The following is a 288,358-nucleotide window of genomic DNA, read 5'->3' on the forward strand; positions in this document are numbered from 1 at the left end:
GGGGGGCCTTTATAAGCAGGACTTTGCAAAGTTTCCAAATCCCCCATCACCAGTTTCTTCTCCTTATCTCTCATGACCACGCCGTCGCCCCTCGCCGACGCCCTCGCCGATGTCTTGCCGTCCTCGAGCCCGTTGACCCTCACCGACACCGCCCCCCTCGCGCACCCTCCTTTCTGTTGCCGCGTGTCCCCAAGCCCGCTCCTCATCGTTGTCGGCTTCGATAGCTCCATCCCATGCCCCCAGTGAGCTCCCCCTTTCCCAAGCCCCCCTAATGCCACTACTTCGACCATGCTCGCCCCTTCTGTGACTCCTCCGTCCATGGTCCCCTGCTGCGAGTGCTCCGACCATGCTCTGTTTTTTGTTGCATAATGAGATGAGATGATATGAATAGATAGATAAATTTTTGTTGCATAATGAGGTGAGATGAGATGAGATGTATGAAATGTGCTCTGTTTTTTAGATAGAGAAACAAATGTTAAATTTTGCATATGCATGATGAGTTTTGTAATGAATATGTGAAGCTCCTATTTTGAGAGATGAGATGTTTTGTGGAAATGTGCTCTGTTTTTTAAATGAAAATATGAAGGTAGTATTTTTGTTAAATGAAAATGTGAAGCAAGTCTTTTTTTGAAATGAATATGTGAAGCTCTGTTTGACAAATGCTTGGTCTTATTATTAGGGACCATGAGACGTAAGACCTGCAAGGTTTGCCAAAATTCATGTGTGGACAGTCTTGAAACAGCAGTGCAGTTCGAGGTATTTTTGAGAATGGGATTTCAAAAATGAGTGGTAACAGTCTTTAACTTGAATTTGTATTGAATTATGATCATTTTTCAACTATTTTACTGACTTTATTGTTGATTATTAACTGCTGCATAGTGTGTTCCATGCAACATAAGGGAGGACTTCAACAATTCATATGGTAACGTGTTGTACTTTGTGGATGATGAGGCGCGAATGCGAATTGGATCTGTGCAAAGGAAAGAATAAAACCATCATATATGGTGATGGATGGGAGCAGTACATTGAAGTGAACAGTTTTAAAGGAGGAGAACTCGTAGCTTTTTCCTTAATAGGAGAGGTGAATAGGTTAAGGACATTATATGTCAAAAGCGATGCTGATGACGATGACCAAGATGAGATCGTCAGCCAAGATTACCAAGATGACATCGATAGCCAAGATGAAGATGAGGAGATCCAAGATGAAAATGAGGACAACCAGATGAAGAGGAGGACATCGAAGATGAATAAGATGGTCCTATCCTTTCTTTATTTTTTCTCAAAGGATGAAGAAGCTTACTTGGGATGATAAAGCTAGTGTGAAAGAAATGTTACCATCCTCTTCGGCGTTCTTGGGGAAGCCCTTTGTCCACCGTCTAACAAAAACAAACATGGTGGAAAAAGTTATGGTGAGATATTTTATATTCTTTCATCTCTTTTTGGTCATAACCAAGTATGGTGAGATGCCTAACATTCTGTGCTCTCTATTTTCTCATGGGGTCTTCAGAAGTTACCTTTGAAGATGTTTTCCGGAGTGTACATCCCCCCCATCCCGTCGGCACTGCTAGAGTAATCCATGGACCAAGAGGGCCTGTCAAGAACGTCCAATACAAGACAGACGATGACGGGCGCATATCATTCCACAAGACCGGCTGGCAGGAGTTCATCAAGGGAAAGAGAGAACTAAGAGTGGACACCCTTGTGGTAATCACTATAAGGAAGAGCAACTGCAATGTCTATCAGATGATGGTTGTTGTTGAACATGTTTAGAACTATCAGTTGGAGAACTGTTAATTAATTAATTAGTATGTTAAGATGAATGTGATACATTGATGTTATTTGTTTCTTAAGTTGAACAACTTTCAAGTGATATTGATCGTTCTTATTATATATTGATCATGACACTGTTGTGTAATGGTTCTTTCATTTCTATATGTAGTAGCTAGCGTCGAGTTGAATGAAAAGCATAAAATAAAATGGTAAATACAAAAATAAAGGGAGGGAAACACAATATGAAAACCCCGAGAGCCTAGCAGCTGCCGAGGCGTGGCTGCATTTTAGTCCCGGTTGGTGTTACAAACCGGGACTAAAGGTCCTCCTACGAGGCGTCCCACGATGGCCAAGTGGAGCTCCTTTAGCCCCATTTAATAACCAAACCAAGACTAGAAGTATTGGGCATTAGTTCCGATCGTTTTGTCCTAGTTGCACAACTGGGACTAAAGGCCCTCTAGAACCGGGACTGATGCCCTATTTTCCACTAGTGGTCCAGCATAGAAATTTTGCATAATCATCCACAAGTTTAAACCATGAGTTGGGTAATTTCTTATCATTAGTTTTAATCTCTCCCATGCTTGTGAAGCATGCTCATGATCTTGCTGTTTAAAATTCATTATGTGATTTCTAAGGGAGATTATCTTAGCAGGAGGAAAATACTTGGCAATGAAAGCATTGTTACATTTATCCCACATTCCAATACTACTACGAGGTAAATATGAAAACCATGCTTTAACTTTATCTCTTAGCAAAAAAGAAAATAATTTTAATTTCACAATATCATTATCGATAACATTTTTCTTTTTCATATCACATAATTCAACAAAGGTATTAAGATGAGCAGCGGGATCCCCATCAGGACTACCCGAAAATTGATCTTTTATCACAAGATTTTGCAATGCAGCATTAATATCAAAAGCCTGTGCACTAGTGGCGAGTGGTATAGGAGTACTAATAAAATCATTATTATTAGTATTTGAGAAGTCACACAATTTAGTAGTATCTTGAGACATGGTGACGGAACAAGCAAAGCAACAAGCAAGACAAGTAAACTAGCAACAAGCAAAGGTAAATATTTTTGTATTTTTAATTTTTATGTGACAAACCAAATATAACAGCAAATAAAAGAAGAACAAGTGAATGAAAATTTGTGAGAAGCTACTTGATAGTTGGTGATGGTATTCCCTCGCAACGGCGCCAGAAATCCTTCATGATGACTGTGATGTGCGTTCAGTTTTCCGTGAAGAGGAACGGGTTATCGCAGCACAATGCGGGTAAGTATTTCCCTCAGTTAGGAAACCAAGGTTTATTGAACCAATATTAATACCAATCCTCAACCATCTTCAATGACTACACACAAGAAACAAACAACTTGCACCCAACGCGGGCAAGAGGGTTGTCAATCCCCTTGATCTCGTTATTTGCAAGCAAATGAGGTGTGTAGATAATTATTGATAATTGTAAATTGCAAAATAAAATAAAACACAAATAATGGTAGCAAGGTAGTAGTAGAGTTTGTAAATATATAAGTGAATAGACCCGGGGGCCGTAGTCTTCCCTAGTGGCATCTCTAATGGCAAAGGCATATGGTGGGTAAAAAAATACTGTTCGGAAATTGATAGAACAGTGAATAATTATGCGATTTTCACAGAAATGATCGTGTGTATATAGGCATCACGTCCATAAGCAAATAGGCCTTCTCCTGCCTGCACCTATTGCTATTACTCCACTTCAAGAGTGCTTCTATGCTTGTCTCTCTACGTATTAAGTAAAAACTGAGGAATGCTCGGAGAACAATGACATGATGTAGACATAGTAAACTCAATTGATATGAATAAACCCCATCGTTTTATCCTTAGTAGAAGCAACACAAAGACACATCTTGTCCCCTTCTGTCACTAGGATATAGAAATTCACCAAGTTGAACCTACTATGCACCACTTCCACTGAAGAAATATTAATCTATTTGGCCAAACTATCTCAATAGATCGAAGAGCATTACGAAGCTATGATGATCATGCAATTAAGAATCATAATAATCAGATGTGACTCAAATACTTTTCATGAATAATCTGAACATAAACCCTGAAAAGACCTCGATGACGCCTAGAGGGGGGGTGAATAGGCTATTTAAAAACTTCTTCGGATTTGGCTTAAACCTAATGCGGAAATAAACTAAGAGGATACTTGTCAAGCACAAATCCTAAATGCACTAGGCACTGCAACGTGTATCAACAACACGATCTACCAAGATGGACACAATACAGTAACTAACAAGCACAAGTAAGTTACACAAACTTACTTGAGCTATATCACACGACAAGTAGGTGAACGACACAAGATACTATATCACATTATAGCACACGATATATCAAAAACTGCAAGTGTGAACGTGTGGATATAGAGGGTATGCTTGAATGATTAATATTGTACAAGAAATAGCCAACACAATATAATGAGCACAAACAATATGCAATGTATGTATGCTCAAGTAACACAAGTAAACCACAAGTAAGGAGTTAGGGTTAAGGATAACCAAGGTCACTGAGATGAAGATGTATCCCGATGTTCACTTCCTTGGAGGGAAGCTAGTCGCCGTTAGAGACGTGGATGTTACCACAAAGGCACACCAACGCCACGAAGGCTCACCCTATTCTCCCTTTGAGATAACACCACGAAGGCGTTTCTCAACCACTAGTGGTAAGCTTTTGAGGTGGCTTCCAAACCCTCACAAACTTTTCCGGGGGGTAATCACACGGATTGATTCCTCTCCGAAGAACTCCTACCGCCTAGGAGTCTCCAACCTCCAAGAGTAACAAGATCACAGGGAATGCTCAAAACTTGCTCAAATCTCAAATAGCTTGGGTTGAGAGAAGAAGAGGGAGACGATCTATCTTTTGATTGGAACAACTCTCAAAGGGGCTCACAAATGCTCTTGGGATCTAAGATTTGGTGTAAGCAAATGTTTGTGAGGTAGAAATGTGTTCTTATGAGGATATGGCTGTGTTAGGCACCCTCTCACGAAGGTGGAGGGGGCATATATAGTGGGGAGAGTGAAACAGCCGTTGGGGACACTTTAAGTCTGACAGGGGTCGGACATCCGGCAGTTCTCGGATGTCCGGACGTCCACAAGGAGTCGGACGTCCGATAGGGGTCGGTCGTCTGAGGGATGTATATATATCTGGAACCACTGTGTAGTTGAACAGGGACCGGACGTCCGTAGGAAGCCGGAAGTCCGAGTTATTCGACTCAAACTTCTGTGGTGCAAGATTCCGAATTTCCAAAAGTGGTCGGACGTCCGGCCCTCGGACGTCTGGAGGGAGCAGGAAGTCCGAGTTATATGGCTCAAGTTTCTCTGGTGCAAAGATCCGGATTTCCGAAGCTGGTCGGACGTCCGGCCCTCGGACATCCGGAGGGAGCAGGAAGTCCGAGTTATATGGCTCTGATTTCTTTGGTATAGGATTCCTGATTTCCGAAGCAGTCGGTCGTCCGGCCCTCGGACGTCCGGAGGAAGCTGGATGTCCGAGGCATTTGTTCTGTTTTCAGATAACAGCAGAGCAATGGAGATGTGGTCTGAGCAGAACAGTGGAGATGTAGTTTGAGCAAGTTCATCGCAAAACATGTGATCCCCTCTTAATAGTGCGGGATCCCTAAAGACTCAAGAATTATAAAAGGGGTACCGATGATCCATACTTGAGTGTATACTTTTATTCGCTGATCATCACTCCGCACCACTAACGTCAAAGGGACTGATACCTTTGAGTTAGCCCTTTCACATGAGCTTGATGTTGTTGTTCCTTCTTGGCTCAAGTTGAAAGCAAGACATGACGAAGTCTTCAAGTAGCTCTCCCATACACAATGTGGAAAGCCTAGCTTATGTATTCATCTTCATTTGTCCACCATGTGAACATCCACAAGAATCAAGCATGTAGTGCTCAGGAATGCTTATCTTGATCTTGTCCTTGTTAGCACATGAGCTTGTCCTTATCAACACATGATCAGTCACAATAGCTTAAAGGGGATTAGTGATTAGTTATCTATATGTGTGTTTTCAGCAACACCAAAACACGATTAAGGGCATGACTGCACTTTCAAACCCACAATTCATCGGATCCCAACAAACACACCATACATAGTGATTACATCGGATATATCAAAGAGAAGATGCGATGAACATGGTATTGAAGATCATAAGAGAGAGAGAGAGAGATTGCCATCTAGGTACTGCCTACGGACCCGTAGGTCTGTGGTGAACTACTCACACATCATGATGAGGGCAGCAAGGTTGATGTAGAGGCCCTACGTGATTGATCTCCCCTCCCGCAGATGGTCGAAACGGAGGTTTAGATGGCCTTTCGTCGAAACATAGACTTGCGACTGCAGAAAAAGTGTTTTGGGAGTGCTATTTGGGTTTTCGGAATATTTGTGAATTTATAGGCCAGAGAGGGCGTCGGGAGGCATCCAGGGGGCACACGCCATTAGGGCGCGACCAAGCCCTCGGCCGCGCCCTGTTGGCTTGTGCCTCCCACGTGCGGCCTCTCATCCACTTTCAATGCTTGCAGGTCTTCTTATTGTCCAGAAAAAATCATATTAAAGTTTCGTGGCATTTGGACTTCTTTTGGTAGGGTAAACTTGCAAAGCAAAAAACACGCAAAAAACAATAACTATCACTTGGCACTGGGTCAATAGGTTAGTGCTCAAAAATATTATAAATTGGTATTATAAATGCCCAAAAAGTATCCTAGAATGATAATATATCAGTATGTAACAATCAAAACTTATAGATACGTTGGAGACGTATCACTCACCCGAGAAGCATTGGCTTGCAACAGGCAACTGTCTTGCCGGGCGATGGCTCTCACCCCCCTCAGCATGACCAGGTGAAGATGAACACCAATGCGGCAATCCTTTGAGATGAAGGGAAGAGTGGACCTGGTGGCGTGGCACACGCACCCACAGCATTCCTGGGTCCTTGGTGCAAGCTGCACCTGGGAGTGACCGACCCCATGATCGCGGAGGCCCTTGCAGTTCGAGACGGTGTCATCTTCGCAAATCTTAGAGGGTAGTCACACGTGGTGATGGAATCCGACAACGTGGAGGTGGTAAACCTCTAGAATTATCGCTACAACAGCCGATCTGTTGTGGCACCAATTCTCCTAGAAATTGATGAGCTATCTACTCCTTTTCATTTTTTTGTAATTCAACATGTAAGTAGATCAACTAACGGACCGGCCCACCTTTGCGCCAAGCGTGCTTGAGAGGTGACTGTCAATGAAAGCTGGCTTACAGAGACACCGAGCTTCCTGATGAGAAGCCTTACTGTGCAGCGAATGCATTTATCTACCACCAATAAAAAAGAAGAGAGGACAGATCCAAATATAAATCTGGACCCTCTAATCACTTATACGGACGGTCTAAATGCTTCGTTAACGAAACTAACGCTAATCCTCCCTCGCACCGCACATCGTCTTACTAACTGGCGACCTGCACAGCCCCGCACACACCCTCCCGCTCGCCCCGTACAGTCGCCCGCGCCGGTCGCCGCCCCTCGCCCCGCTTGCCCGCGCCGCACGCTCGCCCCGCACCCCACGCTCCCTGCCCGCACCGCGTGCTCGCCCCGCACACCACTCGCGGCCGGTGCACGTCTCCTCGTGCCCCAGCTGCAGAAGCCCACGGCTCGTTCGCCCCCACCTCTGGACTGTCTCCACTGGCATCTCCTCCTGGCCCAGCCGCAGCGGCCCGCAGCACCTTCGCCGTCCTCCTCCGACGGATCACCATTGGCGCGCACGCACAAGGTTCGATCCTTCCTTCCATTTTGGGATATATGATAAACATACATCGAGGTCGGTTCTCTCTGGCTTGGGTCGTTGAACAAGGTTCATTCCTTCGATTGTGGGATGGTCTAAGTTGGGTCGTCGAACTAGGTCTAGCAGTAAGAGCGATCAACTCATAAATGGGAAGAGAAACAGAGTTTTAGCTACAGAGAAATTAGGAGAAAGGAAAGGGTAATGGGTAGTATAGTATAATTAGAAAAGGCAAATAATTAGAATTAGGGTGCAAAGCGGGACAACCAAATGTGCAGATGATCAATTTTCTCTTTCATTAATCATGTTAACCTTCTCGTTTGGTACACACAGCTCTGCTTGATTTGAGTGCCATGGATATTATTATGTTACCGTCGCTATCATTTGACAAAAAAAGTGCGGCATGTCTTCACGCTCTGCAAGGATGCTAACAAGAAAATGCTATTGTGATTGATAGCTCGTAGGGGAACCCCACCTACCAGCTTGATATGATAAAGTATGCCAAGAAGACGTTTCCGGAGCTGGATTTGATTGGAGGCAATGTGGTGATAATTGGGAGGCACATAACTTGATTACTGTTGGAGTAGATGGCCGCATGTTGGAATGGGCTCTGGTTCAATTTTGTCTACCCAGGTGGTTTGTGCTGTGGGTAGAGGACACATATATTTCTCACAAACTCCTGCTCCCTTGATAGTTCAATTTGTTTTCATGCGTGTTAACTTCATTTTGTTTGCCGTTAAATAGTTGCTCATCTTGCCTGTGAGCTTAGATCATGTGCGATTGATAGGACTAGTATGAGCATGCTGTTTGTAGAGCGTAAAGTTATCCAAAATTTACAATCCTATTTTAGAACCTAGATGGGGAAAAGACTAATAAGTAACTAGAAGTTTTAAATACATCAAAGTCTCTCCTAGGATTTACTCTCTTGTTTCTAGGATTCATAATCATAATGTAGGTAAATATCAATATGGATGGAGCGGTTTTTCTACCCACCGGTTGTTCGTTCTTTCACCTTAGACCATGTCAGAAGAAGTTCTAATTTCTTACCATTCTATCCATCAATCCTATCATCTTGCACGAGATATTTTCTTTTATTTTACCATTGTTGCCGGCATATTAAACTGTTGTTGTCCCGTGTTTTATAAATCTGTTGGTCATATATGCAGAGGTTCTTTAGTTACACACGTGCAGCTTAAAATTTGTTCCTTTCTATTTCTGTAGATTTTGAATTCAATGTGGTAGAGAACACCCACAAAATCATCACAAGGATTCATGAATACCCACTTGTGAATGGAAGAAATGTGATGTTCAATTGCCATTAACCCGGTCGATCTCTTGCGTGGTAAACATCCAATCATCTGAATTTGGTTCCTCTGTGGATTATTCTCATGTTTACAGAGTTAGATTTGGTGCAGGGAAAGGGGAGACTGAGGAGGAAATGGCGACCAAGAGGAGCGTGGCCACCCTGGGTGATAAGGACCTTAGGGGGAAGAAGATGTTTCGTCATGCCTATCCGAATGTTCTGCAGGACGACTGCCAGAACATCATTGATGACAACCGCATCCACGCCTCCGTGTCGTCCATCAAGTCCTCATGGGAAAGGGTGCCAAGGTCATCCTGGACAACCATCTGGTGAGCACCCAATTCTCGATCTGTGCCGGTGGTGTTTTACCGATGAATTTGTGCCCCTTGAGCTTAGAGTGTCAGATGGGGACTCAGTGTTAGTCTTCTGTTCACCCACTAATATCTTGGGAGTGAAGGGAAGAAGAAAATTCTTTCAACTAATAATATTTGTATGTGTTGTAGCGTGTTAGCATTGTCCTTCAAAATTATACTAAGAAAATAGTGAGAATTAAATTGGAATTTCATTTTCTTAGATTGTTTGTTACCTCTCTGCTTACAAACATACATAACAAACTTCTTTGTATAGTCCATATGAACTGGTTTTGTATATGTCGATTAGTTATTACCGTACTTTGTAAAACAATATTTTCAAGTGGCTCGTGCCGCTTGACACACTACACACGCCGGTCCATTTGCCACTAGCTGTAAGCCCCCGCCCGTCCGCCTCTTCTGTGGTTCACAGTGCCCAACCTCGCTCTGCGTGTCCGTCTCCCTCGTGCTGCTCGTGAGTCACCCCACCTTTGTCAGAACAACAAGCAAGGAATTTGACCTTAATACATAACAGTTTTGCAAATAGTTTTTGACCTTTTGATCATCTGTGTGTGTGGAATAATATGATGCGTCGTACCTCTCAAGTAGGAGGGCCGAAAGATATATATAGATATGTAGTCGGTCAGGAGACTAACCAACTAGAGATATACATGAGAGAGGTAGAGATAGGAATTTAAATAATAAGAAGTTATGACACACAATATTCTTACAATATCTCATGTCTAACACCCTCTCTTAATCTAAGCTTCTCAAGTTTAGATTACGCTTGAATTCCTCAAATGGTCTTGTAGCCAGGGCCTTTGTGAAGCCGTCTGCAACTTGATCTCTTGAAGGAACAAACCGTATTTCCAATTCTTTGCTTGCAACTCTTTCTCCAACAAAGTGATAGTCAATTTCAATATGCTTGGTCCTTGCATGAAAGACAGGATTTGCAGAAAGATATGTAGCACCAAGATTATCACACCGAAGACATGGAGTTTGTATATGACATATCCCAAGCTCCTTGAGCATTGCTTTTACCCATATAACTTCAGTTGTTGCATTTGCCAATGCCTTGTATTCTGCCTCAGTACTGGATCTAGAAACAATTGCCTGTTTCTTGGTACACCATGATATGAGATTGGGTCCAAAGAAAACTGCAAACCCACCTGTAGATCTTCTATCATCCAGACAACCTACCCAGTCAGAGTGAGAAAAGGCACTGACAAGTGTGGAAGGAGATTTACTGAAGGTGAGTCCAACATCCAAGGTGTGCTTAACATATCTCAAGATGCGCTTAGCAGCAGTCGAGTGAGCTGAGGTAGGTGCATGGAGAAACTGACAAACCTTATTGACTGCAAAGGAAATATTAGGTCTGGTGAGTGTCAAGTACTAAAGTGCACCTACTAGACTTCTATATTTTGTGCCATCCTCTCAATTCAAAGGAACCCCTTGTGCAAGGGACAATTTTTCTGAGCTGGAAAGGGGTGTTCGTGACGGTTTGCATCCTTGTAACCCTGCCTTGTTCAAGAGATCAGATGCATATTTTACCTGAGAGAGATTAAGACCCCCTTCTTTATTTCTCTTGACCTCAATACCAAGAAAATAATGAAGATCTCCAAGATCTTTTAGAGAAAACTCTGAATTCAAATCCTTTAGAAGAGCAGTAATAGCTTCATTGGAGGAGCTAGTAACAATAATATCATCCACATAAATATGTACAAAGATAGCTATCTGTAACTTATTGTAAATGAACAAGGATGTATCAGACTTGGAGGGAATGAAACCAAGAGTGTGCAGCTTAGAACTCAAACGAGAATACCATGCTCGTGGTGCTTGTTTAAGTCCATAGAGAGATTTATCAAGCCTCCATATATGAGATAACTTATGTTTGTCCTCAAACCGAGGAGGTTGCTTCATATAAACAGCCTCTTCCAGAACACCATGAAGAAACGCATTCTGCACATCTAGATGTCTAAGACTCCATCCTCTGGACACAACAACTGATAAAACAAGGCGAATTGTGGCAGCTTTAACAACATGACTGAATGTGTCCTCATAATCCAGTCCATACCTTTGTTTGAACCCCTTGGCAAGAAGTCTAGCTTTATAATGATCAATAGTACCATCAGATCTGCGTTTGATGCGGTACAAGTCTAGGAGGAACAAGATGCCACGTGATTTTTCTGAAGAGCATGAAACTCCTCTTCCATAGCCATGCGCCACTTCGGATCAACCAATGCTTCATGGACGGTGCGGGGATCATCTGTTAAAACAGAGGCGACTAGGCCATACCTAGTTTTCTAGTTTGTCCGTGAGATAGTGCCATCTCGGAGTCGTGTACAGGGTGCTGCAGAATTAGACGCAGCCACAGAGGATCACAGAGAATGCGCGCTATAGCCAAGGAAAACACATTGTGTGGAGCGATACATGAGTTTGCGAGTGTTATATGGACGTAGGTTGGGCCAACATGCACAACCGAAAACACGAAGGGCGGAGTAATCGGGTGTGATATGAAGAAGACGTTATATGGGAGTTTCATGAGAAATAGTGCGACTCGGCCACATGTTAATAAGGTAAACAACAGGAAGAAAGGCCTCATCCGAGAATTTTGAAGGCATAGAGGCGGAAGCTAGGAGTGCTAAGCCTACTTCAACAATGTGGCGATGTTTCCTCTCAGCGGAGCCATTCTGCTGATGAGCATATGGGCATGAGACATGGTGAGATATGCCAATCTTTTGAAAGAAAGAGTTTAGTTTCTCATACTCACCACCCGAGTCAGACTGAACTGCAAGTATTTTGCTATCAAATTGGCGCTCTACAAGAGCTTGAAAGTTATGAAACACTTGAAACACATCAGAACGTTTCTTAAGAAGATAGGTCCATGTGTATTTGCTAAAATCATCAATAAAGCTCACATAGTATTGGTGCCTACCAACAGAAGTGGGTGCTAGACCCCATACATCAGAAAAAATAAGTTGCAAAGGTTTAGTAGAGATGCGAAGAGACACAGGGTATGGTAATTGATGACTTTTAGCTCGTTGAGATGAATCACAAATGGTTTCTGGATTTCTCTCACCAAAAACTGAGAGATTATTTGTACTAAGAATACGATGAACAGTAGCAAACGAAGGATGACCTAAGCGACTGTGCCACCTTTCAGCAGAAAGCTTGATGGCACCATAGACTTGTTTATTTGCTTGGCAGTATTGGGGAAGCAAAGCATAGAGGCCTTGGACACAAACACCTCTATGAAGAATTTTCTTCGTGACCTGATCCTTGATCAAGAAAAAAAAATGGGTGAAATTCTAGAAACACATTGTTATCAAGGGCAATACGATGAACGGATAATAGAGGTTTGGAAGCATTGGAAACATGAAGGATCTCATTAAGGGCAAGGTTTTTGTGTGGGGTTTTGATAGATGAGTGACCAATATGACTTATCTTCATACCTTTACCATTGGCAGCAGTGTAGACTTGATCATGGCCATTGTATTTCTCCGGCATTGAAAACTTCTCTAACTCAACAGTGATGTGGTTTGTGGCGCTTGTGTCCATGTACCAGTTGGTATCAACACCATAGGATACATCTGCTGCAGCTGCAATCTTCTTGCTTTGGGAGTTAGGATCATCGGTATAGTGCCAATCGCAGTCCTTGGCGATGTGATTGGATTTCTTACAAATTTGGCAACGGCCCTCATAGCCGTCATACCCTTGGAAGGAGCGCCCCCTGTTGTTGTTGTTGGGAGGGCGCCGAGTGTTGATGCTGCCGGTCGAGGAGTTCTGGTGATAGTGGCCACGCCACTGCCACCATAGCCTCCGTGGTGATAGCCGCCGCCACCACCGTTGTGATGGCCACCACCCGAGCCATAGTTGCCGCCACCAGGGGCGCCATAGCCGCCGCCGTTGCCGCGAGGACCACCGCCACCACTGCCCTTCTAGTTGCGGTAGCCACCCCTGCCGGCGTTTGAGCGTCCGCGAGAGGCCGCGTTGGCAGATGACTTGAAGCCACCGGCGCCACCACCGTGAAACATCTCGATTCGCTGATCGAAGTTCGCCACGAGGGAGAAAAGTGCATCGATGGTGTCATGCTCGGTGCGGACGTCGAGGGCGGAGATGATGGGCTGGTAGTCCATGTCTAGACCATTGACGATGAAGGAGATGAGCTCCCCCTCCCCGAGTGGTGTGCCCGCCGCCGTGAGCTCATCGGAGAGGGAGCGCATGTGCCCGAAGTATGCCGAGGCCGAATGAGTACCTTTTTGGGAGTTGGTGAGTGTAGATCGAATGTTGTTGACGCGGGACAGGGAGACGACCGAGAACATGGCTGCGAGGGCAGCCCATATTGCATGTGAGGATTCGAGGGAGGCGACTTGGACGAGCACCTCTTTGGACAGGTTGCGAAGAAGATAAGCAACGATATGTTGTTCCTGGATCAACCAGGGGGTATAGGCAGGGTTTGGAACAACCTGATCCTTGTCGTCTTTGTCTTTGATGGAGATGGTTTTGGAGGGTTCTTCTAGGGTTTGATCGATATGGCCAAACAAGCCGGCACCCATTATCTGGGATCGTGCTTGAGCTCTCCAAAGGACATAGTTCGTCCCGGAGAGGGGCTCGGAGGTGTTGTAGTTGAGGGCGGCAGAGATGGGAACGATGGAGGACGACATGGCGGGCGGGAGGTGGTGGGAGATCGATGGAGATTAGCTAGATGAGATGGAAGGGCATGCTTTGTATACCATGTGGAATAATATGATGCGTCGTACCTCTCCAGTAGGAGGGCTGAAAGCTATATATAGAGATGTAGTCGGTTAGGAGACTAACCAACTAGAGATATACATGAGAGAGATAGAGATAGGAAGTTAAATAAAAAGAAGTTACAACACACAATATCCCTACAATATCTCATGTCTAACAGTGTGAACTTGATTTGCATATATACTGATTACAGTTTAACTTCAAATTGAAAAGAGAATCCAATCCATACCGTGCTATAATACTTTTTGGACTCAACTAAGTCAAGAGTACTTGAAATCTTATGGGCAATACTGATGGTGCATCATTTTTGGACTAACCTTCTTAACTGAGACCAAAATCTAAATAACCTAGAGGCCTTAACGATGACTTAATCCTTTCAGCATCTAACCGTTATGATAAAAAAGGGAAAACTCGAGTTATGGTGAAGAATGAATGAGTCTGCTAGAAACTCCATCTTTTTCTGGTTTCGGTATTGTCTGCAGATTTGTTTCATGAAGATTCTATTCTGTATTTTTATGTCAGATTTGAAGGTGTTGGCAAGTAAGCGGGTCTACATCTTACCAATTCAATTTATAATAGGCATGAGCTCCCTGTGTTCTGGACAACTAATGTTATTGCAAAAAATACTTGATCATGTAGCAATTCCGAGTGAAACACATGCATTTAAATTGGATGGAGAAGCAAGCCCACCATTTTATCATTCTGAAAGAACTATACAGTGATATTGCCTATTGATTTAGTATTATAGAAACTAAACTGGAGGGCTTACTATAGTTTTATGTGACATTATGCAATCACGCCATACTATTTATTTTGAGCAACCTTTCATGGTATTTTGTTGGACATTTCTTAGTGTAATGTCTAGCACCTCAATATACGGTAAATAAGTGCAAGCTTGTGCGTATATTTTATTTTCGCATGTTTTATCCATTTTATTTGGTCTGCTACTTTGTGTAAATAGAATCATGCACAAGTTCCAGTTAGTCCTGTGGAAAACTGATGTAGAAGTGTGGAGTATGGACTCTTTATTTTGTCTGTTTCAGACTTGGAATCGTAGGGAAAAGTATGGACTATAAACTCATACCAGAACTAGATTGGCGACGGGACGTCTTCACCAATGAGAGTCATGGTGTCGGCGAAAATATTCAAGATTTCATGTTTCCTTTAGTTTCAAGCATCTCTCTTAAAGGCAGTATATGCAGGTTCATCATTCATCCGAGGGATATGAAATATAAAACAAAAGTAAAAGGTATTTATACCTACTGTCGGGAAAATGACACCTATGGGAATCTCTAAGGGTCCCTTGATCGTTTGGCGGAGGGAGAGAGGTGGCGCCGAGACCGGAGCTACCGATCAGCACCCGCAAGGTCGTTTACCCAGGTTCGGGCCGCTTGGCGCGTAAAACCTTACTCCTCCTTCGTTTGTATTGGGTGCTTATTGTAGGGTTATTTGCTACAGTAATTTAGTTGGTGATTAGAGAGTCTCAAAACCCAAAAGGTCCAACCACTAGAAATGAGCTTGGGGCTCCTTTTATAGGCAAAGGGGTCACCAACAGTGTGCTCACGGGTTGCATAGTGAACAGGGATCACCGCTTATCATTCTATTGTGGTGTAAGGGGCTGACAGAGGATTTGATACAGGCGAGGGAGGCCCGATCTTTCGATGAGATGGTGTCTATCAATATGGTGGAGACGGCTTTGACGGTCCAACTACAAACGTGCACGACGTTGCGCCTTAGCAATCGCTAAACCAATCTCCAAGAGGTTATTGACCACGCCGGAGCACGTTCAACCTGACCACGAAGGTCTATTCCTGCAAGCAATCAAAGAACAAGCAAGAATATGATATTGCAATCTGAAAATTGCGAATATAGATGAAGTGTTGATAAGGGTGGGGATCCGAAAGCGGTCTTAGTCTGGTCGTTGGACACAAACGAAGTACACGAAGTTGCAATGGCTAACTTTTAACTAAACAAATCCCAACCAAAAAGCTACTAGGTTGATCTACTTATATAGGAGCAAGGGGTGGCGGCCAAGGAGGTGGGAGGACATCCCAAGGCAGCCTAAAACTAACCCTAGGTCGTACAAGGCCTATGGGCCCAAGTGGAGGTGGTGCAACACCTTTGGACTTGTTGTTTGACACGGATTCTAGTGCAACGCCACTTTGTTTGGTCGATATCTCCATGCTTCGCATGAATTTCAAGGTGATTCCAATTGGGCCTGAAAGCCAGTAAAATCTACTTTGCAGCCCAAAAAGAATCCGCAATTCAGAGTCCGGATGAATAAGTTGAAGGCATTTTGGTACAGATATGTGTGTGAAGTCCGAATCTGAGTCCAGAACGTGAAAGACTTGGACTCTATCTTCTCTTGGGCTAAAAGTGACGTGAGAGATCTTCTTGAACAACAACTAATTATTTACTTTGACATGAGAGGACCTCTTGAATAGCATCCAACCAATTCCTCCTCCCTTGTCATCACACGTGATTCATACAAGTGTTCGACCATTCTGCATTTAGGCATAAAATAAAAACGGGTGAAGTATTTTTGTTCCGGATAACATAAATAAATTATTGCATGAGTTTTATCAGAAATCACCTCAAATAAATACGCATATGCAATGATTGTGGTAATATCAAAGGTAGCCATGTCCTCATCATCCTTCCCTTTTTGAAAATAAAGCCGTCCTTGGCGCTGCTTAATCTAAAATTTGGCTAACAAAGGAGACAAGGTTTACATCTTGTATATGTATATGTCATCCATTTTTACTTCTTTTTGCACATATGACACATGTATACATGAGTAACTTTCATATGTTATGAAATAAAAAGCCAAAATATTATCGCAAGAAGTAGAAAGCATCAAAATATTGCAACTCAGTTTGCACATATAAGTGAAGATCTTATTTATATCAAAAGGTTGACAATGCTCATCACTATACCATCCCAACATTGATGAAGAAAATTGAATTGTTTCAAATGTACATGCTACAAACGGCTAAACTATGGAAACATGCAACATGTCATTTGACATAGAACCATCACTAAGATTGGAGGTCATATCAAAATGATTAAACCTTGGCACAATTTTTTTCAAACATATTTGATCCAAATTTGATTTATTCCCTTTTCACATGGTTCTTTCTCAACAATAGTTAATTCAATGGGTGCTCTCAAAATTGTTGATATTATAGTTGTTTGAGCACACAACAAAGTCAAATCATCAACGTAGTTCTCTAAAATAGGTGGTGTGATCAAAGTAATGGGTGGCTCATCACATGGTACATTGCAATTGACAAAGCATTCATCATACTCATGTGGAGGTGGAAGATAGGTACCTTTTTCATTACCTCTTATGATCAACTCGGATGATGTAGGCACTCTCGATGGTAACATGTCACATGGAGAAGGTGATGTACCCCTCACAACAATTGATGTGGTTGTCATTGTGCGTCCAGTAGTTGAAAGAACAACCATATAAACTCTTGAAATAAGCACCTTGCGCTTGTTCTCCTTGTGGGCAATACGTCATTTTATTTCCTGCTCAGCTTTACAAGCAAGACGAAACAAACGATCCATAGGATAACACTTTTCATGAATTAGTATCTCCTGAATATCATGGTTTAACGCTCCCCAAAATTTATCCATAAAATCTTCTTCACTTTCTTCTAATGAGGAATGCAACAAGGTTGTTTGTACATGATCATAATATTTTGTTACAGTATCACTACCTTGTTTTAAATGTTGTAGCTTTTTAATCATGCCACGAGTATAATAAGTAGGAACGAATGCATGTCGCATGGCAAGTTTCAAATCATACCAAGTAGTAGGTCTAAAATCAAGGTGTAACCGATAATATTCGCTCCACCAAACTGAAGCATAACCGGTGAAAGAACCAACCGCGACCTTAACTTTCTTATGTTCAGCAATATTATGGGAAGCAAATATATTATTTATTTCAAATTCCCATTGAATATATAAATCAGGTCTAAAACGGCCATTAAATGGTGGTATAGAAACATTAACCTCATGATGTGCATTTGTATCTCTCTGCACCTCTCGTAACGGTTGTCGTGGTGGCACGTCTCCCATGATTGAAGAAGCCCATGAACTGACAACTATGGATCCTGTCCTGACTAGTAGAAACAAGAAACAAAAATCCAAGAATATTTTTCCTATGAACTATGAGGATGTGGTGGTAAAACGCTCACAATAAAGCAAATATCAATGTCTTACCAATTCTTACCATGCAGCAGGCGGTGACCGGCAACCGACGATGTCAATGTCTTCAAAGATTGAGTAAAGCGATTACCAGGTAAACATATGTATATACGGTGTAGAAATATATGGAGCTAGGAAGGCTTAATGTATGGTAGCAAAAGATTACCAATAATCAATTCAGATATGCAATGTTGAATAAACGCTTAACGACGGTACTGTGCTGGTCCTAGGCTAGACCGTACTAGAGACGCGATCCTAGAACACTAATGGAGTCACGTCAAAGCACAAATAGCAGCAATGGATGATATGAAGTAGCTCTGGATAGGAAGATATAAGTGAAGATCACAATGACAATAAAGATAGTGATGATAAATGACCCCAAGCAGGATAAACCAAAACTATCTCTAGAACTTCCCTCTTGAAATATTATGTGAAATTTCTGATATTGTTTCTCAAGAATGCTAATGACTCAAGCTTTTGAATGCAAAAAGAATCACTCCAAAAATTCGGGAACGGACCTGAAAAATATTGACAAACTGTCTTCCTGACGTTCGAAGGGCAAAAATTCTAGTTAGAAGCCGATTTGGAGGTGATAATAATGAACTTTCTAGATCAACCATTCAGATGCGGCTCGTCGATAGCTCGAATTTGAGTACTCGCGGAGCCAAAACGGACATCATATGAGGAAGATACACCTGTTTTACTGAACAATGCACAAAAAAGTTTTCAATGCGAATTCACATACGGGATTGACTCTAGATAGATTCAAAATTTGTATTTTTTCTCTCTTTTTTTCTTTTTTTTCTCTCTTTTTTTCTCTCACTTTTTTTTTGCTCTCACTTTTTTCTCTTCTCTCGAACAACCAATTAAGATGCAAATTGGATCAAGCACACATGCGAATGACCTCAAGTATGATAATGACAATGAACAATTGAAGCACGTGGTGAATATTGATGGATGGTGGTGGGTGACAACGGAAGGGATGACGGTGACATAGTGGTGGTATATGGCAGCAGGATGAGGATGGTGCGGCAACGGTGTGACAACTTGTAAATAGAACTCGAAACTCTAAAAGACTAGACGCTAAGACCAACAACTTGATGAGGGCAGCAAGGTTGATGTAGAGGCCCTGCGTGATTGATCTCCCCTCCCGCAGATGGCCGTAATGGAGGTTTAGATGGCCTTCCGTCGAAACATAGACTTGCGACTGCAGAAAAAGTGTTTTGGGAGTGCTCTTTGGGTTTTCGGAATATTTGTGAATTTATAGGCCAGAGAGGGCGTCACGAGGCATCGAGGGGGGCTCATGCCATTAGGGCGCGACCAAGCCCTCGGCCGCGCCCTGTTGGCTTGTGCCTCCCACGTGCGGCCTCTCGTCCACTTCCGATGCTTGCAGGTCTTCTTATTGTCCAGAAAAAATCATATTAAAGTTTCGTGGCATTTGGACTTCTTTTGGTAGGGTAAACTTGCAAAGCAAAAAACACGCAAAAAACAGTAACTAGCACTGGGCACTGGGTCAATAGGTTAGTGCTCAAAAATATTATAAATTGGTATATAAATGCCCAAAAAGTATCCTAGAATGATAATATATCAGTATGTAACAATCAAAACTTATAGATACGTTGGAGACGTATCACTCACCCAAGAAGCATTGGCTTGCAACAGGCAACTGTCTTGCCGGGCCATGGCTCTCTCGCCCCTGAGCATGACCAGGTGAAGATCAACACCAATGCGACAATCCTTTGCGATAAAAGGAAGAGTGGAGCTGGTGGCGTGGCACACGCACCCACAGCCTTCCTGGGTGCTTGGTGCAAGCTGCACCCGGGAGTGACCGACCCCATGATCGCGGATGCCCTTGCAGTTCGAGACGGTGTCATCTTCGCAAATCTTAGAGGGTAGTCACACGTGGTGATGGAATCCGACAACGTGGAGGTGGTCAACCTCTAGAATTATCGCTACAACAGCCGATCTGTTGTGGCACCAATTCTCCTAGAAATTGATGAGCTATCTACTCCTATTCATTCTTTTGTAATTCAACATGTAAGTAGATCAACTAACGGACCGGCCCACCTTTGCGCCAAGCGTGCTTGTGAGGTGACTGTCAACGAAAGCTGGCTTACGGAGATACCGAGCTTCCTGATCAGAAGCCTTACTGTGCAGCGAATGCATTTATCTACCACCAATAAAAAAGAAGAGAAGACAGATTCAATTATAAATCTGGACCCTCTAATCACTTATAGGGATGGTCTAAATGCTTCGTTAACAAAACTAACGCTAATCCTCCCTCGCACCGCACATTGTCTTACTAAATGGCGAACTGCACAGCCCCGCACGCACCCTCCCGCTCGCCCCGTACAGTCGCCCGCGCCGGTCGCCGCCCCTCGCCCCGCTTGCCCGCGCCGCACGCTCGCCCCGCACCCCATGCTCCCTGCCCGCACCGCTTGCTCGCCCCGCACACCACTCGCAGCCGGTGCACGTCTCCTCGTGCCCCAGTTGCAGAAGCCCGCGGCTCGTTCGCCCCCACCTCCGGACTGTCTCCACTGGCGTCTCCTCCTGGCCCAGCCGCAGCGGCCCGCGACACCTTCGCCCTCCTCCTCCAACGGATCACCATTGGCGTGCGCACACAAGGTTCGATCCTTCCTTCCATTTTGGGATATATGATAAGTATACATCAAGGTCGGTTCTCTCTGGCTTGGGTCGTTGAACAAGGTTCATTCCTTCGACTGTGGGACGGTCTGACTTGGGTCGTCGAACTAGGTCTAGCAGTAAGAGCGATCGACTCTTAAATGGGAAGAGAAACAGAGTTTTAGCTACAGAGAAATTAGGAGAAAGGAAAGGGTAATGGGTAGTATAGTATAATTAGAAAAGGCAAATAATTAGAATTAGGGTGCAAAGAGGGACAACCAAATGTGCAGATGATCAATTTTCTCTTTCATTAATCATGTTAACCTTCTCATTTGGTACACACAGCTCTGCTTGATTTGAGTGCCATGGATATTATTATGTTACCATCCCTATCATTTGACAAATAAAGTGCGGAACTGCGGTACACTGCTATTATGTGACTTGTCAGGTAAATGTCTCTTGTATTTTGCATTGCACATGGGCAAGGCTGCCTTGCTAGCCAGGGTGGTGGACCAAGTGAGGACCTGAAGAGGAGAGCCAGCGAGGCAGTGCAAGAAACGTCGGGTCTCCCGCCGGAGACCGACATGGTCACCGTCGAATTCTTCTACACCGGAGACGACGACGACAACGAGTGTAATATGTACATGAAGGCGTCTGTCAGCTGCGACGATCGACCGAACCTCGTCGCCGGGCTCATCCATGCCCTCCATGGCCCGAGGCTGAGGACGGTGAGAGCGGACGTGACCTCCCTAGGAGGACGGGTGCAGCATGTCTTCATGCTCTGCAAGGATGCTAACAAGCAAATGCTATTGTGATCGATAGCTCGTAGGGGAACCCCACCTACCAGCTTGATATGATAAAGTATGCCAAGAAGACGTTTCCGGAGCTGTATTTGATTGGAGGCAATGTGATGAGAATTGGGAGGCACATAATTTGATAACTGTTGGAGTACATGGCTCCATGTTGGAATGGGCTCTGGTTCAATTTTGTCTACCCAGGAGGTTTGTGCTGTGGGTAGAGGACACATATATTTCTCACAAACTCCTGCTCCCTTTATAGTTCAATTTGTTTGCATGCCTGTTAACTTCATTTTGTTTGCTGTCAAATAGTTGCTCATCTTTCCTGTGAGCTTAGATCCTATGCGATTGATAGGACTAGCATGAGCATGCAGTTTGTAGAGCGTAAAGTTATCCAAAATTTACAATCCTATTTTAGAACCTAGATGGGGAAAAGACTGATAAGTAACTGGAAGTTTTAAATACATCAAAGTCTCTCCTAGGATTTACTCTCTTGTTTCTACGATTCATAATCATAATGTAGGTAAATATCAATATGGATGCAGCGGTTTTTCTACCCACCGGTGGTTCGTTCTTTCACCTTAGACCATGTAAGCAGAAGTTCTAATTTCTTACCATTCTATCCATCAATCCTATCATCATGCATGAGATATTTTCTTTTATTTTATCATTGTTGCCGGTAGATTAAACTCTTGTTGTCCCGTGTTTTATAAATATGTTGGTTATATATGCAGAGGTTATTTAGTTACACACCTGCAGCTTAAATTTTGTTCCTTTCTATTTCTGTAGATTTTGAATTCAGTGTGGTAGAGAACACCCACAAAATCATCACAAGGATTCATGAATACCCACTTGTGAATGGAAGAAATGTGATGTTCAATTGCCATTAACCCGGTCGATCTCTTGCGTGGTAAACATCCAATCATCTGAATTTGGTTCCTCTATGGATTATTCTCATGTTTACAGAGTCAGATTTGGTGCAGGGAAAGGGGAGACTGAGGAGGAAATGGCGACCAAGAGGAGCGTGGCCACCCTGGGTGATAAGGACCTTAGGGGGAAGAAGACGTTTCGTCATGCCTATCCGAATGTTCTGCCGGACGACGGCTAGAACATCATTGATGACAACCGCATCCACGCCTCCGTGTCGTCCATCAATTCCTCATGGGAAAGGGTGCCAAGGTCATCCTGTACAACCATCTGGTGAGCACACACTTCTCGATCTGTGCCGGTGGTGTTTTACTGATGAATTTGTGCCCCTTGAGCTTAGAGTGTTAGATGGGGACTCAGTGTTAGTCTTCTGTTCACCCACTAATATCTTGGGAGTGAAGGGAAGAAGAAAATTCTTTCAACTAATAATATTTGTATGTGTTGTAGCGTGTTAGCATTGTCCTTCAAAATTATACTAAGAAAATAGTGAGAATTACATTGGAATTTCATTTTCTTAGATTGTTTGTTACCTCTCTGCTTACAAACATACATAACAAACTTCTTTGTCGAGTCCATACGAACTAGTTTTGTATATGTCGATTAGTTATTACCGTAGTTTGTAAAACAATATTTCCAAGTGGCTCGTGCCGCTTGACACACTACACCCGCCGGTCCATTTGCCACTAGCTGTAAGCCCCCGCCCTTCTGCCTCTTCTATGGTTCACAGTGCCCAACCTCGCTCTGTATGTCCGTCTCCCTCGTGCTGCTCGTCAGTCACCCCACCTTTGTCAGAACAACAAGCAAGGAATTTGACCTTAATACATAACAGTTTCGCAAATAGTTTTTGACTTTTTGATCATCTGTGTGTGTGGAATAATATGATGCGTCGTACCTCTCAAGTAAGAGGGCCGAAAGATATATATAGATATGTAGTCGGTTAGGAGACTAACCAACTAGAGATATACATGAGAGAGATAGAGATAGGAATTTAAATAATAAGAAGTTACGACACACAATATCCTTACAATATCTCATGTCTAACACCCTCTCTTAATCTAAGCTTCTCAAGTTTAGATTACGCTTGAATTCCTCAAATGGTCTTGTAGCCAGGGCCTTTGTGAAGCCGTCTGCAACTTGATCTCTTGAAGGAACAAACCGTATTTTCAATTCTTTGCTTGCAACTCTTTCTCCAACAAAGTGATAGTCAATTTCAATATGCTTGGTCCTTGCATGAAAGACATGATTTGCAGAAAGATATGTAGCACCAAGATTATCACACCGAAGACATGGAGTTTGTATATGACATATCCCAAGCTCCTTGAGCATTGCTTTTACCCATATAACTTCAGCTGTTGCATTTGCCAATGCCTTGTATTCTGCCTCAGTACTGGATCTAGAAACAATTGCCTGTTTCTTGGCACACCATGATATGAGATTGGGTCCAAAGAAAACTGCAAACCCACCTGTAGATCTTCTATCATCCAGACAACCTGCCCAGTCAGAGTCAGAAAAGGCATTGACAAGTGTGGAAGGAGATTTACTGAAGGTGAGTCCAACATCCAAGGTGTGCTTAACATATCTCAAGATGCGCTTAGCAGCAGTCGAGTGAGCTGAGGTAGGTGCATGGAGAAACTAACAAACCTTATTGACTGCAAAGGAAATATCAGGTCTGGTGAGTGTCAAGTACTGAAGTGCACCTACCAGACTTCTATATTTTGTGCCATCCTCTGAATTCAAAGGAACCCCTTCCGCAAGGGACAATTTTTCTGAGCTGGAAAAGGGTGTTGGTGACGGTTTGCATCCCTATAACCCTGCCTTGTTCAAGAGATCAGATGCATATTTTACCTGAGAGATATTAAGACCCCCTTCTTTATTTCTCTTGACCTCAGTACCAAGAAAATAATGAAGATCTCCAAGATCTTTTAGAGCAAACTCTGAATTCAAATCCTTTAGAAGAGGAGTAATAGCTTCATTGGAGGAGCTAGTAACAATAATATCATCCACATAAATAAGTACAAATATAGCTATCTGTGACTTATTGTAAATGAACAAGGATGTATCAGACTTGGAGGGAATGAAACCAAGAGTGTCCAGCTTAGAACTCAAACGAGAATACCATGCTCGTGGTGCTTGTTTAAGTCCATAGAGAGATTTATCAAGCCTGCATATATGAGATGACTTATGTTTGTCCTCAAACCCAGGAGGTTGATTCATATAAACTTCCTCCTCTAGAACACCATGAAGAAACGCATTCTGCACATCTAGCTGTCTAAGACTCCATCCTTTGGACACAACAACTGATAAAACAAGGCGAACTATGGCAGCTTTAACAACAGGACTGAATGTGTCCTCATAATCCAGTCCATACCTTTGTTTGAACCCCTTGGCAAGAAGTCTAGCTTTATAATGATCAATAGTACCATCAGATCTGTGTTTGATGCGGTACACCCATTTGCAATCAATGACATTTTTACCTTGTCTAGGAGGAACAAGATGCCACGTGTGATTTTTCGGAAGAGCATGAAACTCCTCTTCCATAGCCATGCGCCACTTCGGATCAACTAATACTTCATGGACGGTGCGGGGTTCATCTATTAAAACAGAGGCAACTAGGCCATACCTAGTTTTGTAGTTTGTCCGTGGGATAGTGCCATCTCGGAGTCGTGTACAAGGTGCTGCAGAATTAGATGCAGCCACAGAGGATCCAACCGCTGTCAACTGCTGTTGGTGCACCGGATCGGCTGTGGCGGGGACAACCGACACAGAGATGGGTGAGGCCGCAGGGGAGACAGGTGATGCCGCAGAAGATTTAGGCGAGGCGGCCAGGTCAGCATCGGATTCAGCACCGGCATCAGATCCAGCGGCGTGTCGATCTGGCCCGCCTGGCGCAGATGACACGGAACCCATTAGCGTGGGAACCGGCGCGGGCCGTCGGTCATACACCAGTGGGACCGACGCATACTGCGCGATCGATTGGCGCGCAACGGAGGCGGAGTCCAGCACGGGGGACAGACGACACGTGGCGTCGGCCGAGGGACTTGGAGCAGAGGATGGTGGAGGCCCCCTGGCGTCCCAACGCGGGGGCAATCCCAAAGCGGATGCCGTCGGGGCTGGCGCAGGCATGCAGGGCGCGGCCTGGCGCGACGGCAAGCCCAAGGGAGATGCTGTCGGGGCTGACACGTGCAGTAGTGGCGATCCCGAGGGGGGCTGCAGTTGATCGTCATTGGTGGCGCTGTTTTGTCCTGTAGAAGTGTGCTCAGGCGTAGCAGAAGATAAATTAGACATATTTTGGTCAGTACAAATATGAGCACCCGCACACGAGACACTGGAAAGGTTAGATGGTAGGAGAAGAATTTCTTTTCGAAGGAGTGCACAAGCATTGTGGTGAAGATGTGAAAAAGGAAACTGAGTTTCATCAAAGACTACGTCACGTGAGATGTACACATGACCGGTAGACACGTCAAGGCACTTAACACCTTTGTGATGCGCGCTATAGCCAAGGAAAACACATTGTGTAGAGCTATACATGAGTTTGCGAGTGTTATATGGACGTAGGTTGGGCCAACATGCACAACCAAAAACACAAAGAGTGGAGTAATCAGGTGTGATATGAAGAAGATGTTCTGTGGGAGTTTCATGAGAAATAGTGCGACTAGGCCACATGTTAATAAGGTAAACAGCAATAAGAAAGGCCTCGTCCCAGAATTTTAAAGGCATAGAGGCGGAAGCTAGGAGTGCTAAGCCCACTTCAACAATGTGGCGATGTTTCCTCTCAGCAGAGCCATTCTGCTGATGAGCATGTGGGCATGAGACATGGTGAGATATGCCAATCTTTTGAAAGAAAGAGTTTAGCTTCTCATACTCACCACCCCAGTCAGACTGAACAACAAGTATTTTGCTATCAAATTGGCGCTCTACAAGAGCTTGAAAGTTATGAAACACTTGAAACACATCAGAACGTTTCCTAAGAAAATAGATCGATGTGTATTTGCTAAAATCATCAATAAAGCTCACAAAGTATTTCTGCCTACCAACAGAAGTGGGTGCTGGACCCCATACATCAGAAAAAATAAGTTGCAAAGGTTTAGTAGAGATGCTAAGAGACAAAGGGTGTGGTAATTGATGACTTTTAGCTCATTGACATGAATCACAAATGGTTTCTGGATTTCTCTCACCAACAACTGGGAGATTATTTGTACTAAGAATACGATGAACAGTAGCAAACGAAGGATGACGTAATCGACTATGCCACCTTTCAGCAGAAAGCTTGATGGCACCATAAACTTGTTTATTCGCTTGGCAGTATTGGCGAAGAAAAACATAGAGGCCTTGGACACAAATACCTCTATGAATAATTTTCTTCGTGACCTGATCCTTGGTCAAGAAAAAAAATGGGTGAAATTCTAGAAACACATTGTTATCAAGGGCAATACGATGAACGGATAATAGAGTTTTGGAAGCATTGGGAACATGAAGGATCTCATTAAGGGAAAGGTTTTTGTGTGGGGTTTTGATAGACGAGTGACCAATATGACTTATCTTCATACCTGTACCATTGGCAGCAGTGTAGACTTGATCATGGCCACGGTATTTCTCCGGCATTGACAGCTTCTCTGACTCACCAGTGATGTGGTTTGTGGCGCCTGTGCCCATGTACCAGTAGGTATCAACACCATAGGATACATCCGCAGCGGCTGCAATCTTCTTGCTTTGGGAGTTAGGATCATCGGTATAGCGCCAATCGCAATCCTTGGCGATGTGATTGGATTTCTTACAAATTTGGCAACGGCCCTCATAGTCGTCATACCCTTGGAAGGAGCTCCCCCTGTTGTTGTTGTTGGGAGGGCGCCGAGTGTTGTTGCTGCTGGCCGAGGAGTTCTTGTGATAGTGGCCACCGCCACTGCCACCATAGCCTCCGTGGTGATAGCCGCCGCCACCACTGTTGTGATGGCCACCACACGAGCCATAGTTCCTGCCACCAGGGGCGCCATAGCCGCCGCCGTTGCCGCGAGGACCACCGCCACCACTGCCCTTCTGGTTGCGGTAGCCACCCCTGCCGTCGTTTTAGCGGCCGCGGGAGGCCGCGTTGGCAGATGACTTGAAGCCATCGACGCCACCACCGTTAAACATCTCGATTCGCTAATCGAAGTTCGCCACGAGGGAGAAAAGTGCGTCGATGGTGACAGGCTCGGTGCGGACGTCGAGGGCGGAGATGATGGGCTGGTAGTTGATGTCCAGACCAGCGACGATGAAGGAGATGAGCTCCCCCTCCCCGAGTGGTTTGCCCACCGCCGCGAGCTCATCGGAGAGGGAGCACATGTGCCCGAAGTATGCCGAGGCCGACTGAGTACCTTTTTGGGCATTGGTGACTGCAGATCGAATGTTGTTGACGCGGGACAGGGAGATGGCGGAGAACATGGCTGCGAGGGCATCCCATATTGCTTGTGAGGATTTGAGGGAGGCGACTTGGACGAGCACCACTTTGGAGAGGTTGCGAAGAAGATAAGCAACGATCTATTGATCCTGGATCAACCAGGGGGTACAGACAGGGTTTGGAACAACCTGATCCTTGTCGTCTTTGTTTTTTATGGAGATGGTTTTGGAGGGTTCTTCTAGGGTTTGATCGATATAGCCAAATAAGCCGGCGCCCATTATCTGGGATCGTGCTTGAGCTCTCCAAAGGACATAGTTCGTCCTGGAGAGGGGCTCAGAGGTGTTGTAGTTAAGGGCGGCAGAGATGGGAACGATGGAGGACGACATGGCGGGCGGGAGGTGGTGGGAGATCGATGGAGATTAGCTAGATCAGATGGAAGGGCCTGCTCTGTATACCATGTGGAATAATATGATGCGTCGTACCTCTCCAGTAGGAGGGCCGAAAGATATATATAGAGATGTAGTCGGTTAGGAGACTAACCAACTAGAGATATACATGAGAGAGATAGAGATAGGAAGTTAAATAAAAAGAAGTTACAACACACAATATCCCTACAATATCTCATGTCTAATAGTGTGAACTTGATTTGCATATATACTGATTACAGTTTAACTTCAAATTGAAAAGGGAATCCAATCCATACCATGCTATAATACTTTTTGGACTCAACTAAGTCAAGAGTACTTGAATTCTTATGGGCAATACTGATGGTGCATCATTTTTGGACTAACCTTCTTAACTGAGACCAAATTTAAATGCCCTAGAGGCCTTAACGATGACTTAATCCTTTCAGCATCTAACCGTTATGATAAAAAAAGGGAAAACTCCACTTATGGTGAAGAATGAATGAGTCTGCTAGAAACTCCATCTTTTTCTTGTTTCGGTATTGTTTGCAGATTTGTTTCATGAAGATTCTATTCTGTATTTTATGTCAGATTTGAAGGTGTTGGCAAGTAAGCAGATCTACATCTTACCAATTCAATTCATAATAGGCATCAGCTCCCTGTGTTCTGGACAACTAATGTTATTGCAAAAATTACTTGATCATGTAGCAATTCCGAGTGAAACACATGCATTTAAATTGGATGGCGAAGCGAGCCCACCATTTTATCATTCTGAAAGAACTATATAGTGATATTGCCTATTGATTTCAGTATTATAGAAACTAAACTGGAGGGCTTACTATAGTTTTATGTGACATTATGCCATCACGCCATACTATTTATTTTGAGAAACCTTTCATGGTATTTTGTTGGACAATTTTTAGTGTAATGTCTAGCACCTCAATATACAGTAAATAAGTGCAAGCTTGTGCGTATATTTTATTTTCTCATGTTTTATCCATTTTATTTGGTCTGCTACTTTGTGTAAATAGAATCATGCACAAGTTCCAGTTAGTCCCGTGGAAAACTGATGTAGAAGTGTGGAGTATGGACTCTTTATTTTGTCTGTTTCAGACATGGAATCATAGGGAAAAGTATGGACTATGAACTCATACCAGAACTAGATTGCCCATGGGACGTCTTCACCAACGAGAGTCATGGTGTCGACGAAAATATTCAAGATTTCATGTTTCCTTTAGTTTCAAGCATCTCTCTTAAAGGCAGTATATGCAGGTTCATCATTCATCCGAGGGATATGAAATATGAAACAAAAGTAAAAGGTGTTTATACCTACTATCGGGAAAACGACACCTATGGGAATCTCTAAGGGTACCTTGATCGTTCGGCGGAGGGAGAGAGGTGGCGTCGAGAGCGGAGCTAGCGATCAGCACCGGCAAGGTCGTTTACCCAGGTTCGGGTCGCTTGGCACGTAAAACCTTACTCCTGCTTCGTTTGTATTGGGTGCTTACTGTAGGGTTATTTGCTACAGTAATTTAGTTGGTGATTAGAGAGTCTCAAAACCCAAAAGGTCCAACCACTAGAAATGAGCCTGGGCCTCCTTTTATAGGCAAAGGGGTCACCAACAGCGTGCTCACGGGTTGCATAGTGAACAGGGTTCACCGCTTATCATTCTACTGTGGTGTAAGGGGCTGATAGAGGATTTCATACAGGCGAGGGTGTCCCGATCTTTCGATGAGATGGTGGCTATCGATTTGGTGGAGACGACTTTGACGGTCCGACTACAAACGTGCACGACGTTGCGCCTTAGCAATCGCTAAACCAATCTCCAAAAGGTTATTGACCACGCCGGAGCACGATCAACCTGACCACGAAGGTCTATTCCTGCAAGCAATCAAAGAACAAGCAAGAATATGATATTGCAATCTGAAAATTGCGAATATAGATGAAGTGTTGATAAGGGTGGGGATCCGAAAGCGGTCTTAGTCTAGTCGTTGGACACAAACGAAGTACACGAAGTTGCAATGGCTAACTTTTAACTAAACAAATCCCAACCAAAAAGCTACTAGGTTGATCTACTTATATAGGAGCAAGGGGTGGCGGCCAAGGAGGTGGGAGGACGTCCCAAGGCAGCCTAAAACTAACCCTAGGTCGTACAAGGTCTATGGGCCCAAGTGGAGGTGGTGCAACACCTTTGGACTTGTTGTTTGACTCGGATTCTAGTGCAACGCCACTTTGTTTGGTCGATATCTCCATGCTCCGGACGAATTTCAAGGTGATTCCAATTGGGCCTGAAAGCCAGTAAAATATACTTTGCAGCCCAAAAAGAATCCGCAATTCGGAGTCCGGATGAAAAAGTTGAAGGCATTTTGGTACAGATATGTGTGTACAGTCCGAATCTGAGTCGAGAACGTGAAAGACTTGGATTCTATCTTCTCTTGGGCTGAAAGTGACGTGAGAGATCTTCTTGAACAACAACTAATTATCTACTTTGACATGAGAGGACCTCTTGAATAGCATCCAACCATTTCCTCTTCCCTTGTCATCACACGTGATTCATACAAGTGTTCGACCATTCTGCATTTAGGCATAAAATAAAAACAGGTGAAGTATTTTTGTTTCGGATAACATAAATAAATTATTGCATGTGTTTTATCAGAAATCACCTCAAATAAATACGCATATACAGTGATTGTGGTAATATCAAAGGTAGCCATGTCCTCATCATCCTTCCCTTTTTGAAAATAAAGCCGTCCTCGGCGCTGCTTAATCTAAAATTTGGCTAACAGAGGAGACAAGGTGTACATGTTGTATATGTATATGTCATCCATTTTTACTTTCCTTGTTTTTTGCACATATGACACATGTATACATGAGTAACTTTCATATCTTATGAAATATAAAGCCAAAATATTATCACAAGAAGTAGAAAGCATGAAAATATTGCAACTCAGTTTGCACATATAAGTGAAGCTCTTATTTATATCAAAAGGTTGACAATGCTCATCACTATACCATCCCAACATTGATGAAGAAAATTTAATTGTTTCAAATGTACATGCTACAAACGGCTGAACTAAGGAAACATGCAACACGTCATTTGACATAGAACCATCACTAAGATTGGAGGTCATGTCAAAATGATTAAACACTGGCACAATTATTTTCAAACATATTTGATCCAAATTTGATTTATTCCCTTTTTCACATGGTTCTTTCTCAACAATAGTTAATTCAATGGGTGCACTCAAAATTGTTGATATTATAGTTGTTTGAGCATACGACAAAGTCAAATCATCAACGTAGTTCTCTAAAATAGGTGGCGTGATCAAAGTAATAGGTGGCTCATCACAGGGTACATTGCAATTGACAAGGCATTCATCATACTCATGTGGAGGTGGAAGATAGGTACATTTTTCATTACCTCTTATGATCAACTCGTATGATGTAGGCACTCTCGATGGTAACTTGTCACATGGTGAAGGTGATGTATCCCTCACAACAATTGATGTGGTTGTCATCGTACGTCCAGTAGTTCAAAGAACAACCATATCAACTCTTGAAATAAGCACCTTGCGCTTGTTCTCCTTGTGGGCAATACGTCATTTTATTTCCTGTTCAACTTTGCAAGCAAGACGAAACAAACGATCCATAGGATAACACTTTTCATGAATTAGTATCTCCTGAATATCATGGTTTAACGCTCCCCAAAATCTATCCATAAAATCTTCTTCACTTTCTTCTAATGAGGAATGCAACAAGGTTGTTTGTAAATCATCATAATATTTTGTTACGGTATCACTACCTTGTTTTAAATGTTGTAGCTTTTTAATCATGCCACGAGTATAATAAGTAGGAACGAATGCGTGTCTCATGGCAAGTTTCAAATCATACCAAGTAGTAGGTCTATAATCAGGGTGTAACCGATAATATTCGCTCCACCAAACTGAAGCATAACCGGTGAAAGAACCAACTGCGACCTTAACTTTCTTATGTTCAGCAAAATTATGGGAAGCAAATATATCATTTATTTCAAATTCCCATTGAATATATAAATCAGGTCTAAAACGGCCATTAAATGGTGGTATAGAAACATTAACCTCATGATGTGCATTTGTATCTCTCGGTACCTCTCGTAATAGTTGTTGTGGTGGCACGTCTCCCATGATTGAAGAATCCCATGAGCTGACAACTCTGGATCCTATCATGACTAGTAGAAACAAGAAACAAAAATCCAAGAATATTTTTCCTATGAACTACGAGGATGTGGTGGTAAAACGCTCACAATAAAGCAAATATCAATGTCTTACAAATTCTTACCATGCAGCGGGCGGTGACCGGCAACCGACGATGTCAATATCTTCGAAGATTGAGTAAAGCGATTACCAGGTAAACATATGTATATACGGTGTAGAAATATGTGGAGCTAGGAAGGCTTAATGTATGGTAGCAAAAGATTACCAATAATCAATTCAGATACGCAATGTTGAATAAACGCTTAACGACGGTACTGTGCTGGTCCTAGGCTAGACCGTACTAGAGACGCGATCCTAGAACACTAATGGAGTCACGGCAAAGCACAAATAGCAGCAATGGATGATATGAAGTAGCTCTGGATAGGAAGATATAAGTGAAGATCACAATGACAGTAAAGATAATGATGATAAATGACCCCAAGCAGGATAAACCGAAACTATCTCTAGAACTTCCCTCTTGAAATATTATGTGAAATTTCTGATATTTTTTCTCAAGAATGCTAATGACTCAAGCTTTTGAATGCAAAAAGAATCACTCAATTCCGAGATGGTATGAGGACTCCAAAAATTCGGGAACGGACCTGAAAAATATTGACAAACTGTGTTCCTGACGTTCAGAGGGCAAAAAGTTCTATTTAGAAGCCGATTTGGAGGTGATAATAATGAACTTTCTTGATCAACTATTCAGATGTGGCTCGTTGATAGCTCAAGTATGATAATGATAATGAAGAATTGAAACACGTGGTGAATATTGATGGATGGTGGTGGGCGACAACGGAAGGGATGACGGCGGCATGGTGGTGGTATATGGCAGCAGGATGAGGATGGTGCGGCGACGGCGTGACAACTTGTAAATAGAACTCGAAACTCTAAAAGACTAGATGCTAAGACCAGCAACTTGACACGACGATGCAACCGATAATTCAACTATGCAAGCACTAAAAAGAAAATTGCAAAGGCTCAGACTGGCTTGGACAAAGGATGATTAGATATAACTATTTTTTCTGGTTTTTTCTGGGGTAATAGGTAAGACAAATAAATCTAATCTAGGGATAACTGGAAATTCTCACCGAGCAACCTAAAAATTGATACCACTTGATAGAGGATTTGATACAGGCGAGGGTGTCCCGATCTTTCGATGAGATGGTGGCTATCGATTTGGTGGAGACAACTTTGACGGTCCGACTACAAACGTGCACGACGTTGCGCCTTAGCAATCGGTAAACCAATCTCCAAGAGGTTATTGATCACGCCGGAGCACGATCAACCTGACCACGAAGGTCTATTCCTGCAAGCAATCTAAGAACAAGCAAGAATATGATATTGCAATCTGAAAATTGCGAATATAGATGAAGTGTTGATAAGGGTGAGGATCCGAAAGCGATCTTAGTTTGGTCGTTGGACACAAACGAAGTACACGAAGTTGCAATGGCTAACTTTTAACTAAACAAATCCCAACCAAAAAGCTAATAGGTTGATCTGCTTATATAGGAGTAAGGGGTGGCGGCCAAGGAGGTGGGAGGACATCCCATGGCAGCCTAAAACTAACCCTAGGTCGTACAAGGCCTATGGGCCCAAGTGAAGGTGGTGCAACACCTTTGTACTTGTTGTTTGACTCGGATTCTCGTGCAACGTCATTTTGTTTGGTCGATATCTCCACGCTCCGGACGAATTTCAAGGTGATTCCAATTGGGCCTGAAAGCCAGAACGTTAAAGACTTGGACTCTATCTTCTCTTGGGCTAAAAGTGACGTGAGAGAACTTCTTGAACAACAACTAGTTATTTCCTTTGACATGAGAGGACCTCTTGAATAGCATCCAACCATTTACTCTTCCCTTGTCATCACACGTGATTCATACAAGTGTTCGGTCATTCTGCATTTAAGCATAAAATAAAAATAGGTGAAGTATTTTTGTTCCAGATAACATAAATAAATTATTGCATGAGTTCTATAAGAAATCATCTCAAATAAATACGCATATGCAATGATTGTGATAATATAAAAGGTAGTCATGTCCTCATCACGGGCAGTAAATGCCTCGACAGGCCCCCTGACCAGCATCAAGGTGGCTTCGACACATACCCAGGTGTGTTGACACCTGGGCTTTATGCTGGCGCATGAGGGATGCGCTAGAGCGGTGGCGGTCGGTGGCACTGGGAGGAGGGACACCTGGCGGGCGAAGAGAGCATGCCGGCCTGGAATCCTTGCCTGCTGCCTCGTCCATCTTCCCAGCAAGGATGGCTTGCCGGGGTCTTGGACATCTTCCTGGCAAGAAGGACTTGCCGGGGCCTTGCTAGTCTTCCCGGCAAGGAGGGCTTGCTGGGGCCTTGCGAGCCTTCCCAGCAAGGAGGGCTTGTCGGGGTCTTGTGAGTCTTCCCGGCGAGAAGGGCTCGCCGGCGCCTTGTAGCCTAGGCTGGCTCTTCACACCTTTGGTGGGGCATGGTCTTGGCAAGCCTAGGGTTTACCTTCCCGTCGGCTGTCTTGGTGTGTTGCCGCCAAGTGTGTTGCTAGTCCCGTGCACAAGTCTAGGGCACACGAGACCCCAGTCTCTAGTGCACTGACACCTACGGAGCATCATAATTGTGAGGGAGTGTCGTATCGGTTTTATAAATCCAGTTTCTGTAGTTCAATCAAATAGTACAATTTTCAACTGATATTTGTTATGGTTAGATATAAATTTTTAAAAGCTTGGAGGTTTTGTGAGATGAGATGATGGCTCATATGTATCATTTTGAGAAAAGTCCTACTACGATTAGATCTTGTAGCTGAATTACATAATGCAATATTCAAATGATATATAATATGGTGATATGCTTTTATTTATTTATTTCCTATGTTCCTCTTCACGGGCGTTTGTGCATGAATTGGCTACATGTTTGCAAAGCTAACCAAATAAGAATGAGATGACTTACATGTCTGCAAAGCTAACCAAATATGAATGAGATAAATTTCTTAACCACAGGTTGTGTCGGAGTTTGCAATGAAAAAACTTTATATGCAAAAATCACCACTCTCCTATTATTTTTATTTTCACTAGTTTACTGACTTACTTATTCACGAGAAGGAGTGGAAAATCATTATGAATAGCAACAACTAGCATTAACTATACCTAAACACTGTCGAACGCATGCGCGCAACCTCATCAAGCGGCCGAACCCACGTCCTCCATCACGCGACACGACCCACACACGTGTTGTATAGATTAGACATGATAGGGAGAGAGCGGTGGGTAATTTTTGTCGTTTCCCGTTTCCAAATTTTGAGGAACACGACCCTCTCGTATTTCCCCCTTCTCTCCACACACCCACCTCCGAGCGCCAGGGCAGAGAAATCCCTAGGTCATCGGTAACCGCGGCCGGCAACAAATCAAGGAGGGGAGCACGGAGAAGGCGCGGGACGTCGGTGACATGAAGGACGGCGGAGGGGGCGTGGAGATGGCAGGGGATGCCGGCTACACGAAGGACGACGGATGGGAGTGCTGAGAAGGCACCGGACGCCGGCGACGCGAAGGACGGCGGAGGAGGTGCTTCGTGTCCTTTTGGAGAGAGAAGGTAAGTCACGCGCACCCATCCTTCTTCATTTTTCATCCCCGATCCATGAACGGGGACAGGGGAATTTAGCTGACACGCGATGCATATAGATGAGTGGGAAGTGAAGGGGAAGGATGGGATGATGGGGGGGCCGGCAGACAGTCGGGGCGTTCACGTGGCACATAAGAGGCAGGGGTTCCTGTTGGGGAACGTTGCATGGGAAACAAAAAATTTCCTATGCACACGAAGACCTATCATGATGATGTTCATCTACGCGAGGGAGATCGGATCCACATTCCCTTGTATATCGCTAAGCGGGAAGCGTTAAGAAACGCGGTTGATATAGTGGTACAGCTTCGTGATTCAAATCGTCGTCGTCCCACGATCCGTTCCGATCTAGCGCCGAACGGACGGCACCTCCGCGTTCAGCACATGTACAACTCGATGACGATTTCCGCCTTCTTGATCCAGCAAGAGAGACGGGGAAGTAGATGAGTTCTCCGGCAGCGTGACGGTGCGCCAGTGATGGTGATGATCTATTCCTCCATGGCTCCACCCGAGCTCCGCAGAAAACCGATCTAGAGGAAGAACTACGAAGTAGAGGTTTAGGGTTGCACGTGGCAAAGTTGTGTCTCAAAACCCCTAAAACCTCCAGTATATATAGGAGGAGGGGAGGGGCTAGCCTTGAGGCTCAAGACAGCCCCAAGGGCGCCGGCCGAGAGAGGAGGAGGAGGACTCCAACTCCAATTCGGTTTGGAGGAGGAGGAGTCCCCTCCTTCCTTCCCACCTCCCTCTTTTTTTCTCTTTTCTCTTTGTTTTTTTTCTTAGCCGGCATAGGCCACTTGGGCTGGCCTCACCAGCCCACTAAGGGCTGGTGCGCCACCCTTGGTATATTAGGCTCACTCCCGGGTGGGTGGGCCCCTCTCAGTAAAAACTCGGAACCCATTCATCACTCCCGGTACACTGTCGGTTATGCCCGAAATCTTTCTCGAGACCAAATGAAACAATCCTATATAACAATCTTTGTTTCCGGACAATTTCGGAAACTCTAATGACGTCCGTGATCTCATCCGGGACTCCGAACAACCTTCGGTCACCAACACCTATAACTCAACTATACCAAAACGTCACCGAACCTTAAGTGTGCACACCCTGTGGGTTCGAGAACTATGCACACATGACCTGAGACACTCCCCGGTCAATATCCAACAGCGAGACCTCGATGTCCGTATTGGATCCTACATATTCTACGAAGATCTTATCGGTTGAACCTCTGTGCCAAGGATTCATATAATCGAGTATATCATTCCCTTTGTCCTTTAGTATGTTACTTGCCCGGGATTTGATCGACGGTATCCCTATACCTATTTCAATCTCGTTATCAGCAAGTCTCTTTACTCGTTCCATAATACGAGATCCCGTGACTAACACTTGAGTCACATTGCTTGCAAGGCTTATATGTAATGTTGTATTACCGAGTGGGCCTCGAGATACCTCTCCGTCACACGGAGTGACAAATCCCAGTCTTGATCCATGCTAACTCAACGGACACCTTCCGAGATACGTGTAGAGCACCTTTGTAGTCACCCAGTAACATTGCGACGTTTGATACACACAAGGCATTCCTTCAGTGTCAGTGAGTTACATGATCTCATGGTCATAGGAATGAATACTTGACACGTAGAAAACAATAGCAACAAAATGACACGATCACATGCTATGTTTATAGTTTAGGTCTTGTCCATCACATCATTCTCCTAATGATGTGATCCAGTCATCAAGTGACAACACTTGCATATGGTCAGAAAACCTTAACCATCCTTGATCAACTGGCTAGTAAACTAGAGGCTTACTAGGGACATTGTTTTGTCTATATATCCACACATGTATCTATGCTTTCATTCGATACAATTATAACATGGATAATAAACGATTATCTTGAAACAGGAAATACAATAATAACTATTTTATCATTGCCTCTAGGGCATATTTCCAATAGTCTCCCACTTGCACTAGAGTCAATAATCTAATCTCACATCGCTATGCGATTTACATTGGAATGAATCTAACACCCATACAGTTCTGGTGTTGATCATGCTTCGCTCGTGGAAGAGGTTTAGTGAGCGGATCTGCAACATTTAGATCCGTGTGCATTTTGCAAATATTTACGTCGTCTCCTTCGACATAGTTGCGGATGAGGTTGAAGCGTTGTTTGATGTGTCTAGTCTTCTTGTGAAACCTTGGTTCCTTTGCTAGAGCAATGGCACCAGTGTTGTCACAAAGCAGAGTTATTGGATTTAGTGCGCTTGGCACAACTCCAAGATCCGTCATGAACTAATTCATCCAGACACCCTCCTTAGCTGCCTCCGAGGCAGCCATGTACTCTGCTTCACATGTAGAATGTGCTACGAAGCTTTGCTTGGAACTGCACCAGCTTACCGCACCCCCATTAAGAATAAATACGTATCCGGTTTGAGACCTAGAGTCATCCAGATCAGTGTCAAAGCTTGCATCGACGTAACCCTTTACGACGAGCGCTTCGTCACCTCCATAAACGACAAACATTTCCTTAGTCCTTTTCAGGTACTTCAAGAGATTCTTGAGCGCCGTCCAGTGATCCACTCCTGGATTACTTTGAAACCTGCCTGCCGTACTTATGGCCAGTCTGACTTCCGGTCTTGTGCACATCATTGCATACATGATTGACCCTATGTCTGAAGCATAGGGGACGGTACTCATCTTTTCTCTATCTTCCGTAGTTACGGGACACCGGCAAGAACCCCTTCTTGGACTACTCCATTTTGAACTTCTTCAAAACTTTATCAAGGTATGTGCTTTGAGAAAGTCCTATTAGGCTCCTCGATCTATCCGTATAGACCTTAATGCCTAATATGTAACCAGCTTCTCCTAGGTCTTTCACTGAAAAACATTTGTTCAAGTAATCCTTTACGCTCTCTAAAAACTCCACATTGTTTCCAATCAGCAATATGTCATCCACATATAATATTAGAAACGCTACAGATCTCCCACTCACTTTCTTGTAAATACAAGATTCTCCAACAACTTTTATAAACCCAAATGCCTTGATCACCTCATCAAAGCGCTTATTCCAACTCCGAGATGCTTGCACCAGTCCATAAATGGATCGCTGGAGCTTGTATACTTTGTTAGCATTCTTCGGATCGACAAAACCTTCGGTTTGCATCATATACAACTCTTTCTTAAGAAAACCATTAAGGAACGCCGTTTTGACACCCATCTGCCAGATTTCATAATGAAAAATGCAGCTATTGCTAACATGATTCGGACGGACTTAAGCATCGCTATGGGTGAGAACGTCTCATCATAGTCAACCCCTTGAACTTGTGAAAAACCGTTTGCCACAAGTCGAGCTTTAGAAATGGTCACATTACCGTCCGCGTCCGTCTTCTTCTTAAAGATCCATTTGTTCTAAATAGCCTTGCGACCTTCAGGTAATACTTCTAAAGAGCATACTTTGTTTTCATACAAAGATCCTATCTCAGACTTCATGGCCTCTAACCATTTGTTGGAATCCAGGCCCACCATTGCTTCTTCATAATTCGCACGCTCATTGTTGTATAACAACATGATAGATAAGACAGGATTCCCGTACCACACGGGAGCAGTACGTGATATTGTCGACCTGCGAGGTCCGACAGTAACTTGATCCGAAGCTTCATGATCATCATCATTAGCTTCCTCCTAAACCGTTGTTGCCTCAACACAGATTTCTCTCTGCCCCGCGCCACCATCAAGAGGGAGCAGAGGTTCCACAACCTCATCAAGTTCTATTTTCCTCCCACTCAATTCTTTTGAGAGAAACTCCTTCTCAAGAAAAGCACCGTTCTTAGCAACAAACACTTTGCCCTCGGATTTGAGATAGAAGGTGTACCCAACTGTCTTTTTTGGGTAACCTATGAAGACACACTTTTCCGCTTTGGGTTTCAGCTTTTCAGGCTCAAGCTTTTTGACATAAGCATCGCATCCACAAAATTTAAGAAACGACAACTTTGGCCTCTTGCCATGCCATAATTCATATGGTGTCGTCTCAACGGATTTTGATGGTGCCCTATTTAAAGTGAATGCAGCTATCTCTAATGCATAACCCCAAAACGATAATGACAAATCGGTAAGAGACATCATAGATCGCACCATATCTAACAAAGTACGATTACGATGTTCGGACACACCATTACGCTGTGGTGTTCCAGGCGGTGTCAACTGTGAAACGATTCCACATTGTCTTAAGTGAGCACTAAACTCGAAACTGAGATATTCAACCCCTCGATTAGATCATAGGAACTTGATCTTCTTGTTACGATGATTTTCAACTTCACTCTGAAATTGCTTGAACTTTTCAAACGTTTCAGACTTGTGTTTCATCAAGTAGATATATCCATACCTACTCAAATCATCAGTGAAGGTGAGAAAATAATGATATCCGTCGAGCGCCTCCACACTCATTGGACCGCACACATCGGTATGTATGATCTCCAACAAGTCACTTGCACGCTCCGTTGTTCCGGAGAACGGAGTCTTAGTCATCTTGCCCATGAGGCATGGTTCGCACGTGTCAAGTGATTCGAAATCAAGTGACTCCAAAAGCCCTCAACATGTAGTTTCTTCATGCGCTTTACACCAATATGACCAAAGCGGCAGTGCCACAAAAATATGGCGATATCATTGTTAACTCTACATCTTTTGGTCTCAATGTTATGTATATGTGTGTCATGAAAATCAAGATTCTATATGAACAAACCCCTCACATTGGGTGCATGACCATAAATGATATTACTCATAAAAATAGAACAACCATTATTCTCTGACTTAAATGAGTAACCGTCTCGCAATAAACAAGATCCAGATATAATGTTCATGCTTAGCGGAGGCACTAAATAACAATTATTTAAGTTCATAACTAATCCTGATGGTACCTGAAGTGAGCCTGTGCCGACGGCGATTGCATCAACCTTGGAACCATTTCCCACGCGCATCGTCACTTCATCCTTCGCGAGCCTTCGTTTATTCCGCACTTCCTGCTTCGAGTTGCAAATATGAGCAACAGAACTGGTATCAAATACCCAGGCACTACTACGAGAGTTGATTAGGTACACATCAATAACATGTATATCACATATACCTGGTTTGGCATTGGCCGCCTTCTTATCAGCCAAATACTTGGGGCTGTTGCGCTTCCAGTGACCCATCCCCTTGCAATAATAGCACTATGTTTTTGGGTTAGGTCCAGCCTTGGGTTTCTTCTTCGGATTGGCAACAGTTTTGCCGCTCTTCTTGGAGTTACCCTTCTTGCCTTTGCCATTTCTCTTGAAACCAGTGGTCTTATTGACCATCAACACTTGATGTTCTTTCTCGAGTTCTGACTCTACGACTTTCAGCATCGCGAATAACTCGCCAGGTGACTTGTTCATCCCTTGCATGTTATAGTTCAACACAAAGCTCTTATAGCTAGGTGGCAGTGATTGAAGAATTCTGTCAGTGATAGCCTCTTGTGGGAGTTCGATTCCCAGCTCAGCTAGACGGTTTGAGTACCTAGACAGTTTGAGCACATGTTCACTGACACATGAGTTCTCTTCCATTTTGCAAGCATATAATTTATAGGAGTTCTCATACCTCTCGATCCGGGCGTTCTTATGAAAGATAAACTGCAACTCCTAGAACATCTCATATGCTCCATGATGTTCAAAGCGTCGTTGAAGTCCCGGTTCTAAGCCATACAAGACTGCACATTGAACTACTGAGTAGTCCTCCTTACATGCTTGCCAAGCGTTCAAAACATCTTGATCAGACGTAGCGGGTGGTTCATCTCCTAGTGCAGCATCAAGGACATAATTCTTTTTCCCATCTTTTAGGATGAGTCTAAGATTATGAGCCCAATCTACAAAGTTGCTACCATCATCTTTCAGCTTAGCTTTCCCTAGGAACGTATTGAAATTCAGGGTTGCTACTTCGTGAGCCATTGATCTACAACATAAAATATTGCAAAGTGGACTTAGACTATGTTCTAGACAACTAGAGTTTAACTAATCGAATTACTAATAAACTCCCACTCAAATACACATCCCTCTAGTTACTTGAGTGTGGCATGATCCAAAATCACTAACTCAAGTCCGATCATCACGTGAGTTGAGTGTAGTTTTAGTGGTAAACATCTCTATGATAATCGTATCAACTATACGATTCATGCTCGACCTTTCGGGCTCTTGTGTTCCGAGGCCATGTCTGCACATGCTAAGCTCGTCCAGTTTAAGCCGAGTGTTCCGCTTGTGCAACTGTTTTGCACTAGTTGTATGTGAACATTGAGTCTATCACACCCGATCATCACGTGGTGTCTCGAAACGACGAACTGTTGCAACGGTGCACAGTTGGGGAGAACACAATTTTATATTGAAATTTAGTGAGGGATCACCTTATAATGCTACTGTCGTTCTAAGCAAGATAAGGTGCATAAAAGGGTTAACATCACATGCAATTCATAAGTGACATGATATGGCCATGATCTTGTGCTTCTTGATCTCCATCACCAAAGCACTGGCATGATCTTCATCGTCACGGGCGCTGCACCATGATCTCCATCATCGTGCCGCCATCGAGGTTGTCGTGCTATATATATCCTATTACTACTAAAGCTACAACCTAGCAATATAGTAAACGCATCTGCAAACACAAACTTAGCTTAAAGACAACCCTATGGCTCCTGCCGGTTGCCATAGCATCGACGTGCAAGTCGATATTAACTATTACAACATGATCATCTCATACATCCAATATATCACATCATGTCTTTGGCCATATCACATCACAAGCATACCCTGCAAAAACAAGTTAGACATCCTTTAATTTGTTGTTGCATGTTTTACGTGGCTGCTATGGGTATCTAGTACGATCGCATCTTACTTACACGCACCTCTCTCCTACTTGCTAACGGAGATGTGCAAATTGCTATTTAACCTTGCTACTGCAACAAAAGACCTTCCAACGGTGCCAGAAATAGGTGTGTTGACGGCACCAGGAATCCTTCTGCTACGGCTACGCCTTAAGGGGCTTCCTAGGCAAATATGCAAAGGATTTCCCACGTGGCCTTGGAGCCTTGCGTTGGTGTTCCCTCGAAGCGGAAAGGGTGATGTAGCGCAGCGGTGGTAAGTATTTCCCTCAGTTTGAGAACAAAGGTATCGATCCAGTGAAGGAGTATCACAAGAGCCTGCACAAACGCAAAAAGCTTGCTCCAAACGATATGAAGGGGTTGTCAATCCCTTATAGATTGTTCGCCAAGTGAGAACTGAAAGCAACAAAGTAACAAAGCAAAGTAAAAGCGAAAGTGGAAACGATAGGTGTGAATAGACCCCGGGGCCGTAGTGTTTACTAGTGGCTTCTCTCATGAAAGCAAGTAGACGGTGGGTGAACAAATTAGTGTCGAGCAATTGATAGAACCGCGCAAAGTCGTGACGTCATCTATGGCAATGATTATATCTATAGGCATCACGTCCAAAACAAGTAGACCGATACTTTATGCATCTACTACTATTACTCCACACGTCGACCGCTATCCAGCATGCATCTAGTGTATTAAGTCCAAAAGAACAGAGTAACGCCTTAAGCAAGATGACATGATGTAGATGGACAATCTCATATCTACGACAGAGCCCACCTTGTTACCCTTGATGGCAACTACACGATGTGTGTCTTGCTGCCCCTACTGTCACTGGGAAAGGTCACCACACTGTAAGAACCCAAAACCAAGCACTTCTCCCATTGCAAGAATCATAGATCTAGTTGGCCAGAAAAAACCCAAGACTCGGAGAGACTTACAAGGATATCAAATCATGCATATAAGAAATCAGCAAAGACTCAAATATATATCATAGATAATCTGATCACAAATCCACAATTCATCGGATGTCGACAAACACACTGCCAAAGAGGATTACATCGGATAGATCTCCATGAAGATCATGGAGAACTTTGTATTCAAGATCCAAGAGAGAGAAGACGCCATCTAGCTACTAACTACGGAACCGTAGGTCTGAAGTGAACTACTCACGAGTCATTGGAGGGGCGATGATGATGATGAAGAAGCCCTCCAACTCCAAAGTCCCCTCCGACAGGGCATCGGGAAGGGTCTCCAGATGAGATCTCGCGGAAACGGAAGCTTGCGGCGGCGGAAAAGTATTTTCGTGGATCCCTTGATTTTTTTTTGATTTTTAGGGAATATATAGGCGCAAGATCTAGGTCAGGGGGGCGCCAGGGAGGCCACAAGCCTGCCCATCTCTACCCCTGGTGGCAGAGTGGGGGCTTGTGGGCTCCCTGTAGCCCTCCTGGGTTGGCCCACAAGCCCCCTGATCTTCTTCCGTTTGGGAAAAATCGTTTCGGGGATTTTATTCCGTTTGGACTCCGTTCCAAAATCAGATCTGAAAAGAGCCAAAAACACAGAAATAACAGGAACTGGCACTTGGCACTGAATTAGTAAGTTAGTCCCAAAAAAGATATAAAAGGTACATAAAACATCCAAAGATGACAAGATAACAACATGAAACCATCAAAAATTATAGATAGGTTTGAGACGTATCAAACCTCTCTCCAAGGACCGCCTCGGTCAAATCCAATTCAACTAAAGTTGAAGAAACACGCACCCGCGAGTCATATTTATGCAACGAGTTGCATGTTAGTCGATGAAACCGGTCTCTCGTAAGCGTACGAGTAATGTTGGTTCGGGCCGCTTCAATCCAACAATACCATCGAATCGAGAAAATACTAAGGAGGGCAGCAAATCGAACATCAACGCCCACAAAAACTTTTGTGTTCTACTCGAGATTACATCTACGCATGAACCTCGCTCATGATGCCAGTGTTGGGGAACGTTGCATGGGAAACAAAAAATTTCCTATGCACACGAAGACCTATCATGATGATGTTCATCTACGCGAGGGAGATCGGATCCACATTCCCTTGTATATCGCTAAGCGGGAAGCGTTAAGAAACGCGGTTGATATAGTGGTACAGCTTCGTGATTCAAATCGTCGTCGTCCCACGATCCGTTCCGATCTAGCGCCGAACGGTCGGCACCTCCGCGTTCAGCACATGTACAACTCGATGACGATTTCCGCCTTCTTGATCCAGCAAGAGAGACGGGGAAGTAGATGAGTTCTCCGGCAGCGTGACGGTGCGCCAGTGATGGTGATGATCTATTCCTCCATGGCTCCACCCGAGCTCCGCAGAAAACCGATCTAGAGGAAGAACTACGAAGTAGAGGTTTAGGGTTGCACGTGGCAAAGTTGTGTCTCAAAACCCCTAAAACCTCCAGTATATATAGGAGGAGGGGAGGGGCTAGCCTTGAGGCTCAAGACAGCCCCAAGGGCGCCGGCCGAGAGAGGAGGAGGAGGACTCCAACTCCAATTCGGTTTGGAGGAGGAGGAGTCCCCTCCTTCCTTCCCACCTCCCTCTTTTTTTCTCTTTTCTCTTTGTTTTTTTTCTTAGCCGGCATAGGCCACTTGGGCTGGCCTCACCAGCCCACTAAGGGCTGGTGCGCCACCCTTGGTATATTAGGCTCACTCCCGGGTGGGTGGGCCCCTCTCAGTAAAAACTCGGAACCCATTCATCACTCCCGGTACACTGTCGGTTATGCCCGAAATCTTTCTCGAGACCAAATGAAACAATCCTATATAACAATCTTTGTTTCCGGACAATTTCGGAAACTCTAATGACGTCCGTGATCTCATCCGGGACTCCGAACAACCTTCGGTCACCAACACCTATAACTCAACTATACCAAAACGTCACCGAACCTTAAGTGTGCACACCCTGTGGGTTCGAGAACTATGCACACATGACCTGAGACACTCCCCGGTCAATATCCAACAGCGAGACCTCGATGTCCGTATTGGATCCTACATATTCTACGAAGATCTTATCGGTTGAACCTCTGTGCCAAGGATTCATATAATCGAGTATATCATTCCCTTTGTCCTTTAGTATGTTACTTGCCCGGGATTTGATCGTCAGTATCCCTATACCTATTTCAATCTCGTTACCGGCAAGTCTCTTTACTCGTTCCGTAATACGAGATCCCGTGACTAACACTTGAGTCACATTGCTTGCAAGGCTTATATGTGATGTTGTATTACCAAGTGGGCCTCGAGATACCTCTCCGTCACACGGAGTGACAAATCCCAGTCTTGATCCATGCTAACTCAACGGACACCTTCCGAGATACGTGTAGAGCACCTTTGTAGTCACCCAGTAACATTGCGACGTTTGATACACACAAGGCATTCCTTCAGTGTCAGTGAGTTACATGATCTCATGGTCATAGGAATGAATACTTGACACGTAGAAAACAATAGCAACAAAATGACACGATCACATGCTATGTTTATAGTTTAGGTCTTGTCCATCACATCATTCTCCTAATGATGTGATCCAGTCATCAAGTGACAACACTTGCATATGGTCAGAAAACCTTAACCATCCTTGATCAACTGGCTAGTAAACTAGAGGCTTACTAGGGACATTGTTTTGTCTATATATCCACACATGTATCTATGCTTTCATTCGATACAATTATAACATGGATAATAAACGATTATCTTGAAACAGGAAATACAATAATAACTATTTTATCATTGCCTCTAGGGCATATTTCCAATAGTCTCCCACTTGCACTAGAGTCAATAATCTAATCTCACATCGCTATGCGATTTACATTGGAATGAATCTAACACCCATACAGTTCTGGTGTTGATCATGCTTCGCTCGTGGAAGAGGTTTAGTGAGCGGATCTGCAACATTTAGATCCGTGTGCATTTTGCAAATATTTACGTCGTCTCCTTCGACATAGTTGCGGATGAGGTTGAAGCGTTGTTTGATGTGTCTAGTCTTCTTGTGAAACCTTGGTTCCTTTGCTAGAGCAATGGCACCAGTGTTGTCACAAAGCAGAGTTATTGGATTTAGTGCGCTTGGCACAACTCCAAGATCCGTCATGAACTAATTCATCCAGACACCCTCCTTAGCTGCCTCCGAGGCAGCCATGTACTCTGCTTCACATGTAGAATGTGCTACGAAGCTTTGCTTGGAACTGCACCAGCTTACCGCACCCCCATTAAGAATAAATACGTATCCGGTTTGAGACCTAGAGTCATCCAGATCAGTGTCAAAGCTTGCATCGACGTAACCCTTTACGACGAGCGCTTCGTCACCTCCATAAACGACAAACATTTCCTTAGTCCTTTTCAGGTACTTCAAGAGATTCTTGAGCGCCGTCCAGTGATCCACTCCTGGATTACTTTGAAACCTGCCTGCCGTACTTATGGCCAGTCTGACTTCCGGTCTTGTGCACATCATTGCATACATGATTGACCCTATGTCTGAAGCATAGGGGACGGTACTCATCTTTTCTCTATCTTCCGTAGTTACGGGACACCGGCAAGAACCCCTTCTTGGACTACTCCATTTTGAACTTCTTCAAAACTTTATCAAGGTATGTGCTTTGAGAAAGTCCTATTAGGCTCCTCGATCTATCCGTATAGACCTTAATGCCTAATATGTAACCAGCTTCTCCTAGGTCTTTCACTGAAAAACATTTGTTCAAGTAATCCTTTACGCTCTCTAAAAACTCCACATTGTTTCCAATCAGCAATATGTCATCCACATATAATATTAGAAACGCTACAGATCTCCCACTCACTTTCTTGTAAATACAAGATTCTCCAACAACTTTTATAAACCCAAATGCCTTGATCACCTCATCAAAGCGCTTATTCCAACTCCGAGATGCTTGCACCAGTCCATAAATGGATCGCTGGAGCTTGTATACTTTGTTAGCATTCTTCGGATCGACAAAACCTTCGGTTTGCATCATATACAACTCTTTCTTAAGAAAACCATTAAGGAACGCCGTTTTGACACCCATCTGCCAGATTTCATAATGAAAAATGCAGCTATTGCTAACATGATTCGGACGGACTTAAGCATCGCTATGGGTGAGAACGTCTCATCATAGTCAACCCCTTGAACTTGTGAAAAACCGTTTGCCACAAGTCGAGCTTTAGAAATGGTCACATTACCGTCCGCGTCCGTCTTCTTCTTAAAGATCCATTTGTTCTAAATAGCCTTGCGACCTTCAGGTAATACTTCTAAAGAGCATACTTTGTTTTCATACAAAGATCCTATCTCAGACTTCATGGCCTCTAACCATTTGTTGGAATCCAGGCCCACCATTGCTTCTTCATAATTCGCACGCTCATTGTTGTATAACAACATGATAGATAAGACAGGATTCCCGTACCACACGGGAGCAGTATGTGATATTGTCGACCTGCGAGGTCCGACAGTAACTTGATCCGAAGCTTCATGATCATCATCATTAGCTTCCTCCTAAACCGTTGTTGCCTCAACACAGATTTCTCTCTGCCCCGCGCCACCATCAAGAGGGAGCAGAGGTTCCACAACCTCATCAAGTTCTATTTTCCTCCCACTCAATTCTTTTGAGAGAAACTCCTTCTCAAGAAAAGCACCGTTCTTAGCAACAAACACTTTGCCCTCGGATTTGAGATAGAAGGTGTACCCAACTGTCTTTTTTGGGTAACCTATGAAGACACACTTTTCCGCTTTGGGTTTCAGCTTTTCAGGCTCAAGCTTTTTGACATAAGCATCGCATCCACAAAATTTAAGAAACGACAACTTTGGCCTCTTGCCATGCCATAATTCATATGGTGTCGTCTCAACGGATTTTGATGGTGCCCTATTTAAAGTGAATGCAGCTATCTCTAATGCATAACCCCAAAACGATAATGACAAATCGGTAAGAGACATCATAGATCGCACCATATCTAACAAAGTACGATTACGATGTTCGGACACACCATTACGCTGTGGTGTTCCAGGCGGTGTCAACTGTGAAACGATTCCACATTGTCTTAAGTGAGCACTAAACTCGAAACTGAGATATTCAACCCCTCGATTAGATCATAGGAACTTGATCTTCTTGTTACGATGATTTTCAACTTCACTCTGAAATTGCTTGAACTTTTCAAACGTTTCAGACTTGTGTTTCATCAAGTAGATATATCCATACCTACTCAAATCATCAGTGAAGGTGAGAAAATAATGATATCCGTCGAGCGCCTCCACACTCATTGGACCGCACACATCGGTATGTATGATCTCCAACAAGTCACTTGCACGCTCCGTTGTTCCGGAGAACGGAGTCTTAGTCATCTTGCCCATGAGGCATGGTTCGCACGTGTCAAGTGATTCGAAATCAAGTGACTCCAAAAGCCCTCAACATGTAGTTTCTTCATGCGCTTTACACCAATATGACCAAAGCGGCAGTGCCACAAAAATATGGCGATATCATTGTTAACTCTACATCTTTTGGTCTCAATGTTATGTATATGTGTGTCATGAAAATCAAGATTCTATATGAACAAACCCCTCACATTGGGTGCATGACCATAAATGATATTACTCATAAAAATAGAACAACCATTATTCTCTGACTTAAATGAGTAACCGTCTCGCAATAAACAAGATCCAGATATAATGTTCATGCTTAGCGGAGGCACTAAATAACAATTATTTAAGTTCATAACTAATCCTGATGGTACCTGAAGTGAGCCTGTGCCGACGGCGATTGCATCAACCTTGGAACCATTTCCCACGCGCATCGTCACTTCATCCTTCGCGAGCCTTCGTTTATTCCGCACTTCCTGCTTCGAGTTGCAAATATGAGCAACAGAACTGGTATCAAATACCCAGGCACTACTACGAGAGTTGATTAGGTACACATCAATAACATGTATATCACATATACCTGGTTTGGCATTGGCCGCCTTCTTATCAGCCAAATACTTGGGGCTGTTGCGCTTCCAGTGACCCATCCCCTTGCAATAATAGCACTATGTTTTTGGGTTAGGTCCAGCCTTGGGTTTCTTCTTCGGATTGGCAACAGTTTTGCCGCTCTTCTTGGAGTTACCCTTCTTGCCTTTGCCATTTCTCTTGAAACCAGTGGTCTTATTGACCATCAACACTTGATGTTCTTTCTCGAGTTCTGACTCTACGACTTTCAGCATCGCGAATAACTCGCCAGGTGACTTGTTCATCCCTTGCATGTTATAGTTCAACACAAAGCTCTTATAGCTAGGTGGCAGTGATTGAAGAATTCTGTCAGTGATAGCCTCTTGTGGGAGTTCGATTCCCAGCTCAGCTAGACGGTTTGAGTACCTAGACAGTTTGAGCACATGTTCACTGACACATGAGTTCTCTTCCATTTTGCAAGCATATAATTTATAGGAGTTCTCATACCTCTCGATCCGGGCGTTCTTATGAAAGATAAACTGCAACTCCTAGAACATCTCATATGCTCCATGATGTTCAAAGCGTCGTTGAAGTCCCGGTTCTAAGCCATACAAGACTGCACATTGAACTACTGAGTAGTCCTCCTTACATGCTTGCCAAGCGTTCAAAACATCTTGATCAGACGTAGCGGGTGGTTCATCTCCTAGTGCAGCATCAAGGACATAATTCTTTTTCCCATCTTTTAGGATGAGTCTAAGATTATGAGCCCAATCTACAAAGTTGCTACCATCATCTTTCAGCTTAGCTTTCCCTAGGAACGTATTGAAATTCAGGGTTGCTACTTCGTGAGGCATTGATCTACAACATAAAATATTGCAAAGTGGACTTAGACTATGTTCTAGACAACTAGAGTTTAACTAATCGAATTACTAATAAACTCCCACTCAAATACACATCCCTCTAGTTACTTGAGTGTGGCATGATCCAAAATCACTAACTCAAGTCCGATCATCACGTGAGTTGAGTGTAGTTTCAGTGGTAAACATCTCTATGATAATCGTATCAACTATACGATTCATGCTCGACCTTTCGGGCTCTTGTGTTCCGAGGCCATGTCTGCACATGCTAAGCTCGTCCAGTTTAAGCCGAGTGTTCCGCTTGTGCAACTGTTTTGCACTAGTTGTATGTGAACATTGAGTCTATCACACCCGATCATCACGTGGTGTCTCGAAACGACGAACTGTTGCAACGGTGCACAGTTGGGGAGAACACAATTTTATATTGAAATTTAGTGAGGGATCACCTTATAATGCTACTGTCGTTCTAAGCAAGATAAGGTGCATAAAAGGGTTAACATCACATGCAATTCATAAGTGACATGATATGGCCATGATCTTGTGCTTCTTGATCTCCATCACCAAAGCACTGGCATGATCTTCATCGTCACGGGCGCTGCACCATGATCTCCATCATCGTGCCGCCATCGAGGTTGTCGTGCTATATATATCCTATTACTACTAAAGCTACAACCTAGCAATATAGTAAACGCATCTGCAAACACAAACTTAGCTTAAAGACAACCCTATGGCTCCTGCCGGTTGCCATAGCATCGACGTGCAAGTCGATATTAACTATTACAACATGATCATCTCATACATCCAATATATCACATCATGTCTTTGGCCATATCACATCACAAGCATACCCTGCAAAAACAAGTTAGACATCCTTTAATTTGTTGTTGCATGTTTTACGTGGCTGCTATGGGTATCTAGTACGATCGCATCTTACTTACACGCACCTCTCTCCTACTTGCTAACGGAGATGTGCAAATTGCTATTTAACCTTGCTACTGCAACAAAAGACCTTCCAACGGTGCCAGAAATAGGTGTGTTGACGGCACCAGGAATCCTTCTGCTACGGCTACGCCTTAAGGGGCTTCCTAGGCAAATATGCAAAGGATTTCCCACGTGGCCTTGGAGCCTTGCGTTGGTGTTCCCTCGAAGCGGAAAGGGTGATGTAGCGCAGCGGTGGTAAGTATTTCCCTCAGTTTGAGAACAAAGGTATCGATCCAGTGAAGGAGTATCACAAGAGCCTGCACAAACGCAAAAAGCTTGCTCCAAACGATATGAAGGGGTTGTCAATCCCTTATAGATTGTTCGCCAAGTGAGAACTGAAAGCAACAAAGTAACAAAGCAAAGTAAAAGCGAAAGTGGAAACGATAGGTGTGAATAGACCCCGGGGCCGTAGTGTTTACTAGTGGCTTCTCTCATGAAAGCAAGTAGACGGTGGGTGAACAAATTAGTGTCGAGCAATTGATAGAACCGCGCAAAGTCGTGACGTCATCTATGGCAATGATTATATCTATAGGCATCACGTCCAAAACAAGTAGACCGATACTTTATGCATCTACTACTATTACTCCACACGTCGACCGCTATCCAGCATGCATCTAGTGTATTAAGTCCAAAAGAACAGAGTAACGCCTTAAGCAAGATGACATGATGTAGATGGACAATCTCATATCTACGACAGAGCCCACCTTGTTACCCTTGATGGCAACTACACGATGTGTGTCTTGCTGCCCCTACTGTCACTGGGAAAGGTCACCACACTGTAAGAACCCAAAACCAAGCACTTCTCCCATTGCAAGAATCATAGATCTAGTTGGCCAGAAAAAACCCAAGACTCGGAGAGACTTACAAGGATATCAAATCATGCATATAAGAAATCAGCAAAGACTCAAATATATATCATAGATAATCTGATCACAAATCCACAATTCATCGGATGTCGACAAACACACTGCCAAAGAGGATTACATCGGATAGATCTCCATGAAGATCATGGAGAACTTTGTATTCAAGATCCAAGAGAGAGAAGACGCCATCTAGCTACTAACTACGGAACCGTAGGTCTGAAGTGAACTACTCACGAGTCATTGGAGGGGCGATGATGATGATGAAGAAGCCCTCCAACTCCAAAGTCCCCTCCGACAGGGCATCGGGAAGGGTCTCCAGATGAGATCTCGCGGAAACGGAAGCTTGCGGCGGCGGAAAAGTATTTTCGTGGATCCCTTGATTTTTTTTTGATTTTTAGGGAATATATAGGCGCAAGATCTAGGTCAGGGGGGCGCCAGGGAGGCCACAAGCCTGCCCATCTCTACCCCTGGTGGCAGAGTGGGGGCTTGTGGGCTCCCTGTAGCCCTCCTGGGTTGGCCCACAAGCCCCCTGATCTTCTTCCGTTTGGGAAAAATCGTTTCGGGGATTTTATTCCGTTTGGACTCCGTTCCAAAATCAGATCTGAAAAGAGCCAAAAACACAGAAATAACAGGAACTGGCACTTGGCACTGAATTAGTAAGTTAGTCCCAAAAAAGATATAAAAGGTACATAAAACATCCAAAGATGACAAGATAACAACATGAAACCATCAAAAATTATAGATACGTTTGAGACGTATCAAACCTCTCTCCAAGGACCGCCTCGGTCAAATCCAATTCAACTAAAGTTGAAGAAACACGCACCCGCGAGTCATATTTATGCAACGAGTTGCATGTTAGTCGATGAAACCGGTCTCTCGTAAGCGTACGAGTAATGTTGGTTCGGGCCGCTTCAATCCAACAATACCATCGAATCGAGAAAATACTAAGGAGGGCAGCAAATCGAACATCAACGCCCACAAAAACTTTTGTGTTCTACTCGAGATTACATCTACGCATGAACCTAGCTCATGATGCCAGTGTTGGGGAACGTTGCATGGGAAACAAAAAATTTCCTATGCACACGAAGACCTATCATGGTGATGTTCATCTACGAGAGGGAGATCGGATCCACATACCCTGGTAGATTGCTAAGTGGGAAGCGTTAAGTAACGCGGATTATGTAGTGGTACAGCTTCGTGATTCAAATCACAGTCGTCCCACGATCCGTTCGGATCTAGCGCCGAACGGATGGCACCTCCGCGTTCAACACACGTACAGCACGATGACGATCTCCGCCTTCTTGATCCAGCAAGAGAGACAGGGAAGTAGATGTGTTTTCCGGCAGCGTGACGGCGCGCCGGTGATGGTGATGATCTATTCCTGTAGGGCTCCGCCCGAGCTCCGTAGAAAACCGATCTAGAGGAAGAACTACGAAGTAGATGTTTAGGGTTGCACGTGGCAAAGTTGTGTCTCAAAAATCCTAGAACCTCTAGTATATATAGGAGGAGGGGAGGGGCTAGCCTTGAGGCTCAAGAGAGCCCCAAGGGCGTCGGCCGAGAGAGGAGGAGGAGGACTCCAACTCCAATTCGGTTTGGAGGAGGAGGAGTCCCCTCCTTCCTTCCCACCTCCGTCTTTTTTTCTCTTTTGTCTTTTTTTTCTTAGCCAACATAGCCCACTTGGTCTGGCCTCACCAGCCCACTAAGGGATGGTGGACCACCCTTGCGCTATTAGGCTCACTCCCGGGTGGGTGGGCCCCTCCCGGTACAAACTCGGAACCCATTCTTCACTTCCGGTACACTGCCGGTATTGCCCGAAATCATTCCGAAGACCAAATGAAATAATCCTATATATCAATCTTCGTTTATGGATCATTCCGAAAAGTCTCATGACGTCCGTGATCTCATCCGGGACTCCGAACAACCTTTGGTCACCAACACCTATAACTCAACTATACCGAAACGTCACCGAACCTTAGTGTGCAGACCCTGCGGGTTCCAGAACTATGCAGACATGACCTGAGACACTCCCCGGTCAATATCCAACAGCGGGACCTGGATGTCCATATTGGATCCTACATATTCTACAAAGATCTTATCGGTTGAACCTCTCTGCCAAGGATTCATATAATCCCGTATATCATTACCTTTGTCCTTCGGTATGTTACTTGCCTGAGATTTGATCGTCAGTATCCCTATACCTATTTCAATCTCGTTACCGGCAAGTCTCTTTACTCGTTCCGTAATACAAGATCCCATGACTAACACTTGGGTCACATTGCTTGCAAGGCTTATATGTGATGTTGTATTACCAAGTGGGCCCCGAGACACCTCTCCGTCACACGGAGTGACAAATCCTAGTCTTGATCCATGTTGACTCAATGGACACCTTCGGAGATACCTGCAAAAAACCTTTATAGTCACCCAGTAACGTTGCGACATTTGATACACATAAGGCATTCCTCCGTTGTCAGTGAGTTACATGATCTCATGGTCATAGGAATGAATACTTGACACGCAGAAAACAATAGCAACAAAATGACACGATCACATGCTACGTTTATAGTTTAGGTCTTGTCCATCACATCATTCTCCTAATGATGTGATCCAGTCATCATATGACAACACTTGCATATGGTCAGAAAACCTTAACCATCCTTGATCAACTGGCTAGTCAACTAGAGGCTTACTAGGGACATTGTTTTGTATATATATCCACACGTGTATCTATGCTTTCATTCAATACAATTATAGCATGGATAATAAATGATTATCTTGAAACGGGAAATATAATAATAACTATTTTATCATTGCCTCTAGGGCATATTTCCAACAGTTCGTTCATGAGTTAGTCCAACGGATTTTGGTAGCACAATACCAAGCATACAGATGATTCTTGCGGGGGGGGGGGGGGGGGGGTTACTGAATCGCATGTTTTAGCATCCAAGAGCAGGGTTCCTCTACGATTTTGTGTAGTCCTTATGTAGTCGTAATTTTTTTGCCACTTGGGATGTAGGCAAATTTTCACATGCAGAGAGGGTCACTTGTAGCTTTGTTTCCTTCAGATTTGGCCAAGTTTTCACAACACGTGGGTTTCAGCAGCAGGCAAGTTTTGTGTGTGTTCATTTTTAGTACTTCTGGTTAATTACCAGCAGTATGCAGGATTCTACATAGGGACAAGCACTGTGATTAGATAAGCTTGTTATTCACAAGCAGAGAGCTCACTTTTAGCATTGTTTCCTTCAGAATTAGGCAAGTTTTTACAATACTTGGGTTCCAGCAGTAGGCAAGTTTGCATATAGGACGAAGCACTTGAATAGACAAGTTCATTTTTAGACGTATTTTTTGTGTACATTTTTCTCCCCTAGTAGGTGTGGAGCATTTATATTGTGTTTTCCTTTTGTTCTTCCAATAGCTAAAACTAGTGCACCGGTGCGCGGTGAATGCAGCAGCAGACCCCGTGCATGCAGTGGCACAAACTGGTGATCATTATTTTTGCGACATCATATAAACTGGTTGTTTTTTTCCATCTGGTATCTTTTGATTGCTTGCCTCTATTTTTGTATGTCTTTGTGGCATACGATCCTTTTATTTGCAATCTTTGGGTCCTCAATATAGTTTGTTTTCCTCCAACTACTATTTGTGTATTTCTTTGCACTCATTTGCTGAGAAGTACACACTTTTTGGAGGACCACCAAATATATTGGCTTTCTAAACTTTTCGTCCATTTTGGCAATCGATGCCAATGGGGGAGAAGTTTAGAGAGTTTACTTTGGATATGTTTAGAGGGTTTTGCTTTTATTGCGTAAGCATTTACATCTTGCACGCATGCATTATTGCTTTGTATGTGTGCGCTTGGTTATGCTTATTTCCTTATATAAATTCTCTTGAAGTGGTTGTCATCAATTACCAAAATGGGGGAGATTGTTAGAGCATATATCTCCATATGTGGTTTTGGTAATTGATGACAATTCCTATGGACTAATGGTTGCCTTAAGTTATATTTATAGGATTTGTCCATAGGCACTTCTTGAAGTCCATCTGTTGGTATCAAGGAGTTTATATGATGACCAAGGTGGTATTCAAGGTATTATCCAAAGAATGGTCATAGAGACACAAGGTTGATCAAGATCGTCAGACAAAGAGTAAATCAAGATGATCAACACACAAAGCGTACAAGATGTACCGAGAGGGATCAAGTGATCCCATGGTATGGTAAGCATTGTCCATTACGTATTTGTGTACTAACCCATGGTCTTCGTGAGAGTTCTATGTGGGGCTAGGTGTGTTTCCATGGGCTTGCGTCAAGAGGAAGATCTCATACAACCCATGGAGGATGACATCAAGTGGTGGAGGATGGTGGCAATGGACTTGTGAAGATATGCTGAAGAGCGGCTCACCCATAGTATGTATGGGGGAGTAATCAACTAGTCTTCATCAAGCCAACGCAATCAAGAAAGGTGGTCCATCTTGAGGAAGCCAAGATCATCGTCATCTAGCTCAATAGGACGAGGTTCAAGGTATATGTTTGCCCTTGATAGGTTTTCTGTTTTAGGATAGATTGACGTACTGTCAGGGGGGCTCTCAAGTGAGTAGCTTCATCATATCGTTCGTTGAGAGCTCAAACCATTTGCATCCTTGCATCATACTTCTTGGTTCTTGTTTGTTGTTTCTCTTTGTGAGTTTTAGAGCTTATGTTCATCTTCATTTCAAGCTCGAGTTCATCGAAAACGGAGTCCATATCCATCTTCTATGATGTTTTCGATGTTGGGAGTTTTTACCGGTCTTATTCGAATAAGGGTTCTCACCATTTTATTATGGTACTTTTCTCACTTGCTTATTATTCATATTTCTATAATATTGTGTTAGCCCATATCATTAGCTTTCCAATAAACTTGGTTTTGTTGAATTCGGAGTCCGTATGCGAAAGTTACAGCAGTTTCAGTATCCAGCGGTAGTACCGCTCGTGGTGCGAGCGGTAGTACCGCTCCTGTAGCGGTAGTACCGCCCCCGGAGAGGTAGTACCGCCCCTAGAGCGGTAGTAATTTTTTACTACCACTCCGTCGGACCGTTTTTTGCATTCTTTTTGGCCTCAGCATGGTTGTTGAACCTATTGAGCGGTAGTACCGCTCCGTGAGCGGTAGTACCGCTCTGTGTGGGCTATAAGGCTTAACGGTTGGATTTTCCCCCACCTATAAAAGGGGGTCTTCTTCCCCATTGAACCTTATCTCTTTAGCTTGTGTTCTTCCCCCATTGTTGACCTTCTACGAGCTTGCTAACTCTCAATCCCTCCAATGATTCTTGCTAGTTCTTGAGGGAAAAGAGAGAGGAGATCTAGATCCACATTTCCACCAATCACTTTCTCCTCTAAGTGAGGGGAACCCCTTGGGGTCTAGATCTTGGAGTTCTTCTTTGTTCTTCCTCTCATTTTCCTCCCTATCATTAGTTTCTTTGGTGGGATTCGGGAGAGAAGGACTTGGGCACTCCGTGTGCCCTCACCATTGCATTAGTTGCATCGTTTGAGTTCTCCACGGTGATACGTGGAAGTGAAGTTTGAGAAGCTTATTACCTTTGGTACTTAGTACCCTAGATATTGTTCTTCGTGGATGCTTTAGCGTCCTAGAAGCTTGGTGGTGTCTCGGAGCTCAATCATTGTGGTGTAAAGCTCCGGGCAAGCGTCGGGGTCTCCAATTAGGTTGTGGAGATTGCCCCGAGGAATTTGTACGGGTATTGGTGACCGCCCCAAGGTTTGCCATTTGTACGGGTTCGGTGACCGCCCTCAAGGGTACCTTAGTGGAATCACATCATCTTGCATTGTGCGAGAGTGTGAGGAGATTGCGGTGGCCTTAGTGGCATCTTGGGGAGCATTGTGCCTCCACACCGCTCCAACGGAGATTAGCATCCGCAAGGGTGTGAACTTCGGGATACACCATCGTCTCCGCGTGCCTCGGTTATCTCTTACACGAACCCTTTACTTATGCACTTTACTTTGTGATAGCCATATTGTTTATTGTCATATATCTTGCTATCACTTAGTTGTTTATCTTGCTTAGCATAAGTTGTTGGTGCACATAGGTGAGCCTAGTTGTTGTAGGTTTTGTGCTTGACAAATTAAACGTTAGTTTTATTCCGCATTTGTTCAAGCCTAAACCATAATTAGTTTAAAGCGCCTATTCACCCCCCTCTTGGCGACATCCACGTCCTTTCAATTGGTATCAGAGCTAGGTCTCTCTTTATTAGGTTTAACCACCTAGAGAGTAAGGATGTCGACTCGGGGTTTAGGATTCAGTAACACTCTTAGTTTTGACGGCACAAATTTTAATGTTTGGGTAATTCGCATGCTTAATCACTTTCGGGTCTTGGACCCAAATTTAGAGCGAATTGTAGATATGGGGTTTTCTCCTCCAAAGGATTCTCAAAATATATCTTTAGAGGATGAGAAAAACTCTTATCTCAACGCTCAAGCTTCTAATGTGCTTTTTGATGCTCTCAGTAATGTAGTTATATTTCAACTCATGCCATTCCGGGATGCTCATGAGTTGTGGACAAAGCTTCAAGATAAATATGGTATGTCCAAGATTCGATGGAGAGACAAGGTCTCCTAGCGGGGCTTCGCGAATCACCGGCAGAGAGGAGGAGAAAGAAGAGCAGGGCTGCGCCGAGGGAGATGGAAAACTGTGTCCCCAAAAGCCCAAAAGTGCCCACTATACATAGGAGGAGGGGAGGGGGTGCCTCCCCTAGGGTTACCACCCTAGGTGGTGCGGCAGCCCCCCAGATGGGAGGTGCGGCGGCCAGGGCAGGGGGGAGGGGTGGCGCACCCTTAGGTGGGCCTTAGGCCCATCAGCGCCTAGGGTTTCCCCCCTCTCCACCTCCTGCGGCTTGGGCTGAGTGTGGAGGCGCACCAGCCCACCTAGGGGCTGGTTCCCTCCCGCACTTGGCCCATCTAGCCTCCCGGGGTCGTGGCCCCCTTCCGGTGGACCCCCGGAGCCACTCCCGGTGGTCCCGGTACGTTACCGGCGACGCCCGAAACACTTCCGGTGTCCAAAACCATCCGTCCTATATATCAATCTTTACCTCCGGGCCATTTAGGATCTCCTCGTGACGTCCGGGATCTCATCCGGGACTCCGAACAACTTTCAATAACCTCGTATAACAATTCCCTATAACCCTAGCGTCGTCGAACCTTAAGTGTGTAGACCCTACGAGTTCGGGAGACACGCAGACATGACCGAGATACCTCTCCGGTCAATAACCATCAGCGGGGTCTGGATACCCATGGTGGCTCCCACTTGCTCCACGATGATCTCATCGGATGAACCACGATGTCAAGGATTCAATCAATCCCGTATACAATTCCCTATGTCTGTCGGTATAGAACTTGCCCGAGATTCGATCGTCGGTATACCTATACCTTGTTCAATCTCGTTACCGGTAAGTCTCTTTACTCGTTCCGTAGCACGCCATCGTGTGACTAACTCCTTAGTAACATTGAGCTCATGATGATGTTCTACCGAGTGGGCCTAGAGATACCTCTCCGTCACACGGTGTGACAAATCCCGATCTTGATTCGTACCAACCCAACAGACACTTTCAGAGGTACCCGTAGTGCACCTTTATAGTAACCTAGTTACATTGTGACGTCTGATACACCCAAAGCACTCCTACGGTTTTCGGGAGTTGCACATCTCACGGTCGAAGGAAAAGACACTTGACATTAGAAAAGCTTTAGCATACGAACAATACGATCTAGTGTTATGCTTAGGATTTGGTCTTGTCCATCACATCATTCTCCCAATGATGTGATCCCGTTATCCATGACATCTAATGCCCATGACCAGGAAACCATGATCGTCTATTGACTAACGAGCTAGCCAACTAGAGGCTTGCTAGGGACACATTGTGATCTATTTATTCACACATGTATTACTGATTCCTGTTAATACAATTATAGCATGAACAATAGACGATTATCATGAACAAGGAAATACGATAATAACTATTTTATTATTGCCTCTAGGGCATATTTCCAACAACCACCGCAAACAAGAATGGGTGATTATGGCACTTCTCACCCATGAGGTGGCCAATGTCGCCTAACCCGGACGTCCAAGTCGCCCAAACCCCCGACAACCACGCTGATACTAAGCCGCCACAAACAAGAATCAGGGGTTAGAGCACTTCTCGCCCACCCTGGTGGCCTAGGTCGTCTAACCCATACGACCAAGTCGCCCAAACCCCCGACGAACACCCTCATACCAAGCCTCCATAAACAAGAACAAGGGGTGATGGCGCTTCTCGCCTACCGAGGTGACCTAGATCGCCTAACCCGGATGACCAAGCCGCCCAAACTCCCGACGACCACCGCCATAAACAAGAATGGGGTTTAGGGCACTTCTCGCCCACCTCGGCGACCTAGATCGCCTAACCTGCACGGCCAGGTTGCCCAAATCCCCGACAACCACCCTCATACCAAGCCGCATAAACAAGAACAGGGGGTTAGGGCTCTTCTAGCCCACCCCGGCGGCCTAGGTCGCCTGACTCGCACGGGGTGGTGCGGGGTAGGTGAAAGTGCAGTCATGCCCTTAATCGTGTTTTGGTGTTGCTGACAACACACATATAGATAACTAATCACTAATCCCCTTTTAAGCTGTTGTTAATCATCATGTGTTGATAAGGACAAGCTCATGTGCTAACAAGGACAAGATCAAGATAAGCATTCCTGGGTACTACATGCTTGAATCTTGTGGATGCTCACATGGTGGACAGATGAAGATGAATACACAAGCTAGGCTTTCCACATTGTGTATGGGAAAGCTTCTTGAAGACTTCATCATGTCTTGCTTTCATCTTGAGTCAAGAAGGAACAACAACGCCAAGCTCAAGTGAAAGGGCTAACTCAAAGGTATCAGTTCCTTTGACGTTAGTGGTGCGGAGTGATGATCAACGAATAAAAGTATACACGCAAGTATAGATCATCGGTACCCCCTTTTTATGATTCTTGAGTCTTTAGGGATACCGCACTATTAAGAGGGGATCACTGGGTATTGCAATAAATTTGCCCAAACTACATCTCTACTTCTCTGCTCATGCCACATCTCCACTTCTCTGCTTTGATCGCAAAACAGAACCAATTCCTCGGACATCCAGCTCCCTCCGAACGTCCGAGGGCCGGACGCCCGACTACTTCGGAAATCCAAAACCTTATACCAGAGTCAAAGTATCGGACATCCGGCTCCCTCCGGACGTCCGAGGGCCGGACGCCCAACCACTTCGGAAAACCGGAACCTTATACTAGAGTCAAAAGCTCGGACATCCGGCTTCCTCGGGACGTCCGAGGACCGGACGTCCGACTCCTTTCGGATATCCGGAGCCTTGAAACAGAGTCAAAAACCTCGAAGTTTCGGCCTCCCCCGGTTGTCCGAGGGCCGGATGTCCAACCGCTTTCGGAAATCCGGTGCCCTTGAACAGAGCTGAACTCTCGGACATCCGACCCTCTCTTCGGACGTCCGGTCCTTGTTCGACTACACAGTGGCCAACTGATATGAACACTCCTTCGGTCGTCCGACGCCTGTCGGACGTCCGGAAACCATTGGACGTCCGACCACTGTCAGACTTAAGTGACCCCAACGGTTACTTTAGTCTCCCCACTATATATACCCCACTCCCACTTCGTGAGAGGGGGTCCAACACAGCCATATCCTCAAAAGAACACATTTCTACCTCATACACATTTTCTCACACCAAATCTTAGATCCCAAGAACATTTGTGAGCCCCTTTGAGAGTTGTTCCAATCAAAAGATAGATCGTCTCCCTCTCCTCCTCTCAACCCAAGCTATTTTAGATTTGAGCAAGTTTTGAGCATTCCCCGTGATCTTGTTACTCTTGGAGGTTGGAGACTCCTAGGCGGTAGGAGTTCTTCGGAGAGGAATCAATCCGTGTGATTACCCCCGGAAAAGTTTGTGAGGGTTTGGAAGCCACCTCAAAGGCTTACCACTGGTGGTTGAGAAACGCCTTCGTGGTGTTATCTCAAAGGGAGGATAGGGTGAGACTTCGTGGCGTTGGTGTGCCTTCGTGGTAACATCCACCTCTCTAACGGTGACTAGCTTCCCTCCAAGGAAGTGAATGTCGGGATACATCTTTGTCTCAGTGACCTTGGTTATCCCTAACCCTAACTCCTTGCTTGTGGTTTACTTGTGTTGCTTGAGCATACATACATTGCATATTGTTTGTGCTCATTATATTGTGTTGGCTATTTCTTTGTACAAGATTAATCGTTCAAGCATACCCTCTATATCCACATGTTCACACTTGCAGCTTTTGATATATCGTGTCCTATCGTGTGATCTAGTATCTTGTGTCGTTCACCTACTCGTCGTGTGATATAGCTCAAGTAAGTTTGTGTAACTTACTTGTGCTTGTTAGTAACCGTGTTGTGTCCATCTTGGTAGATCGTATTGTTGGTGCACGTTGCGGTGCCTATTGCATTTAGGATTTGTGCTTGAAAAGTATCCTCTTAGTTTATTTCCGCATTAGGTTTAAGCCAAATCCGAAGAAGTTTTTAAATAGCCTATTCACCCCCCCTCTATCCGTCATCGTGGTCCTTTCAATTGGTATCAGAGCAAGGTCTCTTTTTAATTAGGTTTCACGACCTAGAGAGTATCGATGTCGACTATTGGACTAGTGCACAATGACACCTTTGACTTTGATGGCACAAATTATACCCTATGGAGAATTCGTATGCTCCATCACTTTCGGGCCATGCGCCCAAATACTTTACGAATTGTTCTTGTAGGGATTGCCGACAAAAAGGATGATGCATCTTCATCTACTAATGAAGTGTATCTTGATTGTGAGGATTTTCTTGCCATTCATCGAACCATAAGTCCTGAAGTGTTTAAGTCTATCTCGACTTGCAAGTCAGCTCATGAAGTTTGGACTAAACTTGAAGATATATATGGTGGGTCCAATCTTGATGAAGACGGTATTATGATGAAGGAGTTGGTGCATGAGCTCTTCACTCTTTTCGATCATAAAGAGTCCACCACTACTTCCATATCCGATTGCTTGCATACTTCAACATCTTCAATCTCACAAGGTAATGACATGGTGAGTGAAGAAATATATGTTGATGAAAATGTCATAGCCTCTATGGAAACGAGCATATCTAGCACCACACATAGTGTAAATTATTGTGCTGATAGGTCATGCGTTTCACCTAAAGATCCCTCGACAAATGTCTGTGGTGAAATGTCTGCTTTCCCGTGTCCTCTTGATCAAAATATCTTGTTTCTCCCTAGTTTCTCTATGACTAATCATTTAGGAGAAATCAAGATATATGAAGTACTTTTGACTAATGAAGAATCTGATTCACCAAAAGAATCATCAGCAACTCCTCCAGTTCACATGTGCCTCATGGCAAGAGGTAATAATGAGGTATCATCTTCCCTGTGCAATAACGATGACATTTGCGATGAGGATGATGATGATGACTTGATTGAAAATATCTATGTGATCAGTAAAATTCTTCATCAAGCTAAAAATAACGCGCTTCAAAGATTCCAAGATGTTCTTGCTTACTTTGAAAATTCTAATGATTCACTTAATCACGAACAAGCTAAAAGTGAACAACTTGAACATGAACTTGAGAAGAGTCATCAAGCATGTAGAGACTTAAGATCTTCAAAAGGAGAGATTGAAGTTGCTCATGATAAACTTAAAAAGGATTTTGAGGTCCTTCTCCTTGAATGCAATAATGTCAAGGGAGAGCTCATCAAAACCTCTAAGATCTATGAGGAGCTTCAATCTACTCATGAGAAGTCTCTATTTGCTACTTACTCCTCTCATATTGTTGATGATACTTGTACATCTAACTCTACCTCATTTGAAGTATCAACATTGAAGGAGAATATTGAGCTACGTGCTCAACTTGATTTACTAACTAGCAATTATGGGAAGTTGGAAGAAAACCATGTAATGCTCACAAGCTCTCATGCCGATCTTCTAACATCCCATAATGTGCAAAAGTTAGCTCATGAGGCTATCATCACCAAGGTAACATCAAGTGAGCCTCATGTGGACAATGTCACTACTTCTAGTCAAAGTATTATATTTCCATGTGCTAGTCCTCGTAATTTGTCTACTCATAATGTTGCTACCTCGTGTGATGAATTACTTTCCTTGCCTTGTTGCTCTAACATTGAAGCTTAAACATCCTCAAGTACTTGCGTTGATACTAACCGTGCAGAGGAAATCGAAGAGCTCACGGCCCAAGTCACTTCTTTGAAGAAAGACTTGGAACAGTGTCATGAAGGGATGTCCACACTCAACAACGTCCTGTGTGAGCAAACATCTCTGAATGACAAAAATGATGTTGGAGTAAACTCAAACAAGAACAAGAGGGCCTAGAACAAGTCAAGAATTCGGCCAAAATCATTTGCTTGAAGTGCAAAGTTAAAGGGCACCATGTTAGATCTTGCCCTCTGAAGACGAAGTCTCAAAGTCACAAGCAACAAGGGAAGAGGCCACAAACTCAATCACATACTCAGCTACAAGTTGAAGGAAGGCCTCTTCCCAATAAGACCCAAGCCAACACTCCCCGAGGTGAGAAATCAACTGGGAAGAAAGGAAAGGGTAGATGTTGCTACTTATGTCGTGAGAAGGGTCACGTCGCTTCGTCTTGCATGAGAGGTAACTTATCCAACCCAATCACTATTGATGATATCGATTCCCTTGGGAAGGATAAGGTTGGCAATGTGTTTGCCAAGTTTGTTGGTACTCAAAATGGTGTCAAGAAAAGAACCATTTGGGTTGCCAAGCCTATTGTGACTAACCTATTAGGACCCAACGTAGTTGGGGACCAACAAGCTCAAACTTGATCAATAGGTGACTTTGGAGGACATTGGAGACTTGGATACACAATGAAGATTTGAGGACTCTTCATCATTTGTATTATCTCAAGCCAAGTTATTTGGATTATCGAGCTCATATCCCATATCCAATGTGCCTCTTTGCGGTAACTTGTACTTAAATTGTTTACATTGAAAGTTGCCTGCCCCACTCCTTCTCATGTCTAGGTTTGGTACCTAGCATGTACTTTGACATGTTGTGCCTACTAGTATGATTGTTATGTGTTATCTATCATGTGTAGGTCGTTATGTATGTCATATAGTTGTGTGTAGTCCTGATCATTACTTGCATCCTAGTTGCACCGTTGTGTGGGTCTTTTGAGACGTTAATAGCTCATCACATTAAGGGGGAGTGTTCTGCTCTATGCACATCACTAATCCAAAATGTGTATATTAGTATTGGACTCCATCTAGTATCCACGGTGCAAGATTATCAAATCCTTTCGTTGGATGTCAAAGCCATCCGAAGTTCAAATTGGCATCCACTTATCAGCTTAGTTGGATGATTGATTGCCTTGTATGATAAATACATGGATTATCACATTAAGGGAGTGTGATATGCTGTGTGCACATCACAACCCTCCATAAGATAAACATCCGATGTATGCCACTCAGAATCTACCACATGGGGTTATTCTATAACTGTGTGGCTTGTCATGCTCCACGTGACTTAATTCGCATAATAACCCTTTTGGTGTTTAAATCCCTTAGATGTGTGTGAGTATGACATTCTACTACACCTATACTCATGGCTTAGTCGCTAGATCGTACTTGAAGGAAGGGCATATATGATGCAAGCCTTTCAAATTATTTCTCTACACTATGATCTAGCTAATTGGGATGTTAACGTGTGGTATCTAAACATTATGCTTATGGCTAAACTCCCATATCACACTTGTGTGAGTATAAAACGATCTGTGTGCTCGTTTGGCTTCTACCACCACTGATAATTCCAAATACCATTTTTTTCACTCACACATGGTATCTCTTGCTTGGTAGTGTTTTCATGGTCATCCTATTTCAGACTTTCCTCCATTTGACCTACATAACTTGCCGAGAAATTCATGTGTCTTCCGGTAATCTCCCATTCATGTGTGTGAGGTTGTATTATTTACTTTATAATGATGTGGGAGTTATAATCGTATTACCTACACTGATATATCTACTGGAGTGAGACATGCATGTAAGTTTATGAAAAATGCATACCTTACATGGTTTGATGCTTTGACCGGTTCATGTGTTGAACTTGGGGTGCTATCATATGTTGATTTGTCACCATGATCCATCTTGGACAACATGAATGTTCCGTAATTGACAGTTATGTGTTCATTTGTCCAATTTGTATATTCTTGGTTTTTGATAGGCTTGTGTAGGCATATCTACTATGTGTAGATTCACATCCTTGTCTATCGTATCTTTGATCCAATATATGTATATGGTAAATCTGACATATCCATTAAAAGGTTAAGGTGTGCATGAAAGTAAAAGTTATATCTATGAGCACATAATTAAGTGATTTTACCCTATATATATGGTAGTTGGACTAACTACTTCGGACCCAATGAGTTTGGGGACCATATTGTACTTGAATGGTGGTTTAGGTACCTTGGAGAAGCATTGCTATCTTGACTTATTCTCAGAAGAAGTTGGTGGTGCTGGTCACGAAGAAATTAGAGTCAAGGCAGGACTCCGCTACTTCTACGCCATATCAATGCTTTTCGGTAACAAGTATTTACTTCATGCATGTATAACATTAGAGTCAACCCTGTGTAGGTTGCTTCATCGCATGAACATTATACTTTTTCCACTGTGTAATTTCCTGCATGTCCTTGTCAATCACACTGATGAAATGCTTAGTGTTGGTGCTCTCTTAGCTCTTCATGGTCATATGTATGAGACAAATTTGTGACATGGCCCTTGTGTCACGTGCCTTGCTCTTATAATAGGTTAACATGTGCATAACACTATGCACTCATGCGTCTGACCGTATTTTGGACCCACACTTATCATAGTAATCGAGTTAGAAGATTTACAGCATACCATGTCCAAAATATGTTTGTTGAGAGGCTCTTGGTTGCTACACACGCGAAAATGCTCCTTATCACTTCACCATCATGAGCATGACAGAAAATGCTTAAGTGTCCCTGTCTCGATGTAGCACTTGAACTTGGTGGTTAAACCCACCACATACTCCACTATTCGAGCGATGGGAAGGTATAGTTACTATATGAAATAACTGTTGGATGCTACCTCCGCTCGATTCACTCAAATCACCTCATCATCAAGATTCCAGAAATTGCCTCTCCCTACTTCCCTCTCGGACGTCCGACGCGCCTCGGATGTCCGACGGCTGACACACTCCGGACGTCCGGCACCTGTCGGTCGTCCGACGGATGATGCCCTCCGGACGTCCGACGCCCGTCGGACGTCCGACACATCGGGAGCCTCTATAAATAGAGGGGCGCGGGCTCTCAACCAAGTGTCTATCTGGCGGTCTCCATACTTTATCATTTTTCAATGTCTTATCCGCACCATCTACCCCCAGATGGGTGACAGGGGAACCTGCAGCGGATACTGCATTGGTATCATGTCACACTTGCATGATTTTCCCAAGCGCAAGATAAATGTGCCTCATTTTCTGTGGCATGAGATTCGGCTCGCTAGTCTTCAATACAAGCGATCCTTCCCTCATGCCCCCTTCATCCAGGCCCTCATCAACCATATTGCTGCCTTCCAGCTTGCTCCTACTCACACGCACCACAAGTGGGTCATCCTCGCTCATATGGCGGATAACTATGCTCCTAGGAAATCCTCTTCCACCTCCACTCGTCGTGCTGCTACCCGGTGAGTCACTCCTTCATCCATCTCTTCTCCTCTCAGTCGCTTTGCCAAATTCATTGGCAAAGCACACTCTGCCATGATGAAGGCGTTCTCCTTCCAGTGCGCTCAGAACCACGATGTGGTTTCGCGCCTGATCACCTCCAAGAATGCCCTCAAGGCTCGTCTGAGAGACTCGGGCACTCTTGATGTCAGTGACGATGAGGCTCTTCCTGCTATTCCTCCTTCTGATTTTGGCTTCCCATCTGGTCCTGAGTGGGCTGATTTTCTTGACGAGGCTGGTGGCAGTGGCTTGCCTGAGGATGATGATGATGGTGCTGATGATATCTGAGCTTGGTTGCTGTTTCTGCTGCCTCCCTTTTCGGTACTTGATGCCAAAGGGGGAGAAATTTATCCTAGTATTAGGCTTTGGAGTTTAGCTTTTGAACTCAATTTGCATGTTTGAACTACGATAATGTAATGGATAAACGACTATGATGTACTATGTATTGCTATCTATGAATGCCGTGCATCATCGTATGCTATTCTGTTTTGTTCTATTACTCCATGTGATGATCTGCTGCCATATGATTTCTTCGATACACATATTAAGGGGAAGCTCCCGCATTTACCTGTTTTACCATGCATATAATCAGGGGGAGTTTCGAAGAAACTCTCCCATTCATTCTTACCATGCATATAATCAGGGGGAGCCTCGTAACAAATCTCTCCTAAGCCACACATGTTTATTACTATTTTTGAGAGCTATATGTATGTTGTCATCAACTACCAAAAAGGGGGAGATTGAAAGTGTAGTCATTCCCTTAATTGTGTTTTGGTGTTGCTGACAACACACATATAGATAACTAATCACTAATCCCCTTTTAAGCTGTTATTAATGATCATGTGTTGATAAGGACAAGCTCGTGTGCTAACAAGGACAAGATCAAGATAAGCATTCCTGAGTACTACATGCTTGAATCTTGTGGATGCTCACATGGTGGACAGATGAAGATGAATACACAATCTAGGCTTTCCACATTGTGTATGGGAGAGCTTCTTGAAGACTTCATTATGTCTTGCTTTCATCTTGAGTCAAGAAGGAACAACAACACCAAGCTCAAGTGAAAGGGCTAACTCAAAGATATCAGTTCCTTTGGCGTTAGTGGTGCGAATGATGATCAGCGAATAAAAGTATACACGCAAGTATAGATCATCAGTACCCCTTTTTTATGATTCTTGAGTCTTTAGGGATCACGCACTATTAAGAGGGGATCACTGGGTATTGCGATAAATTTGCTAAAAAATATATCTCTACTTCTCTGCTCATGCCAAATCTCCACTTCTCTCCTTTGATCCCAAAACGGAACCAATGCCTCAGACATCCGGCTCCCTCCGGACGTCTGAGGGCCGGACGCCCGACTACTTAGGAAATCCGGAACCTTATACCAGATTCAAAGTCTCGGACATCCGGCTCCCTCTGGACGTCCGAGGGCCCGACGCCTGACCACTTCGGAAAACCAGAACCTTATACCAGAGTCAAAAGCTCGGACATCCGGCTTCCTCCGGACGTCTGAGGACCGGACGTCCGACTCCTTTCGGATATCCGGAGCCTTGCACCAGAGTCAAAAACTTCGGACTTCCGGCCTCCCCTAGTCGTCCGAGGGCCGGACGTCCGACCGCTTTCGGAAATCCGGTGCCCTTGAACAGACCTGAACTCTCGGACATCCGACCCTCTCTTCGGACATCCGGTCCCTGTTCGACTACACAGTGGCCAACTGATATGAACACTCCTTCGGTCGTCCGATGCCTGTCGGACATCCGGAAACCGTCGGACGTCCGACCACTGTCAGACTTAAGTGACCCCAACGGTTACTTTAGTCTCCCCACTATATATACCCCCCGCCACTTCCTGAGAGGGGGTCCAACACAGCCATATCCTCATAAGAACACATTTCTACCTCACACACATTTGCTCACACCAAATCTTACATCCCAAGAGCATTTGTGAGCCCCTTTGAGAGTTGTTCCAATCAAAAGATAGATCGTCTCCCTCTCCTCCTCTCAACCGAAGCTATTTGAGATTTGAGCAAGTTTTGAGCATTCCCCGTGATCTTGTTACTCTTGGAGATTGGAGACTCCTAGGCGGTAGGAGTTCTTCGGTGAGGAATCAATCAGTGTGATTACCCCCGGAAAAGTTTGTGAGGGTTTGGAAGCCACCTCAAAGGCTTACCACTAGTGGTTGAGAAACGCCTTCGTGGTATTATCTCAAAGGGAGAATAGGGTGAGCCTTCGTGGCGTTGGTGTGCCTTCGTGGTAACATCCACCTCTCTAATGGTGACTAGCTTCCCTCCAAGGAAGTGAACATCAGGATACATCTTTGTCTCAGTGACCTTGGTTATCCCTAACCCTAACTCCTTACTTGTAGTTTACTTGTGTTACTTGAGCATACATACATTGCATATTGTTTGTGCTCTTTATATTGTGTTGGCTATTTCTTTGTACAAGATTAATCGTTCAAGCATACCCTCTATATCCACACGTTCACACTTGCAGCTTTTGATATATCGTGTGCTATAGTGTGATCTAGTATCTTGTGTCATTCACCTACTCGTCCTGTGATATAGCTCAAGTAAGTTTGTGTAACTTATTTGTGCTTGTTAGTAACCGTGTTGTGTCCATCTTGGTAGATCGTGTTGTTGGTGCACGTTGCGGTGCCTATTGCATTTAGGATTTGTGCTTGAAAAGTATCCTCTTAGTTTATTTCCGCATTAGGTTTAAGCCAAATTCGAAGAAGTTTTTAAATAGCCTATTCACCCCCCCTCTAGGCGTCACCGTGGTCCTTTCAGTAGGGCACTTCTCGCCCACCCCGACGGCCTAGGTTGCGTGATCCACATGGCCAAGTCACCCAAACCTCTGATGACCATCCTCATACCAAGACGCCATAAACAAGAATGGGGGGGGGGGGTAGGGCACTTCTCGCCCACCCAGTGGCCCAGGTCTCCTAACCCGGACGAGCAATTCGCCCAAACCCATGGCGACCTTCCTCATACCAAGACGACACGCCACGAACGGTGGCCTAGGATGCCTAACCCGAACGGTTAAATCATCCAAATCGGCAAATCGCGAAGAAAAACATATTTTCATGGAAACTCAAACTCAGAGTGAGTTATAGACTTTTTAACAACATGTAAAGGGGAATCCGTTATGAATCGAAATTGCAAAGGAACTGGACATTCAACTGATAAGTTAGGGATTTTTCCTGCTCCGTCATGTTTTTCAACACACACAACTATGAGAAAAGTCAAACCGCTTTTCACCTCGTGCCCCTCTAGAAGAAGCAAAAATAGGGGTGCAGACATCTTGATTTATTTTAGGCTTCCCTGACTTATTGCAGCGAAATGTTTGCTTCTCAAGCACATTAGTGTATACAGACCTCTTGGACATGTTGACTTTCGTCGAGAACCCAAGACGGAGAGCGTAGGTTTTGTAGTGTGTCTTAACACCTTCAAGCGTGTCAACTTCATTGTCAATAAAAGGCTCGTATGGGCTAGGTCGCATCTCAATTTCATCAAAATCCAACAAGCCGGAGCCACCCAAATGGCCTTGCCCACCAATGCTAGATACAGTTAATGCCAAGTTGAACATGGCAGGGTAGCGTTAGACGCACCAGCAGTAGCAGCTGCCGCAACACAAAAATTCACGCTGAAAACATGGACAAGATCAGCTCCCAATTCCGGCGACCCACCAAGACCCTCAATAGAAATGGGAACCTTTTCAGGTTGGGCTTGTGTGTAGTACGAAGGGCCACCATCACAATCATGAAATTCATCAGGGATCTCACTGAGGTCAATGCCAGTCATCTGCGCTTTTTTTCACAATACATAAATTAGGGGCATGGAATTAATACGTAGGTGACATCATGTAAGCAAAACTCAATGAACATGGGCATTTTTTCTTCAGAAGTCCACAAAAACACACCAAAGTCAATGAGCAACATTTATATGTTTTGCATGAATTTTTTCTCCTATTTTCTTTCCGCACTTTTTTTTGCCTGGCTACTTGTGATGTTTGTAAGCAAGTAAAATATACTACAAGGTTTTTTGTAAGAAAATGCAAGAAGATTATTGACCAGATTTTAATGTACAAAACAAATTACTAACACAAATAACTCTTCTTTTTTTTCTTTTCTATGGCAGAAGCAAGGTGCAAGATGGTAGACAAGATACTCTAGTTCTACAGGTTACACGGGGCAAATTTTTGCAACTACAAGATGCAATAACCGGGGGGCAAGAATCAAGTTCTGGCATAAAAACACTTTGGTACGTGGGGGCAACTATTGCAACTAGAAGATCAAGGGTGAAGTTCATGACCAAAATATTTTGGATCAGATATTTGCAAATACTTTTGTGGGAAGTCTTGTCATACAAACACTTTGATACAGGTGAACTATTGCAACTAAAAGATCAGGGGGGAAGTTCATGACCAATTTTTTTGGGTCTGATCTCTTACCTTTTTGCTATTTTCTCGTGGGAGAATCTTGCTCAGCTTTGCAAATACTTTTGCCCACAATTCTCCAGGATTGTTGCCTGATCAGGATGAAGAATTGCATGCACTGCGTGTTTACAGAATTTTCCTCACATATTTTGGCTCGATTTTCTATGATTTTTCTTTGTGGGAGGAGAGCTCCCCAACTCTAGGCCATGGCCTTCGCCGACGGCTGGGGGAGAAGAAGTTGCACGGGGATCTAGGCTCATGGGGTGTAGGGTTTTCTACTGGTTGGTGAGAGGAGGATCACGTGAGGGGAAAGGTGGTTTTTTCACATGACATCCATGGTCTGTCAGGACGTACCAATGAGAAAGGGAGTGGATATACCTTTTTAAGCACATGGATGGGGACCGACAGGGTGGTCACTTTCCTAAACGGCCGGCCGCGATACCTGCCCGCATAGCGCATGGGCGCTACACAACATCGCCATTTTTTGTATGGAAAACACTTCTGATCTGTAGTCTGAAGACCCGTCCGTGCCAGACTACTCGAAGCCCGTCGATACGATTGGAAAGTTGACGCTCCAGATTTCATCCTGTATTAATAAAAAAACAAAAACTGATTCCTTCATTTCCTCGTGCGCAATCCCCTCCTCTAATCTCTCGCTACGAATCGGCCATTAATCATCGGACCTGCTGAGCCCTGCTTCCCACGTCTCTTGCCTCGCCGCCAACTCGCGCTCACCAGATCCAGTGCGCCGCCGTTGTCTAATCCGAACTCCACCATCCAACGACGACAGTTCCACCTCACCAGCCAGCTCCATCCGACCCGCACCTCCAACCCAATCCCCCTCACATCGGTGGACCACACCACCCAGCTTCGTCCTTCGCTCCTCCCCGCCGAGCAACACGGCTACGCCCCAGTCCACTCCACCGATGCTGCCCCGTACGATTCTGTGGTGTTTTCTTAGTCGCTAGGCTCCCCCATCTATTCAATCAGATGCATCCCCATCGATTGATTCGGCCGGCTGGAGTACATTATTACTGGATTGCATAATTGTGCCCCTATTTGAAGGAAGGCATCTCCAAAGCAAAAGGTATGCACACTTCGTGGACTGCCGCACATTTGGAGATTTGCAATTTTTGCAATGGATTGTGTGTGTGTGTCTTTTCCCTAAAAAAAGAATTGTTGTTGTGTAATTCATCTATTTTTATTTCATGTTTCTGTAAAATTTTAGTTGATGGAAGCTCATAAAACCTCCAATTAGGGTAGATGAGATCCACTTGTAGATAATAAATTTCTGCACCCGGTTGTTAGGGGCAAGCAGGCTATTTTGCAATCTCAAATTTATGTGTTTCCAATGTATCTTCCTTATGCACCGATTTCAAAGAATTAGTGCTTCCTATGTACAGAAGGAATTTTTCCATACTGCTTATTATATATGTACTGATGAATCCTAGCATCTACCATGCTTTGTATGTATGGACTGCATTTCAATCTTGCTATACTTCTTAGGTGTAAAAAATATTTATTGATAGAATTAACAAAAATGCACCATAGGTGATTCATACGTACATAAGCTTATTTCATGCTATGGAACTTCAGGCTCTTGCCATGTTTCTAGTTGTATAGATGTGAAGTTCATTGCCTTAGAGCATCCTTGCTTTTTACAGGTACATAACTACATATAGAACAACAATCTTGCTTCATGATTGGTATATATGTTCTATATATCTTTAATACAACAGTATGTCGTGCTTGCATATTTATATTTCATTCTATATATCCCCTCGCTCTCTCGTCTTTATGAATGTCTATGCTTTCATGCATGACAAAATTAAGAGGATGGAATTGACGGGCCATTTGCTAGCGTATGCAACTGTATGTCAATGCTTCCATCTTACAGTAATTGTTGTTGCTTCAAAATGCTAAATTCTATGTTTTGGCCATACATGTGTTCTTCCACACTTTTTCACCATACATACCTTACTTACGTGTTTCCACTCATATTTTTCATTGCTTCAAAGAATTATGTTTTGCTTTAAGCAATTCGTTTTCGTTTTGGACAGCATTGGAAGAACTATCTGAAGCACCGTTGCGCTGACAGGTTACTTTTTGAAGCCAGCGGAAACAAAGCGATGTGTTGCTGCTATCCATCACTATGCCAAGATAATGCTTATAGAAGCATGTAGGAGGCACCAAAGGACAACTTGATAGGCCGCGTTGTCACATCACATACAGAAGCAAGTAGGGTGCTTCGATTTAAATTGATTGTCTGAAATCAGAATTATTTGTCCAATGAATTATGAAAGCATAATCTTTTGTCTATGGAAACAAACTGGGCATATTTGTATTTATTGGAAGGAAACACATTTCTAATGTGTTTAAAGCATGTGTACTCGTGACAATGTGTCCTTTTCCGTGGAAATTTCTTATTTTGTTAGAAGCAATTGTTTAGTCGATCAAAACAATATTTTCATGTTTCCAAAATACCTTACTTTGTATCCAACATCTGTGGTTCAATGCCTTACTTTGTATCCAACATTGTTTTCTCTTGCTTCCGGTGCACAAAATGAAGCTTAGTCACACAATAACCAAATTTGCAGTTTTCTCAAAACATGTGTGCATGCTTCCTACATGCTCGAACAAAGTTTACGTTAGTCACTAATCATGCTTTCAAAATTAGCGCACTATGTTTTCAAGCTACGCATCTGAATATATTCATGTGTTTTAGATCGAAGCAAACTCAGTTATGTCGAAAGAAAAACCGAGTCACTTCCAAAGCAGGATTAGTCACTCAATTATGGGAACCCACGTTAGTTCCCAGGTAAAAGCGTGCTATTTTTCCTCGATCTGGGTTTGACCCTCCAATACATGCATGCACTTATTCAGAGGAGGACCCACGGACAAAGATAACTGGGACGTGAAGTTTGGAAGCAGTTACGAGCAACCACCCAATTAATAAGAAAGCAAAGCAGCAAACCACGTGCGGGGGCGTCTGACTAGCTACTAGATCGGACGACCTTCATTAGCCTGATCGGACGACCAATGACTAGTCTGATAAGAAGCAATCTTCTGTAGTCTGATGCCTAGCAATGCCCTTTTTGTATTCAGCATTTGTGGTGTTTCAATCCAGCATTTATATAGCCTATATAGTCGTTCAATTTTATAGTGTTTTATAGAGTTTTTATTATGGCATAGCATGCATAAACACTGAAATCTGTAATTTTAAAATGTGACATTAGCAGGCAAGCTTTTATGTTTTTTTTCACAGCATTGAATAATGGAACATTTAACCACCCAGCAAGCATCATTTCTAGTCCAGAGGAGAATCCAAAGTAGACGGGCCACTACTGGCTAGACTCGGCAAGGACGCTGAAAGACATGGCATTCCTGGCAACTGCAAACAAAATCATGAAGGGGATTAAAGCAAATTGGGATAGGCACTTCAACAACTCGAGCGTGCAGATTAAAGATCGAGAACTGCGAGAAATCAAAATGCCCAAAGCAGGACAACAGACAAGTCTCTCCGAGCCCCTATGTTTTTCCTTTTTCTTTACATTCTTAAATGAGTTTATTTTTCCTATCAGTAAGGAAGCAGGATCATTTTTTAGGCGCACATACATAACTAGTAGGACTAACAACAACATAAGTCAATACCATCCACCATGTCACATAACCATTAAGAAAGTGTCCATTCGTATATACTTACTAACCTAATCCATATCACCAAGCCACGCTTTGTCCCCGTGTACTAGGACACTCCACTCATTCAATCAAAGTCGCCTAGAACAACATACATTTTTTTAATCGCCTAAGCCGACCAAAGACACCCCGCCTAAGCTAACCAAAGATATCCCGCCTAAGCAGACCTAAGCCATCCAAACCAACTCCCCCTAAGCCATCCAAACAAACTCCCCCCTGATGCTAGGTCGTCTAACGCGTCGGCCTACTCACCTACCATGCCACACCCTTTGAAAACTGCCTAAGCCAACCAAACTAATTCACCTACTCTAAGGTGCTAGGTCGCCTAACGCATTGGTCTAATCGCCTACACACATCACACCCTTTGAAAATCGCCTAAGCCGGCAAACTAACTCGCCTACCCCCGGATGCTAGATCGGCTAACGCGTGCTGGCCTACTCGCCCACACACACCACACCATTTGAAAATCGCTTAAGCCGGCCAAACCAACTCGCCCACCCCGGGATGCTAGGTCGCCCAACGTGTTGGCCTAGTTTCCTCCACAATCCCACAAACTCCTTGAAAATCGCCTAAGACCATCAAAACCAACTCGCCCGCACCTGGGTGTTTGGTCACCTACGCATTGACCTACTCGCCTACACACGCCAAACCTTTGAAAATCGCTTAAGCCCGTCAAACCAACTCGCCCACCCTCGGATGCTAGGTCGCCTAACTCGTCATACTACTCGCGTACACAACCGACGCCCTTTGAAAAATCACCTAAGACGGCCAAACCAACTCGCCCACCCCCGGGATGCTAGGTCATCCAACGCGTCGGCCTAGTCGCCTACACAATCCTACAAACCCCTTGAAAATCGCCTAAGCCCCTCAAAACCAACTCGCCCACACCCGGGTGTTTGGTCGCTTAATGCATTGACCTACTCGCCTACACACACCACACCCTTTGAAAATCGCCTAAGTCCGTCAAACCAACTCGCCCACCCTTAGGGTGCCAGGTTGCCTAACACGTCGAACTACTCGCCTACACAACCGGCACCCTTTGAAAAATCGCATAAGATGGCCAAATCAACTCGCCCACCCCGGGATGCTAGGTCGTCCAATGCGCCGGCCTAGTCACCTACACAATCCCACAAACCCCTTGAAGATCACCTAAGCCCGTCAAAACCAACTCGCCCACCCCTGGGTGTTTGGTCGCCTAACGCATTGACCTACTCGCCCACACATGCCACACCCTTTGAAAATTGCCTAAGCCCGTCAAACCAACTCGCCCACCCTCGAGGTGCTAGGTAGCCTAACGCATCAACCTACTCACTTATATAACCGTCAACCTTTGAAAAATCACCCAGGCCATTGGTGGATCTTTTTAAATGTCGCCCACCCTAGGATGCTAGGTTACCCAACCCTAGGTCTAGTGGAACTAGTTCTCCACACGATCTCCCTCTCTCTCTCCCACCCTCTGTCGCCCACCCTAGGATGCTAGGTTGCCCAACGCGTCGGACTACTCGCCTACACAACCCCACAAACCCCTTGAAAATCGCCTAAGCCTGTCAAAACCAACTCGTCCACCCTTGGGTGTTTGGTCGCCTAACGCATTGACCTACACGTCAATCTCGTCTACCTAGGTGACCAAGGTTGCCTCACACGGTCGACCAAGTCGTCCAAAAACCACCGACGACCCCCACCAAGTCGCGTTCACACGAAGGGGGGGGGGGGGTCAATCTCGCCTACCTAGGTGACCTAGGTTGCCTCACAAGGTCGACCAAGTCGCCCAAAAACCACCGACCATCCCCAACCAAGTTGCGCTCACACGAGGGGTGGGGGCAATCTCGCCTAGCTAGGTGACCTAGGTCGCCTCACAAGGTCGACCAAGTCGCCCAAAAACCACCGAACACCACCAACGCGAGGTCTGGGCTAGCGGAGGCGAGGCGAGGCCTGCGGCGATGCTGCAACCCTAGCGCTAGCCATGCCCGAGTTCGAGCACAACGAACAGTCGGTGCATCGCGAGGCATGGATGCGGGTTTTCTCTGGTCGTGTAGGGTGGCATTCTTGCCGTAATAAGGTGTTGTAATAGGGGCATTCTTTTAACTCGAACATTTTTCTTTTGAGGGACTAGCCAAAATCCTAAGATTGTTGGGGAATCCAACTATTTCGGAGATTTTAGATTGCACTAGGATTTTGTAGAATCCTCTCAAGATTTTGGAGAGGCAATCGAGTTCTTTTGGCTTAAGATTTTTCAGACCGACATTCTTCATAATCTGCTCAGAAGAACTGGGCCTGAGATCAATGCCAGCCATCTGCATTTTTTTAAGACAAGAATGAAAAAACATGTTAGCATTCTCCCTTCTTTCTGTCGCATCATGGCAAGCAAAACTGTGTATAGTACCACTAGTTTCCAGGCAATTTTTCTATGGATACTTCTGCGTTTTTGTAAGCAACTAGACTTTTACTAGTAGTTATTGGTGGAAGCAACTAAAAAGGTTATGTACATACACACAGTTCTTAGTAACACAAATATGCTTCTAGTTCCATTTCATTTTTTCTTGCACAAGCAAGGTGTAAAACAATAGTCAAGCTACAATCCAATGGCCACGAGTCAACAACTTTTATGTTCATAGTATCCAAGTTATACATGTGTATAGGGGGAGGCAAGGTTCAGCAACAACAGGTCCAGCATCATCAGGTTCAACAATAATTCGGTACAGACGCTAATTTTGCCGTTTCTGCAAGAAGTACATCACTGGGGTGGGTACACAGGAAAATGTACTAGGTCGACAGTCCCTAAATTGCTCTCAAATCTCGAGAAGTTTGTAGACATGGGGAACAACTTGTTTATCTTTTGCTGTTTCAATTGGAAATTTTTTGCCGAGCCGTGGAAGTAGAATTGCTCTCAATCTTCAGAATTTTTGTCTCATCAGGACAAAATAGTTGCACACACAACTGTTAATTTTCGCCTCTCAATCCCCATGATTTTTTTCGCTTTTTCCGGATTTTCACTCTGTTTTTCGCTGTGGGAGAGGAGCTCCTGGAATCTAGGCCATGGCATCCGACGACGGCTGGGGATGGGAAGGAGGAGTCACCAGATCGGGAAAATGAGAAAGGTAAGGGTTTTCTGGTCGTGGGGCTTAGGGGAGGGGCGAGATTACGTGAAGGCAAGAAGTGGGGGAGGGGCGAGATCAGCGCTGGAATTTTTTCAGGACGTGGGAGCGAGGGGAAGTTGGACATGCCTTTTTCAGCACATGGGGGGACCGATAGCGATAGGGATTTCCAAATCGGGTGGCCGCTGGACTCAACAGTACAACACGGGCGATACGTAGCATCGCCCTTAACTATATTTGTTTCTAGAGGCATTGCTCCATGTAAGTCGACAAGTCTTTTACAATAGCAGTCGGATAACAAATACTCCTATAATACTTCACCGTGTTAAGAATCCATTCTCTCCATTCCTTGGAAGTACTTAACTTTCTCTTTGCAGAATCCACACACTATGTATTACATGTAAAAGAATCCACACACTATGTATTACATGTAAAAATTATGCTTACACACACGATTTTTCTTCTCATGGTTATACGTGCATTGCACGTGCATGCTAACTATCTTTACCTAATAATAAAGAGGCTATCGCTTCTGTCGGAAAACCCACCGAGGTGATTTTACAAAAAAGCTCTTACTGTTTATGACATTAAACTCGTAGTATATATTAAATATTTTTTTAAATACTCATATCTTTTAAACCGTAACTCCAAATTTAACATATTATACATGTAATTTGATTAGAAAAATATGTAGAATTTAAATATGATATTATTTTATCTGTTAAACGTTTAATAAAAATACTATCTAGGGTGCAATCTTAATAAATAAGTCATTATTCGTCTTTCTTTCATACCGGTACTCATCCGGGTTGGGAATGAACACGTCAACAAAATCAGGATTAGAGATGAAACTAAAGGTCACTTGACTGATTCTTTGTACGTATTAAATCTACATGCAAGCCGTGTTAAAATAGAAGACCTGTGAAATTTTGAACTGCATTTTTGTAGGAGAAGACCATCTTTATTTGTATCGTAACTATAAATTTTCAAATTATAGACATTTTTAATAAATTAAGAGCGTGTGCCGTGTGGTATTTCTTTCTCCCGTTGCAACGCATGGGCCCTTTTGCTAGTATGCATAAAGATCTTAATTCCGCGGAAAAAGATAGCCTCGTACATACACAGGTCCACCCTGGAATAGATCGAATCTCTCGATTCGTCTCGACCAACACCGCCACTGAGTTAATTACACAGAAGTACCACAATTAGAGCAGAATGTGTAGATTGGTACCAAGATTGCTAATTTTTTCATGTTAGTACTAACTTTGTGCGAGGCCGTTGCAAAAAAGTCTAAACCGCGTATAAATACGTATTGACGGTGTTTCTGACTGACAGGGCCCGCTTGTCAGATGCCGACGTGACACGTTTTTTGCAGAAAACTCCCTTGCTTCATACTTAATCATATAATGCACTTTATTTTTGCAGAAAAAGAAAAGGAATCGGTAGCTGGCGGGATTTGAACCAGCAACCAGCCGAACGCAACTTCGCGCCCGAACCACCACGCCACATAGGCGCTCGCGTTATATAGCGGACGCGTTTTCTGTAATACTAGCTTAGAATATTATCTCAAAGAAAAAAAGATGATGTAATATGACGACGAAGGCCATTCCTCCTACCTCCTCCCTTCGTCTTCCTCTGCCTCCATAACCAGATCACCCGCTTGTCAGGCTGTGAGCTAAGTAACAGATGATCAATGCACTGTATGGCGTGTCGGAAGCAGTATCAACCTTTCATCGCGGATCCAACGGTCAAGACATAAAGTGGCGCTGTGGAAATTCCGACAACACCCTTGATGGTCGGTCGCGCGTCCCTCTTCTTCAGCGTCGCGCGTCTCCTCTCTGGCTATAAAGCCATGTAATCTCTTCTTTACAGTTTTATGCTTATTCTGTATCTGGGTTGAACCCTAGCCGCCGGAGGCGAGCTACATTGTTCTCTCTTTCGTCCAGTGAAATGAAACACTCCTCTGTTTTTCCCTGAAATTAGCTGGGTTCTTGTGTTCTTGACCATCTCTGCTCCTTTAGACAAGCCAATGCTTGACAATTGGTATCAGAGGCCTAGTCCTTCCTCGGCAAGGGGCGGGCGCAGAGAGAATTAGATCTCAGATCGGAAGATGTTGAAGGAGGCGGCCGGAGTGGAAAAAAGCGAGTGCTGACGGGCCTTCTTCGTGGTTGCTGGAGCATCTTGCTGTAGTGGTAAAACCCCAGGCTTGAAGATCTAACAGGGCCAGTTGTGCGTTGCTCGTGGCGGTAGGAGCAACGGTGGGGGTCTGAGTAAGGTAAATTCCCTCCCTTTCCCTCCCTTCGAAGTGGGCGATGGCTGGAGTAGCAGAATCAACAACAACAACAGACTTGCAGCTGGAGTCCTTAGAGCTAGATCTGAAGTCTCTGAGATAGGAAAGAGATGAGGATCAAAAGGAATTTCATCAATTCCAAGCGACAGTAAACAGAAACTTCATCACCATGCAGAATGTTTTTGACAAAATTTAGGACAACTTCAGGAGGCTACTATTGGACCCTGATCCTGGTAAAGGTGATGAGGCTGATCACGCCTCAGTCCAAGGAGAAGGTGTGCAGAAGGATAACCTTGTGGGATCACCTCAAGCAGCACCAGGGCGCCCAAAACAGCTGATTGCAGGTACACCACCATTTGTGACTATGCCTGAGAAAGCTGCTCTAGGAGGGGTTGGTACAGCAGTATTGAGGGATTAAAATGGAAGGGAGTTAAATATAGATGGTACTTTGAAGCAACCCTACAGGCACCCAAATTTTGGCACTAACAAGGCTGAAGGAATGGGGCAAACTATAATGGCATTGAATCCTGCTCAAGTGGAGGATATGCAGGAGATAGAGGGATATGATAAAAACTATAGAAGAAGAGCTGGTACTCCAATGGACAATAGAAAAAGCCCTCCCACTGTGAAACCTGCTAAGCTAAACGTGGTGGAATTTGAAGAAGAAGATCCCGAGGCTTGGATACAGAATTTGGAGCAGTATTTTGCTGCTGCCAGAACACCTATTGAGCACAGAACTAAGTTAGCAATCTCCTATCTGAAAGGACCTGTTGTGCCGTGGTGGAGAGGCACTAGTTTTGCACCTGGTAACATTGCTTGGCATAAGTTTTGCTCCTTGCTGTCTGAAAGATTTTCAGTGCAGTCTGTCTGTTATATTGTCACTTCTTTCCATGCTGTCAAACAAGTAACCACTGTGGCAGGCTATGTGGAACAGTTTGAGCAGTTGATGAATATCATGAGGAGAGAAAACCCTGGGATTCCTAATGAATACTATGTAACAAGATTTATAGCTGGCCTACAACCTTACATCAAAAGTCATGTGGAATGTCTCAAACCCAAAGACATGCAAACTGTTGTGTGGCATGCAAGGAGAATGGAAAGAGCACAACCACCATCTGTAGTGGTTCAGACAAAACCCTACTTTCAGCCAGCTAAAAGGCAGGTGAATTTTGATCAACCAGCTGGTCATAATAGTTCATCTCCTATAGCAAGAGGTGCAATTATACAACAGGCTAAACAAAACCAGGTCTGTTATAAATGCAGAGAACCCTGGGTTCCAGGTCACAGACAAGTGTGCAAGATGAGCCAGAAAGCACAGGTTCAAGCACTATTAAATCAAGAGGTGGAAAGTTCATATGTAATATTTGTGACAGACTTTGAGGACCCTAACTTGGACACAGAAGGAAACACCATCACTAGAAACTGTACTGCAAGTTTCAGCACTTGCTGTTCATGGCCTCAGTTCTGCCAAGAACACTTTCATCCTGTCAATAAAGATTGGAGAGGTGGCATCCACTCCTTTGGTAGATAGTGGGAGCACTGCTGCATTTGTATCACCTGAAATGGCTAGCAAAATGTTAATTGCACCTGTAGCTAACACTAGGGTAAAGGTGGTAGTAGGTAGTGGAGAAGTACTATGGAATGAGTTTACTGTCAAAGACTGTCCTTATGAGATCCATGGCAGTGCATTTTGTGATAGTTTTAGAATCCTTAGGTTAACTGGGTATGATATGATATTGGGAGTGGATTGGCTAAAGAAGTATAGCCCAGTTCAAATGGATTTTATTAAAATGGAATTAAAAATTGCAGGCACACAGGGCCAAGTGACCACATTTGTGGATGAAATAGTCCCCTTGGAAAACATTACCGAGACCAAGGAAAACACTAAGAGGTTAATGGAGCAAGCTGTATGTGGTTTCTTTTTGTTTCCATTAGGCGGAGAGAACTATGAGTTAACAGCAACTAAAGTACCTGATGATTTACAACCCCTCCTTCAACAATATGAGAAGTTGTTCTAGGAGCCTAGTGGACTTCCCCCTAGCAGGCCGTGTGATCACAGGATCCCACTCATAGAAGGAGCAAAAGTGGTGAACCAGAGGCCTTACAGAGTACCACAACATCAAAACGAAATATTAGAGAAATCATATTGGACCTATTAAAGAAAGGATTGATCAGGCCCAGTACTAGCCCTTTTTCTTCTCCAGTGCTGCTGTAAAGAAGAAGGATGGGTCTTGGAGGCTTTGCACAGACTACAAGAAGCTAAATGCTATTACTGTCAAGAATAAATACCCAATACCTGTCATTGAAGACTTATTGGACCAACTGAAGGGAGCAAAATATTTCTCCAAAATTAACCTGAGGAACGGTTATCATCAGATAAGAATGGCAGAGGAAGATATAGCAAAAACTGCTTTCTCTACACACATGGGATTGTTTGAATATTTAGTGATGTCTTTTTGACTCACTAATGGCCCACCATCCTTCCAAGCACTGATGAACTTACTCTTTGGTCTGCCAAAGTTTGTGGTGGTATTCTTTGATGACATATTAGTGTTCAGTCTGTCATGGGATGAGCACAAGGAGCACCTTAAGCAAGTGTTTGAGATCCTGCAAGAAAACAAACTGTATGCTAAATTGGAGAAATGCTCATTTGGGCAAAAATAAGTAGAATATTTAGGTCACATCATCAATGAAGAGGGAGCCACAGATCCTTGCAAGATTAAAGTTGTTCAAGACTAGCCTGTTCCTGCTAATATCACTGAATTAAGAAGTTTCTTAGTCTTGAGTGGTTACTACAGGAGATTTATTCAGGGATATGGAATAATTTGCAGACCATTATTTGATTGTTTAAAAAAGAATGCATTTGATTGTCAGCAGGAACAAACCAAGGCATTTGAGGCCTTGAAGCAGAAGCTGACTAACACCCTTGTGCTAGCTCTGCCTGATTTCACAAAGCCATTCATTCTGGAAACTGATGCTAGTGGTTATGGGTTGGGAGCTGTATTAATGCAAGAAGGAAGACCCCTCTCTTATTTTAGCAAGGCAATTGGCCCAAAAGTTGCAGCTATGTCTACATATGACAAGGAAGCTCTAGCAATCATTGAGGGAGTAAAGAAGTGGAAACATTACTTTGCAGCTACTGCTTTGGTAAACAGAACAGACCAGGAAAGCCTAAAGTACATTCAGGAGCAGAAAATTACTAAGGGCATTCAGCATAAACTCTTGCTGAAGCTACTCGGTTACAACTTCACTGTTGAGTACAGAAAAGGAAAGGAAAACAGAGCTGCTGATGCTTTATCTAGAGTGAAACATAAACTTTCTGCTTTGATAGCAACAGCTGTTTCACCTACTTGGGTCAAGGAAGTTATTAGAAGCTATGAGAATGATGAGAAGATCAAGGAGTTAATTGCTGCCTGTGTGTCAGACAAGGAAAACAACACTTCTTATTCTTTTAATAATGGAATCCTGAGGTATAGAAGTAAAGTTGTGGTAGGAAGAACTACTGGGCTGAGACAAGAAATAGTGAAGGTGTTCCATAGTTTAGAATTAGGTGGACATTCTGGTGAAAGAGCTACTTATCAAAGGGTCAAGCTAGTTTTTCACTAGTCAGGATTAAAGCAAGATGTTATTGTGTTTGTCAAAAACTGTCATGTCTGTCAGGTGAACAAAGCAGAGCATACACCATATCCTGGATTGCTGGAACCTCTCCCAGTTCCTGACTTTGCTTGGGCACATATAAGCATGGACTTTGTTGAGGGATTGCCTGTGTGTGAAAACAAAGACCTAATACTGGTGGTGGTGGACAGGTTCACAAAGTATGCTCATTTCATAGCTATGAAACACCCCATTTCCGTTCAGTCAGTAGCTAGAGCATTTTCTGACAATGTGTTTAAACTACATGGCATGCCTATGGTCATTGTTACTAATGGAGATAGAATCTTCACAAGCATCCTGTGGCAACAGCTGTTTAAGTCCATGAAAGTGAAACTCCACATGAGCACAAGTTACCACCATCAAACTGATGGTCAAACTGAAAGAGTAAATTAGTGTCTGGAAAATTATGTAAGGTGCATGTGCTTTCAACAGCCTTGGAAATGGCATGGATGGTTGGCTTTGGCAGAATGGTGGTATAATACATCTTATCACACATCATTGCAAATGACCCCATTTCAAGCATTATATGGATTTCCTCCTTCAATGGTGGCTGAGTCAGCACTGCCTGATTCTATATGGGAAGAGAGTGACAATCTGATGTGGAACACGGAGTTGGCCATGGAAGTGATCAAGCAAAACCTCAGTAAAGCACATGCTAGGATAAAGCAATATGCTGATCAGAAAAGAAAGAGAAAGGGAATTCTCTGTTGGAGATATGGTCTATTTAAAGCTACAACCTTATAGACACACTTCTCTCAGTTTGCACAAGCACCTCAAGTTACATTCCAAATTCTATGGCCCATTTAGAGTGTTGGAAAGAGTGGGAAAGCATGCTTACAGGTTACTGCTTCCAGAAGGGTGTAAATTACACCACACCTTCCATGTGAGTCAGCTAAAGAAGCACATAGGCCAACATGTGGTGCCATCTCCCCAGTTGCCCCTGGTTAATTCAGATGGAACTATCATGAGGGAGCCTGAAGTGGTGCTGGACAGGAAGCTGGTTCCTAGGCGACAAGGTGAGATAAGCATTCCGGTGGTTCATTGGTTGATCAAGTGGGTTAATATGCCAGTGGAGGAAGCTACTTGGGAAGATGTAGCTTTTATTCAAATGGTTTTTCCGGGATTTCATGCTTGAGGACAAGCTCTGTTTCAATTGGGGGGTATTGTCACGCTATGAGCTAAGCAACAGATGATCCATGCACTCTATGGCGTGTCGGAAGCAGTATCAACCGTTCGTCGCGGATCCAATGGTCAAGACATAAAGTGGCGCTATGGAAATTCCGACAACACCCTTGATGGCCGGTCGCGCGCCCCTCTTCTTCAGTGTCGCGCGTCCCTCTTCCTCTCTGGCTATAAAGCCATGTAATCTCTTATTTACAGTTTTACGCTTATTCTGTATCTGGGTTGAACCCTAGCCATGGGAGGCGAGCTACATTGTTCTCTCTTTCATCTAGTGAAATGAAACACTCCTCTATTTTCCCCTGAAATTAGCTGGGTTCTTGTGTTCTTGATCATCTTCTTCTCCTTTAGACAAGCAAGTGCTTGACACCGCTCCGCTGATCCGCCTCTAGATCGGTGGAAGGGAACGCCCTGCTTGCTCCGCAGCACCAGATCAGTAAGCTCTATCCCCTCCCGTCGGTGTGTAATTTGGTGTTGTTTGGCGAGCTCGCCGGGCTCTATCTCATCCACCGACATGGAATTACGCTCTGTTTTCTAGGTTGATTGGTTCGAGTCCTTGATTAGCTGATTGATGCTAGTAGTAGTCCTCCCCAGGCTGTTAATTTTTGGTAGCCTCAACCTTTGGGAAGAGATTGAAGAGCTTTTCTGTGGTTTAACCATGTAGTTTGACGCTCGATTTTGTTCAGCAATCGCTCCCCCGTGCCTATGAATCAGCACAGCCGTGGGTAGTGGGCGTTTATCCTATCATATCTGCGATGTACTCTGGGAGGAGTGGACTGTGGAAGTAGATAAGCATGTGGTCTAACATACGATACTCTGAATCCTAAGTTTGGGTGGAGAGGTAGGCGAGGTCAGATTTGGCAGCGAAATCACAGATGTAGCCGTTGTATGAGCTGTGTTTGCTTGTCTACTATGATGTTTACTCTGCACATTTAATATCTGCAAGCATGCTATTTCGTTCTAGCTTTTAACTGTATGTTGAGCTCATCTTGCCTTTTTATCACCATTCCCATTAGGAGAAGCAATGTCTGGAGCAATCACAAAGTTTGCCGTCACATCTATGGTGATGTGGATGGACCCTGTTGCAATCATGTATGGGTTTATCTACCATATTTTTCCAGGTTTAATTGTTGTTCCCTCTACTTTATGTTCTACAATACTTAATATTTTGTATGGTACTGAAGCACAGACATTCATATCAAAATGATGTTTTACTTCTTGGTCAGGTGTCGGTCAGCTTTCCGCCTCAGCGCAAACTATGGCGAGTGGATTCCTTGCTGTCATCTCGGTCAATCTGGTGATCAGCTTTTACATATACATGGCCATGAAGGAGGCTCCCCATCAAGAGCCACAACCTGATCCAACCTTTCTAGCAAACGCCAAAGCAAGCATTAACCAGCCAACTTCTTATCAAGTGAGTGATGATTCCCATGGGAAGGGAAAGGTGGAGTAGGCAGTAGCGTAAATTGAGTTGAGTTTTATGGCCATGATACACATGCTATCCAGAGTCAATGTGTTTTTGTAATATTATGTCCTTCTAGTTCGATGTAGTCGCTGAAAACTTTCAGGATTATGGAAGCTATAAGAGGATGATTGTACCTGTTATTGGTAGAGACTGTGTTCAACTGTTAATTTTGTTATGATGTTGATAGAGACTACCATGATCATAATTTAGGTTCTACTTTTACTAATTCTACCAGATCTTCTTTAACACATAATTTAAGCAGATCCATCTTTATCAACTAGGTTTGTTACTTATGCCATGTTTGATAAAAAACATTGACTCTCTTTGGACTTTGGAGTAGTTACTTTTGCATTCAATTGTTAGTTGTTTATTTAACCAAGAAGTAACTGCAAAAAATCAGTGGAGCAGAAGGGATATGTCATTGTTTCACAACAAATAATCAATGCATTTTGTGTCGTGAAACAGAATAGGTTCTCTATAGTAGGCAATTCTGGGGCAACAAGAGGAACTCAAGACCCACCTTCACCAAGAACAACTCAAGTGGGTTCAAACCCAAGCAACGAGTGAGGACATGCTATAACTGTGGTAATGTGAGTCACTTCGTGGCCGGATGCCCCTATGAGAAAAGGGAAGATAACGGGAGCAAGCTCATTCGCAAAGACAAAACCAAGTCATTCCCAATCAAGAACAACTTTGTGAAGAAACCCCACCCAAAGGGTATGGTGGCCCTTGAAGAGTACCCCTCCGATGATGATGACGATGATGATATGGTGGCAACCGCAACTGTTGCCATTGCCACCCCCTCTCCCAAGAAGGTGTCTCTCTTCAACGCCCCCAACGAGAACCACATCACCAAGTGCCTCATGGCCAAAGGTATCGATCAGGTAACCCCCATCATTAAGTCCAACATCGCTACTTCTCCTTCATTGTTGAATTGTGTTGATGATAGTGATGTTGGGGAACTTAATGAGCATGATCTTGACAAATTTCTGTGCACTATCAAGGGAGATTCCAAGAAGCACTTTGTTGCTCTCTTGGAACAACTGGGTGAGGCTAATGACCTCATTGAGTCTCATGAGGAGACCATCTCCGAGCTTCAGGGACATAGTTGTGACTATGCGGATGAGATTGCTGAACTATCTATTGCACTAGAAAAGGAGCACACTCTTCGTTTGGCTCTTGAGGAGTCATACAACGATGACTGCGCTAAAATGCAAAAGAAACTAGATCATGATACTGTTCTTACTCGTATGCTTAAGTCTGAAAAGGATGCTCTTGGGGTTTGCCATGACAGACTCAAAGTGGAGTTTGACACACTTGACAAGGCTCACAAGGTCTTGAAAGGTGTTCATTTCTCTCTGAAAGAGTCTCATGATCAACTCCAAGCAAAGCTTAGCTAGGAAATCTCTACCTGTCCTCCCTTTGTGTTAATTGATAATGCTTGTACAACTAACCCTTGTTGTGAGCATGTACATCTTGTGGAGGAAAATTCCAAGTTAAAGGAGAGACTTGAGAAGGGCCATGTGTCATGCATACAAGGCGAAAAGAGCCTGAACGACCTCTTGAGCAATCAAAAGGGTGTGGTAGGAAAGGAGGGACTTGGACTTACCTCCAAGTCAAAAACAAAAAGGAGGAACAGGAACAAACGATCCCCTACCCTCATGGACATCTTTTTCAAAGAGGGCGAAGGGACTCAGGAGGTGAACAGGAACAAGGTGGATGATGGTAACGTCAAGAAGGGCAAAACCATTCCTACCAACACAGCCGGCAAACTCAATCCTTCCTATGTTTTATGTCGTGCTGGTGATGGGCATGCTTATGCCAGATTTGTTGGTTCTTACTATGAGTCCATTGAATGGGCTATTTGGGTTCCTAAGACCCTTGTCTCTAACATTAAAGGACCCATTCAAAAATGGGTACCTAAAACCAAGCCTTGATCTATTGCAGGAGTTTGCTTCCGGTGGGGTGTCATGGTTGCTCGATAGTGGAGCAACAAATCATATGACCGGAAGCAAGGACTTAGTGGTGGATGTGCATCCTTCTCCATCTATGCCCACCCATGTCCAATTCGACGATGCATCCTCGTCAAAGGTATTGGGATTTGGTAAGGTGGTCATCTCTCAAGAGTTATCTATTGAGAAGGTCATGCTTGTTGAGTCTCTTGCCTACAATTTACTTTCGGTTCGTCAACTTGCAATTATGGGTTTTTCCACATTCTTTAATCTTGATACTGTGGTCCTCTTGAGGAGCAATACTCTTAAAGTAGCCTATGTTGGATATGTCGAAAATGGTCTCTATGTGGTGAACTTTTCAAAGCGACCCACTAAGACTGCGACTTGTCTAATGGCTAAAGTTGATGTGGGTTGGCTTTGGCATCGCCGACTAGCTCATGTCAATATGAGATCTTTGCAAATTCTTCTCAAAGGGGACCATATTCATGGGCTAACAAATGTGAGTTTTGCTAGAGATCGTGCTTGCAGTGCCTACATTGAAGAAAAAATTCATGAAACTGCTCATCGTCCAACGACTCTCATTTACACTAAGAGGCCATTGGAGCTCCTCCATATGGATCTTTTCGGTCCTCCATCATTTGATAGTCTTGGAGGCAGAAAGTACTGCTTGGTGATTGTTGATGACTACTCAAGATACACCTGGGTATATTTCTTCAAGAGGAAGAGTGAGACTCAACAAACTGTCATCAACTTTACTAATGAAGCTCAACGTCAACATGAAGCAAAGGTTTTGATGATTAGAAGTGACAACGCCACCGAGTTCAAGAACTACACCTTGGATGAGTTTCTAGGTGATGAGGGAATAAAACATCAATATTCAGCACCATATACCCCTCAACATAAGGGCGTGTCGGAAAGGAAGAACCGGACTTTCATGGATGCTGCAAGAACAATGATGGCGGAATTCAAATCTCCATATAACTTTTGGGCTGAGGCCATCAACACAGCATGTCACGCGCCCAATCGGCTCTATATCCGCGAAGTCTTGAACAAGACTCCATATGAGATTCTCACCGGAAACAAACCCAATCTCAAGTACTTCCGGGTATTCGGTTGTAAGTGTTTCATTCTCAAGAAAGGTGCACGTTTAGCTAAATTTGATTCTAGAGCACAAGAGGGCATCTTTGTTGGTTATGCTACAAACTCTCATGCTTACTGTGTCCTCAACAAGTCCACCGGACTCATTGATGAGACGTGTAACATGGAGTTTGATGAAAATAATGGCTCCCAAGTGGAGCAAAGTGGTCTTTGTGATGTAGGTTATGAAATTCCTCCCCAAGCCATAAGGAGAATGGGGATTGGTCAAATACTCCCCATTGAGGAACCCCTTGTGGCCGAAGGAGAAGTAAAATGCTCTACTCAATTGGAGCCATCACCCTCACAAGCCCCACACGCTTCCGATGAACAAAGAGAAGACCCTCAACAAGTTGAACAAGCTCAAGGTCAAGATCAATTGCCCAACGATGGTGATGTGTCCCATGATGTACAAGCACTTACCCAAGGTTCCGAACCTGCTCAAGATCAAGATCAAGTGCAACTACAAGATCCAGACCAAATAGAAGTACAAGATCAAGATCAAGAGCAACCACAAGTACAAGGACAAACAAGTGAACCTGCTCAAGTCGAAAATCAAGTTGATCAGGATACTGTCTCGCAATTCCCTTCTGCAGCACCAAAAGCTGGTGCCAAGGGAGGTCCAAGACGCAAGGGCAAGCAAAGTAAACAAGTCGATGCTCCCCAGTTATCCAATGAATAACTCTTGGAGCGTCGAGCAGCCAAGATTGCGAATAAGCTGAGATTCAAGTCACATCTTATGAAGAATGTACTTGGCAGTTTAAAAAGGGGAGTATCCACCCGTCAACAGATTTGGAATTATTGTGAGCATCACGCGTTTGTTTCATATTGTGAACCTCAACAGGTACAGGAAGCGCTCGATGATGAGGATTGGCTTATGGCCATGCTTGAAGAACTAAACAACTTCGAGCATAATCAAGTCTGGGATTTAGTGCCAAGACCAAAGGAGAAACATAATGTCATTGAGACCAAAGGGATTTTCAAAAACAATCAAGATTCCAATGGGATAGTGATTCGAAACAAGGCAAGATTGGTGGCTCAAGGCTACTCCCAAGTCGAGGGTATCGACTACTGTGAAACCTTTGCCCCTGTTGCTTGTCTAGAATCTATTCGCATGCTGCTTGCATTTTCTTCTCGTCATAATTTCAAATTACAGCAAATGGATGTGAAAAGTGCTTTTCTTAATGGTCCTTTAAATGAGTTGGTCTACGTCAAACAACCCCCGGGATTCGAACACCCCAAGCTCCCCAATCATGTGTACAAAATTAATAAGGCACTCTATGGCCTTAAACAAGCCCCACGAATGTGGTATGAGTATCTTACTGAGTTGTTACAAGATCGTGGGTTTGAAATTGGGAAGATAGATCCCACTCTTTTTACTAAGAGGCTTAAAGGGGATTTGTTCATATGCCAACTATATGTTGATGATATCATTTTTGGTTCTCCTAACATTTCTTTCAATGAAGAATTTGCTGCACTAATGACCGAGAAATTTGAGATGTCCATGATGGGAGAGTTGAAGTTCTTCCTCGGATTCGAGATTAAACAAGGCTTAGAAGGGACCTTCATCAAACAAGCCAAGTACACTCAAGACATGCTCAAAAGGTTCGAGCTCAAAGATGTCAAGCCGGTCAAGTTCCCCATGCCAACAAGATGCAAGCTTGACAGTGATCCCAATGGTAAAGCAGTGGATCAAAAGGTATATCGCTCCATGATTGGATCCCTCCTTTACCTTTGTGCATCTAGACCAGATATTAAGTTGAGTGCAGGGATCTGTGCACGGTTTCAATCCGCACCAAAAGAAAGTCATTATATGGCTGTTAAGCGAATCTTTCGATATTTGGCTCATACCCCAAACTTTGGTCTATGGTATCCCAAAGGAGCAAACTTCAACCTAGTGGGCTATTCTGACTCAGATTGGGCAGGAGATTGTGTGGAGAGGAAGTCAACTTCTGGAGGATGCCAATTCCTTGGTCGCTCACTGGTAAGTTGGTCTTCAAAGAAGCAGAATTGTGTCTCACTATCATCTACCAAAGCCGAGTATGTGGCAGCTGCAAGTTGTTGTGCACAGTTGCTATAGATGAGGCAAACTTTAAAGGTTTACGGTGTCACTTGTGACAAAGTGCCTCTTCTATGTGACAATCAAAGTGCTATCAAGATTTCCCTCAATCCGGTGCAACATAGCACAACCAAGCATATTGATATTGGCCATCACTTCATTCGTGAACATATCAAGCTTGGTGATATTGAGGTTCACTTCATCCACACTAAAGCGCAACTTGGAGATATTTTCACTAAGCCCCTAGATGAAGCAAGGTTCCGGGAGTTAAGGCAAGAGCTAAATATCATTGATTCAAGTAATGTGGATTGAAACTAGGCACTTTGCACCTCACTATGCATTAGATCTTGTTCTAGATGTAGGCATGGATATAGGCGGAGTGTTGTTCTCTCAATGAACTTTCCCTCCCCCCATTATGCATAAATTGATCAAGTCTTTCATGTTGGCCATTACTAAATGACACTTGTGCTTCAAAGACGAGCGTTGTTCATGAACCCAAGGATAATTCTTCGCGGTGTCATACCTTTTTCTCAAACATAGGTGGCCTCGGCCACCGCCCCCACGTCTCTCTCATATGGAAGAAAGGATACAAAATGACTAGCTAGTATACCTTGTTGGTGATATATTTTTATTACACTGACTAGTCATTGCCCACGTCTTTTCCATGGAATCATATGTCTCGTTGTGCTATTTTGAGCGGTACTACCGCCAGGGGTAGCGGTACTACCGCCAGGGATAGCGGTCCTACCGCCAGGACCCCAGTCTACCACGACTTGACTAGGGCTATTAGGGCTGCCACAAGGGGGAGCCGTACTACCGCCAGGGGGAGCAGTACTACCGCGAGGACCCCAGCGGTACTACCGATGGCCCGTACCCCTTGGGCTATATAAAGGACGGGGAGCCCGTTTTCTTTGCCCTCAGTCTTCTTCCTCGTGGCTCTTCCTTCCTCTACCCCGAACTCCCCCCGTTTGGATCTCTATCTGTGGAGCCCCTTCTCTCCCTTGAGTTGGAGGGTTTGCTCCACTCCTCCTTCCTCCATCAAGTGCCACGGACACCGGTAAAGCTCCTCCCTTTATTCTCTTGATTGGTGTTTTCTTGTTCTAGGGTTAGGATCTTGGTGATTTGGATCCATGGCTATGGTTTGTGCTTTGGTCTTGGATGGAACGAAGGAGATATTCTAGGGGAGTTTAGTCCTATGATTCATTGTTTTTATCTTGACATGCCCTAGGTTCTTCATGTTTTAGATCAAGTATTTTTTCTCTTATTTTGGATTAGATCTAAAACTCGAATCCTCTTGACTAGGCATGTCTCTATCTAGATGTTCTTGAGGTCCTCATGTGATTAGGGCTATGGTGGTTCTTGTAGTGATTCTATGCAGTAGCCATGGCCCTCGTAAATCCAATCTAGCCGTTCTTGTGGGTCTTTCTATATTCAGATCTGAAAGTCAACCCCCTAGCGGTACTACCGCCAGCCTGGCGGTACTACCGCTAGGACCCCAACGGTACTACCGCCAGCCTGGTGGTACTACCGCTAGGACCCCAGCGGTACTACCGCCAGGGTTAGCGGTACTACCGCCAGGAGGATATTTTTCGTTTTGTTTGGCAATGTGAGTTTATTCTTATGCTTCTTTTTTACCATTGCCTTGACTCCTCCTGTCGCTCTTTTTCGGTGTGTGTCTTGTGTGTCACAGGTGGTGCTCGCTGCTCGAATCCCCGGCGGGACACCCAACCGAAGCAGTACCGCACTCCAGATGCTCCAGAGGGCTCCGCCACTTCCGGTCTGAATCCCAAAAAGAAGTCTTTCAAGAAGGCAGCTCACAAGACCAAGGAGATCAACGTTCTCTATATGCCCCCTAAGGATTTTCTGCGGTTCCACACCCGCAATCACTATCTAGAAGAGAAGGCCCAGATCAAGAATGTCGAGCATCTTTGGTCACGGGATCACTGCATGATCTATCGCGACATCATCAAGCACTTCAAGAAGATGTTTGTTCCAGTGCAGTGGATTGACTTTGCTCACCTTCAGCGGAACCGGGATTACTTTGGTGAGGCTCTCTCTTTGATTGACAAGCTTGGCATTAAAGATATCATCACCTTCAGGCGAGACTTTGATCCAGATGTTGTGGCCCAATTCTATGTCACTGTTCACTTTGCACCTGATGACGTGCGCACCATGACTTGGATGACCGGTACTCAGAAGATGACAGGCTCCTGGTCAGAATTCATGAAGCTTCTCAAGGTCGACTTTCAGGGAGATGAAACTCCTCTTGGGTTGCATCCTCATGCTCCGTCTTCATCTACTGCCACCCCCAAGGATAGGCTGCAACAACTTTATGTGAAGAAAGGTGTGCTCCCCAAGCATCTGGATATCATGCATCGGATCTTCCGCAACACTCTCTTTCCTCGCATTGGCAAGTTTGACGAGGTGCATGGTCATCTAGCTGAGATGCTTCTACTCTGTGAGGAGGCTAGGACTAAGGAATCTGCCCCTCTTGATATTGCCCATGTGATGTTCAATGAGCTCTGGAACTGCATCATGAACCGCAAGGTTCCCATCTACGGGCCCTACTTGTTTGCCTATATTCGCCAGAGGTGGCACGAGGTTTATCTGATAGATGAATTCCCTATTCAGGCTGATTACTTTGTGCATGATCCTATCAAGCTCCATATCAAAGACAAATGGGCCAACCCATCCACTTCATCTCAGCACATGGACACTAACACAGAGACTGCTGCTGAAGGAGGCCCCGCTTCTCAGTCCCGCTCTTCTGCTATGCCATCTTGGGAAGTGAAACTGAAGGATAAAATGAAGACTCTCTTTTGTATGCAGGCCAAGGGACAGTATCAGTCTCATGTGGCCCAGAAGGAGAACCTTCAGAGGCACAAGCGTGTCTTGAGGACCCTTGATGTTGATATCTCTCGCGGCTCAGAGGACGACATTACTCCAGAGTCTGATTGGATGCGGGCTCAAGGTTATCAGTGGTCTGATGCAGAGGAGGAGGCGTCTGAGGAGGACAATGAGCAGGAACAGGACGATCCGGATGCGACGGACGAGTCTGGGGCTGATGAGGATGTGGAGTGACCACATGTGTCGTTAGGTGTGCCCCTTTTTGGTGTCTTGTGCCAAAGGGGGAGAGAGTCTAGGAGCTGGATTTGCGCTTTGCTTTAGCTTTGCTTATGTTTATCGTGTTTGCTTTGAACTTGGTTTGATCTTATCTGCTATCTTTGCTTTGTGTGATGTGAGACTTGGACTAGTGTGAGACTTATTTCTATCATATGCTCTTTAATTATCTCTATCACTATCTTTATGTTCACATGCTATTTACTGTGCAAATCCGGTATTGTCATCAATCCACCAAAAAGGGGGAGATTGTTAGGGCATATTTATGCCTAAGTAATTTTGGTGATTGATGACAGTACCGCAAAGGACTAATCGTGTGTGTTGAGATTTCAGATAACACATGTCAATGGCACACGACGACTCGCCCCCCTCCGTGGAACAGAAGCACGGTGTTCTCTATGATTCTCTTGATTTGATTCATAGGAACGCCATACTATTAAGAGGGGACCTGTAGTCGAAAGATTTAGGTGGAATCAATTTTGCACGCACACACTTTACCTCCTTTCCCTTTCCCTACAACTTTGGAGTGGTTCCCGCCTCTGGTTTATCTCCTCTAAGCAAAAAGGTCTCTCAGCGGTAGTACCGCTGTCCCTAGCGGTAGTACCGCTGGAGCTGGCGGTAGTACCGCTGGAGCTGGCGGTAGTATTGCCCCTGGTCAGCGGTAGTACCGCTCCAGGAACTTAGTACCGCCTTCCTAGCGGTTGTACTTCGTCGGACTTTTTGCGAAGACTTTCTTGGCGGTGGTTGGCCCGGTAGTGCATCTGCACTACCATGGGCCCAGCGGTAGTACCGCTGCTACCAGCGGTAGTACCGTTGGAGTGCCAGCGGTAGTACCGCTGCAGCCAGCGGTCGTACTGCTAGGCTCGGGCTGTGAGTGGGAAAACGGTTGGATTCCCCCCCACTATATAAGGGGTTCTTCTTGCTCTAGAACCCTATCTTTGACCCTCCCAAGCTCCATTGTTGCTCCCTAAGCTCAAAAGTGTCCGATCTCTCTCCCTAGCCAATCAAACTTGTTGATTCTCTAGGGATTGGTTGAGAAGGCCTAGATCTACACTTCCACCAAGAGACAAGTTGATTCCCCCACCAATCCCTTGCGGATCTTGTTACTCTTGGGTGTTTGAGCACCCTAGACGGTTGAGGTCACCTCGGAGCCACATTCCATTGTGGTGAAGCTTCGTGGTCTTGTTGGGAGCTTCCAAGCTTTGTGTGGAGTTTTCCCCAACCTTGTTTGTAAAGGTTCGGTCGCCGCCTTCAAGGGCACCTATAGTGGAATCACGGTACCTTGCATCGTGTGAGGGCGTGAGGAGAATACGGTGGACCTAGTGGTTATTGGGGAGCATTGTGCTTCCACACCGCTCCAACGGAGACGTACTTCCTGTCAAAGGGAAGGAACTTCGGTAACGCATCCTCGTCTTCATTGGTTCCACTTGTGGTTATCTCTAACCTTTACATTGTGTATGCTTATATTGTTGTGTATCTCTTACTTGTCTTAGTTATCTTTGTTGTTAGCATCATATAGGTTCACCTCTTTGTTGTCATTTTTGTGAACCCTTATGTTGCTTACCCTCACTTGCTAAGATTAATTAAAAAGTGGTCGTTGCCTATTCACCCCCCTCTAGTCAACCATATCGATCCTTTCATAACGTTGTTTTGACATCCATTTGCCAAATTTCATAATCGAAAAATGCATATATTGCTAACATGCTTTTGATGGACTTAAGCATCGCTACGGGTGAGAAAGTCTCATCGTAGTCAACTCCTTGAACTTGTCAAAAACCCTTTGCCACAAGTCGAGCTTTATAGACGGTCACATTACCGTTCGTGTCCGTCTACTTCTTAAAGATCCATTTGTTTTGAATGGCCTTTCGCCCTTCAGGTAATACTTCCAAAGTCCATACTTTGATTTCATACATAGAACGTATCTCGGACTTCATGGCCTCTAACCATTTGTTGGAATCCAGGCCCACCATTGCTTCTTCATATCTCGTAGGTTCACTGTTGTCCAACAACATGATTGATAACACATGATTCCTGTACCACTTAGGAGTAGTATGTGCCCTTGTCGACCTACGAGGTCCGACAACAACTTGATCTGAAGTTTCATGATAATCATCATTAGCTTCCTCTTTAACTGGTGTAGCTTCGAAAGAAACTTCTTTCTGTCGTGCGCCACCATCCCGTTGAAGCAAAGGTTCTACAACCTCCTCAAGTTCTATCTTCTTCCCACTCAATTCTTTCGAGAGAAACTCTTTCTCAAGAAATGCTCCGTTTTTAGTGACAAACACTTTGCCTTCGGATCTGAGATAGAAGGTGTACCCAATTATCTCTTTTGGGTATCCTATGAAGAAACACTTTCCGCTTTGGGTGCCAGCTTTTCAGGCTGAAGCTTTTTGACATAAGCATCACATCCCCAAACTTTAAGAAACGACAACTTTGGCTTCTTGCCATACCATAGTTCATATGGTGTCGTCTCAACAGATTTTGATGGTGCCCTATTTAAAGTGAATGCAGCTGTCTCCATAGAATGCACCATAGCCCCAAAATGATAATGACAAATTGTTAAGAGACATCATAGGACGCACCGTATCTAATAAAGTACGATTACGATGTTCGGTCACACCATTACGCTGTTGTGTTCCACGCGGTGTCAACTGTGAAACAATTGCACATTGTCATATGTGATCACCAAACTCGTAACCCAGATACTCACCTCCTCGATCAAATCTTATGAATTTGATCTTCTTGTTACGATGATTTTCAACTTCACTCTAAAATTGCTTGAACTTTTCAAACATTTCAGACTTGTGCTTCATTGGGTAAATATAACCATATCTACTCAAATAATTAGTGAAGGTGAGAAAATAACGATATCCACCGTGCGCCTCTATGCTCATTGGTCCGCACACATCAGTATGTATGATCTCCAACAAGTCACTTGCACGCTCCAGTGTTTCGGAGAATGGAGTCTTAGTCATCTTGCCCATGAGGCATAGTTCACATGTGTCAAGTGATTCAAAATCATGTGACTCCAAAAGTCCATCAACATGGGGTTTCTTCATGCGTTTTATACCAATATGACCTAAGCGGCAGTGCCACAAGAAAGTGGCGCTATCATCATTAAATCTACATCTTTTGGCCTCAATGTTATGGATATGAGTGTCATCACTATCGAGATTCAACATGAACAAATCCCTCACATTAGGTGCATGATCATAAAAGATATTACTCATATGAACAGAACAAGCATTATTATCTGACTTAAATGAGTAACCGTCTCGTAGTAAAAAAGATCCAGATAAAACGTTCATGCTTAACGCAGACACTAAATAACACTTACTTAGGTTCATCACTAATCCCGACGGTAATTGAAGTGAGAGCTAGCCGACGGTGATCGCATAGACCCTTGGAACCATTTCCCACGCGCATCGTCACTTTGTCCTTTGCCAGCCTTCTTTTATTCCGCAGCTCCTGTTTCGAGTTGCAAATGTAAGCAAAAAAACCGGTATCAAATACCCAGGCACTAGTACAAGAGCTGGTGAGGTACACATCAATAACATGTATATCAAATATACCTTGTTTGGCATTGGCCGCCTTCTTATCAGCCAGATACTTGGGGCAGTTCTGCTTCGAGTGACCATTCCCCTTGCAATGATAACACTCAGTCTCCGGCTTGGGTCCAGACTTAGGTTTCTTCGTCGGAGGGGCAACGGCTTTGCCATTCTTCTTGGAGTTACCCTTCTTGCCTTTGCCGTTTGTCTTGAAATTTGTGGTCTTATTGACCATCAGCACTTGATGTTCTTTCTGGATTTGTGACTCAATGACTTTCAACATTGCAAACAGCTCAACGAGTGACTTATTAATCCCTTGCATGTTGTAGTGAACATAAAGCCTTTGTAGCTAGGCGGCAGTGATTGAACAACTCTGTTAGGATAGCTTCTGGTGGGAGATCAATTCCCAGCTCAGCCAGATGGTTAGAGTACCCAGACATTCTGAGCACATGTTCACTGACAGACCCGTTCTCCTCCATTTTGCAAGCATAGAACTTATCGGAGGTCTCATACCTCACTATCTGGGCATTCTTCCCAAAGCTAAACTTCAAGTCCTCGAACATCTTATATGATCCATGACGTTCAAAACGTCTTTGAAGTCCCGGTTCTAAGCCATACAAAACCGCACATTGAACTAATGAGTAGTCATTCTTACGCGTCTGCCATACGTTCATAACTTCTGGCAATGCAGGTTGGGGTAGTTCATCACCTAGCGACGCATCAAGGACATATTGCTTTTGGGCAGCCGTGAGGATAAGCCTCAGATTATGGGCCAAGTCAACAAAGTTGCTTCCATCATCTTTCAACTTAGCTTTCTCTAGGAACGCATTAAAATTCTGGGTTGCTACTCTGCGAGCCATTGATCTACAACATAAAATTTTGCAAAGATTACTTAGACTATGTTCAAAATAATTGATTTTAGCTAATCACATTACTAATAAACTCCCACTCAAATTGACACCCCTCTAGTCATTCGAGTGACAAATGATCCAAATTCACTAAATCAAGTCCGGTCATCACGTGAGTTGAGTTAGCTTCAATTGTGAACATCTTTATGTTGATCATATCTACTATATGACTCATGTTTGACCTTTCGGTCTCTTGAGTTCCGAGGCCATGTCTGTACATGCTAGGCTCGTCATGTTTAACCCGATTGTACCGTGTGTGCAACTGTTTTGCACCCATTGTATGTGAACGTACAGTCTATCACACCCGATCATCATGTGCTGTCTCGAAATGATGAACTACCACAATGGTGCACACTCGGGGAGAACACAATTTTATCTTGAAATTTTAGTGAGGGATCACCTTATAATGCTACTGTCGTCCTAAGCGAAATAAGGTGCATAAAAGGATTAACATCACATGCAAATCATAAGTGACATGATATGGCCATGAACTTGTGCTTCTTGATCTCTATCACCAAAGCACGAGCATGATCTTCATCCTCACCAGCGCCACACCATGATCTCCATCATTGTGCTGCCATTGAGGTTGTCGTGCCAACTATGCTGTTACTACTAAAGCTACTGACTAGCAATAAAGCAAAGCAACACCAAGCGCAAAAATAATTAAAGACAACTATATGGCTCCTGCCGGTTGCCGTAGCATTGACGTGAAAGTCGATATTTAAATATTACGACATGATCATCTCATACATCCAATATATCATATCATGTCTTTGGCCATATTACATCACATCATACCATGCAAAAACAAGTTAAACATCCTATAATTTGTTGTTGCAAATTTTACGTGGATGCTATGGGTATCTAGTATGATCGCATCTTACTTAGGCAAAAGCCACAACGATGATATGCAAGTTGCTATTTAACCTTCTCCAAGGACTGCCTCGGCCAAATCCGATTCAAGTAAAGTTGAAGAAACAGACACCCGCTAGTCATCTTTATGCAACAAGTTGCATGTCAGTCGATGAAACCGGTCTCTCATAAGCGTACGAGTAATGTTGGTCCGGGCCGCTTCATTCAACAATACCGCCGAATCAAGAAAAGACTAAGAAGGGCAGCAAATTGAATATCGACGCCCACAAACTATTTTGTGTTCTACTCGAGATGTCATCTACACATAGGCCTAGCTCATGATTCCACTGTTGGGACATCTTGCATGGGAAACAAAAAGTTTCCTACGCACACGCAAGGCCTATCCATGGTGATGATCATCTACGAGAGGGGAGATCGGATCCACATACCCTTGTAGATTGCTAACCGGGAAGCGTTAAGAAATGTGGTTGATGTAGTCAAACGTCTCCGCGATCCGAATCGCAAGCGTCCCATGAGTTCCGTCCCAATCTAGCACCAAATGAACGGACGATATCCACATTCTTGATCCAACAAGAGAGACGAAGAGGTAGCTGAATTCTCCGGAAGCACGACGGCGTGGCGGTGTTGGTGGGGGAGGTACTCCGGCAGGGCTTCGTCGTACCGTACCGAACTAACTACGGGTGTCCCGAAGTGGTGGATTTTGGAGAGAGGGTTGTGCCTTGGTTTGAGGTGCCAAAAGCCTCTCTCACCTCCACTATATATAGGAGGGAGGGGAGGGGTGGCGCCCTAGAGGCAAGCCCTATGGTTCGACCGGCGCACGGAGAGGAGGAGGTGTCTTGGATATAAGTGTGACAGTAGATGTATAGGGTACAAAAGTAGAGGGCAGAGTCCTAGCTACGACAAGGTTGTATGAGTTCAGGCCCCTCTGCGGTGGAGGTAACAGCCCTACCTCTCAGTGCTCTTGGAGCTTTAGTGTCCACTGGAATATGAATGTTACAGAATGCGAACCCTTGTGCCAGAGGGGAGGGGTGGCTTATATAGAGTGCGCTGCCCCTCATAAGTGTCCAGCATTCAAGGGTGCAATAAGTGGGATTGAATGCATACGTTACAGGTAACGTATGCCATAAATGACATTAACTACAGTAGTCTAACGTCTGACCGTTAGCCTCGCTGGAGTGGCTTCTGGTCTTCTATGTCGAGTGGCCTCTGGTCTTTACCGAGTGGAATCCAATCGTCGAGTATTAGGTAACCTGCCGAGTGGTTCTTTACCGAGTGGATCAGAGGTTGTCTTAATCTAGTATGTAAGTATCTTGTGATCCTTAAGCTAATAATGAGGTGCCCTTGGGTAGGACTTATAGGTCAGGCCTATGACCCTACTCTAGGGCTATAACCCCATCATTAGCCCCCGAATGGATCGAGGTTAGAGTGGTGAAGGTGCAACTGCAAGTTTAGGTATAGCAGACTGAATTTGAATGTTCTTCGAAGTTTCGCCGAATTGCATGTCGATTGCAATCTTCATCATTCACCTTGATCAATTCTGCTTGGTATAAAATATGCGAGTGAGCAAACGAAACGGCGTGTTTGACAGATCTTTTGATGTGACCAATTGCCCTGTCAGTTTTGGATTTCTGGGATTTGAAAATTTCGGTTGTCGCGCGTTACACGGTGATCACGTCATTGCCATCAAGTGGATCTCGTCGCCTCGATTGTTGCGCCTCAATCTCCGCCACGTATCTTGCGGTGGCTCGCAAAGAGATAGGCCAAGGGTCTACTTGCCAAAGACTCAGTCAGCTGGATATAAAGGTCTTCGGCGCTAGGGTTTGGAACGGCATCGTCTCCTTCCGCTGTTCTATTCTTCCTCCTCCTTAGCCACCGGCGCACACCGACGCGACCAATCTTGCCGCTGCCATTATGGCGAAAGGGCAGACCGGCAAGATGGAGAAGGCGAAGAAGAAGGGCGTCGCCAAATCGAAGTAGCAAGCTCTGCCGTCGGGCTGAATCCAGAGGGATTTCCTTCCCTCCACTGTGCGGAAGGAGGATCTCCTCGAGCTTGTCAAGCACAGCATGCTGATGGACAAATCTTGGCGCCTTCCTGGTGATGAGGCTGAATCTGAGCCACGAGAGGGAGAGCGGGTCCTCCTCCCGACTCATGTAGAAAGAGGTTTCTCTCTGCCACCCCATCCTTTCATTAGGGGTTTTCCGAACTTCTTTGGGGCACAATTGCATCACTTGCCACCGAATGCTATTGCCCACCTTTCTTGTTTTATCACCTTGTGTGAATGTTTCTTGGGGTGTCCTCCTCACTTGGGACACTTCAAATCCATCTTCACTGTGCGATCTCAGTCGGTAAAGAAAGTTAATCCGACTAATGACAAGACTAATGTCATCCAGTTGTGTGGGGGATTATGGTTTAAAAAAGCCAAAAGTAGTTATCCTGGCATGACCTTTCCCGAGTCGGTTCGCAATTGGTAGTCTACTTGGTTTTACTGTAACGATGTAGCTTGCCCGAACATGTCGAGTGGACTCCCTCCCTTTAATCTAGAGCGACCGAGTGCCCCGAGGACGTTAGCAATGATGAAGGAGGAGAAGACTCTGGTTGATCCCTTGGTCAAATCACTTATTGGTCTGGTCCGCAACGGAGTAACATGGATGGATCTATTAGAGACCTTCCTGGCAGACGCATCCAGCCTCTCCAGGCTCGAGATCGCACGATGTTGCATTACGCTGGTCCTAAAGACTCCACTCGATCTCATCCCGAGGAAATGAGTGAAGACACAGTAGCAAAGTGGATCCGCAGAACAGTAGGTCCTTGTGATAATCCGATGGGGGCAAAAAGGGCCCTTGCCCTTCTCAGCTGACAATCCGCCGACAAACAAGGTTAGCTCTGCTCTGTTGAACATTGTTGCGTTCGAACCGAGTGCTTGTAATTTCCTTGTCGACTGAGTTTGTGGATTGTATCTTGCGGGAGTGGACGAACCAATGGCAACACACTCGACCTTGACGAGGTGAGCATGGAGGACAGTGCGGAGAGTAAGGAATACGTCGACGACAGTGAAGAGACGGAGGAGGAGGTGTCGGATGAGAGTGAGGAGGAAGATTCGTCTCCTTCTCGCCCTGAGCCTCGGACCATGCAGTGCCATGACCCCGCAGGCAATCCAAGTAAACCTTTGGTGCCGAGTGTCAGGATTGCCAAGCGTGTCAGGGGATCGTTTGGAGAACCGGTGGAACAACCCGCAAAAGTCTCCAAGCCCAGCAGAACCAAGCCTTGGAAGGCCTTGCCTAGGATGAGGATTGCCGTTCCAGTCGCCTATGCATAAGTGCTTGATCTTATGCTCTTATCTGAGAGAACATTTTGGTTGCTGACGACTCATTGAGGCTGTCTTGACAGACCTACCACTTCTGTCACGTCGCCGCCGCAAGGAGACGAAGATCTCATGGAAGTCGACACCGGGAACGCAGCCACCTCACAACTAGGTATGGAGTTGATATCTCGTTCCGAGTCACTCTTTGCACGTATGTTTTCTTGACTCTAACTTCTGATGTTTCTGTCTGTTAGCCGTGCCTGCTACAAGATAAGTCATCCAGCTGGACGACGATGATCAAAGGCAACCAGCTGTTGCGGCGGAACCCGTTGCGTCCGAGGTGCCTGTGGCGAGAATTGCTGTTGTGAGCGCTCCACCTATTAGTTCATTCGTTGTCACCACGACTCCGACTGGATTGCAGTCGAGCGTTCCAGTTGTTTCTGCTGCGACTTCAAGATTGATGTCTCCCGTGACCGTGTACACCACACGTCGTGTCCCTGAGGATCATACTGGTGCCGCCAAGGACGCCATGATCCAGGCAGGACTGATGATGCAACAAGCAAAAGGAGCCTATGACGCCATCGTCTCCGTGTACAACAACAGCGTGGTGATGCAAGAAAATGTCCGAGTAAGTTCGACCGTAAGTTTTAATTCCGACTCTCACCCACTGGGGGTTGTTTTTTTGTAGAATTGTCTTTGTTTCATTTGCTTGCCAGTGGGATCACTCTGAGTGAACTCACTGGGTGTAGTCCCCGAGACCGCTGTCAAGTGCTTGCACTGGTAGGGGTCTTAATCAGTAGAGACCTTTTTGCCGTTCAAAATCAACTAGAGCTGATTCAGTTGAGTTATAAATCCAGTGGGGCACGCTAAGTGCACCCAGTGGGTGTAGTCCCCGAGACTATTATTAGTCGGGAGTGAATGATAATAGTCTGAAGTACTTGAGTGTATAGTGTATTTGACTCTGCATGGCAGACCTTGTCGAGTATTAGACAAGTGAGGTCACGCCGAGTGAACCCACTGGGTGTAGTATCCAAGACTACTATTGAATGCTTGCATAATCAGGAGTCTGTATTCGAATGCTTGCATTATTTGTCGAATGACTTGTATTTCTCCACTCGGAAGTAGAAGAATACTCGTGTCGAGTGAAAGTAATTTTTCCACTCGGATGTTTTTTGTAGAAGGCTTGGGAGATTGGGTCACAGTACGCCCAGGTGGAATCTGAGAAGAACAAGCTGAAGCTGGAGTGTGATGCCATGAAAAATTTGCTGGAAGACAAGGATGTGGTACTTGCCAATCTGAAGAAGAAATCCGAAGCTGAAGTATTGAAGCTTGCGGATGTTGAGAAGTTGAAGGCAGAAAAAGAACAGATGAAGACCGAAAGAGACGAATGAGCAAAGAAACTCCACTCCATTTTGAAAAGAGGAAATTCCTTAGAAAGTTTTGTAAAAGACTTCCTGGCAAATATGCTTGATTCGCTGATTGGTATGTTCCCTTTACCGAGTGGGTCTTAGATTTTTTGTTGACTGACGTGTAGCTGATATTTCGTTGGTCTTCTGTTGCGGAGATCTATCCTGATTTTGAAAAAGAGACGTTCGAGGTGGATCCATACTTGGATTCCATCAAGTTTCCTGTTCCCAATGACTTGGCTATGAACATGTATCGCCTCAACTGCCGCCTCGTTAAAGTCCAAGGGTACTTCATTCGTCTGCGAAATGCTATGGGAAGAATCGAAAAAGAGCTATGGCCTGATGACTCGTTCCTCATTGGTTTGGATGCTGTGATGGAGCACCTGGGTCATGTCCCTAAGAGAACCAAGCATGGAAGAAAAAACCTACTCGGTGTCGGGCTGATGTGGCTCTGTCTCTCGTCAGGGTCCACTGCAAGGAGACTCGGGAGGAGAAGTTGAAGGCGTTGCAGGTTGCGAACATGAAGAACCTTCGTTTTGAAGACTTCATGGAGACCTTCATTGATGCCGCAACTCGTATCGCCGACGTCATCGACCTCGATACCTTTGTGGAGCCAGCCAGTCCAGGTGAGCCGTGAGGAGGTTGATCACTCGTGAGAAAAATAGTTATTTGCCTCGGTATGCCGAGTGGTTATTGTAAATGCTTAAAACTTCGTTCAGGTAATAACCCGAGTACTTCTTTCCTACGCGGATAACCTTGATCTGCGCCGATTATTATTTATTTGCTCACTTCGACTGAATTTGATTTTATCTTTGCGAATGAACTTTTTCTTTTCGGTGATGCTCTTTGCATACACCAAGTCTTAACACCTAAGGGAAGCTTGATTCGCGATTGGGCAGGGATTTGGGCGGGATTTCGTTACTTAGGCGAATTTGTTCGCGGCTAAGCCTCTGAGTGAGAGGGTAGCTCTTCACTCGAAGAAGTTTTTTAACTTAGGCGAAACTGGTTCGCGGCTGAGCCCCCGCGTGAGAGGTTAGCTCTTCACTCGGAGAAGTTTTTTAACTTAGGCGAATCTGGTTCACGTTTAAGTCTCCGAGTGAGAGGGTAGCTCTTCACTCGGAGAATTTTTTTAGCTTAGGCGAATCTGGTTCGCGGCTAAGCCCCCGAGTGAGAGGGTAGCTCTTCACTCGGAGAAGTTTTTTAACTTAGGCGAATATGGTTCGGGGCTAAGCCCCCGAGTGAGAGGGTAGCTCTTCACTCGGAGAAGTTTTTTAACTCAGGCGAATATGGTTCATGGCTAAGCCCCCGAGTGAGAGGGTAGCTCTTTACTTGGAGAATTTTTTTAACTTAGGCAAATCTGGTTCCCGGCTAAGCCTCCGAGTGAGAGGGTAGCTCTTCACTCGGAGAAGTTTTTTAACTTAGGCAAATCTGGTTCGCGGCTAAGCCCCCAAGTGAGAGGGTAGCTCTTCACTCGGAGAAGTTTTTTAACTTAGGCGAATCTGGTTCGCGGCTAAGCCTCCGAGTGAGAGGGTAGCTCTTCACTCAGAGAAGTTATTTAACTTAGGCGAATCTGGTTCGCGTCTAAGCCCCCGAGTGAGAGGGTAGCTCATCACCAGGAGAAGTTTTTTAACTTAGGCGAATGTGGTTCGCGACTATGCCTCCGAGTGAGAGGGTGGCTCTTCACTCGGAGAAGTTTTTTAACTTAGGTGAATCTGGTTCGCGGCTAAGCCCCTGAGTGAGAGGGTAGCTCTTCACTCGGAGAAGTTTTTTAACTTAGGCGAATCTGGTTCGTGGCTAAGCCCCCGAGTGAGAGGGTAGCTCTTCACTAGGAGAAGTTTTTTAACTTAGGCGAATCTGGTTCGCGGCTAAGCCTCCGAGTGAGAGGGCGGCTCTTCACTCGGAGAAGTTTTTTAACTTAGGCGAATCTGGATCGTGGCTGAGCCCGTGATTGAGAGGCTAGCTCTTCACTCGGAGAAGTTTTTTTAACTTAGGCGAATCTGGTTCGCGGCTAAGACCCAGAGTGAGAGGGTAGCTCTTCACTCAGAGAAGTTTTTTAGCTTAGGCGAATCTCGTTCGCGGCTAAGCCCCCGAGTGAGAGAGTAACTCTTCACTCGGAGAACTTTTTAACTTAGGCGAATATGGTTCGCGGCTAAGCCTCCGAGTGAGAGGGTAGCTCTTCACTTGGAGAAGTTTTTTAACTTAAGCGAATCTGGTTCATGGCTAAGCCTCCGAGTGAGAGGGTAGCTCTTCACTCGGAGAAGTTTTTTAACTTAGGCGAATCTGATTCGTGGCTAAGCCCCCGAGTGAGAGGGTGGCTCTTCACTCGGAGAAGTTTTTGAACTTAGGGGAATTTGGTTCGCGGCTAAGCCTCTGAGTGAGAGGGTGACTCTTCACTCGGAGAAGTATTTTAACTTAGGCGAATCTGGTTCGCGGCTAAGCCCGTGAGTGAGAGGGTAGCTCTTCACTCAGAGAAGTTTTTTTAACTTAGGCGAATCTGGTTCGCGGCTAAGCCCCCGAGTTAGAGGGTAGCTCTTCACTCGGAGAAGTTTTTTAACTTATGCGAATCTGGTTCGCGGCTAATCCTCCGAGTGAGAGGGTGACTCTTCACTCGGAGAAGTTTTTTAACTTAGGCGAGTATGGTTCGCAGCTAAACCTCCGAGTGAGAGGGCAACTCTTCACTCGGAGAAGTTCTTTAACATAGGTGAATCTGGTTCAATGCTAAGCCCCGAGTGAGAGGGTAGCTCTTCACTCGGAGAAGTTTTTAACTTAGGCGAATCTGGTTCGCGGCTAAGCCTCCGAGTGAGAGGTTAGCTCTTCACTCGGAGAAGTTTTTTAACTTAGGTGAATCTGGTTCGCGGCTAAGCTCCCGAGTGAGAGGGTGGCTCTTCACTCGGAGAAGTTTTTTAACTTAGGCGAACCTGGTTCGCGGCTAAGCCCCCGAGTGAGAGGGTAGCTCTTCACTCGGAGAAGTTCGCTAGACAGGAGTCGACAGATATATTGTGGTAATCAAAACTTCTGGCAAGTAAATTGCTTTGTGGAATCTTCTTCGTTACATCAAAACAGTTGTAAATCAGGCAAAAAAACGCTTGAGTAAGTTTTTGTTCCATGCTCGCGGCTCGTCGATCCTCTTCTATAAATTGTAGAGTTTGTATGCTCCATTGTTCAGCATCTTGGAGATAATGAAGGGTCCTTCCCAGGCGGCGGCCAGCTTGTGTGGTCTCTGTTGATGCACTCGGAGCACCAAATCGCCTGCTTGAAACGTCCGACTCCTGACGTGCCTGGAAAGGAACCGTCGCAAGTCTTGTTGGTAGATCGTTGACCGAATCAAAGCCATCTCGCGCTCCTTCTCCAAGATATCAACTCCATCCTGTCAGGTTTGTTTAGCTTCGGCTTCTGAGAAGAGCTCAGCTCTGGGGGAATTGGGAAGCAAATCACTCGGAAGGACATCTTCTGCACCGTAAATGAGAAAGAATGGAGACCGCCCAGTCGACCTGTTCGGGGTCGTTCTGAGCCCCCAGAGCACAGAGGGTAACTCGGTGACCCAAGGACCTGCAGCATGTCCAATCTCCCTCATGAGACGAGGTTTTAAACCCTCAAGTATGAGTCCATTCTCTCGTTCAGCCTGGCCATTTGTTTGGGGATGAGCAACGGATGCGTAATCCACTCGGGTTCCTTTGTTGGAGCAACAACTCTTGAATTCGTCTGAGTTAAAGTTTGATCCATTGTCAGTGATGATGCTGTGTGGGACTCCAAATCTGACAGTGATTTCTCTCCTGAATTTGTTTGCAGTGCGAGCATCTAGCTTTTTGATTGGCTTGGCTTCTATCCACTTAGTGAATTTGTCGTCTGCAACTAGCAAATGAGTAAATCTGCCTTGCCGTGTACGAAAGGGTCCAACCATGTCCAAGCCCCACACGGCAAAAGGCCATATTAGGGGGATTGTCTTCATAGTAGATGACGGCTTATGCGATTTGTTGGAGTAGAATTGACATCATTCACAGCGGTCTACAAGCTCTTTAGCCATCTCGCCTGCACGTGGCCAGAAGAATCCAGCTTGGAATGTCTTAGCAATGATGGCTTTGGAGGATGCATGATGACCACAGGTTCCCAAATGAATTTCCTCCAAAATCAGTCGGCCTTCTTCAGGGGAAATGCACTGTTGAGCCACGCCAGACACACTTTCCTTATAGAGCTGATCTCCCATGACTATGAGAGCTTTTGATCTGCGAACAATCTGTCTGGCTTCATCTTATTCTTCAGACAGTTCTTGCCTCAAGATATATGCAATATACGGCACTGTCCAATCGGGCATGACTACTCGAATCTCCATGATTAGGTCAACAACTGCCGGGATTTCAACTTCAGTCGGATCAACTGCACTTGTAGGCTGAGGAGGTTCTCCAGTGAATGGATCTTCTTGGACTGAAGGGGTGTGTATGTGCTCCAAACATACATCACTGGGCACAATTTTCTGAGTGGATCCGATTTTTGCCAACTCATCAACAACTTGATTCTTCAATCGAGGAACATGATGAAGTTCCAAACCTTCAAACCTTTTCTTAAGTTTTCTGACTGCATTATAGTATCTAGTCATGGCAGGGTTTCTCACATCCGACTCTTTCGTTACTTGATTAACCACTAGATCCGAGTCATCGTATACCATTAAGCGACGGACACCGACTGAAATGGCCATACGCAACCCATAAAGGAGAGCTTCATACTCTGCTTCATTGTTAGAGGAATCAAAGTGAATCTGCAATACATAACTGAGCTTGTCACCCTTCGGGGATATAAGAACCACGCCTGCACCAGAACCACTCAGCATCTTCGAACCGTCAAAGAACATAGTCCAATGTGCCAAGTGAGTTGGAACTGGTTATTGTTGTTCCACCCATTCGGCCATGAAATCTACCAGAGCTTGAGATTTGATGGCTTTCTTGGCTTCAAACTTTATGTCACAATATAATAGCTCCATTGCCCATTTCGCCACTCGGCCTGATGCATCACGATTGTGAATGATTTCTGAGAATTGGGCATCACTGACATGAGACACCGAGTGATCTTGAAAATAATGAGCTACCTTCTTCGCAGTCATATAAATCCCATAAAGGAGCTTCAGATAGTGGGGATATCTCTGCTTGGAAGGAGTCAATACCTCAGAAACATAATATATTGGGCGCTGAATATTGTAAGCCTTGCCTTCCTCCTCTCCCTCGACTGTCAGGACTGTGCTGACAACTTGATTTGTAGCCGCTATGTATAAGAAGAGTGGTTCTTTGCTGTACGTAGCAGCAAGAACTGGCTGGGTGGATAGCACAGTCTTTAACTCGACGAATGCAACTTCTGCTTCGAGAGTCCACTCGAAGGTATCTGACTTCTTCATGAGTCGGTACAATGGTAAGACTTTCTCTTCGAGTCGAGATATGAATCTGCTTAATGCTGCCAAACATCCTGTAAGCTTCTGGACATCGTGCACTAGCACATGGCTTTTCATTCGGACGATTTCCCCGATCTTTTCGGGGTTGACATTGATTCCTTGTTCGGAAACGAGAAAACCGAGTAACTTGCCGCCGGGGACTCCGAAATTGCACTTGGATGGGTTCAGCTAGATATCGTACCTTCGAAGGTTGGCGAACATTTCAGCCAAGTCAGTCAGCAGTTCGGTACCTTTGCGTGACTTTACTACGATATCGTCCATGTATGCCTCCACGTTCCGACAGATCTGGTCGAGGAGGCATTTCTGAATCATGCGCATAAAAGTGGCTCGTGCATTTTTCAGACCGAATGGCATAGTGATGTAGCAGAAGCACCCGAAAGGGGTGATGAAGGCTATTTTTATTTCATCTGGGCCATACAGACGGATCTGGTGGTACCCGGAGTAAGCATCTAAAAAAGACAATTGCTCACATCCCGCAGTCGAGTCAACGATCTGATCGATGCGGGGTAGTGGGAAGTGGTCTTCGGGTAGACCCGATTAATATGATTGATGTTGATGCACATTCGGAGTGACATGTCCTTCTTAGGCACGATGACAACATTCGCGAGCCACTAGGAGTGGTAAACCTCGCGAATGAACTTGGCCTCTAGGAGCTTAGCCACCTCGTCGCCGATTGCTTTCCTTTTCTGCATGGCGGACCGACATAGATGCTCCTTGACAGGTCGAGCTTTGGGGTCGACCCTCAGTCGGTGCTCAACCAGTTCCCTGGGTACACCAGGCATGTCAGCGGGCTTCCATGCGAAGATGTCCCAGTTCTCACGAAGGAACTGAATGAGCTCGGCTTTCTATTTAGGGTTAAGGGTTGTTGAGACGTTGGTCGGGGAAACTGTAGGATCCGTCGGGTGGATGCTGACCTTCTTGATTTCGCGTGCTGTCGTGGTTTTGCCACGGCAGATGTCCTCGTGAAAGGACTTAGTACTGGAACCATCGCACCTTGGTGGCGACTCAAAGGGGTTGAACAGGAGAGACATGGCGATTTACCCAGGTTTGGCCCCTCGTGAGGATGTAAAAGCCTACGTCCTGCTTTGAGTTGTATTGATATGGTTTCGTTTACAAGGAGGGCGTAACTCGCCAAACCTAGCACTCGATGATTTCTAACGTACCCTCTGCTTCCCTGGGACTCTCCTTTGATATACAGGTCGAATCCCTAGGGTTTACAAGGATACTTTCCTTCCTACAAATCGTGACCTCTACGATCTCCAAGTCGCCATGTTCCAAAGCTTGGAGACCTTCCGGAAATTATAAACCGCCACACAACTTTCGGCCTTGCCAGGCCAAGGTCCGAACCCTGCTCAGATGAATGGCCTGATTCGGTGACCCGGCCCAACTAGGGCGGGTTATTAATAGGCAATATCCCCAACATTAGGCCCCAGATTGACTTGAATTCTCTTCACGCCAATATTCTCGCTCAGTTAAAGGCGATTCATCCTTTATCCTTTTTTATACGTCAGAAACTTTAACCCGCCATTTGTCGTGGAAGAACTTAAATTGCCAAACCATTTCTCGTAGGCATCTTCTTGTCCCTTGAACTCCGGGAAGACTGACGTAATCCTAACGGATCCTTTGGTATTGTTATCCAAAATTTTCGGAGCGCCATTATAGTGAATCTTTTTATCCTTCGGCGGTTCCCGCTCACGGCGCCTCGATTCCAGCGCCTGCCCTGTTAAATAGGTGGGGGGGGGGACGGGACTGGCGCATTCCACCTACCAGTCTCGTCAATCTCCTCCCCATTATTGCAGTGAGGAACCCTTATTGCCTTCCGAGAGCCCCGCCGCCGACCGCAGTTCCTGTCGTCGCCCGAAAGCTTTGGCGCCGCCCAAAGATCTCGTCGCCGTCGACCATTCCGGCCGAACCCATCAGGTTAGGTCACAACCTACTTAAGAGCAGATCCCCATCCCTTCTCGAAGTTTCATCACTGCCATGTTCTTGATGCCTTTGCGAATATCTGTTACCTATCCTTGATTGGTTAGTATTGATGACGACGAGATAGCTAACGTCTCTAATACCTTCACTTATCCGCCCTCGATTTGAGTGTTTAGAGCAATATTTCATCGAACGAACAACATCATCTTATCCTGGTAGTAAGTTGCCGTATCCAGCCATTTTCCTCATGTATTTTTGGTTGTCCAGTAGATCCATAATTTACCGCTCATTGCGTAAAAGCTGTTTGTAGTCTTCACACTTCACCATTTTGAACAAATGCCTTTGCGTTTTAAGACACAAGTCTTGTGAGTAGCCAAACTTCGTAAGTCGCCATAGCAACTCGACCCGGATCTTTATATGGCGGGTCAAGATTTTTCCTGAGTCCGTGGACAAATTACTTGGCGAGTCAAATGAACTTATTTCACCTCTTACGATAGATGTTCAAGTGTGTAAATTCACCCGTACTTTACTTCTTTGTAGCATGGGCACCGTCTTCAAAAGTGACTGGCTCCCTACCAAAGTCAACGATACCATACTAGAAGATTATGTGAAAACGGGCAATTTGGACCCTCAAGATGTTATTGGTTGGCGTACCGGGTTCGGAGAGGATCTCCCCAACCCCAAAGAAGGGGAGATAGTCATTTTCGTCGAACACCTTGAGCGAGGTTTTAAGCCGCCCGGATCAAAGTTCCTTAGGGACGCCATGGCTTTTATGAACGTCCGCGTCCAGGATCTGGGGCCTAATTCGATAAGTAACCTATGCCAGTTCCAAGTGTTCTGTGAGGCTTACCTGCGGATGGAACCCTGAGTTCCCTTATTCTGGTACTTTTTCCACTTAAATCGCCAAACGGAATTTCACAATGGCCCAAGCCTGGAACTTGGCGGCGTAAATGTTCAGCGCCGCGGGGATAGCCCGTTTCCCTCACTCGCCATGCCAAGCCATCCCAAAGGCTGGGGCGAGTCTTGGTTCTATTGTCAAGAGACCTCGCTTGCAGGCAAAAACAAGCTTCTGGGCTATAGGGAAGATCGCCTTCCAACGAATTTCAAGATTCCGGACAAGCTCACCGAAGAGGAGGAATCGGATTTTATCCCAGTATTGTCTGAGTTAAGATCTTTGACAAACAACGGCCTTACTGGGGTCGACTTGATCCGCTGCTGGGTCGAATGGCGCATCCTCCCTTTGAGTCGCAGGGACGGGTTAATGTGCGAATTTGATGGCACCTTAGATCATCCTAAATGTTATTTCCACACGGCTTTAACGGAAAACGATATTGTCACCATCATCAAGAAGCTGACCGGCGAGCCTGCGGGAAAATGCGGCCAAATCGGCCTCAAACCCTTCTGCAAAAATAATCCGGCGCCCAAGGTAAGCAACTTTAACCCGCCCTTTGTCTTTACTTCTTATGTTTCATTCGAATTGTGGCCTTTTATAACATATGCCATTCGAGAAAGGTGATAAATTATGGTCCAAGAAACCCAAAAAGCTAGCCATGAAGCAAGCTAAGCCGCCCCCAAAGAAGAAAACCAAGGGCAAGGGCAAAGCTGCTATGGCCGAGCCATCCAAATCCGATGAATCTCAAGTCGGCGACGCACCTTCGGAGGTAAAAACCTATCCTCCTTTCACTCGCCATCCGCTACTGTTAACTTTGTATTTATGTCCCTGCCTCTCTTGAATAGAATGAAGACAACGAAAGCCAGGAGGATTCTGTAGAGGTAATTTCTGTTTCCTCCGATTCATCTCCTTCTCCACCTAAGCCGGCCAGGCGAATTTGTGGGAAAGTTCCATTCTCACATCCAAATGCTTGTTTGGACCCAAATTTTCTTCTGAAGAAAGCACAACATACTTCAAATCGGAAGACCCGAAGTCATTCCAGTGATCTGGTGTCCGGCTTACCAGCAAAGAACAAGAGGAAACCAAATGAGGTACCCATGAACAACACTTCTTCATGTTTCTTTGGATCGCATCCGTAACCCGCCTATATCTTTGACGTATAATTCTTGCAGAATTCTCCTCCTACATCTGGCGACTCAGTAATGTCGACACTTCCGCCAATGATTCGTGTCCCTGGGTAAGTCCTTTGATAATTTTACTTTGAATCTGAGGGTGATAAATTTTCAGTCCTTTAACGCGTCTCTCCCCTCTTTCAGGGCACAGGCGAAGAAGAGGAAGACCAGCGGGTCAACTCCTATCATAATCTCAGAGCCCATCAAAGAGTCAGCGCCGATCCAAGATAACCCGGATCAAGACGAGCCTGAGGATCAAATATGTCTTCCTAGTTCGCCCAAGGAAACAATGGATGCCCCCAAGCCGCCAAGTCCATTGACAACAGCAGAAGACCCGGACGTTGTAATTATCACTTGTACCAGCTTCTCTAAACCGGCCACATCGGTTTTGTCAAAGCATGTGCCATCATCCTCTCAAACCATTCCTGAGTCTGGACTCTCCAAGGCTAAGCTTTCTGAATATGAACATCTGGAATTCAAAGAACTTTGCTCTGGTTTTCCAAGTCGCCTGGAGGCGAGTTATGAGATGGAGAAAAGCCTGCTTCGGATGCTAAAAAACAAACACGAGGTAAGCTTTGTTATATATTATATTATCCCCATTAACCCCCCAAGTGCCGGGTCATCAGTAAAAAGATGAGCCGAGACTTGATTATTTAGAAAAACTCTCGACCAGTAACCCCCAAGGGCCGGGTCATCAGTAAAAAGATGAGCCGGGTCTTGATCACTTAGAAAAACTTTTGACCAATAACCCCCAAGGGTCGAGTCATCTGCAAAAAGATGAGTCGGGTCTTGATCACTTAGAAAAAACTGTCGACCAGTAACCCCCAAGGGCCGGGTCATCAGTAAAAAGATGAGCCGAGTCTTGATCACTTAGAAAAACTTTCGACCAATAACCCCCAAGGGCCGGGTCATCTGTAAAAAGATGAGCCGGGTCTTGATGCTTTATAATTTTGTTTGAAAAAATTATACATTAGCCCCCAAGTGTCATGGATATTGCTTGCAATAGTTCTGAGACATGCCCCTTATCATGTACTTCAACAGGAAACTCTTATTCAAATTGAATCAGCACTGGGCGACTTGAAGAAAAACTTATCTGATCAGCAAGATGCCCGAACCAAGTCGGAGGAGAAGTATCAACTGGTCTTAGCTGAGATGGAAAAACTAAAAGCGGATTTAAAAAGGGCTCAAGCTGACCAGGATGCTGCAACAAAACGAGCAGAGAAAGCTGAAGCCAAGCTGGCTACTGTGCAACAAGAGTTATCTGGCTTGAAACGTCATATCTCAAACATGGCGCAAGCCGTCTTTGGTAAAATACTCAAAACTTTGATCTTTGTTAAACCAATAACTCTTATCTTGAGTCGCTGATTATCATTACCCCTTGCACAGGTCCGAGAGCCGCCAACCTTCAGGATGATTACGTGCTGATGCTGAAGGCGATTTACACGCTGACACATCAGCTATATACCGGCAGTGTACTAACTGTGAAAGCAGTGATGGGCGCCAAGGAGCCTATGACCTCCATAAAGGAAATGCTTGGCTGCCTATCCACGCTTCCTCCCCAGATTGGCGAGTTGACTCGGTCAGCCGCCCGGAAGTGAGTGCTGACTACATTAAGTCGCTGCTTAGCGTATGCTCCAGAGATCAACCCGAAAGAAGTAGCGGCGAGCTTTCCTCAACTCAAGGACGACGGGTCGGAATTCGTCGAAGAGGACTATCAGCGTGTCGTCAAGGACTCCCGGCTGGCGGCGACTCCACGGCGACCCAAGAACCCTTTTGACTTGGACACAGATCTTTCATCAATCCTGACCGATGAAGATGACTTTGCAGCTCTGGCCAAGTGTAACTGGGTACTGGGCGACTTGCAAATTGAAGTCGGCCAAAGCTCGCAGCAAAACGATCCAAGGGCACCAGCAGAATAAACTTCATTGATTTGGCCCTAAGAGCCATGTAATAGGTCTCCTTTAGGAATCGGTACTGCTTTTGTGATACTTTCGAAAAGAATCCTTATGTCGCCCTTAAGGCGATTTGAAATACTGGATCTCCCGTTTGAAAATTCTTTATAATGCTTAATCCTCCATGGATGAAGTGATTTTGATCATCAACCTGTTCTAAGCTTGAAAAACATATGTGAAACCAAATAAATAATAAACGATAACAAATATTTTCAAGATGAATCAAAAAAAAGGTTTGGAAAACCTTGTGGCAGTGCCAGGAAGGAAAATAAAAAATAGCAATTTCATCGGGTCATAAGGTCGCGACAGGATGGGGCGAGTCAAAAAGCTCAAGCGCGCACCCTAGATGATGGTTTCGTCGGCTCATATGGTGGCGACAGGATGGGGCGAGTCAGAAAGCTGAAGCGCGCACCCTAAATGATGGTTTCGTTGGCTCAATAGGTCGCGACAGGATGGGGCGAGTCAGAAAACTCAAGAGCGCACCCTAAATGATGGTTTCGTCGGCTCATAAGGTCGCGACAGGATGGGGCGAGTCAGAAAGCTCAAGCACTCACCCTAAATGATGGTTTCGTCGGCTCATAAGGTCGCGACAGGATGGGGCGAGTCAGAAAACTCAAGCGCGCACCCTAAATGATGGTTTCGTCGGCTCATAAGGTCGCGACAGGATGGGGCGAGTCAGAAAACTCAAGCGCGCACCCTAAATGATGGTTTCGTCGGCTCATAAGGTCGCGACAGGATGGGGCGAGTCAGAAAGCTCAAGCGCACACCCTAAATGATGGTTTCGTCGGCTCATAAGGTCGCGATAGGATGGGGCGAGTCAGAAAGCTCAAGCGCGCACCCTAAATGATGGTTTCGTCGGCTCATAAGGTCGCGACAGGATGGGGCGAGTGAGAAAGCCCAAGCGCGCACCCTAAATGATGGTTTCGTCGGCTCATAAGGTCGCGATAGGATGGGGCGAGTCAGAAAGCTCAAGCGCGCACCCTAAATGATGGTTTCGTCGGCTCATAAGGTCGCGACAGGATGGGGCGAGTCAGAAAGCTCAAGTGCGCACCCTAAATGATGGTTTCGTCGGCTCATAAGGTCGCGACAGGATGGGGCGAGTCAGAAAACTCAAGCGCACAGCCTAAATGATTTCGTCGGCTCATAAGGTCGCGACAGGATGACAAAATTGATCTCAATGAGGAAGCCCCCAAGTCGGGAAGCATTGTAATTTTATTACTTCATAATGAAACTGAAAAACTTACAAAATGCAGAGCTTAAGAGCTCAAGTGTAATAAGGCCGCAAGTGGGCAATATTCCAGGGGCGAGTTGACTCAGCCTCCGTGGTTGGCCTGTTAGGCCGGAGATCCACCATATAATAAGAGTCGTTGCGAAGATTTTTGCTGACGATGAACGGTCCTTCCCATGGCGGTGACAACTTATGCATGCCAATACGATCTTGTATCAACCGAAGAACTAAGTCGCCTTCCTGAAAGGTCCGGCTCTTAACTCGGCGGTTGTGATAACGCCGTAGATCCTGCTGATAGATGGCCGAACGGGCCGCAACCAAGTCACGCGCCTCCTCTAAGGCGTCCAAGGAGTCTTGACGCACCAGCTCATTGTCTTGCTCCACCTATGCGGCGCCTCTAGGGGAGTCATGCCTTATGTCAGTAGGAAGAATGGCTTCTGCTCCGTAGACCAAAAAGAAAGGGTAAAACCCATGGACCGGTTCGCGGTGGTCCGGATACTCCACAGTACTGAAGGCAATTCCTCGACCCAACATCCTGGGGTTTTCTCCAGGGGAACCATGAGTCGGGGCTTAATTCCTCGTAAAACCTCTTGATTCGCCCGTTCCGCCTGCCCATTAGATTGTGGGTGAGCGACCGCAGAAACATCAAGCTGGATATGTTCTCGACGGCAAAACTCCTGCATCGCCCCTTGGGACAGGTTAGTACCATTATGAGTAATGATACTGTGTGGATATCCAAACCGAAAGATCAGCTTCTTCAAGAACTTAACTGTTGTCTCCGCATCGCAAGTTCCAATAGGTTCTGCCTCAACCCACTTGGTGAACTTATCAACCGCCACCAGCAAATGGGTTTTCTTGTTGGATGATATTTTGAAGGGGCCGACCATGTCTAACACCCAGACCACAAAAGGCCAAGTGATGGGAATCATTCTTAGTTCTTGAGCCGGCACATGAGCCTGTCGTCCATAACGCTGGCATCTCTCGCACCGACGAACTATATCTTCCGCATCTGCATGAGCCGTCAACCAAAAGAAACCATGACGGAATGCTTTTGACACCAAAGAGCGTGACCCGGCATGATGCCCACAGTCTCTGGAATGAATGTCATTTAAGATTATGCATCCTTCTTCGGAGGAAACGCATCATTGAAAAACTCCAGAGGTGCTCTGCTTATATAACTCGCCATTGATGATCACCATGGATTTGCTCCGCCGAACGATTTGACGGGCCGAAACTTCGTCTGTTGGTAACTCGCCTCGGGCGAGATAAGCCAGATAAGGAAGAATCCAATCCGGCGTGATGTGGAGAGCCGCCACGAGCTGAGACTCAGGATCTCGTATTGCCAACTCCTCCTTCGATGGTAACTCATGGACGGTTTACGCAAAATATCCAGAAAAACATTGGGAGGAACTGGCTTTCGCTGGGAACCAAGACGTGAAAGGGCGTCAGCCGCCTCGTTGACGCGTCGATCAATGTGGTCGACCCGATAACCATGAAAATGACCCGCCACGTCAGACACAGCTCCTCTGTAAGCCGCCATCATGGGGTCCCGAGAATCCCAGGTACCTGAAACTTGCTGCGCCACCAAATCAGAGTCGCCAAAACATCCGACTCGCCTTAGATTCATATCCTTGGCGAGTCGCAAATCGTGAAGCAAAGCTTCATATTCCGCAACATTGTTAGTGCACGGAAACATGAGTCGGAGGACATAACAGAATTTATCTCCTTGAGGGGATACCAATACCACACCAGCCCCCGAGCCTTCCAGCTGTCTAGATCCATCAAAATAAATAGTCCAGTATGTAAGATCAGGCCTGTCCTTCGGAGCCTGCAACTCCGTCCAGTCATTGACGAAATCAACTAAGGCCTGAGACTTGATGGCTGTGCGGGGGGGGGGGGGTGTACCGTACGTGATGCGGCCCAAGTTCAATCGCCCACTTGGCAATCCGCCCTGTTGCCTCCCGATTCTGGATGATGTCCCCAAGGGGGGCAGAGCTAACCACTGTGATAGGGTGTTCTTGGAAATAATGTTTAAGTTTCCGACTCGCCATAAACACCCCCATACACTAACTTTTGCCAATGCGGGTACCGTTGCTTGGAAAGGGTTAGCACTTAGCTGATAAAATACACCGGGCGTTGCACTCGGTACTCCTTCCCTTCCTCGTTTCTTTCAACGACCACTGCCACACTTACTGCTTTGGAATTTGCCGCAATATACAGAAGCATGGGCTCTTTCTCAGTCGGGGCGGCCAGGACCGGCGGGCTAACCAATTGACGTTTCAAGGCTTCGAGCGCCTCGTCTGGCTCATTTGTCCCAACAAACCGGTCAGATTTCTTTAGTAACTGATAAAGAGGAATCGCCTTTTCACCCAGGCGACTTACGAAGCGACTTAGAGCCGCAATGTGACCCGCCAGTCGTTGAACTTGATTAACGTTTGCCGGCTTTCCAAGGGATGTAACTGCTTCGATTTTGTCCGGGTTAGCTTCAATGCCACGCTCAGACACACGAAGCCCAGCAATTTCCCTGCAGGAACACCAAAAACACACTTGGTGGGATTCAGTTTCATCTGATATACCCGCAGATTATCGAAAGTTTCCTTGAGATCCTCCAGTAGCGTCTCCCCCTGGCGGGTTTTGATCACAATATCGTCGACATAAGCGTGGACGTTGCGACCGATTTGGCTGCGGAGGCAATTCTGGATGTAGCGCTGATAAGTCGCCCCTGCACTCTTGAGTCCAAAAGGCATGGACATATAGCAAAAAGCCCCAAAGGGGGTTATAAAAGCTGTTTTCTCTTGATCCTCCACGGCCATCTTGATCTGCTGATACCCTGAGTAGGCGTCCAAAAAGCACAATCGTTCGCATCCCGCCACCGAGTCAATGATCTGGTCGATGCGGGGAAGAGCGAAAGGATCTTTCGGACAAGCTCTATTGAGGTCCGTGTAATCAATGCACATACGGAAGGTACCGTTCTTCTTGAGTACCAAAACCGGGTTAGCCAGCCATTTGGGGTGGAAAACTTCCACGATGAATCCGGCGGCTAAGAGACGGGCGACCTCTTCCCCGATCGCCTTGCATCGCTCCTCGTTAAACCTGCGAAGATACTGCTGGATGGGTTTTACCTTTGGGTCAACATTAAGATGGTGCTCAGCGAATTCTCTAGGCACACCAGGCATGTCAGAAGGTTTCCATGCGAAGATGTCCCGATTGTCACGGATGAATTCGATGAGCGCGCTTTCCTATTTGGGATCTAGACTCGTCCCGATGGTGAACTGCTTGGATGAATCGCCGTGAACGAAATCGACTGTTTTAGTGTCATCCGTTGGTTTGAACTTGAGGGGCGACTCAACATTTGTCGTTGGCTTCTTCAGGGGTGACATGTCTGCCGGGTCAACATTGGACCGATGATGTTTGAGCTCCTCTGCAGCGCAGGCGACTTCCGCATAAGCCGCGTCCCCTTCTTCACATTCCTTTGCAATCCTTCTATCCCCATCAACCGTGATGGGTCCCTTAGGACCGGGCATCTTGAGCTTAAGGTAAACATAGCACGGGCGAGCCATGAAACGAGCATAAGCCGGCCGCCCAAATAACGCATGGTAGGGGCTTTTCAATTTGACCACCTCGAATATCAGTGACTCGGACCTGTAATTCTACGCCGTTCCAAACGCCACTGTGAGTCTGACTCGGCCTATGGGGTATGCCGACTTGCCCGGGACGATTCCGTGGAAAACCGTGGTTGAAGGCATCAGGTCGTTTTCCAATAGGTTCATCCTTTGGAAAGTGTCAAAGTACAAGATATTAATGCTGCTGCCACCATCCATTAGCACTTTGGACAGGGTGTAGCCCCCAACTTGGGGAGCCACGACCAACGCTAAATCGCCAGGATTGTCAACTCTTGGCGGGTGATCCTCCCTACTCCATGATATGGTCTGTTCAGACCAGTGGAGGTACCTGGGAAGCACCGGCTCAGACACACTGTACGCCCAGTGACTCACCTTCTTATCACGTCTGCAAGCATTGGTGGTGAAAACGTGATACTGCCCATTGCTTAACTGTTTGGGATTGTTGCGGAAACCTCCATTGTCATGCTGACCCTGCGGAGCCCCCTGTGGGGGCGGGTTATACCGCCGCTGGTGGTGCACCGGGTACTGGCCGCTTCTTGGCTGCGGGCCTCCCTGAGCCCCCTGTTCGGGAAAACTGCCAAAGGGGTTCTGTCGTTGGTTGGGTGCAGCAAACTGCTCCTGCCGTTTGTCCGGGTCATCGTTTTGGCTTTTCTTGATCGCCTCCGCCCGAAACTCCCGCATTACGAAACAGTTCTCCCAGGAGTGAGTCGTCGGACCATCTGCCGTGGCATGGTGTGGGCAAGGGCCCTTGAGTAACTCTTCATAGTTACGCGGCCTCTTCCCACTAAATCCCTTTTTTTCTTCTGGCGTTGGTTGCCACTATTGGTGTTGGTGTTGGCGACTAAATCCGAGGGTTCCTCTTGCTGCCTTCGCTTGCCATTGGCTCCTTGATTGTGGCGGTTACGCCCTTGGAACCGGGTATGACTTTTTGATGACTCGCCCTTCTTGGGCGAATTAGCTTTACCGTCCTCACCGGGCTCTTTGGTGTCATCCGCTTCAGCGTACCTAGTGAGGGTGTCCATCAGCTCTCCCATGTCTTGGACCTTTCGCTTGAGTCGCCCCAATTTTTGTACCAAGGGTTCGTAATGGCAATTCTGCTCGTGGATCAACACAGCCTGAGCCGCCGTAATACCATCTGACGAATGGATAATTTCCTCAACCCGCCGTGACCAATGGTGGGCTGACTCATCAGGGCGCTGGACGCAGTGCTGCAGATCGACGATCGTCATTGGACGTTTGCAGGTTCCTCGGAAGTTTTTGATGAATCACTCTTTCAACTCAGCCCAGGTCTCGATGGAGTTGGGAGGCAAGTTTTTCAACCAAGTACGTGCTGACCCCTCGAGCATCATCGTGAAGTATCTGGCGCAAACTGCCTCGTTTACGTCGAGCATGTCCATGGCGATTTCATAACTCTTGACCCACGATGCCGGCTCAAGGGGCGGGGTGTAGTTAGGAACCTTTCTTGGTCCCTTAAAATCCTTGGGCATTCCTTCGTTGCGAAGGGCGGGGGCCAAGCACGACACCCCCACTCGCCCACCGCTCCCGACGAGAGGGGCCGGGGGGACTTGAATGTTCGGGAGATCCCGACCCGGCGGGTTCTCATGATCAGGCGGGTTGTCCTGAGGGACGGGTCGCGGCCCGCTGTTTACGGCGGGCTGGTCCTCTGGCCGACTCCTGGTGTAACTCGCCTGGGGAGTGGAATGCAGCCTATCTAGGCTATGTGAGAACTGGGCGTTTTGAACCACCGTCGTCTTCAATATCTCAATGGCGTTCCTTGCTTCTATCTCGGCAGGAGTGTTGCCGTGAATCGGAAGAGATTCCAGATGGCGAGTTGCAGCAAGGACGTTGTCCACCGGGTTGGAAAAGTGGCCTTGAGGCGTTCGGAATCAGGGAATGCGATCCTCAATTGTCTGAACCGGCGGGTTAGGCGGTTAACCCGGTCCTCCCCCTAGGGCGGCTCCCACCCCAGGGGTTCGTGGAGTATCGAACAGGCGGGTCGGGTTGAGATCATGGGGCAGGCAACCTTGGTGTCTCCGTTGGTGGACGGCGTCAGATGCGCGTTGGTGTCTTTCGAGCCGCCAGTTGTCAGTATTTAAGCGAATCCTTTCGGCCGCAATTTGAGCTTGCCGAGTCTCGATCCTGGCAGACTCCACCTCGGCATCCCGATGAGCCTTTGCCACTGCCTCTCTGAGTTTCCCCAGCTCCGCATTTACCTCCTCCTGGTTTTCTAGTGTGAGGGGAGTCGCCATCAGCATTGTGATTTCCGCCGCTAATTCCAACAGGACAGCGGCCGGGCTTCTAGACGTCTCACCGGTTCCATCGCCTCCTGTAGGGTTTTGCGTGGGTTGAGTCACCCCCGCCATATAAATGGCGATCTGGCGGCGGGTTCGGTCAAGGACTTCGGGGTCCATGGCCAGCGACAAGCCCCCAAGACAATCCCCATGTAGAGACCGGATTGAATCTGAATCGCCCATGGATGATTCGTCATCAGTGTTGAGTGGTGTAGTTTCCTGGGACGCCGAGTGTTCTGGCTCCTTCGATCCCTGTGTGAACCCAACAAAGACCGGGCGAGTCAGATTTGGCGTCACTACTGGGCGGACGTACCTGGCCGGCTCGACGATGTCGGTGGAGATGTCCGGCTCGGGCACGGATGATCTGATCATGCCGATGAAGATGTTGATCTTGCCGAAGGGGACCCTGTAACTAGATTCGATCGAATCCGCCTCGGGCCCCCATTGCCGGTTGTCGATGTAGGTCTTCCCGCGGCGGCTCCGGGTCATGAGCCCCGTCGTGTAACTCCCAAACCCTGGTAGGGCTCCCTTTGAGAACTCATCTCCACCGTGCGTAGGCCCCACGGTGGGCGCCAACTGTCGTGGTTTTGTCACGACAAATGTCCTCGTGAAAGGACTTAGTACTGGAACCATCGCACCTTGGTGGCGACTCAAAGGGGTTGAACAGGAGAGACATGACAATTTACCCAGGTTCGGCCCCTCGTGAGGAGGTAAAAGCCTACGTCCTCCTTTGAGTACTGATATGGTTTCGATTACAAGGAGGGCGTAACTCGCCAAACCTAGCACTCGATGATTTCTAACCTGCCCTCTGCTTCCCTGGGACTCGCCTTTATATACAGGTCGAATCCCTAGGGTTTACAAGGGTACTTTCCTTCCTACAAATCGTGACCTCTACGATCTCCAAGTCGCCATCTTCCAAAGCTTGGAGACCTTCCGGAAATTATAAACCACCAGACAACTTTCGGCCTTGCCAGGCCAAGGTCCGAATCCTGCTCAGATGAATCGCCTGATTCGGTGACCCAGCACAACTAGGGCGGGTTATTAACATGTTATATCCCCAACACCTGCCGACTGGAATGCAGACTCGGAAGCTGGCTTCTTCGAGCACATAAGTTCGGCGCGATGTGCTGTGTGCCGGTACTCATCGAGCTCTGCCATTGCCATCTGCTTGTCGGCGATCTTGGAGCCTTGCTGCAAACATTCTTCTGCCCTCTGCCGATCGCCACTGATGGTGATGACTCCCTTCGGTCCTGACATCTTCTTCTTCAAATAAACGTAGCATGGTCGGGCCATGAAACGTACATACGCGGGTCGACCAAGTATGGCATGGTAGGCACTCTGGAAGTCCACCACCTCAAACGTGATTTTCTCCTTGCGGAAGTTCTTGTCAGAGCCGAAGATGACATCTAACGCGATCTGACCGAGTGACTTGGCCTTCTTCCCTGGGATCACTCCGTGAAACTGCATCTTGTTGTCGCTGAGCTTGGACATCGGAATGCCCATCCCTTTGAGAGTGTCGGCGTACATGATGTTCGAACCACTACCTCCATCCATCAACACCTTGCGGAGTCGAACTCCTTCTACCACCGGGTCGACGTTAAGAGCTTGACGTCCTAGAGTGGGACATGGGAAGGGTGATCTGACTGCTCGAAGGTGATGGAAGTCTGCGACCACTTGAGATACTTCGGGGCGGAAGGAGCTGCCATGTTGACCTCTTGGTTGACCACTTTCAGTCGACTCTTGCTTTCTACATCGGAGAAGACCATCAGAGTGGCATGGACCTTTGGGAAGTGGTTTTCTTGTTCTTCGTCCTCTTTCTCTTGGTCTTTCTCACTCGACTGATCCTCTCCAAATCTCTGGATCAATAGTGTGCACTGCCGAGTGGTATGTTTAGGCACAATGGTGTTGCCTTCTTTATCTATCTTCGTGTGAATTGCACACGGCTGATCAAGGACATCTGGTCCCGACTGCTTCTTGAATTTCTTTGGGGGAATTGTCTCTTGCCCTTTCCCTTGAACTTTCCCGCTCCCAGAGTGGGTACTTCTGCCGGCGGAGTGTGTTCTACCTTCTGCTTCTGCTTTCTGTTGGAATTGGCATCTCCGTCGTTTGCTTTGACTTTTCCACTACGGAGGCGGTCTTCTTCTTCTCCATTGGCATAGCGGGTCACTATCTCGATCATCTTGCTCATAGACATATCTCCTGTCCGACCAAACTTCAAGTAGAACTCACGGTACCTGATGCCTGCCTTGAAAGCGCAAACTGCTTGATGCTCGGTGACGTTCTCCACAGTGTGGTGAAGAGTGGTCCAACACTGGATACAATCGCGCAAAGACTCACTCGGCTTCTGGATACAATGATGTAGCTCTAAGAGACTAGCAGGGAGTTTGCAGGTGCCCTCGAAGGTTTTGATGAAGACTCGGGCCAAATCTGCTCAGCAGTATGTGCTTGATGGAGCTAGTTGATTTAGCCATGCACGGGCCAAACCATCCAACATCATGGGCAAGTGCTTCATTGCGACGTTGTCATTGCCGGCGCCGATCTGAACTGCCACTTGGTAATCATCTAGCCACGTCTCTGGCATGGACTCTCCATTGAACTTGCTTATTCCGGCCGCCAACATGAAGATGGGGGAATATCAGCGGAGCGAATCGGTCGACTAAAACACTCGGGTCCGGAGATGACAAAGCCAGTTCCACTCGGACAATCACCGTCGTTTCGGTCACGATGGGCTCGGCCTCTATCAAATCTCTTCTGAGTAAGATGGTCCCTTACATCATGCCTCTGGTCGCGGTCATCATCCACCAATCGCCTTTCTTCGTTGCGCCGGGGCGCGTACAAACCACTCCGCGAAGGAGAGCGTGAGTGATGGTGATCTTCAAGATTGAACCGAGGGAGGGGGGGAGTGGATTCTGCCCCAGGTCTCTTTACCGATCCTCTCGGTGATCTCCTCCTCTGCGACACTTTGGAGAACCAGGGCTGTAAACCGACTGAACTATGTATGCTTGGACGGAATTGCTGCGCAGTCTATTGTGAGACTGAGATACAACGGAATTCTGCTGTTATGCCGCGTACAATAGGGCACGGATCTGCTGCACTCCTCTGCCCGATGATGAATTTGACGACTGGATGGAGTCTGCAATCCTTGCGGCCGCAGCCAAGTTCAGGATAGGCGTGCAGAATACCTCGATGTTGTCCTGATGGGAACGCCGACCGGATGCTGGAGGGCGCGGATGATGACGCGCACCCCAAGTCTCTCCGGTTTCCCGCTTGTCCCGATTGGTCCTTGGAGGGCTGTCGTGTGAGCCAGCCATGAAAACCTCCGCCGCAGGGCTGCGGTTCTCACACTCGAAAGGAGAGCCAGACGGATCTAACACCGAGTGAGATGCAGCACACGGAGCTATAGTAGGTTCAATGAGTGCCACCTGCGGCGAAGACACTTAACGCGCGAGTGCATGACGCACCCAGCACTGGAGCCGTGAGCGACCGCATCACTTGTTGCGACGTGCGATGGGGAGAAAAATCAACGACGCAGTCCACGGTTGGAGAAGAAGGACTCCGTAGGAACTAGCGCGGAAGAACGTCACCCTGCAAACTGGAAGCGCCTCGACGTCGAGAGGCGCGTCCTGAAGCCATGCCGAATCATCGGCGATGAAGACGAGTGTGCCGAACACGATCTTGTGGCCCACGCACAAATCGCCGCCAGAAGACATGGTGAAGACGAAAAAATGCAAACTTCCCGGAAGTCGCCTAGACACCTGCCCCATGGTGGGCGCTAACTGTCGTGGTTATAAGCCTGACAGTAGATGTGTAGGGTATGAAAGTAGAGGGCAGAGTCCTAGCTACGACAAGGTTGTATGAGTTCACGCCCCTCTGTGGTGGAGGTAACAGCCCTACGTCTAAGTGCTCTTGGAACTTTAGTGTCGAGTGGAATATGAATGTTACAGAATGCGAACCCTTGTGCCAGAGGGGAGGGGTGACTTAGATAGAGTGCGCTGCCCCTCATAAGTGTCCAGCGTCCAAGGGTGCAATAAGTGGGATTGAATGCATACATTACAGGTAACGTATGCCATAAATGACATTAACTACAGTAGTCTAACGTCTGACTTTTAGCCTCGCTGGAGTGGCTTCTGGTCTTCTATGTCGACTAGCTTCTGGTCTTTAGTGAGTGGAATCCAATCGTCCAGTATTCGGTAACCTGCCGAGTGGTTCTTTACCAAGTGGATCAGAGGTTGTCTTAATCAAGTCGGTAAGTATCTTCTGATCCTTAAGCTAATAATGAGGTGCCCTTGGGTAGGACTTATAGGTCAGGCCTATGACCCTACCCTAGGGATATAACCCCATCAGGAGGAGTCCTCCTCCAATACAACTTGGAAGGAGTAGTCCTCCTTCCCCAATTCGGTTTGGCCCCACCCTCCTTTCCTTTCTCCCTTTGGCCGAATAGCCCTCTTCGGGGTGGCCACCAGACCACTAGGGGCTGGTGCGCCACCCTTGGGCCTCTTTGGTTCTCTCTTGGCTGGGTGGCCCCTCCTGGTGGAACTCTGGAACACATTCGTCACTCCCGGTACTTTACCGGTAATGCCTGGAAACCTTTCGGAAGCGAAATGGATACTTTCTATATATCAATATTCGTCTCCGGACCATTCCAAGAACCCTCGTGACGTTCGGGATCTTATCCAGGACTCTGAACAAAATCCGGTTACCAACATCAATAATTCAACTATACTGAAACATCACCGAACCTTAAGTGTGCAGAACCTGTGGGTTTGAGAACTATGTAGACATGACCGAGACACTCTCTAGTAAATATCCAATAGCGGGCTTGGATGTCCATATCGGATCCTACATATTCTACGAAGATCTTTATCGGTTGAACCTCTATGTCAAGGATTCAGTTGATCCCGTATAACATTCCCTTTGTCCTTTGGTATGTTACTTGTCCGAGGTTTGATCGTTGGTATCTCTGTACCTATTTCAATCTCATTACCAGCAAGTCACTTTACGTATTCCGTAATACAAAATCTTGTGGCTAATTGTCACGCCCAAGATGGGATCCTATCCTTATTTCGGAGTGAGGACCTCGACAGGTATATAATAGCATCTCGTTGTTTCACAACAATAGATATCGTTACAAGTACATGTACTGAAAAGATGAGTATATGGAATTGGCTTACACTCACCGCAAGCTACATTAGAGTCATATCAGTACAATACATACAATCATCAGGAAGAAGAGAAGGGTCCGACTATGGACAAAAACAAATGATAAAAGAACGGCGTCCATCCTTGTTATCCCAGACTACCGGCCTGGAACCAATCCTAGATCGACAAAGAAGAGAAGAAACTCCAAATGAACAATCATCGCGCTCACGTCTTAATATCACTTTACATGTACCTGCAACTGCTGTTGTATTAATCTGTGAGCCACAGGGACTCAGCAATCTCATTTCCAAAGGTATCAAGACTAGCAAAGCATAATGGGTGAGGTATGATTGAGTGGTGAGGTTGCAGCAAGCGACTAAGCATTTATTTGAGGTAGCTAACTTACGAGTACAAGAATAAGAGAGGGGATGATCTACACATAACGGACGTGACCAAGTCATGATCAAATGAATGATCCTGAACACCTACTTACGTCAGACATAACCCCACCGTGTCCTCGATCGGAGAAGGAGCTCACGAAAGAGACAATCACGGTTACGCACTCAGTTGGCAACTTTTAATTAAGATTACTTCAAGTTATATAGAACCAGATGTTAAACAAAGTTTCCACGTTTCCACATAACTGCGGGCACGACTTTGCAAAATATTTAACCCTGCAGGGTGCTCCAACTAGTCCATCACAAACTACCACACGCTGAGACGTAATGACCTCCATCAGGGAAACCCGTGATCTCCTCAGGTTCCTATTGGAAAACCACAACCTCGAGATAACCCAAAGCATCCTCGGAATACCTCGCACAAGACGCTCGAGAAAGGTAAAACAAGTCCAGCAAGGCCGCCTGACATGCCGACATCCTGATAGGAGTGGCGTATCTCGTTCTGAGGACACGAAGGATGAGCGATGGTTACCACGCCGAACGCCGAGTTGCCCTGGTAGTGTTAATAAGCTGCTCTGTTTGGGACCAACACCATCAACACTGCCCCCCTGTATTATGTTGAATTACTCCTCGAGTAGCGCTAACTCCCTATGCATCACATTAACATCAGTATTATTATGTTGGGAAAATATAATACCAATGTTGGGCCATACGAGTTTTATCCCAAGAAGAGAATTTAGGGGGTCCCCATACACTACAGGAATCTGAGACTTTGCCATCTGCCATGGCTGCGGCAAAGGGGGAAACCCCGGATGGCAAAGGCTTTGCCGTCCGTCAGCTGACGGCAAACTAGATGGCAAAAAATATCGGGTGAAGAGGTTATTTGCCGTCTTCTTTTAGAAGGCGGATGACAAAGAATCTTTGCCATGGGGGGGGGGGGGGGCAGACGGCAAATAAAATGGGACGGCAAATCCGCAAACGTTCCCGTTATGTGCTAACGGCAGGCTGCTAGGCCCACCTATTCTTTGCCGTCTGCCCTCCCCCCTTTGTTGTCTGCCCTCCCCTCTTTGTCGTTAACCATGTTTGGGGCCGATGGGAAAGAGGGGCACCCAACCCCTCTCTCCCTCCACCTTTGCCGTCAGCCCCTCCCCCCTTTACTGTCATCCATGTTTGAGGCCGACGGCAAAGGGGGCACTCCCAGCGTGTTTCAACCAGGCTGTGGAGCCATTGCCGTCTCCTGCAAGCCCTTTGTCGTTGGTGGGCGGACGACAAAGGCTCAAAACAGCCCCTGTTTATTTTATTTTCTATTATATCCAGCAATTTTCACAATAATCAGGATATATATATATATCTGACAGAAACAATTTTTTTTCTGTACTCATAACCATATTAAAATAACTTTCATCCATAATACATACATATTATGCAAGTTGCATCCGTACCAAACCATATATTACACCAGTTTCATCCATGCAGACAAAGTTTGATATATATCCATATACTACAATAGTTTCAATCCAAGCTTCCGTGAACCATGGTAGAAGAAACCATATTCAAGCATTCCATAATATAATCCAAGCTTCCCATGAAGTGAATGTAATCTGCAAAATGGCAAATAAGAAAGTTATAAGAAGAAACCAAGATGAAGAAGAGAAGTATAGATCATTTCGAAGAGAACTTAGCTAAGTTAGGTGGAATAGGTCATCTTGGAGCTACATAGCCTTATTATGTCATTTGGGAGAGAACTTAGCTAAGTATAGGTCATTCTAGAGCTAACTTGGATAAAATATGTCATTTTGTAGCCAACTATGATTATTAAGCCATTTTGATCTTAATATGTCATTTTGGAGCTAAATTAGTCATTTTAATGAGGTAACCAAGGTTATTATGATGGTTTTACCTAACTAAGCTAATTATGTCATTTTGGAGGATAATTAGCTAAGTATGTCTTTGTTGGGAAAATAAGCTACGTAGATGAAGAAAGAGAAGAAGCAAGAAGAGAAGAAGCAAGAAGAGAAGAAGAAGGAGAAGAAAAAGAAGAAGAATAAGGAGGAGGAGGAGGACGAGGAGAAGGAGAAGGAGAAGGAAGAGGAGAAGAAGAAGAAAAGAAGAAGGAGAATAAGGAGGAGAAGAAGGAGAAGTAGCTTCTCTCCTCCTTCTTCTCCATCTTCTTCCTCCTTCTCCTTCTTCTTCTCTTCTTATTCTTCTTACCTCTTTTAATTTTTCCTCTTTCTTCTCCTCTTGTCCTCTTCTTCGAGCTAAATTAGCTAATTATGCCTTTTTGGAGCTAATTATGTCATTTTCGAGGATAATTAGGTAAGTAAAGGTAATTTTTTATTAAATAGTCCATTTTCGAGCTAACTAAGCTAATTATGTCATTTAGGCGGAAGCCAAGCTAAGTATAGGCCATTCTAGAGCTAAATTGGGTAAAATATGTCATTTTGGAGCCAACTATGATTATTAAGGCATTTTGGAGCTAGCTAAGCTAATTTTAGGCTATTTAATAGCTGATTGTTAGCTAAGTATGTCTTTTAGGAGCTAAATGGACTAATTATGTCATTTTAGAGGAAAACAGGCTAAGTATATAATATTCATGAGCTAACCAAGGTTCTTATGGCATTTTGAGCTTATTATGTCATTTTAGAGCTAAATTAGTCATTTTAATGAGCTAACCAAGGTTCTTATGACGTTTTTACCTAACAAAGCTCATTATGTTATTTTGGAGGATAATTAGCTAAGTATGTCTATGTTGGGGAAAATAAGCTACGTAGAAGAAGAAAGAGACGAATCAAGACGAGAAGAAGAACGAGAAGAAAAAGAAGAAGGACGACGAGGAGGAGGAGGAGCATGAGAAGGAGAAGGAGAAGGAAGAGTTGCATAAGAAGAAAAGAAGAAGGGGAAGAAGAAGGAAAAGAAGGAGGAGAGAAGAAGAAGGAGGGCTCCTTCTCCTTCTTCTTCTCTTCTTCTTCTTCTTCCTTCTTTTCATTTTTCCTCTTTCTTCTCCTCTTGTCCTCTTCTTCGAGCTAAATTAGCTAATTATGCCTTTTTGGAGCTAATTATGTCATTTTGGAGGATAATTAGGTAAGTACAGGTCATTTTTATTAAATAGGTCATTTTCGAGCTAACTAAGCTAATTATGTCATTTAGGTGGAAGCCAAGCTAAGTATAGGCCATTCTAGAGCTAACTTGGGTAAAATATGTAATTTTGGAGCTAACTATGATTATTAAGGCATTTTCGAGCTAAATTGGCTAATTATGTCATTTAGGTGGAAGCTAGGCTAAGTATATAATATTCATGAGCTAACCAAGGTTTTTATTCCATTTTGAGCTTATTATTTCATTTTGGTGCTGAATTATTCATTTTAATGAGCTAACCAAGGTTCTTATGATGTTTTTACCTAACTAAGCTAATTTTGTCATTTTGGAGGATAATTACCTAAGTATGTCTTTGTTGGATGAGTCTAAGCTACGTACAAGAAGAAAGAGAAGAAGCAAGAAGAGAAGAAGAAGGAGAAGAAAAATAAGTAGAAGAAGGAGGAGGAGAAGGAGGAGAAGGAGAAGGAGAAGGAGAAGGAAGAGGAGAAGAAGAAGAATAAGGAGAAGAAGGAGGAGAAGAAACTATTGTCCTCCTTCTTCTCCTTCTTCTTCTTCTTTTCTTCTTCTTTTCTTATTCTTCTTCCTTCTTTTCATTTTTCCTCTTTCTTCTCCTCTTGTCCTCTTCGTCGAGCTAAATTAGCTAATTATGCCTTTTTCGAGATAATTATGTCATTTTGGAGGATAATTAGCTAAGTATAGGTCATTTTTTTTATTAAATTGGCCATTTTGGAGCTAACTAAGCTAATTATGTCATTTAGGTGGAAGCCAAGTTAAATATGCCATTCTAGAGCTAACTTGTGTAAAATATGTCATTTTGGAGCCAACTATGATTATTAAGGCAATTTGGAGCTAGCTAAGCTAATTTTAGGCTATTTAATAGAAGATTGTTAGCTAAGTATGTCTTTTGGAGCTAAATTGGCTAATTATGTCATTTAGGTGGAAGCCAAGCTAACTATATATCGTTTTGGAGCTAACTTGGGTTAAATATGTCATTTTGGAGTTATGTATGCTTAATAAACCATATTGGACCATTATGCGGTTGTTAAGCAAAACGCTAGAAATAACATACCATTATCGTCGTCACGGCGGTGAAGCACGGTGGCTCTGGCTTGTTTCACCTGGAGAAGGCTGCCCTGGAGAAGGCGCCACTGTAGAAGGGTCGTGTGATGCGTTTCGGGAGATATTCTGCACCAAACATCGTTTGCAATGTGTCGTTAGCATGATGACACTCTTAATATCACTGCATTGAAATGAAACTCACCGTCCCCGCCATGTTAGTGACTGACATCGTTGGAGGGACTTGGCCGGTCTTCTCGCACATAGACTATACATTTGGTTTCGACAAGTTAAACTTTTTAGGTATTAATGAAACGAACATTAAAATGCAAGATTTGAAATAATATGAAGAAGAAACTTACCACGAAGTATGGCCATGTTAGACGCATCATTTCGTGCCCTCTCCGCCTCCACCAATGCAGTCGTCCTCTCCTCCAGCTCCTTCATCTCCTTATCCTTCTCCGCCAAAAGTGCCTGCATTGCCTCTCTCTCTTTCAGAATAGCAGCCTGCAACACAACTCATTGTTAGCATTGTAATCATATTGGTTCCCATGCACAACATAATGCGGAAAGATAGTTGAGTCCATTAAACTAACCTCGATGGCAAGCTCGACTGGTCATGGACGAGGTGTTATATCAAGACAGGAGCTCATTTGGCATGCCTTTATCTGCCGAAGAGTGCTAGGACAACGTATAAGGCCATCTACAATGGACATCGAGCCATGGGGCCTCCTGTTGCCAGCTATCATCACCAGCTCTGGATCAATAGGCCCCTCGCTTGGGTTAAATCCTCCCCTTTCCTCTCCTTCCCGTGATCTCTGTACTTCACGAGCTTGTGGTGGGAGGAGATGTTGGTGAAGTTTTCTGGATGCTCGAGGCCAGACTCAGAGAATGCCTTGACCTTCTTGTATGAGGCAGTATGGCCATCGCATACAGGTCATACATCTGTGGCACCTCCGTCTTATAGTGACGTGCCTAAAAGAGAGAGAGAGGAAAATTGTATTAGTAAAGGGCTCAAGGTAGCATTAAGAATGAATTGCATGGGGCATGAAGCAAACCACATACCCAGTTTTCGCCAAATTGGGTTAAGTTGACGCTCCCTTGATAGTGTGGCACACCAACCATTTTGCCATGCCTCTCCTTGGCGTTGTTGTGGCTGGCGTCCCATGTTTCGGAGCACCACTGATCCACCAAGGCCTCCCAACAATCCATCTTATCCACACACCATCTCGGGGGCACCTAAGTTAATAAAGGGAAATTTGAGCGCGTAAGAACCAAATCAAGTAAACTAACTACAAAGCCTTAATAATATGTAATTACCTTCATGTAGTGCTTCTTCTCCATCTTAGAATCGCAGCACTTCGCCTTGTCCTTCCTAATACGCCGCGAGGCATAGTAGTCTCAAATAGCCTGCACATGAGCCTCGTGCCAAAAGTTTTGAAGTATGCGGCAACATTCGGTTTTTATAACCTTTGTCGCGTCCTCCTCCTATCCCTCCTCACACATGTAGTAGTTCTGCAAACGAGACAACACCGATTAGTACAATAACTAGATATGGTTGATTTATAATTGTGTAAAGGAGAAATTACCTAGAACTGTCGGATCACCATGTTGGCCCTCGTGTGGCACAAAACACTGTTGATCTCCACCTCTGGCGGGGTCGGGGCACCCAAGTAGTGCTCCCAGGTTATTCCTACCTCTCGCTCCCGACCGGGAAACGTAACAAACCCCGGGAAATTTTGACGGCAAAGCACACCAAGGACGCTGTTGGGCTTGCGGACACCCTTGGCAACAATCCAACCCCCACAGTATGACAAATTAAAGCCAAAACATTAGATATTTGAGAAAACGTGAAGGAAAAAAGGTTAAATCAGAGTAAATTAACTTACTTGTCCCCATTTGACTTAATCGACCACCTCTGCTCGCGGGTGCCGGCACGAGCGGGATCCCTGAACTACCACGCTGGTAGACGGTAGCCCCCTCACCCAGCTCCTCGTTGCTATCAGCATGGCCACTTGGCTCAGGCTGACCCAGATTAGCCCAGGTATCCCAATGGGCCTCCGGCGACGTACCCTCATCCCTGCTTTGCTCTGGAGTAGCCTGGAACGAAGCCTTTGGGATATGAGTCTCGTGGGTCGAAGGCTCATCGACCTGAGGCTCGTCGACCCGAGGCTCGTGAACCAGAGACTGTGTAGCCTCCACCTCAGACGAATCCACCCTAGAAGTCTTGTGCTCAGGCGAATCAGCTTGGGGTGGCGGTGAGGAAGGCGTGGCAACCACTTCCCTACCTCTCCCGCGGCCACGTGTACCTTTAGTACAAGATAAATACCAACATGAGTAATAAAATGTATATAAATACCAACATGACTACAACATAAATACCAACATGAGTACAACATAAATACCAACATGAGTAATACCTTTAGTACCTCTCGGCTTCGCGGGGGGTCGACCTCCTCTCACGGGCACCACGAGAGTCGAAGAAGCGGCCACTCCATGCAGAGTAGAGAGCAACGCTCTCCGAAGAGGCGAGGCAGGAATGGAAGTACCCATCCCACCACCTGCCGATGAAGAAGGAGCCGTGGAGTGCTTTTGACCCTTCCCCACCATCTTTCAACACCTGTCATGACAAAGAGTAAATGAAATTAGTACAACATAAATACCAACATGAGTAATAAAATGTATATAATTTAAGTGTATCATCGTCATAAATACCAACATGACTAATAAATATTGAATACCTGACTTGAACTCAAAATTTATATATAGTAATAGTTGAATACCTGCCATGAACTAATGACAATCGTGCTCGTTTATATATGCTTCGGGGTCAATAAATGCATCATGATCATCACTATCATCAATAAATACATCCTCATCATCACTATCAGGAAGAACATGTGGAAGGCCACCATTATGTAATCGGTCAAGAAGTGACAGGTCATCCGCAGCAGTAATCTCTTCTTATTCTTCCGATCTTCCTGGTCGGGTTCAGGGGTTAAGACGGATTCACTGTCGCTGTCTACTTCAATGTTCTGGGGTGAAGTCGGGTGGTTCTTGAAACGTTTCTTGGACATACATGTTTCTTGGAAGAATTCTCCTTCATATGTGTCTCGGTTAATGCAAGGTTTGTAATCCTCTTCATTGAGGGTAGGTGGTCTAAAATGTGGTGGCACTTCATAAACGACATCCCAACCTTTCAGATTTGGATCAGTTTGGCATGCCCATGGTAGATATAAAACTTGTGTCGCATGTTGAGCCTTAATATAGACACCGGGAACATCTAAGTGGGTTTTGGTTGATTTCGACTAGTCCTATATGTTCATGAGTCCTTCTAGTCTCCCTCAGCTCAAACCAATAACATCTGAAGACTACGATGGTCGGTGGATTTTCACGATAGAATAGAAGTTCATAAATTGCTTCAACTCTTCCATAATACTCGGTGCCTCCTTCGCCGATAGCAAAGACAGAACAATTTGTAGTCTTTAGGTCGGGCATAGATAGCTCTTTGCCAAAGGTACGAAAGTGATACCCGTTGATGTTGTATTTGTGAAATGAACATACCTTATTGTCAAAACCATTAGCGACTTGTCTCAATTCGGCGTCCATAGACTCTGCATTAGCCTACAAGTTTAATACGAAAGAATGGATGCATTAGCCGCAAATTAGACCAAAAAATCAAATGGCCCATTAATGGTAATTAATTACCCTTTGTTTGAACCAAGAGATGAAACCGGGATAGTCGCCTCCATGCTTCGCGAGAAGCTCATACTCTTCGACGGAATCCTTTTCGATGACCGCTCCATCCGAGAATTCGTGGACGTATCGACTATATCAAATATCCGGGAATAAGAGTATTTGAAAGGAATTAGAAGTTGCGGAAAATAATTTACCGAGAACTTACTCGATGTACGGCCGCCCTTCTGTTAGGTTGGTGGAGATATACAATGAAATTGTCTGCCATTCTTCGACATCCAACGATTTCCATTTCACAGCACCGGATGGTGCGAGCTTCCCTTTGAATAGGCTGAGGTTGGATCGACCTTTTTTTGGATCGCCATCATTGTACCGAGGCTTCCGGTTATGCAAATGATGATTTTGGGCTTCGTAGTGTGCTGTCACGAAGTTTGCCGCCTCCTCAGTAATGAATGCCTCGGCCATCGATGCTTCAATTCTACGTTTATTTTTACACTTAGCTCGAAGCGTGTTCTGCATCCTCTCAGTTGAGTAGCACCATCGATTTTGAACGCGCCCGCCCAATCTTGCCTGGTTCGGGAGATGCAAAATCAAATGCTGCATTGGATTAAAAAGCCCGGTGGAAAGATCTTTTCTAATTTGCACATCAACTCCGCCGCCAACTCTTCCATTTCATCTAGCACGCTAGGCGATAGTTCTTTCACACAAAGAGAATGGAAGAAATAGCTCAGCTCTACCAGTACTAGCCATTCATCCTCACGGATAAAGCCACGCAACATCACCTGCATTATCCGCTCAATCCATATGTGCCAATCATGACTCTTGAGACCAAATATTTTCAATTTCTCAAGACTCGCTCCCCTCTTTAGATTCGTAGCATACCCATCGGGGAACAACAACCGCATTTTCCACCACAATAGCATTTCCCTCGTAGCTGGCCTTTCAAGAGTGAACCATGCCTTTGGCTTCGCTATGCTTTGCTTTCCTTTCCGTTGTTGCATGTTTTGTAACGGTCTCTCACATAGAGCCGCCAAGTCGATTCTAGGCTTAGGATTATGTTTTGACTTCCCCTCTATGTCGAACAATGTACCAAAAATGGCATCTATAATATTCTTTTCAGTGTGCATCACGTCGATGTTGTGTGGGCAAAGGAGGTCTTCGAAGTAAGGCAGATCCCATAAGCATGACTTGTGAGTCCAGGCGTGTTCCGTATTATACCCTTTGAAGTATCCTGGACGCAAAGGATCAGGCTCGAGAGCGTTTAACTGATCAAGGGTCTGTGGGCCTGTCCACGCAGCTGGTGCAGTGTTTTTGACAACTCTACCTTTGATGAAATTCTTCTTGTCTTTTCTGAACTTATGGTGAGGATCCATGAATTGTCTATGAATGTCGAAGAAGGAAAACTTGCGACCAGCCTGCAGCCAATGATACGTATCCAACGTATCTATAATTTTTGATGGTTCCATGCTATTATCTTGTCAAACTTTGGATGTTTTGGATGCCTTTTACATCTTTTTGGGACTAACTTATTAACTCAGTGCCAAATGCCAGTTCCTGTTTTTTCCGTGTTTTGACCCTTTTCAGAGGAGGATTTTAAACGGTGTCCAAACGGAATAAAATTTCCGAAAATATTTTTTCCTGAATAGAAGATACACACCATACTTCAGAACCAAGGAAGGGGCCAGCAGGGGACCCCACAAGCCCCCTAGGCGCGGCCAGGGGGCGCCTAGAAGGCTTGTGGGCCCCTTGTGGCTCGTCTACCCTACCTCTTCCGCCTATAAATTAAGAAAAAATCCAAAACTGCGAAAGAGATCCATAGAAATACTTTTCCGCTGCCGCAAGCTTCTGTCTCCGCAAGATCCCATCTGGGGCACGTTCTGGTGCCCGGCCGGAGGGGGGATTTGGATACGGAGGGCTTCTTCATCAACACCATGACCTCTCCGATGATGCGTGAGTAGTTCACCATAGACCTTCGGGTACATAGCTAGTATCTAGATGGATTCTTCTCTCTCTTGGATCTTCAATACAAAGTTCTCCATGATCTTCATGGAGATCTATCCGATGTAATCTTCTTTTGCGGTGTGTTTGTCGAGATCCGATGAATTGTGGATTTATGATCAGATTATCTATGAATCTTATTTGAGTTTCTTCTGATCTCTATTATGCATGATTTCATATCCTTGTAATTCTCTTCGAGTTGTGTGTTTTGTTTGGCCAACTTGATCAATGTTTCTTGCAATGGGAGAAGTGCTTGGTTTTTGGTTCATACCGTGCGGTGACCTCACCCAGTGACAGAAGGGGTAGCGAGGCACACATCGTGTTGTTTCCATCAAGGGTAAAATGATGGGGTTTTCATCATTGGTTTGAGTTTATCCCTCTACATCATGTGATCTTGCTTAAAGCGTTACTTTGTTCGTCATGAACTCAATACACTAGATGCATGCTGGATAGCGGTCGATGTGTGGAGTAATAGTAGTAGATGCAGAAAGTATCGGTCTACTTGTCTCGGACGTGATGCCTATATGTATGATCATTGCCTTAGATATCGCCATGACTTTGCGCGGTTCTATCAATTGCTCGACAGTAATTTGTTCACCCACCGTACCATTTGCTATTTTGAGAGAAGCCTCTAGTGAACACTATGGCCCCCGGGTCTACTTCACACCATATTTTCAGCCTTACAATTTTACTTCGTTGCACTTTCCGCCTTCATATCTCACTTTGCAATCAATCTTGAATGGATTGACAACCCCTTTATAGCATTGGGTGCAAGCTCTTTTGTGTTTGCGCAGGTACATTGGACTTGGCGCAATTCTCCTACTGGATTGATACCTTGGTTCTCAAACTGAGGGAAATACTTACTGCTCCTATGCTGCATCGCCCTTTCCTCTTCAAGGGAAAAACCAACGCAAGATCAAGAGGCAACAGAAGGATTTATGTTGCCGTAGCAGAAGAATTTCAGGCACCGTTGCCGGAGAGGATCAAGTCAAGAACTCATCCTAGTAAGTATCGCAAACTCATCTCTTGCATTTACTTTTTTGCCTCTTGTTTTCCTCTCCCCCACTTCTGAAAAAACAAAAATTTACAAAAATATTTGCCCTTTTCTTCGTTTGCGTTTTTCGTTTGCCTTTCCTTTGCTTGTGTGTTATGTGCCTTGAATATGCTTGCATCTTTGCTTGCTGAAAATGTAGTGATATGGATCCTCACCCACTTGCTAATCTCTTTAAGAGATCCACTTATGTGGAACCAATTGCTAGTGAGTTGAGTGCACTTGACTTTCTCTATGGAGTTTTGCTTGAGATGCGTGAATCTGAAAATCGTGATGAAGCAATTTATGAAATGATTCATGAGGGCTCCTTGAATGAAAAGCATGATTGCAATGATTTCATTATAAATTCTATTAATGAAAATCATGCTAAAAATATGCAAAACCCTAAGCTTGGGGAAGCTAGTTTTGCTATGTCCACTACTTGTTGCAATGATATTTGCAATAATATTGAAAGTGGGTTTGGAGAAGTCATGACTCTAGTTGATGATAATCCCACTATTTTTGAAGAGCGTCAACTTTGCATGCATGTGGATCATGAAAAGAATATCCTTTGTGATAGCTATTTTGTTGAATTTGATTATGATCCCACATGTAATTGCTATGAGAGTGTAAAATGTTGTGGTAGAAGCTTTCATGTTACCAAATTGCCTCTCGTTATGTGGAGATTGCTATTGTCTCTTTCTTCTTCCTTGCATATGGTAACTATTGGTTTTCTTGACAATCTGTTTTCCTATAAAATGCCTATGCATAGGAAGTATGTCCGACTTAGATGTGATTTTCACATGCTTTATCATGCTCTCATTGTTCTTCAATTCTTGTCTTTTGTGTGAGCATCATTGATTTATCAATGCCTAGCTAAGGGCGTTAAACAATAGCGCTTGTTGGGAGGCAACCCAATGAATTTATCTTTTTCTTTCTGTTTTGTTGCATCCACACCATCATGATTCTGTTATGATTGTGTCTTTTGTGTTTCTTTTTGTGTTTGAGCCAAGCAAAACTTTTATGACTAGTCTTGGTGATGGTTGTTTGATCCTGCTGGAAAAAGACAGAAACTTTTCGCACACGAGATTATTTTTCATTTTTATTCAGAAAGAGATTTTGAGTTGATTCTTTTTTCTGCTCGTGTATATGCCTTTTGCCCAGGCATTCATAATTGTTCAGATTTTTTGAGGTACCAGAAGTATACGAAGTATACAGATTGCTATAGACTGGTCTATTTTTGACAGATTCTGTTTTTGTTGAGTTGGTTGCTTGTTTTGATGAAACTATGGATAGTATATGGGGGTACTAGCCATGGAAAAGTGAGAATACAGTAATCTAACACCAATATGAATAGAAATCAAGTTTTCTACAATACCTAAAGAGGTGGTAGTATGTTTTCTTGTGGTAATGATATCACGAGTTTCTGTTTAAGTTTTGTGTTGTGAAGTTTTCAAGTTTTGGGTGATGTTCTCATGGACAAAGGGATAAAGAGTGTAAAGAGCTCAAGCTTGGGGATGCCCAAGGCATCCCAAGGCAAATTCAAGGACACCAAAAAGCCTAAGCTTGGGGATGCCCCGGGAAGACATCCCCTCTTTCGTCTTCAATCCATCGGTAACATTACTAGGAGCTATATTTTTATTCACCACATGATATGTGTTTTGCTTGGAGCATCTTGTTTCGTAGGAGTCTTTTATTTTTGTTGTGTCACAATCATCCTTGCTTCACACCTTTGGAGAGAGACATGCACTCATCATGAATTTTCTAGAATGCTCATCGTGCTTCACTTATATCTTTTGAGCTAGATAATTTTGCTCTATGTGCTTCACTTAGATCTTTTAGAGCACGGTGGTGCATGACTTGGTAGTTGGTTTGTGATACGAAAGTAGTCCCAAAGGTGATAGGTACCCAAAGAGGATACAAAAAACTTCCATCTTCATGTGCATTTAGTAGAAAGAGAAGTTTGATTCCTCTCATTTAGTTTTGAGACGTGGATTTGGTAATATTAAGAGTTATGTTAGTAGGGTGTTGTGAATCTAGAAATACTTGTGTTGAAGTTAGTGATTCCCGTAACATGCACGTATAGTGAACCGCTATGTTAGGAAGTCGGAGCATAATTGATCTATTATTGTCATCCTTTGTGTTGTGGTCGGGATCGCGCGATGGTTAACACCTATCAACCCTTCCCCTTGGAGTATGCGTTTAGCACTTTGTTCCCATTACTAATAAAAACTTTTGCAACAAGTATGTGAGTTCTTCATGACTAATGTGAGTCCATGGTATAGATGCACTTTCACCTTCCGCCATTGCTAGCCTCTCTAGTACTGCTCAATTTTCGCCGGTGCACAAACCCACCATACGCCTTCCTCAAAACAGCCACCATACCTACCTACTATGGCATTTTCATAGCCATTCCAAGATATATTGCCATGCAACTCCCACCGTTCCGTCTCATGACTTGTGCCGTCACTCTCATATTTCCATTGCATGATGGTAAGATAGCTAGCGAGATGTTTCAACGTCATACACCAAGCTAGATCATTGCACATCCCGGTACAGTGCCGGAGGCATTTCCTATAAAGTCATCATCGTTCTAAGCTTTGAGCTATGAGTAAATAAAAGTGTGATGATCATCATTATTAGAGCATTGTCCCATGTGAGGAAATAAAAAAGAGGCCAAAGTTGTCCACATAAAAAAAGAGGCCAAAGAGCCCAAATAAAAAAAGAGAACAAGAGAGAAGGGACAATGCTACTATCTTTTTCCACACTTGTGCTTCATAATAGCACTACGTTCTTCATGATTGAGAGCCTCTTGTTTTTTCACCACCATATGCTAGTGGGAATCTTTATTATATAACTTGGCTTGTATATTCCAATGATGGGCTTCCTCAAAATTACCCTAGGTCTTCGTGAGCAAGCAAGTTAGATGCACACCCACTAGTTCTCCTTTTGAGCTTTCACATACTCATAGCTCTAGTGCATCCTTTGTATGGCAATCCCTACTCATTCACATTGATAGCTATTAATGGGCATCTCCATAGCCCTTTAATACGCCGAGTCAATGTGACCATCTCCTCCTTTTTGTGTCACAACCACCACCACACTCTATTCAACCATAGTGCTATATCCATGGCTCACGCTCATGTATTGCGTGAGAGTTGAAAAAGGTTTGAGAAAGTAAGAGTGCGAAAACAATTACTTGGCCAATACCGGGGTTGTGTATAATTTAAGTTAGTTGTGTGAGGATGATGGAGCATAGCCAGACTATATGATTTTGTAGGGATAACTTTCTTTGGCCTTGTTATTTCGAAAGTTCATGATTACCTTGCTAGTTTGCTTGAAGCATTATTGTTTTCATGTCAATAGCAAACTATTGTTTTGAATCTTACAGATCTGAACATTCATGTCACATGAAAGAAATTACAAAGGACAACTATGCTAGGTAGCATTCCACATCAAAAATTAAGTCTTTATCACTTCCCTACTCGAGGACAAGCAGGAGTTAAGCTTGGGGATGCTTGATACGTCTCCAACGTATCTATAATTTTTTATGGTTCCATGCTATTATCTTGTCAAACTTTGGATGTTTTGTATGCCTTTTATATCTTTTTTGGGAATAACTTATTAACTCAGTGCCAAGTGCGAGTTCCTGTTTTTTCCGTGTTTTTGACCCTTTTCAGAGGAGGATTTTAAACGGTGTCCAAACAGAATAAAACTTTCCAAAAGATTTTTTGCGAAACAGAAGATACGCACGAGACTTGAGAACCAAGGCAGGGGCCAGCAGGGGACCCCACAAGCTCCCTAGGCGCGGCCAGGGGGGCCCGCGCCTAGAAGGCTTGTGGGTCCCCTGTGGTTCATGTGCCCTACCTCTTCCGCCTATAAATTGAGAAAAATTCCAAAACTGTGAAAGAGATCCACGAAAATTCTTTTCCGCCGCCGCAAGCTTCTGTCTATGCAAAATCCCATCTGGGGCACGTTCTGGTGCCCTACCGGAGGGGGGATTCTGATACGAAGGGCCTCTTCATTGATACGTCTCCATCGTATCTACTTTTCCAAACTCTTTTGCCCATGTTTTGGACTCTAACTTGCATGATTTGAATGGAACTAACCCGGACTGACGCTATTTTCAGCAGAATTGCCATGGTGTTGTTTTTGTGCAGAAATGAAAGTTCTTAGAACGTCCTGAAAATATATGGAGAATATTTCTGGAAAATATGAAAAATACCTGCACAAAGATCCACCAGAGGGGACGGGCTAGTGGGCCACAAGCCCTGTTGCTGCGGCCAACCCCTGGCCGCGGCAACCAAGTTTGTGGGGCCCACGTGGGTCTACCGCCCCCAACTCTAGCTCTATTTATTCCCTTTTGTCCCGAAAAAATCAGAAGAGAAGATTTCATCGCGTTTGCGATACGGAGGCACCACCACATCCTGTTCTTCATCTGGAGGGTAGATCTGGAGTCCGTTTTGGGCTCCGGATCAAGGAGATCATCACCATCGTCATCATCAACCTTCTTCCCTCTCCAATTCCATGAAGCTCTTCATCGTTCGTGAGTAATCTATTCGTAGGCGCGCTGGGCAGTGATGACTAGGATGAGATCTATCATGTAATCGAGTTAGTTTTTACGGGGATTGATCCCTAGTATCCACCATGTTCTAAGGTTGATGTTGATACTACTTTGCCATGCTTAATGCTTATCACTAGGGCCCGAGTGCCATGATTTCAGATCTGAAATTATTATGTTGTCACCAATATATGTGTGTTTTAGATCCGATATTGCAAGTTGCAGTTACCTACTATGTGTTATGACCCGGCAACCCCGGAGTGACAATAACCGGAACCATTCCCGGTGATGACCATAGTTTGAGGAGTTCATGTGTTCACCAAGTGCTAATGCGTTGGTCTAGTTCTTTATTAAAAGGAGAACCTTAATATCCCGTAGTATCCATTTGGACCCCGCTGCCACGGGAGGGATGGATAATAGATGCCATGCAAGTTCTTATCCCTAAGCACGTACGACGACACACGGAATGCATGCCTACATCACATTGACGAACGGGAGCTAGCCACATATCTCTCCGTGTTATAACTGTTGCTTGATGAATCTCATCCAAACGAATCACTGATCCATTGCCTACGAGTTTGTCCCACTACTGGTGCTACTTGTTTTGCTCTGCTGCTGTTACTACTGTTACTTGATTTGTCCTGCTGAAGTTGTTACTCGCAACTGTTGCTACTTGCTACTGCTCTCAATACTGATTTCCTTGCCACTGCTGTTACTCGTTACACTGTTGCTACCTGCTACAATACTTTTTCTCGCACCATTGTCGGGAAAGAATATTTCCCGTCCACGGGCAACTTACGGGCGCCATTGATACAACAGTTAGGAATAGTCTGCCGTCAACAGATCGTTTCTGGCACCGTTGTTATCATACTATTGATACTTTTCTTGCAGAAACTAATCTTTTAGGTGTGGTTGAATCTGACGCATTCAGCTGCTAATACTTGAGAATATTCTTTCACTTCCCGTCGAGCGAACCAACAAATTTGGGTTGAATACTCTACCCTCAAAAACTGCCGCGATCCCACGCGCTGGTGGGCCATTGCAAGACAATTGCTAATTGTTGAGCAACTGGGAGCAGCTCTTTTCTGGCTCCGTTGCCGTGGAGGCATCAAGTCAGGAATAGTTGCACGTCAATAGAATTCTTCTCGCGTCGTTGCCGGGGACTGCTAGCAGCATTTATCTGGCGCCGTTGCCGGGGAAGGTATTGCTATATTCTCTGAGTCACTTGGGATTTATATCTGCTGATCACTATGAAGAATCTGAAAGATCCAAAAACCAAAGTCTTCCCCTCAACTACGAGGGGAGGTAAGGAACTGCCATCTAGCTTTGCACTTGATTCACCTTCAGTTATGAGTAAGTTTGCGACATCACCTCCTGCTAGAAATCTTGATATGTCGCATGTGCTTGATGATGCATATGATGCTACTATGCCTGATACTGCTAGAGATGCCATGCCTGATACTGCTAGAGATGCTATGCTTGATACTGCTTTGCCTGATGATGCTAGAGATGCTATTTTGCCTGATGATGCGATGCTTGATACTGCTAGAGATACTACTTTGCCTGATATGCGACTAGGGGTATTCCTTGATGCTCATATTGCTAGAGTTACTCCCAATGCTCGTGATGCTTCTGAAACTGCCAATTCTATTGAGATAGAACCTGCTTTTGCTCCTGCTAGATCTAGCTCTCCTAGACATGAATTGCCTGATATACCTGAGGGTTATGTTATGGAGGGAGAGATAGCTGAGGATTTTCTTGCGTGTAAGGATGCCTATAATGCTGAGAAATTACTTCTCAAGTGGAAGGAAAAATCTCTGAAAGCTAGGATGAAATACGACCCGAAGTATGCCACTTCAGCTATCTTTATCACCGATAAGGATTATGAATTCTCTGTCGACCCTAAGATAATCTCTCTAGTTGAATCTGATCTTTTCCACGGTTATGAGTCTGAGACGGTCATAGCCCATCTTACCAAACTACACGATATAGCCACCCTTTTCACTAGTGAGGAGAAGATCCGCTACTACTATATCCTTAAGCTATTTCCTTTCTCTCTAAAGGATGACGCTAAAGCCTGGTTCACTTCTCTTGCTCCTGGATGTGTGAGTAGTCCCCAGGATATGGTCTATTACTTCTGTGAGAAATATTTCCCTGCCCATAAGAAGCAAGCTTCCTTGCAGGAAATATACAACTTTGCTCAACTCAAAGAAGAGAGTCTCCCACAAGCTTGGGGGAGGCTCATCCAGCTACAGAATGCTTGGCCTGATCACCCTCTTAAGAAGAACAAGATACTTGATATCTTCTATAACGGACTTACCGATGCTGCTAGAGACCACCTAGATAGTTGTGGCGGTTGTGTTTTTAGGGAACGAACTATAGAACAAGCTAAGACTCTACTGAATAACATCTTGATCAACGATAATGCTTGGACTATTCTCGAACCACCTCCTAAGACAACTCTGAAGAAAAGAGGTATTCTATTCCTCAGTCCCGAAGATATGCAAGAAGCCAAGAAATCTATGCAAGAGAAAGGCATTAGATCTGAAGATGTCAAAAATCTACCACCTATCGAAGAGATCCATGGTCTCGATAATCCGATACAGGTAGTGGAAGTAAATTCTCTGCGTAGGTTCGATGAGAGTGATATTCCTTTTGACAAACCTGCTAGCCTATGCTTTGCTGAATTTGACAACTTTGTCGCCAAACAACAGAGTTTCAATGATTATGTTAGCAGACAATTGGAACAAAGTACTCGTATGCTTAGTCATTTAAGTGCCTGTGTAGACAGAAATGTCAATGATCTGAAGCTTCTGAGTAAACATGCCTCTATGATTACTAATCAGGTAGAACAAGTACTTAAAGCTCAGAATGACTTGTTCAATGAATTAAATGACAACTCTGTCAGAGTCATTACTAGAGCAGGCAAAATGACTCATGAACCTTTGTATCCTAAAGGCCATCCTAAGAGAACTGATAAGGATTCTCAAGGAATTAATGCTGATACACCTAGTTATCCTAAGGAACCTACATGTCAGTTCACAAAATACTGTCACACCTGAAGAATCAAATGATATTTCTGCGTCTGATGAAGAAACACAATCTGGTGATGAACATGAACCTGGTGACAATATGGACAGCGATGTTCATGATAATGCTCGACGTAGCAATGATAAGGATGTGGAGATTGAACCTACTGTTAAACCTGATAACCCACAACCTAAGAGATACGATAAGAATGACTTCACTGCTAGGAAGCATGGCAAAGAAAGGGAGCCATGGGTTCAGAGAGCTATGCCCTTTCCTCCTAAGCCATCCAAGAAAAAGTATGATGAGGATTTTGAGCGCTTTATTGAAATGAGAAGACCCGTCTTTCTGCAGATGCGGTTAGTTGATATGCTCAAAATGTATCCATATGCCAAGTACATGAAAGATATCGTGACCAATAAACGGAAGATACCAGATCTTGAGATCTCCACCATGCTTGCCAATTACACTTTCAAAGGTGGAACTCCTAAGAAACTTGGTGATCCCGGAGTGCCCACTATAACTTGCTCCATTAAAGGAAACTACGTAAGAATTGCCTTATGTGACCTTGGAGCCGGTGTTAGTGTTATGCCTCTCTCTCTTTATCGTAGACTTGAACTGGATAAGTTGACACCCACTGAAATCTCTCTGCAAATGGCCGACAAATCAAATGCTTTGCCTGTCGGCATTTGCGAGGAGGTGCCTGTTGTGGTTGCTATCACCACTATCTTAAGAGATTTTGTTATCTTGGATATTCCCGAGGACGATGCCATGGCTCTCATCCTCAGAAGACCCTTTTTAAACACTGCAGGGGCTGTTCTAGATTGCAACAAAGGCAATGTCACTTTCCATGTCAATGGTAATGAGCATACCGTGCACTTTCCGAAGAAACGATATCAAGTACATTGCATCAATGCTATCGAAAAAACTTCATCGATTCTTACTGGGAGCTTTGAATGCCCTATTCCTCGTGTCAAGATGAAGTATGATTTGCTTGTTGGGGAGATACATATCCCCATTGAGGTGACTTAGTGACTATTCGAAAATTCTCCGTTTCCTTTTGCGATTCGGAAAAGTTTTGTCATGAGGATTTGATCAACGCCATTGACAGATTTCTTTCGATGACCATGAAATGGATGAATCAAAGAGTCACATACCTCTGTTTTAAGCTTTCACTTTCTGTTTCTTAGAAGAAAAATGATAGATTTAGTTTAGTTTTCCCTGTTTTCTGTTTTAGCGTCCTGGAGAAAAGTACCCCAAAAATAAAAGTTCTCCGATGGTCCTGAAAATCTAGTATGATTTTTTCTGGAATATTTGAAAAATACTGGGACTGAGAGCTAGCTTGGGGGCCACACCAGTGGGCCACAAGCCCTGTCACCGCGGGCTACCCCTGGCCGCGGCAAGCAAGCTTGTGGGGCCCACAGGGACCCCCTCCACTCATTCTAGCTCCCATCTTCTCCTTCTACCTCCAGAAAAAATCGTTTCGCAGCTCAAACCCGTGTTCTTGCTCATTTGGCTGTGATTTTCGATCTCCTTGCTCAAAGCACCATTCTCCGAACCGTTTTGGGGAAATTACTCCTTGGTAAGTGACTCCTCCATTGGTCCAATTAGTTTCTGCTCTAGTGCTTTATCCTTCGCGTATTCTTGCTACCTTGGTGACCCTGTTCTTGAGCTTGAAATGTTGATTTTAGCTGGTCCCAAGTAGTTTTAGCGCGTGATACGGTCTCTAGGCACTAGTAGGAGTAGTTGCTACGAGTTGGGTTAATCCTTACTCACTTTTCTTTCGAAGTCTCTAAATTTTTTAGAATTTTTCAGAGTTACAAAAAGGAAAAGGATGAGGAGGTTCTTGAGAGGCTCTTCAAGCCATAACCCCAAGGAGGATGAGAAGAACCACCCCAAGTATGTGGTTCCTCGAGTCATGGAAGTTCGAGCGTGCGAGTGGCCAAGTGATGAATTTTTGCGCGTCGCTGGGCTTTATGAAGACTTTTATTACTTGTTGGAGAACGCAGGTCTTACCGCGTTCGTTGAAGATAAGTGTCCACAATACCTCCTTCTCACCAATATTTTCGTTTAAAGCTTCAACTTTTATCCGAGGAAGAATCCTCCCATGGTTGAGTTCATCTTATACGATATCCCCCAGTGCATGACACTACAGGATTTTTGCAATGCATGCAAATTACCTTATGTTGGGGATATTCTTGATCCTCGTCCACGGGATTTGGAAAATTTCATAGGTACTATTGCTGTTGGAGAGGAGAGAGGAGTGTCTCGCGGTAGCATTGCTAGCATACATTTTCCTGTGCTTCGATACTTCTAATTATTTGTTGGAAAATGTTTGATTGGCCGTGGGGAGGCTGGATCACTTAGCTCTCCAGACCTTGCAGTTTTGCGCGAAGGCCTTTATAACGATAAGACTTATAGCCTAGGTGCTATAGTAGCTCAGCGTTTGAACACAAACCGTTCCAAAGGTGTCGTCTATGGAGGTATCTATGCTACTCGTCTTGCTAGACACTTTGAGATACCTATTAGACTTCGCGAGGAAGAAGAGATGCTTCTCCCTGAGAAATATCTGGATTATTACAGCATGGTTCGCCATGATTTTCTGGATAGAGATGCTAGTAGATGGATGATTTATAACCTCGTATTTAGTCAGGGTACTCGAGAGACTATTACTTTGCCTGCTCCTTCGTTGTTCAACCTTTATGCAGGGAGGTACAATATTATTCCCTCGGACATGTACACGTATTGGGGCTTGCCCCAACCACAGGTGCCCGTGTCCGAGCCGCCAGTCGAGTACCAGACGCAAGTTTATCAGTGGGAGCCAGAGGAGCTCACACAACAGTGGCATCCACAATCCGCTCCGGAGTATCCCGGAGCTGGTTATTTCCCTCCGTGGGAGTAGACTGTGACAGCCCAATGCCGACGTTCCAGAAGCTTCCCCTTTTCTTTCCGTTTTCGTCGTGTGGGTATTTTTAGTTGCCGCATCATCATCGCATCATCCGCATCATCAGTATTGCATCGGCATCTCCGTTGCCGCCAGTTTTCAAAACTTGCATTCGTTAGTAGTCGTCGGTTCTCGTCGTTGTCCGTTCCGAGCCCGACCGCACTCGCACGCGCCCGCGGCACCGTCCAAACCCTGTTTTTAAAGTGCGTTTAAAACTTTCTCTGATCAGGTTGAGATTTGACGTGCGGTCGTGATTAGTTATAGCGAGGCCGCCCGTCGAATTTCATCGCGATCGGAGACCGTCTGGTACCCGAACGGTCGACCGTAGCGGCACCGTCTTCGGTTATTCGTCGGACGTCTGTTGGTGTTTTAAAATTCGTGTCGTGCCGCCCGTTCTCCCTCTCGTCTCCGGATATTCCCTCTACATGGCCGCGTACCCATCGCCCACGTTCGGAATTGTCCGAATCCGACCCCGCGTTTGGATCCGGAAGGAAATTCCGGTTAACCGAGCCCCCCCTTTGTCTATATATACCCCACCATCACATTTGGACAGCCTCCCCCTATTCGTGCCTCGTTTTCCGCTCCCGAAACCCTAGCCGCCCCCACAGCCTCTCCTCTCTCTCCCCCTGCCAGCCGCCGGGCCCGCGAGCCCGAGAGAGGCCCGCCCGATTCCATCTGGGCCCGAGCGCCGCCGCGCCTCCCTCCCTCCCCGAGCGTGTCGCCACCGAGCACCCGCGTCTCCTGCCCTCGTCGGCGCGTCGCCATAGCTCCCCCGTGCCGCCGCCAGCCGCTGCCGGCAGCTCGCCGGAGCCCCGAGCCTCCCTCTAGCCGCCAGGCGGAGCCTCGCGCCGTCGCCCGCAGCATCTCGCCGCTCGCCGCCTGCAGAAGTCGTCCCGTGCTCGTCGTCTCGCCGGCCCCAACCGGCGCTGTCGCCGCCGGCGAGCCTCGCCCCGGCCGGTCCAGTCCGGATCCGGTCGTCCCCGTCGCCGCAAGGCCTCGCCTACCGCCATCCCCGCCGGCGCCTTATGCTGCCAGCCGCCGCCGCCCCTCTGCTTCCTCCCGTCGTGAGGCCCGAGCAGGCCGGCCCGCGCCCCTGCCAGGCCCACGAGCGAACCGAGGCCCAGGCCAGCGCACACGCCCTCGGCCTGCTACCGTCTCCACTTCATGGGCTGAGCCCGCTAGGTGAGAACTCCTTGCCGCCTTGGTTCGAGACGTGTTATATATCGTTTTGGTGTAGAATTTCACGTAGAATATGATTTTGAAACTTGCATATTTATTTGACGCCATTTAGAGTGCCTAATGCATAGATTTACGTGCTGTCCCCATAAGTAGGTGCCCGCATTTATTTTCCTCGCGTGTTTGAATTACTCGAATGCCATGATAGAAATGCCTATGGTTTAGGGGGTATTTTTGCATGTATTTTAGTGCGGTCAAGTGTATTTTTGCGTGTAGGAATTGCCCGTTAGATTATTTTTCGTGTCTAGGTTTATTTCTCCCGCATTATTGTGTGGCGTTATTTTGTGTTGCAAACCCCACATATTATATATGTTTCCGGGGTAGAAAAATCCCAGGGATTTTTCTATGCAATTAATTTTGGCTTTCGAGTAAGTTAGTTCGCGAGATATTTTGCCGTGATGCCCTTTTGTTTAATTCGTAGGATTTATTCCGTGCCTCGTTTGAATTAGTTGCCAACTAGGGAGTTGATCTTGGATGTTTTGTTTAGCCCCTGGTATTTTTAGTTGCAATAGAAATGCATGATTTAGGTGTGTTTTGATTTCCCTCAAGTTGCTGGAAATAGTGCTGTTTTAGAGGAGCTGAAATATTTCTAAGTCTGGGATCTGTTATTATTTTGTTGCTGTCTTGTCTTGCCTGCATCTTGTGATCTGTAGCTCTTTTGGAGTTGGTCCAATGGAGTCAGTTGTACCCCTTATGTTTCTCTAGCATGCTGTTAAGTTTCATGCCATTTGGAGTCCTGTAGCTATAGGTTTTGCTTCTGTCAAGTTTGCTTCAGACTGAAATCTGCACTTTCAGGAGGTGTTATTTTCACTAAGTCTGAAATAGTGTGTGAGATGCCATTTTGTGTCTTCTTTTCCTAGTGCTCCTTGCTGCCATGTTAGTTGTTGTTAGTAGTTTTTAGTAGTGCTTCTTGCCCTCTTCCGTGCCATGCCTTGCTGTAGTTTATCGGAGTTGTGTAGCCGTAGTTGTGGGGCGTAGAAAATGCTATGTGGCTGATTTTGGCAGATTGTAGCGTTTTCTTGTTTTGCTCGTAGTTTTCGAACCGTAGCTCCGTTTTGATCGTGTCCTACATGAAACTTGATTAGAATCTCGTGTAGTTTCATTTTCTCTTGCTGTTCGAATGTTTTTAAGTGTTCGTAGCCGCCGTTGCACACATTTTGCATTCATGCCATCATATCTTGCGGTGCTTGTATCTTTTGAACCGTAGCTCCGTTGGAGATGCTCTTTACGTGTGGGTTGCTTGCCTTGACGCGTAGAATCACATGAAACTATTTGTTTTTCTGTTTAACAACTAATTAAAGGTGTTAATTCAGATCTGGCCAGAATTGTAAATTAACATGTGAGGTCATTTTGGAGGTGCTATATGTCATTTCCGACCTCACTTAAAATGCCTAGATAGGTAGTCTAATTTTTGCTTCACCTCTTGCATGTTTGATAACATTAATATTGCCGGGTATCTAATCGGGATAGAACTAACTAATAAACGTGGAGTTTCGTCAATATGCAACTCGTGCATATTGAACTTCACTTAATGTGTAGTGTTTGATTGTGTGATTTGTCATGCCGTGACTTGCATGTATTCAGTAGCTCATGCATCATATGTGTTGTGCGTCGTGTGATGAATATCGTGTGTTGATGCTTGTTTCCGTTTCCTCCGTATCTATAGAGTTCCGCAAGCGTGTCGGATGTGAGGACCCGTTCGACTACGTCGGTTCGTCTGCTTCACCGAGGCATTCTTCTTCCAAGCGGGATCTCAGGCAAGATGATCATTTCCCCAGATACCATTACTATCATTGCCATGCTAGTTTTTTTCCGTTGCTATCGTTTATGTCTCGTTGCCTACCACATGTTATTTATCAGCCTCTCAACAATGCCAAGAATACCTTCAACCTGTTCGACCTAGCAAACCACTGATTGGCTATGTTACCGCTTGCTTAACCCTGTGTAGCGTTGCTAGTTGCAGGTGTAGTTGATTCCATGTGATTACATGGGTTCCTTGTTATAGCACCATATTAAATGTTATATAATTTAATGCACCTATATACTTGGTAAAAGGTGGAAGGCTCGGCCTTTCTAGCCTGGTGTTTTGTTCCACCTTTGCCCCCTTAGTTTCCGGCTACCGGTGTTATGTTCCATAATTGAGCGCTCCTAACACGATCGGGGTTGTTATGGGGACCCCCTTGATAATTCGTTTTAGATTAAGACTGGTCTGGCAAGGCCCAACTTTGGTACCACATTTGTCTAAACACCTAATAAAATTGCATAGGGACTTTCCGGACCCCGAGGATAATTTAATCAACCCTCGGGCCAGTGCTCCTCATGAGTGTTGGTCCAAAACAAGGCAGCTTATTAACGCTACCCGGGGCAACTCGGCATTTGGCGTGGTTACCATCGCTCATCCGTCGTGTCCTGAGAACGAGGTACGCGACTCCTATCGGGATCGTCGACACGTCGGGCGGCCTTGCTGGATTAGTTTTACCTTTGACGAGATATCTTGTGCATCAGGATTCCGGTGATGCTTTGGGTAATCTCAGAGTTGAGGTTTTCCACTAGGGAATCGGACGAGATCGCGAGCTTCGTGTTTTAGGATTTCTATGCGGCTTGTGGTAATTTGTGATGGACTAGTTGGAGCACCCCTGCAGGGTTAAATCTTTTCGGGAAGCCGTGCCCGCGGTTATGTGGCAACGTGGAAACTTTGTTTAACACTGGTTCTAGATAACTTGAAGTTAATTTAACTAAAAACATGTCAACTGTGTGCGTAATCGTGACTGTCTCTTTCGTGAGTTCCTTCTACGGTCGAGGACACGATGGGGTTATGTCTGACGTAGGTAGGTGTTCAGGATCATTCATTTGATCATCTGTAGTTCACGTCCGTTATGCGTAGATCTTCCCCGTCTTTTTTTCTTGTACTCGTAAGTTAGCCACCAAATATATGCTTAGCCGCTGCTGCAACCTCACCACTTAACCATGCCTCACTCATTAAGCTTTGCTAGTCTTGATACCTTTGGAAATGAGATTGCTGAGCCCCCTGTGGCTCACAGATTACTACAACACCAGTTGCAGGTACAGGTAAAGGTTACGTGACGCGAGCGCGTTGATTGTTCATTTGGAGTTGCTTCTTCTTCTTCTTCTTCGATCTAGAAGGGGTTCCAGGCCGACAGCCTGGGATAGCAAGGATGGACGTTGTTCTTCTTTTGTCGTTTGTTTTCGTCCGTAGTCGGACCCTGCTCTTACTCTTGATGGTTATGTAATGTACTGATGTGACTCTGATGTAGCTTGTGGCGAGTGTAAGCCCATTCTTTAAATATCTCATTTTTTCAGTACATGTACTTGTAACTATATCCATTCTTGCGACACGACGAGATGCGCTTCTATCCCTGACGAGGCCTTCGTGCCAAATTGAGGATAGGGTCGCATCTTGGGCGTGACAAGTTGGAATCAGAGCCTGTACCGACCTAGGAGCCCCCTTGATTGATCGAACTTGGCCGAGTCGAGTCTAGTGAAAAACTTATTTGAGTCTAGTTATATATCGGAGAGTAGGATTCTTTTTTCTCCTCTTCTATGCTCTGGTGAGGAATCTTGACGTAATAATTTATTCTACTTCTCTTCTCACTCAAATTTTTTTTAGGATCACGCGGATATTCTTGGAATCTATATGATGCCGATGTGACGGAGTTCTGTCTTGGTGCCTCCTGTCTGACTTGATCTTCTTCCGGGGAGTTGAGCTCCAGAGGATTCTCGAGCACATCGTTATCATTCAGATTTCTTAGTATCTCAGAACGAAGGATGTTCGTAATTGCTTCAATACTAGTAGTGGCGAGATAACCCCGATGTCCCCAGTACTGGTGCAGATTGTTCGGGGGTACTGCCATACTTTGTATCGTTGTGATCACGAGGGTCTGTTGTAGATGAAGGTCCGAGATTCTGGTTGTGTGTTGATAGATGTGATACAAGTGACGGTTTAGTATAGGAGTTGTGTGATATTACTCCGTGTATCCGTGTACCAGATTGCATGACCAGATATTTCGGGAATTCATAGGTGGGAATTCAAGTAGTTGCTTATAGGAAAATCTTCCAACAAATGCATGATGTTAGGTTGGGGTTCGACATCTAGTGGATTCGTTTGTTCACGGTCGACTTACAGCAGTACACGTTGCGTCTTAAAGAGTCCTTGTAGCTTGCTACGACTCGGGGACGCTTCGTATGTCGGGTGCACTGTTTGCACTTGATGGCTACTGTAAATCGTGCCCGTGCGATCCTGTCCACGAAAATATCGAACGGAAATCTTTCTCATGAGTTTGTTCTTGCTAATTGCAAGCCGCATCCTTGTTTTGTTGAATATGGCAATTCAAGTTGCTTCGATGTCAAGTGGTGATTTCAGATCTTTTCTAAGCAGTGTTCTCATGTTCATATGAGAGTGCTAATCCTTTTGCTCAATCAATTGTCATATCAATTTCGACCACCGGAGTCGTCGAGCTAATTCCTTTTCAACCGGTGTGTTTCTCTTAAAGGATTCATATCCTCTCCAATTTTGCAAGATCATTCTCTCAATTCTTTCCGAAGTTTGTCTCATCCGTCCCAAGTTGTCGTTGTTTTTCCCCACCCTCCCGCCCTTTTTTCTCAGTGATTCGATTTTCATCCAGGAGTTTCTTTTCATTGTGCTTCCGCTATAGTTTCTTCCGTGTTGTATCCGGTGGTTCTTTGTGAAGATTCTCAGGAGATTCATGTTTCTCTTTATTCATTCTTGTCATCCTTACCGGTGAATTTAATTCGGCTATCCGTGTTCATCATATCCTAATTATCCTTGTAATTCTTTTTCATGTTGGAGATTCTTTCAGGCTATCTTGCTTAGTCATTCCTCTCTTTTCATCCGGAGTGCTGAAGATATCTCGGAAGTTTCGTGTTTTCAATTCTTTTAATTCTTTCGAGGTGTTCAACCTCATCTAGTTCTCTTTATACCGGTGCAATATCTCTCTTCTAATCAATCTTTTCTAACAGTGGTTTATTTGAGTGGGCCCATAACCCACAGGTTTTCCCACGATCTTACCTGGCTCTTTAATCTTTTCTGGAGATCCTTAATTCTTTTCATCTATGACGTAAGTATGAATTTCATCAGTCATATTCCTTCTTCTAGATCTATTCGAATTAATTCTCATATTGGTTCAACCTTTCATTCTTCATTATTCCGGAGTGTCTCAGTAATTCTTGGTCGTGTTCTTCTCGTCATTCCCAGCTTGCAGTCTCAACGAGTGGTTCTCTCGAAGTTTGGTTCATTCTCTTGAAGATTCATCATTTCAGCTTCGTGTTATCATTTTGAATTTGTTTTCAATCATGAGTAATCCCTTTCGTGCTATCCGGTGTTTCTCTGAGTTGTTTTTATTTCTCGTTCCTCCGAAGGCCATCATTTTAGAAGATTCTTCGTTCTCAACTTTCAGCTTTCATCTTCAATTCTTCTGAATTGTTGTCTCTTTGTTGTCTCTCGTTTATCCGGTGCCTTGTTCTAGTTTTCTCTAAGGTGGCTCATGATCTCTTCTTTCTCATGTTTATCCATTAATTCGTGGTGTTCCCATTCGATTGTGAGTTCTTACCGGTGTTGCCTTCAATTATGCATCAAGTGGTGCTTATATCTCTGTGCATCTTCAAGATTCATTTCTAGTAGAATAAGTGGTATGCTAGATCCGTTGCTTGTCATCAATTTAACTTGACGAAGGATAAGCATAACATAATTCTTATTCTGGTTCTTCCTTCTTTCAAGGGATTTCAATTTTTCTTCCAAAGTGTCTCATGATAGCAATTCTTTTCTCAAGTATCCGTTCTCTTGCATTCCCAAGTGCATTTGTTCTTTCTTTATCCTTTCAAGAATGAGATAATTAAACCCTCCAATTCTATGATCATGAGATATTCTCAACTCATGATTTCGTCATTGAGTTATCTTGGTTTGGACTTCACCTAAAGGTTTTCCTATGGATTGTTGCTATCATGGTGCTTGTCATTAATCCCAGTTCTTAATGTATCCTCTCGGTGTAAGAAGTTTTCATATCTTTGCTTTCATCTGTCCTTGTTCCTTTTAGTGGTTGTTTGTCACCTCATATTTGTTGAGATGATTTTCGTAAGCCCACTACTATCTGGTTCTTTCGTTCTTGGTTTTCCAACTACTATGTCAATTCTCTATCCGGAGGCTCTTCAATTCTATTGTGATGGTAGTTGTCATTCTTTTTCTTCATTCTCTTCTTCCGTATGAGATAGTTCATATTCTCTTGTTCCGGAGGCATTGTGATATTGCTCCTTTGGGTCTATCTTGTTATTCTATCAAGATCATGGTGTTCCCTTGCACTATTTACTTGTTTGTTGTGAATATTGTCTATTTCTTCCACCTTTTCGAATTTTTTTTGTCCCATTTTCCTACCGAAGTGCTGCCGAAATTTTCCGTGAATGCTTCCTTCTTTCTCATATCATTCCTCATCTCTTTGCAACCTTCAAGGATCGTTGCTTTCACTCGTTTGTCAAAGAAGCGACTAAGTTTTTTCCTCTTGTTCTTTCTCATCCTCTCCCCCTTTCATTCTTGGATCTCGGGGCGAGATCCTCTTGTAGTGTAGGAGAGTTGTGACAGCCCAATGCCGACGTTCCAGAAGCTTCCCCTTTTCTTTCCGTTTTCGTCGTGTGGGTATTTTCAGTTGCCGCATCATCATCGTATCATGCGCATCATTAGCATTGCATCGGCATCTCCGTTGCCGCCAGTTTTCAAAACTTGCATTCGTTATTAGTCGCCGGTTCTCGTCGTTGTCTGTTTCGAGCCCGAACGCACTCGCACGCGCCCGCGGCACCGTCGAAACCCAGTTTTTAAAGTGCGTTTAAAACTTTCTCTGATCGGGTTGAGATTTGACGTGCGGTCGTGATTAGTTATAGCGAGGCCGCCCGTCGAATTTCGTCGCGATCGGAGACCGTCTGGTACCCGAAGGTCGTCCGTAGCGGCACCGTCTTCGGTTGTTCGTCGGACGTCTGTCGGTGTTTTAAAATTCGTGCGGCGCCGCCCGTTCTCCCTCTCGTCTCCGGATATTCCCTCTACACGGTCGCATACCCATCGCCCACGTTCGGAATCGTCCGAATCCGACCCCGCGGTTAGATCCGGAACGAAATTCCGGTTAACCGAGGCCCCCCTTTGTCTATATATACCCCACCATCACATTTGGACAGCCGCCCCCACAGCCTCTCCTCTCTCTCCCCCTGCCAGCCGCCGGGCCTGCGAGCCCGAGAGAGGCCCGCCCGAGCCCATCTGGGCCCGAGCGCCGCCGCGCCTCCCTGCCTCCCCGAGCGTGTCGCCGCCGAGCACCCGCGTCTCCTGCCCTCGCCGGCACGTCGCCATAGCTCCCCCGTGCCGCCGCCAGCCGCTGCCGGCAGCTCGCCGGAGCCCCGCGCCTCCCTCCGGCCGCCAGTTGGAGCCTCGCGCCGTCGCCCGCTGCATCTCGCCGCTCGCCGCCTGCAGAAGTCGTCCCGTGCTCGTCGTCCCGTGCTCGTCGTCTCGCCGGCCCCAACCGGCGCCGTCGCCGTCGGCGAGCCTCGCCCCGGCCGGTCCAGTCCGGATCCGGTCGTCCCCGTCGCCGCAGGGCCTCGCCTGCCGCCATCCCCGCCGGCACCTTATGCTGCCAGCCGCCGCCGCCCCTCTGCTTCCTCCCGTCGTGAGGAGGAGGGAGCCCCGAGCAGGCCGGCCCGCGCCCCTGCCAGGCCCACGAGCGAACCGAGGCCCAGGCCAGCGCACACGCCCTCGGCCTGCTACCGTCTCCCCTTCATGGGCTGAGCCCGCTAGGTGAGAACTCCTTGTCGCCTCTAATCCTTGCCTAGGTGCGCTTTAGATATGTTGCGCCACCAGATTCGGCCCGTTAGAGATTTAGGTTTTTTTTTCTTTTTTGTTTAGTTAATTTCAAGATTTAGCTATTTATTTAAACCCCCGTTACTTTTAAACCGTAAGCCGGTTCGAGACGTGTTATATATCGTTTTGGTGTAGAATTTCACGTACAATATGATTTTGAAACTTGCATATTTATTTGACGCCGTTTAGAGTGCCTAATGCGTGGATTTACGTGTTGTCCCCATAAGTAGGTGCCCGCATTTATTTTCCTCGCGTGTTTGAATTACTCGAATGCCATGATAGAAATGCCTATGGTTTAGGGGGTATTTTTGCATGTATTTTAGTGCGGTCAAGTGTATTTTTGCGTGTAAGAATTGCCCGTTAGATTATTTTTCGTGTCTAGGTTTATTTCTCCCGCATTATTGTGTGGCGTTATTTTGTGTTGCAAACCCCACATATTATATATGTTTCCGGGGTAGAAAAATCCCAGGGATTTTTCTGTGCAATTAGTTTTGGCTTTCGAGTAAGTTAGTTCGCGAGATATTTTGCCGTGATGCCCTTTTGTTTAATTCATAGGATTTATTCCGTGCCTCGTTTGAATTAGTTGCCAACTAGGGAGTTGATCTTGGATGTTTTGTTTAGCCCCTGGTATTTTTAGTTGCAATAGAAATGCATGATTTAGGTGTGTTTTGATTGCCCTCAAGTTGTTGGAAATAGTGCTGTTTTAGAGGAGCTGAAATATTTCTAAGTCTGGAATCTGTTATTATTTTGTTGCTGTCTTGTCTTGCCTGCATCTTGTGATCTGTAGCTCTTTTGGAGTTGGTCCAATGGAGTCAGTTGTACCCCTTATGTTTCTCTAGCATGCTGTTAAGTTTCATGCCATTTGGAGTCCTGTAGCTATAGGTTTTCCTGCTGTCAAGTTTGCTTCAGACTGAAAACTGCACTTTCAGGAGGTGTTATTTTCACTAAGTCTGAAATAGTGTGTGAGATGCCATTTTGTGTCTTCTTTTCCTAGTGCTCCTTGCTGCCATGTTAGTTGTTGTTAGTAGTTTGTAGTAGTACTTCTTGCCCTCTTCCGTGCCATGCCTTGCTTGAGTTTATCGGAGTTGTGTAGCCGTAGTTGTGGGGCGTAGAAAGTGCTATGTGGCTGATTTTGTTACATTGTAGCGTTTTCTTGTTTTGCTCGTAGTTTTCGAACCGTAGCTCCGTTTTGATCGTGTCCTACATGAAACTTGCTTATAATCTCATGTAGTTTCATTTTCTCTTGTTGTTCGACTGTTTTGAAGTGTTCGTAGCCGCAGTTGCACACATTTTGCATTCATGCCATCATATCTTGCGGTGCTTGTATCTTTTGAACCGTAGCTCCTTTGGAGATGTTCTTTACCTGTGGGTTTCTTGACTTGACGCTTAGAATCACGTGAACCTATTTGTTTTCCTGTTTAACAACTAATTAAAGGTGTTAATTCAGATCTGGACAGAATTGTAAATTAACATGTGAGGTCGTTTTGGAGGTGCTATATGTCATTTCCGACCTCACTTAAAATGCCTAGATAGGTAGTTTAATTTCCGCTTCACCTCTTGCATGTTTGACAACATTAATATTGCCGGGTATCTAATCGGGACAGAACTAACTAATAAACGTGGAGTTTCGACAATATGCAACTCGTGCATATTGAACTTCACTTAATGTGTAGTGTTTGATTGCGTGATTTGTCATGCCGTGAATTGCATGTATTCAGTAGCTCATGCATCATATGTGTTGTGCGTCGTGTGATGAATATCGTGTGTTGATGCTTGTTTCCGTTTCCTCCGTATCGATAGAGTTCCGTAAGCGTGTCCGATTTGAGGACCCGTTCGACTACGTCGGTTCGTCTGCTTCACGGAGGCATTCTTCTTCCAAGCGGGATCTCAGGCAAGATGATCATTTCCTCAGATACCATTACTATCATTGCCATGCTAGTTTTTTTCCGTTCCTATCGTTTATGTCTCGTTGCCTACCACATGTTATTTATCAGCCTCTCAACAATGCCATGAATACCTTCAACCTGTTCGACCTAGCAAACCACTGATTGGCTATGTTACCGCTTGCTTAACCCTGTGTAGCGTTGCTAGTTGCAGGTGCAGTTGATTCCATGTGATTACATGGGTTCCTTGTTATAGCACCATATTAAATGTTATATAATTTAATGCACCTATAAAAGGTGGAAGGCTCGGCCTTTCTAGCCTGGTGTTTTGTTCCACCTTTGCCCCCTTAGTTTCCGGCTACCGATGTTATGTTCCATAATTGAGCGCTCCTAACACGACCGTGGTTGTTATGGGGACCCCCTTGATAATTCGTTTTAGATTAAGACTGGTCTGGCAAGGCCCAACTTTGGTACTACATTTGTCTAAACACCTAATAAAATTGCATATGGACTTTCCGGACCCCGAGGATAATTTAATCAACCCCCGAGCCAGTGCTCCTCATGAGTGTTGGTCCAAAACAGAGCAGCTTATTAACGCTACCCGGGGCAACTCGGCGTTTGGCGTGGTTACCATCGCTCATCTGTCGTGTCCTGAGAACGAGGTACGCGACTCCTATCGGGATCGTCGACACGTCGGGCGGCCTTGCTGGATTAGTTTTACCTTTGACGAGATATCTTGTGCATCGGGATTCCGGTGATGCTTTGGGTAATCTCAGAGTTGAGGTTTTCCACTAGGGAATCCGACGAGATCGCGAGCTTCGTGATTGAGGATTTCTATGCGGCTTGTGGTAATTTGTGATGGACTAGTTGGAGCACCCCTGCAGGTTTAAATCTTTTCGGAAAGCCGTGCCCGCGGTTATGTGGCAACGTGGAAACTTTGTTTAACACTGGTTCTAGATAACTTGAAGTTAATTTAACTAAAAACATGTCAACTGTGTGCGTAACCGTGACTGTCTCTTTCGTGAGTTCCTTCTCCAATCGTGGACACGGTGGGGTTATGTCTGACGTAGGTAGGTGTTCAGGATCATTCATTTGATTATCTGTAGTTCACGTCCGTTATGCGTAGATCTTCCCCCTCTTTTTTTCTTGTACTCGTAAGTTAGCCACCAAATATATGCTTAGCCGCTACTGCAACCTCACCACTTAACCATGCCTCACCCATTAAGCTTTTCTAGTCTTGATACCTTTGGAAATGAGATTGCTGAGTCCCCTGTGGCTCACAGATTACTATAACACAAGTTGCAGGTACAGGTAAAGGTTACGTGACGCGAGCGCGTTGATTGTTCATTTGGAGTTGCTTCTTCTTCTTCTTCTTCTTCTTCTTCAATCTAGGAGGGGTTCCAGGCCGGCAGCCTGGGATAGCAAGGATGGACGTCGTTCTTCTTTTGTTGTTTGTTTTCGTCCATAGTCGGACCCTGCTCTTACTCTTGATGGTTATGTAATGTACTGATGTGACTCTGATGTAGCTTGTGGCGAGTGTAAGCGAATTCTTTAAATATCTCATCTTTTCCGTACATGTACTTGTGACGATATCCATTCTTGCGACACGACGAGATGCGCTTCTATCCCTGACGAGGCCTTTGTGCCAAACTGAGGATAGGGTCGCATCTTGGGCGTGACATAGACCAAGCTAGGGCAAAATCGTAAGCTTGGGGGAGTACATGTTCTCACCGACTTTACATTCATGCTTATGCTTTCACCTTGCTAGCCAGTGTTTACACTTTGCCACTGTATTGTCCATGCTAGTTTATTTTCGTTTTCTTGTTTTCTTGTTTTGTGTCCTTTTGAGAAAACCCAAAAATATTTTCCTTTCTTCTTTTGCTTGTTGGGAGCTTTCCCGTGTAAATAGTTTTCTTTTTCCTTGGGTCAAGGTAGAAGATATTGGTTACAATGTTTAGTGGCTCTTGCATGCATACCTGTTTAGCTTTCAAAGAGCCATATTACTTTGTCTTCCCCTTTGTGTTTGCCTGCAGATTCAGCTTAGTCCAATGCACTCATAATATTGTTCACATCGTTCGATCGTGCAAGTGAAAGGCAATAATGACAATATATAATGAAGTGACTAAGACTGGAAAAGCTGGTATGAACTCTGTCTATTTTGTTTTTTTAAATATGACTAGCTTGTCGTCCCAGATTCAGCTTTGTTGTGAGAGAACCATATTTGCAATGACAACTTAGAGATCATAGTTTCTGATGCCATGCTTATTTAGCTAGGAGCTTATAATGGTTTGTTTTGAATGCCAACATAGATTTTGAGATGACTATGATGTAATATGATAGGATGGTATTCTCCTTTGAATGATTCAAGTGGCTTGACTTGGTGCATGTTCACGCATGTAGTTGAAACAAAATCAACATAGCCTCCATGATGTTCATGTTCATGGTGATTTATATCATGTTCATGCTTGCACTCCATGCTAGTCAAACTCATTGCATCTTCATGACTGTTGTCGCTCTCTAGTTGGTCGCTTCCCAGTCTTTTGCTAGCCTTCACTTGTACTAAGCGGAATACTGCTTGTGCATCCATTTCCATAAACCCAAAAGTTTTTCCATGAGAGTCCACCATACCTACCTATTTGCGGTATTTACCTGCCGTTCCAAGTAAATTTGCATGTGCCATTCTCTAAACCTTCAAGAAATAATCTGTTTTGCATGCCCGAACCGCTCATGTGGTTACAGGGGGCTATTGGTATCCTCGACATGTGTTTATTCACTGTCATTCACGAGAAAGGGGCCGGTAATGGGAATGCCCAGTTCCACGCTTAAAATGAAAACATAACTGTAAAACAAGACTCCCCCTCGATTGATGTTAGTATGGACGGTACCCGAGGAATCGACTAGCCGTGTAGTGTGATTGATTGGTGGTGGGGGAGTTAAAACTTTACTTTTCTATTTGGGAACCACCTATAGCGTGAGTAGCGTGGAAGATATTGAGAACTCTTGGTCATTGCATTGACAATGAAAGCATGCCACCCAAAGTTATTATCTCTATTTTCAAAACTTGAGCTCTGGCACCTCTGCAAATCAATGCTTCCCTCTGCGAAGGGCCTGTCTATTTATTTTCCCGTTGAGTCATCCTCTTCTTATATAAGCACCAATTAGAGAGCACCTCTGTCATTTTTATGCTTTGCTTTTGATTGATATTGAGTATGACTATGACTGGATCTTCTGTCGTGGATTTGTCACGGCAGATGTCCTAGTGAAAGGACTTAATGATGGAGCCATCGCACCTTGGTTGCGACTCAAAGGGGTTGAGCGGGAGCGGGACTCAGATTTACCTAGGTTCGGCCCCTCGTGAGGAGGTAAAAGCCTATGTCCTGCTTTGTGTTGTATTGATGATGTTTCGATTACAAGGAGGGCGTAACTCGCCTGACCTAGCTCTCGATGATTTCTAACCTCCCTCTCCTCTCCAGGGACTCGCCTTTATATACAGGTCGAGACCCTAAGGTTTACAAGAGTCCATGCCTTAATACAAACCATGATTCTTTCTATCTCTAAGTCTCCGTGCTTTCCAAGACTGGAAACCTCCTCGACGACTTATCCTCTATGTAGATTTGGAACCGCCATCCAGCTCCTAGGCCTTCTCGCCAAAGCCTGCTTCGCCAAAGGATGAGTCGCCCACTTAGTGACCCGGCCCAACTAGGGCGGGTCACACCGTAGGTAATATCCCCAACATTAGGCCCCAGATTGACTTGAACCTATTCACGCCAATAAACTTTTATCCAGTTTAGGAGCGACTTATTCCACTCCTTTCATGCACCTTATGCTTAAGCCGCCATTCCTCATGAAAACATTTAAGCCGCCGAACCGTTTCCGATGACATCACCTTATCCCTTTAATTTTGGAAAACGATGACACAATCTCCAACGGATCCCGCGGCACAAATATCCCGAAAATCTTGGCGCCATAATTGCAAATCATTTAACTTGTCCTTTCGGTTCCCGTGCGAGGCGTTTCGATTCCAGCACCTGACCCATTAAATAGGCTCGGGAAGGGGAGCGAAAGGAATCTCCACCTACCCATTCCGTCTGTCCCTTCTTCCTCGCGACCACGCGAAGGACTCCGCCGCCGCCCGAGGAGCTCCGTCGCCGCCCGAAGAACTCCGCCACCGGCCGTCGTGTCCGACGCATCTCCGAACCAAACGAGGACGCCATCCTTGCCGCGGGTCCCCCACAGCTGCTTCCGGACACCATCAAGAGGTTAGCCCTTCGCCATTATAAAAAGATCTCAACTCCTCGGCGTTCGTCATTTGCTACTTCTTAGAACTCCTCGAACGCCTCTTTTTGCATGTCAATTGATTCATAGCGGTAACAAGCATGGTAGTACAGGCCGTATCCCCAATCAATCAACTCTAGTTTGAAGAACCAAGAAGGTTTCGGTCTGATCACCCTTGCCATAGTTACTTTTAGCCATGGCCTGTTTCACCTTATCCAGGCCTTCTTTTTTGCTCATTTTAACTTTGTTCGTAGATCTATATCTCTCTGCTTGCCGTGTAGAAACTTGTTTGTAGATCCACACCTCACCTCTTGTCGCGTATAAATTTATTTGTAGATCCACACTTCACTGCTTATGATCGAATGCTTTGGGATACCTCCTTTGGGTAACAAGAAAATCCTAAATCGCCCTCGTGCCCAAACCTGGTCCCTTATTGGCAAGTTAATAAATTCTCTCAGCCACTCGACAAACGTTTTGGCGGGTTAACTTACCCATGACCTTGTCCTCTATAGCTATGGGTACCGTCTTCAAGGCAGACTGGCTCCCGACCAAAGTTGATGACGCCTTCCTCGAGGATTGCGTAAAGACAGGGAACTTTGACACGAAGGAAGTCATCGGATGGCGATCTAGACTAGGTGACGAAATTCCCAACCCGACCGAAGGGGAAATAGTTGTTTTTGCTAAACACCTCGAATGAGGGTATAAGCCGCCACGATCAAAGTTCCTCAGACATGCTATGTCTTTCATGAACGTTCGCCTCCAATACCTGTGCCCCAACTCGATCAGCAACATGTGCCAATTCCAGGTATTCTGTGAAGCTTACCTACGAATGGAACCGTCGGTCACTTAGTTTTGGTACTTCTTCCACCTGAATCGCCAAACCGAGTTCTCCAATGGAACTAGCTTAGAACTTGGAGTTCTCCAATGGAACTAGCTTAGAACTTGTGCTTATATCTCTGCATTTCCATGTATAGAATGATGATAACGAAAGCCAGGATGACGCCTTAGAGGTAATTTCCATTTCTTCCGACTCAACTTCTCCTTCGCCTAAGCCGGCTAGGCGAGTTTGTGGGAAAGTTCCCATGTCTCAACCAAATGCTTGTCTGGACCCTAATTTCCTCTTGAAGAAGGTGCAACATACTTCCTTTCAGAAAACTCAAAGCCACTCAGGGGATTTGATGTCCGGATTACGAGTAAAAACCCCTACCAAGAAACGGCAAAATGAGGTACCCTCTATCAATTTCTACCTTCGTTTTCTTTTGGATCACACTTGTAACTCACTCACATTTTGAGATATTACTTTTGCAGACTTCTCCCCCTTCATCGGGCGACTCAGTGATGTCGGCCCTTCCGCCAATGAATCGCGTACAAGGGTAAGTCCTTATAATACTTATGTCTTTCCTGATGATAATTATGCTTGCTTTAAACATGAACCTCTTTTTCTTAGAGCGCAAGCGAAGAAGAGGAAAACTGGCGGCTCAACTTCCACTCCTTCTGCTCCAGAGCTTAAAGAAAACCCAGCACCGGCTCATGCTGACCCGGAAAAAGATATATCTGATGACCAAATTGACCTTCCAAGTTCTCCCAAGGAAGGCATGGAAACACCCAACCCGCCAAGTCTGTTCAAGGCGGCTGAAGACCCTGATGCTGTGGTCATTACTGGTACTGGCTTCTCTAAGCCCGCTTCGGCAATCTTATCGAAGCATGTATCAACATCGTCCCATCCTTCCACCAGACATGAGATTTCCATGGCCAAACTTCCTCAATATTAAAAACTTGAGTTTGGTGAACTTTGCTCTGGCTTCGCAAGTCGCCTGGAAACAAGTTATGAAATGGAGAAGAACCTGCTCCATATGATGAAGAATAAACATGAGGTACGCCTTAATGCATACCCTCCTCATTAGCCCCTAAGGGCCGGAAAATCTTTTGAAAGATGAGCTGGGTCATGATGTAGAAAAAACCTTTGACCGGTAACCCCCAAGGGCCAGGTCATCTTTTGAAAGATGAGCCGGGTCTTGATGTAGAAAAAACCTTCGACCTGTAACCCCCAAGGGCCGGGTCATCTTTTGAAAGATGAGCCGGGTCTTGATGTAGAAAAAACCTTTGACCTGTAACCCCCAAGGGCTGGGTCATCTTTTGAAAGATGACTCGGGTCTTGATGTAGAAAAAACCTTCGACCTGTAACCCCCAAGGGCCGAGTCATCTTTTGAAAGATGAGCCGGGTCTTGATGTAGAAAAAACCGTCGACTTGTAACACCCAAGGGCCGGGTCATCTTTTGAAAGATGAGCCGGGTCTTGATGTAGAAAAAACCTTCGACCTGTAACCCCCAAGGGCTGGGTCATATTTTGAAAGATGAGCTGGGTCTTGATGTAGAAAAAACCTTCGACCTGTAACGCCCAAGGGCTGGGTCATCTTTTGAAAGTTGAGCCGGGTCTTGCTTGTGGTATAATTTTGTATGTTTAAAAAATAATACCTTAGCCCCCAAGTGTGAGGGATATTGCTTGCAACAATTCTGAGACTTGTCCCTCGAAAATATGTTGACAGGAATCTCTGGCCCAAGCCGAGTCGACGTTGAGCGACTTAAAGAAAAGTTTAGCCGACCAGCAAAATGCACAGGCTCAAGCAGAAGAAAAATACCAGGCGATCTTAGCTGATATGGAAAAGCTGAAAGCCGCCAACAAGAAGTCTCAAGCTGATCAAGCCACCGCGCTAAAGCGAGCTGAAATGGCTGAAACAAAACTGGGAGCCGTGCAACAAGAGCTGGCCGGTTTAAAGAAACATATTTCCACCATGACACAGGCCATCTTTGGTAAGAAGGAATCCCTGGTTTTGTATCTCTGAAAGAAAAATATTAGTGTGAAAAACAAAGTACTAACCATAATTGTCTTTCTCACGCAGGCCCGAGAGCCGCCAACCTTCAGGACGACTGCATCTTGAAGTTAAAGGCGATTTACACACTGACTGAGCAGCTGTATACTCGGAGCATGCTGACCATGAAGGCAGTGATGGGTACCAAGGAACCAATCACATCAATCAAAAAGATGCTTGGCTGCCTATCCACCCTTCCACCTCAGATAGGTGAGCTAACCCGATCAGCCGCCCGGAAGGGGGCGCTGACTACCTTGAGTCGGTGCTTGGCGTATGCGCCAGAACTGAAGCCCGAAGAGGTAGCAGCAGGCTTTCCACAACTCAAGGATGACAGGTCAGAGTTTACTCAAGATGATTATCAGCGCGTCGTCAAGGAATCACGCTCGGCGGCGACTCGGCTAGCAGCAATCTTGGATTTATCAAAGTACCAAGCCGCTTACGATGACAAGAACAAGAAAGTAAACCCGCCAGAATTTGTGACAACCAGCTTAACTCCTCGTCGGCCCAAGAACCCTTTTGATTTGGAGTCGGATCTCTCGGCATTTTTGAATGACGAAGACGAATTTGCCGCTCTATCCAAGTGTAATTGGGTACTGGGCGATTTACAACTTGAAGTCGGCCAAAGCTCGAGGCAAGTTGACCCAGAGGCACCAACAGAACAGACCTTACTAATTTGGCCATCTGAGCCATGTAATAGGTCATTTGTAGAAAACAATCCTTTGCTCATGTCTGTTGTGGAACTCTTCTATGATCCTTGAAAAACCTTGTGCTGCCCTTGGGGTGCCATGATGCTTGACCCGCCGTGTCAGTAAAGATTCGGTCACCAACCTGTTTGGCTAGCAAAAGCATATGTCAAACCATCTCAATGAGTAATGGATGATGATAAATAATAACCGACTCAAGGTGTCTTGGCGAATTGTATGAAGAAACCCGGCTCAACGAGACCCGGCGAGTCCTATAAATCTGTGAAACCTTGTGGCAGTGCCAGGAAGGTGATAGTAAGAATTTCGTCGGCTCGTTCAAGTCGCGACAGGATAGGACGAGTTAGAAAAACTCAAGTGCTACCCAAAGGAGACTTTTTGTATAAAAAAGCTCAAGTATTTAGACCGGCTGATCAGGCGCGAGTCAAGCTTCGGTGAAGCAGGTTCAATGAACCAATGGTTTCTCTATTTTCCATGTGGGGCGCTAGCCGGTACCATGTATGTTTTAACCAAGGTGAGTTCAGGGTCCAAATAGCGGATTGACTCGCCAAGAGTTCATGGGTCCATATGGCGATTTGGCCAACACACAGTCCAGTATACCTTTTGTAGTGCGGTAATTTTTCGCTAGCCAAATGAGTAGTTAGGCTGATCTTAGTGAGAGGAAGCCCCCAAGTGACCTATGGTTAGGGGAAAGACCGGTCATAGGATTGTAGAAGCGTATACGCTCTTACCACAAAACGACTTGGGAGCTGATAGCCCCTAAGTAAGCCGGCCTAATCCTCAGAATCATATTAGGCGCCCATGTTTGAATCGTCCGCTTGTAGCGACTTGATCCCCTTTGGCTTATCGATACCCAGGGTTGTATTAAGTGCAGCATGGCGACTTATGCTCTCTGGTATTGATAGCGTCCATGCTTGGGCGACTTGTCGAAGAAATAAAGATCCATGCTTTCAAGAAGATGAAGTGGCAGGAAAACCCAAAATTCGTGGGTATCAACTTTATTGCTTTATATAAACGAAGGACTTACAATTTTCAAAGATGGGAGAGAAAGGAAAAAGGGGAGCCAATAGCTCAAGTGTAGTAAGGCCGCAGATGGGCTATGTTCCAGGGGCGAGTTGACTCAGCCTCCGTGGTTGGCCGATTAGGCCGAAGATCCACCAAATAGTATGACCCGTTGCGAAGATTTTTGCTGACGAAAAACGGTCCTTCCCATGGCGGTGACAACTTATGCATGCCAGTGCGATCTTGGATCAACCGGAGCACTAAGTCGCCCTCCTGAAAAGCTCGGCTCTTGACCCGGCGGCTATGATAACGCCGCAAGTCTTGCTGATAGATAGCCGATCGGGAGGCAGCCAAATCGCGTGCTTCCTCCAAAGCATCCAAAGAATCCTGACGTGCCAACTCATTATCCTGCTCCACATAAGCGGCGACTCGGGGTGAATCATGCCTAATGTCACTGGGAAGAACGACTTCTGCTCCATACACCAAGAAGAAAGGAGTAAAACATGTAGAACGATTCGGGGTGGTGGTTCGAATGCTCCATAATACCGAAGGCAACTCCTCAACCCAACACCCTCGGGTGCGTTCTAGGGGAACCATAAGTCGGGGTTTGATTCCCCGCATCACTTCCTAATTCGCCCGTTCTGCCTGCCCATTAGATTGTGGATGAGCAACCCCACACACATCAAGCCGGATATGCTCCCGGTTGCAAAACTCCTGCATCGCCCCTTGTGATAAATTGGTACCGCTATCAGTGATAATGTTGTGTGGGTATCCAAACCGGAATATGTACTTTTTCAAGAATTTGACGGCCATTTCTGCGTCACAGCTGCCAACAGGCTATGCTTCGACCCACTTGGTGAATTTATCAACCGCCACCAGTAGATGAGTTTTTTATTGGATGACATCTTAAAGGGACCAACCATATCTAACACCCAGACCGTAAAAGGCCAAGTGATGGGGATCATCCTTAGTTCTTGAGCCGGCACATGAACCTCTCGTCCAAAACGTTGACAACCATCACATCGACGAACTATCTCTTTTGCATCCGCATGAGCTGTCACCCAAAAGAACCCATGTCGGAATGCCTTGGAAACCAGAGAATGTGACCCGGCATGATGCCCGCAATCTCCTGCGTGGATTTCGTTGAGAATTATGCACCCTTCATCAGAAGAAACACATCTTTGAAATACCCAGAAGTACTTCACTTATATAACTTGCCGTTGATGACGACCATGGATTTTCTCCGACGAACGATTTGATGGGCCAACACCTCATCCGAAGGTAACTCGCCTCGTGTGAGGTATGCAAAGTAAGGAAGAACCCAATCCGGCATAACGCGTAGAGCCGCCACAAACTGAGACTCAGGATCTGGTATCGCCAACTCCTCTTCTGAAGGCAACCTCACAAAAGGATTATGCAGAATATCCAGAAAGACATTAGGAGGAACCGGCTTACGTTGCGAGCCGAGACGCGAGAGGGCATCAGCTGTTTTGTTGAGTCGCTGGTCGATATGATCGACTTGATAACCATGGAAATGACCCGCCACATCAGACACAGCCCGTCTGTAAGCCGCCATCAGGGGGTCCTGGGAATCCCATGTACCTGAAACTTGTTGTGCCACCAGATCAGAATCGCCCAAGCACCTGACGCGTGTGAGGTTCATCTCCTTGGCGAGTCGCAAACCATGAAGCAGGGCTTCATACTCCGCAGCGTTATTTGTACACGGGAACATGAGTCAGAGAACATAACAGAACTTGTCTCCCTGGGGTGAAATCAACACCACGCCAGCCCCCGATCCTTCCAATTGCCTAGACCCATCAAAGTAAATGGTCCAGTAGGTGAGATCAGGCCTGTCTTCAGGAATCTGCAACTCGGTCCAATCATCGATGAAGTCGACCAATGCTTGGGACATGATAGCCGTGCGAGGCGTATACTGCACGTGGTGTGGCCCGAGCTCAATTGCCCATTTGGCGATTCGTCCCGTTGCTTCTCGGCTCTCGATGATGTCCCCAAGAGGGGCAGAGCTAACCACCGTGATAGGATGTTCTTGGAAATAATGTTTTAGCTTCCCACTGGCCATAAACACCCCATAAACCAACTTCTGCCAATGTGGATAACGTTGTTTGGAGAGGGTTAGCACCTCGCTGATAAAATACACCGGGCGTTGTACCGGGTATTCCTTTCCTTCTTCCTTCCGTTCAACAGCCACTGCCACGCTCACCGCCTTGGTATTTGCCGCGATGTACAAAAGCGTAGGCTCCTTTTCAGTCGGGGAGGCCAGAACCGGCGGGTTGACCAGTTGCTGCTTTAGGGATTCAAAAGCTTCGTTGGCCTCGTTCGTCCAAACAAACTGATCAGCTTTATTAAGCAACTGATAGAGGGGAATGGCTTTCTCCCCCAGGCGGCTTATAAAGCGACTCAAGGCCGCAATACGACCCGCCGTGCGTTGAACTTGATTAATATTCGCTGGTTTCCCTAGCGAGGTGATTTTTTTGATTTTGTCCGGGCTGGCCTCAATGCCGTGTTCGGACACCAGAAAACCCAAAAGTTTTCCTGCAGGAACGCCAAAGACACATTTGGTGGGATTAAGCTTCATCTGATACGCACACAAATTGTCAAAGGTTTCCTTGAGATCCTCCAAGAGCGTCTCCTTCTTGCGAGATTTAACCACGATGTCATCAACGTAAACATGGACGTTGCATCCGATTTGGCCGCGGAGACAGTTTTGAATACAACGCTAGTAAGTCGCCCCAACGCTCTTGAGCCCAAACGGCATGGATACATAGCAAAAAGCCCCAAACAGGGTTATGAAGGCTGTCTTCTCCTGATCTTCCACAACCATCTTGATTTAGTGATATCCGGAGTAGGCGTCCAAGAAACACAAACGCTCGCATCCCGCAACCGAGTCAGTGGTTTGATCAATGCTGGGAAGGGCGACAGGATCTTTTGGGCAAGCTCTGTTGAGGTCGGTGCAGTCGATGCACATGCGAAAAGTGTCGTTCTTATTGAGCACCAGGACCGGGTTAGCCAACAATTTAGGGTTGAAGATCTCAACGATGAATCGGCGGCCAAAAGATGGGCGACTTCTTCTCCGACCGCCTTGCGTCGCTCCTCATTAAACCTGCGAAGATATTGCTGACTCGGCTTTGCTTTAGGGTCAACATTAAGATGGTGCTCAGCGAATTCTCTTGGTACACCAGGCATGTCAGAAGGTTTCCATGCGAAGATGTCACGATTCTCACGGATGAATTCGATGAGCGCGCTTTCCTATTTGGGATCCAGACCCGCCCCGATAGTGAACTGCTTGGATGTATCACCAGGAGTGAAGTCCACCATCTTAGTGTCATCCGTCGGCTTAAACTTGAGGAGCAGCTCAGCATCAGTTATCGGCTTCTTGAGAGGCGACATGTCCGCCGGGTCAACATTGGCTTGGTGATACTTGAGCTCTTCCGCGGCACAGGCGATTTCTGCATAAGCCGCATCTCCTTCCTCACAATCCTTTGCTATCCTCCTGTCACCATCGACCGTGATGGGTCCTTTAGGGCCAGGCATCTTGAGTTTAAGGTAGACATAGCAGGGGCGAGCCATGAGTCGGGCGTAAGCCGGCCGCCCGAACAACGCATGATAAGGGCTCTTCAGCTTGACTACCTCAAATATAAGTGACTCGCTCCTCTAATTGGATGTTGTACCAAAATCCACATTAAGTTTGACCCGCCCAATTGGATATGCCGACTTACCCGGGACGATACCATGGAATACCGTGGTTGACGGCATTAGGTCCTTCTCCAAGAGGTTCATCCTTCAAAAGGTGTTGAAATATAATATGTTGATGCTGCTACCTCCATCCATAAGAACCTTTGAAAGGGTATATCCCCCGACTTGGGGGGCCACCACCAATGCCAAGTCGCCGGGGTTGCAGATTCTGGGCGGGTGGTCCTCCCTACTCCAAGAGATAGTCTGCTCACACCAATGGAGGTACCTGGGGAACGCCGGCTCGGACATGCTATACGTCATGTGCTTCACCTTCTTGTCTCGCTTACAGGCACTGGTGGTGAACACATGGTATTGTCCGTTGTTTAATTGTTTGGGATTGTTGCGGAATCTGCCATTATCATCTTGCCCCTGGGGAGTCCCCTGCGGGGGTGGCTGCTGAAACAATCCGGGCATGTTATACCGCTGCTGGTTATGCACAAGATACTGGCCACCGAACGGATTCTGGCGTTGATTAGGCGCACCGAACTATTCCTGCCGTTGGCTCTGGTCACCGGCTTGGACTTTTTTGAGTGCCTCTGCCCGAAATTCCTTCCTTACGTAGCAGTCTTCCCAAGAGTGGGTCGCTGACCCTTCCGCCGTGGCGTGATGCGGGCAGGGGCCCTTAAGTATCTCATTATAATTGTGTGTCTTCATGCCACTTTAACCCCTCTTCTGCTGGCGCTGGTTGCCATTGTTAGCGTTGGTATTGGCGACGAAGTCCGTGGGTCCTTCCTGCTGCCTTCTCTTGCCATTTCCACCGTGATTATGGTGGGCGCGTCCTTGAAACCGGGATTGCTTCTTGGATGACTCGCCTTTCCTTGGTGAGCTGGCCTTTGAAAGTGCAGTCATGCCCTTAATCGTGTTTTGGTGTTGCTCACAACACACATATAGATAATTAATCACTAATCCCCTTTAAGCTATTGTGAATGATCATGTGTTGATAAGGACAAGCTCATGTGCTAACAAGGACAAGATCAAGATAAGCATTCCTGAGCACTACATGCTTGATCCTTGTGGATGTTCACATGGTGGACAAATGAATATGAATATATAAGCTAGGCTTTCCACATTGTGTATGGGAGAGCTACTTGAAGACTTCATCATGTCTTGCTTTCAACATTGAGCAAAGAAGGAACAACAACATCAAGCTCAAGTGAAAGGGCTAACTCAAAGGTATCAGTCCCTTTGACGTTCGTGGTGCGGAGTGATGATCAGCGAATAAAAGTATACACTCAAGTATGGATCATCGGTACCCTTTTACAATTCTTGAGTATTTAGGGATCCCGCACTATTAAGAGGGGATCACAGCTTTTGTGATGAACTTGATCAAACTAGATATCCATTGTTCTGCTCATACCACATCTCCACTGCTCTGCTGTTATCAGAAAACAGAACCAGTGCCTCGGACATCCGGCTTCCTCCGGACGTCCGAGGGCCGGACGACCGACTGCTTCGGAAATCCAGAATCCTATACCAGAGAAATCAGATCCATATAACTCGGAAATCCGGAACTATGCACCACAGAAACTTGAGCCATATAACTCGGACTTCCGGCTCCCTCCGGACGTCCGACCAGCTTCGGAAATCCGGAACTTTGCACCAGAGAAACTTGAGACATATAACTCGGACTTCCGGCCTCCTCCGGACGTCTGGTTCGTGTTCAACTACACAGTGGTTCCAGATATATATACATCTCTCGGACGAGCGACCACTGTCGGACGCCCGACACCTTGTCGGCGTCCGGACATCCGAGAAACTGCCGGATGTCCGACCACTGCCAGACTTAAGTGCCCCCAACGGCTGTTTTACTCTCCCCACTATGTATATCCCCCTCCCACTTCGTGAGAGGGTGCCCAACACAGCCATATCCTCATAAGAACACATTTCTACCCCACATACATTTGCTGCAACCAAATCTTAGATCCCAAGAGCATTTGTGAGCCGCTTTGAGAGTTGTTCCAATCAAATGATAGATCGTCTCCCTCTCCTTCTCTCAACCCAAGCTATTTGAGATTTGAGGAAGTTTTGAGCATTCCCCGTGATCTTGTTACTCTTGGAGGTTGGAGACTCCTAGGCGGTAGGAGTTCTTCGGAGAGGAATCAATCCGTGTGATTACCCCCCGGAAAAGTTTGTGAGGGTTTGGAAGCCACCTCAAAGGCTTACCACTAGTGGTTGAGAAACGCCTTTGTGGTGTTATCTCAAAGGGAGAATAGGGTGAGCCTTCGTGGCGTTGGTGTGCCTTCGTGGTAACATCCACCTCTCTAACGGTGACTAGCTTCCCTCCAAGGAAGTGAACATCGGGATACATCTTTGTCTGAGTTACCTTTGTTATCCTTAACCCTAACTCCTTGTGGTTCACTTGTGTTACTTGAGCGTACATACATTGCATATTGTTTGTGCTCATTATATTGTGTTGGCTATTTCTTTGTACAAGATTAATCGTTCAAGAACACCCTCTATATCCACACGTTCACACTTGCAGCTTTTGATATATTGTGTGCTATAGTGTGATCTAGTATCTTGTGTCGTTCACCTACTTGTCGTGTGATATAGCTCAAGTAAGTTTTTGTAAATTACTTGTGCTTGTTAGTAACCGTGTTGTGTCCATCTTGGTAAATCGTGTTGTTGGTGCACGTTGCGGTGCCTATTGCATTTAGGATTTGTGCTTGAAAAGTATCCTCTTAGTTTATTTCCGCATTAGGTTTAAGCCAAATCCGAAGAAGTTTTTAAATAGCCTATTCACCCCCCTCTAGGCATCATCGAGGTCTTTTCAATTGGTATCAGAGCAAGATCTCTCTTTAATTAGGTGTCACGACCTAGAGAGTATCGATGTCGACTATTGGATTAGTGCACAATGACACCTTTGACTTTGATGGCACAAACTATACCCTATGGAGAATTCGTATGCTTCATCACTTTCGGGCCATGGGCCCAAATACTTTACGAATTGTTCTTGTAGGGATTGCCGACAAAAAGGATGATCCATCTTCATCTACTAATGAAATGTATCTCTATTGTGAGGCTTTTCTTGCCATTCATCGAACCATAAGTCCTGAAGTGTTTAAGTCTATCTTGACTTGCAAGTCAGCTCATGAAGTTTGGACTAAACTTGAAGATATATATGGTGGTGGGCCCAATCTTGATGAAGACGATATTATGATGAAGGAATTGGTGCATGAGCTCTTCACTCTTTTCGATCATAAAGAGGCCACCACTACTTCCATATCCGATTGCTTGCACACCTCAGCATCTTCAATCTCACAAGGTAATGACATGGTGAGTGAAGAAATATATGTTGATGAAAATGTCATAGCCTCTATGGACACGAGCATATCTAGCACCACACATAGTGTAAATTATTGTGCTGATAGGTCATGCATTTCACCTAAAGATCCCTCGACAAATGTCTGTGGTGATATGCCTGCTTTCCCGTGTCCTCTTGATCAAAATATCTTGTTTCTCCCTAGTTGTTCTATGACCAATCATTTAGGGGAAATCAAGAAATATGAAGTACTTTTGACTAATGAAGAATCTGATTCACCAAAAGAATCATCATCAACTCCTCCAGTTCACATGTGCCTCATGGCAAGAGGTAATAATGAGGGTATCATCTTCCCTGTGCAATAACGATGATATTTGCGATGAGGATGATGATGATGACTTGAATGAAAATATCTATGTGATCAGTAAAATTCTTCATAAAGCTAAAAATAACGCTCTTCAAAGAATCCAAGATGTTCTCACTTACTTTGAAAATTGTAATGATTCATTTAATCATGAACAAGCTAAAAGTGAACAACTTGAACATGAACTTGAGAAGAGTCATCAAGCATGTAGAGACTTAAGATCTTCAAAAGGAGAGATTGAAGTTGCTCATGATAAACTTAAAAAGGATTTTGATGTCCTTCTCCTTGAATGCAAGAAGGTCAAGGGAGAGCTCATCAAAACCTCTAATATCTATGAGGAGCTTCAATCTACTCATGAGAAGTCTCTAATCGCTACTTACTCCTCTCATATTGTTGATGATACTTGTACATCTAACCCTATCTCTTTAGAAGTATCAACATTGAAGGAGAATGTTGAGCTACGTGCTCAACTTGATTTACTAACTAGCAATTATGGGAAGTTGGAAGAAAACTATGTAATGCTCACAAGTTCTCATGCCGATCTTCTAACATCCCATAATGTGCAAAAGTTAGCTCATGAGGCTATCATCACCAAGGTAACATCAAGTGAGCCTCATGTGGACAATGGCACCACTTCTAATCAAAGTACTATATTTCCATGTGCTAGTCCTCGTAATTCGTCTACTCAGAATGTTGCTACCTCGTGTGATGAATTACTTTCCTTGCCTTGTTGCTCTAACATTGAAGCTTACACTTCCTCTAGTACTTGCATTGACAATAACCGTGTAGAGGAAATCGAAGAGCTCAAGGCCCAAGTCACTTCTTTGAAGAAAGACTTGGAACAGTGTCATGAAGGGATGTCCACACTCAACAACGTCCTGTGTGAGCAAACATCTCCGAATGACAAAAATGATGTTGGACTAAACTCAAACAAGAACAAGAGTGGCCTAGAACAAGTTAAGAATTTGGCCAAAATCATTTGCTTCAAGTGCAAAGTTAAAGGGCACCATGTTAGATCCTGTCCTCTGAAGACGAAGTCTCAAAGTCACAAGCAATAAGGGAAACGGCCACAAACTCAATCACACACTCAGCTACAAGTTGAAGGAAGGCCTCTTCCCAATAAGACCCAAGCCAACACTCCGCAAGGTGAGAAATCAACTGGGAAGAAAACAAAGGGTAGATGTTGCTACTTATGTCGTGAGAAGTGTCACGTCGCTTCATCTTGCACGAGAGGTATCTTATCCAACCCAATCACTATTGATGATAGCTATTCCCTTGGGAAGGATAAGGTTGGCAATGTGTTTGCCAAGTTTGTTGGTCCTCAAAATGGTGTCAAGAAAAGAACCATTTGGGTTGCCAAGCCTATTGTGACTAACCTCTTAGGACCCAACGTAGTTGGGGTCCAACAAGCTCAAACTTGATCAATAGGTGGCTCTGGAGGATATTGGAGACTTGGATACACAATGAAGATTTGAGGACTCTTCATCATTTGTATTATCTCAAGCCAAGTCATTTGGATTATCGAGCCCATATTCTATATCCAATGTGCCTCTTTGCGGTAACTTGTACTTAAATTGTTTACATTGAAAGTTGTCTACCCCACTCCTTCTCATGTGTAGGTTTGGTACCTAGCATGTACTTTCACATGTTGCGCCTACTAGTATGATTGTTATGTGTTATCTATCATGTGTAGGTCGTTATGTATGTCATATAGTTGTGTGTAGTCCTGATCATTACTTTCATCCTAGCTGCACCGATGTGTGGGTCTTTTGAGACGTTAATAGCTCATCACATTAAGGGGGAGTGTTCTGCTCTAAGAACATCACTAATCCAAAATGTGTATATATGTATTGGACTCCATCTGGTATTCATGGTGCAAGATTATCCAATCAATTCATTTGATGTCAAAGCCATCCGAAGGACAAATTGGCATCCACTTATCAGCTTAGTTGGATGATTGAATGCCTTGTATGATAAATACATGGATTATCACATTCTAGGAGTGTGATATGCTTTGTGCACGTCACATCCCCTGGTAAGATAAAACATCCGATGTATGCCACTCAGAATCTACCAGATGGGGTTATTCTATAACTGTGTGGCGTGTCATGCTCCACATGTCTTAATTCGCATAATAACCCTGTTGGTGTCTAAATCCCTTAGATGTGCGTGAGTATGACGTCCTACTACACCAATACTCATGGCTTAGCCGCTAGATCGTATCTAAAATAAGGGCATAGTTGATGCATGCTTTTGGAATTATTTTCTCCACACTATGGTCTAACTAATTGGGATGTTAACGTATGACATCTAAACATTATGCTTATGGTTGAACTCCCATATCACACTTGTGTGAGTATAAAACGATCTTTGTGCTCGTTTGGCGCCTACCACCACTTATAACTCTAAATGCCATTGTGTTCTCTCACACATGGTATCTCTGGCTTGGTAGTGTTTTTCATGGTCATTTTATTTCGCCTTTATCTTCAGTTGACTTACATAACGTGCAGAGAAATTCATGTGTCTCCCGGTAATCAACATATGGTAATCTCCCATGGATGTCTTTCAGCTCGCACTATTTATCTCATAATGTTGTGGGAGTTATAATCATATAACCTACACCATATACATCTACTAGGGTGAGACATGCATGTAAGGTTGTGCAAAATACATACCTTACATGGTTTGATGCCGTGACTGGTTCATGTGTTGAACTTGGGGTGCTACCATATGTTGATTTGTCACCCTGATCCATTTCGGACGACATGAATGTTTTGTAATTGAAAAATTATGTGTTCATTTGTCCAAATTGTATATACTTGGATTTTGATAGGCTTGTGTAGGCATATCTACTATGTGTACATGCACATGCCGTGTCTATCGTACCTTTGATCCAATATATGTATATGGTAAACCAGACGTATCCATTAAAACGTTAAGGTGTGCTTGAAAGTAAAACTTATATCTATATGCACATAATTAAGTGTTCTTACCCTATATATATTGTAGTTGGACTAACTACTTCGGACCCAATAAGGTTGGGAACCATATTGTGCTTGATTGGTGGTTTAGGTACTTTGGAGAAGCATTGCTATCTTGACTTATTCTCAGTAGAAGATGGTGCTGGTCACGAAGAAATTAGAGTCAAGACAGGACTCGGCTACTTCTACGTCATACCAATTCTTTTCGGTAACAAGTATTTACTACATGAATGTACAACATTAGAGTCAACCTTATGTAGTTTGCATCATGGCATGAACATAATACTTTTTCCACTTTGTAATTTCCTGCATGTCCTTGTCAATCACATTGATGAAATGCTTAGTGTTGGTGTTCTCTTAGTGCTTCATGGTCATATGAATGAGACAAATTTGTGCCATGGCCCGTGTGTCATGTGCCTTGCTCTTATAATCGGAAAACTTGTGCATGATCCTATGCACTCATGCGTTTGACGGTATTTTGGACCAACACTTATCATAGTAATCGAATTAAAAGATTTACATCATACCATGTCCAAAATATGTTAGTTGAGAGGCCTCTTTTGGTTGCTACACATGCGAGAATACTCCTTATCACCTCATCATAAAAATCCCAGAAATTGCCTACTCCTCTCTCGGTCGTCTGACGAGACTTGGACGTCCGACGGCTAAACTCACTCCGGACGTCCGGCCCATGTCGGTCGTCCGACGGGTAAATTCTCTCCGGACGTCCGACGCCTGTCGGACGTCCAACACTTCGGGAGTTCTATAAATAGAAGGGCGCGGGCTGGGCCTTGCCCTAGCCCCACCCGCCTCCTTTTCTCCCAGCCGCCACCACAGCCGCCGCCGCCAGCGCCAGAGGTGCTCGCCGGCGCCGCCACCAGGGGCCCTGCTCCGGGATATGACTGATCTCCTCCACGGGATCCGATCTCCTCCGCGGGATCCGTCTTCCCTTCCTCTCCTCTCTCGATCTGCAGGTATCCCCTCCGTCTCACTCACGTTTGGTTCCCCTTTCTCCCAAGATTCATGTGTTCGTTCATGTGGTTTGACCGTGACCATTCCCCATTGGATTTCCAACCGTGTAGGCCTTGTTCATCATGCCCAAGATTAAGCACACCGCCCGGAAGAACACTGCTGGCTCATCCGCTCGTGCCCCTACTGGCACGGGGTTGGATGACTCCGATGGGCAACGCCGTCCCTTCAAACGGCTCGCCCGGCGTCCTCCTCCTCAACAGCTCCCCTCGTCGTCTGATGGCTTTGACTTCGAGGATGAGCTTGCAGCTGAGGACCGTGCTGAACAGGCCGCCGTTCGGAAGTCTATGCTGAAGCCCGAGACTCGCAGGGCCTCCTATATACCACCACCTCCACCTGAACAGCCCGAAGGTGAAGCTCGTCGGATCTCTCTTGAACCTCCTCCTACTTTAGGTCGTGAAGTCAAGGAATTCACCACGGTTCCTAAGTCTTCCTACTTCACTTTCCGCCGCGACGTTGACCAATTTTCTGTTGTACGTGACTCTATGGACTCACGTTTCTGCACAAATGTCCAAGCGGAGATCTTTACTACTGTCATTGTTCCTAAGGGTCTCTCTGTCCATCACTTTATTGATCTTGAGCATATTGGCACGCACCCGGCGAAATACCCGGGTGCCATTGAGCTCATTGAGTCATCGGGGCTTGCTGCCCCCTTTGCTTTTCGGTGCGATTTTAACAGTGCTGCTATTCACCAATTTTATGCCACATGTTTCTTTGGCCCAAACAACACTATTAGCTGGATGACCTTTGACGTTCAGTTCACAGCCTCTTATGATGAGTTTGTTGCCGCACTCGGTTTCCCCGACTCCGGCTTCAAAATCCGTAAGAATGATCCTAACCATGCACATAAGCAAACTAAGGCGTGTGGGTTTCTCCTCAAACCACTCCGTGAACTTGATGCAGACGAACGAATGAAGGATCTTAACCAAGTATCCATCTGGCGCTCTCCCTAGATGGGTGATAGGGGATCCTCCAGTGGCTACTGTATTGACATCATGTCGCATTTGCACGAGAACCCCAAGTGCAAAATTAATGTGCCTCACTTTCTATGGCATGAGATTCGTCTCGCTAGTTTTCAATACAAGCGAGCCTTCCCTCATGCCCCCTTCATCCAGGCTTTTATTAACCGTGTTGCTAAATTCACTGTTGCTGCCACTCACTCGCATCACAAGTGGGTCATTCCCGCTCACATGGCGGATAACTATGCTCCCAAGAAAACCCCACCATCCACCTCCACTCGCCGCACTGCTGCCCGGAGAGCAACCCCTTCATCCAGCTCAGCTCCTCTCAGTCGCTTTGCCAAATTCATTGGCAAGGCACATTCTGCTATGATGAAGGCCTTCTCTTTCCAGTGCGGTCAAACTCATGATGTGGTTTCTCGCCTCGTCTCCTCCAAGAATGCCCTCAAGGCTCGTCTGAGAGACTCGGGTGCTCTTGATGTGAGTGACGATGAGGCCCTTCCTGCTACTCCTCCTTCTGACTTTGGCTTCCCATCTGGTCCTGAGTGGGCTGATTTTCTTGATGAGGCTAGTGGAAGTGGTTTGCCTGACGATGAGGATGATGATGATGAGGATGATTCCTGATGATGATGATATTGATGACGGTGATATTTGAGTATGTGGTAGCATTGTCGGGTTTCCCTCCTTTTTGTTCCTTGATGCCAAATGGGGAGAACATTATCTTATCTTAGTTTCGATTTTAGTTTGTCTCATAATGTATGGTATGATGTATTAGGTCGAACTTAATGATGTGTCATCATGTAACGATACTTATGGATGATGTGCTATGCCATCACTTATGGATGATGTATTGTTGAACTATCATGTGGTGATGAGATATCATGATACTATCGTTGTGTCATGTGATGATGAGTTTTATGCTATCCTATTCACTCATATAATATGCCTTGATTCACATGATATGCTATGAATTATTGATTCTTATGATATGCTATGTATTGTTAAACTATTATGGTGTTATATCATGCTATTATCTTCAATGCACACATTAAGGGGGAGCTCCCGCACTTACCTATTTTACTATGCATATAATAAGGGGGAGCTTCATAAGCATCGTAACAAATCTCTCCTAAGCCACACATGTTTATTACTATTTTTGAGAGCTATATGTATGTTGTCATCAACTACCAAAAAAGGGGAGATTGAAAGTGCAGTCATGCCCTTAATCGTGATTTGGTGTTGCTGACAACACACATATAGATAATTAATCACTAATCCCCTTTAAGCTATTGTGAATGATCATGTGTTGATAAGGACAAGCTCATGTGCTAACAAGGACAAGATCAAGATAAGCATTCCTGAGCACTACATGCTTGATCCTTGTGGATGTTCACATGGTGGACAAATGAAGATGAATATATAAGCTAGGCTTTCCACATTGTGTATGGGAGAGCTACTTGAAGACTTCATCATGTCTTGCTTTCAACATTGAGCCAAGAAGGAACAACAACATCAAGCTCAAGTGAAAGGGCTAACTCAAAGGTATCAGTCCCTTTGACGTTAGTGGTGCGGAGTGATGATCAGTGAATAAAAGTATACACTCAAGTATAGATCATCGGTACCCTTTTACAATTCTTGAGTCTTTAGGGATCCTGCACTATTAAGAGGGGATCAAAGGTTTTGTGATGAACTTGCTCAAACTAGATATCCATTGTTCTGCTCATACCACATCTCCACTGCTCAATTATTATCAGAAAACAGAACCAGTGCCTCGGACATCCAGCTTCCTCCGGACGTCCGAGGGCCGGACGACCGACTGCTTCGGAAATCCGGAATCCTATACCAGAGAGATCAGAGCTATATAACTCGGACATCCGGCTCCCTCAGGACGTCCGAGGCCCGGACGTCCGACCAGCTTCGGAAATCCGGAACTATGCACCAGAGAAACTTGAGCCATATAACTCGGACTCCCGGCTCCCTCCGAAGGTCCGAGGGCCGGAGGTCCGACCAGCTTCGGAAATCCGGAACTTTGCACCAGAGAAACTTGAGCCATATAACTCGAACTTCCGACCTCCTCCGAACGTCCGGTTCCTATTCAACTACACAGTGATTCCAGATATATATATATCTCTCGGACGACCGACGACTGTCGGACGTCCGACACCCTGTGAGCGTCCGGACATCCGAGAAACTGCCGGATATCCGACCACTGCCAGACTTAAGTGCCCCAATGGCTGTTTTACTCTCCCCACTATATATATCCCCCTCCCACTTCGTGAGAGGGTGCCCAACACAGCCATATCCTCATAAGAACACATTTCTACCCCACATACATTTGCTCCCACCAAATCTTAGATCCCAAGAGCATTTGTGAGCCCCTTTGAGAGTTGTTCCAATCAAAAGATAGATCATCTCCCTCTCCTTCTCTCAACCCAAGCTATTTGAGATTTGAGAAAGTTTTGAGCATTCCCCGTGATCTTGTTACTCTTGGAGGTTGGAGACTCCTAGGCGGTAGGAGTTCTTCAGAGAGGAATCAATCCGTGTGATTACCCCCCGGAAAAGTTTGTGAGGGTTTGGAAGCCACCTCAAAGGCTTACCACTAGTGGTTGAGAAACGCCTTCGTGGTGTTATCTCAAAGGGAGAATAGGGTGAGGCTTCGTGGCGTTGGTGTGCCTTCGTGGTAACATCCACCTCTCTAACGGTGACTGGCTTCCCTCCAAGGAAGTGAACATCGAGATACATCTTTGTCTGAGTGACCTTGGTTATCCTTAACCCTAACTCCTTACTTGTGGTTTACTTGTGTTACTTGAGCATACATACATTGCATATTGTTTGTGCTCATTATATTGTGTTGGCTATTTCTTTGTACAAGATTAATCTTTCAAGCATACCATCTATATCCACACGTTCACACTTGCAGCTTTTGATATATCGTGTGCTATAGTGTGATCTAGTATCTTGTGTCGTTCACCTACTTGTCGTGTGATATAGCTCATGTAAGTTTGTGTAACTTACATGTGCTTGTTAGTAACCTTGTTGTGTCCATCTTGGTAGATCGTGTTGTTGATGCATGTTGCGGTGCCTATTGCATTTAGGATTTGTGCTTGAAAAGTATCCTCTTAGTTTATTTCCGCATTAGGTTTAAGCCAATTCAGAAGAAGTTTTTAAATAGCCTATTCACCCCCCCTCTAGTCGTCATTGATGTCTTTTCTACTGTCCTCTCCTGGATCTTTGGTATCGTCTGCTTCGCCATGCCGAGTGAGGGTATCCATCAATTCGCCCATATCCTGGACCTTGCGCTTGAGTCGCCCCAGCTTCTGTACCGAGGGCTCATAGTGGCAACTTTGCTCCAGGATCAGCACGGCCTGAGCTGCCGTGATGCCGTCCGACGAGTGGATGATTTCCGCAACCCGCCGCTTCCAATGATGAGCCGACTCATCGGGCCGTTGAATGCAATCATGTAAGTCGACGATCGTCATTGGGCGTTTGCAAGTTCCCCGAAAGTTTTTGATGAAGTGCTCCTTCAGTTCAGCCCAAGTCTGGATGGAGTTGGGTGGCAGGTTTTTCAACCAAGTGTGCGCCGTTCGTTCGAGCATCATTGTGAAGTACCTGGCGCAGACCGCTTCACTCTCGTCGAGCATGTCCATCGCGAGGTCATAACTCTGAACCCACGATGTCGGCTCAAGATCCGGGGTGTAGTTGGGCACCTTCCTTGGTCCTTTAAAGTCCTTCGGCATTCGCTCGTTGCGCAGGGCAAGGGCCAAACATGGCACCCCGACGTGCCTGCCGCCTCCACTGAGTGACGCTGGGTGGGTTTGGATGTTGCCTTGATGATCGTGGCCCGTCGTACCAACGGTGTTGCGGGCGAGTTACCCTCAGGTAGGTGTCGCGGTCCGCTGGTTATGGCGTGTTGGTCCTCCGGCCGGCTTCTGGTGCGGCTCGCTTGGGGGGTGGAGTGCAGCCGATCGAGGCTGTGTGAGAATTGCGCATTCTGGACCACTGCCGTTTTCAACATCTCAATGGCGTTTCTTGCTTCTATTTCAGCCGGGGTGTTTCCATAAATTGGAAGGGACTCCAAGTGGCGAGTTGCCGCGAGCACGTTGTCCATGGGGTTGGAAAAGTGGCCTTGAGGCGTCTGGAAACGGGGAACGCGATCATCCGTTGGCTGAGACGGTGGGTTTGGTGGCTGAGCCGTCCCGGGGGTACGCGGAGTGTCGAAAAGGTGGGTAGGGTTCAGAGCATGGGGTAAACGCCCTTGGTGCCTCCTCTGATGGACAGCGTTGGACGCGCGCTGCTGTCTTTCAAGTCGCCAGTTCTCAGTGTTTAAGCGGGCCGTCTCTGCGGCGATCTGAGCTTGCTGGGTCGCAATCCTGGCGGCTTCTGCCTCTGCATCTCGCTGGGCCTTCGCCATCTCATCTCGCAGCTTTGCCAACTCGGCGTTGATCGCTTCCTGGTTTTCTGCCGTCACAGGGGTTGGCATGAGCCTCGTTATCTCCGCCGACAGGTCCACCAGGACCTCAGCTGAGCTTTTGGATGGGCCGCCAGCCTCGTTGTTGCCTGCAGGGTTTTGCTGGGACCGTGTCACCCCCGCCATGTATACGGCGATCTGACGATGTGTCCGGTGGAGGACTTCGGGATCCATTGCCAGCAACAGATCTCTGAGGCGGCCTTCATGCAGGGACCGGATTGAATCTGTGTTGCCCATGGATGACTCGTCGTCAGAGTTGACCGGTGTGGCCTCCTGAGTCGCCGACCGCTCCGGCTCATCCGATCCCTGCGTGAAGCCGACGAAAATTGGGCGCGTCAGGCTTGGCGGTGCGACGGGACGGACATACCTGGCCGGCTCGATGGTGTCGGTGAAGATGTTCGGCTAAGGCATGGGTGCTCCGACCATGCCGATGAAGATGTTGACCTTGCCGAAGGGGACTCTGTAGCCGGATTTGATCGAATCGGCCTCGGGTCCCCACAGCGAGTTGTCGATGTAGTACTTACCACGGCGGCTCCGGGTCATGAGCCCAGCCGCATAGCTCCCTAACCCTGGTAGGCCTCCCTTCGAGAAATCAACTCCATCGTGCGTAGGCCCCATGGTGGGCGCTAACTGTCGTGGTTTTGTCATGGCAGATGTCCTAGTGAAAGGACTTAATGATGGAGCCATCGCACCTTGGTGGCTGATACGTCTCAAACGTATCTATAATTTTTGATGGTTTCACGCTGTTATCTTGCCTTCTTTGTATGTTTTATGTCCCCTTTTTATATCTTTTTGGGACTAACTTATTAATTCAGTGCCAAGTGCCAGTTCCTGTTTTTTCCGTGTTTTTGACTCTATTCAGATCTGATTTTGGAACGTAGTCCAAATGGAAGAAAAACCCCGAAATGATTTTTTCCTGAACGGAAGAAGTCCAGGGGGCTTTTGGGCCAAGCCAGGTGGGCTCCAGGGAGCCCACAAGCCCCCACTCTGCCACCAGGGGGAGGCGGCGGTGGGCAGGCTTGTGGCCTTCCTGGCCGCCCCTGACCTAGATCTTTGGCCTATAAATTCCCAAATATTCCGCAAAAAATCAGGGGAGCCTCGAAAATACTTTGCCGCCGCCGCATGCTTCCGATTCCGCGAGATCTCATCCGGAGACCCTTCTCGGCACCCTACCGGAGGGGACTTTGGAGGTGGAGGGCTTCTTCATCATCGTCATCGCCCCTTGAATGACTCGTGAGTAGTTCACTTCACACCTACAGGTCCGTAGTTAGTAGCTAGATGGCTTCTTCTCTCTCTTGGATCTTCAATACAAACTTCACCATGATCTTCATGGAGATCTATCCGATGTAATCTTCTTTCGCGGTGTGTTTGTCGAGATCCGGTGAATTGTGGACTTGTGATCAGATTATCTATGATATATATTTGAGTCTTTGCTGATTTCTTATATGCATGATTTGATATCCTTGTAAGTCTCTCCGAGTCTTGGGTTTTGTTTGGCCAACTAGATCTATGATTCTTGCAATGGGAGAAGTGCTTGGTTTTGGGTTCTGCCATGTGGTGACCTTTCCCAGTGACAGTAGGGGCAGCAAGGCACACATCAAGTAGTTGCCATCAAGGGTAAAAATATGGGGTTTTTATCATTGGTTTGAGATTATCCCTCTACATCATGTCATCTTGCTTAAGGCGTTACTCTGTTCTTATAGACTTAATACACTAGATGCATGCTGGATAGCGGTCGACGTGTGCAGTAATAGCAGTAGATGCAGAAAGTATCAGTCTACTTGTTTCGGATGTGATGCCTATAGAAATAATCATTGCATAGATATCGTCATGACTCTGCACAGTTCTATCAATTGCTCGATAGTAATTTGTTCATCCACCGGCTACTTGCTTTCATGAGAGAAGCCACTAGTAAACACTACGGCCCCCGGGTCTATTCACATCCATCGTTTACATCTCCGCTTTTACTTTGCTTTGTTACTTTGTTGCTTTCAGTTCTCACTTCGCAAACAATCTATAAGGGATTGACTACCCCTTCATAGCGTTGGGTGCAAGCTTTTGTGTTTGTGCAGGATCTTATGATACTCTTCCGCCGGATTGATACCTTGGTTCTCAAACTGAGGGAAATACTTACCGTCGCTGTGCTACATCACCCTTTCCACTTCGAGGGAACACCAACGCAAGGCTCGAAGGCCACGGGGGAAATCCTTTGCATACTTGCCTAGGAAGCCCCTTAAGGCGTACCGTTGTTGAAGGATTCCTGGTGCCGATGACGCAACTATTGCTGGCGCCATTGCAAGGGATACACAGCAACCATCAGAAGTATTTCTGGCGCCGTTGCTGGGGAGAAGAAATCAAGATCTATCCAAGTAGGTCTCATAAACTCTTCTCTTGCATTTACTTTTGTTGCCAGTTGCCTCTCGTTTTCCTCTCCCCCACTTCACATTTGTCGTTTTCATTTGCTTTTCTCCTTCGCCTTTTCCTTTTGCCCGTTTCATTCTCTCTTCCCGCTCGTTTGTGCGTGAGATAGTCCATCAATGGCTAGACCCACCACTCCAAACGACACCCCTGAAAATGAAGTTCTCAATTTCAGGCAGAATGATGACGAAAATTTGAAGGACGCTTGGTACAGGATTTGCAATGCTCAAAGTAGATCTACTCGTAAGCAATCCACTACCGTCCTCCTTCGCAGTTTCTATGTTGGAATTTCTCCTTGGAATAGGTGTATACTTGATACCATTGTAGGCAGGAACTTTTTGGGGAGCCATACTGTTGACTCCTATAGAGCTATCATTAATTTGGTAGGCTCACCCCCGCTCATGGTTAATGGAACTATCTTGACCTTGGAACACATGATGCAAAGGCTTGACACTATTGAAAACCAAATTGCCACAGTTGAACTTGTTGAGGGTTTGGATAGAAAGATCCACAATCAAATTACTCAGTATGGATCCAAAGTGGGAAACTTTTTGAAAAATTTAAAGGAGAAGGAACTTATAGTTAATGATTTTTCTAGAATTGGCAAATTATAAAATGTCATAACCAACTTGGGTTCCGCATTTGCCGCTGTGCAAAATACTCAAAATCTTACTCTCAAAAAGACCGTGAAGCCTGTTTTTGTTCCTAGAGCTAGTGGTGAGTCATCTAATAAAGATGAAAATATTAAGATGATAAATGATCACTCTGCCTATGGTTTGAGTACCAAAGATGACTATACGTGATTCCATCACTTTCGCCTAGCTAAGGGCGTTAAGCAAAAGCGCTTGTTGGGAGGCAACCCAACGAATTTATCCTTTTTATTTCTGTTTTGTGTTTTCCAAACTTTCATAGTTCTGTTGTGATTGTGTTTTTTGTGTTTCTTTTTGCGTTTGTGCCAAACAAAACCGTTATGATTAGTCTTGAGGATGATCGTTTGGTCATGCTGTGAAAGACAGAAACTTTCTGCTCACGAAAAGAATTTTCATTTTAATTATGTAAGATATTTTGAGTTGATTCTTTTTGCTGCTAATTGATACGCAAATTCTTCAGACTGTCGTAATGTTTCAGAATTATTGAAGTACCAGAGGTATACGAAACATATAGATTGCTACAGACTGGTCTGCTGTTAACAGATTCTGTTTTTGTTTTGTTGGTTGCTTATTTTGATGAAACTATGTATAGTATCGGGGGGTATTAGCCAGGAATATTGAAAGTACAGTAACCCAACATCAGCACAAGTAGAATTTAATTTTTCTACAGTACCTAAGGAAGTGATGGTTTGCTTTCTTGTACTAATGTTATCACGAGTTTCTGTTTAAGTTTCGTGTTGTGAAGTTTTCATGTCTTGGGTGAAGTTTTTATGGACAAAAAGATAAAGAGTGGCAAGAGCTCAAGCTTGGGGATGCCCAAGGCACCCCAAGAGATTCAAGGATGCCGTAAAAGCCTAAGCTTGGGGATGCCCCGGGAAGGCATCCCCTCTCTCGTCTTCAATCCATCGGTAACGTTACTTGGGCTATATTTTTATTCACCACATGTTATGAGTTTTTGCTTGGAGCGTCTTGTATCGTAGGAGTCTTTTATTTTTGTTGTGTCACAATCATCCTTGATGCACACCTAGAGAGAGAGACATGCACTGACAGTGATTTTGTCGAGCTTCACTTATATCTTTTGGTAGACAATTCAGCTCACATGTGCTTCACTTATATATTTTGAGCTAGATACTTTTGCTCTATGTGCTTCATTTATATCTATTAGAGCACAGCGGTGCGTGGGTTGGTAGTTGATCTATGCTTTTAAAGTAGTCTCAAAAGGGGTAGTTATCCAAAGGGATACGAAAACTTCCACCTTGATGTGCATTGAATAGTTAGAGAAGTTTGATTCATCTCAATTAGTTTTGAGTTGTGGTTATGGTAATATTGAAGTCATGCTAGTAAGGTGTTGTGGATCTAGAAATACTTGTGTTGAAGTTAGTGATTCCTGTAGCATGCACGTATGTTGAACCGCTATGTGATGAAGTCTGAGCATGATTAGTATATTGATTGTCATCCTTTGCGTGGCGGTCGGGATCGCGCGATGGTTTATACCTACCAACCCTTCCCCTAGGAGTATGCGTTGAATGCTTTGTTTCGATTACTAATAAAACTTTTGCAACAAGTATATGAGTTCTTCATGACTAATGTTGAGTCCATGGTTTAGATGCACTTTCACCTTCCACCATCACTATCTTCTTAGTGTCGCGCAACTTTCGCCGGTGCACAAAACCCACCATTAGCCTCCCTCAAAAGAGCCACCATACCTACCTATTATGGCTTTTTCAAAATCATTCCGAGATATATTGCCATGCAACTACCACCATGATATGTGCTACCACGTCTACATTGCCTTTGCACGATCGTAAGATAGCTAGCATGATGTTTCAATTGATGTCTATGCCATGCTAGATCATTGCCACGGTACACTACCGAAGGCATTCCATAGAGAGTCATAATTGCTCTAAGTTTTGAGTTGAAAGTGTGATGATCATCATTATTGGAGCATTGTCCCATGTGAGGAAATAAAAGAGGCCAAAGAAGCCCATAAAAAAGAGGCCAAAGAGCCCACCAAAAAAAAGAGAGAGAAAAAGAGAGAAGGGACAATGCTACCACTTTTTTCACACTTGTGCATTTTGAGCACCATGATCTTCATGATTGAGAGTCTCTCGTTTTGTCACCACCATATAGCTAGTGGGAAATTCTCATTATATAACTTGGCTTGTATATTCCAATGATAGGTTTCCTCAAAATTGCCTTAGGTCATCGTGAGCAAGCAAGTTGGATGCACACCCACTAGTTTTCTTTAAGAGCTTTCACATACTTGTAGCTCTAGTGCATCATTTGTATGACAATCCCTACTCATTCACATTGATATCTATTGATGAGCATCTCCACAGCTCATTGATATGCCTAGTTAATGTGACTATGCTCTCCTTTTTGTCTTGCAACCTCCACCACATTCCACACCATCTATAGTGCTATAACCATGGCTCACGCTCATGTATTGCGTGAGGGTTGAAAATGTTTGAGAAAGTAAAGGTGTGAAACAATTACTTGGCCAATACCGGGGTTGTGCATGATTTAAATTCGTTGTGCAATGATGATAGAGCATAGCCACACTATATGCTTTTGTAGGGATAAATTTCTTTTGGCCTTGTTATTTTGAAAGTTCATGATTACTTTGCTAGTTTGCTTGAATTATTATTGTTTCCACGTCAATAGAAAACTATTGTTTTGAATCTAATTGATCTGAACATTCATGTCACATAAGAGGAATTACAAAGGACACCTATGCTAGGTAGCATGAAAGCATAAATTTTTTATTCTTATCACTTCCCTACTAGAGGACGAGCAGGAGTTAAGCTTGGGGATGCTTGATACGTCTCAAATGTATCTATATTTTTTTATGGTTTCACGCTGTTATCTTGCCTTCTTTGTATGTTTTATGTACGCTTTTTATATCTTTTTGGGACTAACTTACTAATTCAGTGCCAAGTGCCAGTTCCTGTTTTTTCTATGTTTTTGACTCTTTTCAGATCTGATTTTGGAACGGAGTCCAAACGGAAGAAAAACCCCGAAAATATTTTTTCCCGAACGGAAGAAGTCCACGGGGCTTTTGGGGCAAGCCAGGTGGGCTCCAGGGAGCCCACAAGCCCCCACTCCGCCACCAGGGGGGAGGCGGCGGTGGGCAGGCTTGTGGCCTCCCTGGCCGCCCCCTGACCTAGATCTTTGGCCTATAAATTCCCAAATATTCCGTAAAAAATCTGGGGAGCCTCGAAAATACTTTTCCGCCGCCGCAAGCTTCCGTTTCCGCGAGATCTCATCTGGAGACCCTTCCCGGCACCCTACCGGTGGGGACTTTGGAGGTGGAGGGCTTCTTCATCATCATCATCGCCCCTCCAATGACTCGTGAGTAGTTCACTTCAGATCTACGGGTCCATAGTTAGTAGCTAGATGGCTTCTTCTCTCTCTTGGATCTTCAATACAAAGGTCTCCATGATCTTCATGGAGATCTATCAGATGTAATCTTCTTTGGCGATGTGTTTGTCGAGATCCGCTGAATTGTGGACTTGTGATCAGATTATCTATGATATATATTTGAGTCTTCGTTGATTTCTTATATGCATGATTTGATATCCTTGTAAGTCTCTCCGAGTCTTGGGTTTTGTTTGGCCAACTAGATCTATGATTCTTCCAATGGGAGAAGTGCTTGGTTTTGGGTTCTGCCATGTGGTGACCTTTCCCAGTGATAGTAGGGGCAGCAAGGCACACATCAAGTAGTTGCCATCAAGGGTAAAAAGATGGGCTTTTTATCATTGGTTTGAGATTATCCCTCTACATCATGTCATCTTGCTTAAGTCGTTACTCTGTTCTTATGGACTTAATACACTAGATGCATGCTGGATAGCGGTCGACGTGTGGAGTAATAGTAGTAGATGCAGAAAGTATCGGTCTACTTGTTTCGGACGTGATGCCTATAGAAATAATCATTGCATAGATATCGTCACGACTCTGCACAGTTCTATCAATTGCTCGACGGTAATTTGTTCACCCACCGTCTACTTGCTTTCATGAGAGAAGCCACTAGTAAACACTACGGCCCCCGGGTCTATTCACATCCATCATTTACATCTCCGCTTTTACTTTGCTTCGTTACTTTGTTGCTTTTAGTTCTCACTTGGCAAACAATCTATAAGGGATTGACAACCCCTTCACAGCGTTGGGTGCAAGCTTTTGTGTTTGTGCAGGATCTTGAGATACTCTTCCGCTAGATTGATACCTTGGTTCTCAAACTGAGGGAAATACTTACCGTCGCTATGCTACATCACCCTTTCTGCTTCGAGGGAACACCAACGCAAGGCTCCAAGGCCACGGGGGAAATCCTTTGCATACTTGCCTAGGAAGTCCCTTAAGGAGTAGCCATTGCTGAAGGATTCCTAGTGCCGACGACACAACTATTGCTGGCGCCATTGCAAGGGATACACAGCAATCATCAGTGGCGACTCAAAGGGGTTTAGCGGGAGCGGGACTCAGACCTACCCAGGTTCGGCCCCTCGTGAGGAGGTAAAATCCTACGTCCTGCTTTGTGTTGTATTGATGATGTTTCGATTACAAGGTGGGCGTAACTTGCCTGACCTTGATCTCGATGATTTCTAACCTGCCTCTCCTCTCCAGGGACTCGCCTTTATATACAAGTCGAGACACTAGGGTTTACAAGAGTCCATGCCTTTATACAAACCATGATTCTTTCTATCTCTAAGTCGTCGTGCTTTCCAAGTCTGAATACCTCCTCGATGACTTATCCTCTATTTAGATTTGGAACCGCCATCCAGCTCCTGGGCCTTCTAGCCAAAGCCTGCTTCGCTAATGGATGAGTCGCCCACTTAGTGACCCGGCCCAACTAGGGCGGGTCACACCACAGGTAATATCCCCAACATCTTTGTTGCTATGAATTACAATGTTTAGTCACCCCTTGATCTTTGAAAGTTCTCTGCATTTATGTTTTGCGGTCTCAGAAAGAGCTAGCGTGATATCACCTATTCATATTGCTTCATGCTTGTTTTGATTGAATTGTTGGTATTTGAAACTCATTATTATTTGCTCGCTAGCTGATTATGCCATTGATATTAGTTTACCGTGAGACCTTTGTGTCACTTGCTTATGTGGTTAACTTGTGATCTTGCTGAAATTCTGGTTATGAGTTAGACATAGTTGGAACAACAAGATCAAACATAGTTTGTCAAAGTTTTTCTTTCTCTTTCAGTTTTGTCAACTGAGTTGCTTGAGGACAAGCAAGGTTTTAAGCTTGGGGGAGTTGATACGTCTCCATCGTATCTACTTTTCCAAACTCTTTTGCCCTTGTTTTGGACTCTAACTTGCATGATTTGAATGGAACTAACCCGGGCAGACGCTGTTTTCAGCAGAATTGCCATGGTGTTGTTTTTGTGCAGAAATGAAATTTCTCGGAACGTCCTGAAATTTTACGGAGAATATTTTTGGAAAATATGAAAAATACCTGCGCAAAGATCCACCGGAGGGGAGGGGCCAGTGGGCCACAAGCCCTGTTGCGCGGCCACCCCCTCGCCGCGGCAACCAAGCTTGTGGGGCCCACGTGGGTCTGCCGCCGCCAACCCCAGCACTATTTATTCCCTTTCGTCCCGAAAAAAATCAGAAGAGAAGATTTCATCGCGTTTGCCATACGAAGGCGCCGCCACATCCTGTTCTTCATCTGGAGGGCAGATCTGGCGTCCGTTTTGGGCTCTGGATCAAGGAAATCATCGCGATCGTCATCATCAACCTTCTTCCCTCTCCAATTCCATGAAGTTGTTCATCGTTTGTGAGTAATCTATTCGTAGGCTCGCTGGGCGGTGATGAGTAGGATGAGATCTATTATGTAATCGAGTTAGTTTTGACGGGGATTGATCCCTAGTATCCACTATGTTTTGAGATTGATGTTGCTACTACTTTGCCATGCTTAATGCTTGTCACTAGGGCCCGAGTGCCATGATTTCAGATCTGAAATTATTATGTTGTCACCAATACATGTGTGTTTTAGATCCGATCTTGCAAGTTGTAGTTACCTACTATGTGTTATGACCCGGCAACCCTGGAATGGTAATAACCCGAACCACTCCCGGTGATGACCATAGTTTGAGGAGTTCATGTGTTCACCAAGTGCTAATGCGTTGGTCCGGTTCTTTCTTAAAAGGAGAAGCTTAATATCCCGTAGTATCTATTTGGACCCCGCTTCCACCGGAGGGATGGATAATAGATGTCATGCAAGTTCTTTTCCCTAAGCATATATGATGACACACGGAATGCATGCCTACATCACATTGACGAACGAGAGCTAGCCACATATCTCACCGTGTTATAATTGTTGCATGATGAATGGCATCCACACGAATCACCGATCCATTGCCTACGAGTTTGTCCCACTGTTGCTGCTACTTCTTTTGCTCTCCTGCTGTTACTACTGTTGCTGCTACTGTTACTTTCTTTGTCCTGCTGCTGCTGTTACTCGCTACTGTTGCTTCTTGCTACTGCTGTCACTACTGTTGTTCCTTGCCACTGTTGTTACTCGTTACACTGATGCTACCTGCTACAATACTTTTTCTCGCACCGTTGCCGGGAAAGAATATTTCTCGTCCACGGGCCACTTACTGGCGCCATTGATAAAACAGTTAGGAATAGTCTGCCGTCAACAGATCATTTCTGGCACCGTTATTATCATACTACTGATACTTTGCTTGCAGAAACTAATCTTTCACGTGTGGTTGAATCTGACGCATTCAACTGCTAATACTTGAGAATATTCTTTCACTTCCCGTCGAGGAACCAACAAATTTGGGTTGAATACTCTACCCTCGAAAACTGTCGCGATCCCACACGCTGGTGCGCCATTGCAAGACAATTTCTAATTGTTGAGCAACTAGGATCAGCTCTTTTCTGGCTCCGTTGCCGTGGAGGCATCATGTCAGGAATAGTTGCACGTCAACAACATTCTTATGGCGTCGTTGCCAGGGACTGCTAGCATTCATCAACACCATGACCTCTCCGATGACGCGTCAGTAGTTCACCATAGACCTTCGGGTCCATAGCTAGTAGCTAGATGGCTTCTTCTCTCTCTTGGATCTTGAATACAAAGTTCTCCATGATCTTCATGGAGATCTATCCGATGTAATCTTCTTTTGCGGTGTGTTTGTCGAGATCCGATGAATTGTGGATTTATGATCAGATTATCTATGAATATTATTTGAGTTTCTTCTGATCCCTCTTATGCATGATTTCATATCCTTGTAATTCTCTTCGAGTTGTGGGTTTTGTTTGGCCAACTTGATCTATGATTCTTGCAATGGGAGAAGTGCTTCGTTTTGGGTTCATACCGTCCGGTGACCGCACCAATGACAGAAGGGGTAGCGAGGCACACATTGTGTTGTTTCCATCAAGGGTAAAAAGATGGGGTTTTCATCATTGGTTTGAGTTTATCCCTCTACATCATGTCATCTTGCTTAAAGCGTTACTCTGTTCATCATGAACTCAATACACTAGATGCATGTTGTATAGCGGTCGATGTGTGGAGTAATAGTAGTAGATGCAGAAAGTATCGGTCTACTTGTCTCTAACGTGGTGCCTATATGTATGATCATTGCCTTAGATATCGTCATGTCTTTGCGCGGTTCTATCAATTGCTCGACAGTAATTTGTTCACCCACCATATTATTTGCTATTTTGAGAGAAGCCTCTAGTGAACACTATGGCCCCCGGGTCTACTTCACACCATATTTTCAGCCTTACAATTTTACTTCATTGCACTTTCCGCCTTCAGATCTCACTTTGCAATCAATCTTGAAGGGATTGACAACCCCTTTATAGCGTTGGGTGCAAGCTCTTTTGTGTTTGCGCAGGTAATTTGGACTTGGCACGATTCTCCTACTTGATTGATACCTTGGTTCTCAAACTGAGGGAAATAATTAGTGCTCCTGTGCTGCATCGCCCTTTCCTCTTCAAGGGAAAAACCAACGCAAGTACAATAGGCAGCAAAAGGATTTCTGTTGCCGTAGCACCCAACGGAACTGAAGAGCTGCCTTGCATGTGGTGCACGGTAACCTTCTATGCACACACCAGCCAGCGAATAGCGCAAACGCTGGATAATCATGCGTCAACTACATGTACCACACATGCATTTTTAAATTTGTTTTGGTAGCGGCGTCGTAGGTCTTGATCCCATTATCCCAGGCTTCTCGCAACTCTTCCTTAAGCAGCTGCATGTACACATTTATATTCTTCCACTTATAGTTGGGCCCTGGAATTATCAACGTCAGGAAAATGTTCTTTCTTTTCATAATCTCTCTGGGTGGGAAATTGAGTGGAATGACAAATACAGGCCAAGAACTGTATTATGCTGCCGTCATACCATACACATTGAACCCATCCGTGCTGATGGCAACTCTAGGATGCCTTGGATCTTCCGATTTATCCTCATGTAATGCATCGAAGTGTCTCCACGCAAAACCATCTGAAGTGTGTACGAGCATCTTGTTCCCATACGCATCTAGTTCGGTTCTTTTGCCCAATTTGTACCATCTCATCTGTCTGGCCGTCTCTTCGACCATTGTAAGACGTTGAAGTCTTGGTACGATTGACATATGCCGAAGAACACTAATGGGGATTTTGGTCGGATTCTTCTCACCCATACCGTTGTCTACCACAATATACCTGGAAGAATTGCAAATGGGGCAATAGTTCAAGTCTGCATACTCAAGCCTAAATAAGGCACATCCATTCTCACATGCATTTATCTTCTCATAGGGCATCTTAAGTACACGGAGGATTTTCTCTGACTATTACAGGTTTGCAGGCAGTACATGGACTTTGGGTAGAAAGCGTCCAAATATCGTCATCATCACGTCGTAGCATTCTCTGCCTAGGTTGAATTGAGCCTTCAGAGATATTACTTGCACGATGGCATCCAGCTGACAAAGCTTAGTCTGCTCGTGGGGTGGACATTTTGAAGACTCCAACATTTCATATAAGGCCTTTGCAGATTCCTCCATATCATCGTCCGAATCCCGAGCATCATCAAAGTCTTGCACCATGTCTTCGATCCCGGTACCATGCTCGTTGGTGCGACGATGAATCACCTCTGCTCTGGCACATTGGTTAGACTCACCATGAAAAGTCTACACCGTATAATTAGGCGTAAAACCCCAGTTGCGCAGGTGTTTATCCATTTCAAACTCTGTATGCTTTTTCTAGTTGTCTCACTTGGGACAGGGGCACCATGTTTTTTGCTGGCCATTTGCAAATGCGGCTCTCACAAACCCCCTGGTTTTTGTTAACCATTCATTGGTCATGTCTTTCTGACTAGGGTGACCAGTGTACATCCAAGCACGATCTTTCATGTTGCCTAGCTACCTATGGGCACACAAGAAATAAATATATAATTCATCATCTATATTCATCCGCTAATCAAGTTTGTCAGTTTTATTACATCCATGCAACCTACACGCTAATAGGTAAAGATAGGTCCTAATCCCACCCGAGTATGTGTTGATTGGGTTCGTTTTCCCATGCTCTGCTCCAGATGCGACGCAGAATTTCGGCAGCACCTCCCCCCTGTTCTTCTGATACACGTCTCGGCAATAAGCAGAGAGGATGTGTACCCGGAGAACAACAGGGAGGCACTGAAGAAATTCCGCAGCGGATCCGGAGCACAGCATACGGGAAAACGAACCCAATCTACACATACTCGGACTGTCCATGGATAACATTGGAAAATTCGAAAGGATGGCGGTTATAAATTTTCAAAGACATGCATATTTATAGATGTCGCCCTTTCGAAAGGGAGACACATACTAGTCACACATACTCATGATTGAAGAAACCTATAGCTAGCAAGTTTCATCGGCTCGAAGACCGGAACAGAGCAAATTAAGGGGGTAGGAGGAGAAGTCATTTGTGCTCAACAACAAACGCAGGGCGGAGCTCGTCCAATGCACGTGGAGGTCGTCGAACAACTACACATTGAAATTCACCCGATCAACAAAAATATGATGTTTTTATAATTAACATAATCGGAAAATATGTGGCCTAACTCATAATTTACAAAACTATGACCCCATTGGCCTCTAGAAGGCCGAAAAGCACCTTCTCGTTCAACAGTAGGCAGAAGAGGTGTCGGGGGTTGGGGCTTACCAGCGTCGAGGGTCGGTGGTGTCGGGTGTCGGTGGCGTCGGGGGTCGGGGTTAGTTGCGTCGGTGGTTGGGGGTCAGTGTCGTTGGGGGTTGAGGGTCACTGGCGTCGGGGGTTGGGGTATTTTCGGTCAACAAGAGGTCGAACAGGTGTCAGGGGTCGGGGGTCGAGGGTCAGTGGCGTCAGGCGTCGGGGGTCGACGGTGAGTGGCGTCGGTGGTGGAGGGTCGGGGGTCGATGGTCAATGGCGTCGGGGGTCGAGGGTAAGTGGCGTCGGGCGTCAGGGGTCGGGGGTCGAGGGTCAGTGCCGGGGTGTCGGGGTTCCTTTTTCCTCTTCTTTCTTCTTCTCCTCTCTCTTCTTCTTCTTCTTCTTCTTCTTCCTGATCATCATCATCTTCTTCTTCTTCTTCTTCTTTTTTCTCCTCCTCCTGCTCCTCCTCCTCCTCTTCTTGCTTTTCTTCTTTCTTTTCTGTTTCTTTTCTCTCCTCTTTCTTCTTCTTCTTCTTCTTCTTCTTGTTCTTCTTGTTCCTGTTCTTCTTCTTCTTCTTCTTTTTTCTTCTAGTTTTTTTTCTTCTGTTATTTTCTTCTAAGTTTTTTCTTTTCAATCTATTTTTTTTGTTTTCTATCTACTTTATTCTACCTAATAAACTAACTATCTAATTTAACAGAAAAAACAGAAAAAACAAACTATCTAATTTAAAAGAAAAAACAGAAAATAGGAGTACCGGAGGCACTCACCTGAGTTGGGGATGGCCGGTGAGGGGAGGGGCGTCGCCGGGAGCCGGTGAGGGGAGGGGCCTGCGCAGGGAGCCGGTGAGGGGAGGGGCGTCGACGGGAGCCGGTGAGGGGAGGGGCCTGCGCAGGGAGCCGGTGAGGGGAGGGGGCGGCGACGGGATCCGCTGAGGGGAGGGGCGGCGCCCGCAGCCGGTGAGATGAGGGGCGGAGCCGGGAGCCGGTGACGCGAGGGGGCGGCGCCGGGCAGGTCAGGTAATGGGCGGCGCAGGGGGCGGCGCCCGCAGCCAGTGAGAGGAGCGGCGGCGCCGGTGGCTGGTGAGGGAAGGGGGCGATGCCGGGGGCGGGTGAGGGGAGGGGGCGGCGCAGGGGGCGGCACCCGGGGCGGTGCAAGGCTGGCCGGCCGGCGGTGGTGCTGGAGCGAGACGCGCACGGGGTCGAGAGAGATAGTGGGGGAGCGGGTGTTATAGGCTCGTCCCCTTTGCCGTCTGCCCCCGGACGACAAAGAGCCCCATGGCGGACGGCAAAGGCCAGGCGGACGGCAAGGAGCCCTTCCGTCGGACCTGGCCAGGCCCAAGGTCTACTGGGACCCATCTGTCCTCTTTGTTGTTTGCCCTAGGTCTCTTTGCCATCCGCTCGCAGACGACAAAGGACTGACCAATGGCAAATAGTCTGTTTGCCATCAGTCAGCCCTTTATCGTCTGCTTGAAGTCAGCTGACGGCAACGAGGTTCTTTGCCATCAGCCAACAGACGGCAAAGAACTCGCTGATGGCAAATTACTGGATTCCAGTAGTGATAACAACCCCAAGCCTGTTAGGAGCACTCATTATGGAACATAACACCGGTGGCCGAAACTAAGGCAGCAAAGGTGGAACAAAACACCAGGCTAGAAAGGCCGAGCCTTCCATCTTTTACCAAGTATATAGGTGCATTAAATGAAATAACATTAATATGGTGATATAACAAGAAACCCATGTTATCACATGGAAGCAACTGCATCTGCAACTAGCAACGCTAACACATGGTTAAGCAAGCGGTAACATAGCCAATCAGTGGTTTGCTAGGTTGTGGACCGGTTGAAGGTTTTCATGGCAATGTTGAGAGGCTGATGTTTAATTGGTAGGCAGCAAGACCTAATGGTAGAAACGAAACAACTAGCATGGCATTGATAGTAATGGTATGTAGGGAAATGATCATCTTGCGTGAGATCCCGCTTGGAAGAAAAACGACTCCGTGAAGCAGACGAACCGATGTAGTCGAACGGATCCTCACATCCCAATACGCTTGCGGAACTATATCGAGATGAGGCAAACTGGAAACAAGAATCGACGCACGATAACACCACGGCACATGCTCGACAAGATGCAATTCACATATGACACATGATCAGTTTCAAATATGCAACGCATGGCATGGCAATTCATAGAGTCAAAAGCTACACATTAAGTGAAGCTTAATATTCAACGAGTTTCATATTGACGAAACTCCACGTTTAATTATTTAGATCTTATTTACACGACAATATTAAAATTTTTTAAACATCACACAAGGTGAAGCACAAGTAATCTACCTATCTAGGAATTTTAAATGAGGTCGGGGATGACATATAGCATCTCCTAAATGACCCCATGTGTTAAATTCTAAATCTGTCTAGAGTTGTCCTAATCACCTTTTATATTTGTTAAACGGAAAAACAAAGTGGTTCACATGATTCTACTTGTCTTTCTAGTCCATTTACATATATGGCTCATCTCCAACGGGGCTATGATTAATTAACTACGACCTAAACAGTTTCTAACACATCGACATGCAAACCCATGCAAACAACACATTAAAGAGCTTTAAACATGCATGAGAATAGGAAAATCTTAATATACGCGAAATTCTAGCCAAATTACATATCTAACTTGTCGCGATCCGACGCACGGATTTAAAACTACGGTCGTTCTAAAAATATATGTTTTTCTGAAAATAAAATAAATCGCAGAACGAGAAAAAATAAACATGGGCCGAAACTACGGGCGCAACATAACTAAAAGACGCCTAGGGCGGGGAATAGGTGGGGCGCTCACCTTGCGGCCCTGGGCCGGATCGGTGCAGATCTGGGCAGGCTGGCTGGGCTGGAGGAGCTGTGCCGAGGTGAGGCTGGTGGAGCTAGACCGGCCCACCTGGCACTCCAGGGCGAGGCATGGAGTGAGGTGGGCTCGGGGCGATCCCGGGCCGACTTGGCTCGGTGCAGTCCATGCGGGCAGCGAGTGCTGCTCGTCCACGAGAGGTCCCGCTGGAGCGAATGCAACAACACGTGGCCACCGTGACTACAGGTCAACGGCCAGTGGGGCGAAGCGTCCCGCTCCGGAGATGAGTCGGAGAGGCTGAATCTCATGTGCCGGGGTCGAGATCCCCTCGATCTTGCATGAATCCGGGCGACGGGGCGGATGCTCACAGAGGCGGAGGGCGGGTCCGGCAGGGCGGCTTTGGGGCATCGGTGCTCCGACGAGAAGTGTGGCAGGCGGTGGAGGAGCACAGTCAGGCCTCCTGTGGCTGCACGCGATGCGGTGGGCTCTTGTGTGCGGCCGTGGCTACATGTGAGAGGTTTGGATGCACTGAGGTCGCCCGGACATGTCCGAGTTGGCTGCGGACATGTCCGGTAGGTGGGGTTTGCGGCGATTTTGGGCCATTGGATGGGGATCCAATGGTCCATATCTGACCCAGAGATAGATATCGGGAGAGAGTGGAGGTGGAGCTAGCAGGTGAGGTTTTTGAGGGGTGTGGCTGCAATTTTGGCTAGGGGGAAACCCTAGTGGAGTGAGGGAAGTCTCTCCATGGGGTGGCTCTTATATAGGGTTGTGCTATGGTGGGGTGGACCTCGTCCGTCCCATCGTGATCCGACGACCACGAACGGAGGAAGTGGCTAGATGGGTTTAATGGGCTGTGTTGTTGGGCTATGTAGAGATGAGAGGGAAATGTTACGGCCCGTGACAGAGTTTAAAACAACGAAACTGTCCGACGTTGGACCGTCTATAGTGCCGCTACGGTCGACCGTTCGGGTATCAAATGGACTCCAATTTGGGTCGAAATTTGGCAGGCAGCCTACCTATATTAAAATAAGACCGCACACCAAGTTTCAACCCAAACCGATAAAGTTTTATACACAATTTTACAAATAATATTTTGACGATGTCGCAGGCATGTGCGTGTGTGGTTGGCCTCAAAACGGTCAACGATGAACAAGGAGAGAACTGACAACAAACAATGGATGCAAGTTTTCAAAACTGGTGGCAACGTAGTGCCGATGCAATGCAGATCATGTGCATGATGCGATGACGAATGCAACTGCCAAATAAATCACATGCTGGCAACGGAGTAAAAGGGGAATCTTCTGGAGCGTCAGTCTCGGGCTGTCACAACTCTCCTACACTAACAAGAGATCTTGCCCTGAGATTTAAGAATGAAAGGGGGGGGGGAGAGGATGAGAAAGCAAGAGGTAAAACTTAGTTGCTACTTTGAGAAACAAATGAAATCAATGAATCTTGATGGTTGGAAGATATGAAGAATGATATGAGAAACAAACAAGAATTCACAAGAAATTTCGGAAGCACTTCGGTAGGAAAAAGGGACAAACAATTGACAAGATGCAAAGATTTTGACAAGATTCACAACAAACTAACTAAATTGAACAAGCAAGGAGAGAACATGATCTTGATAGAACAAGATGATAGATTGAAGAGAGCAACATCACCACAACTCCGGAACAAGAGAACATAAACTAGATCTTTGGGTAGAAAGAATGAAGAAGAAAATGACAACTACTACCACACTTGAATTTGACAAGCAGCCTTGCAATAAGAATTGAACGAAGTTGCTGACAAACCAACAACAAAAAGAACAAGCTTGTAGTGGACTTATGAAAAACATCTTAACAACGAGGTGACAACCATCCAGTAACAGAAACAAGGGTTGATTGCTTGGAAGCAATAAGAAAGGCAAAACTTCTTACACCAAGAGGAAATATTGAGAACTTGTATTAATGACAAGCACCATGATAGAAACAATCCTTAGACAAAGTTTTAGGTGAAGTCTAAACCAATATTGCTCAATGAAGAAACCATGGGTTGAAAATATCTCAAGATCAACGAATTGGTGGGTTTAAATATCTCATTCCTAAATCAACTTCTCTTCGAGACTCCTCCACGAACAAGAACGTTATGAAACCACCTCAAAGGATAAAAGACAAGAAAAGATGGAGCAGTTGGGAAAAGAATTGATATCATGAGCCACTCCGGAAGAAGAATTGAATTCACTATGAAACAAGAATAAGAATTATGTTATGCTTATCCTTCATCAAGTTAAATTGATAAAAATCACGAATTTAGCATACCACTTATTCTTATGAAAAGATTGAGGAGAGGTATGAGCACAAACTTGAACAAGTCTTGAAGGAGACACCGGTAAGAATTGGAATGAATGGGGATAACAAGAATGAATGGAGATACATGAGAATGCAGAGATCATGATCCACCTAAAATAAAAACTAGAACAAGGCACCGGAATAATTGAGAGACGAACAAAGAGACAATCAATTTAGAAGAATTTGAGAACGAAAGCTGAAAGCTGAGAACGAAGAAATCTTCTGAAATGATTGAAGGGATTACTCATGATTGAAAACAATTGGGAAGATAACACGAAGCTGAGATGAAAATCTTCAAAAGAATGGAGCAATATTTGAGAAAAACACCTCTTCATTCTTCAATCCATAGAATTACGAGAAGGAACACCAACAAAATTAGTGAGACACTTCGGAATAAGAATTATGAAAGGTTGAGCCAACAGTGAGATAATTGAATAGATCTTGAAGAAGGAATATGACCGATGGAAATAATTCTAAGGTCACACTTGAAAGGAATCAGAGATCTCCGGGAAAGATTAGAAGAGCCAGATATGATCCTGGGAAAAGCGTGTGGGTTGTGGGCCCACTAAAAGAAAACATCATTGAAACAATTGCTTTGACAAGAGAGATATTGCACCAATGCAAATGAAAACTTGATGAGATTGGAACCTCGAAATAATTGAAATTATAGAGAACAAGAAACTCTGAGAATCTTCAACACTCCGGATAGAAGAGGGAGGGCTGAATGAATAAGAAAGTGTTGAATCAGAATTTCCAACACATAAATCATATAGGACGAAAAAGGATATGATGAACACCGAGAGCTTGAACTGAATTCACTAGAGAGACAACAAGAATGAAGAAAGAAGAACTCAAAACTCCCAAGAATCTTCACCAAGAATCACCAGATACCAGATAGAAAAGAATATAACGGAAGTAACACTGAAAACAAGACACTTGGATGAGAATTGAGTCAGTCAAGAAAAGGGCAGGAGGGCGGGGAAAACAAAGACAACTTGGGACAGATGAGATGAACTACAGAAAGAAATGAGAGATTGATCTTCCAAACATTGCAGAGGATTGAATCCACTTGAAGAGAAGCACACCAGATGAAAAGAATTCACATGACGACTTCGGTTGAGAAGAACTGAAAAAACAACTTGATAGAGCAACATAATTTGCATTCCCATAAAAATATGAGAACACCTCTTGGAAAGATATGAATTCACCACTTCACATCGAAGCAACTCAAATTACCATACTCCAACAAAACAAAGGATGAAGCTTACGAAACAAGCCGGAACAAATTCATGACAAAGATTTTGCTTGATATTTTTGTGGATAGGATCGCACGGCCTCGATCCTATTGTAGGCATCATGGATAAGGCAGTGCACACGACATACGAAGCATCCCCGAGTCGTAGCAAGCTACAAGGACTCTCTAAGACACAACGAGAACTACTATAAGATGACCATGAACAAACGAATCCACTAGACATCGAACCCCAACCTCACATCATGTATTTGATGGAAGATTGTCCTATAAGTAACTACTTGAATTCCCACTTAAGAACTCCCTAAATTTCTGGTCATGCAATCGGGTCCATGGATACAAATAGTAAAATCCATCACTCAACTACTAGCAATAACACTACCCGTCTAGTGTATCACATTCGTTGATACGTCTCAAACGTATCATTATTTTTTATGGTTTCATGTTGTTATCTTGTCTTCTTTGGATGTTTTATGTACCTTTTTATATCTTTTTTGGGACTAACTTATTAATTCAGTGCCAAGTGCCAGTTCCTGTTTTTTCTGTGTTTTTGACTCTTTTCATATCTGATTTTGGAACGGAGTCCAAACGGAATAAAAACCCCGAAATGATTTTTTCCCGAACGGAAGAAGATCAGGGGGCCTCTGGGCCAAGCCAGGTGGGCTCCAGGAACTACTGGAATTCACAAATTTGTCGTCTGCTGACACATGGCAAAGAGCTTCTTTGTCATCAGCTGGCGCAAAGCAGACGACAAAGACAACACCTAAGGCAAAAAAAAATTTGCCGTCAGCCAGCGGACGGCAAAGGAACAACAGACGGACGACAAAGGGGTGGCAAACGGCAAAGGGGTGCCACCGTACACCCCCTCCCACCCCATATCGGCCGCTCCCTTTGTCGTCTGCCCTCCTTCTCTTTGCCGTCGGGGGGCGGACGGCAAAGCGAGCCCCCCCCTAACGGTCGTCTCCCTCTCCCTCTCACTCTCATCCGCTCCAACAGTCTCCTCCGCTCCGACAGTTACTCTCAGCCGCTCGTCCCCCGCCCGCCGGCCGCCTCCCCTCCCGCCCGCCTCCTCCTCCCCCGCCCCCTCCTCCCCTCCCGCGGCACCCCTCCTCCCCGCCCGTCGGCCGCCTCCCCTCCCGCCCCCTCCTCCCCGCGGCCTCCTCCCCGCGCCCTCCTCCCCGCGCCCGCCCGCGGCACCCCTCCTCCCTGCCCGCCGGCCGCCTCTGCTCCTGCCTGTCGGCCGCCTCCCCTCTCCCCCGCCGGCCGCCTCCCCTCCCGCCCCCTCCTCCCCGCGCCCTCCTCCCCGCGCCCTCCTCCCCACACCCTCCTCCCCGCCCGCCGGCCGCCTCCCCTCCCGCCCCAACTCCCCGCCCCCTCCTCCCCGGCTAGGTGAGTTTTTTTATTTAATTAGATTCAGTTAGTTGATTTAGTTATTTGATTTAGTGGTAGTTGATTTAGTTAGTTGTTTTAATTAGATTTAGTTAGTTGATTTGAATAGTAGGTTTAGTTAAATAGTAGGTTTAGTTAGTTATTTGATTTGTTAATTTAGAGGTAGATTCTATTTTGTTAATTAGTGGTAGATTCTTTTTTAGTTAATGATTGGTAGATTTTCTTTTTGTTATTTTTTTTGCTGTTTAGTGCTATATAGGTTTAGCAATAGGTTTAGTGATAGGTTTAGATTCTACATAGTCATAATTGAAATAAGTAGAAAAAGATGAAGAAGAATAGAAGAATAATTAGATAAGGGAAGAAGAATAAGAAGAAGAGGAGGAGGAGGAGGAGGATAAAAAGAAGAAGAAGAAAAAGAGGAGAGAGGAGAAGAATAAAGAAGACGAAAAAGGAAAAGAAGGAAGAAGAAGAAGAAGAAGAAGAAGAGGGAAATGGAAAAGAAGGAAGAAGAAGAAGAAGAAGAAGAAGAAGAAAAGGAAGGAAGGAAGAAGAAGAAGAAGAAAAGGAAGAGGAGGAAAAAAAGAAGATGATGAAGAAGAAAATGACACCCTGACACCTCGACACCCCGACACGATGCCCGAAACCCCGACACGACATCGTGACGACACCCTGGCATAATACGCCGCCCCCGACGCCACTGACCCCCAACCCCCGACCTCCTACACCTCTTGGGCCTCTTGTTGACCGAAAAGTCCCCCGAGCACCGACCCCTGACGCCACTGACCCTGGACCCTTGACGACATTGACCCCCGACCACCGACGCCACTAACCCCCGAACCCCGACGCCACCGACACCCGACACCACCGACCCTCGACGGCACTGAGTCCCGACGCCACTAACCCCAACCCCCGAAAACTCTTCTGCCTCCGTTTGAACGAGAAGGTGCTTTTCGGCCTTCCACAAACCGACGGGGTCATAGTTTTGTAAATTATGAGTTAGGTCACATATTTTCCGATTATGTTAATTATAAAAACATCATATTTGTGTTGATCTTGTGAATTTCAATGTGCAGTTGTTCGACGACCTCCTCGTGCATTGGACGAGCTCTGTCCTTGCGTTTGTTGGTGAGCACAAATGACTTCTCCTCCTACCCCCTTAATTTGCTCTGTCCTGGTCTTCGTGCCGATGAAACTTGCTAGCTATAGGTTTCTGCAATCATGAGTATGCGTGACCAGTATGCGTCTCCCGTTCGAAAGGGCGAAATCTATATATATGCATTTCTTTGCATATTTATAACCGTCATCCTTTCGAATTGTCCAACATTATCCATGGACATCCCGAGTATGTGTAGATTGGGTTTGTTTTCCCGTATGCTGTGCTCCGGATCCGATGCGAAATTTCGTTAGTGCCTCCCCTGTTGTTCTCCGGGTACACATCCTCTCTGCTTATGGCCGAGACGTGTATCAGGAGAACAGCGGGGAGGTGCTGACGAAATTCTGTGTCGCATCTGGAGCAGAGCATGGGAAAACGAACCCAGTCTACACATACTCGGGTGGGATTAGGACCTATCTTTACCTATTAGCGTGTAGGTTGCATGGATGTAATAAAACTGACAAACTTGATTAGCGTATGAATAGAGATGATGAATTATATATTTATTTATTGTGCCCCCATAGGTAGCTAGGCAACATGAGTGATCGTGCTTGGATGTACACTGGTCACCCTAGTCAGAAAGACATGACCCATGAATGGTTAACAAAAACCAGGGGGTTTGTGAGAGCCGCATTTGCAAATGGCCAGAAAAAAACATGGTGCCCCTGTCCCAACTGCGACAACTGGAAAAAGAAGACAGAGTTTGAAATGGGTAAACACCTGCAGAAGTGGGGTTTTACGCCTAATTATATGGTGTGGACTTTTCATGGTGAGTCTGACCAACGTGCTAGAGCTGAGGTGATTCATCGTCGCACCGACGAGCATGGTACCGGGATTGAAGACATGGTGCAAGACTTTGATGATGCTCGGGATTCGGACGATGAGATGGAGGAATCTGCAAAGGCCTTCTATGAAATGTTGGAGTCTTCTAAACGTCCTCTCCACGAGCAGACTGAGCTTTGTCAGTTGGATTCCATCACGCAACTAATGGCTATGAAGGCTCAATTCAACCTAGGCAGAGAATGCTACGACGCGATGATGACGATATTTGTACGCTTTCTACCAAAAGGCCATGTACTTCCTGCAAACCTGTACCAGTCAGAGAAAATCCTCCGTGTACTTAAGATGCGCTGTGAGAAGATACATGCCTGTGAGAATGGATGTGCCTTATTTAGGCTTGAGTATGCGGCCTTGAACTATTGCCCCATTTGCAATTCTTCCAGGTATATTGTGGTAGACAACGACATGGTGAGAAGAATCAGACCAAAATCCCCATTAGTGTTCTTCGGTATCTGCCAATCGTACCAAGACTTCAACGTCTTTTCATGGTCGAAGAGACGGCCAGACAGATGATATGGCACAAATTGGGCAAAAGAACCGAACCAGATGTGGATGGGAACAAGATGCTGGTACACACTTCAGATGGTTTTGCGTGGAGGCACTTCGATGCATTACATAAGGATAAATCGGAAGATCCAAGGCAACCTAGAGTTGCCATCAGCACAGATGGGTTCAATGTGTATGGTATGACGGCAGCACAATACAGTTGTTGGCCTGTATTTGTCATTCCACTAAATTTGCCACCCGGAGAGATTATGCAAAGAAAGAACATTTTCCTGACGTTGATAATTCCAGGGCCCAACTATCCGGGGAAGAATATGAATGTCTACATGCAGTTGCTTAAGGATGAGTTGCAAGAAGCCTGGGATAATGGGATGAAGACCTACGACGCGGCTACCAAAACAAATTTCAAAATGCATGTGTGGTACATGTACTCGACGCATGATTATCCGGCGGTTGCGCTATTCGCTGGCTGGTGTGTTCATGGAAGGTTCCCGTGCACCACATGCAAGGAAGCTCTTCAGTTCCGTTGGCTGCAGGCTGGTCGCAAGTATTCTTGATTCGACATGCATAGGCAATTCCTGGATCCTGACCATAAGTTCAGAAAACACAAGAACAATTTCATCAAAGGTAGAGTTGTCAAAAACACTGCACCAGCTGCGTTGACAGGCCAACAGACCCTTGATCAGTTAAACGCTCTCGAGCCTGATCCTTTGCGTCCAGGATACTTCAAAGGGTATAATACGGAACACGCTTGGACTCACAAGTCATGCTTATGGGATTTGCCTTACTTCAAAGACCTCCTTTGCCCACACAACATTGACGTGATGCACACTGAAAAGAATATTGCGGAGCCATTTTTGGTACATTGTTCGGCATAGAGGGGAAGTCAAAAGATAATGCTAAGGCTAGAATCGACCTGGAGGCTCTATGTGATAGACCGTTGCAAAACTTGTGACAACGAAAAAGAAAGCAAAGCATAGCGAAGCCAAAGGCATGGTTCAATCTTGAAAGGCCAGCTATGAGGGAAATCCTATTGTGGGTGAAAATGCGGTTGATGTTCCCCGATCGGTATGCTGTGAATCTAAAGAGGGGAGCGAGTCTTGAGAAATTGAAAATATTTGGGCTCAAGAGTCATGATTGGCACATATGGATTGAGCGGGTAATGCCGGTGATGTTGCGTGGCTTTATCCCTGGGGATGAATGGCTAGTACTGGCAGAGCTGAGCTATTTCTTCCGTTCTCTTTGTGCGAAAGAACTATCGCCTAGCGTGCTAGATGAAATGGAAGAGTTGGCACCGGAGTTGATCTGCAAATTAGAAAAGATCTTTCCACCGGGCTTCTTTAAGCCAATGCAACATTTGATTTTGCATCTCCCTACCGAGGCAAGAATGGGGGGGCGTTCAAAATCGATGGTGCTACTCAACTAAGAGGATGCAGAAGACGCTTCGAGCTAAGTGTAAAAATAAATGTAGAATTGAGGCATCGATGGCCGAGGCATTCATTACTGAGGAGGCGGCAAACTTCGTGACAGCACACTACGAAGCCAAAAATCATCATTTGCATAACCCGAAGCCTCGGTACAATGATGGCGATCGAAAAAAAGTTCGATACAACCTCAGCCTATTCAAAGGTAAGCTCGCACCATCTGGTGCTTTGAAAGGGAAATCATTGGATGTCGAAGAATAGCAGACCATTTCATTGTACATCTTCACCAACCTAACAGAAGTGCGGCCGTACATCGAGTATGTTCTCGGTAATTTATTGTTCCGCAACTTCTAATTGCTTTGAACTACTCTCATTCCCTGATATTTGATATAGTCGATATGTTGCCGAATTCTCAGATGGAGCGGTCATTGAAAAGGATACCGTCGAAGAGTATGAGCTTCTCGCAAAGCATGGAGGCGACTATCCCGGTTTCATCTCTTGGTTCAAACAAAGGGTAATTAATTACCATTAAGGGCCCATTTGATTTCTTGGTCTAATTTGTGGCTAATGCATGCATTCTTTCGTATTAAACTTGTAGGCTGATGTAGAGTGTATGGACGCCGGGTTGAGACAAGTCGCTAATGGTTTTGACTATAAGGTCCGTTCATTTGACAAATACAATATCAACGGGCATCACTTTCGTACCTTTGGCAAAGAGCTCTCTATGCCCGACCTAAAGAGTACAAATTGTTCTGTCTCTGCTATCGGGGAAGTTAACACCCAGTATTATGGAAGAGTTGAAGCAATTTATGAACTTCTATTCTATGGTGAAAACCCACCGACCGTCGTAGTCTTCAAATGTTATTGGTTTGAGACGAGGGAGACTAGAAGGACTCATGAACATATAGGACTAGTCGAAATCAACCAAAACACCGACTTAGATGTTCCCGTTGTCTATATTACGGCTCAACAGGCGACACAAGTTTTCTATCTACCGTGGGCCTGCCAAACAGATCCAAATCTCAAAGGTTGGGATGTCGTTTATGAAGTGCCACCACATTTTAGACCACCTACCCTCAATGAAGAGGATTACGAACCTCACATTAACCCAGACACATATGAAGGAGAATTCTTCCAAGAAACACGTATGTCCAAGAAACATTTCAAGAACCGCTCTACATCACCCCAGAACATTGAAGTAGACATCGATAGTGAATCCGTCTTAACCCCTGAGCCCGAATAGGAAGAGCTGGAAGAAGAAGAGGTTACTACTGTGGATGCCCTGTCACTTCTTGACCAATTACATAATGGTGCCCTTCCACATGTTCTTCGTGATAGTGATGATGATGATGCATTTATTGATGATAGTGATGATCATGATGCATTTATTGACCCCGAAGCATATATAGACGCGCACGATTGTTATTAGTTCATGTCAGGTATTCAACTATTATACTATATATAAATTTTGAGTTCATGTTAGGTATTCAATTTTTATTAGTCATGTTGGTATTTATGACGATGATACACTTAAATTATATACATTTTATTACTCCTGTTGGTATTTATGTTGTACTAATTTCATTTACTCTTTGTCATGACACGTGTTGAAAGATGGTGGGAAAGGGTCGAAAGCACTCCGCGGCTCCTTCTTCGTCGGTGGGTGATGGGATGGGTACTTCCATTCCCGCCACGCCTCTTCGGAGAGTGTTGCTCTCTACTATGCAAGGAGCGCCCCCCATGAGAGGAGGTCGACCCCCCGCGAAGCCGAGAGACACTAAAGGTACACGTTGTATTCATGTTGGTATTTATGTTGTACTCATGTTGTATGCATATTGGTATTTATATACATTTTATTACTCATGTTGGTATTTATGTTGTACTAAAGGTACACGTGGCCACGGGAGAGGTAGGGCGGTGGCTGCCACGCCTTCTGAGGTGGCGGCTACACGGTCTCCGCCACCGCCCCAAGCTGATTCACCGGAGCACAGTACTTCTAGGGTGGATTCGTGTGAGGTGGAGGCTACACGGTCTGCGGTTCACAAGCCTCGGGTCGACGAGCCTCAGGTCGACGAGCCTTCGACCCACGAGACTCGTGTCCCAGAGGCTTCCTTCCAGGCGACTCCGGAGCAAAGCAGGGATAAGGGTACGTCCCAAGAGACCCAGTGGGATGCTGGTAGCGACGAGGAGCTGGGTGAGGGGGATACCGTCTACCAGCATGGTAGTTCGGGGCTCCCGCTCGTGCCAGCGACCCCCGAGCAGAGGTGGTCGATTAGGCCAAATGGGGACAAGTAAGTTAATTTACTCTTATTTAACCTTTTGCCTTCGCGTTTTCTCAAATATCTAATGTTTTGGCTTTATTTTGTCATACTGTAGGGGTTGGATTGTTGCCAAGGGTATCCGAAAGCCCGACAGCGTCCTTGGTGTTCTTTGTCGTAAAAACTTCCCAGGGTTTGTTATGTTGCCCGGTCGGGAGCGAGAGGTAGGAATGACCTGGGAGCACTACTTGGGTGCCCCGGCCCCGGCGGAGGTGGAGATCAACGGTGTTTTGTGCGGCACGAGGGCAGACATGGTGATCCGAAAGTTCTGGGTAATTTCTCCTTCACACAATTATAAATCAACCATAGCTATTTATTGTACTAATCGGTGTTGTCTCGTTTGCAGACCTACTACAGGTGTGAGGAGGGATACGAGGAGGACGCGGCAAAGGTTATCGAAACCGAATGTCGCCGCCGCCTACTTCAAAACTTTCGGCACGAGGCTCGGGTGCAGGCTGTTCGAGACTACTATGCCACGTGGCGTATTAGGATTGACAAGGCGAAGTGCCGTGATGCTAAGATGGAAAAGGAGCATTACATGAAGGTAATTACATATTATTAAGGCTTTGTAGTTAGTTTCCTTGATTTGGTTCTTACGCGCTCAAATTTCTCTTTATTAACTTAGGTGCCCCCGAGATGGTGTGTGGATAAGATGGATTGTTGGGAGGCCTTGGTGGATCAGTGGTGCTCCGAAACGTGGGAGGCCAGCCAGAACAACACCAAGGAGAGGCATGGAAAAATGGTTGTCATGCCACACCATCAAGGGAGCGTCAACTTAATCCAATTTGGCGAGAACTGGGTATGTGGTTTGCTTCATGCCTCATGCAATTCATTCTTAATGCTATCTTGAGCCCTTTACTAATACAATTTTCCTCTCTCTCTCTTTTAGGCGCGTCACAATAAGACGGAGGCGCCACAGATTTACGACCTGTATGCGATGGCCCATACTGCCTCGTACAAGAAGGTCAAGGCATTCTCTGAATCGGACCTCGAGCATCCAGAAAACTTCACCAACATCTCCTCCCACCACAAGCTCGTGAAGCACAGAGATCACGGGAAGGCGAGGAAAGGGGAGGACTTTAACCCGAGCGAGGGGCCTATAGATCCAGAGCCGGTGATGATAGCTGGCAACGGGAGGCCCCATGGCTCGATCGCCATTGGAGACGGCCTAATACGTTGTCCTAGCACTCTCCGGGAGATAAAGGCACGCCAAACGAGCTCTTGTCTGGAGATAACACGTCGTCCACGGCCAGTCGAGCTCGCCATCGAGGTTAGTTTAATGAACTCAACTATCTTTCCACATTATGTTGTGCATTGGAACCAATATGATTACATTGCTAACAATGATTTGTGTTGCAAGCTGCTATTCAGAAAGAGAGAGAGGCAATGTAGGCGGCTATGGCGGAGAAGGATAAGGAAATTAGGGAGCTGGAGGAGAGGACGACTGCATTGGTGGAGGCGGAGAGGGCACGGAATGATGCGTCTAACAGGGCCATGTACGAGATCTTTGTGGTAAGTTTCTTCTTCATGTTATTTCAAATCTTGCATTTCAATGTCCGTTTCATTAATAAATAAAAAGTTTGACTTGTCGAAACCAAATGTACAGTCTACGTGCGAGAAGAACGGCCAAGTTCCTCCGCCGATGCCAGTCATTAACGTGGCGGGGACGGTGAGTTTCATTTCAGTGCAGTGATCTTAAGAGTGTCCTCATGCTAACTACACATTGCAAACTATGTTTGGTGCAGAATATCTCCCGAAACGCGTCGCACGACCCTTCTACAGTCGAGCCTTCTCCAGGGCAGCCTTCTCCAGGTGAAACAACCAAGAGCCACCGTGCTTCACCGCTGTGATCACGATAATGGTATGTTATTTCTAGTGTTTTAATAAAAAATAGCTAGACTTCCATCTAAATGACATTATTAGCTTAGTTAGCTCCAAGAAAGGCTAAATTGGCTAATTATCCTACGAAATGACATAATTAGCTTAGCTAGATCCAAAATGGCTTAATAAGCATAGTTTGCTCTAGAATGACCAATTTTACCCAAGTTAGCTCCGAAACGACGTATAGTTAGCTAGGGTTCCACCTAGATGACATAATTAGCTTAGTTAGCTCCTAAATGGTCTATTTAATAAAACATGACCTATACTTAGCTAATTATCCTCGAAATGACATAATTAGCTCCAAAAAGGCATTCTAAGCCAATTTAGCCCGAAGAAGGGGACAAGAGGAGAAGAAAGAGGAAAAAATGAAAGGAAGGAAGAAGAAGAAGAGGAGAAGAAGAAGAAGGAGAGGGAGGAGGATAAGAAGAAGGAGAAGAAGGAGGAGAAGAAGGAGAAGGAGCTCCTTCTTCTTCTTCCTTCTTCCTCCTTCTCCTTCTTCTTCTTTTCTTCTTCTTCTCCTCTTCCTTCTCCTTCTCCTCCTCCTCCTCCTCCTTCTTTTACTTCTTCTTCTCTTTCTCTCCTTCTACGTAGCTTAGGCTCATCCAAGAAAGGCTAAATTGGCTAATTATCCTATGATATGACATAATTAGCTTAGTTAGCTCCAAAATGACCTATTTAATAAAAATGACCTACAGTTAGCTAAGTTCTCTCCTAAATGACATAATAAGGCTTACGTAGCTGCAAGATGACCTATTCCCCCTAACATAGGTATTAAATGGCCTATAATTAGCCTAGCTAGATCCAAAATGCCTTAATAAGCATAGTTTGCTCCGGAATGACCTATTTTACCCAAGTTAGCTCCGAAACGACCTATAGTTAGCTAGGGTTCCACCTAGATGACATGATTAGCTTAGTTAGCTCCTAAATGGTCTATTTAATAAAACATGACCTATACTTAGCTAATTATCCTCGAAATGTCATAATTAGCTCCAAAAAGGCATTCTTAGCTAATTTAGCCCGAAGAAGGGGACAAGACCAGAAGAAAGAGGAAAAATGAAAGGAAGGAAGAAGAATAAGAAGAGAAGAAGAAGAAGGAGAAGGAGGAGGATAAGAAGAAGGAGAAGAAGGAGGAGAAGAAGGAAAAGGAGCTCCTCCTTCTCCTTCTTCTTCCTCCTTGTTCCTACTTCTCCTTCTCCTTCTTGTTTTCATCTTATCTTCTTCTTCACCTCTTCCTTCTCCTTCTCCTCCTCCTCCTCCTCCTCCTTCTTTTACTTCTTCTTCTCTTTCTCTTCTTCTAGGTAGCTTAGGCTCATCCAAGAAAGGCTAAATTGGCTAATTATCCTACGTATTATTAGCTTAGTTAGCTCCAAACTGACCTATTTAATAAACAATGACCTACAATTAGCTAAGTTTTCTCCTAAATGACATAATAAGGCTTACTTAGCTGCAAGATGACCTACTCCCCCTAACTTAAGTATTAAATGGCCTATAATTAGCCTAGCTAGATCCAAAATGGCTTAATAAGCATAGTTTGATCCGGAATGACCTATTTTACCCAAGTTAGCTCCGAAACGACCTATAGTTAGCTAGGGTTCCACCTAGATGACATAATTAGCTTAGTTAGCTCCTAAATGGTCCATTTAATAAAACATGACCTATACTTAGCAAATTATCCTCGAAATGACATAATTAGCTCCAAAAAGGCATTCTTAGCCAATTTAGCCCGAAGAAGGGGACAAGAGGAGAAGAAAGAGGAAAAATGAAAGGTAGGAAGAAGAAGAAGAAGATAAGAAGAAGAAGGAGAAGGAGGAGGATAAGAAGAAGGAGAAGAAGGAGGAGAAGAAGAAGAAGGAGCTCCTCCTTATCCTTCTTCTTGCTCCTTCTTGCTCCTTCTCCTTCTCCTTCTTCGTTTCTTCTTTTCTTCTTCTTCTCCTCTTCCTTCTCCTTCTCCTCCTTATTTTACTTCTTCTTCTCTTTCTCTTCTTCTACGTAGCTTAGACTCATCCAAGAAAGGCTAAATTGGCTAATTATCCTACGAAATGACATAATTAGCTTAGTTAGCTCCAAAATGACCTATTTAAAAAAAATGACCTACAGTTAGCTAAGTTCTCTCCTAAATGACATAATAAGACTTACGTAGCTGCAAGATGACCTATTCCCCCTAACTTAGGTATTAAATGGCCTATAATTAGCCTAGCTAGATCCAAAATGGCTTAATAAGCATAGTTTGCTCCGGAATGACCTATTTTACCCAAGTTAGCTCCAAAACGACCTATAGTTAGCTAGGGTTCCACCTAGATGACATAATTAGCTTAGTTAGCTCCTAAATGGTCTATTTAATAAAACATGACCTATACTTAGCTAATTATCCTTGAAATGACATAATTAGCTCCAAAAAGGCATTCTTAGCCAATTTAGCCCGAAGAAGGGGACAAGAGGAGAAGAAAGAGGTAAATGAAAGGAAGGAAGAAGAAGAAGAAGAGAAGAAGAAGAAGGAGAAGGAGGAGGATAAGAAGAACAAGGCGAAGAAGGAGAAGGAGCTCCTCCTTCTCCTTCTTCTTCCTCCTTCTTCCTCCTTCTCCTTCTCCTTCTTCTTTTCTTCTTTTCTTATTCTTCTCCTCTTCCTTCTCCTTCTCCTCCTCCTCCTCCACCTCCTCCTCCTTCTTTTACTTCTTCTTCTCTTTCTCTTCTTCTACGTAGCTTAGACTCATCCAAGAAAGGCTAAATTGGCTAATTATCCTACAAATGACATAATTAGCTTAGTTAGCTCCAAAATGACCTATTTAATAAAAAATGACCTACAGTTAGCTAAGTTATCTCCTAAATGACATAATAAGGCTTACATAGGTGCAAGATGACCTATTCCCCCTAACTTAGGAATTAAATGGCCTATAATTAGCCTAGCTAGATCCAAAATGGTTTAATAAGCATAGTTTGCTCCGGAATGACCTAGTTTACCCAAGTTAGCTCTGAAACGACCTATAGTTAGCTAGGGTTCCACCTAGATGACATAATTAGCTTACTTAGCTCCTAAATGGTCTATTTAATAAAACATGACCTATACTTAGTTAATTATCCTCGAAATGACATAATTAGCTCCAGAATGGCATTCTTAGCCAATTTAGCCCGAAGAAGGGGACAAGAGGAGAAGAAAGAGGAAAAATGAAAGGAAGGAAGAAGAAGAAGAAGAGAAGAAGAAGAAAGAGAAGCAGGAGGATAAGAAGAAGGAGAAGAAGGAGGAGAAGGAGAAGGAGCTCCTCCTTCTCCTTCTCCTTCTTCTTCCTCCTTCTTCCTCCTTCTCCTTCTCCTTCTTCTTTTCTTCTTTTCTTCTTCTTCTCCTCTTCCTCCTTCTCCTTCTCCTTCTCCTCCTCCTCCTCCTTCTTTTACTTCTTCTTCTCTTTCTCTTCTTCTACGTAGCTTAGACTCATCCAAGAAAGGCTAAATTGGCTAATTATCCTACCAAATGACATAATTAGCTTAGTTAGGTCCAAAATGATCTATTTAATAAAACATGACCTACAGTTAGCTAAGTTCTCTCCTAAATGACATAATAAGGCTTAAGTAGCTGCAAGATGACCTATTCCCCCTAACTTAGGTATTAAATGGCCTATAATTAGCCTAGCTAGTTCCAAAATGGCTTAATAAGCATAGTTTGCTCCGGAATGACCTATTTTACCCAAGTTAGCTCCGAAACGACCTATAGTTAGCTAGGGTTCCACCTAGATGACATAATTAGCTTAGTTAGCTCCTAAATGGTCTATTTAATAAAACATGACCTATACTTAGCTAATTATCCTCGAAATGACATAATTAGCTCCAAAAAGGCATTCTTAGCCAATTTAGCCCGAAGATGGGGACAAGAGGAGAAGAAATAGGAAAAATGAAAGGAAGGAAGAAGAAGAAGATGAGAAGAAGAAGAAGGAGAAGGAGGAGGATAAGAAGAAGGAGAAGAAGGAGAAGGAGCTCCTCCTTCTCCTTCTTCTTCCTCCTTCTTCCTCCTTCTTCCTCCTTCTCCTTCTCCTTCTTCTTTTATTCTTCTTCTCCTCTTCCTTCTCCTTCTCCTGCTCCTCCTCCTGCTCCTCCTCCTTCTTTTACTTCTTCTTCTCTTTCTCTTCTTCTACGTAGCTTAGACTCATCCAAGAAAGGCTAAATTGGCAATTATCCTACGAAATGACATAATTAGCTTAGTTAGCTCCAAAATGACCTATTTAATAAAAAATGACCTACATTTAGCTAAGTTCTCTCCTAAATGACATAGTGAGGCTTACTTAGTCGCAAGATGACCTATTCCCCCTAACTTAGGTATTAAATGGCCTATAATATTCCTAGCTCGATCCAAAATGGCTTAATACGCATAGTTTGCTCCGGAATGACCTATTTTACCCAAGTTAGCTCCGAAACAACCTATAGTTAGCTAGGGTTCCACCTAGATGACATAATTAGCTTAGTTAGGTCCTAAATGGTCTATTTAATAAAACTTAACCTATACTTAGCTAATTATCCTCGAAATGACATAATTAGCTCCAAAAAGGCATTCTTAGCCAATTTAGCCCGCAGAAGGGGACAAGAGGAGAAGAAAGAGGAAAAATGAATGGAAGGAAGAAGAAGAAGAAGACAAGAAGAAGAAGGAGAAGGAGGACGATAAGAAGAAAGAGAAGAAGGAGGAGAAGAAGGAGAAGGAGCTCCTCCTTCTCCTTCTTCTTCCTCCTTCCTCCTTCTCCGTCTCCTTCTTCTTTTCTTCTTTTCTTCTTCTTCTACTCTTCCTTCTCCTTCTCCTCCTCCCCCCTTCTTTTACTTCTTCTTCTCTTTCTCTTCTTCTACGTAGCTTAGACTCATCCAAGAAAGGCTAAATTGGCTAATTATCCTACGAAATAACATAATTAGTATAGTTAGCTCCAAAATGACCTATTTAATAAAAAATGACTTACAGTTAGCTAAGTTCTCTCCTAAATGACATAATAAGGCTTACGTAGCTGCAAGATGACCTATTCTCCCTAACTAAGGTATTAAATCGCCTATAATTAGCCCAGCTAGATCGAAAATGGCTTAATAAGCATAGTTTGCTCCGGAATGACCTATTTTACACAAGTTAGCTCCGAAACGACCTATAGTTAGCTAGGGTTCCACCTAGATGACATAATTAGCTTAGTTAGCTCCTAAATGGTCTATTTAATAAAACATGACCTATACTTAGCTAGTTATCCTAGAAATGACTTAATTAGCTCCAAAAAGGCATTCTTAGCCAATTTAGCCCGAAGAAGGGGACAAGAGGAGAAGCAAGAGGAAAAATGAAAGGAAGAAGAAGAAGAAGAGAAGAAGAAGAAGGAGAAGGAGGAGCATAAGAAGACGGAGAAGAAGGAGAAGGAGCTCGTCCTTCTCCTTCTTCTTCCTCCTTCTTCCTCCTTCTCCTTCCCCTTCTTGATTTCTTCTTTTCTTCTTCGTCTCCTCTTCCTTCTCCTTCTCCTCCTCCTCCTCCTCCTCCTCCTTCTTTTACTTCTTCTTCTCTTTCTCTTCTTCTATGTAGCTTAGACTCATCCAAGAAAGGCTAAATTTGCTAATTATCCTACGAAGTGACATAATTAGCTTAGTTAGCTCCAAAATGACCTATTTAATAACAAATGACCTATAGTTAGCTAAGTGCTCTATTAAATGACATAATAAGGCTTACGTAGCAGCAAGATGACCTTTCCCCCTAACTTAGGTATTAAATGGCCTATAATTAGCCTAACTAGATCCAAAATGGCTTAATAAGCATAGTTTGCTCCGGAATGACCTATCTTACCCAAGTTAGCTCCGAAACGACCTATAGTTAGCTAGGGTTCTACCTAGATGACATAATTAGCTTAGTTAGCTCCTAAATGTTCTATTTAATAAAACATGACCTATACTTAGCTAATTATCCTCGAAATGACATAATTAGCTCCAAAGGCCCGAAGAAGGGGACAAGAGGAGAAGAAAGAGGAAAAATGAAAGGAAGGAAGAAGAAGAAGAAGAAGAAGGAGAAGGAGGACGATAAGAAGAAGGAGAAGAAGGAGAAGGAGCTCCTCCTTCTCATTCTTCTTCCTCCTTCTTCCTCCTTCTCCTTCTCCTTCTTCTTTTCTTCTTCTTCTCCTCTTCCTTCTCCTTCTCCTCCTCCTCCTCCTTATTTTATTCTTCTTCTCTTTCTCTTCTTCTACGTAACGTAGACTCATCCAAGAAAGGCGAAATTGGCTAATTATCCTACAAAATGACATAATTAGCTTAGTTAGCTCCAAAATGACCTATTTAATAAAAAATGACCTACAGTTAGCTAAGTTCTCTCCTAAATGACATAATAAGGCTGACGTAGCTGCAAGATGACCGATTCCCCCTAACTTAGGTATTAAATGGCCTATAATTAGCCTAGCTAGATCCAAAATGGCTTAATATGCATAGTTTGCTCCGGAATGACCTATTTTACCCAAGTTATCTCCGAAACGACCTATAGTTAGCTAGGGTTCCACCTAAATAACATAATTAGCTTAGTTAGCTCCTAAATGGTCTATACTTAGCTCATTTCTCTCCGAAATAACCTATATATATACACTTCTTCATCTAGTATTATTCTTCTAACTTTCTTATTTGTCATTTTGCAGATTACCTTCACTTCACGAGAAGCTTGGATTATATTGATGGAATCCTTGAAGATGATTTCTTGTACCATGGCTTGTATTGAAACTATTGTAGTATATGGATATATATGAAACTTTGTATGCATGTGGATGAAACTGGTGTAATATATGGCTTGGTACGGATCCAACTTGCATAATATGTATGCACTATGGATGAGAGTTATTTTAATATGGTTATGAGTACGGAAAGAAATTTATTTATTTCAAATATATATATATATATATATCCTGATTATTGTTAATAATTCTGAATATAATAAAAATAAATTAAAAAGGGGCTGGTTCCCCGCTTTGCCGTCTGCCCCCACATGGCAAAGGGGTGTAGGCAGACAGCAAAGGGGGGAATCTGCCCCCTCTCTCTCCCCTCTTTGCCGTCTGCCCCCACATGGCAAAGGGGTGTAGGCAGACGGCAAAGGGGGGAATCTTCCCCCTCTCTCTCCCCTCTTTTCCATTTGCCCCCACATGGAAAAGGGGGGTGGGCAGACGACAAAGGGGTGAATCAGCCCCCTCTCTCTCCCCTCTTTGCCGTCTGCCCCCACATGGCAAAGGGGGGGATAGAAAACGGCAAAGAGAGGAGGGCTGCCGTTAACACTTAACGGGGCCGTTGCAGTATATGCCGTCCCAGTTAATTTGCCGTCTGCCCCCTCATGGCAAAGATTCTTTGCCGTCTGCTTTACAAAAGCAGACGACAAAGAACCTCTTCACCGGATTTTTTTACCGTCTAGTTTGCCATCTGCTGATCGACGGCAAAGCCTTTGCCGTTCGTGGTTCCCCCCTTTGCCGCCCGCCGTGGCAGACGGCAAATTTCTAAATTTCGTTAGTGAGGGAGCCCACAAGCTCCCACTCCGCCACCAGTGGGAGGTGGCGGTGTCAGGGCTTGTGGCCTCCCTGGCCCCCCTGACCTAGATCCTTGGCCTATATATTCCCAAATATTCAGAAAAAAATCAGGGGAGCCTCGAAAATACTTTTCCACCGCCGCAAGCTTCCGTTTCCGCGAGATCTCATCTGGAGACCTTTCCCGGCGCCCTGCCGGAGGGGACTTTGGAGTTGGAGGGCTTCTTCATCATCATCATCGCCCCTCCAATGACTCGTGAGTAGTTCACTTCAGACCTATAGGTCCGTAGTTAGTAGCTAGATGGCTTCTTCTCTCTCTTGGATCTTCAATACAAAGTTCTCCATGATCTTCATGGAGATCTATCCGATGTAATCTTCTTTGGCAGTGTGTTTGTCGAGATCCGATGAATTGTGGATTTTTGATAAGATTATCTATGATATATATTTGAGTTTTTGCTGATTTCTTATATGCATGATTTGATATCCTTATAAGTCTCTCTGAGTCTTGGGTTTTGTTTGGCCAACTAGATCTATGATTCTTACACTAGGAGAAGTTCTTGGTTTTGGGTTCTACCATGTGGTGACCTTTCCCAGTGACAGTAGGGGCAACAAGGCACACATCAAGTAGTTGCCATCAAGGGTAAAAATATGGGGTTTTTATCATTGGTTTGAGATTATCCCTCTACATCATGTCATCTTGCTTAAGGCGTTACTCTGTTCTTATGGACTTAATACACTAGATGCATGCTGGATAGCGGTCGATGTGTGGAGTAATAGTAGTAGATGGAGAAAGTATCGGTCTACTTGTTTTGGACGTGATGCCTATAGATATAATCATTGCATAGATATCGTCACGACTTTGCGCGGTTCTATCAATTGCTTGACAGTAATTTGTTCACCCACCATCTACTTGCTTTCATGAGAGAAGCCACTAGTAAACACTACGGCCCCCGGGTCTATTCACATCCATCGTTTACACCTCCGCTTTTACTTTGCTTTGTTACTTTGTTGCTTTCAGTTCTCACTTGGCAAACAATCTATAAGGGATTGACAACCCCTTCATAGCGTTGGGAGAAAGCTTTTGTGTTTGTGCAGGATCTTGAGATACTCCTCCACTCGATTGACACCTTGGTTCTCAAACTAAGGCAAATACTTACCACCGCTACACTACATCATCCTTTCAGCTTCGAGGGAACACCAACGCAAGGCTCCAAGGCCACGGGGGAAATCCTTTGCATACTTTCCTAGGAAGTCCCTTAAGGCATAGCCGCAGCAGAAGGATCAAATCAAGTATTCTCCCGTCAACGTGCCTATTTCTGGCACCATTGGAAGGTCTTTTGTTGCAGTAGCAGAAGTATTTCTGGCGCCGTTGCTGGGGAGGAGAAATCAAGATCTATCCAAGTAGGTCTCACAAACTCATCTCTTTTATTTACTTTTGTTGCCAGTTGCCTCTCGTTTTCCTCTCCCCCACTTCACATTTGCCGTTTCCATTTGTCTTTCTCCTTCGCCGTTTCCTCTTGCCTTTTTCGTTCACCCTTTTTCTCTCGCTTGCTTTCTGTTCGCTTGTGTGCCATGTGCCTTCAATATGCTTGCACCTTCGTTCGTTAATCTCTTTAAGAGACCCACTTATGTGGAACGAATTGCTAGTGAGTTGAGGACAATTGACTATTTCTATGGAGTTTTGCTTAAGATGCGTGAATCTGAAAATTGTGAGGAAGAAATTCATGAAGTGATTCACGAGGACTCCTTGGATGAAAATCATGATAGCAATGGTTTCACTATAAATTCTATTAGTGACAATCATTCTAAGAATATGCAAAACCCTAAGCTTGGGGATGCTAGGTTTGCTATGACCACTACTTATTGCAATAATCATGATTGGGGTGATGATCTTTCTTATGATCTTGAAAAATTGTTCAAACCTCATGATGAATATGATATTTGCAACAATACTAAAAGTGGGATTGGAGAAGTCATGACTTTATTTGATGATAATCCCACTATTTTTGAAGAGCGTCAACTTTGCATGCATGTGGATCATGAAAAGAATATCCTATGGGATAGCTATATTGTTGAATTTGAATATGATCCCACATGTAATTGCTATGAGAGGGGAAAATATTTTGGTAGAAACATCCATGTTACCTAATCACCTCTCGTGATGTTGAGATTGCTGTTGTCTCTTTCTTCTTCCTTGCATATGGCAGCAATTGGTTGTCTTGACTTAGATGTGATTTTCACATGCTTTATGATGCTCTTGTTGTGCTTCAATTCTTGTCTTTTGTGTGAGCATCATTGAATCAATGCCTAGCTAAGGGCGTTAAACAAAAGCACTTGTTGGGAGGCAACCCAACGAATCTATCCTTTTTCTTTCTGTTTTGTGTTTTCCACACTTTCATAATTCTATTATGATTGTGTTTTTTGTGTTTCTTTTTTGCGTTTGTGCCAAGCAAAACCGTTATGATTAGTCTTGGGGATGTTCGTTTGGTCATGCTGGAAAAGACAGAAACTTTCTGCTCAGGAAAAGAATTTTCATTTTTTATGTAAGAGCTTTTGAGTTGATTATTTTTTCTGCTGATTTCTACGCAAATTCTTCAGACTGTAATTTTTTTTCAGAATTTGTGAAGTACCAAAGGTATACGAAATATACAGATTGCTAGAGACTGGTTTGCTCTTAACAGATTCTGTTTTTGTTGTGTTGGTTGCTTATTTTGATGAAACTATGGATAGTATCGGGGGGTATTAGCCGTGGAAGATTGAAAGTATAGTAACCCAACATCAGCACAAGTAGAATTTAAGTTTGCTACATTACCTAAGGAAGTGGTGGTTTGCTTTCTTGTACTAATGTAATCACGAGTTTCTGTTTAAGTTTCGTGTTGTGAAGATTTCAAGTTTTGGGTGAAGTTCTTATGGACAAAGAGATAAAGAGTGGCAAGAGATCAAGCTTGGGGATGCCCAAGGCACCCCAAGATATTCAAGGATGTCGTAAAAGCCTAAGCTTGGGGATGCCCCGGTAAGGCATCCTCTCTCTCGTCTTCAATCCATCGGTAACGTTACTTGGGCTATATTTTTATTCACCACATGTTATGTGTTTTTTCTTGGAGCGTCTTGTATCATAGGAGTCTTTTATTTTTGTGTCACACAATCATCCTTGCTGCATACCTAGAGAGAGAGACATGCACACACCGTGATTTTGTCGAGCTTCACTTATACCTTTTGGTAGACAATTCAGCTCACATGTGCTTCACTTATATCTTTTGAGCTAGATACTTTTGCTCTATGTGCTTCACTTATATCTTTTAGAGCGCAGTGGTGCGTGGATTGGTAGTTGATCTATGCTTTGAAAGTAGTCTCAAAAGGGGTAGTTATCCAAAGGGATACGAAAACTTCCACCTTCATGTGCATTGAATAGTTAGAGAAGTTTGATTCATCTCAATTAATTCTGAGTTGTGGTTATGGTAATATTGAAGTCATGCTAGTAAGGTGTTGTGGATCTAGAAATACTTGTGTTGAAGTTAGTGATTCCCGTAGCATGCACGTATGGTGAACCGCTATGTGATGAAATCTGAGCATGATTAGTATATTGATTGTCATCCTTTGCGTGGCGGTCGAGATTGCGAGATGGTTTATACCTACCAACCCTTCCCCTAGGAGTATGCGTTGAATGCTTTGTTTCGATTACTAATAAATTTTTTGCAAAAAGTATATGAGTTCTTCATGACTAATGTTGAGTCCATGGTTTAGATGCACTTTCACCTTCCACCATCACCATCTTCTTACTGTCGTGCAACTTTCGCTGGTGCACAAAACCCACCATTAGCCTCCCTCAAAACAGCCACCATACCTAGCTACTATGGCTTTTTCAAAGTCATTCCAAGATATATTGCCATGCAACTACCACCATGACATGTCCCACCACGTCTACATTGCTATTGCATGATCGTAAGATAGCTAGCATGATGTTTCCATTCATGTCTATGCCATGCTAGATCATTGCCACGGTACACTACCGAAGGCATTCCATATAGAGTCATAGTTTCTCTAAGTTTTGAGTTGAAAGTGTGATGATCATCATTAATGGAGCATTGTCCCATGTGAGGAAATAAAAGAGGCGAAAGAAGTCCACACAAAAAAGAGGCCAAAGAGCCCACCAAATTAAAAAAAGAGAGAGAGAGGAAAAGAGAGAAGGGACAATGCTACCACTTTTTCCACACTTGTGCATATTAAGCACCACGATCTTCATGATTGAGAGTCTCTCGTTTTGTCACCACCATATAGCTAGTGGGAAATTTTCATTATATAACTTGGCTTGTATATTCCAGTGATAGGCTTCCTCAAAATTGCCTTAGGTCTTCGTGAGCAAGCAAGTTGGATGCACACCCACTAGTTTTCTTTAAGAGCTTTCACATACTCGTAGCTCTAGTGCATCATTTGTATGGCAATCCCTACTCATTCACATTGATATCTATTGATGAGCATCTCCACAGCTCATTGATATGCCTAGTTAATGTGACTATCTTCTCCTTTTTTGTCTTGCAACCTCCTCCACATTCCACACCATCTATAGTGCTATAACCATGGCTCACGCTGATGTATTGCGTGAGAGTTGAAAATGTTTGAGAAAGTAAAGGTGTGAAACAATTACTTGGCCAATACGGGGTTGTGCATGATTTAAATTCGTTGTGCAATGATGATAGAGCATAGCCAGACTATATGCTTTTGTAGGGATAAGTTCCTCTTGGCCTTGTTATTTTGAAAGTTCTTGATTACCTTGCTAGTTTGCTTGAATTATTATTATTTCCACGTCAATAGCAAACTATTGTTTTGAATCTAATGCATCTGAACATTCACGTCACATAAGAGGAATTACAAAGGACATCTATGCTAGGTAGCATGAAAGCATCAAAAATTCATTCTTTATCACTTCCCTACTCGAGGACGAGCAGGAGCTAAGCTTGGGGATGCTTGATACGTCTCAAACGTATCTATAATTTTTGATGGTTTCATGTTGTTATCTTGTCTTCTTTGGATGTTTTATGTACCTTTTTATATCTTTTTGGGGACTAACTTGTTAATTCAGTGCCAAGTGCCAGTTCTTGTTTTTTCTGTGTTTTTGACTCTTTTCAAATCTGATTTTGCAACCGAGTCCAAATGGAATAAAAACCCCGAAATGATTTTTTCCCGAACGGAAGAAGATCAGGGGGCCTCTGGGCCAAGCCAGGTGGGCTCCAGGGAGCCCACAAGCTCCCACTCCGCCATCAGGGGGGAGGTGGCGGTGTCAGGGCTTGTGGCCTCCCTAGCCGCCCCCTAACCTAGATCCTTGGCCTATATATTCCCAAATATTGAGCAAAAAATCAGGGGAGCCTCGAAAATACTTTTCCGCCGCCGCAAGCTTCCGTTTCCGCGAGATCTCATCTAGAGACCCTTCCCGGCGCCCTGCCGGAGGGGACTTTGGAGTTGGAGGGCTTCTTCATCATCATCATCGCCCCTCCAGTGACTCGTGAGTAGTTCACTTCAGACCTACGGGTCCGTAGTTAGTAGCTAGATGGCTTCTTCTCTCTCTTTGATCTTCAATACAAAGTTCTCCATGATCTTCATGGAGATCTATCCGATGTAATCTTCTTTGGCGGTGTGTTTGTTGAGATCCGATGAATTGTGGATTTGTGATCAGATTATCTATGATATATATTTGAGTCTTTGCTGATTTCTTATATGCATGATTTGATATCCTTGTAAGTCTCTCCGAGTCTTGGGTTTTGTTTGGCCAACTAGATCTATGATTCTTGCAATGGGAGTAGTGCTTGGTTTTGGGTTCTACCATGTGGCGACCTTTCCCAGTGATAGTAGGGGCAGCAAGGCACACATCAAGTAGTTGCCATCAAGGGTAAAAAGATGGAGGTTTTATCATTGGTTTGAGATTATCCCTCTACATCATGTCATCTTGCTTAAGGCGTTACTCTGTTCTTATGGACTTAATATACTAGATGCATGATGGATAGCGGTCGACGTGTGGAGTAATAGTAGTAGATGCGGAAAGTATCGGTCTACTTGTTTTTGACGTGATGCCTATAGATATAATCATTGCATAGATATCGTCACGACTTTGCGCGGTTCTATCTATTGCTCGATAGTAATTTGTTCACCCACCGTCTACTTGCTTTCATGAGAGAAGCCACTAGTAAACACTAAGCCCCCAGGGTCTATACACATCCATCATTTACACCTCTGCTTTTACTTTGCTTTGTTACTTTGTTGCTTTCAGTTCTCACTTGGCAAACAATCTATAAGGGATTGACAACCCCTTCATAGCGTTGGGAGAAAGCTTTTGTTTTGTTGCAGGATCATGAGATACTCCTCCACTAGATTGATACCTTGGTTCTCAAACTGAGGGAAATACTTACCACCGCTACGCTACATCACCCTTTCCGCTTCGAGGGAACACCAACGCAAGGCTCCAAGGCCACGGGGGAAATCCTTTGCATACTTGCCTAGGAAGGCCCTTAAGGCGTAGCTGTAGCAGAAGGATCAAATCAAGTATTCTCCCGTCAATGTGCCTATTTCTGGCACCATTGGAAGGTCTTTTTTTGCAGTAGCATCCGCCAGCACATAACCAGAGATCTCGGAAACTCATCTATCTCCGATCCTTGTAATCACAACGATACTAAGTATGGCAGTACCCCCGAACTCTGTGCACCAGTACTGGGGATGTCGGGGTTATCTTGCCACTACTAGTATTGTAGCCATTTTGAACATCCTCCATCGTGAGATACTAATAAAGATGTGTTCAAAATCCCTTGGATCTCAACTCCTCGGAATAAAATCAACACAACAGGAGGCACCAAGACAGAGCTCCTTCACATCGACATCATATAGATTCCAAAATTATCCGCGTGAACCTAAAAAAATTGAGTGTGAAGAGGAGTAGAATTAAAATTCTTACGTCAACATTCTTCACCAAAGCATAGAAGAGGAGAAATAGAATTGTAATCTCCGATATATAACTAGACTCAAAGCATTTTTTCACTAGACTCAACTCGACCAAGTTCGATCAATCAAGGGGGCTCCTAGGTCGGTACTGCTCTGATACCAACTTGTCATGCCCAAGATGCGGTCCTATACTTATTTTGGCACGAGGGCCTCGACAGGGATAGAAACGCATCTCGTCGTTTCACAAGAATGGATATCGTTACTGTTGGAAATATACCCTAGAGGCAATAATAAAATGGTTATTATCATATTTCCTTGTTCGTGATAATCGTCTATTGTTCATGCTATAATTGTTTTAATAGGAAACAGTAATACATGTGTGAATAAATAGATCACAATGTGTCCCTAGCAAGCCTCTAGTTGGCTAGCTCGTTAATCAATAGATGATCATGGTTTCCTGATCATGGACATTGGATGTCATCGATAATGGGATCACATCAATAGGAGAATGATGTGATGGACAAGACCCAATCATAAGCATAGCACTAGGTCGTGTGGTTCGTATGCTAAAGCTTTTATAATGTCAAGTATCTTTTCCTTGGACCGTGAGATTGTGCAACTCCCGGATACCGTAGCAGTGCATTGGGTGTATCAATTGTCACAATGTAACTAGGTGACTATAAAGGTGCACTACGTGTATCACCGAAAGTATCTGTTGGGTTGGTACGAATCGAGATTGGGATTTGTCACTCCGTGTGACGGAGAGATATCTCTGGGCCCACTTGGTAGAACATCATCATAATGAGCTCAATGTGAATAAGGAGTTAGTCACATGATAATGTACTATGGAACCAGTAAAGAGACTTGCCGGCAACGAGATTGAACAAGGTATGGGGATACCGACGATGCAATCTCGGGCAAGTTCTATACCGATAGACAAAGGGAATTGTATATGGGATTGATTGAATCCTTAACATCGTGGTTCATCCCATGAGATCATCGTGGAACATGTGGGAGCCACAATGGGTATCCAGACCCCCTGATGGTTATTGGCCGGAGAGGTGTCTCGGTCATGTGTGCATACCTCCCGAACCTGTAGGGTCTACACACTTAAGCTTCGATGACACTAGGGTTATAGGGAATTGTTGTACGAGGTTACCGAAGGTTGTTCGGAGTCCCGGATGAAATCCCTCACGTCACGAGGAGCTCCGGAATAGTACGGAGGTAAAGATTGATATATAGGATGAATGGGTTTGGACGCCGGAAATGTTTCGGGTACTACCGGCGATGTGCCGGGACCACCGAAAGGGTTCCAGGGGCCCACCGGGAGGGACCACCAGCCCCGGGAGGCTACATGGGACAAGTGTGAGAGGGAACCAGCCCCTGGGTGGGCTGGTGCACCCCTACACCCAGCCCAAGGCGCACCAGAGAGGGAAGGGGGGGGGGAAACCCTAGGCGCTGGTGGGCCTAAGGCCCACCTAGGGGTGCGCCACCCCCTCTCCTGCCCTTGCCGCCGCCCAACACCTCCCATCTAGGGCTGCCACACCCTTTGGGGGTGGGAACCCTAAAGGTTGCGCCCCCCCCCTTCCCCCTATATATTGTGGAGGTTTTGGCCATTAGAGACACGCAATTCTCTCTCTCGGCGCAGCCCTGCTTCTCTTCTCCCTCCTCTCCCACGGTGCTTGGCAAAGCCCTGCCGGGAGACCTCGTAGCTCCATCGCCACCACGCCTTCATGCTTCCGGACCTCTTCCCCAACCTCTCCCTCCTCCTTGCTGGATCAAGGTGCACGAGACGTCACTGGACTACACGTGTGTTGAACGCGGAGGTGCCGTGGTTCGGCACTAGATCGGAATCACACCGTGATCTGAATTGGAACGAGTACGGCTCCATCAACCGCGTTCTAGCAACGCTTTCACTTAGCGATATTCAAAGGTATGAAGATGATCTCACCCCTCTCTCGTTGCTGGTTTCTCCATAGGAATATCAATGTATGGCGTAGGAAAATTTTGAATTTTTTTACGTTACCCAATAGTGGCATCCGAGCGAGGTTTTCTATGCGTAGATTCTTTGCACGAGTAGAACACAAAAGTTGTGGGCGCTGATTTTGTCAATTGCTTGCCACTAGTAGTCTTATTCTTTTCCCGTTGTATTGTGGGATGAAGCCGCCCGGACCGACCTTACACGTACGCTTGCGTGAGACAGGTTCCACCGGCTGACATGCACACGGTGCATAAGGTGGATAGCGGGTGTCTGTCTCTCCTACTCTAGTCGGATTGGATTTGATTAAAAGGGTCCTTGTGAAGGGTAAATAGCTTCGGCATATCAACTTTGTGGCTATCACGTAGGTAAAAAGGCGTTCTTGCTAGAAACCCAAATCAGCCACGTAAAACTTGCAACAACAATTAGAGGACGTCTAACTTGTTGTTGCAGGGTTTGACATGTGATATGATATGGCCAAAGGATGTGATGTTACATGTGTGATGTATGAGATTATCATGTTCTTGTAATAGGATTCACGACTTGCATGTCGATGAGTATGACAACCGGCAGGAGCCATCGGATTTGTCTTAATTTGTTGTATGAGATGCAACGCCACGTGTTTACTACTTTTACTTCATTGCTAATGGTTAGCTATAGTAGTAGTAGTAGTTGGCGTGACAACTTCACGGAGACACAATGATGGAGATCATGGTGATGGAGATCATAGTGTCATGCCGGTGACGATGATGATCATGCCATGCTCGAAGATGGAGATCGAAGGAGCAAAGATGATAATGGCCATATCATGTCACTATATGATTGCATGTGATGTTTACCATGTTTTTCATCTTATTGCTTAGAACGACGGTAGCATAATAAGATGATCCCTCATAAAATTTCGAGAATGTATTCCCCTAAGTGTGCACCGTTGCAAAGGATCGTTGTCTCGAAGCACCACGTGATGATCGGGTGTGATAGATTCTAACGTTCGCATACAACGGGTGTAAGCCAAATTTACACACACGAAACACTTAGGTTGACTTGACGAGCCTAGCATGTACAGACATGGCCTCAAATACGAGAGACAAAAAATTCGAACATGAGTCCTATGGTTGAATGCGATCAGCATGGAGATGCTCACCATCGACGACTAGTCCGTCTAACGTGATGATCGGACACGGGTTAGTCGACATGGATCATGTAACACTTAGATCACTAGAGGGATGTCGATTTAAGTGGGAGTTCATACATAATTTGACTAGATGAACTTAATTATCATGAAATTAGTCTAAAAGTTGTCTTTACAAATATTGTAGATCCAGTGGCCAATGCACCTGTCAACCTCAATTTCAATGCGTTCCTAGAGTAAAAAAAGCTGAAAGATGATGGTAGCAACTATGCGGACCGGGTCCGCAACTTGAAGCTCATCCTCATTGCATCCAAGCAGGTTTATGCCTTTGATGCGCCACTAGGTGACCCTCTTGTTCCCGCGGCAGCCCAAGATGTTCAGAACGTCTGGCAAACACGGAGAGATGACTACTCTCTCGTTAGGTGTGGCATGCTATACAGCTTAGAACCGGAGCTCCAATGGCGTTTTGAGCAACACGGAGCATATGAGATGTTCCAGGAGCTGAAACTAGTTTTTCAAGCTCATGCCCGGGTCGAGAGATATGAAGTCTCCGATAAGTTCTTTAGCTGCAAGATGGAGGAGAACAGTTGTGTTAGTGAGCATATACTCAGAATGTCTGGGTTGCACGGTCGTCTAACTCAGCTTGGAGTCGAACTTCCGGAAGACGCTATAATTGACAGAATCCTCCAGTCTCTCCCACCAAGCTACAAGGGTTTTGTGCTGAACTACAACATGCAAGGGATGGAGAAGACCATTCCCGAGTTGTACTCGATGCTGAAATCTACAGAAGTGGAAATCAAGAAAGAGCATCAAGTGTTGATGGTCAATAAGACCACCAGTTTCAAAAAGGGCAAGGGTAAGAAGAACTTCAAGAAAGATGGCAAAGTTGTTGCCGCGCCCGGTAAGCCAGCTGCCGGGAAGAAGAAAAAGAATGGACCCAAGCCTGAGACTGAGTGCTTCTATTGCAAGGGAAACGATCAGCGGAAGCGGAACTGCCCCAAGTACTTAGCGGACAAGAAGGCCGGCAACGTCAAACGTATATATGATACACATGTTATTGATGTGTACCTTACCAACGCGCGTAGTAGCTCCTGCGTATTTGATACCGGTGTTGTTGCTCACATTTGCAACTCAAAGCAGGAACTGCGGAATAAACAGAGGCTAGCTAAGGACGAGGTGACGATGCGCGTCGGGAATGGCTCCAAGGTCGATGTGATCGCCGTCGACACGCTGCCTCTACATCTACCTTCGGGATTAGTTTTAAACCTTAATAATTGTTATTTAGTACCAGCTTTAAGCAGGAACATTGTATCAGGGTCTTGCTTAATGCGAGATGGCTACTCATTCAAGTGAGAGAATAATGGTTGTTCTATTTATATGAGTGATATGTTCTATGGTCATGCTCCGCTGGTGAATGGTTTATTCTTGATATATTCATAGTGTGAATACCAAAAGATGTAAGGTTGATAATGATAGTCCCACATACTTGTGGCACTGCCGCCTTGGTCATATCGGTGTCAACCGCATGAAGAAACTCCATACTGATGGACTGTTAGAGTCTCTTGACTTTGAATCATTTGACACATGTGAACCATGCCTCATGGGCAAGATGACCAAGAGTCCATTCTCAGGAGTAATGGAGAGAGCAACCGACTTATTGGAAATAATACATACTGATGTATGTGGTCCCATGAATGTTGAAGCTCGTGGTGGCTATCGTTATGTTCTCACTCTCAACGATGATTTGAGTAGGTATGGATATATCTACTTGATGAAGCACAAGTATGAAACATTTGAAAAGTTTAAGGAATTTAAGAGTGAGGTTGAGAATCAACGTGACAAGAAAATAAAGTGTCTATGATCTGATCGTGGAGGAGAATATTTGAGTCAAGAGTTTGGCACACACCTAAGGAAATGTGGAATTGTTTCACAACTCGCGCCGCCTGGCACACCACAACGTAACGGTGTGTCTGAACGTCGTAATCGCACTTTATTAGATATGGTGCGATCTATGATGTCTCTTACCGACTTACCGCTATCATTTTGGGGATATGCATTGGAAACTGCAACATTCACTTTAAATAGGGCACCGTCTAAATCCGTTGAGACGACACCGTATGAATTATGGTTTGGCAAGAAACCTAAGCTGTCATTTCTTAAAGTTTGGGGCTGCGATGCTTATGTGAAGAAACTTCAACCAAAAAAGCTCAAACCCAAAGCGGAGAAATGCATATTCATAGGATACCCTAAGGAAACAATTGGGTACACCTTCTATCTTAGATCCCAAGGTAAAATCTTTGTTGCCAAGAATGGATCCTTTCTAGAGAAAGATTTTCTCTCGAAAGAAGCAAGTGGGAGGAAAGCAGAACGTGATGAGGTAATTGTACCTCCTCTCGAACCGGAGAGTAGGGCAACACGGGAAAATGTTCCTGTGGCGCCTACGCCAACGGAAGTGGAAGTTAAGGATGATGATCATGAAGCTTCGAATCAAGTTGCTACTGAACCATGAAGGTCCACAAGGGTACGTTCCAAACCAGAGTGGTACGGCAACCCTGTGATGGAAATCATGTTGTTAGACAATGGTGAACCTTCGAACTATGAAGAAGCAATGGCGGTCCCGGATTCCAACAAATGGCTCGAGGCCATGAAATCCAAGATAGGATCCATGTATGAGAACAAAGTATGGACTTTGGTTGACTTGCCCGATGATCGACGAGCCATAGAAAATAAATGGATCTTCAAGAAGAAGACTGACGCAAACGGTAATGTGACCATTTATAAAGCTCGACTTGTCGCAAAAGGTTTTCGACAAATTCAAGGTGTTTACTACGAAGAGACATTCTCTCCCATAGCGAAGCTGAAGTCAGTCCAAATCATGTTAGCAATTGGCGCTTTTCATGATTATGAAATTTGGCAAATGGATGTCAAAACAGCGTTCCTTAACGGGTATCTTAAGGAAGAGTTGTATATGATACAACCAGAAGGTTTTGTCGATCCTCAGACTGCGAACAAGGTATGCAAGCTCCAGCGCTCCATCTATGGGCTGGTGCAAGCATCTCGGAGTTGGAACATTCGCTTTAATGAGGTAATTAAAGCGTTTGGGTTCATACAGGTTTATGGAGAAGCCTCTCTATACAAGAAAGTGAGTGGGAGCTCTGTAGATTTTCTCATACTATATGTGGATGACATATTATTGATGGGGAATGATATAGAATTATTGGAGAGCATAACGGCCTACTTGAATAAGAGTTTTTCAATGAAGGACCTTGGAGAAGCTACATACATATTAGGCATCAAGATTTATAGAGATAGATCGAGACGCCTCATCGGTCTTTCACAAAGTACATACCTTGACAAGATATTGAAGAAGTTCAATATGGAAAACTCAAAGAAGGGGTTCTTGCCAGTTTTGCAAGGCATAAGATTGAGTAAGACTCAGTCATCGACCACGGCAGCAGATAGAGAGAAGATGAGTATTGTCCCCTAAGCTTCAGCTATGGGCTCTCTAATGTATGCCATGCTGTGTACGAGACCTGATATAAACCTTGCCATGCCATAAGTTTGGTAGGGAGGTACCAAAGTGATCCCAGTATGGAACACTTGACAGCGGTCAAGAATATCCTTAAGTACCTGAAAAGGACGAAGGAGATATTTCTTGTTTATGGAGGTGACGAAGAGCTCGTCATAAAGGGTTACGCTGATGCTAGCTTCCACACAGATCCGGATAACTCTAAGTCACAAACCGGATACGTGTATGTTCTGAATGGTGGGGTAGTGAGCTCGTGCAGCAGCAAGCAAGACGTCGTGGGAGCATCTACATGTGAAGCGGAGTACATAGCTGCTTCAGAAGCAGCTCATGAAGGGATATGTATGAAGGAGTTCATCACCGACCTTGGATTGGTTCCAAGCGCGTCAGGTCCAATGACACTCTTCTGTGATAACACTGGAGCCATTGCCATAGCCAAGGAGCCCAGATTTCACAGGAAGACCAAGCACAACTCCATCCAGGACCAGGTCCAGAGAGGAGTCATAGATATTTGTAAAGTACACACGGATCTGAATATTGTAGACCCGTTGACTAAACCTCTTCCACGAGCAAAACATGATCAAAACCACAATGCTATGGGTGTTCGATTCATCACAATGTAACTAGATTATTGACTCTAGTGCAAGTGGGAGACTGTTGGAAATATGCCCTAGATGCAATAATAAAACGGTTATTATCATATTTCTTTGTTCATGATAATCGTCTTTTTTCATGCTATAATTGTGTTAACAGGAAACAATAATACATGTGTGAATAAATAGATCACAATGTGTCCCTAGCAAGCCTCTAGTTGGATAGCTCGTTGATCAATAGATGATCATGGTTTCCTGATCATGGACATTGGATGTCATCGATAACGGGATCACATCATTAGGAGAATGATGCGATGGACAAGACCGAATCCTAAGCATAGCACTAGATCGTGTTGTTCGTATGCTAAAGCTTTTCTAATGTCAAGTATATTTTCCTTCGACCGTGAGATTGTGCAAATCCCGGATACCGTAGAAGTGCCTTGGGTGTATCAAACGTCACAACGTAAATGGGTGACTATAAAGGTGCACTAGGTGTTGGAAATATGCCCTAGAGGCAATAATAAATTAGTTATTATTATATTTCTTTGTTCATGATAATCGTTTATTATCCATGCTATAATTTTATTGATTGGAAACACAGTGCATGTGTGGATACATAGACAAAACACTGTCCCTAGTAAGCCTCTAGTTGACTAGCTCGTTGATCAAAGATGGTCAAGGTTTCCTGACCATAGGCAAGTGTTGTCACTAGATAACGGGATCACATCATTAGGAGAATCATGTGATGGACTAGACCCAAACTAATAGACGTAGCATGTTGATCGTGTCATTTTGTTGCTACTGTTTTTTGCGTGTCAAGTATTTGTTCCTATGACCATGAGATCATACAACTCACTAACACCGGAGGAATGCTTTGTGTGTATCAAACGTCGCAACGTAACTGGGTGACTATAAAGATGCTCTACAGGTATCTCCGAGGGTGTTCGTTGAGTTAGTATGGAACCATACTGGGATTTGTCACTCCGTGTGACGGAGAGGTATCTCGGGGCCCACTCGGTAATACAGCATCACACACAAGCCTTGCAAGCAATGTGACTTAGTGTAAGTTGCGGGATCTTTTATTACAGAACGAGTAAAGAGACTTGCCGGTAAACGAGATTGAAATAGGTATATGGATACTGACGATTGAATCTCGGGCAAGTAACATACCGAAGGACAAAGGGAATGACATATGGGATTATATGAATCCTTGGCACTGAGGTTCAAACGATAAGATCTTCGTAGAATATGTAGGATCCAATATGGGCATCCAGGTCCCGCTATTGGATATTGACCGAGGAGTCACTCGGGTCATGTCTACGTAGTTCTCGAACCCGCAGGGTCTGCACACTTAAGGTTCGACGTTGTTTTATGCGTATTTGAGTTATATGGTTGGTTACCGAATGTTGTTTGGAGTCCCGGATGAGATCACGGACGTCAAGAGGGTTTCCGGAATTGTTCGGAAACGAAGATTGATTTATAGGATGACTTCATTTGGTTACCGGAAGGTTTTCGGGCATTATCGGTAATGTACCGAGAATGAGAAATGGGTTCCGGATCTTCACCGGGAGGGGGGACCACCCACCCAGGAGGGCCCAAGGACCTTGGGGGTGGCGCACCCAGTAGGTGGGGTCAGCCCAAGGCTGTCTTGAGAAAAAGAAAGAAAAAAAACCAAAAGAAGAGAAAGAAAAAAAGGAAAGGTGGGAAAAGAGAGAAGGACTCCACCTTCCAATCCTAGTTGGACTAGGATTGGAGGAGGACTCCTCCTCCCCTTGGTGGCGCAGCCCTTGGGGCTCCTTGAGCCTCAAGGCAAGCCTCCCCTCCCTCCTGCTATATATATGGAGTAATTAGGGCTGATTTGAGACAACTTTTTCAAGGCAGCCCGACCACATACCTCCACGGTTTTACATCTAGATCGCGTCTCTTCGGAGCTCGGGCGGCGCCCTGCCGATATTAGATGATCACCAACCTCCGGAGCGCCGTAACGCGCCGGAGAACTCATCTACCTCTCCGTCTCTCTTGCTGGATCAAGAAGGCCGAGATCATGTCGAGCTATACGTGTGCTGAACACGGAGGTGCCGTCCGTTCGGCACTAGATCGTGGGACGGATCGCGGGACGGTTCGTGGGACGGTTCGCGGGGCGGATCGAGGGACGTGAGGACGTTCCACTACATCAACCGCGTTCACTAACGCTTGTGTTGTACGTTCTACATGGGTACGTATATCGGAAATCCCCTCTCATAGATGGACATCACCATGATAGGTCTTCGTGCGCGTAGGAAATTTTTTGTTTCCCATGTGACGTTCCCAACAGTGGCATCATGAGCTAGGTTCATGCGTAGATGTCTTCTCGAGTAGAACACAAAAGTTTTTGTGGGCGGTGATGTGCGTTTTGCTGCCCTCCTTAGTCTTTTCTTGATTTCGCGGTATTGTTGGATTGAAGCGGCTTGGACCGACATTACTCGTACGCTTACGAGAGACTGGTTTCATCGCTACGAGTTACCCCGTTTGCTCAAAGATGACTGGCAAGTGTCGGGTTCTCCAACTTTAGTTGAATCGGATTTGACCGAGGAGGTCCTTGTATAAGGTTAAATAGCAATTCATATATCTCCGTTGTGGTGTTTGCGTAAGTAAGATGCGATCCTACTAGATACACATGGTCACCACGTAAAACATGCAACAACAAAATTAGAGGACGTATAACTTGTTTTTGCAGGGTATGCTTGTGATGTGATATGGCCAACGATGTGATGTGATATATTGGATGTATGAGATGATCATGTTGTAATAGATAATATTGACTTGCACGTCGATGGTACGGCAACCGGCAAGAGCCATAGGGTTGTCTTTAAACTAACATTTGTGCTTGCAGATGCGTTTACTATATTGCTAGGACGTAGCTTTAGTAGTAATAGCATGAGTAGCACGACAACCCTGATGGCGACACGTTGATGGACATCATGATGATGGAGATCATGGTGTGACGCCGGTGACAAGAACATCATGCCGGTGCTTTGGTGATGGAGATCAAGAAGCACATGATGATGGCCATATCATGTCACTTATGAATTGCATGTGATGTTAATCCTTTATGCACCTTATCTTGCTTAGAACGACGATAGCATTATGAGGTGATCTCTCACTATAATTTCAAGACGAAATTGTGTTCTCCCCGACTGTGCACCGTTGCGACAGTTCTTCGTTTCGAGACACCACATGATGATCGGGTGTGATAGACTCAACGTTCATATACAATGGGTGCAAAACAGTTGCACACGTGGAACACTCGGGTTAAGCTTGACGAGCCTAGCATGTGCATACATGGCCTCGGAACACATGAGACCGAAAGGTCGAGCATGAATCATATAGTTGATATGATTGGCATAGAGATGCTTACCACTGAAACTATTCTCGACTCACGTGATGATCGGACTTGAGATAGTGGATTTGGATCATGTACCACTCAAATGACTAGAGAGATGTACTTTTTGAGTGGGAGTTCTTAAGTAATATGATTAATTGAACTAATTGTCATGAACATAGTCTAATGGTCTTTGTGAATTGCGATGTAGCTTGCGCTATAGCTCTACTGTTTTTATATGTTCCTAGAGAAAATTTAGTTGAAAGTTGATAGTAGCAAACTTTGCACAGGATTGTCCTCGTTGCTGCGCAGAAGGCTTATGTTCTTAATGCACCACTTGGTGTGCTGCACCTCGAGCGTCGTCTGTGGATGTTGTGAACATCTGACATACAAGTTTCTGATGACTACACGATAGTTCAGTGCAAAATACTTAATGGCTTAGAAGCAAGGCATCGAAGACGTTTTGAAACGTCACGGAACATAAGTGATGTTCTAAAGAGATGAAATTGTGATTTCATGCTTGTGCCCTTGTTAAGAGGTACGAGACCTCCGACAAGATTCTTTGTCCACAAAGTAAAGGAGAAAATCTCAATCGTTGAGCATGTGCTCAGATTGTCTGAGTACGACAATCGCTTGAATCAAGTGGGAGTTAATCTTCCAGATGAGATAGTGATGGTTCTCCAAAGTCACTGCCACCAAGCTGTGAGAGCTTCGTGATGAACTATAACATATCAAGGATAGATACAATGATCCTTGAGCGATTCGCGATGTTTGACACTGCGCAAGTAGAAATCAAGAAGGAGCATCAATAGTTGATGGTTAGTAAAACCACTAAGTTTCAAGAAAGGCAAGCGCTAGAAGGGATACTTCGTGAAAAGGCAAAACAATTGCTGCACTAATGAAGAGACCCAAGATTAAACCCAAACCCGAGACTAAGTGCTTCTGTAATGAGGGGAACAGTCACTGAGGCGGAGCAACTCTAGATACTTGGTATATAAGAAGGCAGGCGAAAGTCGAAAGAAGTATATTTGATATACATGATGTTGATGTGTACTTTACTAGTACTCCTAGTAGCACGAGGGTATTAGATACTGGTTCGGTTGCTAAGTGATTAGTGACACGAAATGAAAGCTACGGCATAAACGGAGACTAGCTAAAGGCGAGGTGACGATACGTGTTGGAAGTGTTTCCAAGGTTGATATGATCAAACATCGCACACTCCATCTACTATCGAGATTGGTGTTAAACCTAAATAATTGTTATTTGGTACTTGCATTAAGCATGAACATGATTGGATCGTGTTTATTGCAATACGATTATTCATTTAAAGAGAATAATGGTTACTCTATTTGCTTGAATAAATCACCTTCAATGGTTTATTGAATCTCGATCGTAGTGTTACACATGTTCATAATATTGGTGCCAAAAGATACGAGGTAATGATGATAGTACCACTTACTTGTGGCACTGCCGCTTGAGTCATGTTGGTATAAATTGCATGAAGAGGCTCCATGCTGATGGATCTTTATACTCACTTGATTTTGAATCACTAGTGACATGCAAATCATATCACATGAGCAAGGCCTTGTTTTCATTGAGATGAAACAAGATAGTTACTTGTTGGAAGTGATACATTTTGATGTATGCAGTCCAATGGGTGCTGAGGCACGCAGTGGATATCATTATGTTCTTACTTCAATGACGATTTGAGTGGATACAAGAGTATTTACTTAATGAATCACAAGTCTGAAATATTGAAAAGTTCAATTCTGTTTCGGAGTGAAGTTCGTCGTAACAAGAGGATAAACTGTCTACGATATGATCATAGAAATGAATATCTGAGTTACGAGTTTTGGTACGCAGTTAAGACAATATGGAAATTGTTTCACAGTTCATGCCACCTGGAACATCATAGTGTGATGATGTGTCTGAACGTTATAGCCACGAACTATTTGGTATGGTACATGCTATGATGTCTCTTATCGTTACCACTATCGTTTATGGGTTATGCATTAGAGACAACTGCATTCACATTAAATAGGGCACCGCGTATTTCCATTGAGATGACACAGTATAGACTGAGGTTTAGAGAAATCTAAACTGTCGTTTCTTGAAAGTTTGGGGCTTCGACACTTATGTGAAAAAGTTTCAGTCTGATAAGCTCGAACCCAAAGCGGATAAATGCATCTTCATAGGATATCCAAAACAGTTGGGTACATCTCCTATCTCAGATTCGAAAGCAAAGTGTTTGTTTCTAGAAACGGATCCTTTCTCGAGGAAAAGTTTCTCTCGAAAGAATTGACTGGGAGGGTGGTAGAACTTGATGAGGTTATTGAACCATCACTTCAACCAGTGTGTAGCAGGGCGCAGGAAGTTGTTCCTGTGGCGCCTACACCAATTGAAGTGAAAGCTGATGATGGTGATCATCGAGCATCGGATCAAGTTACTACAATCCTCGTAAGTTGACAAGATCACGTACTACTGCAGAGTGGTATGGTGACCCTATCTTGGAGGTCATGTTGTTGAGCAACAATGAACCTACGAGTTATGGAGAAAGCAATGGTGGGCCCGGATTCCGACAAATGGCTGGAAGCCATGAAATCCGAGAGGGGATCCATGTATGAAAACAAAGTGTAGACTTTGGAAGAACTACTTGATGGTCATAGGACTATTGAGTAAAGATGGATCTTTAAAAGGAAGACAGACGATGATGGTGATAAGTCACTATTAAGAAAAGCTCGACTTGTTGCAAAGATGTTTCCGACAAGATCAAATAGTTGACTATGATGAGACTTTCTCACTCGTAGCGATGCTAAAAGTCTGTTAGAATTATGTTAGTAGTTGCTGCATTATTTATGAAATATTGCACATAGGATGTCAAAACATTGTTTCATCGACGGTTTCCTTGAGAAAACATTGTATGTGATACAACCAGAAGGTTTTGTCGATCCTAAAGATACTAACAAGTATGCAAGCTCCAGCGCTCCTTCAATGGACTGGTGCAAGCATCTCGGAGTTGGAATATACACTTTGATGAGATGATAAATTTTTTTGGGTTTGTACAAGGTTTATGAGAAACTTGTATTTCCAAAGAAGTGAGTGGGAGCACTATAGAATTTCTGATAAGTATATGTGGTTGACATATTGTGGATCAGAAGTAATGTAGAATTTCTGTAAAGCATACAAGGTTGTTTGAAAGGAGTTTTCAAAGGAATACCTGGATTGCGCTACTTTAACATTGAGCATCAAAGATCTATGGAGATAGATCGAAAGCGCTTAATAGAAGTTTCAACAAGATGCATGCCTTGACAAGTTTTTGAAGGAGTTCAAAATAGATCAGCAAAGAAGGAGTTCTTGGTTGCGTTGTGAGGTGTGAATTTGAGTAAGACTCAAAACCCGACCACGGCAGAATAAAGAGAATAGACGAAGGTCGTCTTCTATGCCTTAGCCGTAGACTCTAAAGTATGCCATGCTGAGTACCGCACCTGATGTGTGCCTTGCAGCAAGTGTGTTAAGAGGTACACAGAGTGATCCAGGATTGAATCACTGATAAGCGGTAAAAGTTATCCTTATTACTAAATAGACTAAGGAATTTTTCTCGGTTACGGAGGTGGTTAAAGAGTTCGTCGTAAAGGGTTACGTCGATGCAAGCTTTGACACTAATCCAAATAACTATGAGTAGTGAAACATATTCGTATAGTAGAGTAGATATTTGGAGCATTTCCGAATAGCACATAGTAGCGGCATCTATAAGATGACATAAAGATTTGTAAAGAACTCACAGATCTGAAAGTTTCAGAACCGTTGACTAAAACCTCTCTCACGAGCAAAACGTGATCAGACCCCATAACTATATGGGTGTTGGATTCGTTGGAATCACATGGTGATGTGAACTAGATTATTGACTCTAGTGCAAGTGGGAGACTGTTGGAAATATGGCCTAGAGGGAATAATAAATTAGTTATTATTATATTTCTTTGTTCATGATAATCATTTATTATCCATGCTATAATTGTATTGATTGGAAACACAGTGCATGTGTGGATACATAGACAAAACACTGTCCCTAGTAAGCCTCTAGTTGACTAGCTCATTGATCAAAGATGGTCAAGGTTTCCTGAGCATAGGCAAGTGTTTTCACTTGATAACGGGATCACATCATTAGGAGAATCATGTGATGGACTAGACCCAAACTAATAGATGTAGCATGTTGATCGTGTCATTTTGTTGCTACTGTTTTCTGCGTGTGAAGTATTTGTTCCTATGACCATGAGATCATATAACTCAATGACACCGGAGGAATGCTTTGTGTGTATGAAACGTTGCAACGTAACTGGGTGACTATAAAGATGCTCTACAGGTATCTCCGGGGGTGTTCGTTGAGTTAGTATGGATCGAGACTGGGATTTGTCACTCCGTGTGACGGAGAGGTATCTCGGGGCCCACATGGTAATACAACATCACACACAAGCCTTGCAAGTAATGTGACTTAGTGTAAGTTGCGAGATCTTGTACTACGGAACGAGTAAAGAGACTTGCCGGTAAACGAGATTGAAATAGGTATGCGGATACTGACGATCGAATCTCGGGCAAGTAACATACTGAAGGACAAAGGGAATGACATACGGGATTATATGAATCCTTGGCACTGAGGTTCAAACGATAAGATCTACGTAGAATATGTAGGATCCAATATGGGCATCTAGGTCCCGCTATTGGATATTGACCGAGGAGTCACTCAGGTCATGTCTACATAGTTCTCGAACCCGCAGGGTCTGCACACTTAAGGTTTGATGTTGTTTTATGCGTATTTGAGTTATGTGGTTGGTTACCGAATGTTGTTCCGAGTCCCGGATGAGATCACGGATGTCACGGGGGTTTCCGGAATGGTCCAGAAACGAAGATTGATATATAGGACGACTTCATTTGGTTACCGGAAGGTTTTCGGGCATTACCGGTAATGTAACGGGAATGACGAATGGGTTCCGGATCTTCATCGGGAGGGGGGACCACCCACCTGGGAGGGCCCAAGGACCTTGGGGGTGGCGCACCAAGTAGGTGGGGTCAGCCCAAGGCTGTCTTGCGCAAGAGAAAGAAAAAAAACCAAAAGAAGAGAAAGAAAAAAAAAGGAAAGGTGGGAAAAGAGAGAAGGACTCCACCTTACAATCCTAGTTGGACTAGGATTGGAGGAGGACTCCTCCCCCCCTTGGTGATAGCAGCCCTTGGGGCTCCTTGAGCCTCAAGGCAAGCCTCCCCTCCCTCCTTCTATATATATGGAGCAATTAGGGCTGATTTGAGACAACTTTTTCAAGGCAGCCCGACCACATACCTCCACGGTTTTACCTCTAGATCGTGTCTCTGCGGAGCTCGGGTGGAGCCCTGCCGAGATTAGATCATCACCAACCTCCGGAGCGCCGTCATGCTGCCGGAGAACTAATCTACCTCTCCGTCTCTCTTGCTGGATCAAGAAGGCCGAGATCATCGTCGAGCTGTACGTGTACTGAACGCGGAGGTGCCGTCCATTCGGCACTAGATCGTGGGACGGATCGCGGAACGGTTCGTGGGATGGTTCGCAGGGCGGATCGACGGACGTGAGGACGTTCCACTACATAAACCACGTTCACTAATGCTTCTGTTGTGCGATCTAAAAGGGTACGTAGATCGGAAATCCCGTGTCGTAGATGGACATCACCATGATAGGTCTTCGTGCGCGTAGGAAATTTTTTGTATCCCATGCGACGTTCCCCAACACTAGGGGTATCTCCAAAAGTATCTGTTGGGTTGGTACGAATCGAGATTGGGATTTGTCACTCCGTGTGATGGAGAGGTATCTCTGGGCCCACTCGGTAGAACATCATCATAATGAGCTCAATGTGACTAAGGAGTTAGTAACGGGATGATATACTACGGAACGAGTAAAGAGACTTGCCGGCAACGAGATTGAACAAGGTATGGGGATACCGACGATTGAATCTCGGGCAAGTTCTATATCGATAGAGAAAGGGAATTGTAGACGGGATTGATTGAATCCTTGACATCGTGGTTCATCCGATCTGATCATCGTGGAACATGTGGGAGCCACCATGGGTATCCAGACCCCGCTGATGGTTATTGTCCGGAGAGGTGTCTCGGTCATGTTGGCATGCCTCCCGAACCCGTATGGTCTACACACTTAAGGTTCGATGACGCTAGGGTTATAGGGAATTGTTTTACTAGATTACCGAAGTTTGTTCGGAGTCCCAGATGAGATCTCGGAAGTCACGAGGAGCTCCGGAATAGTCCGGAGGTAAAGATTGATATATAGGATGAATGGGTTTGGATGCCGGAAATGTTTCGGGCACCACCGGCGATGTGTCGGGACCACCGAAAGGGTTCCGGGGGCCCATCGGGAGGGGCCCCCAGCTCCGAGAGGCTACATGGGCCAAGTGTGAGAGGGAACCAGCCCCTGGGTGGGCTGGTGCGCCCCCTACAACCAGCCCAAGGAGCACCAGAGAGGGAAGGGGGGAAACCCTAGGCGCTGGTGGGCCTAAGGCCCACCTAGGGGTGCGCCACCCCCTCTCCTCCCCTGGCCGGTGCCCAGCACCTCCCTTCTAGGGCGGCCGCACCCTTTGGGGGTGGGAACACTAAAGGGTGTGCCCCCTCCCCTTCCCCCTATATATAGTGGAGGTTTTGGCCATTGGAGACACGCAATTCTCTCTCTCTCGACACAGCCCTGCTTCTCGTCTCCCTCCTCTCCCACGATGCTTGGCGAAGCCCTACCGGGAGACCTCGTAGCTGCATCGCCACCACGCCGTCGTGCTGTCAGAGCTCTTCCCCAACCTCTCCCTCTTCCTTGCTGGATCAAGGTGCAGGAAACGTCACCGGGCTGCACGTGTGTTGAACGCGGAGGTGCCGTGGTTCGGCACTAGATCGGAATCACACCGCAATCTGAATCGCAACGAGTACGACTCCATCAAACGCGTTCTAGCAACGCTTCCGCTTAGTGATCTTGAAAGGTATGAAGATGCTCTACCCCTGTCTCATTGCTGGTTTCTCCATAGGAATATCTATATATGGCATAGGAAAATTTTGAATTTTGCTACGTTACCCAACAGTTACAATTACATGTACTGAAAAGATGAGTATATGGAATGGGCTTACACTCGCCACAAGCTACATCAGAGTCACATCAGTACAATACATACAATCATCAGGAAGAAGAGTAGGGTCTGACTACGGACGAAAACAACTGATAAAAGAATGACGTCCATCCTTGCTATCCCAGGCTGCCGGCCTGGAACCCATCCTAGATCGATGAAGAAGAAGAAGAAACTCCAAATGAACAATCATCGCAGTCACGTCTTAATATCACTTTACCTGTACCTGCAACTGGTGTTGTAGTAATCTGTGAGCCACAGGTACTAAGCAATCTCATTTCCAAAGGTATCAAGACTAGCAAAGCTTAATGGCTGAGGTATGGTTGAGTGGTGAGGTTGCGGCAAGTGATACGTCCATTTTGCAACATGTTTTCATGTTGATATTTATCGCTTCTTGGGCTGTTATTTCACTTCTCTGTACTATTCTTATGCCTTTTCTCTCTTATTTTGCAAGGTTTACATGAAGAGGGAGAATGCCGACAACTGGAATTCTGGCCTGAAAGTGGAGCAAAGTTGAGATACCTATTCTGCGCAACTCCAAACGCCATAAAAATCAACGAGGATTTTTTTCCGGATTTATCAAAAATACTGGGCCGAAGAAGTGCCAGAGGGGCGCCAGGGGGTGCCCACAAGCCTGCACGGCGCGGCCACCCCCCAGGCCACGCCATGAGGGCTTGTGGGCAGCCTGCTGGCCCACTTGCCCCCTCTTTTGCTATATGAAGGGTTTCGTCCAGGAAAAAATCGAGGAGGAGCTTTTTTGTGGATTCGCCGCCGCCACGAGGCGGAACTTGAGCAGAACCAATCTAGAGCTCCGACAGGATGATCCTGCCGGGGAAACTTCCCTCCCGGAGGGGGAAATCGTTGCCATCGTCATCACCAACACCCCTCTCATCGGAGGGGACTTGTCACCATCAACATCTTCATCAGCACCATCTCATCTCCAAACCCTAGTTCATCACTTGTAACCAATCTCCGTCTCGCGACTCTGATTGGTACTTGTAAGGTTGCTGATAGTGTTGATTACTCCTTGTAGTTGATGCTAGTTGGATTATTTGGTGGAAGAGTTTTTGTTCAGATCCTTGATGCTACTCATTACCTCTCTGGTCACGAATATGATTATGCTTTGTGAGTAGTTACTTTTGTTCCTGAGGACATGGGATAAGTCATGCTAATAGTAGTCATGTGAATTTGGTATTCGTTCGGTAATTTGATATGTTGTATGTTGTTTTTCCTCTAGTGGTGTTATGTGAACGTCGACTACATAACACTTTACCATTATTTGGGCCTAGAGGAAGGCATTGGGAAGTAGTAAGTAGATGATGGGTGCCTAGAGTGACAGAAGCTTAAACCCTAGTTTATGCGTTACTTCGTAAGGGGCTGATTTGGATCCACTAGTTTAATGCTATGGTTAGACTTTGTCTTAATTCTTGTTTCATAGTTGCCGATGCTTGTGAGAGGGGTTAATCATAAGTCGGATGCTTGTCCAAGTAAGGGCAGTACCCAAGCGCCGGTCCACCCACATATCAAACTATCAAAGTAACGAACGCGAATCATATGAACATGATGAAACAAGCATGATAGAAATTCCCGTGTGTCCTCGGGAGCGTTTTTACTCCTATAAGACTTTGTCTAGGCTTGTCCCTTGCTACAATAGGGATTGGGCCACTTTGCTGCACCGTTTCTACTTTTGTTACTTATTGCTTGCTATGATTCATCTCACCACACAATCACTTGTTACCGATAATTTCAGTGCTTGCAGATATTTCCTTGCTGAAAACCACTTGTCAGATCCTTCTACTCCTCGTTGGGTTCAACACTCTTACTTATCGAAAGGACTGCGATTGATCCCCTATACTTGTGTGTCATCAGCAAGCGACTAAGCATTTATTTGAGGTGGCTAACTTACGAGTATAATAATAAGAGAGGGATTGATCTACGCATAACGGACGTGAACTACTGATGATCAAATGAATGATCCTGAACACCTACTTACATCAGACATAACCCCACCGTGTCCTCGAACGTAGAACGAGCTCACGAAAGAGACAGTCACGGTTACGCACTCGGTTGGCAAGTTTTAATTAAGCTTACTTCAAGTTATCTAGAACCGGATGTTAAACTAAGTTGCCATGTTGCCACATAATCACGGGCATGGCTTTCCGAAAGATTTAACCCTGCAGGGGTGCTCCAACTAGTCCATCAAAAACTACCACACGCTGCGACGAAATGACCTCCATCAGGGAAACCCGTGATCTCCTCGGTTCCTATTGGAAAACCTCAACCTCGAGATAACCCAAAGTATCCTCGGAATCCGTCGCACAAGACGCTCGAGAAAGGTAAAACAAGTCCAGCAAGGCCGCCCGACGTGCTGACATCCCGATAGGAGCCGCGTATCTCCTTCTCAAGACCCGACAGATGGTTACCACGCCAAAACTCGAGTTGCCCTGGTAGCGTTAATAAGTTGCTCTGTTTGGGACCAACACCATCAGCACTGCCCCCAGTATTATGCTGAATTACTCCTCAGGTAGTGCTAACTCCCTATGCGGCACATTAACATCAGTATTATTATGTTGGGAAAATATAGTACCCATGTTTGGCCTTGCCAGACGAGTTTTATCCCAAGACAAGAATCTAGGGGGTCGCCATAACAACCCCAATCATGTTAGGATAGCACATTATGGAACATAACACCGGTAGCCACAACTTAGGCGAAAAAGGTGGAGCAAAACACCAGGCTAGAAAGGCCGAGCCTTCCACCTTTTACCAAGTATATAGGTGCATCAAATAATATAGCATTAATATGGTGATATAACAAGGAACCCATGTTATCACATGGAAGCAACCGCACCGGCAACTACCAACGCTAACACATGGTTAACCAAGCGGTAATATAGCCAATCAATGGTTTGCAGGTTGTGAACCAGTTGAAGGTTTTCATGGCAATGTTGATAGGCTGACATTTAAGTGGTAGGCAGCTAGACATAACGGTAGAAACGAAACAACTAGAGTGGAATTGATAGTAATTATATCTAGGGAAATGATCATCTTGCCTCAGATCTCGCTTGGAAGAAGAACGACTCCGTGAAGCACATGAACCGACGTAGTCGAACGGATCCTCACATCCCGACACGTTTGCGGAACTATATCGAGACAAAGAAAATCGGAAACAAGAATCAACACATGATAACACCACAACACATGCACGACATGATGCCTATCACATATGATGCATGATCAGTTTGAAATATGCAAGGCATGGCATGGCAATTCACACAGTGAAAGGCTACACATTAAGACGAAACTCGAGGTTTAATTATTTAGACCACTCTCGTTTGTTTACACGGCAATATTAAATATTGTTAAACATGGCACAAGGTGAAGCACAAGTAATATATCTATCTAGGCATTTTAAATGAGGCCGGAGACGAGATATAGCATCTTCGAAATGACCCCATGTGTTAAATTCTAAATCTGTCTAGAGTTGTCCTAATCACCTTTTATGTTTGTTAAATGGCAAAACAAAGTTGTTAACGTGATTCTACTTGTCGTTCTAGTCCATTTAGATATATGGCTCATTTCCGACGGAGCTACGATCAATTAACTACGACCTAAACTGTTTCTAACACGTTGACACGCAAAGCGATGCAAACAACACACTAAACAACTTCATACATGCATGAGAGTTGGAAAATCTTAATCTACGTGAAATTTATCCAAGTTACATATCTAACTTGTCGCGATCGGATGCACGAATTTAAAACTACGACCGTTTTCAAAATATATGTTTTTCTGAAAATAAAATAAATCGCAAAACGAGAAAAAATAAACATGCGCCGAAACTACGAGCGCAACATAAGTAAAACATGCCTAGGGCGGGGAATAGGCGTGTGCTCACCTTGCGCCCTTGGGATGTTTCGGTATAGATCTGGGTAGGCCGGCTGGGTTGGAGGAGCTGGGTCGAGGTTTGGCTGGTGGGGCTGGGCTGGCTCGGATCGGTGCAGTCCATGCGGACAGCCAGTGCTGCTCGTCCATGAGCAGTCCTGTTGGAGCAAATGCAGCATCACGTGGTAATTGCGGCTGCAGGTCAACGGGCAATGGGGCGAAGCGGGTCGCTCCGAAGATGAGTCGGAGAGGCCGGATCTCATGTGCTAGGGTCGAGAACCCCTCGATCTCACGCGAATCCGGACGATGGGAGGAGGCTCATAGAAGCGGAGGGCAGGGCCAGCAGGGCGGCATTCGGGCGTCGGGGCTCCGGCGAGAAGCGCGGCACGTGGCGGAGGAGCACGGTTGCGGCTCGTGTGGCTGCACGCGATGCGGCGGGCTCTTGTGTGCGGCTTTGGCTACGCGGGAGAGGTTCGGGTGCACTGAGGTTGCCCGGACATGTCTGAGTTGGCCACGGAAATGTCCAGTAGGTGGGGTTTGGGGCGATTTTCGGCCATTGGATGGGGATCCAATGGTCCAGATCTGACCCAGAGATGGATTTCGGGACAGAGAGGAGGTGGAGCTAGCAGTTGGGGATTTTGAGGGGGGTTGCTGCTATTATGGCTATGGGGAAACCCTAGTGGAGTGAGAGAGGCCTCTCCATAGGGTGGCTTTTATATATGGTTGGGCTATGGTGGGGTGGACTTCATCCGTCCGATCGCGATTCGACGACGACGAACAGAGGAAGTGGCTAGATGGGTTTAATGGGCTATGTAGTTGGGCTATGTAAAAATGAGAGCGAAATGTTGCGACCCACGACAAAGTTTAAAACAATGAAAATGTCGGACGTTGGACCAGCTATGTTGCCGCTACGGTCGACCGTTCGGATATAAAAATGACTCTGATTGGGACGAAATTTGGTAGGCGGCCTACCTATATTAAAATAAGACCCCACGCGAAGTTTCAACCTAAATTGAGAAAGTTTTATACACACTTTCAAAAATAATATTTTGATGATGTCGCGGACGTGTGCGTTTGTGGTTGGTCTCAAAACGGTCAACGACGAACATGTAGAGAACGAACAACTGACAACAGATGCAAGTTTTGAAAACTGGCGGCAACGGAGTGCCGATGCAATGCAGATAATGCGCATGATGCGATGACGCATGCAACTACCAAATAAATTACACGATGGCAACGGAATAAAAGGGGACTCTTATGGAGCGTCGCTCTCGGGCTGTCACACTAACTCTTTAGTCACATTGCTTGCAAGGCTTGTTTGTGATGGTGTATTACCGAGTGGGCCCCATGATACTTCTCCATCATACGGAGTGAAAAATCCCAGTCTTGATCCATGCTAACTCAACGGACACCTTCGGAGATACGTGTAGAGCACCTTTATAGTCGCCGAGGTATGTTGCGGCGTTTGATACACACAAGCGATTCCTGTGGTGTCACTGAGTTACATGATCTCATGGTCATAGGAAGGTATACTTGACATGCAGAAAACAGTAGCAATAAAATAACACGATCACATGCTACATTCATAGTTTGGGTCTTGTCCATCACATTATTCTCCTAATGATGTGATCCCGTTATCAAGTGATAACACTTGTCTATGGCTAGGAAACCTTAGCCATCTTTGATCAACGAGCTAGTCAACTAGAGGCTTACTAGGGACAGTGTTTTGTCTATGTATCCACACATGCATTTGTGTTTCCATTCAATACAGTTCTAGCATGGATAATAAACGATTATCTTGAAATAGGAAAATAATAATAATTTTTTACTATTGCCTCTTGGGCATATTCCAACATATTACCCTTGGGTGCTAGGCACCCTAGAGATTGTTTTTCGTGAATGCTTTGGCATCCTAGAAGCTTAGTGGTGCCTCGGAGCTCAATCATTGTGGTGTACAGCTCCAGGCAAGCATCGGGGTCTCCAATTAGGTTGTGAAGATTGCCCCGAGAATTTGAGGTTACCTCAAAGCCATATTCTATTGTGGTGAAGCTTTGTGGTATTCTTGGGAGCCTCCAATTAAGTTGTGGAGATTGCCCCAACCTTGTTTGTACGGGTTCGGTAACGGCCCTCAAGGGTCCCTTAGTGGAATCACGACATCTTGCATTTTGTGAGGGCGTGAGGAGATTACGATGGCCTTAGTGGCATCTTGGGGATCATTGTGCATCCACACTTCTCCAAACGAAGATTAGCATCCGCAAGGGTCTGAACTTCGGGATACATCGTCGTCTCCGCGTGCCTCGATTATCTCTTACCTGAGTCGTTTACTAATGCACTTTACTTTGTGATATCCACATTGTTTCTTGTTATATATCTTGCTATCACTTAGTTGTTTATCTTTCTTAGCATAAGTGCACATAGGTTAGCCTAGTTGTTTTAGGTTTTGTGCTTGACAAATTGAACGTTAGTTTTATTCCTCATTTATTCAAGCCTAAACCGTAATTATTTTGAAGTTCCTACTCAACCCCCTCTAGGAGACATCGACGTGCTTTCACCAGGGGTACAAACAGAAGGCGGAGGCTAGCTACTATGTAGTGATAACACTTGGATGTACGAGTTCAGACCCCAGTCGGTAGTGGTAAAGACCCTACGTCTTGAGCCCGGAGGCTTAGTGTTGCTTACGGGAGGTGTGAGTGTACGGAATTCTCAACCCTTGCCACGGATCTCAAGGCAGGCTTATATAAAGTGCACCTAGGCTCGCCGAGCGTCATAACAAGGGCGAGTTAATGCTAATAACTATGGAAGTAACTAGTAAGAGCAGCTCTAACTATAGCGTTACTAGTAACACTGGTCTTCACTGTGCTTTATGTGGTAGATCAAGTCTCTTACTATTGTAATCTCATCCTCGTCCTTGCCTTGCTTTAGTTCGAGTGTGAGAGCATGTCCGACTGACCGAACACGGTCCGAGTGACACGGTGTCCGAGCGTGACCATGTAAACTGGGTGAGACCGAGACTGCACCGATAGCCTTAATGACTCTAATGATTGTGTGGGGCCCTAGGCGGGCCTTGGAATGCAGGTCCATGGCTCTACCCCTAATGGACAACCCCATCAATATCTTCTTATAGAAGTAAAACTGGAATCAACATAGAGGAAGAAGTTACAATAGCAAACTAGTTAAGAAATAGATTTAAAACATACATGTTGCTTCACTAGAGTTTCGAGTGGATCCTTCAAATTTGAAATTAGTTGGTATGAGTAAATACAATGATACAAGAGCAAGGAGGATGCACAATAGCTATAGAATCTAACATGAGAAAAGTTGTTCTTCTGCTTTAAGCATTGAGTTGGGGTTCGCGTTGGTGGTCCTCGTGATTTGGGCACTGCAGTTGCCTTACTAACTTATTGAGTTTGGCTGCTCTATGATGGAGATGGTGATGGGTCAACTGGAAGTGGGTTACTATGTGCTCGTGTTGGGGTTTTGGGGTGTAGTTTAATGTACTAACATTCTTGTCGAACATAATACATAATGGAAGAAAGGATGGCATAATATAACTCACATATATGATGACTTGCTAAGGAGGATGACATTGCATACTTCATATATATGATGCATGGCTAAATAAGATGGCATTGCATAATTCACATATATGATGCATGGCTAAATAAGATGGCATTGCATAATTCACATATATAATATATAAACTGAAGGGATGGAATTCACATAAATCATGTTGAAACTAAGCAAATGACATGTATGATGTATAAAGTAAGCAATGCAAGAACATGCTACGGAGATGGGTCATAGATTGTTACCACTAGATGCACAGTGCCATGCAACGGAAGTAGAGTTGTGCCAGCACATTCGCGACATCCATCTCCTCCTTGGCCAATCTCCCTCAAGATGTCAGTTATCAGATCCCACGTATAGGTTCGTCGGAGCCGCGCAAGTGCACCACCTCTAACCCTATCCGCGCGTGCGGGAGTAACACCATGCGGCGGACTTCTAGGTCCGATCACATAGTCGGTGGCGAGTGGAGGTGGCTAGTTGCAACACATGCACAACCCTAATGACGGCGCTGAAGCGTTCTCTTTATTAAGTGTGCCGCACCTCCACTATATATAGGCATCCGTCACGTGCTCGAATCTTGGAATTAAACGGATTTAAAGCCCTCGTGTTCCTTCCCTTAAGCGCGTGACCCCTTAGGTTCCCGATCACTTGGTCGCGGGTCAGATCATATCCGACTCAACTAGTCGCTAGTGGGCTCTAGCAAACATGTCGACTCCATGTGTGTGATGAAGTTGGTTAGGCGAAACTTTACTTCACACTTTTGTTCCCTTTGCCACATGATATATGTTGTTGTGCTCCAGGTGACATGGTCATCCTTGTATTAGCATGACCTCTTTCTCGTTCTGGTGAATCTCACAAACACTTCATATTATCTCATAATCCTCATCACATGGCCATGCTTATCCAGGTTGGATCACGCGTTGGTCCTAGAGTATAGTATACCTCTCTTGATCGAAGGGGCAAATCCCATCTTTCTCGACCATGTCTCGCAGCATGGGTCCGAACAAGCCCGAAACATACCTTTGTAACTACCCAGTCATGAAGTAGCTTTTGGTCGGACAAAGCAAGTCTGTCACCATCCTGAGTACATGCCCCAACTTAGGTCTTCGGACACAGAATGTATGCTATACTAGAGACTCCAAGATGACATATCATTGCGTCTCATAGTTGGGTCTGTCCAACTTAGAACTTATCTTGACTCGGATCCGATTACATCAAGTCTGACCAGATCTTTCCGAGTCTATATTATCTGGCTAGCATCCAATGCTACATGGTCAGTGAGATCGGACCATCCACTGTATCAAATGCCAGACTAATTGGCTGCGCATCCACACAACCCTTTTGAGTAGGGACCATTTAGGACAGTCATCATACAATGCATAGTCTCATAGACAAGTCACGTACTTGTTAATACACATCATTGATAATGTCCAAGGACTATTTTTATTCATAAACACATGGGAAATATCTTCATATATGATTACCTCTAGGGCATATCTCCAATAGTCTCCCACTTGCACTAGATTGAATTAAATAGACATTGAATGCCCATGGCTCTAACGTCCCCCTCATGCTTGGTTTATGGAAGCGGCTTACTCAATGGATCTGCAACTTTTGCATCCATTTTAATCTTGTATAAATTAGTATCACCATTCCGTACAAGTTTTCCTATGAGGTGATATTTTTGGTCTATGTGCCTGAACTTGTCTTGACTCCATGGCTTGCGCGGTGGCACCTGAATTACCGCAACAAAGGTCCAACGGGAACACACCAAGATCTTCCAGGAACTTCCGAATCCAAACACCTTCCTTTGTGGCTCCACAAGCCACAATGTATTCGGCCTCTGTTGTGGAGTCGACCATTGTATCTTGCTTGGAACTTGACCAACTCACTGCTCTTCCATTCATGACATACATGAATCCATTTTGTGATCGACAATCATCCATGTTGGTTTGAAAACTAGCATCAGCGTAACCATTTACACTTAACTCCTCCTAACCTCCATAAACTAGGAACATCTCTTTAGTCCTTTTTACGTACTTCAGAATATGTTTGACCCCTACCTAGTGGATCTCATGTGGGTCGGCTTTGTATATCCTTGATAAACTTATTGCAGAGGCAACATTTGGTCGTGTACATATCATGGCATACATGATGGATCCTATTGCCAAGGCATACGAAATCTTACTCATCCGATTTCGCTCATTAGAAGTCATAAGACTCTGAGTCTTTCTTAGCCTTATACCATGTGATACGGGCAACAACCCTTTCTTAGCCTCACTCATGTTGAACCGCTTAAACACTTTGTCTACATATGTGCTCTGGCTTAAGCTGAGAAGCCTCCTGGGTCCATCTCTATAGATCTTGAGGCCTAAAATGTACGTTGCTTCTCCAAGGTCTTTCATTGAAAACTTGCCATTCAATGAATCCTTGACTGTGCTTAGCATCAAAACATCATTTCTAATCAGCAGTATGTCATCCACATACAATATAAAAAATAATACCAAGCTCCCACGGTCGTCGTTTTCTCACGAAAAATGCCATGGGTAGGCTTATCAAGAGTGGTTGGGACCAAACGGACGCAGGCAGGCTCTGGGAATGAGATTGGTAGCTAGCAATGCAAGACGCACGATGGACTCAGGTTCGAGGATCTCCGTGGGAGATAATACCCCTAGTCCTGCCGGAGTGGTTGATGAACCAAGATGATTACAAGATGCTCCTTGACCTATTCGACGGAGGAGGAAGAAGGAGCAGCCAGCTTGTTATCTGCCTCTCCTATGTGGTGGTGTGTGGGTGTGAGAATGGCCGACCCTTTGCATGCACGGGGGCCAGGGGGTTTTATAGTCGAACCCCCCGGCCTACAAAATGGATACTAGGTATATTGTGGGGGGGGGGTCGGTAGCCTCTCAAGCCAGCCAGGGGGGCCCACTGTGGTCTAATCTTGTCGCTGGAGGGGCCCACCGGCTGCAAGGTCCCATCTGGCTCTGGGATCCATCGTCTAGCCTACGGGATTGGTGCGTGTTCCCTATGCAGGGCGCGTGTGGTATTACACACGTTGTCTTGTGGGATCCAATGTTTGGTCAGCAGTACGGCCGTCTCCACTGTAACCACGCCGGGCCATTTAATGGAGTGAGTAGTGGCGTGCGGGTAGTGTACACGATTGATGGTCGGAGCCGGCACTGGTGAGCGGTACGGCCGCCGCCACTGTAGCCATGCGTATACTTCTCCATCGTACCCGTGCTGAGGTACTTTCGCCTTTAATAGAAGGCGCCTGTCACATCATGGGGATTGATGCGACAAGTGCCCTTCAGCCGGCTGGCGGCTAGCCATCCGGCCAGATAGTAGACGGCTATGCTCCTGGCCGGCAAGGACTTCGTAGCCGGCCATGAGGAGCCGACAGTTGAGGAAGCTTTCGATCCTCTCTACACCGAAGTATAGAGGACTACGCTTGATGAGCCTACCCCCAGGATTATCCCTTCGTCAGTAGTCCCCGAACCAGGGGAGGTCTACCGTCTCGAGGCGAAGGGCCTCGCTGGCTTGAGTATCTGGATCGCGGGTCTAAGGAGCCACGATATGTGAGCCCAGGCGTTGGAGATGGCTGGGCCGAGAGCCGGCCGGCTTCCGCTGGACGCCTCGGCTTCTTTGGTTGCAGTGTTGGTGCGCCACGTGTTGGTCTTTGGAAGCCACGCCCTGACAAACCACGCGCATGACGGGACTGGGCCTACACAACGGGGCCTGTCACGCCGCGGCCTCGACCTGCGCATGGGGATCCTCTGTGGACACGAGGCGATGGTTTGCGTTTTGGAGCGCATTAATGGCCCCGCATAGCCTGGAGGGGTTGGGGATCGTGTGCACCGGATCCCCTTCCCCACGATCTCTTCCGTGGTTTAAATCGATGGGCGGGGGGGGGGGGGGTCGAAGAGGCCATTCGCCCCCGTCCTGTTCCGCTCCAGCGCCCCTTCCCTCCCAGAGCGATAGAGAGAGAGGCACGTTCGCATCTTCACCGTCGGAGCTTCGCACAGCCCCAACGCTTCCCGCTGGTGCTCGGCCATGTCTCCAGCCACCGCCAATAAGGCGAAGTCCCGGGGCGCGTGGGAAGTCAGCATTGTCACCGAGGGGCACGTCGAGGTCCTCCGCCATTGCCGTATGCTACCCCCAGCAGAGCTCGTCACCATGCTCCTCCCCGGCGGAGAAGGATCTCCGAGCCCGCAATACGGTGATGTGGTGGTCTTCAACGAGAATTTCTTTCATGGGTTTGGGGTATCAGCAAGTGATTTCTTCTCGCGTTTCCTCATACACTTCGTCCAGCAGCCACACCACCTCGCGGCGAACGCCATCCTCCAGTTGGCAGCCTTCATCACCCTGTGCGAGGGATTCCTGGGGATCGAGCCCCAGTTGGACCTGTGGCACCAACTATTTTTCTTCAAGCAGCAATCGGTGCCGGGCGATGCCCCCGGCATCATGAAGATGACCCCTTGCAGCGCCGCCCTCGTCCATCATCGGACCGCCTCGAGCTTCCTGAAGCTCCCTCTCGAGGATTTTGTGAAGAAGTGGCAGAAGTGATTCTTCTATGTGAAGAATGTGGATCCCCTGAACGACTGCATCAACCTGCCCCCCTTCGCCATTGCTTCGCCGACTTCGAAGCTGAACACGAAGAGCTCGCTGCCGAAGCTGATCCCGGAGGTGAAGCTGATATGCGCCCACCTCGAGCTTCTGAAGACCAGAGGCCTTTTGGCCGAGGATCTTCTTGCCACCATGGTGGCGTGCCGGATTCTGGCCCTGCAGCGCCGGCCACACTTCATTTGCCAAATGGGCGGCCGGCATGACCCATGCCTGGTCTCGACGAAGAACCTGCGAGCGCGCAGGGTAGTGCAGCTGGTGAACTTGATCTCCTACACCTCCATGGATGATGGCGGTGTGTGGGAATGGAGCATGGCCCCCATATGACCAGGACCATCTGGCCCCGACGGTACGTTTCTTCACAATAATGCTTCCTGTTTTCTTTTAAATGCCATCTGGCATCTGACGCCGGCTATGTCATCTGTTGTTCCCGTGTATGCATGTCTACCAGCCGCCGGCTGCCGACGTGGAGGCATCGGACCCCGTCGAGATCGAGGACAAGAACAAGGTGGAACCTTCACCCGCAGGCTTCGAAGAGGTCGAGGGGGTGGTGGAGTTGGAGGGAACCTAGCCGACCGGTGAGTTACTAGCGTCTGGATTGCTTGACTAGGCCGACAATGACGAAATGTCGCCTCCATTGCATGGTGCAGTCGACACAGAATACCTGGAAGCGCTAGAGGACGCCTCTAGCCCTCCCGGGAGAGGGAAACATTGAGCCACCCTCGAGATGGCCGTGGACGGCGAAGGACCGCGATGGAAAGGCAAGCAGACTACCACTGCCGCAAGCTGGGACCAACCCGACAAGCGTGCAACTGACCTTGCTCAGAAGGCGCCAACCAAGGAGAGGCGGTCCAAGACAAAGCTCGATCCCGCCTCGACGGCGAATGTGGAGGCTCGGACTAGCAAGCCGGCTCGTGCCGGTGCAAGTGCGGCTGAGACCGCCAAGACCGCCTAGCCAGGATCTGCCTCCGTGCTGGTGGATCTTGGTGTGACGCCCGACGTGCCTGATGTCAGGACAGACGCCGCACCGGAGGCGCCGATGGATGCGTCGGGAGCGGAGATCCCGCCACCGCATACGGAAGGCCCCAGCGGCGAAGCTCGGGCCTCGGATGAGACCGCCTTTGTGTCAAAGTACAAGGTCGTGCGGACTGAAGGTCCGCAAGTGCCGTGCCAGGCCGACGCGTCGATCCGTGCGAACCTGCCTCTTAACGCTACGCTGAGTGGGGTCCCCGCGCTTGTCGCAGCCACGAGATGGTGGCGCACCTGGCCCTGGAGGCTCGGGAAGACTGCGGTGTGTTTTTAATTCCTGTATCTTTCTGTCAAGATTCTTCTTCTTCTCTATTTTCTCCAGTGGGGACGCACCACCGCACACACTGGGTGTAGCCTCTGAGAGCCGGGTCGGCTGAAAGTTAGCCTGCTCGAGTCTTACTCACGGCAGCTGTTTCTTCTTTTCCTTTGAGTGGGGGCGCGCAAGCGCACCCACTAGGTGTAGCCCCCGAGAATCGGGCCGGTTGGGAACCCGCCGGGCCGAATCTTATTCTTGATCTGGTTTTTTTTCATGTGTCGCTGGACCACCACAACAGCGAGGCATGGGCTCATAACACGCTGTTGTCCCGGCTCCAAGAGGCCGAGAGGCGAACATGCGACCTTCAAGGCCAGTTGGACCGAGCCGTCACAGAGCGCGACGCCTTGCACGGTGATTGAGGACTGCTACGACAAGAGGTAGAGCTTCTCCAGACGGAGAAGAAAGACCGCGAGGCGGCCCATCAGACAGAGCTAGATGAGCTGCACGTCGCCCACAACGACACCTTGTCGCGGAAGGATGCCTCCCAACCGTCGAGCTTGAACGTTTGCAGAAGCTGCGCCTTGATGAAAAGGCGCAGCAGGACGCCGCCCTGAAGGACATGAAAGCCCAACTGGTGAAGGAGGTCGAGGTGGTGCAGGCCCTGCGGGACGAGCTCACCCTCCTGGCTCAAGGGCGCGGTGTTAGGGAGCGCAAGGCTCAAGAGGAGGCACGCGAGGTCAACATCCTCCTCAACCGTGAGCCGCCCCTGCCTTATCTTGTCTCTTTATTGTTTGGTTTCTCTTTTTTCCTTTTCTCACGCCACACCCCCGCCCTTGCTCCCCAGAACTCTTCCCAGGGACGCGGGATGCGGCGGATGTAGTTGTGGAGGCCCACCGTGATGAATGACGTGTTGCCGACATCGAGGTGAATGTCGTCACCGGTTGGATCTTGCAAGAGGTGGACCTTGCCGCAGGGTCCATATGTGGGAGCTAGTGCAGTCCCTAACCCGGCTCTAGGACGCCGGGCTGGCGATGATGAAAACCTTTTGGCCGGATGTGGTAGAGCCGGTTGTCCCGATGGCTTGAGGCAGGAAGCTCCCGGCTGGACGCCTAGCGCGCGTCGGCTGCGCAAGCCGGGGTGTGTATGGTGCTTTGCTACAGCAACAGACAACAGCGCCAGAAATTGACACGTTGACGGAGACTGGGCTTGCGTTGTTTTTTCCCTTGAAGAGGAAAGGGTGATGCAACACAGGAACAGTAACTATTTCCCTCAATTTGAGAACCAAGGTATCAATCCAGTAGGAGATTCTCGTCAAGTCGAGAGTACCTGCGCAAACACAAAAGAGCTTGCGCCCAACGCTTTAAAGGGGTTGTCAATCCCTTCAGGATTGATTGCAAAGTGAGATCTGAAGGCGGAAAGTGCAACGAAGTAAAAAGTGTAAGGCTGAAAATATGGTGTGGAGTAGACCCGGGGGCCATAGTGTTCACTAGAGTCTTCTCTCAAAATAGCAAGTATTACGGTGGTTGAACAAATTACTGTCGAGCAATTGATAGAACCGTGCAAAGTCATGACGATATCTAAGGCAATGATCATACATATATGCATCACGTCTGAGACAAGTAGACCGATACTTTCTGCATCTACTACTATTACTCCACACATCGACCGCTATCCACCATGCATCTAGTGTATTGAGTTCATGACGAACAGAGTAACGCCTTAAGCAAGATGACATGATGTAGAGGGATAATCTCAAACCAATGATGAAAACCCCATATTTTTACCCTTGATGGCAACAACATGATACGTGCCTCGCTACCCCTTTTGTCACTGGGTGAGGTCACCGCAGGATATGAACCCAAAACCAAGCACTTCTCCCATTGCAAGAATCATAGATCTAGTTGGCCAAACAAAACCCACAACTCGAAGAGAATTACAAGGATGTGAAATCATGCATAAGAGAGATCAGAAGAAACTCAAATAAGATTCATAGATAATCTGATCATAAATCCACAATTCATCGGATCTCGACAAACACACCGCAAAAGAAGATTACATCGGATAGATCTCCATGAAGATCATGGAGAACTTTGTATTGAAGATCCAAGAGAGAGAAGAAGCCATCTAGCTACTATCTATGGACCCATAGGTCTATGGTGAACTACTCATGCATCATCGGAGACGTCATGGTGTTGATTAAGAAGCCCTCCGTATCTGAATCACTCCTCCGGTAGGGCACAAGAACGTGCCCCAGATGGGATCTTGCGGAGACAAAAGCTTGCGGCGGCGGAAAAGTACTTTCGATGATATCCTAATTTTTTCTGGGATTTTAGGGAATATATAGGCACAAAACCAAGCGTAGAGGTGGCCCAGGGAGCCCACAAGCTAGGGGGTGCGGGCCCCCTGGCCGCGCCATGAGGTCTTGTGGTGTCCCTGCAGGCCCTTTGCCCTGATTCTCCGGCTTCCCGGTCTTTTTCTGTTTCGGAAAAAATCTTTTTGGCAGTTTCATTCCGTTTGGACTCCGTTCAAAATCCTCCTCTGAAAGTTTGACAAGATAATAGCATGAAACCATCAAAAATTATAGATACGTTGGAGACGTATCAAGCATCCCCAACCTTAACTCCTGGTCGTCCTCGAGTAGGGAAGTGATAAAGACTGAATTTTTGATGTGGAATGCTACCTAGCATAGTTGTCCTTTGCAACTTCTTTCACGTGACATGAATGTTCAGATACGTAAGATTCAAAACAATACTTTGCTATTGACATGAAAACAATAATAATTCAAGCAAACTATCAAGGTAATCATGAACTTTGAAAATAAGAAGGCCAATGAAAGTTATCCCTACAAAATCATATAGTCTGGCTATGCTCCATCATCCTCACACAACTAATGTAAATCATGCACAACCCCGGTATTGGCCAAGTAGTTGTTTTCGCACTCTTACTTTCTCAAACTTTTTATAACTATCACGCAATACATGAGCACGAGCCATGGATATAGCACTATAGGTGGAATAGAGTGTGGTGGTGGTTGTGAGACAAAAAGGAGGAGATGGCCACATTGACTCGACGTATTAAAGGGCTATGGAGATGCCCATTAATAGATATCAATGTGAATGAGTAGGGATTGCCATACAAGGGATGCACTAGAGGTATAAGTATGTGAAAGCTCAAAAGGCCAACTAGTGGGTCTGCATCCAACTTGCTTGCTCACGAAGACCTAGGGCAATTTTGAGGAAGCCCATCATTGGTATATACAAGCCAAGTTTATATAATAAAGACTCCCACTAGCATATGGTAGTGACAAATCAAGAAGCTCACAATCATGAAGAACATGGTGCTATTCTGAAGCACAAGTGTGGAAAAGATAGTAGCATTGTCTCTTCTCTCTTTCTCTCTCTTTTTTTTATTTGGGCTCTTAGGCCTCTTTTTTTCCTTTTTCTTTTATTTTTATTTTTGTGCTCTTTGGCCTTTTTTTTAATTTCCTCACATGGGACAATGCTCTAATAATGATGATCGTCACACTTTTATTTACTCACAGCTCAAAGCTTAGAACGATGATGAATCTATAGGAAATGCCTCCGGCAGTGTACCGGGATGTGAAACGATCTAGCTTGGCGTATGACATTGAAACATCTCGCTAGCTATATTACGATCATGCAATGGAAATATGAGAGTGACGACACAAGTTATGAGACGGAACGGTGGGAGTTGCATGGCAATATATCTCGGAATGGCTATGAAAATGCCATAGTAGGTAGGTATGGTGGCTATTTTGAGGAAGGCATATGGTGGGTTTGTGTACCAGCGAAAGTTGCGCGGCACTAGAGAGGCTAGCAAAGGTGGAAGGTGAAATTGCATCTATACCATGGACTCACATTAGTCATGAAGAACTCAAATACTTGTTGCGAAAGTTTTTATTAGTAATCGAAACAAAGTGCTAAACGCATACTCCTAGGGGAAGGGTTGGTAGGTGTTAACCATCGCGTTATCCCGACCTCAACGAAAACGATGACAATCAATAGATCAATTATGCTCCGACTTCGTAACATAGCGGTTCACCATACGTGCATGCTACGGGAATCACTAACTTCAACACAAGTATTTCTAGATTCACAACACCCTACTAACATAACTCTTAATATTACTGAATCCACGTCTCAAAACTAATTGAGAGGAATCAAGACTTCTCTTTCTACTCAATGCACATAAAGATGGAGGTTTTTGTATCTTCTTTGGGTACCTATCACCTTTGGAACTACATTCATAGCACAAGCCAACTACCAAGTCACGCACTGCCGTGCTCTAAAAGATATAAGGGAAGCAGATAGAGGAAAATTATCTAGCTCAAAAGATATAAGTGAAGTACTATGAGTATTCTAGCAAAGTCATGATGAGTGCATCTCTCTCTCTCTCGAAAAGGTGTGAAGCAAGGATGATTGTGACACAACAAAAATAAAAGACTCCTATGATACAAGACGCTCCAAGCAAAACACATATCATGTGGTGAATAAAAATATATCTCCAAATAATGTTACCGATGGATTGAAGACGAAAGAGGGGATGCCTTCCCGGGGCATCCCCAAGCTTAGGCTTTTTTGCTGTCCTTGAATTTGGCTTGGGATACCTTGGGCATCCCCAAGCTTGAGGTCTTTCCACTCCTTATCTCTTTGTCCATGAGAATATCACCCAAAACTTGAAAACTTCACAACACAAAACTTAAAGAGAAACTCGTGATATCATTAGCACAAGAAAACAAACTACCACCTCTTTTGGTACTGTAGAAAACTTGAATTCTATCTATATTGGTGTTGTGTTACTGTATTATCAGTTTTCCATGGCTAGTACCCCCCGATACTAACCATAGTTTCATCAAAACAAGCAACCAACTCAACAAAAACAGAATCTGTCAAAAACAGACCACAGTCTGTAGCAATATGTATACTTCGTATACTTCTATTACCTCAAAAATTCTCAAAAAATTATGAATGCCTGGGAAAAAGGCGTATCAACCAGAAGCAAAAAGAATCAACTCAAAATCTCTTTCTGAATAAAAACGAAAAATCATCTCGTGAGCAAAAAGTTTCTGTCTTTTTCCAGCAGGATGAAACAACCATTACCAAGACTAGTCATAAAGGTTTTGCTTGGCCCAAACACAAAAATAAACACAAAACACACAATCACAACAGAATTATGATGGTGTGGACGCAACAAAACTGAAAGAAAAAAGATAAATTCATTGGGTTGTCTCCCAACAAGCGCTATTGTTTAACGCCCTTAGCTAGGCATAAAAGCGATAGAATCACATATCGTCGTCTTTGGTGCTCAAACCATAAAGTGGCCCTCATAATGGATTCATAAGGCAATCTTATTTTCTTTCTAGGAAATTCCTCCATGCCATTCTTTAAATTAAATTGAAATCTAATATTCCCTTCCTTCATATCGATGATAGCACCGATAGTCCTTAGGAAAGGTCTACCAAGAATAATAGGGCATATAGGATTGCAATCAATGTCAAGCACAATGAAATCCACGGGTACATAGTTCCTATTTGCAATAATAAGAACATCATTGATCCTTCCCATGGGTTTCTTGACAGTAGAATCTGCAATTCTGCAAATTAAGAGAACACTCTTCAATCTCATTAAAACCCAGAACATCACATAAAGACTTTGGAATCGCGGAAACACTAGCACCCAAATCACACAAAGCATTGCATTCATAGTTTTTTGATTTTGATTTTGATAGTAGGTTCCCACTCAGCATGAAGCTTTCTAGGGATAGAGACTTCCAATTCAAGTTTCTCTTCAAGAGATTTTATCGTAGCTTCGACGATATGATCGGTAAAGGCCTTGTTTTGGCTATAAGCGTGTAGAGAGTTTAACATGGATTGCATCAAGGAAATGCATTCAATCAAGGAGCAACTATCATAATTGAATTCCTTGAAATCCATGGTAGTAATTTCATTACTACTCAAAGTTTTGATATCTTCTACTCCACTTTCAATGCTTTTAGCATCAAGATAGATGGACTCCAAATCATTGGGACACTTTCCAACCAAAGTGGATAAATATCCAGCCCCATCATCATTAGGTTTGACACAAGAAAACAAAGATTCAATGGGAGTCACACCAAGCACTTTAAGATCTTCGTGATTCTTATCACGAGAACACGCCTTTTTAATCCATTCATGCCTAGCACGAATTTGGGCGGTTCTTTCTTTGCTCTCAATCATGGAAACACACATAGCTTTCAAAGTTTCATCCATGTTGATCTTGGGAGGAGCACATATAACTTTGAAAGCATCAATATCACTGGACATTCTATCAACGCTCTTAGCCAAATCGTCAATTTTGAGTAGTTTTTCCTCTATGGACGCATTGAAAATCTTTTTTGAGTTGATAAACTGTTTGATATTACTCTCTAGATCAGAGGGTAATCTATTGTAATTTCCATGAGTATTGTTGTAGGAGTTTCCAAAGTTATTAGAGGAGTTACTAGGAAAAGGCCTAGGAACATAGTTTCCTCTAAAAGCATTGTTGTTGCCAAAATTATTCCTACCAACAAAATTAACGTCCAAGCTAGCGTTGCTACTCTCAATCAAGGAAGACAAGGGCATATCATTAGGATCTAAAGGAGCACTTCTACTAGCAACCAAATTCATTAACTCATCCATCTTAGCACTCAACGAGTTAATTTCTTCTATAGCATGTACCTTCTTACTAGTAGGTGACCTTTCAGTGTGCCACTGAGAGTAGTTCGTCATGATATTGTCTAGGAGTTTTGTGGCTTCCCCTAACGTGATTTCCATGAACGTTCCACCCGAGGCTGAGTCCAAGATATTTCTAGAAGCGAAATTCAAGCTAGCGTAAAAGATTTGTATAATCATCCAAAGACTCAAGCCATGAGCGGGACAATTTCTAAACATCAATTTCATTCTCTCCCAAGATTGTGCAACATGTTCATGATCAAGTTGCTTGAAATTCATGATATCATTACGTAGAGAGACAATCTTAGCCGGCGGAAAATACTTGGATATATAAGCATATTTGAACTTATCCCAAGAATCGATACTATTTTTGGGCAAAGAAGAAAAGCAAGTTTTTGCGCGATCTCGCAACGAGAAAGAAAAAGGCTTCAATTTAATCACATCTTTATTCTTTTGCATGTCGCAAAACTCAATGAAGGTATTAAGATGGGATGCAACATCTTCACTAGGAAGGCCGGAGAATTGCTCTTTCATAACAAGATTCAGCAAAGCGGCATTGATTTCGTATGACTCCGCACTAGTGGCGGGAGCAACCGGAGTACTAATAAAATCATTATTATTAGTATTAGAGAAGTCACAAAGTTTGGTGTTTTCATTCATGGTGACTTCAGCAAGCAAGCAAGCACACAAGCGAACAAAGAGCAAGCGAGAAAAAGGGCAAACGAAAAGGCAAACGGAAAAGGCAAACGGAAAAGTCAAATTGTGAAGTGGGGGAGAGGAAAACGAGAGGCAACTGGCAAAAAAATTAAATGCAAGAGATGAGTTTGCGACACTTACTTGGATGAGTTCTTGACTTGATCCTCCCCGGCAACAGCGCCAGAAATTCTTCTGCTACGGCAACAGACAACAATGCCAGAAATTGACACGTTGACGGAGACTAGGCCTGCATTGGTTTTTCCCTTGAAGAGGAAAGGGTGATGCAGCACATGAGCAGTAATTATTTCCCTCAGTTTGAGAACCAAGGTATCAATCTAGTGGGAGAATCTCGTCAAGTCCACAGTACATGCGCAAACACAAAAGAGCTTGCACCCAACGCTTTAAAGGGGTTGTCAATCCCTTCAAGATTGACTGCAAAGTGAGATCTGAAGGCGGAAAGTGCAACGAAATAAAAAGTGTAAGGCTGAAAATATGGTGTGGAGTAGACCCCGGGGCCATAGTGTTCACTAGAGGCTTCTCTCAAAATAGCAAGTATTACAGTGGGTGAACAAATTACTGTCGAGCAATTGATAGAACCGCGCAAAGTCATGACGATATCTAAGGCACTGATCATACATATAGGCATCACGTCCGAGACAAGTAGACCGATACTTTCTGCATCTACTACTCTTACTCAACACATCGACCGCTATCCACCATGCATCTAGTGTATTGAGTTCATGACGAACAGAGTAACGCCTTAAGCAACATGACATGATGTAGAGGGATAATCTCAAACCAATGATGAAAACCCCATCTTTTTATCCTTGATGGCAACAACACGATGCGTGCCTCGCTACCCGTTCTATCACTTGGTGAGGTCACCGCACGATATGAACCCAAAACCAAGCACTTCTCCCATTGCAAGAATCATAGATCTAGTTGGTCAAACAAAACCCACAACTCGAAGAGAATTACAAGGATGTGAAATCATTCATAAGACAGATCAGAAGAAACTCAAATAACATTCAAAGATAATCTGATCATAAATCCACAATTCATCGGATCTCGACAAACACACCGCAAAAGAAGATTACATCGGATAGATCTCCATGAAGATCATGGAGAACTTTGTATTGAAGATCCAAGAGAGAGAAGAAGCTATCTAGCTACTAGCTATGGACCCGTAGGTCTATGGTGAACTACTCACGCATCATCGGAGAGGTCATGGTGTTGATGAAGAAGCCCTCCGTATCTGAATCCCCCTCCGGCAGGTCACCAGAACGTGCCCCAGATGGGATCTTGCGGAGACAGAAGCTTGTGGCGGCGGAAAAGTACTTTCGATGATCTCTTGATTTTTTATGGGATTTTAGGGAATATATAGGCGCAAAACCTAGGGCAGAGGTGGCCCAGGGAGCCCACAAGCCAGGGGGTGCGGGCCCCCCTGGCCGCGCCATGAGGGCTTATGGGGTCCCTGCAGGCCCCCTACCCTGATTCTCCGGCTTCCCGATCTTTTTCTGTTTCGGAAAAAATCTTTTTGCTAGTTACATTCCGTTTGGACTCCGTTCAAAATTCTCCTCTAAAAGGGGTCAAAAACATGGAAAAAACAGGAACTGGCACTTGGCACTGAGTTAATAAGTTAGTCCCAAAACATATGTAAAAGGCATACAAAACATCCAAAGTTTGACAAGATAATAGCATGAAACCATCAAAAATTACAGATACGTTGGAGACGTATCATGCTTCGCCTTGCCAAGTCATGGTACAAGAACCTGAACTTGGGCCTGATCGCAGCACAACACGCCGGCACGGAAGTGGAGCTAGCGGCCGTCGAAGACGAGCTACAGGAGGGAGCCATCGACATTGCCTCCTTTGCCGCGTGGAACGAATACATCCTGGAGCGGGAGTCTGACACAGGTGTGATCCTGGAGGATCAGTACCAGCTGGCCCTTTACAACGCTGATGCCAGCTCTAATTGAGATGACATTCGAGGGTGCTGACTCCAGCGACGAGGCCTATGCTCACTCTGCCGCGAAGGGTGGTGCTGAAGGCTCTCGGGCGGATGACGCCGCCTCTACCTGAGGTGGTGCTGGCGATGCCGGTGCCTCCACCTTAGGTGCTGCTGGCGGTACCGACGTCACCACCTCAAGTGCCACTGGTGATGCCGTAGTCAAGGGAGGAGCCACCACCGACTGAAGTTTTTCATTTTCTGCATGTTTTTGTTCATCCAGCAGTTCCACCCACTTGGGGTGTAGTGTAATGAACTTTGATCGTGGGCCTTCACATGTCTATTGATGTAATATATGTTTATTTGCATGAATTGTGTCTGTGAAGGCTGTACTTGCCGACTCGCCTTTCTGTCTTTCGTCCCCCCTTGGCTTCTATTTGCCTAATAGCTTGGCCCCTTCCAGCATCCACCCCGCTAGCCCGATAGTCGGGAGCCGGTCTGTGACTGGGACATGACTTCTTCCTTCAAAGGTGTCAGCCTTGGATATCCTAAAGCCGAAGGATACTTAGACTTGGAGCAAGTCAGCAGAGTACGGCTAGAAATAAAGATTGGAAGCGATCGAACCAACACGATCCGGTGACCCATTCTTGGTCGAATTTTGCATGCAGTCGGCCTTCCGTCCCACGGCCCCGTTAGACGGACAACTGGTTGCATGTCTGTAGCTTGCACGTGGTGGTAAGGGTTTTGGCTCGACATGCACTATATGTTCGACTATGACTAGGAAGTTAGTTCGGGCCGGCTAGCGAGCCGCCGAGCCTGAGGAGTCGGACCGGGGAGCCCACTCTTGTAATGACAACGATTTTTATGAAATCAAATAGGCATGCCCCAAGTGCAGTCTTGAGGCACCCATTGCATTCATTGAAATCCCAAAAGGGTAAAGGATACATACGTGCACATTGTCTCTCTCTTATTCTAGCTGTAGAACGGACGAAGCAGTGCCGCATTCCATGGGCGCTCCATTTCCTTGCCGGTGGCGTCTGTCTTGCGCTTCTGTGACTTCTGAGTGTCTATTTGATAGTACACATTGTTGTGCAGCGCCTTGATGATAATGAAGGTTCCCTCCCAAGGGCAAGAGAGCTTGTGTTGGCCGGCTATTCGATGGATTCTTCTAACTACCAGGTCCACCTCACGAAAGGAGAGAGGCCTCATCCTTTTGATGTGGTAGTGTCTCAGCTTCTGCAGGTAGATGGCCATCTGACTCAGGGCCAGCTCATGTGCCTCCTCGAGTAGATCGACACCATCTTCTCTTGCCTCTTTTGCATCCGCCTCCGTGTACAGGGTGATGCGAGGCGAGTCAAACTCGACATCCGTGCGGATGATTGCCTCGGACCCGTAGCGAGGAAGAATGGCATGAAACCGGTTGACCAGGTTTGGCATGGGGCGGAGGCTCCACAACATAGGTGATAACTCTTGATCCAATAGTTGGCTGACCTGACGAGCGGCGCCACGAGTCTTGGCTTAATGCCGGCCAAGATTAGGTTGTTTCCGCTTTCCGCTTGGCCGTTTGACCGCGGGTGTGCACCCGATGCAAGGTCGAGCCGGATGCCCTCCTTGGCACAGAAGAGTACCATTGCACCTTTGACGAAGTTGGTCCCGTTGTTGGTGATGATGTTGTGGGGGATGCCGTAACAGACGGTGGTGATGTCCTTGATGTCCTTGATGAACTTGACGATCTTGGGACTGTCAGGCTTCTTGATTGGCCTGGCCTCAATCCACTTGGTAAACTTGTCGACGGCTACCAGGAGATGCGTCATGCCACCTTGAGCGGTCATGAATGGGCCTACCATGCCCAGCCCCTAGAGGGCGAAGGGCCATGAGAGGGTAATGGTCTTGAGAGTCGAGGCCGGCAAGTGGCTTTGCGTGCTGAATCACTGGCATCCTTCACACTTGTCGACCAAGGGTGTAGCCTCCTCCAGGACTGTGGGCCAGTAGAATCCATGGCGGAATGCCTTGGCCACCAGGGTTCTAGAGGCGGTGTGATGCCCGCGCTCACCCTGATGTATGCCCTTGAGAATTTCTTTCCATTTCTCTGATTCGACGCAGCGATGAAATATGCCTGTTACACCGCGTTGAACCAGTTCACGGTTGATGGTGGCATACGCGGGAGATCGGCGCTGGATTTGTCGCACTTCCGCCTCATCTTGAGGGAGCTCACCGCGAAGGAGGAATGCCAGGATGGGGTTTTCCCATGTGGGAGCCGACACAGGAGCCGGCTCTGGCTCGGCCTGAATGTCAGGGGCAGCTGAAGCCCCCGAGTTTGTCGTTGTGGTCCTAGGTTCGAGACCTTCTGTCTCTAGCGCTGTCATGGCAGTCGCCATGCCATCAACCTCCATGGCGGCCACCAACTGGGTGTTGAGCCGACTGGGTTCGAGGTTTGGCGTAGCCAGTGGAGTTGACGGAGCTGGCAAGGTAGCTAGAGCCGGCAACGTTGTCGGAGCCAGCAAAGCTGGCGGAGCCGGCAGAGCGGGAGGAGCCGGCGGAGTTGATGAAGCTGACAGTTTCTCCGGACCCAAAGTCATTGGGATGGATGGGTTTGTCGGCATGAAGATTGATGACGACTCCGGAGACGGCTTGATGGAACGCTTGTGCTGCTGCTTGAGGGAGACGCTGGCCAGGATTGCGTGCCTTGTGGAGCCGATTTTTACCAATGTATCTATTGCGTCGTTTTCTGCTTGGGGGACAGGATAGAACTCGCAGCCCTCGAAAGGGTCACTAAGCTGCTGGATGAGGAAGCGGTAGCTGGCCATGTTGGCATCCCTGGTGTCCCACTCGTGAGAGACTTGTTGCACCATGGGGTCGGAGTAGCCGATGCATTGAACCCGTCGGATGCCAATCTCTCTGGCGAGCCGGAGGCCATGTGCCAGCGCCTTGTATTCGGCGACATTGTTGGAGGCGGCGAAGTGTATCTGGAGAGCATATTTGAGTCAGTCCACTTTGGGGGACGTTAGGAAAATGCCGGGTCCCAAGCCGGTTCGCATCATGGAGCCGTCGAAGTGCATCCGCCAATGTGTGGAGTCAGGAGGCAGCTGTAGGAACCGAGTCTCCGCCGAATCGACGACGAAGTCTGCCACTACCTCAGACTTGATGGTGGTGTGCGGCTCATAGCGGATGTCGTTATCGGCCATGGCGATGGACCACTTGGTGACCCGGCCCGTAGCATCACGGCTTCCCATGATTTCTGAAAGTGGAGCTGTTCTCACCATCGTGATGGCGTGCTCCTGGAAATATTGCTTCAGCTTCTTGGCGGCAAAATACACGCCCTCCTCCTTTCGATAGTGGGGGTAGTTTTGCTTGGAGGCGGACAAGACTTAGCTCAAATAGTAGACAGAGCGATGAACCAACAACACCTTGCCCTCCTCCTTTTGCTCCACCACCAAGACGACACTGATCATGTGCGTGGTTGCCGCGATGTAGATGTGGATGGGTTCCCTCTCCGCCGGTGCGGCCAAGATTGGCATGCTGGAGATCACGCGATTGAGGTCGTGGAATGCTTCGTCCGCTTGATCATTCCACTCGAATTTGGTTGTCTTCTTCATCAGCTAATAGAGTGGTAGCGCCTTCTCGCCCAGCTGGCTAACGAATCGGCTGAGGGATGCCAGGCAGCCGGCAAACTTATGGACGTCGAGGAGTCGAGCCAGCTTGGACATGCGCTCGACTGTTCTCATCTTCTCGGGGTTAGCTTCGATGTCGTGAGCCGACACGAAGAAACCCAGGAGCATGTCGGCTGGCACTGTGAAGACGCACTTCTCTGGATTCAGTTGGATCTTGTACTCGCGCACGTTGGCGAAGGTCTCCCGCAAATCATCAAGGAGAATGAAATGCTTCTTGGTCTTGAAGACGATGTCATAGAAGTAGACGTGTATGTTCCTGTCGATTTGCGACAGGAGGCATTGTTGCATGCAACGCTGGAAGGTGGCGCATGCGTTCTTCAGGCCGAACATCATCGTTGTGTAGCAATAGGCTCCAAAAGGTGTGATGAAGGAGGTCTTGAGCTGGTCGGCCGGGTCCAGCTTGATCTGGTGGTAGCCGGAATAGGTGTCCAGAAAGGATAGCAAATTGCACCCGACCATGGAGTCGATCACTTGATCTATCCGTGGCAGGTCGAAAGGGCCTTTCAGACATGCCTTATTCAGGCTTGTGTAGTCAATAGACATGCGGCATGTCATGTTCTTCTTCAGCACGAAGACTGGGTTGGCCAACTAGACCGGGTGGAAAACTTCCATGATGAAGTCGGCTCCGAGCTGTCGGGCGATCTCTTCTCCGATTATGCACCACTTCCCCTCAACGAAGCGGCGCAAAGGTTTTTTGACCGGCTTTGCGTCCGACTGCACATGGAGCTTGTGCTCGGCATACTTCCTCGGGACTCCCGGCATGTCCTTTGGGGACCATGCAAAGATATCTCAATTCTCACAAAGGAAGTCGACAAGCTCGCCTTCCTATTTGGGGTTGAGGTTGGCGCCGATGGTGATGCAGTCCTTGTGGTTGGCGGGGTCGAGTGGCAATCTCTTGGTTTCCTTGGACAGCTCGAATGAGGCCTCGCCGGCCGACTGGGACTAAGGAGTCGGCAAGGCCGGCTGCTCGGTGGCTTGAGCCACGAGTCGGCCGAGCTGCCTCTTCTCCTCCACAATCACTTGTGCTTTGGCCAGCCGGCTGCTGTCTCGTGCGCACTCGATCAACTTCTTGTACTCGCCGACAACAGTGATAATGCCCTTGGGACCCGACATCTTCATCTTGAGGTAGGCGTAATGGGGGATAGCCATGAACTTGGCAAGCGTCGGCCTGCCCAGCAGCGCATGATAGGGGTTGTTCAGGTCAACTACCGCGAACCAAACCGCCTCGCGATGGAAGTGCGACTTGGCGCCAAAAAGGACGTCCAACTGGATTTTGCCGATAGGCCAGCAAGCCTGCCCCGACACAATGCCGTGCAACACAGTCCTGGTCGGTTGTTTCTCCTTCTGCCCGAGCTTGAGCAAGGTGCCGCGGTAGAGGATGTTGATGTTGTTGCGGCCACCGACTAGCACCCACGAGAACCGACAGGTGAGTCTCTTGGAGGCGATTGTGGGATCGAGGAAGAGCGCGTATGTGCCGGGATTCGGCATCGCCACGGGATGGTCCGCCCGGCTCCATGTAATTGGCTTTTTAGACCAATACATGTATTGGGGAACCGAGGGGACCGTTGCATTCACCTCATGCCGGTGTTGACGCTGGTTGTCCTTGTCGCCACCCACGCTGGTGAAGACGATGTAGGCCCCGTCCTACTCGGGGAATTGCTCGTGGAGACCGCCATCATTGGGGGGCGGTTGAGCTGGAGCCGGACCCGTCCCAGGAGCCGGACCACGAGGAGCTGCCCCCGAGGGAGCCGGCAGACCCTCGCCCCGAGAGAGGCGCTGTGAGAAGCTGCACTGCCGGAGCGTATGGGTTGCCGGCTTCGCCCCAGAATGCATCTTGACGGCGCGTAGAGCATCTACTCGAAGGTGAGCTTGGGCAGCCAGGCGTTCTTGTCGGTTCGCTGTCACTGAGCGTCGCCTTGCGCAGCTGGTTGCTCTTCCTCCATGTCGGCCACTTGTTTGCTCCCAGGTCGCGGGTCTTGTTGATCCACCTTGCGCTTGTTGTTTTGCCCCCCCTCGGTTGTCGCCAGCCAGCTTAGTTGTAGCCGGCGGTTGAACGGGTTTGTCCGTCGCACTGAACTTGATCCTCATAGCAGAGTCGGCAGTGGCGTATTTATCTGCCTTGTCCATGAGTGCCGCCAAATAGGTAGGCTCGGAGCACATGACTTTGTGCTTGAGAAGAGTGCCGTCTCGGCAACCTTCAATGAAGTACTGAATGGCTTATACTTCATGCACTCCTTCGCAGGAGTTGCGCAACTCTGTCCAACGCGTGACATAGTCACGGAGGGGTTCGTCGGGCTTCTGAACGCACATGGCCAGCTCGCGAGGGCAGCCAGGGCGCTTGCATATGCCAGTGAAATTGCGGACGAAAGCCTCTTCAAAGTGAATCCAAGAGTTGATGCTGCCGGCTGGCAGGCTGTTAAGCTAAGTTCTTGCCGAGCCGGTCAACATTAGTGGCACGTAGTGAACGGCTATGTGCTTGTTGCCCCGGGGGATGCCGACTGAAGTTGTGTAGTCGAGCAGCCAGTCTTCCGGCTTGGCAGAGCCGTTGTATTTTGGTGTATCACCGGGGAGTGTGAAGACGGAAGGGAACGGCTCCCCTCGGATCCGGGGACTGAAGCACGCCGGACCGATGGGACCCTCCTCCTCCAGGAGCGTTGCGTGCGCCAAAAGGTCGATGCGGGTGCGAACATCATTCTTGCAGCGAGAAACACGAGGGTCGATCCGAGCCGCGAGCTTGGGCCGGATTGGGGGCACGGGTGTTCTGGCCTTCTCTCGTCGCCAAGGTAGGGGAACTTCATAAATGGAGCCTCTTTCGGTTACAGTCGGCTCACGACGCTGGCTAGATACTGCGAGATGCTCGCTCCGGCGCTGGGAACGCTGCCCGCAGCTTCCCTGAGCCTTTCGGCCAGAGTTGTGACGGGAGGAAGAATGCTGAGCTTGCTCACGGCCGCTGGGAACATCATAACCTTCAAGGTAAAAGGCCAGAGATATGGAGAAAGCACGGGCAGGATCGAGGCAATCCTGTTGCTCATTGGCGGGAGGGAGGAGGTCCTTGACGCACTATTCTTGATGCACACGCTCCTCATCCTCCAGGGCACCCATTTCTTCTAGGGCCGTCTGGCATTTCGGCAACAACACGATCACGACCACGGACGTCGCCACGCCGGATGGGTCTGTCGGCGGCCGGGGTGAAGCCGTAGGCGGAATTGTACTCGCAGTACGCGACCTCCATTCAGCACTTGGTGGTGTCAAGGGCGGTGTAACGCCCCGGACACACCCGCAGGCGGTCGTTACTCCTGGCGGGATCTAGACTGGCCCCACATATCAATACTAGTCTTTTCTGCGCACTTTTTCCTCACTCATGCGCACCCGGGATCAACTTCCCAGTTAGTCACCCATCCTAGAACTACTCCAAGCCAAGCAGGCTTAAACTAGGAGTTCTGTTCGAATGGGCTCCCGGAAAAAAGGAATTCCTTATTGGTATGAGTACTCTATCATCCCTAATAAGCCAGGCTATCACATGCACCACCACTCAGAGGAACCGACGCCCTCGTCGGGCCACGAGAGTGTTCCCTCTTGGTACAAACGTCTGTGCATCCAGTCCAGTACATGTACCATGTCGTGTTCCACGATGGGTCACAAACGTCATGAACAACATGACCGCACACCTGTCCGCAACCATCCGTGTAACCGCGAGGGTCGGCTCTGATACCAAACTTGTAACGTCACGGACACACCCGTCGGTGGTCGTTACTCCTGGCAGAATCTAGACCGGCCCCACATATCAATACTAGTCTTTTCTGTGCACTTTGTGCTCACTCATGCGCACCCGGGATTAACTTCCGGGTTGGTCACCCATCCTAGAACTACTCCAAGCCAAGCACGCTTAACCTGGAGTTCTGTTCGAATGGGCTCCTGGAAAAGAAGGAATTCCTCATTGATATGAGTAGTCTATCATCCCTAATAAGCGAGGCTATCACATGCGGTGCCCTCCACCACCAGCTGTTTGCGAGACTTTTCCAGCTCAGCCCTTGCCGATGCTGTGTTTGCCGTCGTGGCGATGGGAGTAGTCAGTCCGGCAAGGGTGACATGAAGAGGGTCGGAAGGGCCCGGAAGGACCACAGCCACACCCGCCACAGCCTTGGCACGGCCCGAGCTGGTGCTAGAGCCAGCAACCATCACCTCCATGAGATCGGAGGGAATGGCGGCATCGTGCGGGGAAAGACACCCCGCGAACGATGGTGGATCGTTGCAGTCGAGTACGTCGCTCGGGTACTCGTCGGGTGCAGGTGCATCTTCGAGACTGAGTATGCTGAAGTGCGCGCACAGAGTGTCGATGTCGACATCCCCGCCAAGGTGGCGAGGCTCCTCATCGAGTCGAGGGTTGTTGAAGAGAACGCAGAGGCGAACAGCGTCACACGTGATGCCGCCGCCGAGTGTTTCGCTGATGATCTCAGCGGCAGAGCCTGCACGACAGGCTGAGCCTCCACATGGGCAGGATCCACGGGCTGCTGATCAGTACAGACGCGAGGCATCCGGTAGAGTTGGCGAAGGGTCCCGCCCTGAGCGTAAATCCGACCGGTGCCGCGGACGGCCCCATGATGGGCACCAACTGTCGTCATTTTCTCATGACAGATGCCATGGGCAGGCTTATCGAGAGTGGTTGGGACCGAAGGGACACTGGCGGGCTCCGAGAACGAGATTGGTAGCTAGCAATGCAAGACGCACGATGTACCCAGGTTCGGGGTTCTCCGTGGGAGATAATACCCCTCGTCCCGCCGGAGTGGTTGATGAACCAAGGTGATTACAAGATGCTCCTCGAGCTGTTCGACTGAGGAGCAAGAAGGAGCAGCCGGCCCGCTATCTGGCTCTCCTATGTGGTGTGTGTGGGTGTGAGAATAGCCGACCCTCTGCATGGAGGGGGGACACAGGGTTTTATAGTCGAACCCCCCAACCTACAAAATTGATACTAGGTACATAGTGGGGGGGTCGGTCGACACCCTCTCAGGCCGGCCAGGGGGGCCACTCAGGTTTAGTCTTGTTGTTGGAGGGGCCCGCCGGCTGCAAGGTCCCATCTGGCTCCGGGACCCACTGGCTAGCCTATGGGATTTGTGCATGTTCCCCATGTAGGGCGCGTGCGGTATGACGAACTCATCTTGCGGGATCCGGTGTTGGACAGTAGTACGACCGTCTCCACTGTATTCACGTCAGGCCGGGTAATGGAGTGGGTAGTGGCGTGCGGGTACTGTACATGGTTGATTGGTCGAAGCCGGCACCGGTTAGCGGTACGACCGCCACCACTATAGCCATGCATATACTTCTCCATCGTACCTGTGCTGAGGTACTTTCGCCTTTAATGGAAGGCCCCCATCACATCGTGGGGATTGATGCGACGAGTGCCCTTCAGCCGGGTGGCGGCTAGACAGCCGACCAGAGAGTAGACGGCTACGCTCCTGGCCAACAAGGACTTCGTAGCCGACTAGGAGGAGCCGGCAGTTGAGGAAGCTTTTGCTCCTCTCTACACCGAAGTATAGAGGAGTAGGCTTGATGAGCCTACCCCGGGGTTATCCCCTCGTCACCCACTAGACTTCTTGTAGAAACAATATTCTTCTCCATTCTTGATGAAACGAAGGTCAACAATGACTTCATCAAAACAAATATTCCAACTAGGAGCTGCTTGCCTCAATCCATAAATGGATCTCTTCAGCTTGCATATTTTGTCGGCGTTACTTGGATCGAAAAATCATTCGAGTTGTATCATGTATGCATCCCCTTTTAAATTTCCAAGAAGGAAAGCCGTTTTGACATACATCTGCCATATCTCATAATCGAAATATGCAGCTATAGGTAGTATGATCCTTACCGACTTCAGCATCTCTACTAGCGAGTATGTCTCGCCGTAGTAATTTCCTTGAACTTGTCCATAAACTTTAGCGGGCAAGTCGATTTTGTGGATATGGACATTTCCACCCACATCGGTTTTCTTATTAAAGACCCATTAGGAAGCAATGGTATTATGACATGCGGCTGATCAACCAATTCCCAACTTGATTGTCATCCATGGACTTCAACTCGGATCTCGTGGCCTCCTGCCATGCCTCAGAATATGATTTCACCATTGCTTTCGCATACTTGGTCGTCTCGTCGCTTTCTAGCAATACCACATCACACACTTTGTGCAGTCTATCCAACCTCCATGGCTCCGATGCCGAATCCACTATGGGTTATCTGACCGACTCCGGTATGATCTTATCACCAGCCGAGTCATCCTTGAGCAGCTCTCGAATTTCTTCGAGCCGCAGTGTTCTCCCACTGCGTTCCCGGCTATGAAAATATTTCTATAGGAAGACCCCATTCCGAGCAACAAACACTGTGTTCTCTTCTAGGTTCTAGAAGCTATATCCCAAGGTTTCCCTCGGATATCCCAGAATATGCATTTATCCACCTTGGGTGTAAGCCTGTCCGACATAAGTTGCTTAACAAATGCTTCACAACCCCAAATCTTTAGAAAAGACAAACTAGGACTCTTCTGAGTCCATATCTCATGTGGTGTCTTGTCTATGGATTTTGATGGTACCCTGTTAACTGTGAAAGTTATAGTTTCTATAACATATCTTGTAGGATCCAAAGTATGTCTAGAGGGGGGTGATTAGACTACTTGAGCAAATAAAAACTTAGCCTTTTCCCAATTTTAGTTGTGGGCCAGTTTTAACAGTTGTAGCAAAACAAGCACACTCTACACATGCATATCTAAGAGTATTTCAGCGGAAAGTAATGACATGCAAATGCAAGTAGAGGGTAGGGATAGGAAGATCAAACACAAAGGTTGACACGACAATTTTTGGCATGGTTCTGATAGGTGGTGCTATCGTACGTCCATATTAGGGGAGACTTCGAACCACAGAGAGTAACGGCTGCCACAGTCCACGGAGGGCTCCACCCACAAGGGGACCACGAAGAAGCGGCATTCCCTATTCCACAATGGCTTACTTACACAAAGGACTAACCTCATTTGGGGTAGATCTTCAGGAAGTAGGCGATGTACTTGCCCTTACAAATTTCTTGGTTCAACTCCACAACACGAAGTAGGAGGCTCCCAAGCGACACCTACCCAATCTAGAAGGCACCACCTCCAAAAGGTAATAGATGCGGTAGAACGATGAACTCCTTGCTCTTATGCTTCAAAAGATAGTATCCTTAACACTCAGTCACTCTCTCACAAATTTTGCATGGGTAGAAGAGATTGATTGGGCTCAAATCAACTTGGGGAGGCTAGATATCAAGTTTCAAATGGATGGATTGTAATATCTTGATCTCAACGCATGAGTAGGTGGCTCTCTCTTAGAAAAATGGATATGGCAAGTCTGTGTGTGTGTTCACAGTGCTTCTTGTGTGAGTGAGTGGGCGTGGATGGGTATGTATAGGCATCTCCTAAAATCCAACCGTTACAACATTAGTTCCGAACTCGTTGAGCCGAAATGAATCTCGGTAGCATCGATTTGCATGAAACGTGACAACTTTCGAATTCTCGGTGAGACTGATATAGAAATCTCGGTCGTACTGATATGGTGACTTAGGCAGTTTCCAAATATCGGTGAGACCAATTCCAAGACTCGGAAATTCCAATTCTTGGAAACGACACACCAGAAAATTTGTCACTAATTTTCTATGGCACCTAACTGGAAGTTGGTAGTACCGAGATTCTAGGGTTTGGCAAAGGTTGTGTCTCTAGAAAATCGGTAGGGCCGAGTGGAAAATGTTGGTGGCATCGATTTTTATGTTTAGGCTTTGCACAACGAATTTTGTGGGAGAATGGCTGACTATTTTTGGTGGCTATCTATAAGCACTTGAGAAACCAATTCATTATAGATATCTCACCCCCTTTTAATAGTATAGGCTTTCCTATGGACTTAAATGTGATCTCTCACAAATATAAAACATAGAGTATTGTAGCTTGAAGCTTGGTAAATCATATTCCTTTCCTTGCATCAAGGGGTTTCTCCTCACAATCCTTTAGCCAGTGCATCTTTGAATCTTTTCTGAAATATACTTAGATAGGATCATTAATTCAGTGACATAGATGTTATTATTAATTACCAAAACCACCTTAGGAAGCAATAGTGCTTTCAGTCTCCCCTTTTGGTAATTGATGACAACATATAGATCTAAGCTTCGAAAAAGATATACTAAGTGATTATAATTGTCGCTTTGAGAAGTATGTCAAAAACAAGAGCTCCACCTAAATTTGTAAATTATTTTTGAATTTGTGTTTGAATGCAAATGCACAATCGATTAGGATCATGGGTCACACTTCCATGTCACATACATCTTGGTGGTGCGCATAAATGATATAAATGAATAGTAATGCACATAACACCAAATAAATGAGTGAATGATCATCATGTAGATAGATCAAAGATAACAAGCTACATCTTTCAAGTGAAGTTGTTGTAGACGCGGGAAGTGTGAGAGTTCGATCCATAACCAAGTAGGAAACCTTCATAAGATTTTGGAGCAAATTTAGAGCGACGATACTTATCAAGAATATAGCACTTGGAGCGGAATACTCGAAAGTATCCAACTTGGGGTTTGTTACTGGTGAGTAGCTTGTATGTTGTTTTACCAAGAAGCTTGTGTAGGCAGAGTCAGTTTATGGCATGGAAAGCCGTTTCCAGAGCTTCTGCCCAAAAGTGTCTTGGAGTCTTGTATTCGTCAAGCATCTTTCTTGTGGGGACCCCGGCTTACGTGTTGAGTCGACTCAAAGAAATAACCAGTGGCAAGCCAATGAGTACTTTGAATGTACTCGCAAACATCCCATGATATGGATAATGTAGTTGGTATGGTAACAAGTAATATGTAGTATTGGAGGATTGCAACTTAACTGTAAATAAACATGATCATGGATGGATGTGCAACATAAGCTAGATGGTATTTAGAAGAATAGGTTACAAATATCAACATATCTGTTGTGGGCTGAACACTCCGGGTTTAACCAATATGCCAAGTCACCAAAATTGGTCATATCAAGTCTTTCACATAACTCCTTGAACACACACAATCACATCTGGTCTATCGTAAACGATTGGACGTAGTTTAAGCAACACCACCCAACTGTCCTTGACCGTGGACACGACTATTCGAATAGTTTTACACTCTGCAGAGGTTGTACACTGTACCCACGAGATCCGGGAATCTTCCGTATCATCCACGACTCATGATATATAACACACCCGAGTTAAGTACCCAATCAATGCCTTTCCCTTGACGATACTAGAAAAAGAGATCCACTCGATTGGTACCCAACCCACATGTTGTACGTCTTACGAGCACTAACTCTGGACAGTATCATCCATGCGGGGACCAACGGTGTGCCCGTAACACGTAAAAATGACATAGTCGTCCTATCTGGCACGTCCCCGTCACGAGAGTGACCACACATCACCCCACCACTAGTAATGTGGTTCTTTTCTAGCACCGACCAAAGTAATCAACAAAACCCATCCCATAAAGGGTAACATGGTCGCACATTTAAAGTTGGGACGGTCGACACATCATAAATCTATTCCCATTACCGAAACCACTCACCCCAAAATACACCCGGTGCACCACTTCTCCACAAGTGGTCACCTAACTCATCATCACCCTCGGGCATTAGTGGCCCCCGACGGGGTTTTCATAAACCTTTCATTTTTACCATCATCATGCTCATTCTTCTACTATGCTTATCTCTACTTGTCAACATGATATTAGCGTGATCCTCATAGGTGGTAGGATCATGCTCAATATGCAAGTGCTCCGGAGGAGCCATCGGAAACATCATATCGATGATTTACCGAATATTCATGATCATATGCAACGATTTTTTTTTGCTCTACTAGCATGCAATATAACATATGCTCATACATGGTCAGAGGGCTGCTTGCCTTTGCTCACGTAAGTTCTCGGGATCTTCGAGGTCTTCCGGTCCAACTCCGGGTACCCAATCTACTCCGTCAGCTGTCGTCGGAAACAACCACGGTAAACCACACAGCAAGCAGAAACAAAAGTGCTACATAAATAGGAGTTATACTTTTCTTGGACCTTTCTGGTCATAAGAAAAATACCTGAAGTTGTCTATAGGATATTTGGATCATCAGGGAATTTTGACTGGATGAAAGGAGGAATAGGTGATCCATATAGAAGCCTACAGAAAATATTATGATAAAAATGAGTGGAGGCACTCATTTAACAAATAACAATTTTAGAAACATTTAGAAAGTTGTTTCACTGGATTTGGAGTTGGCATGAATATCCTAGGGATTTTTCAGTATGGAGTAAATAGGAATAGGCACTATTTATTTTAGTGCAACAGAAACAAGGCAGAGAAAAATGTTGCCTAGGGCTAGAAAAATAGTGCAATATATAAGAAGGCTCTGGAAATTGGAATCACTCCACTTGGAGTTGATTTGAACCCTGTAATATTTTCGAAAGGTGAGGCCAGGAGCATTCAGATATGTTTTTGAATAATGATACAATAGAGTAGTTGCTTGGAAAAACGTGCAAAGCACATACTTGGATAGCCCTGGATTTTTAGGAACCTGTGGGAATTTCAATCAACCAAATTGGAGTTAAAATGAATTTGTAAAGGATTTTTAAAGTTTCTGGAGTCTATTGAGCACCCACGGAGATAGCCAGGCAGATGGGCTGGCCCGGCAGCTCGGCCTGGGGCAAGCTAGCCATGAAGGAGACGTATTCTGTCGAATACGCCTTCAGCTCAGGGAAGGCGCAAAGCACCGGTGCGCCTCCACTTACTTGTCGGGGCCCGACTCGCAGGTCGCCGACACCTAGGGCATACCCGTCTCCTTCTCTCTCCTCTACCCTTCTTCAATCTCGCGACGGGGTAGATGGGGGGTGCCGGCCGCCACGTCTCTCGGCACAAGCTGGCCCAACTGCCAAGCCAAGGGTGTGGGCGGGTGTCGTGCTCCCTGCTGAGCCCGGGGGCAGTCTTGGCCACCGCATGGAATGGCTGGGGTGAGCACCCCGCTATGAGAAATGGCTGATGGCTCTGGCCTCTGTGGAGGGCATGGCACGACCTCGGGGAGGGGGCCTAGAAGTGTCCAAGAGGACTGGGGAGCTGAGGGAACGCGGCTGGACGGAAGGCCCGAGGCCAGGGGAGGCTGGCCAGCTCAAGCGCAAGGGAGGCCGCCGAAGGGCTTCGACCATTGGAGGGGTAGGAGGAGGAGGAGAGCTTGGATGAGAAGGGGAGGTGCTCAGGAGGTTGCTGGGAGGGAGGAGAAGTTGAGTGTGAGCCAGAGAGGCTTGGGGAGAGGAGATAGGAGAGGGGGAGGGACAAAGAGAGCTCGGGAGCACCTCAGAGCTCGCTCGCAGGGGGAAGACACACGTTCCTGAGCACTTTGGAGGCTATCCAGCGTCAGGAATGCCTTGGACCAGTCAAGGGGGAGTCCCATGGCATGCTTAGATAGGTTGCAACGGCTAGAAACGGCCTGGAAGATGAAGACAAGGTGTAGAGCATGGTTTCTGCACTCCAGGAAGGTGTTCACCACCCCACATGGTGTCCTGGGCCACCCCTTGGACAGACCAAGGTGTCAAGCATGCAAGGCATGCGTGCCACGAAGCACTGGTGGAGTTTGAACCCAAGAGGACCAGTTTAGACCGGGGTTTGACTACTGTTAAGTTTATAGAAGCAAACTTAAGGCTGGAAATGAGGGTGCTCAGTGGAGTGTTCTCAGGATGGGACCTTGTCTAGCCTGCTTGGCTATGCAAGTACTACAACACTGCCAAGTTTGAGCTCAAGCAAAGGAGGGTGGCTAGCACTGGCTGTACAAGGCTACATTTCAGCCAGAATTCAACTTGTAGATGTGCTGCTCATTTTCTCCACATGAGCATGCCATCTCTTGGTTTCAAACAGTGCTTTGGGATGCTAAGGACTCTCTGGAAAGAGGTGGGGGCATTGCCTTAAGCAAAAGTGGGGCAAGAGGGGTACAAATGGTAATCCAAGGGTAAAATGAGAAGTAGTTACATGGAGCCACTCTCCAATAATTGACCAGATGTCATGGCAATGCTACTGGAGGTAAAATGTAACTATATAGAG

The 288,358-nt window shown here is 45.5% G+C and overlaps 1 protein-coding gene and 1 pseudogene across 1 annotated transcript; both read left to right on the forward strand.

The window, feature by feature from the left end:
- Nucleotides 1-21,296: 21,296 nt before the first annotated feature.
- On the forward strand, nt 21,297-24,353 carry LOC123401048 (annotated as a pseudogene).
- Nucleotides 24,354-87,791: 63,438 nt separating this feature from the next.
- LOC123406114 lies at nt 87,792-88,244 on the forward strand. The gene is made up of 2 exons (XM_045099600.1): nt 87,792-87,888; nt 87,994-88,244. Exons 1-2 carry the CDS (start codon nt 87,792-87,794, stop codon nt 88,218-88,220), a joined length of 324 nt encoding a protein of 107 aa, XP_044955535.1. The 3' UTR covers nt 88,221-88,244.
- Nucleotides 88,245-288,358: the final 200,114 nt, after the last annotated feature.

Source organism: Hordeum vulgare, chromosome 6H (assembly GCF_904849725.1).
Source record: "Hordeum vulgare subsp. vulgare chromosome 6H, MorexV3_pseudomolecules_assembly, whole genome shotgun sequence".
Taxonomy (NCBI): domain Eukaryota; kingdom Viridiplantae; phylum Streptophyta; class Magnoliopsida; order Poales; family Poaceae; genus Hordeum; species Hordeum vulgare.

Bases quoted from the DNA above. Each gene is read 5' to 3' on its own strand.
- LOC123406114 (XM_045099600.1), top strand. From the start codon at position 87,792: ATGTCTGGAGCAATCACAAAGTTTGCCGTCACATCTATGGTGATGTGG. The intron at 87,889-87,993 runs GTTTAATTGTTG...CTTCTTGGTCAG, and splicing joins TATCTACCATATTTTTCCAG to GTGTCGGTCAGCTTTCCGCC.